The 288358-nt window shown below is 44.2% G+C and overlaps 1 long non-coding RNA gene across 2 annotated transcripts; it reads right to left on the bottom strand.

Moving 5' to 3' along the window:
- Positions 1-97884: 97884 nt before the first annotated feature.
- Positions 97885-281293, bottom strand: LOC135051010 (uncharacterized). Of its 2 annotated transcripts, XR_010241989.1 has the most exons (5): positions 280832-281293; positions 137181-137249; positions 125513-125587; positions 125227-125439; positions 123095-124626 (listed from the first exon to the last, which is right to left on the bottom strand). It is a non-coding gene; the product is annotated as an uncharacterized LOC135051010 (long non-coding RNA). The 2 variants fall into 2 exon arrangements; XR_010241988.1 differs by lacking the exons at positions 123095-124626; positions 125227-125439; positions 125513-125587 and adding exons at positions 97885-99299; positions 117533-117653.
- Between the last annotated feature and the right edge of the window lie 7065 nt (positions 281294-288358).

Below are 288358 nucleotides of genomic sequence, written 5' to 3'. Positions count from 1 at the left end.
CTGGAAAGAGGGGACCCTCAGCTATCAGCATCCGACCCTTACACTCCTGGGGCCCTTGGGCAAGAGCCCATTGAGCCCATACGAAAAGACGGCCCTGCTCTCGCTAGAAAAATGAAAAGACTCAAGCTGGCAAAAGCACAGCAAAGAACTGTGCGTTCTTCTAAATCACAAATCCCCAAGGAGAGTCCAATTGTGTCGGCTGCGATGCCTGACCTTCCCAACACTGGACGGGAAGAGGTGGCGCCTTCCAGCATTTGCACGCCCCCTGTAATTGCTGGTAGGAGCACCCGCAGTCCAGTTCCTGATAGTCAAATTGAAGATGTCACTGTTGAAGTACACCAGGATGAGGATATGGGTGTTGCTGGCACTGAGGAGGCAATTGACAAGGAGGATTCTGATGGTGAGGTGGTTTGTTTAAGTCAGGCACCCGGGGAGACACCTGTTGTCCGTCAGACGAATATGGCAATTGACATGCCTGGTCAAATTACAAAAAAAATCACCTCTTCGGTGTGGAATTATTTTAACACAAATGCGGACAACAGGTGTCAAGCCATGTGTTGCCTTTGTCAAGCTGTAATAAGTAGGGGTAAGGACGTTAACCACCTCGGAACATCCTCCCTTATACGTCACCTGCAGCACATTCATCATAAGTCAGTGACAAGTTCAAAAACTTTGGATGACAGCGGAAGCAGTCCACTGACCTCTAAATCCCTTCCTCTTGTAACCAAGCTCCTGCAAACCACACCACCAACTCCCTCAGTGTCAATTTCCTCCTTACACAGGAAAGCCAATAGTCCTACAGGCCATGTCACTGTCAAGTCTGACGAGTCCTCTCCTGCCTGGGATTCCTCCGATGCATCCTTGAGTGTAACGCCTACTGCTGCTGGCGCTGCTGTTGTTGCTGCTGGGAGTCGATCGTCATCCCAGAGGGGAAGTCGGAAGACCACTTGTACTACTTCCAGTAAGCAATTGACTGTCCAACAGTCCTTTGTGAGGAAGATGAATATCACAGCAGTCATCCTGCTGCAAAGCGGATAACTCAGGCCTTGGCAGCCTGGGCGGTGAGAAAAGTGTTTCCGTTATCCACCGTTAATTCACAGGCAACTACAGACTTGATTGAGGTACTGTGTCCCCGGTACCAAATACCATCTAGGTTCCATTTCTCTAGGCAGGCGATACCGAAAATGTACACAGACCTCAGAAAAAGAGTCACCAGTGTCCTAAAAAATGCAGTTGTACCCAATGTCCACTTAACCACGGACATGTGGACAAGTGGAGCAGGGCAGACTCAGGACTATATGACTGTGACAGCCCACTGGGTAGATGTATTGCCTCCCGCAGCAAGAACAGCAGCGGCGGCACCAGTAGCAGCATCTCGCAAATGCCAACTCGTTCCTAGGCAGGCTACGCTTTGTATCACTGCTTTCCAAAAGAGGCACACAGCTGACAACCTCTTACGGAAACTGAGGAACATCATCGCAGAATGGCTTACCCCAAATGGACTATATAGACAGTAGTAGTATATATAGACAGTAGTAGTAGTGCGGCACTCAAAGACATTTTGCATTTTGTTTTTATAACTAGGTAATCTACACTCATTTGCAGTTTGGAAATGCTCAGAATATATATGCAGCAATGAAATTGTTTTTATAACTAGGTAATCTACACTGTCAATTTGTATATTATAAGGTATATTGTATTCTAGGAAGAAACTCTATTGCAGCTTTGAAATAGTTGGTAACTGCTATCTCAGTGTTTGTTTTAGTTGAGTTTTATGGCATGCTCTGTAAACGGGGGTGGGATGTTAGGCCCTGATTGCAATTATTAGACACACATGGATTCTTAACATTCATAAGGAAAGATGTTAGGCTGAACAACAGCCAGCTGAACAGGGTTTTATTAGAAGGGTTGTTTAAAAGGGTTAAGAAAATATTACAACATAGACTTACCCAGGACTTACCAGGACGAAAAAAAGACGGAAACAACCCACCGACGTTACTGAAAGCCATCCTCCCTTCCTTTCATTTCCAATCATCTGTGCATTTCAGCGTATGTAAAAATTTTACCAACTACAATCCTCATGACCAGAGCCGGCCCTAGGTATAGGCAATTGGCAATTGCCTAGGGCATCTGGTATGCCTAGGGGCACAAGCAGCTTCTGCTGATTAAAATGATATGCGGCATGCCTATATTCTGTGTGTAGCATTTCTTATGCAGATACAGCCACAGTCGCACACAGTATATAGTAGAGATGTGCACTTGAAATTTTTCGGGTTTTGTGTTTTGGTTTTGGGTTCGGTTCCGCGGCCGTGTTTTGGGTTCGACCGCGTTTTGGCAAAACCTCACCAAATTTTTTTTGTCGGATTCGGGTGTGTTTTGGATTCGGGTGTTTTTTTCAAAAAACCCTAAAAAACAGCTTAAATCATAGAATTTGGGGGTCATTTTGATCCCAAAGTATTATTAACCTCAAAAACCATAATTTCCACTCATTTTCAGTCTATTCTGAACACCTCACAATATTATTTTTAGTCCTAAAATTTGCACCGAGGTCGCTGGATGACTAAGCTAAGCGACCCTAGTGGCCGACACAAACACCTGGCCCATCTAGGAGTGGCACTGCAGTGTCACGCAGGATGGCCCTTCCAAAAAACACTCCCCAAAAAGCACATGACGCAAAGAAAAAAAGAGGCGCAATGAGGTAGCTGTGTGAGTAAGCTAAGCGACCCTAGTGGCCGACACAAACACCTGGCCCATCTAGGAGTGGCACTGCAGTGTCACGCAGGATGGCCCTTCCAAAAAACACTCCCCAAACAGCACATGACGCAAAGAAAAATGAAAGAAAAAAGAGGTGCAAGATGGAATTGTCCTTGGGCCCTCCCACCCACCCTTATGTTGTATAAACAGGACATGCACACTTTAACCAACCCATCATTTCAGTGACAGGGTCTGCCACACGACTGTGACTGAAATGACGGGTTGGTTTGGACCCCCACCGAAAAAGAAGCAATTAATCTCTCCTTGCACAAACTGGCTCTACAGAGGCAAGATGTCCACCTCATCATCATCCTCCGATATATCACCGTGTACATCCCGCTCCTCACAGATTATCAATTTGTCCCCACTGGAATCCACCATCTCAGCTCCCTGTGTACTTTGTGGAGGCAATTGCTGCTGGTCAATGTCTCCACGGAGGAATTGATTATAATTCATTTTAATGAACATCATCTTCTCCACATTTTCTGGAAGTAACCTCGTACGCCGATTGCTGACAAGGTGAGCGGCGGCACTAAACACTCTTTCGAAGTACACACTTGTGGGAGGGCAACTTAGGTAGAATAAAGCCAGTTTGTGCAAGGGCCTCCAAATTGCCTCTTTTTCCTGCCAGTATAAGTACGGACTGTGTGACGTGCCTACTTGGATGCGGTCACTCATATAATCCTCCACCATTCTTTCAATGGGGAGAGAATCATATGCAGTGCCAGTATACGACATGTCCGTAATCGTTGGCAGGTCCTTCAGTCCGGACCAGATGTCAGCATCAGCAGTCGCTCCAGACTACCCTGCATCACCGCCAGCGGGAGGGCTCGGAATTCTGAGCCTTTTCCTCGCACCCCCAGTTGCGGGAGAATGTGAAGGAGGAGATGTTGACAGGTCGCGTTCCGCTTGACTTGACAATTTTCTCACCAGCAGGTCTTTGAACCCCAGCAGACTTGTGTCTGCCGGAAAGAGAGATCCAAGGTAGGTTTTAAATCTAGGATCGAGCACGGTGGCCAAAATGTAGTGCTCTGATTTCAACAGATTGACCACCCGTGAATCCTTGTTAAGCGAATTAAGGGCTCCATCCACAAGTCCCACATGCCTAGCGGAATCGCTCTGTGTTAGCTCCTCCTTCAATGTCTCCAGCTTCTTCTGCAAAAGCCTGATGAGGGGAATGACCTGACTCAGGCTGGCAGTGTCTGAACTGACTTCACATGTGGCAAGTTCAAAAGGTTGCAGAACCTTGCACAACGTTGAAATCATTTTCCACTGCGCTTGAGACAGGTGCATTCCACCTCCTATATCGTGCTCAGTTGTATAGGCTTGAATGGCCTTTTGCTGCTCCTCCAACCTCTGAAGCATATAGAGGGTTGAATTCCACCTCGTTACCACTTCTTGCTTCAGATGATGGCAGGGCAGGTTCAGGCGTTTTTGGTGTTGCTCCAGTCTTCTGTACGTGGTGCCTGTACGCCGAAAGTGTCCCGCAATTCTTCTGGCCACCGACAGCATCTCTTGCACGCCCCTCTCGTTTTTTAAATAATTCTGCACCACCAAATTCAAGGTATGTGCAAAACATGGGACGTGCTGGAATTTGCCCAGATTTAATGCACACACAATATTGCTGGCGTTGTCCGATGCCACAAATCCACAGGAGAGTCCAATTGGGGTAAGCCATTCCGCGATGATCTTCCTCAGTTGCCGTAAGAGGTTTTCAGCTGTGTGCGTATTCTGGAAACCGGTGATACAAAGCGTAGCCTGCCTAGGAAAGAGTTGGCGTTTGCGAGATGCTGCTACTGGTGCCGCCGCTGCTGTTCTTGCGGCGGGAGTCCATACATCTACCCAGTGGGCTGTCACAGTCATATAGTCCTGACCCTGCCCTGCTCCACTTGTCCACATGTCCATGGTTAAGTGGACATTGGGTACAGCTGCATTTTTTAGGACACTGGTGACTCTTTTTCTGAGGTCTGTGTACATTTTCGGTATCGCCTGCCTAGAGAAATGGAACCTAGATGGTATTTGGTACCGGGGACACAGTACCTCCAACAAGTCTCTAGTTGCCTCTGCAGTAATGATGGATACCGGAACCACGTTTCTCACCAGCCAGGATGCCAAGGCCTCAGTTATCCGCTTTGCAGCAGGATGACTGCTGTGATATTTCATCTTCCTCGCGAAGGACTGTTGGACAGTCAATTGCTTGGTGGAAGTAGTAAAAGTGGTCTTACGACTTCCCCTCTGGGATGACCATCGACTCCCAGCAGCAACAACAGCAGCGCCAGCAGCAGTAGGCGTTACACGCAAGGATGCATCGGAGGAATCCCAGGCAGGAGAGGACTCATCAGAATTGCCAGTGACATGGCCTGCAGGACTATTGGCATTCCTGGGGAAGGAGGAAATTGACACTGAGGGAGTTGGTGGGGTGGTTTGCGTGAGCTTGGTTACAAGAGGAAGGGGTTTACTGGTCAGTGGACTGCTTCCGCTGTCGCCCAAAGTTTTTGAACTTGTCACTAACTTATTATGAATGCGCTGCAGGTGACGTATAAGGGAGGATGTTCCGAGGTGGTTAACTTCCTTACCCCTACTTATTACAGCTTGACAAAGGCAACACACAGCTTGACAAATGTTGTCCGCATTTCTGTTGAAATACTTCCACACCGAAGAGCTGATTTTTTTGGTATTTTCACCAGGCATGTCAATGGCCCTATTCCTCCCACGGACAACAGGTGTCTCCCCGGGTGCCTGACTTAAACAAACCACCTCACCATCAGAATCCTCCTGGTCAATTTCCTCCCCAGCGCCAGCAACACCCATATCCTCCTCATCCTGGTGTACTTCAACACTGACATCTTCAATCTGACTATCAGGAACTGGACTGCGGGTGCTCCTTCCAGCACTTGCAGGGGGCGTGCAAATGGTGGAAGGCACATGCTCTTCACGTCCAGTGTTGGGAAGGTCAGGCATCGCAACCGACACAATTGGACTCTCCTTGTGGATTTGGGATTTCGAAGAACGCACAGTTCTTTGCTGTGCTTTTGCCAGCTTGAGTCTTTTCATTTTTCTAGCGAGAGGCTGAGTGCTTCCATCCTCATGTGAAGCTGAACCACTAGCCATGAACATAGGCCAGGGCCTCAGCCGTTCCTTGCCACTCCGTGTGGTAAATGGCATATTGGCAAGTTTACGCTTCTCCTCCGACAATTTTATTTTAGATTTTTGAGTCCTTTTTTTACTGATATTTGGTGTTTTGGATTTTACATGCTCTGTACTATGACATTGGGCATCGGCCTTGGCAGACGACGTTGCTGGCATTTCATCGTCTCGGCCATGACTAGTGGCAGCAGCTTCAGCACGAGGTGGAAGTCGATCTTGATCTTTCCCTATTTTTGGAACCTCAACATTTTTGTTCTCCATATTTTAATAGGCACAACTAAAAGGCACCTCAGGTAAACAATTGAGATGGATGGATACTAGTATACTTATGGATGGACGAGCGACTGCCGACACAGAGGTAGCTACAGCCGTGGACTACCGTACTGTGTCTGCTGCTAATATAGACTGGATGATAATGAGATAAAATTAAAATATATATATATCACACTAGTACTGCAGCCGGACAGGTATATATTATGTAATGACGGACCTGCTGGACACTGTCTGTCAGACTCAGCACTGCAGACTCCTAAAGTAAGCTACTAGTATCAAGAAGATAGAAAAAAAAAACACGGGTAGGTGGTATACAATTATGGATGGACCAGCGACTGCCGACACAGAGGTAGCTACAGCCGTGGACTACCGTACTGTGTCTGCTGCTAATATAGACTGGATGATAATGAGATAAAATTAAAATATATATATATATCACACTAGTACTGCAGCCGGACAGGTATATATTATGTAATGACGGACCTGCTGGACACTGTCTGTCAGACTCAGCACTGCAGACTCCTAAAGTAAGCTACTAGTATCAAGAAGATAGAAAAAAAAAACACGGGTAGGTGGTATACAATTATGGATGGACGAGCGACTGCCGACACAGAGGTAGCTACAGCCGTGGACTACCGTACTGTGTCTGCTGCTATATAGACTGGATGATAATGAGATAAAATTAAAATATATATATATCTCACACTAGTACTGCAGCCGGACAGGTATATATTATGTAATGACGGACCTGCTGGACACTGTCGGTCAGACTCAGCACTGCAGACTCCTAAAGTAAGCTACTAGTATCAAGAAGATAGAAAAAAAAAAAAAACACGGGTAGGTGGTATACAATTATGGATGGACGAGCGACTGCCAACACAGAGGTAGCTACAGCCGTGGACTACCGTACTGTGTCTGCTGCTAATATAGACTGGATGATAATGAGATAAAATTAAAATATATATATATATATATATATATATATCACACTAGTACTGCAGCCGGACAGGTATATATTATGTAATGACGGACCTGCTGGACACTGTCTGTCAGCACTGCAGACTCCTAAAGTAAGCTACTAGTATCAAGAAGATAGAAAAGAAAAAAAAAACACGGGTAGGTGGTATACAATTATGGATGGACGAGCGACTGCCGACACAGAGGTAGCTACAGCCGTGGACTACCGTACTGTGTCTGCTGCTAATATAGACTGGATGATAATGAGATAAAATTAAAATATATATATATCACACTAGTACTGCAGCCGGACAGGTATATATTATGTAATGACGGACCTGCTGGACACTGTCTGCAGAATGCGTTTATAAAAACACCACACGACGAGTGTTTAACTTTTTCAGGCAGACAATCACAATATACTGGTGGTCAGCAGACAATCACAATATACTGGTGGTCAGTGGTCACTGGTCAGTCACACTGGCAGTGGCACTCTGGCAGCAAAAGTGTGCACTGTACTTAAAATATGTACTCCTGCTATAACTGCTCCCCAGTCTCCCCCACAATTAAGCTGTGTGAGCAGTGAGCACTCAGCACAGTCAGATAATGATATACAGTATTACATATGATGCAGCACACTGGGCTGAGCACAGATATGGTATGTGACTGTGTCACACTGTGTATCGTTTTTTTTCAGGCAGAGAACGGATTAATTAAACTGGTGGTCACTGGTCACACTATCAGCAGCAAGTAGTACTCCTCCTAATAATATGCTCCCCAAAATTAGTGTCTCTCTCTAGTACTCTAGTCTAAACGGAGAGGACGCCAGCCACGTCCTCTCCCTATCAATCTCAATGCACTTGTGAAAATGGCGGCGACGCGCGGCTCCTTATATAGAATCCGAGTCTCGCGATAGAATCCGAGCCTCGCGAGAATCCGACAGCGGGATGATGACGTTCGGGCGCGCTCGGGTTAACCGAGCAAGGCGGGAAGATCCGAGTCGCTCGGCCCCGTGTAAAAAAACCTGAAGTTCGGGCGGGTTCGGATTCCGAGGAACCGAACCCGCTCATCACTAGTATATAGGCATGCCACATATCATTTTAATCAGCAGAAGCTGTTTGTGCATCCTAGCCACATAGCAATGCAAATAAGATTTCATAAAAAATAGGCTTCCGACATTAGCAGAGCTGCCAGTTGACTCACGCCAGGAACTATATGTGTCATTATGTGTATAAAGACATTAATAATGTGTAACATATGTGTAAGGGGCACTATATGTGTCATTATGTGTAGAAGGGCACTAATAATGTGCGGCATATGTGTAAGGGACATTATGTGTGTCATTATGTGTATAAGGGCATTAACAATGTGCAGCATATGTGTAAGGGAAATTATGTGTATAAGGACATTAATAGAGGTTGGCATAATGTGTAAGGCGCATTATGTTTATAAGGACATTAATAATGGGTGTCATATATGTAAGGGGCATTACTGTGTGGTATTGTGTTTAAATGCATTACCAATGTGTGGCATTATGTGTATAAGGTGCTCTACTGTGTGGCGTAACATATAGAAAGGGCACTACTGTGTGGTCTAATGTGAATAAAGAGCAATATGGTGTGGTGTAATGTGAATAAAGAGCAATATGGTGTGGTGTAATGAGAATAAAGAGCAATATGGTGTGGTGTAATGTGAATAAGGAGCAATTTAGTATGATGTTATGTGAATGAGGGGCACTACTGTGAGGAGTAACATATATAAGGTAAAGTGGTACTACTATGTGATGTAATGTGAATAAGGGACACTATCGCATGATAAATTGTGAATAAAGTTGCACTACTGTGATTCATAATTTGAATTGGGGGTACTGTTGTGTGGCCATGCCCCTTGCCAGCAAAAACACATACCTTTTTGGGCTGTGCGCCGATTGTGCACACTGTTCTTATTTAAATTACAGTTGGTAGGAAAACAAAAAAAGGACTGCTATGGTTGGGGGGTGATGGTGCTGGGAAAGGGGTGTAGGGCCAGAGGCGGAACTAGCGGTGGTGCTAGTGGGCACCAGCCAAAATCTTGCCTAGGGCATCATATTGGTTAGGGTCGGCTCTGACTGTGTAGCCTGTGTGCTGCTACTTCTCCACAGAAGCTCCATTCTTTGTACCAAGATGGCTGCTGAGGCTACTACTGAGAATGTGCAGAGCCATCTTGAGACGTGTAAAAGTGCCACAGTGGAAGACAGTAGTTTTTCACTTAGTTCCCGTGAGACCTGCAATTTCCTGCTTATATTACCAATATGCCAGCATCCCGTACCACTACCTAGTACCTACATACATACAACAGTTGGTGAACTTTATGACACCCCACTTCGCTGAAGCTCTGCTTCATCTTCCAGTGTGTATAACATTGAGCACAGCTGTACCTGCTTTATCTTCAATAAAATCACTCTACTGATTAAGTTAAAATGCTGCTTGTTGTTGTAATGTAAGGCATCTACTGGAGTGAACAGAAACTTTAATTCATCCTCAAGCCTGTGCACATATATTTCCAACATCTGATGTACAAGGATAAGTGCTACATATTGCATATTGGGCCTGCCAGACTGCAGAGGTGCTTCGTAGGCTGTATGATCCAGTCACACAGCAATGTTGGCCTGAGGTGAGTAGCTTGTGTGAGTCTAGAAAGAAAGAACATACGTAAAGTTATGTGTGGACAAAGTACAGGGGAGGGGTAATGGAGTAGAAAATATTGTGGAGGTGATGTGGGTGGTTCTGGAATGTAATACGCTTTTCTGAAGAGGTGAATTTTCAAGAAACACTTGAAGGATTTTATCATGAGTGTTCAGTATGGAACCATGGGTTCGTGGAGGGACGTGCCCCACACCCTGCACCAGGGACAGATTAAGGTTGGTGGGGGCCCCGAGCAACGAACGTGTGGGGGCCCCCACCACTAAAAATTGCGGCCAAAGACCCCCCCGTGCGTGGGCGGGTCGGCGGGAACTCGCACACTCACACACATACAGATTCACACACACACACACACACACACACACACACACACACACACACACACACACACAATGACTCACACACACATGCTCATCCACATACGGAGCAGCAGCTTCACAGCAGCGCACGCCGGCAGCTCAGTCAGTGTCTCGCCGGGTAGTGAAGTGAAATCCCGCGAGACACTGACTGAGCCGCTGGCGTGCGTTACGGAGTCACACATTAGGGGCCCCCACAGACAGCATTTTAAATAGGAGCAGTCTCTGTCAGCAGCCGCCGAGGAGCTCAGTGTACAGAGCTTCGTGTACACTCTGTACAAGGAGCTCCTCGGTGGCTGCTGAGGGAAACTGCTCCGATTTGTAACGCAGTGTGTGGGTGCCCCGGGACGGCCGCCCTTGTCGCCCCTAGGATAATCCGGCTCTGCCCTGCACCCAGGATTGACCACTGTGCCTCTCCATGCAACACACCAGCTTCTTATGTTCATCTTGCAGGACCATCTTTCTAGATGTGCGGCTGGTACTTTTCGTGTTTTGTGTTTTGGTTTTGGTTCTAATTCCACTTTCGTGTTTTGGTTTTGGTTTGGTTTTTGGATCTGGATGATTTTTAACAAAACAAACATAAAAACAGCTAAAATCACAGAATTTGGTGGTAATTTTGCTCCTACGGTATTATTAACCTCAATAATAATCATTTCCACTCATTTCCTGTCTATTCTGAACACCTCACACCTCACAATATTGTTTTTAGGCCAAAAGGTTGCACCGAGGTTGCTGGATGACTAAGCTAAGCGACACAAGTGTACGGCACAAACACCTGGCCCATCTAGGAGTGGCACTGCAGTGGCAGACAGGAGGGCAGATATAAAAAAAAGTCCCCAAACAGCACATGATGCAAAGAAAAAAAAGAATTGCAATGAGGTAGTTGTATGACTAAGCCAAGCGACACAAACAATTGGCCCATCTAGGCAGAGCCGGCCTTAGGCATAGGCAAACTAGGCAAATGCCTAGGGCATTTGGTATGCTTAGGGGCACCAGCAGCTTCTGCTGATTAAAATGATATGCGGCATGCCTATATTCTGTGTGTGACTCCAGCTGTATCTGCATACGAAATGCTATGTTGCAGTGTATTCCTGGAAATCGCTGTAATGTAGCATTTCATATGCAGATACAGCCGCAGTCGAACACAGAATATAGGCATGCTGCATATCATTTTAATCAGCAGAAGCTGCTTGTGTATCCTAGCCACATAGTAATGCAAATAAGTAGCATTTTCATAAACAAAGGCGCCCAACGTTAGCAGAGCTGCCAGCTGACTCATGCCAGGCATCTCCTGCAGAACTAGTGGCGGTGCAAGGGGGCACCAGCCAAAATCTTGCCTAGGGCATCATATTGGTTAGGGCCGGCTCTGCTCATGACCTCTAAGAACAAAATGCAACCAATTTTGTATATAACCATTTACATTGTGATTTACATGTGATTGTACATACCTGTTTGTCACTTTGCTCTATCATGCACAGCTAACATACAGCGGAACAACACCAGTAAATAGGCACCTGAACTTTTAACTTGAACAAGTGAAACCATACATTCTCAGCCCTGATAACACTGGTTTAATCTCAAACAAACGGTGTTCCACAAATTGATTTTCTGCATTGCTCTTCATGGAGTATTCATAAAGACCATTGCATCATTCAGTCTCCCAGCAACTCAGCCCTCTGTACATGTTGCCCCCTCAATTCTACACTCCCCTCTTATTAGCACTCATGAGCTTTTCACTTCCCTATACTCATTGACAATAACATCTACAATCTCTCACCATAAAAAACTTTCACAAACCTCTGACACTCACATTTATCTCTCTCTTCTTCTTCTTCTGATAGCTGGTGACATTTCACCAAATCCAGGACCCAGCCACTTGCATCGCTCACATTCACCTGATTCACAGCAACATAGAAATCCAGCTAACCTCATAAACATCACATGTCTTCCATCACCCTCCAGATCACTAAAATGTGCCTTATGGATGCACGCTCTGTTTGTAACAAATTAACATCCATCCATGACCTCTTCATATCCAACAACATCAATCTGCTGGCTATAACAGAAATCTGGCTCACACAATCTGACACAGCCTCCCCTGCAGCACTGGCACATGGTGGTCCCCACTTTACACACACCTCCAGACCCAGTAACTATAAAGGAGGAGGAGTTGGACTTTTACTTTCCCAATCTTTTGCATACACTCTTCTGCCACAGGTTCCATCACTCACATTTACATCATTTGAAGTACATTCCATTAGGGTTTACTCTCCTTTCTCTCTGCATGTTGCAGCTATCTACCGCCCACCTGGGCATCCAAAACAATTTTTGGAAGATTTTTCTGCCTGGCTCCCTCACTTCCTATCCTCTGACATCTCCACCATTATCATGGATGATTTCAATATTGCTATTGATTGTCCAAAATCTGCTGCTCACACCTCCAAACTACTCTCTCTAACCTCCTCTCTTGGCCTTTCCCAATGGACTGACTCCTCTACTCATCAGGAGGGCCACTGCCTTGATTTAGTATTCACCAGACTATGCTCCATCTCTGCACTCACTAACACTCCTTTCCCCCTCTCAGATCACAACCTTATCACCTGCATGCTCTCCTCCGTTAATTCAAACCCTGTGTTGCTGAAGTCCTCCAATCTTCCTCAAACCCGCAGAAATATTAACACAATTAATCTTCAAGAACTTTCCACTTCACTCCAACCACTGCTTTCACCTATTTCTGCATTCACCTCTCCTGAGATGGCTGTATCACACCTTAATGAGACTCTAGAACTAGCCCTTGATGAAGTGGCTCCAGCTACCCATCACACTCCACGTAGGCCTAGATGTCAACCATGGCACTCCAAATTAACAAGACAACTACAAAAACTCACACGAAAATTTGAACGTCAGTGGCGTAAATCTCGTATTTCAAGTGACTTCCTCACTTATAAGACTGTCTACCATTCTTATAAAAATGCCCTGGACACTGCCAAACAAACATATTTCCAAACTCTTATCTCTGCTCAAGCCTCTAACCCCAAACGACTCTTTAATACATTTAAATCACTACTGAATCCTCCCTCACCTACCCCACCAGCCACTATCAAGGCGCAGGATCTTGCTTCCTACTTCAAGGAGAAGATTGATAAGATCCGAAATGAAATGGTATGCTCTTCGGTAGCCAGTGACCTGCTCCGTTCTTAACCTGAACCCTCTGGCACTCTTTCTTCATTTGATCCCACAAATGAAGATGAAGTATCATTACTCTTCTCATCCTGCTTTTCCACTACCTCTCCTCTTGATCCTTTACCCTCACAAATAAGTAAAGCTCTGTCTCTGGTGCTAATCCCTACCTTAACTAACATCTGTAATCTCTCTCTCTCTACTGGTATTTTTCCTTCACTCTTCAAGCATGCAGTGATTACTCCCATTTAAAAAAAACAAAATTCGGACCCTAATGCTCTCTCAAACTACCGCCTTATCTCTCAGCTCCCTTGTCTCTCTAAGCTACTTGAGAGACATGCCTACACTCGACTCACACACTTTCTTAACTCATACACTTTGTTGGACCCACTTCAGTCAGGCTTCCGTTCCCAACACTCCACAGAGACAGCACTGACTAAAGTGGTTAATGATTTGGTCACTACGAAGTCTAAAGGCCATTACTCACTACTTATTCTTCTAGATCTATCTGCTGCATTTGACACTGTAGACCACTCTCTTCTCATACAGACATTACAATCCCTAGGTCTTAAAGACACATCCCTTTCTTGGTTCCTATCCTACCTATCTAATCGCTCCTTCAGTGTTCGCTTCTCTGAATCTACCTCCTCTTCGCTACCTCTTTCAGTTGGAGTACCGCATGGCTCAGTCTTGGGTCCTCTGCTTTTCTCTATCTATACCTCATCTCTTGGTAAACTAATCAGCTCTTTTGGTCTTCAGTATCATCTGTATGCAGATGATACTCAGATCTACCTATCCTCACCTGACTAGTCCTGATCTGTACTGGACCGTGTCACTGAATGCCTTTCCGCCATTTCATCCTGGATGACATCTCGCCACCTCAAACTGAATATTTCAAAGACAGAGTTAATTATATTTCCACCGGCCAATAGTAGGTACCAACCTGATATCTCTATCACTGTTGAAAACTCGACTATCTACCCTACAAGCTCGCTGCCTAGGTGTCATCCTTGACTCTGATCTGTCCTTTGTTCCCCACATTCGATCTGTCTCAAAATCATGTTACATGCATCTAAAAAACATATCCAAAATACGACCATACCTTACACAAGACACTGCTAAAACTCTTATCCACGCTCTCATTATCTCCCGCTTTGTTGCAATAGTCTCCTAACTGGTCTTCCCAAAACTAAACTCTCACCACTACAATCCATTCTGAATGCAGCGGCGAGGCTTATCTTCCTCGCTAGACGTTCATCGTCTGCAGATCCACTCTGTCAGTCCCTCCATTGGTTACCTGTACTCTACCGCATTCAATATAAAATACTTTTACTCACACACAAGGCCATTTACCAAACTACACCAACGTACATCACTTCGCTTATCTCAAAATTTCTCCCAACCCGTCCTCTTCGCTCTTCACAAGACCTGCGTCTCTCATCCACACTCATTACTCGCTCCCACTCACGATTGCAGGACTTTCATCGGGCTGCACCCACTATCTGGAATGCCCTACCACGCACAATAAGACTCTCCTCTAGTCTCCAAACCTTCAAGCGTTCCCTGAAAACTCACCTCTTCAGGCAAGCATATCAAATTCCAGAACCGCCCACATAACTTTCATAAACCTTCCTATCAAATTGCATCCACTCTGTACAGTCCACACATATCCTCACATGTCTTCTCATTCTATGCAATAGATAGCACCTTTCCTTATGTACACATGCCTATTTCCCTATAGATTGTAAGCTTGCGAGCAGGGCCTTCCTACCTTTATGACTGTTTGTAATCACCCATTTTGTTATTATTTCAAATTGTAAAGCGCAACGGAATTTGCTGCGCTATATAAGAAACTGTTAATAAATAATAAATAATAAATCAGGAAATAAAACTCACGGACACCGCGGTCACTGAATTTCAACGTTTCAATCCCCACAGGATTTTTGTCAAGAATACACACAATACAGAAAACAGCTTACCTTATACCCCCCGAAATACATGTGGACATACACGGATTGGCCGCGATTTCCAGCGCGGGAACCCGTCCCGATCACTGGCGTGGAAACATGACGTCAGCGCGCACTCGCACGCCGCACGTCTCTCTTCGGTTGTCATGACAGCATCTAAACAAAAACACAAGTGTTTGAATTGCATAGCGCCGATGCAACCAAATGCATCATACAAGAGTGGAATTGTCATAGGAAATCGCGGCCAATCCGTGTATGTCCACATGTATTTCGGGGGGTATAAGGTAAGCTGTTCTCTGTATTGTGTGTATTCTTGACAAAAATCCTGTGGGGATTGAAACGTTGAAATTCAGTGACCGCGGTGTCCGTGAGTTTTATTTCCTGATGCAAAATGTCTTTGAGTGCCGCACTACTACTACTGTCTATGTATCCGCTGTGAGGGCACCAAGACTGGCTACAATATAGGTGGAGTGCCGGGTTTTATGTGTTCTATATATATATATATATATATATATACACACACACACAGACACACTAGTTTTATGGGCCCAGCATATACTAAGTCACCTCAGTCCTCACCCCCGTGCTTGGCTCCACCCAGTTCGGGAAACCCCCCATGCAAATCCTGGGTTTGCCACTGAGTTCCAGTGTTTTGGCATGCTGTCCTTTCTGAGCAAATCCCAGGGGATACTGCAGTAGACCAGCTGGAGAGTCAGCCAGGTCAAAAGCACTCGCCTGGAAAAGAAGGGAGTGGAACTCACAGCTTGGCACCCCTCCTGGGGTTACTATCGCATGCTGCACAGTGTTTAGCGCTGACTACACAGCTGTGTCCTGTATCCATGAACTTTACCTTCTAAAACAGGGTAATGGCTGGCAGCAAAGTCGTGGTCCTGGTCTGCCACCGGAAATTAAGTTTCGCCGGGATGTACTATTGTATACTGTACGTGCAGAGACAGTGCCCCCCACAACTTATTTTGCCCAGGAGCCCCCACAAACCTTATTCCGACCCTGAGTGTAGGGATATGTAAAATAGGAGGACACTTGTTGATTTGCAGTCTTAAATGTTTTGATCAAAAAATGCATCAATACTTCATATGTTAAATGACATCTGTGACAGTACTTGCGTCAGAAGATCAAAGCTGTAACTTCTTTAATTTCTTCAGGTACATTTGACATTTTCTTACGTTATACAGGTTTCTTTACATGTTACACCCTCGCCTGCCTCCAGGTGAATATGCATATGTAAGTACAAATATTTAAAGCAATTTACAGTAGGAATGTTAAATGTTTAGATGTGTAAGACAACTGTGTAGATTGAGTAAATTATTATTGATGTTAGTCAACACATATACATTGTAAGTTTTTTGGGAATACTCTCATAACTGTGGACAGATAGGGCACCTCTCTCTTAGCGTAGATAGGTGACTCCAAACACAGCAGCCAGGACAACAGCACACCAGTTTTCATACAATCTAGCCGTGGCTAGTTTTATTGTGCAGTACATAAAACACAACATACTGTATAACTAAAACCTAGCCTGTTTGGACACTAACTAAAAATAATAGAGCAGTAGGACCTAATGCCCCTACCATAAATACAGGCATATGCAGTGTACAGTACTTACAGTCAATAAATAACAGTGTCTTATAACAGCTGCTGCCTGTTTCCCCAAGTAGTCAGTTCCTGAGCCAAGCCCTGACACAGCTTTCATCAGCCTCTTACAGGTGTTAGCATTAATTAGCCTGCTCTCAGGTTGAAAGCCTAAAAACCCAAAATGGATTTTATGGGTGGAGCCCTCATTTCTCTCTCACACCCATACCACAGGACCTCTTATCCAGCTTTTAGTAAAAGCCCAAACTCTAGTCATGTCTGTTTAGCAGAACAGACATTTCCTAGAGGTTTAAAATACATAGACCAGAAACCTGGGACAAACATACTGCATACTTGCCTACCTGACCCTCTCCATGAGGGAGAAAATGCTCTGTTCCAGGACTTTCCTGGTAATGTATGATTGCAATCACCTGTGGAGAGCTAGTTAATTGATAAGAATGGTGTTTCACCACAGGTGATGGCAATCATACATTACCGGGAAAGTCCAGGAACAGAGCATTTTCTCCCTCATGGAGAGGGTCAGGTAGGCAAGTATGAATACTGTATCTCCTGTTTATCACTTTACTACATACTTGCCTACCTGACCCTCTCCATGAGGGAGAAAATGCTCTGTTCCTGGACTTTCACGGTAATGTATGATTGCCATCACTTGTGGTGAAACACCTTTCTTATCAATTAACTAGCTCTCCACATGTGATGGCAATCATACATTACCAGGAAAGTCCAGGAACAGAGCATTTTCTCCCTCATGGAGAGGGTCAGGAAGGCAAGTATGCTTTACTAGTGCTTCTATCACAAAACTTATATGTATTTTATATGTATCTTATTTCTTTGTGAATTACGGAAATGTGAATACATGTCCACATTTAAAATAAACTAGTCATAAATGGCATAAGCATCTACAAATTTGTGCAGTGTTTCACAAATCCTGTCCTCAGGGATTGCTAACAGTGCATGTTTTACAGATCTCCTAGGTGGTGCGTAGGTGCATGGTATCGTAGCTATAGTAGAGTGTTTCATTTATATGGGACCCAGAGCATTTTGGAGCCCCATACCCAGGTCACATATTGTGACATATTATGAACTGAGGATGCTCTATGGCATAATGTGAGTTAGGGCACTGTACAGGTATGTGTCACATTATGCATGGCAGGCATGGCCGGTCTGGCCATCTGGCACTTCTGGCACACGCCAGAAGGGCCAATGGGCAGGTGGGCCGAATTGATCGCTCAGAGAGCCGGGAAGGCCACGCGCTGCGCAGCCTCCGGCTCTCTGGTTCCATAGTCTCCATGGAAATGGGGGAATGCCGCGAGTCCATGCCCCTGGACTCGCGGCACGTCCCGCCCCCACAGCAACCGTCGCAATGGTAATGGGAGCGTGCCACGAGTCCACGCCCCCATGACTCGTGGCACATCCCCATACGTCGTACGGTGCGCCCCCTGTGATGTGTGTGCGTGCGCGTTCACAAATGCCAGGGCCAAATCAAGGCCCCAGTCCGTTGCTGATGGCAGGAGTACTATGTGGCATACTGTGAACTATACCACCACTATGGTTTATAAAACTGCTGTGGAGAGAGATGTCTTGCTAGAAGCATTATAGTGATGGCCCCTTCATAATGTTGCTATGGGGTATGAAAATGATATGTAAAGCATGCACTGTTAGAGGTCCCTGAGTACGGGTGAAACTCAGAAAATTAGAATATTGTGCAAAAGGAATTCAACTTAAAAGGTGAAACTAATATATTATATAGACTCATTATATACAAAGTGAGATATTCCAAGCCTTTATTTGTTATAATTTTGATAATTGTGGCTTACAGTTTAAGAAACCCCAAATCCAAAATCTCAGAAAATTAGAATATTACATAAAATCAATAAAAAAAAAAAATTAAATACAGAAATGTCAGCCCTCTGAAAAGTATAATCATGTGCACCGGAAATTTTTCGGGTTTTGTGTTTTGGTTTTGGATTCGGTTCCGCGGCCGTGTTTTTGATACGGACGCGTTTTGGCAAAACCTCCCTTAAAAATTTTTGTCGGATACGGGTGTGTTTTGGATTCGGGTGTTTTTTTTTTCAAAAACCCCTCAAAAACAGCTTAAATCATAGAATTTGGGGGTACTTTTTATCCTATAGTATTATTACCCTCAATAACCATAATTTCCACTCATTTCCAGTCTATTCTGAACACCTCACAATATTATTTTTAGTCCTAAAATTTGCACCGAGGTCGCTGGATGACTAAGCTAAGTGACCCAAGTAGGCGGCACAAACACCTGGGCCATCTAGGAGTGGCACTGCAGTGGCAGACAGGATGGCACTTAAAAAAATTGGCCCCAAACATCACATGATGCAAAGATAAAAAAAAAAAAGAGGTGCAAGATGGAATTGTCCCACCCATACTTATGTTGTATAAACAGGACATGCACACTTTAACAAACCCATAATTTCAGCGGCAGGGTCTGCCACACGACTGTGGCTGAAATGACTGGTTGGTTTGGGCCCCCACCAAAAAAAGAAGCAATCAATCTCTCCTTGCTCAAACTGGCTCTACAGAGGCAAGATGTCCATCTCATCATCATCCTCCGATTCCTCACCCCTTTCACTGTGTACACCCCCCACCTCACAGAGTATTAATTCGTCCCCACCGGAATCCACCATCACAGGTCCCTGTGTACTTTCTGAAGGCAATTGCTGGCAAATGTCTCCACAGAGGAATTGATTATAATTCATTTTGATGAACATCATCTTCTCCACAATTTGTGGAAGTAACCTCGTACGCCGATCACTGACAAGGTGACCGGCTGCACTAAACACTCTTTCGGAGTACACACTGGAGGGGGGGGCAACTTAGGTAAAATAAAGCCAGTTTGTGCAAGGGCCTCCAAATTGCCTTTTTCCTGCCAGTATATGTGCGGACTGTCTGACGTGCCTACTTGGATGCTGTCACTCATATAATCATATAATCCTCCACCATTCTTTCAATGGTGACAGAATCATATGCAGTGACAGTAGACGACATGTCACTAATCGTTGGCAGGTCCTTCAGTCTGGACCAGATGTCAGTTTTCGCTCCTGACTGCCCTGCATCACCGCCAGCGGGTGTTTTGGAAATTTGATCCTTTTTCTGGCAGCTCCAGTGGCGGTAGAAAATGAAGGAGGAGCTGTTGGCGGGTCACGTTCCGCTTGAGTTGACAAGTGTCTCACCAGCAGGTATTTGAACATCTGCAGACTTGTGTCTGCCGGAAAGAGAGATACAACATAGGCTTTAAACCTAGGACCGAGCACGGTGGCCAAAATGTAGTGCTCTGATTTCAACAGATTGACCACCCGTGAATCCTGGTTAAGTGAATGACGGACTCCATCCACATGTCCCACATGCCTAGCGGAATCGCTCCGTTTTAGGTCCTCCTTCAATCTCTCCAGCTGCTTCTGCAAAAGCCTGATGAGGAGAATAACCTGACTCAGGCTTGCAGTGTCTGAACTGACTTCACGTGTGGCAAGTTCAAAGGGTTGCAGAACCTTGCACAACGTTGAAATCATTCTCCACTGAGTCAGGTGCATTCCCTCTCCTTTGTCTATATCGTAGGCAGATGTATAGGCTTGAATGGCCTTTTGCTGCTCCTCCATCCTCTGAAGCATATAGAGGGTTGAATTCCACCTCGTTACCACCTCTTGCTTCAGCTGATGGTGGGGCAGGTTCAGTAGTGTTTGCTGGTGCTCCAGTCTTCGGCACGCGGTGGCTGAATGCCGAAGGTTTCCCGCAATTCTTCGAGCCACCGACAGCATATCTTGCACGCCCCTGTCGTTTTTTTTAAAACTCTGCACCCCCAAATTCATTGTATGTGCAAAACATGGGACGTGCTGGAATTTGCCCACATGTAATGCACGCACAATATTGGTGGTGTTGTCCGATGTCACAAATCCCCAGGAGAGTCCAATTGGGGTAAGCCAATCTGCGATGATGTTCCTCAGTTTCTGTAAGAGGTTGTCAGCTGTGTGCCTCTTATGGAAAGCGGTGATACAAAGCGTAGCCTGCCTAGGAATGAGTTGGCGTTTGCGAGATGCTGTTACTCGTGCCGCCGCTGCTGTTGTTGCTGTGGGAGGCAGTACTTCTACCCAGTGGGCTGTCACAGTCATATAGTCCTTAGCCTGCCCTGCTCCACTTGTCCACATGTCCATGGTTAAGTGGACATTGGGTACAACTGCATTTTTTAGGACACTGGTGACTCTTTTTCTGACGTCTGTGTACATTCTCCGTATCGCCTGCCTAGAGAAGTGGAACCTAGATGTCATTTGGTACCGGGGACACACTACCTCAAGAAATTCTCTAAGTCACTGTGAACTAATGGCGGATACCATATGCACGACTAACACCAACACAGCTGCCAAGGCCTGAGTTATCTGCTTTGCAACAGGATGACGGCTGTGATATTTCATCTTCCTCGCAAAGGACTGTTGGACAGTCAATTGCTTACTGGAAGTAGTACAAGTGGTCTTCCGACTTCCCCTTTGGGATGATGATCAACTCCCAGCAGCAACAACAGCAGAGCCAGGAGTAGTAGGCGTTACACTCAAGGATCCATCGGAGGAATTCCAGTCAGGAAAGGACTCGTCAGACTTGCCAGTGACATGGCCTGCAGGACTATTGGCTTTCCTGTCTAAGGAGGAAATTGACACAGAGGGAGTTGGAGGTGTGGTTTGCAGGAGCTTGGGTACAAGAGGAAGAAGGGATTTAGTTATCCTCCTTCTATAACTCTTCCCTAACCACTGCTCTCGACTCTGTGGCCCCCCTCTCCTCTGTCCCCCTCCGCCGCTCCAAACCCCAACCTTGGCACACCAAACTAACACGTTTCTTACAAAAATGCTAACGCTCCGCTGAACGCTCCTGGAGGAAATCTCACTCTCTGCCGGACTTCCTCCATTTCAAGTTTATTCTCTCCTCCTACAGCTCTGCTCTTTCACTTGCCAAGCAATCCTTTTTCCAAGCACTCATCTCTTCTCAGTACTCCTGTCCGCGCCATCTCTTTGAAACTTTCAACACTCTCCTTCGCCCCCCTCCTCCTCCCCTCCCATCCTCCCTCACTGCCACTGACTTTGCCTCCATCTTCATCTCCAAAATTGAGGACATCCAACATGACATCTTCCGCCGTCACCCCTCTGCTATCCCCCTGCCCCCTCTATCCCTCCCCTCCATCTATCCCACCCTGTCCTCCTTCCGTCCCACTTCAGAAAAGGAAGTCCACTCCCTCATCTTATCCTCCCCCCTCCACCTGCCCCCTGGACCCCCTTCCCTCCCGTATTCTCTGCTTCCCCTCCCCCACTGCCTGCTCCCACCTTGCTCATCTCTTTTTAACCTGTCCCTCTCTACCGGCATCTTCCCCTCGCCATTGAAACATGCTCTCGTCTCACCTATTCTCAAAAAACCCAACCTCGACCCCTCATCACCCACTAACTACCACCCCATCTCTCTTCTCCCTTTTGCTTCAAAATTACTTGAACGACTGGTCTACAGCCGTCTCACAAGCCACCTCTATGACGACTCCATCCTCGATCCACTACAATCTGGCTTTCGCCCACTCCATTCAACTGAGACTGCCCTGGTGAAAGTCACCAATGACCTGCTTTCGGCCAAATCCAGGGGCCATATCTCTCTGCTCATCCTTCTGGACCTCTCTGCTGCCTTTGACACCGTAGATCATCCTCTCCTCCTGCACACACTCCAAAACGCTGGCCTCTCTAGTACTGTACTTGACTGGTTTTCTTCTTACCTCACTAACCACTCCTTCTCTGTGTCTGCCTCCAGCACCACCTCACACCCTTCCATCCTTCCTGTTGGTGTCCCTCAGGGTTCTGTCCTTGGACCACTTCTGTTCTCCCTGTACACCTCTTCCCTGGGTGCGCTCATTAACTCCTTTGGCCTTCAATACCACCTCTATGCTGATGACACACAACTCTACCTCTCCTCTCCTGATCTGTCCCCCTCTGTCCTCTCATAGGTTTCCAGCTGCCTCTCCGCAATCTCCTCCTGGATGTTTGAGCGCTCTCTGAAGCTCAACATGGACAAAACTGAACTCATCATCTCCCCCCCCATCCAGAGCAACACCCCCGACCAATATCTCATTTATTGTTGACAACACCACCTTCTCCCCCGTTCCCCAACTCCGCTGCTTGGGTGTCACTCTTGACTCTTCCCTCTCCTTTGCACCCCACATCCAAGCTCTGACACAATCCTGTCACTTCCAGCTACGCAACATTGCTCGTATCAGGCCATATCTCTCCCAGAGTGCAACTAAACTCATCATCCACTCACTGGTAATCTCAAGACTTGACTACTGCAATGTTCTCCTCACTGGCCTCGCTTGCTCCCATCTTGCTCCCCTCCAATCTGTCCTAAACTCTGCAGCTAGGCTTATCTTCCTCTCCCGCCGTACCACATCTGCCACTCCCCTTCGCCAAAATCTACGCTAGCTCCCATTCCCCTACAGAATCCTCTTCAAACTCCTCACCGTCACATACAAGGCCATCTCTAATTCCACTGCTCCCTACATCTCCAACCTCCTCTCCCTTCATACTCCCTTCCCCTATGGTCAACCAATGACCGTCGCCTCTCCACCGCCCTGGTCACTGCTTCCCATGCTCGTGTTGAAGACTATGCCCGTGCTGCACCCCTTCAGTGGAACGCACGCTCCCGCTCCATTAGACTCTCCCCATCCTTGCAAAGCTTCAAGGGGGCACTAAAAACCCACCTATTCATCAAAGCATACCCTCCCGATGCATAACCCATCCTGAAGCTGCGCCTCCTCCCCCTGCCTCATGCCGTGAACATCTAAGCTTCGATTGCATACTGCCATCAGTCTAGCTCCCGCTTAGCTGCACCTCTTGTCATCTGTCTGTCGCCCCTCCCCACTAGATTGTTAGCTCTTCAGAGCAGGGCCCTCTTTCCTCTTGTTATCTAAGCCCTCGTCTCGACACACTTCACTCGCAGCTCTCCCCTACTCAAAGACCATCTTTACCCTGCTAGTAAAGGCTCATCTCCATCTATGGCCACCAGCCTCTAGTAGTACGATGATCACTCCCTCAATACTTACATCTTAGCTGTTTTATGTCTTGAGAATGTGTGGCGCTCTGTTACCTTTATTCTATTTCTGTTATTTATTTACTGTAATGCTATGTTTGTCTCCCTGTACTGTCCTTTGTACGGCGCTGCGAAACACATGTGGCGCCTTATAAATAAAATGTAATAATAATAGTAATAATTTCGTTGTCAGTGGACTGCTTCCGCTGTCACCAAAAGATTTTGAACTTGTCAATGACTTCTGTTAAATGCGCTCCAGGTGACGTATAAGGGAGGATGTTCTGAGGTGGTTAATGTCCTTACCCCTACTTATTACAGCTTGACAAAGGCAACACATGGCTTGACACCAGTTGTCCGCATTTCTGTTGAAATAATTCAACACCGAAGAGGTGATTTTTTTGGTATTTTGACCAAGCATGTCAATGGCCTTATTCATCCCACAGACAACAGGTGTCTCCCCGGGTGCCTGACTTAAACAAACCACCTCTCCATCAGATTCCTCCTTGTCAATTTCCTCCTCAGCACCAGCAACATCCATATCCTCATCCTGGTGTACTTCAACAGTAACATCTTCAATTTGAATATCAGGAACTGGACTGTGGGTGCTCCTTCCAGCATTTGCAGGGGGCGTGCAAATGGTGGAAGGAGCCACTTCTTCCCGTCCAGTGTTGGGAAGGTCAGGCATCGCAACCGACACAATTGGACTCTCCTTGGGGATTTGTGATTTAGAAGAACGCACAGTTCTTTGCTGTGCTTTTGCCATCTTAACTTTTTTCAATTTTCTAGCGGGAGGATGAGTGCTTCCATCCTCATGTGAAGCTGAACCACTAGCCATGAACATAGGCCAGGGCCTCAGCCGTTCCTTGCCACTCCGTGTTGTAAATTGCATATTGGCAAGTTTACGCTTCTCCTCAGACGCTTTTAATTTAGATTTTTGGGTAATTTTACTGAACTTTCGTTTTTTGGATTTTACATGCTCTCTACTATGACATTGGGCATCGGCCTTGGCAGACGACGTTGATGGCATTGAATCGTATCTGCCATGACTAGTGACAGCAGCTTCAGCACCAGGTGGAAGTGGATCTTGATCTTTCCCTATTTTACCCTCTACATATTTGGTCTCCATTTTTTAATGTTTGGAATTATATGCCAGTAATATTATAATATCAATAGCAATGGCCTACTGTACTGTACTACTATATACTGGTGGTCACCAAAATGCTGCACTGTACTACTATATATACTGCTCACAACAATGCAGCACAAATATGGATGCTAGAAGGGACACAGAGCTGCAAGATACAGCAATGGCCTACTGTACTATACTACTATATACTGGTGGTCACCAAAATGCTGCACTGTACTACTATATACTGCTCACAACAATGCAGCACAGATATGGATATTAGAAGTGACACAGAGCTGCAAGATACAGCAATGGCCTACTGTACTGTACCACTATATACTGGTGGTCACAAAAATTCTGCACTGTACTACTATATACTGCTCACAACAATGCAGCACAGATATGGATACTAGAAGTGACACAGAGCTGCAAGATACAGCAATGGCCTACTATACTGTACTACTATATTCTGGTAGTCACCAAAATGCTGCACTGTACTACTATATACTGCTCACAACAATGCAGCACAAATATGGATACTAGAAGAGACACAGAGCTGCAAGATACAGCACTGGCCTACTATACTGTACTACTATATACTGGTGGTCACCAAAATGCTGCACTGTACTACTATATACTGCTCACAACAATGCAGCATAGATATAAATACTAGAAGAGACACAGAGCTGCAAGATACAGCAACGACCTACTGTACTGTACCACTTTATACTGGTGGTCACCAAAATGCTGCACTGTACTATTATATACTGCTCACAACAATGCAGCACAGATATGGATACTCGAAGTGACACAGAGCTGCACGATACAGCAATGGCCTACTGTACTGTACTACTATATACTGGTGGTCACCAAAATGCTGCACTCTACTACTATATACTGCTCACAACAATGCAGCACAGATATGAATACTAGAAGTGACACAGAGCTGCAAGATACAGCAATGGCCTACTGTACTGTACTACTATATACTGGTGGTCACGAAAATGCTGCACTGTACTACTATATACTGCTACAACAATGCAGCACAGATATAGATACTAGAAGTGACACAGAGCTGCAAGATACAGCAATGGCCTACTGTACTGTACTACTATATACTGGTGGTCACGAAAATGCTGCACTGTACTACTATATACTGCTACAACAATGCAGCACAGATATGGATACTAGAAGTGACACAGAGCTGCAAGATACAGCCATTGCCTACTGTACTGTACTACTATATACTGGTGGTCACCACAATGCAGCACTGTACTACTATATACCGGTCACACAACAATGCAGCAGATATTGAGCACTGATCAGAATACTAGAACTGAGTCTGACACGGAGCTGCAAGATACAGCAATGGCCTACTGTACTATACTACTATAATATACTGGTGGTCACCACAATGCAGCACACTGAGCACAGATATTAAGCTTTTCAGGCAGAGAACGTAGCCACGTCTTCTCCACTCAATCTACAATGCATGAGTGAAAATAGCGGCGACGCGTGGTTCTTTATATGGAATACTAATCTCGCGAGAATCCGACAGCGGGATGATGATGTTCGGCCTCGCTTGGGTTAACCGAGAAAAGCGGGAAGATCTGAGGCTGCCTCGGACCCGTGTAAAACACGTGAAGTTCAGGGGGGTTCGGATCTTGACGAACCGAATCCGCTCATCTCTAATAATCATGCATATGTATGTACTCAGTACTTGGTTTGGGCCCCTTTTGCATGAATTACTGCCTCAATGCGGCGTGGTATGGATTCTATCAGCCTGTGGCACTGCTGAGGTGTTATGGAAGACCAGGATGCTTCAGTAGCGGCCTTCAGCTCTTCTGCATTGCTCGGTCTCATGTCTCTCATCTTTCTCTTGCAAATGCCACATAGATTCTCTTGGCAATGCCGCATAGATTGTCTATAGTGGTGCAGGTGACCCAGCTGGCCAGGATCTGATCCTGGGTCCCGGAGTCTCAATCCGCCCCTGGTAGGAAGCATGTTTAGTATGAGAATTTATATCTATTGTACTGTTGGTAAGAAGCAGGTTTAATGTGAGAAATTGTGTATATTATTGTTATGATGGAGGTTAGTATGAGAAGTTGTGTATATTTTTGGTAGGATGCAGGGACAGATAAAGACAGGAGGGAGCTAGTGTGCCAGAATCTACTGAGCATGCCCAAGTCTCTGGAAACATACGTGCGGTGTGGGCCCCGCTGATCTCAGAGGCCCATGTATACCACACACCCTGCACCCATTATAGTTATGTCAATGGTAGGTAGGAAGCAGGTTTAATATTAGTAAATTTATGAATATTAGCAATGACAAGGTTGCTAAATTATCACTTTCATAATAGGCCCTACACACTGGCCGATTTTCTGAAAGATATGAACGATCTCGTTCATAAATGAACGAGAACTCGTTCATATCTTTCAGTGTGCAGACTCCAGCGATGAACGATGCGTGGCCCCGCGCTCGTTCATCACTGGTCTCCCGTCGGCTGTGCATGCAGGCCAATATGGACGATCTCGTCCATATTTGCCTGCACTTCAATGCAGCCGCGTGACGGGGGGAGTGAAGAAACTTCACTCCCCCCGTCACTGCCCCCCCGCCGCCGGGTCGCTCGTCGGCCGTTTCGGCCGTCGGGCACCTTGGCGGCGCATCGTCAAATGTGTAGGGCCCCTAAGAGTCACAAATGAATTGCACAGTTGAATGGCTAAATGATTAGGACCAGTTCAGCATCTGACAATGTCACCTAATCTCTAAAACTGGGCATACACTATACAATTATCTGTCAGATAATCTGCTATATCTGGATGGTTGGAATGAAAATTTGGTAATAGACGAGAGCAAATGACAATTGACCAATTGCTCCCAAACACTGGAAAATAGAAAATAAACCTGTACAGTAGTTCAGACAAATTGGTTAAATTTGTGATTTAACCAATTTGTAGGAGCAACACTTTTTGTTTGTTTCCAGTGTTTGGGAGCAAATGGTCAATTGTCATTTACTCTCATCCGTTACCAGGTTTTCATTCCAACCAGTCAGATCTGGCAGATTATCTGCCAGATAATTGTTTAGTGTATGCCCAGTTTAACACTCAGACACAAAAATTTTGCAGAAATAATACGTTGTCATGAACCTGATTGAAGTCTCCTATGTTGTAGTAATAATCCCTGGGGAGATGCGTTAAGCCTGGAGAAGTGATAAACCAGTGATAAATGCAAGGTGATAACTCACCAGTCAATAAGCTCCAACATGTAAATTTACAGTTAGGAACTGATTGGCTGGTGCATTATCACCTTGCACTTATCACTGCTTTATCACTTCTTCATGTCTTCTGCAAGCTTAATACATCTACCCCAGGTATCTTATCTCAGCATTCTGTCCTACAGACCAGGATTTCCTGCATTATCCTAGAGTTCACTCAATCTTGCTTCAGAATTTCATATTGACTTTTGTTTCATTCTCAGACTCCAGTACCTGCTGTGCAAGCTGCCATACAATCAGTATGCTGTGCTGCTGCAGCAATTTCTCCAGGCTGATTTAACACCTGTGCTGACTGCAGATTGTAGCATTGATCTCAGATCAGCTGGTAACTATTTATGGCCCTCATTCCGAGTTGTTCGCTCGCAAGCTGCTTTTAGCGGCATTGCACACGCTAAGCCGCCGCCCTCTGGGAGTGTATCTTAGCTTAGCAAAATTGCGAACGAAAGATTCTCAAAATTGCGAATAGAAATTTCTTTGCAGTTTCTGAGTAGCTCGGGACTTACTCTGCCACTGCGATCAGTTCAGTCAGTTTCGTTCCTGGTTTGATGTCACAAACACACCCAGTGTTCGCCCAGGCACTCCCCCGTTTTTCCAGCCACTCCCGCATTTTTCCCAGAAACGGCAGCGTTTTTTTCAAACACTCCCATAAAACGGCAAGTTTCCGCCCAGAAACACCCACTTCCTGTCAATCACATTACGATCACCAGAACGAAGAAAAAACCTCGTAATGCCGTGAGTAAAATACCAAACTTCTTAGCAAATTTACTTGGCGCAGTCGCAGTGCGAACATTGCGCATGCGCAATTAGCGGAAAATCGCTGCGATGCGAAGAAAATTACAGAGCGAACAACTCGGAATGACCACCCATGTGCCTAAGGATTATGCAAGCTCCTGTGTGCAGTTTTGAGATATTGTGTCATTGCTGCACCCCATGATTTCCAACTGATCTCTACTTCTCCATCTGCAGGCCTCAGTTGGGTCAGCTGACTCCACTGCCATAACGCTGCACAGCAAGGAGTATAAGAGGATCTTCACTAGTACTGGCAATTGGCCTGAACAATGTCACTCTCCAGCTACATTTAGGCTCAGTTCTGCTTGCCATAGCACTAGCTTATACAGTGTTTAAGATTTAGCCTATTATCCTACAGCAGTGGTTCTCAAACTCGGTCCTCAGGACCCCACACAGTGCATGTTTTGCAGGTAACCCAGCAGGTGCACAGGTGTATTAATTAATCACTGACACATTTTAAAAGGTCCACAGGTGGAGTTAATTATGTCACTTCTGATTCTGTGAGGAGACCTGCAAAACATGCACCGTGTGGGGTCCTGAGGACCGAGTTTGAGAACCTGTGTCCTACAGCATAACTCCCAACATGACCCTCTCCAGGAGGGATAGATTGCTCTGCTTATGGACTTCCCTCTTAATAAATGATTGCCCTCACCTGTAGTCAAACACCAGTTTTATCCATTAACCTGTTCAAAACAGGTGCTGGCAATCATAAATTAAGAGGAAAGTCCAGAAGCAAAACATTGTGTCCCTCTTGGAGAGGGTCATGTTGGGAGGTATGTCCTACATAGTTTGCTACTCCAGGATCAGCCTGGTCAGTCCGTCCCATTTCCAGCTGGTTCAGCAATACTCCAGGTCCAGCCTGGTCAGTCCGTCCCAGTTCCAGCTGGTCCAGCAATACTCCAGGTCCAGCCTGGTCAGTCTACCCGGTCCCAGCATGTCCAGTCTCCTGGTCCCAGTCAGTCTAGTCTCCCAGTTCCAGTAGGTCCAGTCTTGTAGTCCTAACTGATCTGTCTCCCGGTCCCAGCCAGTTCAGCAATACACTGGTGCCATCTGGTTCAGCGATACTCTGGTTCCAGCCAGTCCAGCGATACTCTTGTTCCAGCCGGTCCAGCGATACTCTGGTACAAGTCTGTCCAGCAATACTCTGGTGCCAGTTGGTCCAGCGATATTCCGGTGCCAGCCAGCTCAGCGATACTCCAGATCCAGTCTTCAGTGTTCTTCAGTCACAGTTACCAAGTATCCAGTCTTCAGTGTTCTTTAGTCACAGTTACCAAGTATCCAGTCTTCAGTGTCTTTTAGCCACAGTTATCAAGTATCCAGTCTTCAGTGTCTTTCAGCCACAGTTATCAAGTATTCAGTCTTCAGTGTCTTTCAGCCACAGTTATCAAGTATCCAGTCTTCAGTGTTCTTCAGTCACAGTTACCAAGTATCCAGACTTCAGTAACTTTCAGCCACAGTTATCAAGAATCGATTCTACAGTGTTCTGCAGTCACAGTTACCAAGTATCCAGTCTTCAGTGACTTTTAGTCACAGTTTTCAAGTATCCAGTCTTCAGTGTCTTTCAGTCACAGTTATCAAGTATCCAGTCTTCAGTGTTCTTCAGTCACAGTTACCAAGCATCCAGTCTTCAGTGTCTTTCAGCCACAGTTATCAAGTATCCAGTCTTCAGTGTTCTTCAGTCACAGTTACCAAGTGTCCAGACTTCAGTAACTTTCAGCCACAGTTATCAAGAATCGATTCTACAGTGTTCTGCAGTCACAGTTACCAAGTATCCAGTCTTCAGTTCTTTTAGTCACAGTTTTCAAGTATCCAGTCTTCAGTGTCTTTCAGTCACAGTTATCAAGTATCCAGTCTTCAGTGTTCTTCAGTCACAGTTATCAAGAATCCAGTCTTCAGTGTCTTTCAGCCATAGTTATCAAGTATCCTGTCTTCAGTGTCTTTCAGCCTCAGTTATCAAGTATACAAACTTCAGTGTTTTTCAGCTTTCAGATATCCAGTTTCATCCTAAGAGTCAGCCACCTCAGGCTTCAGACAAGTATTTCAATCTTACGCTCCATTTTACATTTCATCTCTTCATCTGAAGAACCTCCGGTAACATCAAACCCATTCTCGTGACATATGTCCAATAGTTATGTAGTTATTTCATAACTCAAGGTAGCACTTCCTAAAATAACTGTTCTTTGGGCCACTCTTGTTCTTAAAAGATGTTCACCAGCACCTTCAGACATGGTGCTGAGTCATATGTATCTTTAGCATCCTACTTATTTTGTCATGTTAAAGTGAGAATTCTAATGTGTATACTGAGAATCCATGTGACTGAATGTGGAAGCCTATCCTGCCCACTGATTTTACATCCGCAGTTGACATCATAAATGTCCAGACATGTACACATCCCATACTGAGTGCAATAAAGCCATCTGAATTAGGGTTTCTCATGTCCAACTGCATTCTACAAGTGGGCAAAAAAGACAACCTACATTCCCATGACACTACCATAAGACTGGGATGACACTATCAGTCTGGGATGAAAGTTATCAAAGGATGAATGTTTCTAAGGATGTCATCTGTGACTTATCCTGGATAATTTTATGATCAATATGCAAGGACTATGATGTAACTTCAAAATCTCATTGTTCTCTTACCTACAGGTAATGAATAGTGGAACTACACTTACCAGCAAGCTGTATTGCATCTGCTGATTATCACAAGTTAATACCATGATTGCATAGCTATAGGTAATGATAGTGGAACCACACTTGCCAGCAAGCTGTATTGCATCTGCTGATTATCACAAGATTTACTGTAAGCAGGTTTTATTATAAGTTATTTGGGGTATCTGTGATGGTCTCATCCCCAAGCACCATTTGTTTGTTTAAGTTTTATTGCTTCAAATGGGTGATAGGCTAGGGTGGGTCCAATCAAGCAATGTGCTTACAAACACATGTATGTTGGTCTTGATATTAATGTGTAGTCTGGCTGAATAAGCCTTGGCTGAATCAGTCTGGGATGAAAGTTGTCAAAGTCGAAAAATATTGTAGTACACACACTACGTACTAACCACACACACATGCCCGCTGCGCGTGCACTTGTTCCGCCGTGCGTGCACATATCCGCAATTTGCGTATGATCGCTCCCGGGGTCCTGCGCGTGGTATGGGTATTTACGGCAGAGTTTGTGAGCGCATAGAGGGTTATCAAAACACTACATATTTAATCCAAATAGTGCACATTGTACACATAGCCCCCCTGCACCCCATCAGCAAGTATCAACAGTTTAAATGATTCCAGGACTAAGGGGTTCACCTTTGCATGATAGTAAGGGACAGACTAAGGTTATAAGGTGATGTCTAGTATCCAGCTGTAGGGTATTTTAAGGGTAACATTCCGGTGTTGGTTAGAGGAAGATCGCATGTTCCTGCGTATAGTTATGTGCAGAAGTAGAATATAGATATAAACGGTATTTACTGTATATTATGTATGCGGCGGAAATCCAGAGGAGACCACCCACAAGAGCAGTTGAGAAAGACATCGCCCACCTTTTCAAATCAACCTATGACCTCTCCTGTAATGTAAAGATGCATCTCTGTGTCCAATGGACAAAGGGATTACAGTATCCATTGTATTGCTTTTGGAAGTAGTGTATAAAAAGCCTGTTGCTGCCTGGCCGGTCAGAAGACTCTTAACGCTATCTACCTGATTAGCGGAGGACTGGACCAGGTTGCGCAAGCGAATATTCTCACGTATGTACATTGACTGTAGCCATTTACTTTGTTGTATATTGTAGTGTATAAATTGTATTGTTATCCCCTTCCAGATATATATGCTGAGGTGTCGGAGCCCAGTGTTTAACTACACATCGGTGTTGTGTCCTCTTTTCCCTGCTAGGGTTTAAAGCATATCACATTACCTAACTGCATAAGGTTTATAAGTGTATTGATAAGGTGTGTACGCTCTGCGGGTACTTTGTACCGTCAGCGCTGTATAAGGATTTAGGTGTAACATCATTGCATTACTTAGCTGCATAAGGTTTAGAGTGTAATAATATTAGTGATGTGCACCGGAAATTTTTCGGGTTTTGTGTTTTGGTTTTGGGTTCGGTTCCGCGGCCGTGTTTTGGGTTCGAACGCGTTTTGGCAAAACCTCACCGAATTTTTTTTGTCGGATTAGGGTGTGTTTTGGATTCGGGTGTTTTTTTCAAAAAACCCTAAAAAACAGCTTAAATCATAGAATTTGGTGGTCATTTTGAGCCCATAGTATTATTAACCTCAATAACCATAATTTCCACTCATTTCCAGTCTATTCTGAACACCTCACACCTCACAATATTATTTTTAGTCCTAAAATTTGCGCCGAGGTCGCTGGATGGCTAAGCTAAGCGACACAAGTGGCCGACACAAACACCTGGCCCATCTAGGAGTGGCACTGCAGTGTCAGGCAGGATGGCCCTTCAAAAAAATACTCCCCAAACAGCACATGACGCAAAGAAAAAAAGAGGTGCAATGAGGTAGCTGTGTGACTAAGCTCAGCGACCCAAGTGGCCGACACAAACACCTGGCCCATCTAGGAGTGGCACTGCAGTGTCAGACAGGATGGCCCTTCAAAAAAATACTCCCCAAACAGCACATGACGCAAAGAAAAAAAGAGGCGCAATGAGGTAGCTGTGTGACTAAGCTCAGCGACCCAAGTGGCCGACACAAACACCTGGCCCATCTAGGAGTGGCACTGCAGTGTCAGACAGGATGGCCCTTCAAAAAAATACTCCCCAAACAGCACATGACGCAAAGAAAAAAAGAGTCGCAATGAGGTAGCTGTGTGACTAAGATAAGCGACCCTAGTGGCCGACACAAACACCTGGCCCATCTAGGAGTGGCACTGCAGTGTCACGCAGGATGGCCCTTCAAAAAAATACTCCCCAAACAGCACATGATGCAAAGAAAAAAAGAGGCGCAATGAGGTAGCTGTGTGACTAAGCTAAGCGACCCTAGTGGCCGACACAAACACCTGGCCCATCTAGGAGTGGCACTGCAGTGTCACGCAGGATGGCCCTTCAAAAAAATACTCCCCAAACAGCACATGACGCAAAGAAAAAAAGAGGCGCAATGAGGTAGCTGTGTGACTAAGCTAAGTGACCCTAGTGGCCGACACAAACACCTGGCCCATCTAGGAGTGGCACTGCAGTGTCACGCAGGATGGCCCTTCAAAAAAATACTCCCCAAACAGCACATGACGCAAAGAAAAAAAGAGGTGCAATGAGGTAGCTGTGTGACTAAGCTCAGCGACCCAAGTGGCCGACACAAACACCTGGCCCATCTAGGAGTGGCACTGTAGTGTCAGACAGGATGGCCCTTCAAAAAAATACTCCCCAAACAGCACATGACGCAAAGAAAAAAAGAGGCGCAATGAGGTAGCTGTGTGACTAAGATAAGCGACCCTAGTGGCCGACACAAACACCTGGCCCATCTAGGAGTGGAACTGCAGTGTCACGCAGGATGGCCCTTCAAAAAAATACTCCCCAAACAGCACATGACGCAAAGAAAAAAAGAGGCGCAATGAGGTAGCTGTGTGACTAAGCTAAGCGACCCTAGTGGCCGACACAAACACCTGGCCCATCTAGGAGTGGCACTGCAGTGTCACGCAGGATGGCCCTTCAAAAAAATACTCCCCAAACAGCACATGACGCAAAGAAAAAAAGAGGCGCAATGAGGTAGCTGTGTGACTAAGCTAAGCGACCCTAGTGGCCGACACAAACACCTGGCCCATCTAGGAGTGGCACTGCAGTGTCACGCAGGATGGCCCTTCAAAAAAATACTCCCCAAACAGCACATGACGCAAAGAAAAATGAAAGAAAAAAGAGGTGCAAGATGGAATTGTCCTTGGGCCCTCCCACCCACCCTTATGTTGTATAAACAGGACATGCACACTTTAACGAACCCATCATTTCAGCGACAGGGTCTGCCACACGACTGTGACTGAAATGACTGGTTGGTTTGGGCCCCCACCAAAAAAGAAGCAATCAATCTCTCCTTGCACAAACTGGCTCTACGGAGGCAAGATGTCCACCTCATCATCATCGTCCGATTCATCACCCCTTTCACTGTGTACATCCCCCTCCTCACAGATTATTAATTCGTCCCCACTGGAATCCACCATCTCAGGTCCCCGTGTACTTTCTGGAGGCAATTGCTGCTGGTGAATGTCTCCACGGAGGAATTGATTATAATTCATTTTAATGAACATCATCTTCTCCACATTTTCTGGAAGTAACCTCGTACGCCGATTGCTGACAAGGTGAGCGGCGGCACTAAACACTCTTTCGGAGTACACACTGGAGGGAGGGCAACTTAGGTAGAATAAAGCCAGTTTCTGCAAGGGCCTCCAAATTGCCTCTTTTTCCTGCCAGTATACGTACGGACTGTCTGACGTGCCTACTTGGATGCGGTCACTCATATAATCCTCCACCATTCTTTCAATGGTGACAGAATCATATGCAGTGACAGTAGACGACATGTCAGTAATCGTTGGCAGGTCCTTCAGTCCGGACCAGATGTCAGCACTCGCTCCAGACTGCCCTGCATCACCGCCAGCGGGTGGGCTCGGAATTCTTAGCCTTTTCCTCGCACCCCCAGTTGCGGGAGAATGTGAAGGAGGAGATGGTGACGGGTCACGTTCCGCTTGACTTGACAATTTTTTCACCAGCAGGTCTTTGAACCTCTGCAGACTTGTGTCTGCCAGAAAGAGAGATACAACGTAGGTTTTAAATCTAGGATCGAGCACGGTGGCCAAAATGTAGTGCTCTGATTTCAACAGATTGACCACCCGTGAATCCTGGTTAAGCGAATGAAGGGCTCCATCCACAAGTCCCATATGCCTAGCGGAATCGCTCTGTTTTAGCTCCTCCTTCAATGCCTCCTGCTTCTTCTGCAAAAGCCTGATGAGGGGAATGACCTGACTCAGGCTGGCAGTGTCTGAACTGACATCACGTGTGGCAAGTTCAAAAGGTTGCAGAACCTTGCACAACGTTGAAATCATTCTCCACTGCGCTTGAGACAGGTGCATTCCACCTCCTTTGCCTATATCGTGGGCAGATGTATAGGCTTGAATGGCCTTTTGCTGCTCCTCCATCCTCTGAAGCATATAGAGGGATGAATTCCACCTCGTTACCACCTCTTGCTTCAGATGATGGCAGGGCAGGTTCAGGTGTTTTTGGTGGTGCTCCAGTCTTCTGTACGCGGTGCCTGTACGCCGAAAGTGGCCCGCAATTCTTCTGGCCACCGACAGCATCTCTTGCACGCCCCTGTCGTTTTTTAAATAATTCTGCACCACCAAATTCAAGGTATGTGCAAAACATGGGACGTGCTGGAATTTGCCCAGATGTAATGCACGCACAATATTGCTGGCGTTGTCCGATGCCACAAATCCCCAGGAGAGTCCAATTGGGGTAAGCCATTCTGCGATGATCTTCCTCAGTTGCCGTAAGAGGTTTTCAGCTGTTTGCGTATTCTGGAAAGCGGTGATACAAAGCGTAGCCTGCCTAGGAACGAGTTGGCGTTTGCGAGATGCTGCTACTGGTGACGCCGCTGCTGTTCTTGCTGCGGGAGGCAATACATCTACCCAGTGGGCTGTCACAGTCATGTAGTCCTGAGTCTGCCCTGCTCCACTTGTCCACATGTCCGTGGTTAAGTGGACATTGGGTACAACTGCATTTTTTAGGATACTGGTGACTCTTTTTCTGACATCTGTGTACATTCTCGGTATCGCCTGCCTAGAGGAATGGAACCTAGATGGTATTTGGTACCGGGGACACAGTACCTCAATCAAGTCTATGGTTGGCTCTGAAGTAACGATGGATACCGGAACCACGTTTCTCACCGCCCAGGCTGCCAAGGCCTCAGTTATCCGCTTTGCAGCAGGATGACTGCTGTGATATTTCATCTTCCTCGCAAAGGACTGTTGGACAGTCAATTGCTTACTGGAAGTAGTACAAGTGGTCTTCCGACTTCCCCTCTGGGATGACCATCGACTCCCAGCAGCAACAACAGCAGCGCCAGCAGCAGTAGGCGTTACACTCAAGGATGCATCGGAGGAATCCCAGGCAGGAGAGGACTCGTCAGACTTGCCAGTGACATGGCCTGCAGGACTATTGGCTTTCCTGGGTAAGGAGGAAATTGACACTGAGGGAGTTGGTGGTGTGGTTTGCGTGAGCTTGGTTACAAGAGGAAGGGATTTACTGGTCAGTGGACTGCTTCCGCTGTCGCCCAAAGTTTTTGAGATGCTGCTACTGGTGCCGCCGCTGCTGTTCTTGCGGCGGGAGTCCATACATCTACCCAGTGGGCTGTCACAGTCATATAGTCCTGACCCTGCCCTGCTCCACTTGTCCACATGTCCGTGGTTAAGTGGACATTGGGTACAACTGCATTTTTTAGGACACTGGTGAGTCTTTTTCTGACGTCCGTGTACATTCTCGGTATCGCCTGCCTAGAGAAGTGGAACCTAGATGGTATTTGGTAACGGGGGCACACTGCCTCAATAAATTGTCTAGTTCCCTGTGAACTAACGGCGGATACCGGACGCACGTCTAACACCAACATAGTTGTCAAGGACTCAGTTATCCGCTTTGCAGTAGGATGACTGCTGTGATATTTCATCTTCCTCGCAAAGGACTGTTGGACAGTCAATTGCTTACTGGAAGTAGTACAAGTGGTCTTCCGACTTCCCCTCTGGGATGACCATCGACTCCCAGCAGCAACAACAGCAGCGCCAGCAGCAGTAGGCGTTACACTCAAGGATGCATCGGAGGAATCCCAGGCAGGAGAGGACTCGTCAGACTTGCCAGTGACATGGCCTGCAGGACTATTGGCTTTCCTGGGTAAGGAGGAAATTGACACTGAGGGAGTTGGTGGTGTGGTTTGCGTGAGCTTGGTTACAAGAGGAAGGGATTTACTGGTCAGTGGACTGCTTCCGCTGTCGCCCAAAGTTTTTGAACTTGTCACTGACTTATGATGAATGCACTGCAGGTGACGTATAAGGGAGGATGTTCCGAGGTGGTTAACGTCCTTACCCCTACTTATTACAGCTTGACAAAGGCAACACACGGCTTGACACCTGTTGTCCGCATTTGTGTTGAAATAATTCCACACCGAAGAGCTGATTTTTTTTGTATTTTGACAAGGCATGTCAATGGCCATATTCCTCCCACGGACAACAGGTGTCTCCCCGGGTGCCTGACTTAAACAAACCACCTCACCATCAGAATCCTCCTTGTCAATTTCCTCCCCAGCGCCAGCAACACCCATATCCTCATCCTGGTGTACTTCAACACTGACATCTTCAATTTGACTATCAGGAACTGGACTGTGGGTGCTCCTTCCAGCACTTGCAGGGGGCGTGCAAATGGTGGAAGGCGCAAGCTCTTCCCGTCCAGTGTTGGGAAGGTCAGGCATCGCAACCGACACAATTGGACTCTCCTTGGGGATATGTGATTTCGAAGAACGCACAGTTCTTTGCTGTGCTTTTGCCAGCTTAAGTCTTTTCATTTTTCTAGCGAGAGGCTGAGTGCTTCCATCCTCATGTGAAGTTGAACCACTAGCCATGAACATAGGCCAGGGCCTCAGCCGTTCCTTGCCACTCCGTGTCGTAAATGGCATATTGGCAAGTTTACGCTTCTCCTCAGACGCTTTTAATTTTGATTTTTGGGTCATTTTTTTACTGATCTTTTGTGTTTTGGATTTTACATGCTCTGTACTATGACATTGGGCATCGGCCTTGGCAGACGACGTTGATGGCATTTCATCGTCTCGGCCATGACTAATGGCAGCAGCTTCAGCACGAGGTGGAAGTGGATCTTGATCTTTCCCTATTTTTTTAACCTCCACATTTTTGTTCTCCATATTTTAATGCGCACAACTAAAAGACACCACAGGTATACAATGTAGATGGATGGATATACTACTAGTATACTTTATGTATGACGACGAGTGACGACACAGAGGTAGGTACAGCAGTGGCCTACCGTACTGCTATATACAGTATAATGGACCTGGTGGACACTGTCAGCAGACTGCGTTTATAGTATAAAGAAAAAAAGACACCACAGGTATACATTGTATATGGATGGATATACTACTAGTATACTTTATGTATGACGACGAGTGACGACACAGAGGTAGGTACAGCAGTGGCCTACCGTACTGCTATATACAGTATAATGGACCTGGTGGACACTGTCAGCAGACTGCGTTTATAGTATATAAAAAAAAGACACCACAGGTATACAATGTAGATGGATGGATATACTACTAGTATACTTTATGTATGACGACGAGTGACGACACAGAGGTAGGTACAGCAGTGGCCTACCGTACTGCTATATACAGTATAATGGACCTGGTGGACACTGTCAGCAGACTGCGTTTATAGTATAAAGAAAAAAAGACACCACAGGTATACAATGTAGATGGATGGATATACTACTAGTATACTTTATGTATGACGACGAGTGACGACACAGAGGTAGGTACAGCAGTGGCCTTCCGTACTGCTATATACAGTATAATGGACCTGGTGGACACTGTCAGCAGACTGTGTTTATAGTATAAAAAAAAAGACACCACAGGTATACAATGTAGATGGATGGATATACTACTAGTATACTTTAGGTATGACGACGAGTGACGACACAGAGGTAGGTACAGCAGTGGCCTACCGTACTGCTATATACAGTATAATGGACCTGGTGGACACTGTCAGCAGACTGCATTTATAGTATAAAGAAAAAAAGACACCACAGGTATACATTGTATATGGATGGATATACTACTAGTATACTTTATGTATGACGACGAGTGACGACACAGAGGTAGGTACAGCAGTGGCCTACCGTACTGCTATATACAGTATAATGGACCTGGTGGACACTGTCAGCAGACTGCGTTTATAGTATAAAGAAAAAAAGACACCACAGGTATACAATGTAGATGGATGGATATACTACTAGTATACTTTATGTATGACGACGAGTGACGACACAGAGGTAGGTACAGCAGTGGCCTACCGTACTGCTATATACAGTATAATGGACCTGGTGGACACTGTCAGCAGACTGCGTTTATAGTATAAAGAAAAAAAGACACCACAGGTATACAATGTAGATGGATGGATATACTACTAGTATACTTTATGTATGACGACGAGTGACGACACAGAGGTAGGTACAGCAGTGGCCTACCGTACTGCTATATACAGTATAATGGACCTGGTGGACACTGTCAGCAGACTGTGTTTATAGTATAAAAAAAAAGACACCACAGGTATACAATGTAGATGGATGGATATACTACTAGTATACTTTAGGTTAGAGATGAGCGCCTGAAATTTTTCGGGTTTTGTGTTTTGGTTTTGGGTTCGGTTCCGCGGCCGTGTTTTGGGTTCGAACGCGTTTTGGCAAAACCTCACCGAATTTTTTTTGTCGGATTCGGGTGTGTTTTGGATTCGGGTGTTTTTTTCAAAAAACACTAAAAAACAGCTTAAATCATAGAATTTGGGGGTCATTTTGATCCCAAAGTATTATTAACCTCAAAAACCATAATTTACACTCATTTTCAGTCTATTCTGAATACGTCACACCTCACAATATTATTTTTAGTCCTAAAATTTGCACCGAGGTCGCTGTGTGAGTAAGATAAGCGACCCTAGTGGCCGACACAAACACCGGGCCCATCTAGGAGTGGCACTGCAGTGTCACGCGGGATGTCCCTTCCAAAAAACCCTCCCCAAACTGCACATGACGCAAAGAAAAAAAGAGGCGCAATGAGGTAGCTGTGTGAGTAAGATTAGCGACCCTAGTGGCCGACACAAACACCGGGCCCATCTAGGAGTGGCACTGCAGTGTCACGCAGGATGGCCCTTCCAAAAAACCCTCCCCAAACAGCACATGACGCAAAGAAAAAAAGAGGCGCAATGAGGTAGCTGTGTGAGTAAGATTAGCGACCCTAGTGGCAGACACAAACACCGGGCCCATCTAGGAGTGGCACTGCAGTGTCACGCAGGATGTCCCTTCCAAAAAACCCTCCCCAAACAGCACATGACGCAAAGAAAAAAAGAGGCGCAATGAGGTAGCTGTGTGAGTAAGATTAGCGACCCTAGTGGCCGACACAAACACCGGGCCCATCTAGGAGTGGCACTGCAGTGTCACGCAGGATGTCCCTTCCAAAAAACCCTCCCCAAACAGCACATGACGCAAAGAAAAAAAGAGGCGCAATGAGGTAGCTGACTGTGTGAGTAAGATTAGCGACCCTAGTGGCCGACACAAACACCGGGCCCATTTAGGTGTGGCACTGCAGTGTCACGCAGGATGTCCCTTCCAAAAAACCCTCCCCAATCAGCACATGATGCAAAGAAAAAGAAAAGAAAAAAGAGGTGCAAGATGGAATTGTCCTTGGGCCCTCCCACCCACCCTTATGTTGTATAAACAAAACAGGACATGCACACTTTAACCAACCCATCATTTCAGTGACAGGGTCTGCCACACGACTGTGACTGATATGACGGGTTGGTTTGGACCCCCCCCAAAAAAGAAGCAATTAATCTCTCCTTGCACAAACTGGCTCTACAGAGGCAAGATGTCCACCTCATCATCACCCTCCGATATATCACCGTGTACATCCCCCTCCTCACAGATTATCAATTCGTCCCCACTGGAATCCACCATCTCAGCTCCCTGTGTACTTTGTGGAGGCAATTGCTGCTGGTCAATGTCTCCGCGGAGGAATTGATTATAATTCATTTTAATGAACATCATCTTCTCCACATTTTCTGGATGTAACCTCGTACGCCGATTGCTGACAAGGTGAGCGGCGGCACTAAACACTCTTTCGGAGTACACACTTGTGGGAGGGCAACTTAGGTAGAATAAAGCCAGTTTGTGCAAGGGCCTCCAAATTGCCTCTTTTTCCTGCCAGTATAAGTACGGACTGTGTGACGTGCCTACTTGGATGCGGTCACTCATATAATCCTCCACCATTCTATCAATGTTGAGAGAATCATATGCAGTGACAGTAGACGACATGTCCGTAATCGTTGTCAGGTCCTTCAGTCCGGACCAGATGTCAGCATCAGCAGTCGCTCCAGACTGCCCTGCATCACCGCCAGCGGGTGGGCTCGGAATTCTGAGCCTTTTCCTCGCACCCCCAGTTGCGGGAGAATGTGAAGGAGGAGATGTTGACAGGTCGCGTTCCGCTTGACTTGACTTTTTTGTCACCAGCAGGTCTTTCAACCCCAAGCAGACTTGTGTCTGCCGGAAAGAGAGATCCAAGGTAGGCTTTAAATCTAGGATCGAGCACGGTGGCCAAAATGTAGTGCTCTGATTTCAACAGATTGACCACCCGTGAATCCTTGTTAAGCGAATTAAGGGCTCCATCCACAAGTCCCACATGCCTAGCGGAATCGCTCCGTGTTAGCTCCTCCTTCAATGTCTCCAGCTTCTTCTGCAAAAGCCTGATGAGGGGAATGACCTGACTCAGGCTGGCAGTGTCTGAACTGACTTCACGTGTGGCAAGTTCAAAGGGCATCAGAACCTTGCACAACGTTGAAATCATTCTCCACTGCGCTTGAGACAGGTGCATTCCACCTACTATATCGTGCTCAATTGTATAGGCTTGAATGGCCTTTTGCTGCTCCTCCAACCTCTGAAGCATATAGAGGGTTGAATTCCACCTCGTTACCACTTCTTGCTTCAGATGATGGCAGGGCAGGTTCAGTAGTTTTTGGTGGTGCTCCAGTCTTCTGTACGTGGTGCCTGTACGCCGAAAGTGTCCCGCAATTCTTCTGGCCACCGACAGCATCTCTTGCACGCCCCTGTCGTTTTTTAAAAAATTCTGCACCACCAAATTCAAGGTATGTGCAAAACATGGGACGTGCTGGAATTTGCCCATATTTAATGCACACACAATATTGCTGGCGTTGTCCGATGCCACAAATCCACAGGAGAGTCCAATTGGGGTAAGCCATTCCGCGATGATCTTCCTCAGTTGCCGTAAGAGGTTTTCAGCTGTGTGCGTATTCTGGAAAGCGGTGATACAAAGCGTAGCCTGCCTAGGAAAGAGTTGGTGTTTGCGAGATGCTGCTACTGGTGCCGCCGCTGCTGTTCTTGCGGCGGGAGTCCATACATCTACCCAGTGGGCTGTCACAGTCATATAGTCCTGACCCTGCCCTGCTCCACTTGTCCACATGTCCGTGGTTAAGTGGACATTGGGTACAACTGCATTTTTTAGGACACTGGTGAGTCTTTTTCTGACGTCCGTGTACATTCTCGGTATCGCCTGCCTAGAGAAGTGGAACCTAGATGGTATTTGGTAACGGGGGCACACTGCCTCAATAAATTGTCTAGTTCCCTGTGAACTAACGGCGGATACCGGACGCACGTCTAACACCAACATAGTTGTCAAGGCCTCAGTTATCCGCTTTGCAGCAGGATGACTGCTGTGATATTTCATCTTCCTCGCAAAGGACTGTTGAACAGTCAATTGCTTACTGGAAGTAGTACAAGTGGGCTTACGACTTCCCCTCTGGGATGACCATCGACTCCCTGCAGCAACAACAGCAGCGCCAGCAGCAGTAGGCGTTACACGCAAGGATGCATCGGAGGAATCCCAGGCAGGAGAGGAATCGTCAGAATTGCCAGTGACATGGCCTGCAGGACTATTGGCATTCCTGGGGAAGGAGGAAATTGACACTGAGGGAGTTGGTGGGGTGGTTTGCGTGAGCTTGGTTACAAGAGGAAGGGATTTACTGGTCAGTGGACTGCTTCCGCTGTCACCCAAAGTTTTTGAACTTGTCACTGACTTATTATGAATGCGCTGCAGGTGACGTATAAGGGAGGATGTTCCGAGGTGGTTAACGTCCTTACCCCTACTTATTACAGCTTGACAAAGGGAACACACGGCTTGACACCTGTTGTCCGCATTTCTGGTGAAATACCTCCACACCGAAGAGCTGATTTTTTTGGTATTTTCACCTGGCATGTCAACGGCCATATTCCTCCCACGGACAACAGGTGTCTCCCCGGGTGCCTGACTTAAACAAACCACCTCACCATCAGAATCCTCCTGGTCAATTTCCTCCCCAGCGCCAGCAACACCCATATCCTCCTCATCCTGGTGTACTTCAACACTGACATCTTCAATCTGACTATCAGGAACTGGACTGCGGGTGCTCCTTCCAGCACTTGCAGGGGGCGTGCAAATGGTGGAAGGCGCATGCTCTTCACGTCCAGTGTTGGGAAGGTCAGGCATCGCAACCGACACAATTGGACTCTCCTTGTGGATTTGGGATTTCGAAGAATGCACAGTTCTTTGCTGTGCTGCTTTTGCCAGCTTGAGTCTTTTCATTTTTCTAGCGAGAGGCTGAGTGCTTCCATCCTCATGTGAAGCTGAACCACTAGCCATGAACATAGGCCAGGGCCTCAGCCGTTCCTTGCCACTCCGTGTCGTAAATGGCATATTGGCAAATTTACGCTTCTCCTCCGACAATTTTATTTTAGGTTTTGGAGTCCTTTTTTTTCTGATATTTGGTGTTTTGGATTTGACATGCTCTGTACTATGACATTGGGCATCGGCCTTGGCAGACGACGTTGCTGGCATTTCATCGTCTCGGCCATGACTAGTGGCAGCAGCTTCAGCACGAGGTGGAAGTGGATCTTGATCTTTCCCTAATTTTGGAACCTCAACATTTTTGTTCTCCATATTTTAATAGGCACAACTAAAAGGCACCTCAGGTAAACAATGGAGATGGATACTAGTATACAATTATGGACTGCCTGCCGAGTGCAGACACAGAGGTAGCCACAGCCGTGAACTACCGTACTGTACTGTGTCTGCTGCTAATATAGACTGGTTGATAAAGAGATGTCTATGTAACTATGTATGTATAAAGAAGAAAGAAAAAAAAACCACGGTTAGGTGGTATACAATTATGGACGGACTGCCTGCCGAGTGCAGACACAGAGGTAGCCACAGCCGTGAACTACCGTACTGTACTGTGTCTGCTGCTAATAATATAGACTGGTTGATAAAGAGATGTCGTAGTAGTATGTATGTATAAAGAAGAAAGAAAAAAAAAACCACGGTTAGGTGGTATACAATTATGGACGGACTGCCTGCCGAGTGCAGACACAGAGGTAGCCACAGCCGTGAACTACCGTACTGTACTGTGTCTGCTGCTAATATAGACTGGTTGATAAAGAGATGTCTATGTAACTATGTATGTATAAAGAAGAAAGAAAAAAAAACCACGGTTAGGTGGTATACAATTATGGACGGACTGCCTGCCGAGTGCAGACACAGAGGTAGCCACAGCCGTGAACTACCGTACTGTACTGTGTCTGCTGCTAATATAGACTGGTTGATAAAGAGATGTCTATGTAACTATGTATGTATAAAGAAGAAAGAAAAAAAAACCACGGTTAGGTGGTATACAATTATGGACGGACTGCCTGCCGAGTGCAGACACAGAGGTAGCCACAGCCGTGAACTACCGTACTGTACTGTGTCTGCTGCTAATATAGACTGGTTGATAAAGAGATGTCTATGTAACTATGTATGTATAAAGAAGAAAGAAAAAAAAAACCACGGTTAGGTGGTATACAATTATGGACGGACTGCCTGCCGAGTGCAGACACAGAGGTAGCCACAGCCGTGAACTACCGTACTGTACTGTGTCTGCTGCTTATATAGACTGGTTGATAAAGAGATGTCTATGTAACTATGTATGTATAAAGAAGAAAGAAAAAAAAACCACGGTTAGGTGGTATACAATTATGGACGGACTGCCTGCCGAGTGCAGACACAGAGGTAGCCACAGCCGTGAACTACCGTACTGTACTGTGTCTGCTGCTAATATAGACTGGTTGATAAAGAGATGTCTATGTAACTATGTATGTATAAAGAAGAAAGAAAAAAAAACCACGGTTAGGTGGTATACAATTATGGACGGACTGCCTGCCGAGTGCAGACACAGAGGTAGCCACAGCCGTGAACTACCGTACTGTACTGTGTCTGCTGCTAATATAGACTGGTTGATAAAGAGATGTCTATGTAACTATGTATGTATAAAGAAGAAAGAAAAAAAAACCACGGTTAGGTGGTATACAATTATGGACGGACTGCCTGCCGAGTGCAGACACAGAGGTAGCCACAGCCGTGAACTACCGTACTGTACTGTGTCTGCTGCTTATATAGACTGGTTGATAAAGAGATGTCTATGTAACTATGTATGTATAAAGAAGAAAGAAAAAAAAACCACGGTTAGGTGGTATACAATTATGGACGGACTGCCTGCCGAGTGCAGACACAGAGGTAGCCACAGCCGTGAACTACCGTACTGTACTGTGTCTGCTGCTAATATAGACTGGTTGATAAAGAGATGTCTATGTAACTATGTATGTATAAAGAAGAAAGAAAAAAAAACCACGGTTAGGTGGTATACAATTATGGACGGACTGCCTGCCGAGTGCAGACACAGAGGTAGCCACAGCCGTGAACTACCGTACTGTACTGTGTCTGCTGCTAATATAGACTGGTTGATAAAGAGATGTCGTAGTAGTATGTATGTATAAAGAAGAAAAAAAAACCACGGTTAGGTGGTATACAATTATGGACGGACTGCCTGCCGAGTGCAGACACAGAGGTAGCCACAGCCGTGAACTACCGTACTGTGTCTGCTGCGACTGGATGATAAATGATATAAAAAATATATATATATCACTACTGCAGCCGGACAGGTATATATTATATATTATATAATGACGGACCTGCTGGACACTGTCTGTCAGCAGAATGAGTTTTATTTTTATAGAATAAAAAAAACAACAACACACAAGTGAAGTCACACGACGAGTGTTTAACTTTTTCAGGCAATCACAATATAAGTATACTACTAACTATACTGGTGGTCAGTGTGGTCAGGTCACTGGTCAGTCACACTGGCAGTGGCACTCCTGCAGCAAAAGTGTGCACTGTTTAATTTTAATATAATATTATGTACTCCTGGCTCCTGCTATAACCTATAACTGGCACTGCAGTGCTCCCCAGTCTCCCCCACAATTATAAGCTGTGTGAGCTGAGCAGTCAGACAGATATATAATATATATAGATGATGCAGCACACTGGGCTGAGCCTGAGCAGTGCACACAGATATGGTATGTGACTGAGTCACTGTGTGTATCGCTTTTTTCAGGCAGAGAACGGATATATTAAATAAACTGCACTGTCTGGTGGTCACTCACTATATAATATTATGTACTCCTGGCTCCTGCTATAACCTATAACTGGCACTGCAGTGCTCCCCAGTCTCCCCCACAATTATAAGCTGTGTGAGCTGAGCAGTCAGACAGATATATAATATATATAGATGATGCAGCACACTGGGCTGAGCCTGAGCAGTGCACACAGATATGGTATGTGACTGAGTCACTGTGTGTATCGCTTTTTTCAGGCAGAGAACGGATATATTAAATAAACTGCACTGTCTGGTGGTCACTCACTAGTAAACTCTCTGCACTCTCTACACTTCTACAGTACTCCTCCTAGTCCTAAGCTCCAGTAAATCTCTCTCTCTTATAATCTAAATGGAGAGGACGCCAGCCACGTCCTCTCACTATCAATCTCAATGCACGTGTGAAAATGGCGGCGACGCGCGGCTCCTTATATAGAATCCGAGTCTCGCGAGAATCCGACAGCATCATGATGACGTTCGGGCGCGCTCGGGTTAACCGAGCAAGGCGGGAGGATCCGAGTCTGCTCGGACCCGTGAAAAAAACCATGAAGTTCGGGCGGGTTCGGATTCAGAGAAACCGAACCCGCTCATCTCTACTTTAGGTATGATGACGAGTGACGACACAGAGGTAGGTACAGCAGTGGCCTACCGTACTGCTATATACAGTATAATGGACCTGGTGGACACTGTCAGCAGACTGCGTTTATAGTATAAAGAAAAAAAGACACCACAGGAGTGTTTTTCAGGCAGACAAACGTATACTGGTGGTCACTGTCAGCAAAACTCTGCACTGTACTCCTGCTATAGCTGCTCCACAATCTCCCCCACAATTAAGCAGTGTGAGCACTCAGCACAGTCAGATATATCATGCAGCACACTAAGGCTGAGCACAGATATGGTATGGAGCGTTTTTTTTCAGGCAGAGAACGGATAAAAAAAAAAACTAGCAAAACTCTGCACTGTACTCCTCCTGTCCTAACAGCTGCTCCCCAATCCTTCCCACAATAAGCTAAGCAGTAGCAATCAATCAGATCAACTAACTCTAAAGCTCTATAACTAAATGGAGAGGACGCCAGCCACGTCCTCTCCCTATCAATCTCAATGCACGTGTGAAAATGGCGGCGACGCGCGGCTGCTTATATAGAATCCGAATCTCGCGAGAATCCGACAGCGGGATGATGACGTTCGGGCGCGCTCGGGTTAGCCGAGCAAGGCGGGAGGATCCGAGTCTGCTCGGACCCGTGTAAAAAGAGTGAAGTTCGGGGGGGTTCGGTTTCCGAGAAACCGAACCCGCTCATCACTAATGAACAATAGATCTTCTTAATCATTCATATCATCTAGTGTTATCGCCCAGTGTTTACGGGGCTTTAGTGTGAAGTGTTATGAACCATTAATCTGAATCTTGGAGATAGACAGGAGATCCTTCAGCTAATGTGACCTCCCTCTCTCTGCTTGTCTTTCACAGGTAAATTGGATTCATACTCCTACCATCCCTACATCTGCTTGTGCTTTCTCTCTTAAGCACTGCTAGGTAAATTGGATTCATACTCCTACCATCTCTGCATCTGCTTGTGCTTTCTCTGTTAAACACTGCTAGGCAGGGCTATATTTGTGCCGAAATGCTCCAGAACATCATTTCTGAAGCTTTTTTGAAGAAATTCTGGAAACTCACGCATTTCTTTTGCTGTTGGCCGAGTGGCCGTGCACGGGGTGAGGGACACAGAGAAGGAAGACAACGCTTCCCCTGCTGTGCCTTGGGAGCACCGGGGGCTCCAGGGGAGGGCATTTTACACAGGGGGTGTAAAAGGCCATCCCAAAATGGCCACTGCGATGCAGGCGACAGATGCTAGAGATCACCAGCTGGTGGATCCATGCTGCCAGCTCACACTCCCTGGTGCCTTGTTCAGGGACTGATAGGGAGTGCTAATCCCTTGCACTGCAGTGGCTGCCTAGAAGAACTGGAAAAGGAAAGTTCTCCCTATAGTGGGCACAGTGACTTAGTGACAGTTATCTAAAAGTCACATATCATATATGATATATGACCAAAAATCTTAAAATATAACCTTTATTTATTTAACTAAAACATATGCGAAAATATGTGCATGTGAAAAAATGTGAGAAAATAATAAACAAATGTGAAATAAAAGTTAAGCCACTGTGATTTAATTATCACTATCTCAAGTGTAAAGTTTGTATCTATGTGTATTTCAATATGGCATTACTGGATGTCTTCAATCGATACAATAGTGTCTATCATCAAATCCACTTATGTAATGACTGCTCTTTTATCATGGAGTCGAATAGTCACTGAATGATCACTATATCTTTAAATATTAACAGTGTGCGCCTCACTGTCTTGACAATATGGCTTATTTTATAGTGACCCAAACATGCTCCCATTAAAGCATATTAAATACACAATTTAATCAATTAGGGTGTGCTAACTACCCCTAATGCTTCTAATAATCACCACCAAATGACAATAGCTGATTAAAATGATCTTATAAATGAATAATCATGCATTCATATAGATGGATACATCTGTGAGTCATCATCTATTTGAATTACAATAAGTACCCACGTATTGTGAATTTATCTCATCAACTCTTGTGTTTACTATCACACAGATAGCATCCGGATGATTCCATCTAATATTATCAATTATTGTCAATATTTATAATGTTGGTAAGTAGGTATATGTAGTTATATTAGAGCCGCTCGTGTCAGCGTGTCTCCACTGGCCGCGGCTATCCGTGCTCCGGAGCCCACTTGTAACAGGCAGCGTCTGGCAGAATCTAACCATTAGCAGCCTAACTGTGTGGAGCTGCAGCTATCAAATATAAGTACAATATAAGTGCCGTGCATCCCAGCCTTTCACCGCTGGCCGCAGCTCCCGTTCACCAGATCACACACGTGGAGGGCAGTGTGAATTAATACACAGCTGTCCCCAGCCTGGCTTGCTAATGCTGCAGCTATGATTGTCAATGTTTCGGATGTTAATGCACAGGTATATATGATTATCAGTAGCGGATCTTGCCACGGGCAAGCAGGACTTTTGCCCGGGGCGCCACCTTCTGGAGGGCGCCGGCGCCATCCGGAGGGCACCGCACCATGGCATGATCTGCTACTGCTGTGCCCTCCGCTGCCCGCTGTGTCCCACGGCTGTGTCCCCCTGTGAAGGGAACTAGATGCTACGCGTCTAGTTTCCCTTCGTGGAGAGGACCTTTGCTGTGCAGTGCACGATGACATCATCGCGCAGTGCACAGCAAAGGTCCTCTCCACGAAGGGAACTAGACCTTTGCTGTGCGGTGCGCGATTACATCATCGCGCACCGCTCAGCATTTCAGCGGCGCTACTACTGTACAGGGGGCGTAACTGACCACGCCCCCTGTATGAAGCCACGCCCCTATGTCCTGCCCGGGGCGCAAAAAGGTCTCGAACCGGCTCTGATGATTATATTAAACCGCTCGTGTCAGCGTGTCCCTGCTGGCTGCGGCTATCAGTACCCCGGAGCACACTCATAACAGGTAGCGTCTGGCTGAATCTGACCATAAGCAGCCTGACTATGGAGCTGCAGCTGACAGATAATAGCACAATATAAGTGCCGCTCGTCCCAGCCTTTCTCCGCTGGCGCGGCTACCCTTCACCAGACCACACACGTGGAGGGCAGTGTGAATCAATACACAGCTGTCCCCAGCCTGGCTTGCTAATGCTGAAGCTATGCAATAGGGATAGAATGCACACCAATGTGAACATTTAATACATGATACAAATTCTTAACAGAGTGGCTTAACACTTAAAATGACAGACACTGAAGGTGTGTACTGTCAGCCAAACGACCGTTTCGCAACAGCTTAATCATAGGAAACCCGATTGCCGGGTCCAGGAGAGCAATATACCCAGTACTATTCTCTCATTGGTTATCACATTTTGATTGACAGTTAACATCTCAAATCATAGTCTGTGGTACAATATTCATTATGTATAGAGATATATTATATGTATTAGCAGCTGAGGTGTGGTATTAAAGGGGATGAATAAGCTATCTATAATAAATGTTCTATCCTATGACAAAACCAATCCAGATCCAAAACACAAGCGAGGATCCAGATCCAAAACCAAAACACAAAACACGAAAAGTGCCCGCCGCACATCTCTAATCAGCACTCGCATTCCCGGAACAAGCAGCTCAACAACATAGTCAAAGTTGACCTGTATGTGTGGTGGATAATGCCTGAACGAGAACGACACGTGTGTGCACGTATCGTTCATTGTTTAGGCATGCACACTAGACGATATGAACAATAGTGATGTGCACCGGCAATTTTTCGGGTTTTGGGCCTAATTCTGAGTTGATCGCTGCAGCAATTTTGTTAGCAGTTGGGCAAAACCATGTGCACTGCAGGAGGGGCAGATATAACATGTGCAGAGAGAGTTAGATTTGGGTGGGTTGTATTCAAACTGAAATCTAAATTGCAGTGTAAAAATAAAGCAGCCAGTATTTACCCCGCACAAAAACAAAATAACCCTCCCAAATCTAACTCTCTCTGCAAATGTTATATCTGCTCCCCCTGCAGTGCACATGGTTTTGCCCAATTGCTAACAAACTTGCTGCTGCGATCAACTCAGAATTACCCCCTTTGTGTTTTGGTTTTTTGTTCGGTTCCGCTGCCGTGTTTTGGGTTCGAACGCGTTTTGGCAAAACCTCACCGAAATTTTTTTGTCGGATTCGGGTGTGTTTTGGATTCGGGTTTTTTTTTCAAAAAACCCTAAAAAACAGCTTAAATCATAGAATTTGGGGGTCATTTTGATCCCATAGTATTATTAACCTCAATAACCATAATTTCCACTCATTTTCAGTCTATTCTGAACACCTTACACCTCACAATATTATTTTTAGTCCTAAAATTTGCACCGAGGTCACTGGATGACTAAGCTAAGCGACCCAAGTGGCCGACACAAACACCTGGCCCATCTAGGAGTGGCACTGCAGTGTCACGCAGGATGGTCCTTCAAAAAAATACTCCCCAAACAGCACATGACGCAAAGAAAAAAAGAGGCGCAATGAAGTAGCTGTGTGACTAAGCTAAGCGACCCTAGTGGCCGACACAAACACCTGGCCCATCTAGGAGTGGCACTGCAGTGTCACGCAGGATGGCCCTTCAAAAAAATACTCCCCAAACAGCACATGACGCAAAGAAAAAAAGAGGTGCAATGAGGTATCTGTGTGACTAAGCTAAGCGACCCTAGTGGCCGACACAAACACCTGGCCCATCTAGGAGTGTCACTGCAGTGTCACGCAGGATGGCCCTTCAAAAAAATACTCCCCAAACATCACATGACGCAAAGAAAAAAAGAGGCGCAATGAGGTAGCTGTGTGACTAAGATAAGCGACCCTAGTGGCCGACACAAACACCTGGCCCATCTAGGAGTGGAACTGCAGTGTCACGCAGGATGGCCCTTCAAAAAAATACTCCCCAAACAGCACATGACGCAAAGAAAAAAAGAGGTGCAATGAGGTAGCTGTGTGACTAAGATAAGCAACCCAAGTGGCCGACACAAACACCTGGCCCATCTAGGAGTGGCACTGCAGTGTCACGCAGGATGGCCCTTCAAAAAAATACTCCCCAAACAGCACATGATGCAAAGAAAAAAAGAGGCGCAATGAGGTAGCTGTGTGACTAAGCTAAGCGACCCTAGTGGCCGACACAAACACCTGGCCCATCTAGGAGTGGCACTGCAGTGTCACGCAGGATGGCCCTTCAAAAAAATACTCCCCAAACAGCACATGACGCAAAGAAAAAAAGAGGCGCAATGAGGTAGCTGTGTGACTAAGCTAAGCGACCCTAGTGGCCGACACAAACACCTGGCCCATCTAGGAGTGGCACTGCAGTGTCACGCAGGATGGCCCTTCAAAAAAATACGCCCCAAACAGCACATGACGCAAAGAAAAAAAGAGGCGCAATGAGGTAGCTGTGTGACTAAGCTAAGCGACCCTAGTGGCCGACACAAACACCTGGCCCATCTAGGAGTGGCACTGCAGTGTCACGCAGGATGGCCCTTCAAAAAAATACTCCCCAAACAGCACATGACGCAAAGAAAAAAAGAGGTGCAATGAGGTATCTGTGTAACTAAGCTAAGCGACCCTAGTGGCCGACACAAACACCTGGCCCATCTAGGAGTGGCACTGCAGTGTCACGCAGGATGGCCCTTCAAAAAAATACTCCCCAAACATCACATGACGCAAAGAAAAAAAGAGGCGCAATGAGGTAGCTGTGTGACTAAGCTAAGCGAACCTAGTGGCCGACACAAACACCTGGCCCATCTAGGAGTGGCACTGCAGTGTCACGCAGGATGGCCCTTCAAAAAAATACTCCCCAAACAGCACATGACGCAAAGAAAAAAAGAGGCGCAATGAGGTAGCTGTGTGACTAAGATAAGCAACCCAAGTGGCCGACACAAACACCTGGCCCATCTAGGAGTGGCACTGCAGTGTCACGCAGGATGGCCCTTCAAAAAAATACTCCCCAAACAGCACATGACGCAAAGAAAAAAAGAGGCGCAATGAAGTAGCTGTGTGACTAAGATAAGCGACCCTAGTGGCCGACACAAACACCTGGCCCATCTAGGAGTGGAACTGCAGTGTCACGCAGGATGGCCCTTCAAAAAAATACTCCCCAAACAGCACATGACGCAAAGAAAAAAAGAGGCGCAATGAGGTAGCTGTGTGACTAAGCTATGCGACCCTAGTGGCCGACACAAACACCTGGCCCATCTAGGAGTGGCACTGCAGTGTCACGCAGGATGGCCCTTCAAAAAAATACTCCCCAAACAGCACATGACGCAAAGAAAAAAAGAGGCGCAATGAGGTAGCTGTGTGACTAAGCTAAGCGACCCTAGTGGCCGACACAAACACCTGGCCCATTTAGGAGTGGCACTGCAGTGTCACGCAGGATGGCCCTTCAAAAAAATACTCCCCAAACAGCACATGACGCAAAGAAAAATGAAAGAAAAAAGAGGTGCAAGATGGAATTGTCCTTGGGCCCTCCCACCCACCCTTATGTTGTATAAACAGGACATGCACACTTTAACGGACCCATCATTTCAGCGACAGGGTCTGCCACATGACTGTGACTGAAATGACTGGTTGGTTTGGGCCCCCACCAAAAAAGAAGCAATCAATCTCTCCTTGCACAAACTGGCTCTACGGAGGCAAGATGTCCACCTCATCATCATCGTCCGATTCATCACCCCTTTCACTGTGTACATCCCCCTCCTCACAGATTATTAATTCGTCCCCACTGGAATCCACCATCTCAGGTCCCCGTGTACTTTCTGGAGGCAATTGCTGCTGGTGAATGTCTCCACGGAGGAATTGATTATAATTCATTTTAATGAACATCATCTTCTCCACATTTTCTGGAAGTAACCTCGTACGCCGATTGCTGACAAGGTGAGCGGCGGCACTAAACACTCTTTCGGAGTACACACTGGAGGGAGGGCAACTTAGGTAGAATAAAGCCAGTTTCTGCAAGGGCCTCCAAATTGCCTCTTTTTCCTGCCAGTATACGTACGGACTGTCTGACGTGCCTACTTGGATGCGGTCACTCATATAATCCTCCACCATTCTTTCAATGGTGACAGAATCATATGCAGTGACAGTAGACGACATGTCAGTAATCGTTGGCAGGTCCTTCAGTCCGGACCAGATGTCAGCACTCGCTACAGACTGCCCTGCATCACCGCCAGCGGGTGGGCTCGGAATTCTTAGCCTTTTCCTCGCACCCCCAGTTGCGGGAGAATGTAAAGGAGGAGATGGTGACGGGTCACGTTCCGCTTGACTTGACAATTTTCTCACCAGCAGGTCTTTGAACCTCTGCCGACTTGTGTCTGCCGGAAAGAGAGATACAACGTAGGTTTTAAATCTAGGATCGAGCACGGTGGCCAAAATGTAGTGCTCTGATTTCAACAGATTGACCACCCGTGAATCCTGGTTAAGCGAATGAAGGGCTCCATCCACAAGTCCCACATGCCTAGCGGAATCGCTCTGTTTTAGCTCCTCCTTCAATGCCTCCAGCTTCTTCTGCAAAAGCCTGATGAGGGGAATGACCTGACTCAGGCTGGCAGTGTCTGAACTGACATCACGTGTGGCAAGTTCAAAAGGTTGCAGAACCTTGCACAACGTTGAAATCATTCTCCACTGCGCTTGAGACAGGTGCATTCCACCTCCTTTGCCTATATTGTGGGCAGATGTATAGGCCTGAATGGCCTTTTGCAGCTCCTCCATCCTCTGAAGCATATAGAGGGTTGAATTCCACCTCGTTACCACCTCTTGCTTCAGATGATGGCAGGGCAGGTTCAGGTGTTTTTGGTGGTGCTCCAGTATTCTGTACGCGGTGCCTGTACGCCGAAAGTGGCCCGCAATTCTTCTGGCCACCGACAGCATCTCTTGCACGCCCCTGTCGTTTTTTAAATAATTCTGCACCACCAAATTCAAGGTATGTGCAAAACATGGGACGTGCTGGAATTTGCCCAGATGTAATGCACGCACAATATTGCTGGCATTGTCCGATGCCACAAATCCCCAGGAGTGTCCAATTGGGGTAAGCCATCCTGCGATGATCTTCCTCAGTTGCCGTAAGAGGTTTTCAGCTGTTTGCGTATTCTGGAAAGAGGTGATACAAAGCGTAGCCTGCCTAGGAACGAGTTGGCGTTTGCGAGATGCTGCTACTGGTGCCGCCGCTGCTGTTCTTGCGGCGGGAGGCAATACATCTACCCAGTGGGCTGTCACAGTCATGTAGTCCTGAGTCTGCCCTGCTCCACTTGTCCACATGTCCGTGGTTAAGTGGACATTGGGTACAACTGCATTTTTTAGGACACTGGTGACTCTTTTTCTGACATCTGTCTACATTCTCGGTATCGCCTGCCTAGAGAAATGGAACCTAGAAGGTATTTGGTACCGGGGACACAGTACCTCAATCAAGTCTATAGTTGGCTCTGAAGTAAAGATGGATACCGGAACAACGTTTCTCACCGCCCAGGCTGCCAAGGCCTCAGTTATCCGCTTTGCAGCAGGATGACTGCTGTGATATTTCATCTTCCTCGCAAAGGACTGTTGGACAGTCAATTGCTTACTGGAAGTAGTACAAGTGGTCTTCCGACTTCCCCTCTGGGATGACCATCGACTCCCAGCAGCATCAACAGCAGCGCCAGCAGCAGTAGGCGTTACACTCAAGGATGCATCGGAGGAATCCCAGGCAGGAGAGGACTCGTCAGACTTGCCAGTGACATGGCCTGCAGGACTATTGGCTTTCCTGGGTAAGGAGGAAATTGACACTGAGGGAGTTGGTGGTGTGGTTTGCGTGAGCTTGGTTACAAGAGGAAGGGATTTACTGGTCAGTGGACTGCTTCCGCTGTCGCCCAAAGTTGTTGAACTTGTCACTGACTTATGATGAATGCGCTGCAGGTGACGTATAAGGGAGGATGTTCCGAGGTGGTTAACGTCCTTACCCCTACTTATTACAGCTTGACAAAGGCAACACACGGCTTGACACCTGTTGTCCGCATTTGTGTTGAAATAATTCCACACCGAAGAGCTGATTTTTTTTTGTATTTTCACCAGGCATGTCAATGGCCATATTCCTCCCACGGACAACAGGTGTCTCCCCGGGTGCCTGACTTAAACAAACCACCTCACCATCAGAATCCTCCTTGTCAATTTCCTCCCCAGCGCCAGCAACACCCATATCCTCATCCTGGTGTACTTCAACACTGACATCTTCAATTTGACTATCAGGAACTGGACTGTGGGTGCTCCTTCCAGCACTTGCAGGGGGCGTGCAAATGGTGGAAGGCGCAAGCTCTTCCCGTCCAGTGTTGGGAAGGTCAGGCATCGCAACCGACACAATTGGACTCTCCTTGGGGATTTGTGATTTCGAAGAACGCACAGTTCTTTGCTGTGCTTTTGCCAGCTTAAGTCTTTTCATTTTTCTAGCGAGAGGCTGAGTGCTTCCATCCTCATGTGAAGCTGAACCACTAGCCATGAACATAGGCCAGGGCCTCAGCCGTTCCTTGCCACTCCGTGTCGTAAATGGCATATTGGCAAGTTTACGCTTCTCCTCAGACGCTTTTAATTTTGATTTTTGGGTCATTTTTTTACTGATCTTTTGTGTTTTGGATTTTACATGCTCTGTACTATGACATTGGGCATCGGCCTTGGCAGACGACGTTGATGGCATTTCATCGTCTCGGCCATGACTAGTGGCAGCAGCTTCAGCACGAGGTGGAAGTGGATCTTGATCTTTCCCTATTTTTTTAACCTCCACATTTTTGTTCTCCATATTTTAATGCGCACAACTAAAAGACACCACAGGTATACAATGTAGATGGATGGATATACTACTAGTATACTTTATGTATGACGACGAGTGACGACACAGAGGTAGGTACAGCAGTGGCCTACCGTACTGCTATATACAGTATTATGGACCTGGTGGACACTGTCAGCAGACTGCATTTATAGTATAAAGAAAAAAAAGACACACAGGTATACAATGTAGATGGATGGATATACTACTAGTATACTTTATGTATGACGACGAGTGACAACACAGAGGTAGGTACAGCAGTGGCCTACCGTACTGCTATATACAGTATAATGGACCTGGTGGACACTGTCAGCAGACTGCGTTTATAGTATAAAGAAAAAAAGACACCACAGGTATACAATATAGATGGATGGATATACTACTAGTATACTTTATGTATGACGACGAGTGACGACACAGAGGTAGGTACAGCAGTGGCCTACCGTACTGCTATATACAGTATAATGGACCTGGTGGACACTGTCAGCAGACTGCGTTTATAGTATAAAGAAAAAAAAGACACCACAGGTATACAATGTAGATGGATGGATATACTACTAGTATACTTTATGTATGACGACACAGAGGTAGGTACAGCAGTGGCCTACCGTACTGCTATATACAGTATACTGGACCTGGTGGACACTGTCAGCAGACTGCGTTTATAGTATAAAAAAAAAAAGACACCACAGGTATACAATGTAGATGGATGGATATACTACTAGTATACTTTATGTATGACGACGAGTGACGACACAGAGGTAGGTACAGCAGTGGCCTACCGTACTGCTATATACAGTATAATGGACCTGGTAGACACTGTCAGCAGACTGCGTTTATAGTATAAAAAAAAAAAGACACCACAGGTATACAATGTAGATGGATGGATATACTACTAGTATACTTTATGTATGACGACGAGTGACGACACAGAGGTAGGTACAGCAGTGGCCTACCGTACTGCTATATACAGTATAATGGACCTGGTGGACACTGTCAGCAGACTGCGTTTATAGTATAAAGAAAAAAAGACACCACAGGTATACAATGTAGATGGATGGATATACTACTAGTATACTTTATGTATGACGACGAGTGACGACACAGAGGTAGGTACAGCAGTGGCCTACCGTACTGCTATATACAGTATAATGGACCTGGTGGACACTGTCAGCAGACTGAGTTTATAGTATAAAAAAAAAAGACACCACAGGTATACAATGTAGATGGATGGATATACTACTAGTATACTTTATGTATGACGACGAGTGACGACACAGAGGTAGGTACAGCACTGGCCTACCGTACTGCTATATACAGTATAATGGACCTGGTGGACACTGTCAGCAGACTGCGTTTATAGTATAAAGAAAAAAAGACACCACAGGTATACATTGTATATGGATGGATATACTACTAGTATACTTTATGTATGACGACGAGTGACGACACAGAGGTAGGTACAGCAGTGGCCTACCGTACTGCTATATACAGTATAATGGACCTGGTGGACACTGTCAGCAGACTGCATTTATAGTATAAAAAAAAAGACACCACAGGTATACAATGTAGATGGATGGATATACTACTAGTATACTTTATGTATGACGACGAGTGACGACACAGAGGTAGGTACAGCAGTGGCCTACCGTACTGCTATATACAGTATAATGGACCTGGTGGACACTGTCAGCAGACTGCGTTTTTAGTGTAAAAAAAAAAGACACCACAGGAGTTTTTTTCAGGCAGACAAACGTATACTGGTGGTCACTGTCAGCAAAACTCTGCACTGTACTCCTGCTATAGCTGCTCCACAATCTCCCCCACAATTAAGCAGTGTGAGCACTCAGCACAGTCAGATATATCATGCAGCACACTAAGGCTGAGCACAGATATGGTATGGAGCATTTTTTTCAGGCAGAGAACGGATAAAAAAAAACTAGCAAAACTCTGCACTGTACTCCTCCTGTCCTAACAGCTGCTCCCCAATCCTCCCCACAATAAGCTAAGCAGTAGCAATCAATCAGATCAACTAACTCTAAGGCTCTATAACTAAACGGAGAGGACGCCAGCCACGTCCTCTCCCTATCAATCTCAATGCACGTGTGAAAATGGCGGCGACGCGCGGCTGCTTATATAGATTCCGAATCTCGCGAGAATCCGACAGCGGGATGATGACGTTCGGGCGCGCTCGGGTTAGCCGAGCAAGGCGGGAGGATCCGAGTCTGCTCGGACCCGTGTAAAAAGAGTGAAGTTCAGGGGGTTCGGTTTCCGAGAAACCGAACCCGCTCATCACTAATGAACAATAGATCTTCTTTATCATTCATATCATCTAGTGTTATCGCCCAGTGTTTACGGGGCTTTAGTGTGAAGTGTTATGAACCATTAATCTGAATCTTGGAGATAGACAGGAGATCCTTCAGCTAATGTGACCTCCCTCTCTCTGCTTGTCTTTCACAGGTAAATTGGATTCATACTCCTACCATCCCTACATCTGCTTGTGCTTTCTCTCTTAAGCACTGCTAGGTAAATTGGATTCATACTCCTACCATCTCTGCATCTGCTTGTGCTTTTTCTGTTAAACACTGCTAGGCAGGGCTATATTTGTGCCGAAATGCTCCAGAACATCATTTCTGAAGCTTTTTTGAAGAAATTCTGGAAACTCACGCATTTCTTTTGCTGTTGGCCGAGTGGCCGTGCACGGGGTGAGGGACACAGAGAAGGAAGACAACGCTTCCCCTGCTGTGCCTTGGGAGCACCGGGGGCTCCAGGGGAGGGCATTTTACACAGGGGGTGTAAAAGGCCATCCCAAAATGGCCACTGCGATGCAGGCGACAGATGCTAGAGATCACCAGCTGGTGGATCCATGCTGCCAGCTCACACTCCCTGGTGCCTTGTTCAGGGACTGATAGGGAGTGCTAATCCCTTGCACTGCAGTGGCTGCCTAGAAGAACTGGAAAAGGAAAGTTCTCCCTATAGTGGGCACAGTGACTTAGTGACAGTTATCTAAAAGTCACATATCATATATGATATATGACCAAAAATCTTAAAATATAACCTTTATTTATTTAACTAAAACATATGCGAAAATATGTGCATGTGAAAAAATGTGAGAAAATAATAAACAAATGTGAAATAAAAGTTAAGCCACTGTGATTTAATTATCACTATCTCAAGTGTAAAGTTTGTATCTATGTGTATTTCAATATGGCATTACTGGATGTCTTCAATCGATACAATAGTGTCTATCATCAAATCCACTTATGTAATGACTGCTCTTTTATCATGGAGTTGAATAGTCACTGAATGATCACTATATCTTTAAATATTAACAGTGTGCGCCTCACTGTCTTGACAATATGGCTTATTTTATAGTGACCCAAACATGCTCCCATTAAAGCATATTAAATACACAATTTAATCAATTAGGGTGTGCTAACTACCCCTAATGCTTCTAATAATCACCTAGTTGTGCTCGTGTGCGCACTCCTAAAGGGGGGCGACCAGAGACATTATCAAATGAGTCCGCATCACTTACAGATGCTGATCCTTCAGTGGATGTATCAGTGTTGAGTTGTGCCGTGTTGTACCGATTGAATGGACTTTTCCTAGGAAAGTGTCTAGGGTTCGGGGTACCCGTAAGCCATGGATATACTGATCGTTTGGTATAGTCGTTATTGACCTTGTTCAATTTCTTCCGTTTATATTGGTCTAATTCTTTGCGGTATTTCTCAATTTGAACAGAGATTTTCTCATACCAATTTGCAGAGACGCTGGCTTCTAATGTTGGTTTATGTACTGTTTCAAACGTCTGAATTTGTGAACGAATACTTGTCAATTCTCTTGTCACCTCTTCTGTTACGAGGAGTATAAGGTCATATGAGCACTTGTTTAGGGTGGCTATCCATTTCTTACAAAATTGCACATTAAAACGTCCAATGGTGGGGAGATTTTTGACACGGCATCCTCGCGGGATTTCTCCTTCCCGATGTTAATCAGAAAGGGTGACTCCATGGTAGTAGTAATCTTGTTCCTTTCTTTTTAATTTTAGTAATTCACAGAACAATTGATATTTTCCAAGGTGCCCACAGTGCTGGTTAGATTCTCCTTAAACAAGATATTCACCGCTTTAGAGTCTGAGTAACTTAATGTCTCACCTTGTGAGAATTCAATGGCTGCTAGTAAGGAATCGACATCTTGATCTGTCTGTGTCATCATCCTCACAAGAAAGTACAGCTCATATATAGGTGGCACAATTTCCTAAACAAAAAAAAGTCCCCAGGTGCTCAATAAAAAGTCCAACATGAATATTTCAAAAGAACACACAGATGGGTGCTTGCAATATGACATAAATTCCAGCAAGGACTATATGTCAAAAATATTCCATAGCAGTGGAAGCATCACTCCAAAACTGATAAACAACAGAAGCATGAAATAACTGGTGCCCTCCGCGGGTAACCAAATGGTGACCAGACATGTACTGTAACAGTTGGCGGCACTCACGGCTCCAATAAAAGGATGACACAGACGCAGTCTAAGTCAACGTTTCAATGTTAAAAGAGTAACATTTTCATCAGCACAACAGCACGTTAAAATACCACATACCTTTATATCCAGGTCTGACTGACCGTGGCGCCGCCCGCCCGCCACACCCCGCTCAGTCCAGAATGATGTCATTCTGAAGCGCTGGCCGCAGCGTCATTGAAAAATACAGACACCTGAGTTAAACAAACAAAACAGTGAACCAACACCATACAAAAATAAATAAATATATATATATATATATATATATATATATATATATATATATATTGAAAATGTAGCCACTTAGGAGAGCATTTGATTGAGGAACAATTACATTGTATAATCATAAAGTTACAGGCACAGCCAAATAACAATTACAGAGTTCTCAACCCTATACAAAAATAGTGTGCAGTTTTAGAAATCATTTACACAGTGATAATATAATCTAAATATTGAATCTTACCAGAACATATACAATGTAGATATCAGAGGAAGCATGTTAACCCTATGTGCTCATTTAACCCTTTTGGTGAGAGGGTATCAAGCAGGTATATCCAACTCCCCTTTTCTCTAACGTCCTTGAGGATGCTGGGACTCCGTAAGGACCATGGGGAATAGACGGGCTCCGCAGGAGACAGGGCACTTTAAGAAAGCTTTGGACTCTGGGTGTGCACTGGCTCCTCCCTCTATGCCCCTCCTCCAGACCTCAGTTTTACACTGTGCCCAGAGCAGGATGGGTGCACTGCAGAGAGCTCTCCTGAGTTCTCTGCCTAGAAGCATTTTTGTTTGGATTTTTTTCTACTTTTTTACAGGGAGCACTGCTGGCAACAGGCTCCCTGCATCGAGGGACTGAGGAGAGAGGGGCAGACCTTCTTGTCTAAGATAGGCTCTGCTTCATCGGCTACTGGACACCATTAGCTCCAGAGGGGGTGAACACAGGTTCTTACTGGGCGTCCACCCCCAGAGCCGCGCTGCCGTTCTCCTCACAGAGCCAGAAGAACCGAAGTCAGAAGACGTCAGGCGGCAGAAGCCTTCAGCTTCACTGAGGTAACGCACAGCACTGCAGCTGTGCGTCATTGCTCCCATACACCTCACATACTCCGGTCACTGTAAGGGTGCAGGGCGCTGGGGGGGGGGGGGGCGCCCTGGGCAGCAATATAACACCTCTATTATGGCAAAAGACAATATACATGTCCAGGTGGGCACTGTACATGTATATAAAAGAGCCCCCGCCATATTTTAGTAAGTTTGAGCGGGACAGAAGCCCGCCGCCGAGGGGGCGGGGCTTCTCCCTCAGCACTCACCAGCGCCATTTTGTCTCTACAGCACCGCTGAGAGGAAGCTCCCCGGACTCTCCCCTGCTTACACACGGTGAAGGGGTGTTTAAAAGAGAGGGGGGGGGCACATAATTGGCGGATAACATATTATACAGCGCGGCTGGGGGAAAAACATTTTGTGTTGGTCTCCAGGGTCATTGCGCTGGGATGTGTGCTGGCATACTCTCTCTCTGCCTCTCCAAAGGGCCTTGAAGGGGATACTGTATTCAGAAAAGAGGTTCCCTGTGTGTGTGAAGTGTGTCGGTACGCGTGTGTTGACATGTTTGACGAGGAAGGCTCGCTTAATGTGGAGGGGGAGTGCTTGAATGTCAGGTCGCTGTCGGCAACACCGACACCGGAATGGGTGGATATGCTGAATGTCTTGAATGCAAATGTCAATCTATTGCATAAAAGGTTAGACAAGACTGAAGCTAGGGATCAGTCAGGTAGCCAGTCCATGCCTGTCCCTGTGGCGCCAGGCCCTTCAGGGTCTCAGAAGCGCACCATATCCCAGATCGATGACACAGATACCGACACGGATACTGACTCTAGTGTCGACTATGAAGATGCGAAATTACAGCAGAGGGTGGCAAAAGGTATTCGGTACATGATTATTGCCATTAAAGAGGTTTTGCATATCACTGAGGAACCCCCTGTCCCTGACACGAGGGTACACATGTACAAAGGGAAAAAGCCTGAAGTCACCTTTCCGTCCTCATTTGAACTGAGTGAATTGTGGGAAAAGGCTTGGGAATCTCCGGATAGGAGACCACAAGTTCCCAAAAGGATTCTTAAGGCGTATCCTTTTCCACAAACGGATAGGATACGATGGGAATCTTCGCTAAAGTAGACAAGGCGCTGACACGCTTGTCCAAAAAGGTGGCACTGCCTTCTCAGGATACGGCTTCCCTCAAGGATCCTGCTGATCGCAGGCAGGAAATTACCATGAAGCACATTTACCCTCATTCAGGTACTATTGTTAGACCGGCTATGGCGTCGGCCTGGGTTTGTAGTGTGGTTGTGGCATGGGCAGATTCCTTATCTACGGAGATTGACACCTTAGATAGGGATGCCATTCAAATAACCATAGAGCATATCAGAGATGCTGCCTTGTATATGAGAGATGCTCAGAGAGACATTTGTTTATTAAGCTCCAGAATAAATGCTATGTCTATTTCTGCTAGGCGGCTCTTGTGGACCCAACAGTGGACGGGAGACGCCGATTCAAAGCGGCATATGGAGTCCTTGCCTTACAAAGGGGAGGAGTTGTTTGGAGACGGCCTCTCGGACCTTGTCTCTACTGCTACGGCGGGTAAGTCGAATTTCTTACCTTATGTCCCCCCGCAGCATACAAAAAAGGCACCTCATTATCAAATGCAGTCCTTTCGTTCCAATAAAAACAAAAAGGTACGGGGATCGTCCTTTGTTGCCAGACGGAAAGGCAGGCGAAAGAAGCTGCACACAGCTAGTTCACAACAACAGAAGTCCTCCCCTGCGTCTGCAAAGTCCACCGCATGACGCTGGGGCTTCCCGGGGGGAGGCAGATCTAGTGGGGGCTCATCTTCGGTTTTGGTAGTTCCTTGTTTATCCTGCTTTTCTTTAATATTTAAATCTGTGGAAAATGTTTCAATCTGCTCTGCATTTAGTATGTTATACCTACTGTAAATCTCTGCAAGCTTTTTGAACTTTATAAATGAGTTCTTGTATGTTTTCTAGAGATGAGCGCCTGAAATTTTTCGGGTTTTGTGTTTTGGTTTTGGGTTCGGTTCCGCGGCCGTGTTTTGGGTTCGACCGTGTTTTGGCAAAACCTCACCGAATTTTTTTTGTCGGATTCGGGTGTGTTTTGGATTCGGGTGTTTTTTTCAAAAAACACTAAAAAACTGCTTAAATCATTGAATTTGCGGTCATTTTGATCCCATAGTATTATTAACCTCAATAACCATAATTTATACTCATTTTCAGTCTATTCTGAACACCTCACACCTCACAATATTATTTTTAGTCCTAAAATTTGCACCGAGGTCGCTGTGTGACTAAGATAAGCGACCCAAGTGGCCGACACAAACACCTGGCCCATCTAGGAGTGGCACTGCAGTGTCACGCAGGATGTCCCTTCCAAAAAACCCTCCCCAAACAGCACATGACGCAAAGAAAAAAAGAGGCGCAATGAGGTAGCTGACTGTGTGAGTAAGACTAGCGACCCTAGTGGCCGACACAAACACCGGGCCCATCTAGGAGTGGCACTGCAGTGTCACGCAGGATGGCCCTTCCAAAAAACCCTCCCCAAACAGCACATGACGCAAAGAAAAAGAAAAGAAAAAAGAGGTGCAAGATGGAATTGTCCTTGGGCCCTCCCACCCTTATGTTGTATAAACAAAACAGGACATGCACACTTTAACCAACCCATCATTTCAGTGACAGGGTCTGCCACACGACTGTGACTGATATGACGGGTTGGTTTGGACCTCCCCCCAAAAAAGAATCAATTAATCTCTCCTTGCACAAACTGGCTCTACAGAGGCAAGATGTCCACCTCATCATCACCCTCCGATATATCACCGTGTACATCCCCCTCCTCACAGATTATCAATTCGTCCCCACTGGAATCCACCATCTCAGCTCCCTGTGTACTTTGTGGAGGCAATTGCTGCTGGTCAATGTCTCCGCGGAGGAATTGATTATAATTCATTTTAATGAACATCATCTTCTCCACATTTTCTGGATGTAACCTCGTACACCGATTGCTGACAAGGTGAGCGGCGGCACTAAACACTCTTTCGGAGTACACACTTGTGGGAGGGCAACTTAGGTAGAATAAAGCCAGTTTGTGCAAGGGCCTCCAAATTGCCTCTTTTTCCTGCCAGTATAAGTACGGACTGTGTGACGTGCCTACTTGGATGCGGTCACTCATATAATCCTCCACCATTCTATCAATGTTGAGAGAATCATATGCAGTGACAGTAGACGACATGTCCGTAATCGTTGTCAGGTCCTTCAGTCCGGACCAGATGTCAGCATCAGCAGTCGCTCCAGACAGCCCTGCATCACCGCCAGCGGGTGGGCTCGGAATTCTGAGCCTTTTCCTCGCACCCCCAGTTGCGGGAGAATGTGAAGGAGGAGATGTTGACAGGTCGCGTTCCGCTTGACTTGACAATTTTGTCACCAGCAGGTCTTTCAACCCCAGCAGACTTGTGTCTGCCGGAAAGAGAGATCCAAGGTAGGCTTTAAATCTAGGATCGAGCACGGTGGCCAAAATGTAGTGCTCTGATTTCAACAGATTGACCACCCGTGAATCCTTGTTAAGCGAATTAAGGGCTCCATCCACAAGTCCCACATGCCTAGCGGAATCGCTCCGTGTTAGCTCCTCCTTCAATGTCTCCAGCTTCTTCTGCAAAAGCCTGATGAGGGGAATGACCTGACTCAGGCTGGCAGTGTCTGAACTGACTTCACGTGTGGCAAGTTCAAAGGGCATCAGAACCTTGCACAACGTTGAAATCATTCTCCACTGCGCTTGAGACAGGTGCATTCCACCTACTATATCGTGCTCAATTGTATAGGCTTGAATGGCCTTTTGCTGCTCCTCCAACCTCTGAAGCATATAGAGGGTTGAATTCCACCTCGTTACCACTTCTTGCTTCAGATGATGGCAGGGCAGGTTCAGTAGTTTTTGGTGGTGCTCCAGTCTTCTGTACGTGGTGCCTGTACGCCGAAAGTGTCCCGCAATTCTTCTGGCCACCGACAGCATCTCTTGCACGCCCCTGTCGTTTTTTAAAAAATTCTGCACCACCAAATTCAAGGTATGTGCAAAACATGGGACGTGCTGGAATTTGCCCATATTTAATGCACACACAATATTGCTGGCGTTGTCCGATGCCACAAATCCACAGGAGAGTCCAATTGGGGTAAGCCATTCCGCGATGATCTTCCTCAGTTGCCGTAAGAGGTTTTCAGCTGTGTGCGTATTCTGGAAAGCGGTGATACAAAGCGTAGCCTGCCTAGGAAAGAGTTGGCGTTTGCGAGATGCTGCTACTGGTGCCGCCGCTGCTGTTCTTGCGGCGGGAGTCCATACATCTACCCAGTGGGCTGTCACAGTCATATAGTCCTGACCCTGCCCTGCTCCACTTGTCCACATGTCCGTGGTTAAGTGGACATTGGGTACAACTGCATTTTTTAGGACACTGGTGAGTCTTTTTCTGACGTCCGTGTACATTCTCGGTATCGCCTGCCTAGAGAAGTGGAACCTAGATGGTATTTGGTAACGGGGGCACACTGCCTCAATAAATTGTCTAGTTCCCTGTGAACTAACGGCGGATACCGGACGCACGTCTAACACCAACATAGTTGTCAAGGCCTCAGTTATCCGCTTTGCAGCAGGATGACTGCTGTGATATTTCATCTTCCTCGCAAAGGACTGTTGAACAGTCAATTGCTTACTGGAAGTAGTACAAGTGGGCTTACGACTTCCCCTCTGGGATCCCAGCAGCAACAACAGCAGCGCCAGCAGCAGTAGGCGTTACACGCAAGGATGCATCGGAGGAATCCCAGGCAGGAGAGGACTCGTCAGAATTGCCAGTGACATTGCCTGCAGGACTATTGGCATTCCTGGGGAAGGAGGAAATTGACACTGAGGGAGTTGGTGGGGTGGTTTGCGTGAGCTTGGTTACAAGAGGAAGGGATTTACTGGTCAGTGGACTGCTTCCGCTGTCACCCAAAGTTTTTGAACTTGTCACTGACTTATTATGAATGCGCTGCAGGTGACGTATAAGGGAGGATGTTCCGAGGTGGTTAACGTCCTTACCCCTACTTATTACAGCTTGACAAAGGGAACACACGGCTTGACACCTGTTGTCCGCATTTCTGGTGAAATACTTCCACACCGAAGAGCTGATTTTTTTGGTATTTTCACCAGGCATGTCAACGGCCATATTCCTCCCACGGACAACAGGTGTCTCCCCGGGTGCCTGACTTAAACAAACCACCTCACCATCAGAATCCTCCTGGTCAATTTCCTCCCCAGCGCCAGCAACACCCATATCCTCCTCATCCTGGTGTACTTCAACACTGACATCTTCAATCTGACTATCAGGAACTGGACAGCGGGTGCTCCTTCCATCACTTGCAGGGGGCGTGCAAATGGTGGAAGGCGCATGCTCTTCACGTCCAGTGTTGGGAAGGTCAGGCATCGCAACCGACACAATTGGAGTCGGACTCTCCTTGTGGATTTGGGATTTCGAAGAACGCACAGTTCTTTGCGGTGCTACTGCTTTTGCCAGCTTTAGTCTTTTCATTTTTCTAGCGAGAGGCTGAGTGCTTCCATCCTCATGTGAAGCTGAACCACTAGCCATGAACATAGGCCAGGGCCTCAGCCGTTCCTTGCCACTCCGTGTGGTAAATGGCATATTGGCAAGTTTACGCTTCTCCTCCGACAATTTTATTTTAGGTTTTGGAGTCCTTTTTTTACTGATATTTGGTGTTTTGGATTTGACATGCTCTGTACTATGACATTGGGCATCGGCCTTGGCAGACGACGTTGCTGGCATTTCATCGTCTCGGCCATGACTAGTGGCAGCAGCTTCAGCACGAGGTGGAAGTGGATCTTGATCTTTCCCTAATTTTGGAACCTCAACATTTTTGTTCTCCATATTTTAATAGGCACAACTAAAAGGCACCTCAGGTAAACAATGGAGATGGATGGATTGGATACTAGTATACAATTATGGACGGGCTGCCGAGTGCCGACACAGAGGTAGCCACAGCCGTGAACTACCGCACTGTACTGTGTCTGCTGCTAATATATAGACTGGTTGATAAAGAGATAGTATACTCGTAACTAGTATGTATGTATAAAGAAAGAAAAAAAAACCACGGTTAGGTGGTATATACAATTATGGACGGGCTGCCGAGTGCCGACACAGAGGTAGCCACAGCCGTGAACTACCGCACTGTACTGTGTCTGCTGCTAATATATAGACTGGTTGATAAAGAGATAGTATACTCGTAACTAGTATGTATGTATAAAGAAAGAAAAAAAAACCACGGTTAGGTGGTATATACAATTATGGACGGGCTGCCGAGTGCCGACACAGAGGTAGCCACAGCCGTGAACTACCGCACTGTACTGTGTCTGCTGCTAATATAGACTGGTTGATAAAGAGATAGTATACTCGTAACTAGTATGTATGTATAAAGAAAGAAAAAAAAACCACGGTTAGGTGGTATATACAATTATGGACGGGCTGCCGAGTGCCGACACAGAGGTAGCCACAGCCGTGAACTACCGCACTGTACTGTGTCTGCTGCTAATATATAGACTGGTTGATAAAGAGATAGTATACTCGTAACTAGTATGTATGTATAAAGAAAGAAAAAAAAACCACGGTTAGGTGGTATATACAATTATGGACGGGCTGCCGAGTGCCGACACAGAGGTAGCCACAGCCGTGAACTACCGCACTGTACTGTGTCTGCTGCTAATATAGACTGGTTGATAAAGAGATAGTATACTCGTAACTAGTATGTATGTATAAAGAAAGAAATAAAAACCACGGTTAGGTGGTATATACAATTATGGACGGGCTGCCGAGTGCCGACACAGAGGTAGCCACAGCCGTGAACTACCGCACTGTACTGTGTCTGCTGCTAATATAGACTGGTTGATAAAGAGATAGTATACTCGTAACTAGTATGACTATAAAGAAAGAAAAAAAAACCACGGTTAGGTGGTATATACAATTATGGACGGGCTGCCTAGTGCCGACACAGAGGTAGCCACAGCCGTGAACTACCGCACTGTACTGTGTCTGCTGCTAATATATAGACTGGTTGATAAAGAGATAGTATACTCGTAACTAGTATGTATGTATAAAGAAAGAAAAAAAAAACACGGTTAGGTGGTATATACAATTATGGACGGGCTGCCGAGTGCCGACACAGAGGTAGCCACAGCCGTGAACTACCGCACTGTACTGTGTCTGCTGCTAATATAGACTGGTTGATAAAGAGATAGTATACTCGTAACTAGTATGTATGTATAAAGAAAGAAAAAAAAACCACGGTTAGGTGGTATATACAATTATGGACGGGCTGCCGAGTGCCGACACAGAGGTAGCCACAGCCGTGAACTACCGCACTGTACTGTGTCTGCTGCTAATATATAGACTGGTTGATAAAGAGATAGTATACTCGTAACTAGTATGTATGTATAAAGAAAGAAAAAAAAACCACGGTTAGGTGGTATATACAATTATGGACGGGCTGCCGAGTGCCGACACAGAGGTAGCCACAGCCGTGAACTACCGCACTGTACTGTGTCTGCTGCTAATATATAGACTGGTTGATAAAGAGATAGTATACTCGTAACTAGTATGTATGTATAAAGAAAGAAAAAAAAACCACGGTTAGGTGGTATATACAATTATGGACGGGCTGCCGAGTGCCGACACAGAGGTAGCCACAGCCGTGAACTACCGCACTGTACTGTGTCTGCTGCTAATATAGACTGGTTGATAAAGAGATAGTATACTCGTAACTAGTATGTATGTATAAAGAAAGAAAAAAAAACCACGGTTAGGTGGTATATACAATTATGGACGGGCTGCCGAGTGCCGACACAGAGGTAGCCACAGCCGTGAACTACCGCACTGTACTGTGTCTGCTGCTAATATAGACTGGTTGATAAAGAGATAGTATACTCGTAACTAGTATGACTATAAAGAAAGAAAAAAAAACCACGGTTAGGTGGTATATACAATTATGGACGGGCTGCCGAGTGCCGACACAGAGGTAGCCACAGCCGTAAACTACCGCACTGTACTGTGTCTGCTGCTAATATATAGACTGGTTGATAAAGAGATAGTATACTCGTAACTAGTATGTATGTATAAAGAAAGAAAAAAAAACCACGGTTAGGTGGTATATACAATTATGGACGGGCTGCCGAGTGCCGACACAGAGGTAGCCACAGCCGTGAACTACCGCACTGTACTGTGTCTGCTGCTAATATAGACTGTTTGATAAAGAGATAGTATACTCGTAACTAGTATGTATGTATAAAGAAAGAAAAAAAAACCACGGTTAGGTGGTATATACAATTATGGACGGGCTGCCGAGTGCCGACACAGAGGTAGCCACAGCCGTGAACTACCGCACTGTACTGTGTCTGCTGCTAATATATAGACTGGTTGATAAAGAGATAGTATACTCGTAACTAGTATGTATGTATAAAGAAAGAAAAAAAACCACGGTTAGGTGGTATATACAATTATGGACGGGCTGCCGAGTGCCGACACAGAGGTAGCCACAGCCGTGAACTACCGCACTGTACTGTGTCTGCTGCTAATATATAGACTGGTTGATAAAGAGATAGTATACTCGTAACTAGTATGTATGTATAAAGAAAGAAAAAAAAACCACGGTTAGGTGGTATATACAATTATGGACGGGCTGCCGAGTGCCGACACAGAGGTAGCCACAGCCGTGAACTACCGCACTGTACTGTGTCTGCTGCTAATATAGACTGGTTGATAAAGAGATAGTATACTCGTAACTAGTATGTATGTATAAAGAAAGAAAAAAAACCACGGTTAGGTGGTATATACAATTATGGACGGGCTGCCGAGTGCCGACACAGAGGTAGCCACAGCCGTGAACTACCGCACTGTACTGTGTCTGCTGCTAATATAGACTGGTTGATAAAGAGATAGTATACTCGTAACTAGTATGACTATAAAGAAAGAAAAAAAAACCACGGTTAGGTGGTATATACAATTATGGACGGGCTGCCGAGTGCCGACACAGAGGTAGCCACAGCCGTGAACTACCGCACTGTACTGTGTCTGCTGCTAATATAGACTGGTTGATAAAGAGATAGTATACTACTAATATTATATATACTGGTGGTCAGGTCACTGGTCACTAGTCACACTGGCAGTGGCACTCCTGCAGCAAAAGTGTGCACTGTTTAATTTTAATATAATATTATGTACTCCTGGCTCCTGCTATAACCTATAACTGGCACTGCAGTGCTCCCCAGTCTCCCCCACAATTATAAGCTGTGTGAGCTGAGCACAGTCAGATATATATATACATTGATGCAGCACACTGGGCTGAGCAGTGCACACAGATATGGTATGTGACTGAGTCACTGTGTGTATCGTTTTTTTCAGGCAGAGAACGGATATATTAAATAAAACAAACAACTGCACTGTCTGGTGGTCACTGTGGTCGTCAGTCACTAAACTCTGCACTCTCTTCTACAGTATCACAGCCTCAGGTCAATCTCTCTCTCTCTCTCTCTCTCAACCCTAATCTAAATGGAGAGGACGCCAGCCACGTCCTCTCCCTATCAATCTCAATGCACGTGTGAAAATGGCGGCGACGCGCGGCTCCTTATATAGAATCCGAGTCTCGCGAGAATCCGACAGCGTCATGATGACGTTCGGGCGCGCTCGGGTTAACCGAGCAAGGCGGGAGGATCCGAGTCTGCTCGGATCCGTGAAAAAAACCATGAAGTTCTGGCGGGTTCGGATTCAGAGAAACCGAACCCGCTCATCTCTAATGTTTTCCCTTATGCATTTAAACCAGTTTAACTAATCATTAGTGAAAATTACTTCCAGACTTTCTTTTTTTTGCCAAGTGACATCATCCATCAGTTTCTACAAATCAGTGAATCTAAAAACATCCTCTCCAGTGTTCAGCCTGCACAGCACTTGTCTATTCAGTTTTGTAATGATGCTCATTAGCATGTTAGTATTTGTACTGCAGCAAATGACGAGTGCTGCGTTCCTATAAATAACTGTACGCACCATCATATATACAGTACCTCCAGATATTTAATCCTGGTTGTGACTAGTAGTCGGCATCGGAGGGCAAGCTCTCATCTTAGCGCCAACTGGGGAGGTAATGCATATAACATCAGGTGCTGTGTGCATAGGCATGCACAGCTAATTTTATTAGGTGGTGCATCGCTTCCATTTCGCCAACCTATCCCTGAACCAGTGGTGGAACTATAGAGTGGTGGGCCTAGGTGCCAAATTGACATTACGCCACATGGTATGAACCAAATTGACATTACGCCACATGATATGAGCCAACATTAACATTACGCCACACTGTATGAGCCGAAATTCACATTACGACACATGGTATGAGCCAAATTCACATTACACCACACGATATGAGCCAAATTCACATTACGCCACATGGTATGATCCGAAATTCTCAATACGCTAAACCGTATGAGCCAAAATTCACATTACACCACACAGTATGAGCCGAAATTCACAATACGCTTAACCGTATGAGCCAAAATTCACATTACAACACACTATATGAGCCGAAATTTATATTATGCAACACAGTATGAGCCAAATTGACATTACGCAACACGGTATGAGCCAAAATTCACATTATACCACACAGTATGAGCCGAAATTCAGAATACACCACACAGTATGAGCCGAAATTCACATTATGCCACACAGAATGAGCTGAAATTCACATTATACCACTGACTCACAGTGACAGACTATACTAGTGAACAACTGCTGGTTGATTCATTAAGTCAATTAATGTGATTGAATTTATCCTCCTCTTGCTCCGTCCTAAGAGGAATGCTGTATGCTGCTCCTCCACATTGGTGTTGGCGAGGCACATAAGGAGAAAGGGAGTGGGAGGATGCTCTTTGTGACATCATCATGGAGCCAAGAGGAGGTTTAAATGCTTCCATGATTTACCCGGGCGTCTGGCGACCAGTAAAACAATACTGACCGGCAGGTATGGCAACAGAAATCTTGGGACCCTGTACACATATCTTTTTGGGGACCCCATCCCTTGCTGGTAGACACATTTGAAAAGTACCGCAGAAAATAAACTCAAATTATTCACACAGCACCCCCAAAAACATTATGGGCAGGATTCAAAAGTGAGTCCCCCCTTTCCGCCACGATCGCGCCCGCCTGCGGTATTCTAATGTTACTGCCGGCAGGCACAACAACTTCATTTCAGCTTGCTACCACTGGAGGTAGCGAGCTGAAATGCGTGTAAGGAGACCCATTTGGGCACCCAAACAGGTCTCTTCACGCGCCCATTACTTTAGTTGAGTTTAGGCGATTGATGCGCCTAAACCAGACTGTAATGAGCGTGATCAGCGTGATAACGGGCACATTTGAATATCGCCCCTCTATCTCCCGTCACTTTAGATGGGAGATAGCTGGTGCGATAGGACTTGAATCTGTCCCTATATGCCACACAGCGCCCCAACACATTATATGCCACATAGCACCCCCAAACACATTCTATGCCACATAGTGCCCTAACACATTATATGCCACATAGCACCCCCAAACACATTATATGCCACATAGCACCCCCAAACACATTATATGCCGCACAGTGCCCCAACACATTATATGCCAAACAGCGCCCCAACATATTATGTGAGACATAGCACCCCAAGCACATTATATGCCACATAACACCCCCAAATACATTATATGCCACATAGCGCCATAACACATTATATGCCACATAGCACCCGCAAACACATTATATGCCAAACTGCGCTCCAACACATTATGTGAGACATAGCACCCCCAAACACATTATATGCCACATAACACCCCCAAACACATTATGTGCCATATAGCGCCCTAACACATTATAATCCACATAGCACCCCCAAACACATTATATGCCACACAGCACCCCAACACATGATATGCCACATATCACCCTCAAACACATGATATGCCCCATAGCACCCTAACACATTATATGCCACATAGCACCCCAACACACATTATATGCAAAACAGTGCCCCAACACATTATATGCCACATAGCACCCCCCTAACACATTATATTCCACACATCACCCCAACACATTATGTGAACGTGGTACACCTCACATTATATGCCACACAGCACCCCAACACATGATATGCCACATAGCACCTCCTCTAACACATTACATATCACAAAGCACCCCAACACATTATGTGAGACATGGTTCCCCTCAAATTATATGCAACACAGTGCCCCAACACATGATATGCCACATAGCACCCCCCAACACATTATATTCCACACAGTGCCCCCTAATAGTGTGTGCCACACAGTGCCTCAATATTTTATGTGAGACATAGTACTCCTTACATTATATGCCACACAGTGCCCTAACGCATGATATGCCACATAGCACCCCCCAAACACATTACATGCCATATAGAAACCCCCCAACATAGTATGTGAGACATAGTAGTCGCCAAACACATTATGCTCCACAAAGTGCCCACAAACACATTATATAATACATATATAATACAATTACTCATGGGTGCGCTGGCCGCTGAGCGCTCCTCGCACCCACCACTCCAGAGACTCCTCCCTCCTCTTTAAAGGTAAATGGAACCATCCACCTGCGGCTAATGGTCTCTTTAATAGTATAGATATGGATACTTTACCATATGAAGAGTTAATCTGGTCTCTACAATAAAATGTATCAGCTCACGCGGAAGGCTAGACAGAACACACTTACTTTCTAGTTCTGTCTCACAATCACGTAACAGTTTCTTTAAATGGAACACAATAACAACTTCAGGCTGATTGGAAACACACTTACATTTTGTTTCTGTCTCGAGTTCACATTAAAGGTTTCTTTACAGTTGATGAGAAGACCTGGCGAGGGACAAAAAGATCTGGATGCACCCTGCAGAAGTTACCCGGCTGTTGTCTTCATCCAGTGATTCATGAAGTATTTCTGATGTTGTGATTTCATATGCAAAAAAGCGGCAAACTACGCATTTCGTGCACAGGCTCTTTTTCAAGTCTTCTTTGAGTCCACCATCCTTCCTGGCAGACTGATTTATCGGTGGGTTCCGGTAGTGGGTGCTGCAACATGTCTGTCCCCTTGTCACCAGGCCTGCTGACTATATGTAGCAGGCGGGTGTAGCAGGTTGGGGTAGTGGGCTGGTGTAGCGGGCAGTTGTAGCAAGCGGCCTTGAGGACACGTGAACACTTTACCACGCTCACCGATCACTTGCAGCTGTAGGTGCGTGTCTGTGTGTGTGGGTGCCGGACATTAGGGGGTGCACCCCCCATGCGCATGCCTATTGCTGTGTGCATGATGTCAGATGTTCCCCCTGCGATGGCCAGCAGCAGTGAGGGGAGGTATTGGAGGAGAGACGGGAAAGGAGGGTCTTTCATCCGGTGAGTGCTGTCATCTCCTCCTGCCCATAGTAATTAAACAACCTTCCTATTTGAGAGCAGCGGGCACCAGGCAGCAGGTGAACTGGCTAGCGGCACTACAGAGGCAGATGACCAGCTGCAGATTTACTGCTAGGTTCTGGTGCTGACTGGGCCTCTTGGACCGGTCCCTAGGTGGCTACCTTTGTTGCCTAGTGGTAAATCCGCCACTGACTGGTTACTGGTGAGTGTAATACCTGTAATCAGCCACCAGATGTCACTTTTTAAATTCACAATTGCGCATGTGTGTGGTCTCCATTGAAATACAGATGGGTCCTCCGTTATCTTGGATGACTGAGGCATAAGTCGTGATCAGGCAAATGCAGCGTGCCTGGGCGCAAGGAGGCACGCCTAGTCGAAGGGAGGCACACAGAGCGTTTGGCGTTACCTTTGAGTGTAATACCTAAGATCATCCACCAGATGTGGCTTTTTAAAATCACCAATGCGCATGCGTGTGGTCTCCATTAAAATTCAATACTGAACTACAGCGTAAGAACTACTTTACTGGTGCGTCTCATTACGCTACATTATGCTACAGTATGTCATACTGTGTATAACAGTATATACAGTACAGATGCAAATAGTACAGCATATACAGAAATATGAACAAGTTACAGATACAGTATAGATAATTGATGTTAGGGATATGTGAGCGTCCAAATCCCATAGTATTAAGTATAATGGGGAGAGATAAAAGCTCCTCCCTAAGTTCCTGGATGCCAAATGACTGTGTGTATAGTTTATACAGATGCAAATGAACGTGTTAAAACACTTGTGCATGGAGATGCAACTAATGTGTGAAAGGAATAATGTAGCTCATTGACTTTACAGTATGTACAGTGCACTAAATGAGCATCCGAGTCCCCTAACGGCATAAACGAACACCAGTGGGAAGGAATCACTCTTTGCAGTACTTTTACACATGAACTTGTGATTCTTCAATGCAGTGTTGTGGGCTAGCGATAAAGGCTCCCGCCTGCCACGCTGAGAGTCACGGGTTCGATTCCTAAAGTACCAATCTTTTTTTTCTTTTGTGTTCCCATGACATTCACTTTATTATTATTATTTTTTCTGTGTAATCCGTTGTAAAACATTCACAGGAAGGGTGCACACAGGTTTCACACAAATCAGGGTAAATATGCAGGAGCGACTCATTCGCTATCTAAAATACACAGCGGTAATGAGCACCTATAGACATACCAGTAAATATAAATTAGTGTATTCTGATTCAACTAACTGTTCGAGCAACACAGTACTGTAGATTGACGGCGTTAGAGAATCTGTGTTGTACATTACAAGCTGTTCGTGCTAATTAGTACACTAATAGAACATAACTGTACAGAGATACTAAGGACGGTGATTTGGCATCCAGGAACTTAGGGAGGAACTTTTATCTCTCTCCATTGTAATCTTTCTAAGTATAGCAGAGAGAGATAAAAGCTCCCCCTAAATTCCTGTATGCCAAATCTCCATCCTTAGTATCTCTGTACAGTATTTTCTATTAGAGTACTAATTAGCACAAACAGCTAATTAGTATCCTAATAGAACATGTACACTATAGCGCAAGAACTACTTTATATAGTATATTGGCAATGCTGTACGAGCATCTCATTTTACTATTTAAACTACACAGCGGCAATGGGGATAAGTGAGCTCTGGTCAACATACAGTACATAGTCCTGTAGAGAAATCAATAAATAAAAATAGTATACAGTATACAGTACAGACGCAAACTAATGTTTTTATGCTATGGTCCATGGATGTTAGGGATACAATATGTGAGCGTAAGTCCTGTAAACAAACCAATAGATAAAAATAGTGTATACAGCCACAAACGAACGTGTTAAAGCTATGGTCCATTAACTATAGGGATAAAGTATGTGAGCGTCCAAGTCCCGTAGACACAGGGCCGCAGCTGCCCTCACTGTTAGTACTTGCCCTGCCCCTCTGTGTAACTCCGCTCACTGGGCGGAGTTGTGCAAAATGGCACAATTGCGTCATGACATCATGATGTCACAACGTCATAACATCACATCCGGGGTGAATGGAGCCACCGAGGAGGAGTGGGTGCCGTCTCACATGATGGACAAGGAGGAGGCGGAACTTGGAATGTGTGGCTCGAGCCTGAGGTGGTGTATTCAGCGGCAGCTGGAGGAGGAGGACAGCAGAGCAGGACCGACGGCAGTGACAGCAGTGACTGCAGTCCCACGGTTCCACTCTGCAATTTCAGTTTCCCTTTTTTTATTTAATGGGGGGGCACATGGGAGCCCACAATGAGCATGACATCCACTGCATGAAACCCCTGGCAATGAGCATGACACCCAGTGCATGACACCCCTGGCAACGAGCATGACACCCACTGCATGAAACACCTGGCAATGAGCATGACACCCACTGCATGAAACCCCTGGCAATGAGCATGACACCCAGCACATGAACCCCTGGCAACAAGCAGTTCATTTAAAAGTAATTAGAAGTCTTACCATAGGGCATAATGTATCACGGGCATTGCGATGTGTGGCATAATAGGGTGTAGGGGGCATAATATGGTGCAGGGGGAATTACTGTGTGGTTGGAATTTTTTATTCTCCCTGTTTCGGCAGAGGTCTGTTGGTGCAGGGTCAAAAACTGGAGCGTAAGGTAGTCTTTTCCTTTGAGGCCACGCCCATTTTAGCGAGGTCACACCCATTTTAGCAAGGTCATGCCCCCTCCCATACAAAATGGTGTTTTTTATGTCGGGGGGGGGGGGGGCATTTTTGAATGTTGATGGTGGCATTTTTAAATTTCGCACTGGGAGCCAAATTGTCTAGAAACAAACAGCACTGCGTAGACAAACCAATAGATAAAAATAGTGTATGCAGCCGCAAACTAACGTGTTACAGCTATGGTCCATTGACGTCAGGGATATGTAAGCTTCCAAGTCCCGTAGCCAATACAGCATAAGCAAAACCAATGGGAAGGGATCACTGATTACATTTACACATGAGCTTCCGTCTCTATCACCAGGCCTCATGGTGCAACGGTGAGGTAGCTATATAGGGCCCCAATTGGAAATATTCTAAATGTAATTGTTACTGTACCTTGTAATTTTAATGCAATAACATTGTTCAGAGCACATACATCTTCTTGTACTATATGAGTTCTGCTGGTATACTAAATAAAATTGTTTTTGAATGGGATTATCATTGAAAGTTCTTTGTAGTGGATGAAGTTTCAATGAAGTGCTCTGGTGAAACAAAACAAGTCTTTTGCGAACAGTTGTATCTTTAATGTCTGTGTGTACGATAAACTTATTTGCATTGTATTGTATTGTATTGTGTGCTACAGTGGAGGCTTAGCTTTATAGAATTCTGTGATACTTACCCCGGTGGGTGTCACATATGTCTTTCCTGGAGATCACATGAAAATACTATGCTGTTTACATACAGCATCGCATTTTTTGCCATCTCTGAATCAGACCCAGGGCCGGCGCTACCACTAGGCAGCTTTAGGCAGCTGCCTATGGGCTGCGACCACTGGAGGGCGGCACTGCTTAGCCTCAGCCAAGCCAAACTCCTCCTTTTCTTTAAAAGACAGAGGAGCAGCTTGTGGGCGCCCTATGTGTGATAGTCCCTGATTGATTCAGAAAACCTGCCCCCCCACACCTCTCTGCGACAGTGTCAGTGTGTGTGGGATGTGTTTGAATTGTGTTCAGGCTGCCGCCTGTCTGCCGCATGTTGTGATCCTGTCCTGAGTCCGGGGTCCGGGGTGGGGTCCATACCGTTATTTATCACATATGAGCTCTCACGTCTCTCACCGCAGCCTCAGGTCCGACCGCAGCTCCCCCACACGATGGTCTCCGGCCGTCCGCGTCATGCCCCGTGCCCGGCGTCCCCCGCCACCCCCACCACCCCTGCATTTGGCCACATCGTGAAAGAGTGACTCGCGGGGCCGCGGCCGCTGGCCTGGTCCGCTCCGCTCCCGCACTGTTACTGAGTGCTCCGGCGCCGCCTCCCCACTACGATCGCCTGCAGCCGCAGGCTGCAGCTTGTCATCTGCGCTCTCCCTCCCTCCCTCCCTCCCTCCATTCATTCCCGCGACTGGCCTCTTGTGATCCGCTCCCCGGCTCCCCCGGCCCCACAGTTATATTCAGCTCCCGCTGCCCCTTACCCCCCTCGCCTCCTGCACCTTCCCGCCTCATCACCCCCCCTCCCCCGCAATTGGACTCCCGGCCCCAGCTACCCGGCAACTGGTGAGCAGAGGGTAACTGATGGAGGAGAGTGTCAGGGTAGGGACAGTGTATGTGTGTAAATGTGGCTGTGTGTGTAAATATATTATATATGCGTGTGTGTATACTGTATGTGGCTGTGAGTATGTAGATATGTGGCTATGTATGTGGCATAATGTGAATTTCGGCTCATTCCATGTGCTATAATGTGAATTTCGGCTCATACAGTGTGCTATAATGTGAATTTCGCCTCATACAGTGTGCTATAATGTGATTTTCAGCTCATACCGTGTGCTATAATGTGATTTTCGGCTCATACCGTGTGCTATAATGTGATTTTCGTCTCATACAGTATGCTGTAATGTGAATTTCGGCTCATACAGTGTGCTATAATGTGATTTTCGGCTCATACCGTGTGCTATAATGTGAATTTCGGCTCATACCGTGTGCTATAATGTGAATTTCGGCTCATACAGTGTGCTATAATGTGATTTTCGGCTCATACCGTGTGCTATAATGTGATTTTCGGCTCATACCGTGTGCTATAATGTGAATTTCGGCTCATACAGTGTGCTACAATGTGATTTTCGGCTCATACAGTGTGCTATAATGTGATTTTCGTCTCATACAGTGTGCTATAATGTGAATTTCGGCTCATACAGTATGCTATAATGTGATTTTCGGCTCATACAGTGTGCTATAATGTGATTTTCGTCTCATACAGTGTGCTGTAATGTGAATTTCGGCTCATTCAGTGTGCTACAAGGTGAATTTCAGCTCATACAGTGTGCTATAATGTGAATTTCGGCTCATACAGTGTGCTACAATGTGACTTTCGGCTCATACTCTGTGGTATAATGTGATTTTCGGCTCATACTGTGTTCTATAATGTGATTTTTGGCTCAAACTGTGTGGTATAATGTGAAAGGGGCACCAGTATAGCACCTTAGTCAATTTGATTTAACCATCTGTGCTGTGCCATGGATATACCTAAAACCTGGACTGTTGGGGTGCCTTGAGCACCACGTTTGGGATCCTCTGCCTTAACACAAACTGCTAAAACAACCCTAATATCCTATCCCTAAATTTTACCAGAGGGCTCTGTATTTTGGCAGGGGGGGGGGCTGACTATTTGCCTAGGGTGCTGAGAAACCTTGCACCGGCCCTGATCAGACCCTCTATCAGTAGGACTTGTGCTTTGAATACATTGAAGCAGAGAAAGTCGTAAGCACTGGAGGGTTCTATGTCCATGATGGCTGATGACTACCCTATGTTATTCTATACAAATTGGGTGAAATTGGGTGATAATGTTATTATTAGAAGCTGAAAATTGCATAGTAGGAAATATATAAAAGGAATGAAGCTGGGACTTCGGGTCGGCATGGAATCTAGTATGGCTGCATTTTAGTTAGTCTTGTGAGAGGCACTGCAGAATTTAATACAGAGAAACAAATAATTTGATAGCAGATAAGAACCACTTGGCCCATGTAGTCTGCCCATTTTTTTAATTCTTTAGGCAATCTCAAACCCTTTTGAACATTAGTTCTTTGTAAGGATATTCATATGCCTATCCCATGCATGTTTAAATTGCTCTACTGACTTAGGGGTAAATTTACTAAGATGGGCGTTCTATTAAAGATGGGAAATTGCCCACAGCAACCAATCAGATTCCGGGTAATATCTTCTAGAATTTACCCCCTAAGCAGTAAATTTACTAAGATGGGAGTTTTACTATATTAACCGTCACTACATTTGCCGACTGCATATCATTGTGGAACATTCACCCCTATGTTGTTTTGACTGAGTGCTGATGCTGGCATAGCTACATTTCATCAATGAGTACTGGGGTTGAGCTGGCTAGGTTACCAGTGAAAATGCCAATGGTGACTGAAGAGCCAGGACTCCAGTATTGAAAGTCCTCATTCTCTCTAATGAGGTTTTTGTCTGAATACTCTACTACCCATCTTCTCCTTACCCTCCTCTTCTATCTTCCCACTCTTTCTCCTATCTGCTCCCTTTCTTCCCTTACCTCAGAGGTTCCCAAACTGTGTGCTGTAGCTCCCTGGGGTGCCTCGGGACACTTGCAGGGGTGCCCTGGGTTGGTGGTCCTAGTTTGTTACTTCTGTTTCTTCTCACAACACTTCCTCTTTCTGTATGGTCTCTTTTCACTCCTTTTCTTAAATGCAGGCTCTGTACTTGTGGGGTTGCTGGGGCCTCACTGTTTTCTAGGTTAATGACTCTGCCTAGCCTCACCACAGGCCAGCTTCAGGGGATAATTCAGAGTTGATCACAGCAGAAAATTTGTTAGCAGTTGGGCAAAACCATGGGGGTCATTCTGACCCGTTCGCATGCTGCTGTTTGTCACAGCGGTGCGAACGGGTCAGCAGTGCGCCTGCGCGGTGCCTGCAATGCGCACGCGCGTCGATTCCAAGCGACAGCCGTCACCGTGCAATGACCAGAAGAAAGAAGAAAGTGATCGCTAGCGCGATCGCAAGAAGATTGACAGCGGGGAGGCGTTCCGGGGCGGATACTCACCGTTTTCTGGGAGTGGTGAGTGCAATGCAGGCATGTCCAGGCATTTGGAGGGCGGATGTCTGACGTCAACTCCGGGACCTGCATTGCTGGATCGATCGCACAGGGTAAGTAACTCTTATCCTCGTCTTGTTTGACAGGAATCTTTTTTTGCATAGAAGGGCTGCACAAGTGTTCACAGCCCTGCTATGCAGAAATACACTGCCCCATAGGCGGTGTCTAGTTGATTGCACGGGCAGCAAAAAGTTGCTACGTGCGATCAACTTGGAATGACCCTCTATGTGCACTGCTGGTGTGGCAGATAGAACATGAGCAGAGAGAGTTAGATTTGGGTGGGTTATTTTGTTTCTGTGCAGGGTAAATACTGGCTGCTTTATCTTTACACTGCAATTTAGATTTCAGTTTGAACACACCCCACCCAAATCTAACGCTCTCTGCACATGTTATATCTTCCCCCCTGCAGTGCACATGGGGCCTAATTCAGACCTGATCGCTAGTCTGTATTTTCGTACAGCAGGAGATCTGGTCTAAACTGCGCATGCGTAGACTCGCAAATCAGAATGAGGCAAAACATCATCATCCCGCTGTCACATTCTTGCGGGCTTTAGATCCCATGTAAACAGCCGTGCGTTGCCGCCAATTTCACTCCAAACTTGGAGAGTGAGGGAGACAGAACTCTGTCTCTCTGTGGGTGGTGGCATGCGGTTAGTGTGTGCTCTGTTGGGGTACTTCTGCAGTCACTGTGGTGTACATGTGCTGTGTTAGGGGTGCTGTCCTGGCTGTCCCTGCTGTCCTGGTTTTCACTGGTGTTACTGCCGGGTGCTGCAGGTGTACATGTGTGTTGCTGTCCTGGCTGTTACTGTGTTGTACGGGGGGCAGGGGCACTGTGAATATAGGGGTGCTGATGTCTTAATAACATTACACTGGCCCTGTCTGCTATAAAAATTTGGGTGCAGTTAAAAATTAAAAGCACACTGTTCTTGTATGCTGTGAAATATAGTGGTGCTGGTGTCTTAATAACATTACACTGCTCTAAAAGTTTGAGTGCAGTTAAAAATTAAAAGCACACTGTTCTTGTATGCTGTGAAATATAGGAGTGCTGGTGTCTTAATAAAACTACACTGGCCCTGTCTGCTATAAAAGTTTGGGTGCAGTTAAAAATTTAAAACACACTGTTCCTGTATGCTGTGAAATATAGGGGTGCTGATGTCTTAATAACATCACACTGGCCCTGTCTGCTATAAAAGTTTGGGTGCAGTTAAAAATTAAAAGCAAACTGTACCTGTATGCTGTGAAATATAGGGGTGCTGATGTCTTAATAACATTACACTGGCCCTGTCTGCTATAAAAGTTTGGGTGCAGTTAAAAATTAAAAGCAAACTGTGCCTGTAAGCTGTGAAATATAGGAGTGCTGATGTCTTAATAACATTACACTGGCCCTGTCTGCTATAAAAGTTTGGGTACAGTTAAAAAATTAAAAGTTCACTTCCTGTATGCTGTGAAATATACTGTAGGTGTGCTGATGTCTTAATAACATTACACTGGCCCTGTATGTTGAATATATTCAGGGGTGCTGCTGCTGTTAAAATAACATTACACTGGTCCTGTATGCTGTTAGAATACAGGGGCGCTGTTAAAATAAAGCGGCACTCTTCTGTGTGCTGTAATAATAAAGGGTGCTGTCCTGCGAAATGGAGAACAACAATTTGGAGGAAAAAATAGTGGAAGATCAGGAACCACTTCCAGTTCCTAGTACTAGTGCTGAAGCTGCTGTTGCCACCAGTCATGACATTGACGATGCAATTCCATCAACGTTGTCTGCTTAGGCCGATGCCCAATGTCATAGAGGGTGTGTAAAATCCAAGAAGCAAAAATTAATAATCAGAAAAAATTTTTTTGTATCTGATGAGAAACGTAAAATTGGCAATATGCCATTCACTACACGAAGTGGCAAGGACAGGCTAAGGCCTATGTTCATGACTGGTGGCTCAGCTTCTCATGCTTAGCTTAGCCATCCAGCAACCTCATTGCATCTCTTCTTTTCTTTGCATGATGTGCTGTTTGGGGCCTACTTTTTAAATCTGCCATCCTGTCTGACACTGCAGTGCCACTCCTAGATGGGCCAGGTGTTTGTACCGCACACTTGTGTCGCTTAGCAAAGTTATCCAACTACCTCATTGCACCTCTTTTTCTTCTTTGCATGATGTGCTGTTTGGGGCCTACTTTTTAAATCTGCCTTCCTGTTTGACACTGTAGTGTCACTCCTAGATGGGCCAGGTGTTTGTGCCGCACACCTGTGTTGCTTAGCAAAGTCATCCAGCTAGCTTATTGCACCTCTTTTTCTTCTTTGCATGATGTGCTGTTTGGGGCCTTTTTTTTTAAATCTGCCATCCTGTCTGACACTGCAGTGCCACTCCTAGATGGGCCAGGTGTTTGTGCCGCACACTTATGTCACTTAGCAAAGTCATCCAGCTACCTCATTGCGCCTTTTTTTCTTGTTTGCATGATGTGCTGTTTGGGGCCTAGTTTTTAAATCTGCCATCCTGTCTGCCACTGCAGTGCCACTCCTAGATGGGCCAGGTGTTTGTGCCGCACACTTGTGTCGCTTAGCAAAGTCATCCAGCTACCTCAGTGCACCTCTTTTTCTTCTTTCTTTGATGTGCTGTTTGGGGCCTAGTTTTTAAAAGTGCCATCCTGTCTGCCACTACAGTGCCACTCCTAGATGGGCCAGGTGTGTCACGGGCTGATCTGATTGTGTTCCCGGTAATGACTTGGGTGAGCCAGTGGAGGGCGCAGGGAGGCAGAATTTAGGTGGCTTGAGACATGGACAGGTGATATGCTGGAGCACTCTGGAAGATTACACAGTGAGCACAGAGAATTGGCGAGACCTGAAGCAGAGGCGCGGAGGCTAACTCGCCAGGGGTTTTCGCCAGTGACCCCTACCAGGGGATATGGTCTTTGCTGCGCCTGACGGACAGGTTGCGGCCCTCTGCTCAGGTTTCTCTGTGGAGGCTGTGAGACACTCGGGTATACAGGGATGCTTAATGCTGGATTATACTGAAGTGCTTAACCATCGATAGTGAGTCCGATGGTGACGTGATAAGGTAAGTATATCAGAGATGGTGAACTCAGGAGTACTTGGGTAGCTGAGGATAACTAAATCAGTATGGCAGCCGATAGCATGAGGACAGTCTGTTTCGATGGTGCAGCCAAATGGCCAATAACAAAGCTGGTCAGGAAACTGATGATGCGGCCTGTGAGCCGAGTGCAGGGTCGGTCCAAAACCGATGCTGTAGCCTTGGAGCCGAGAATATCCGGAGCCTGTGAGGGTAATCCTGGACTGAGCACCGCAGACTGGTAACACACTGAGATGGAGATAGTGGAAGTCTCTGCCGGCAGGTATGTAACCAGGAAAGGCAGGTACAACAGGACACAGGTAACTGGATCTCTGGAGCAAGCCTGGAGCCTTAAGAGTGATGCTGGAGAACTTGCAGGAGAACTGACAAGTTGTTCAAGGCAATGAGGACTCTGGGAAGCCTGCTTATATTCCTCCAGAAGGATGCTGATTGGTTGCTGCTGGCAACAGCAGCAGCATGCACAGAACCAGGAAGTAATTACCTGGATACCTGCATCATGTGACTCTGGATCATGTGACTCTGCCAGAGTCAGTGGACATCATGCCAGTAACCACAGAACGTGCCAGCGGACGATCTGCGGCACAGAATACACCAGTGTGCCGGTAAGTGGCGTGCACGAGCAGCGCGTGAACCGTGGTTCCTGACAGTACACCCCCTTTTGAGGGTGGGCACCGAACACCCATGAGGCTCAGAAGGATTGTCTCTGTGGAAGGCGGAGATCAGACGAGGAGAGTGAACATCAGAGGCATTAACCTAGCTGCTCCCTTCTGGGCCATAGCCCTTCCAATTGATAAGATACTGGACATGTCCATATGTCTGCTGAGAATCCACAATTTTTTCGACCTCAAACTCAACTCCTCGATGAGTATATACTCTGGGGGACTCAGGAGAAGATTTTTGGAAGCGGTTGAGAACAAGAGGCTGCAGCAAAGAGATGTGAAAATTATTAGGTATTCTCAGGTAGGTTGGTAGTTTTAGCTTGTATGTCACACGATTGATCATTTGTTCCATGGAGAATGGGCGTATGAATTGAGGGGCAAACTTCATGGAAGGAACCCTTAAACATTGATTCTGAGTTGAGAGCCAAACTTTGTCTCTTGGTTTCAGCAGTGGAACAGCTTTCCATTTGTGATCAGCAAAGACTTTATATCGCTTGGAAGCTTTCTTGAGCGAGACATGGACATTTTTCCACAATAGAGAGAAGTGTTTGAGTGTAGAAGATGCAGCTGGCACTTCTAAAGCTGGTAGCGCCTCGAAATTAGGCGGACGCGGATGTTGACCATACACAATATAGAATGGTGAATAACCCGTAGCCATATGGTACCTGAAATAATGGCAAACTCTGCCCAAGGAAGTAGACTAACCTAGTTGTCCTGTGAAGAGGAAATGTACAGCCAGAGGAATGCTTCAAGGTCCTGGTTGACCCTCTCTGTTTGCCCATTGGACTGGGGTGGTACACTGTGGAGAAATTTAACTTTACTTGTAAGGCGGAACAAAGGGCTTTCCAGAAGCGGGCTACGAATTGTACACTGCGGTTGGAGACAATAACTGTAGGGAGTCCATGAATCTTGAAAATATGTTGTATGAATATTTGGGTGAGTTTGGGAGCCGAAGGTAGACCGATGAGAGGTATAAAGTGTGTCATCTTTGAGAATCGATCCACCACTACCCAGTACACTCTTGGGAATTCGGGAGCTCTGAGATGAAGTCCATGGATAAGTGTGTCCATGACGTGTAGGAATGGGCAATAAGAGGAGAGTACCTGCAGGAGCTTGGCAATGTACTTTATGTTGGGCACATGCAGAACAAGAAGCCACGAGATCTTGGACATCTTTCCTCATTTTGGGCCACCAGTAAGAGCGACAAACAAGTTCAAGAGTCTTGAGAACCCCATGATGTCCGGAAAAGGGTGAGGCATGAGCCCAAGATAGTAACTTCGGCTGAAGTTCAGGTGTCACATACATCTTCCCTGGAAATGGCACAGGAGACATGTGACTGGTATCAAAGGCAGTGGGACTGATGAGGGGACGCTCGTCATAAGGCAGAACATCTTCTTCCATGGACAGTGATAACACATCTGCCTTTACATTCTGGGAGCCTGGGCGATGCAAGATCTTGAAATCAAAACACGAGAAGAATAGTGACCAGCGGGCTTGGCGAGGATTCAAGCACTGGGCAACTGGGAGGTAGAGCAAGTTCCTTTGGTCTGTAAAAATGGTTATGGGGAATTTGGCACCCCCTAACAAGTACCTTCACTCTTCCAATGCCAACTTGATCGCTACAACTCTTGATCACCAATGGAGCCAGTTTTTTCTGCAGAAAGTAATTTTCGTGAGAAAAAACCACATGGATGTTGCTTCCCATCTTCCGCGGTCTGGGAAAGCACTGCGCCGATACCCACATTATCAGGGTCTGGCTGCTGGAGAATAGGTGCCAAGATAAAGGCTTGTTTTAGCAGATGGAATGGGGACACGGCTTCTTCGGACCAGACTATGGGGTTTGCTCCTTTTTTGGTCAGGGCTGTAATTGGAGAGATGAGCGTAGAGGATCCCCTGATAAATTTTCTGTAATAATTGGCAAAGCCAATGATTCGCTGGACAGCCTTTAGTGTAATTGGTTGGGACCAGCCGTTGATGGCCTCAAGTTTTTCGGGGTCTGTAATTTTGAGCCGGAGATAATGTACCCCAAGAAAGGTATAGAGGGTACTTCAAAGGTACACTTGGAGAGTTCACTGTACAATTTGTTTGCACGTGAATGGGACAGGACTTCTTTCACCTGACTGTGGTGGATTTGGAGATCTTGGGAAAATATCAGGATGTCATCGATATATACTATGAGAAACTTGTATAAAACATATCTGAATATATCATTCACAAATTGTTGGAAAACTGCAGTGACATTACTTAGCCCGAAGGGTGTCAGGGCTAACTGTTTTTGTGAATCCATTAACCCTGGACCAACCGAAGGTGTAGATGCTGGAGTATGGTGAAAACAGGGAGGATGAAGAAAGTTCTGTTTCATATATTTATTAAAAGACAACAATTCCAATAATGAGTTAAATGACAATCAATAGTCACCATATGTAAACTGACGTACTGCAATGAATGGCATAATGATAAGCTGGAACAGTATTATAGATGCATTCAAGAAATGTTCATACAACTGAGTTTAAACAGGGTTGAGAATGAATGAAGAATTATCCAAATGAAGCAATGATTGGTGCCAAACTGTAGGAATGTTAACTGGATATTGTAGACATAAATGAATAACAGTAGAGACTTGTACTGAAGCTTAAAGGTTAAACTGGACGGCTGTGAAGAATTGTCCTTAAATGAAGCAACAATGAAGAGAATACTTGCAGACTGAAAAGAATACTTGCAGACTGTAATGTGGACACATCTGTAATACTTGAAGCACTGTGAAGCTGCAGTGGACGACAATGGTGAAGAATGAGTTAAACTGGATGATGAGAGAATGAGGATCAGGATTAGGTAGAACTTCCACAGACTGTGTGATTATGGCAGGCAGTCACTGAACATGGTAACCTCTCACAGAACTCCGGGAATCCACTTGTTGCCACTTGGAGAGCGAATGACTGAAAGCACAGCGGGGAGCTGGTGGATTTCTTGCGGTGAAGGCTGCAGGCAGACCCCTGGGAGCGGAGGCGATATCAGGACCACTGGAACTACACAGGATATCACGGAGAGAGCACAGAGCTACGGCATAGAGTATATACAACAAATCACTGGCTCAGAGTAACATAATCCCAGCCTACTTAAAGGCAGCACAAGCATGGGATTGGCTAACACTTACCCACAGGTGTTTCACAAGTGCTCACAGGTGCTCATTTGGTCTCCAACATGGCCACCTCCTATACTGCAGACACAAAGCGGTGCCTTCGGCCATTCGGTTCCCGCACTCACGGCTCCCAGTACTTGCATCACATCTGCAGCTGACCACACCGCATCCCCACACGGCCACACAGCACCGCGAGCAACCGCGCTGGCAATGGACGGACCCCAGAGCCCGCAGTGGTGAGTGATCGGTTCGTGACAAAGGGTATTACAAGGTACTTCTAATGCCCATCTCTGGTGTTGACAGCTGTTTTCCATTCATCACCCTCACGGGATCTAATTAAGTTATATTCTCCTCTGAGGTCCAGTTTGGTGAAGACCTTTGCTCCATTGACACGATCGAACAGCTCAGTTATGAGAGGAAGAGCATAACTGTTTTTGACTGTTATGTCGTTCAAGCCTCTATAATCTATGCAGGGACGTAGGCCTCCATCTTTCTTTTTTACAAAGAAGAAACCCGCACCAGAGGGACAGGAGGAAGGGCGGATGAAACCTTTTTGCAGATTTTCCTTAATGTAATCAGACATTGCTTTAGTCTCGGGTACCGAGAGTGGGTATGTGCACCCCTTAGGAGGGAACTTTCCAGGAAGAAGGTCAATGGGGCAATCCCATTTATGATGAAGAGGTAACACATCAGGTGCCTGTTCACTGAATACATCACAAAATTCTTCATATATTGGGGGTAGACCGAGCAAGGGCTTAATCACAGTGGACCAGATAGGAGTTACTTCACCTATGCAATGCTTCTTGCAATAATCACTCCATTCCTCAATCTGAAGTGAGACCCACTTGATGCGAGGAAGTAATTACCTGAATACCTGGATCATGTGACTCTGGATCATGTGACTCTGCCAGAGTCAGTGGACATCATGCCAGTAACCACAGAACATGCCAGAAGCCGATCTTCGGAACAGAATGCACCAGCATGCCGGTAAGTGCCGCACACTTGTGTCGCTTAGCTTAGCCATCCAGCTACCTCATTGTATCTCTTTTTCTTCTTTGCATGATGAGCTGTTTGGGGGCTAGTTTTTAAATCTGCCATCCTGTCTGCCACTGCAGTGCCACTCCTAGATGGGCCAGGTGTTTGTGCCGCTTAGCAAAGTCATCCAGCTACCTCAGTGCACCTCTTTTTCTTCTTTCTTTGATGTGCTGTTTGGGGCTTATTTTTTAAAACTGCCATCCTGTCTGCCACTGCAGTGCCACTCCTAGATGGGTGAGGTGTTTGTGCCGCCCACTTGTGTCGCTTAGCTTAGTCATCCAGCTACCTTGGTGCAACCTTTTGGCCTAAAAACAATATTGTGAGGTGTTCAGAATAGACTGGAAATGAGTGGAAATTAATGTTATTGAGGTTAATAATGCCGTAGAAGCAAAATTTTCCCCAAATTCTGTGATTTTAGCTGTTTTTGTGCTTTTTTTAAATCATCCAGATCCAAAACCAAAACCCGAAAGGGTGGTTTTGGCAAAACCATCCAGATCCAAAACACGAACGGGGATCCAGATCCAAAACACAAAACACGAAAAGTGCACGTCGTACATCTCTAGTACATACATAATGCTCAGAACTCACACATGGTTTATGTGATATGGGCATATCACAGTGTGTCCGAGGAGTGGCTGAAATGCTATCACAAACAGTAGGCGGAAACAGTGGCATGTGATGGGCAGGACTGGGCATGTACATGTTCTCAATTGCAAACCAGAAGCTGATCAGGACAGAAATCTCTCAACAGAGATACTTTGTCTGTGTAGCTGTGGGCCTACTTACACAATGATACAGATGTATGGTTCCAATATTTTAAGTTATATACTACATTGATGGTCCAAACAGACTGCACACCATTACACATAGGTGAGCTACCTTCCTAAAGCCCTGTACACATGGGGAGAGATGTGTGTTGAGCGATCTAGCACAGACCACTCAGCACACATCTCTCCCCTGCTCAGCACACAGCGCGATGTATGGTGAGCGATCTCATTAGATTTGGCATGCATTCATGCCAAATCTAGCGCCGGCGATAGCGATGCGCGGGACCTCGCTGTCGCCAGCACCCTACACCTGGAGAGATCCATGCTTAATTTCTAAGCAATCTAGTCATATTGCTTAGAATTATGCACGGATCTCACTGTGTGTACCCCCCTTAAGTAATGTTGCACAATCTCTAAGTTTGTGTGCATAAAAAGCACTTCTATTCATGTCTAACAAAAGGTAGTGTATGAAAGTTGTTCATTAAGATATTTTTAATTAACTGTTGAATTTTAAACCATTTACATTGTAAAGTCTTAGCTATCAGGCATAAACATACTGTACATTTATCAGCATAATTGGCTCTACTTAGCAAGCAATTTGCTCACACACATTTTTGTATACCCCTATTTAATTATTTTAGTTACTGCTATAAAAATAGATTGTAGCAAGCACAATTAATGTACTTCACACAAACTGCAAAGTACAGTATAGATAAATAAAGGTAATGATTGCAATATATACATTTTTAAAACCCTAGTAGATTTTTATTTTCATTGTGCAATTTTTAAAAAAAAGTTTTAAAAATACCTTCTTTATGTACTGTACAACACCTTGTTTTTTTTGTTTTTTTGCCAGCCAATGTCTCAACAATTAACAAACAAGTCATGGAGACCACCAGTATATAGTGTTTGTAAACATATAGAAGGCCCTTAAGTTAGTAGAAATTCACAGATCGCATAGGCAACTTGGTAAATAATAAAAAATATATATTTTAAGACATGGAACAGATGACCTCCCACAATTCCTGGATGACTTCATAGCACACCTGAGTGCTTAGGTTTTACATGTGGAGGATATTATAGATGCTGTTGCAGCTGATACGTACCACACATCTCTAAAGGGGGGTACACACAGAGAGATCCATGCTTAATTTCTAATCAATCTAGTGCATGGATCTCTCTGTGCGTATTCCCTATAGCGATAGTGATGCCCGGTACGCGCATCGCTATCTCCGGTTCTAGATTGGCCACAATCTAGTAGATCACTCCCTTTACCGCTGGGTGAGGTGAGCGCCCCCCCTTCACTCTGTGCTAGATCGCTCAGCAAACATCTCCCTGTGTTCCCCTCTTTAAAGTGAGAAAGAGAACAGAAGACATTTCATATGTCCATAGTGACATATAATTCTGAGTAGTATGATGCAGGAAACAGCGGCGACAGGTGTAAGTGTTACTATGGTAACAGGTTGACCTATGAGCATGCGGATGAATCAGGTGATGGGAGAGGCTTAGTACTTATGAGGCAAGGATTAATTAGATTCTCCCTCTTTTCCTCAGGAAAATTGAACAGTGAAGTGCTCTGTGTTTGTGCTGTACTGAATTGCTTACAATTGTGAATTTATTGTATTCTCTTTTCAATTTCCTTTCATACTTTACTTTTTTCTATTTTCCTTCTTCTCTAATCTTTCTTTTATATAATCTATTCTTTGCTTAACATGCCGAGGCTCAGCCGTGCTGCGGGTCCCCCTCCGGTTTATGGAAAAAGGAGGAATGGGTACCGCGGAGCCAGTGTCGCAGGGAAAAAGGCGGGGTGTATCTAATAATGGGTCGGGCTCGACCTCCACAGAGAGCTTTGGTGATGGGCAGAGCTTTATCACACAGGGGTCGGGTGACCAGTACGTCTGTGACACGCTCAGGTGGCAGACACAGCGGAGAGTGTGTTACTGTGGTTGAAGTACAACTTGGCAGCGTAATGTCTTGCAGTATTGGCGCTTTGGCTGATTCATGGAGTGGGGAGGTGCGTGGTGCATTAGCCACAAGAGGGTCACCTCAGGATTGCATATTCTGGAGGTTTGTCGCGGTCACCCCGTGGGCCCGTGGGAGTCCGTGGTGGTCAGAGGTGCTCGAGGCAGGTCCAGACTTTTTTAGAGGTGAGCAGTCTGGAAGGGAAGCTCGGGGGGCATGTAAACAAATAGTGGTGCAAGGATCAGGAGCATCGCATGGAGTTGGTAGTAGGGAAAGGACCAGTCTAAAAGGTCGCAATAAAGGTACAAGGGGCGTTGGCCAGTGCGCAGTTACATATGTCCGAGCTAATGCCGGCGCACCGCTAAGAGTTGAGCCTTTGAACTCGAGTGTGAGGGTCAGTAGTGTTGTTTCTGAGGGGACACCAGGCAGGCTCATGGTCCCTGGGCAGTCATACGCAGATGCTGTGCATTCAGGGTGCGGTCGCCAGGTTGGGGTGCACAAAGCTTCTGGCTGGAATTCGTCTGAGGTGATGTCTATATGCATCTCAGTGATATCAGCACTTGTCCCCATTCTTGCAGCTGGCTGTACAGGGGATAAAGATTTGAGGGGGCATATGACTGCAGGGGCTAATGTGAATAGTGTGAGGGAAACAGCGGCTGCTGGCTCATGTGCAGGAGCGTGCATGGAAAGGGATAGTGAAGAGGTTCTTGATGAGTGTCTAGTGGATGTGTCCCTTTGCATTTCTCCTGCAGAATCTGTGATCGTTCCCTATCTGCAGAAGGATTCAGGAGAGTCGGCAGCTGTGGTCGAGTCCGCTCAGGATGATGGCAGAAGGCGTGATGATGAGTCTGATTATGATCTTGAGGCGCGAGAGGAGGGTGCGGAAGCCAGCTCTTTTAATAAGTCAGTGGTTACAGAGAGATTATGCAAGCAGAAAGCTATGGATAAATGTATCCACATCTTCCTCTGAGTGCTCAGATTTGGTGGATAGTGATTGCAGTGGTTGTAAGAAGAAACATACAAGGAAGCACAAACACAGCAGTACTAGCATGTCTTCAGAGTAGGGTCCTGAGGATTAGCTGCAATGTGCTAACACGGCTGTTTTAAGGGGGGGGGGGGGTTCGGCCCAGAATTAAGGATTGCATACACGACGGCAGGTATGTTAACATGTTTGCAATAATGAGCAAAGCTAAGAAGGCATTAGCTGCAGCCAAAAATAAATTGGGTGTAGGTGAGGAGGCGTACAAGTCATCTTCAACTTGGCAAAAAGGTATGTTGGTTTTTGCAGCTTGTTACTTGGAGACTAGACCGCAGGAGCATTTGAACGTAATCAAGTATATGTATTTATTACATGAAGCGAGATCAGGTCGTGGTTTAGCTTGGAGGATTTATGACAAGGCGTTTTGCAGGAAGCAACTTGGTAGAGCTGTAATGGATTTTGGCAAAAAGATGTTTAGATTTTTGTAGATGTCACACAACCACAGATGTGTGGTTCTGAAGCGGTTAGTGAGAAACGTGGTGGTGCCAGTAGTAGGTGGACGTCAGGGAAGAGTAGTGAAAGTTGGTGCTATGCTTTTAATAATGGGCAATGCACCCTAGGGTCCAGGTGTCCTTTTCAGCATGTTTGTATCTGCTGTGGGGGTCACATCCCATTAGGGACTGCACGCGGTACACAGGTGGTAGAGCAGTTGCCGGTACTAAGTAGGGCTCCTACTCCAGTGAGGTTGAATAAATTGTCCTATTGGTTAGACTGTTACTCAAACAGGGAAGACGCTGATTTGTTGAGGTTAGGTTTTATCAAGGGCTTCCGTTTGCCTATTGCGGGTCAGGTTTTCTCAGGTGTGGTACGAAATGTGCACTTGGCTGAGCAGTTTCCAAAAATTTTAAAAGATAAAGTGGGTAAGGCGGTTTCTCTAAGTAGAACATAGAGTAGGGCCTTTTAGTTCGCCTCCAGTGTCGGACTTGATTTTGTCCTCAATGGGTGTTGTTCCTAAAAAGACTCCGGGAAAGTTTACATTAATTCAGCATTTGTCATGTCCAGTTGGGTCTTCAGCTAACGATGCCATTCTGGAGGCTTTGAGCATGGCAGTTTATCAGTCTTTTAGGTCATTTGGTAAAGGAACCTTGATGAGTAAGATCGACATAGAGTCGGCTTTCCATTTGTTGCCCATTGATCCAGAATTTTTCCGCTATTTCGGTTTTTGCCTTGCAGATGGTTTTTATGTGGACAAATGTCTTCCTATGGGTTGTTCCATATGTTGTTCATATTTTGAAAAGTTTAGTAGTTTTTTGCACTGGTGCATTGGTTCACGAGTCTGAAATAGTTCACTATTTGGATGATTTTTTGTTCATGGGCCCGGCTGAGTCTGATAGTTGTGGTAGTATTTTAGCAAATGCCTTGTCATTGTTTTTCGAGTTCGGGTTCCGGTGGCTGATGAAAAGACAGTTGACCCTGTGTCGGTTTTGACCTTCTTAGGTATTGATATTGATACGGTTATGCGTTGCTGTCATTTTCCCATGGATAAAGTAGGGCATTTGAGTGAGGATATAATGGTGGCATTGACTAATGGCAAAGTGACGTTGAAGCAGGCTCAATCATTATTGGGTTCGCTTAATTTTGCTTGCAGGGTCATCCCTATGGGCAAGGTTTTTTGCTGGAAGTTAGAAAGAACAACAGCTGGTGTTAAGAGGCCGGGCCATTTTATTTGTTTATCTAGAGAAATTCGTAGGGATTTGCATAGAAGAGTTTTTGTCAGATTTCAATGGTATTCGCATTTGGCAGATGGAACCCAGATCCAACGTTGAGTTGCAGTTGTTCACTGATGTGGCTGGTTCTTTGGGTTTTGGGGCTTACTTAGAGAGCTCCCCCTGGCCTAAAGCATGGTTTGCTGAAGGCCTATCAGGGAATCTATTGTTGTTAGAGTTATTCCCGATTATGGTTGCATTAGAGTTGTGACAAAAGGTTTTGGCCAATCTTTCAGTAATTTTTTGGTGTAATAATTTGGGGGTGGTTCAGGCGATTAACAGGCAAAAAGTGACTGGTCTACCTGTTTTGCATTTGCTGGCTCAAAAGGTACCAATTGTACATGGAACCCTTTGACCCAGCTGACTTGATATTTAGAATAACCAGGTAATTTTACTTAAAAAAGTGACCGTCATCAGTTAGATAGTAGCCCATGTACTGTGGGACAATAACATTTTGAATCATAGGTCACAGAGAGTTCAGTCCCTGTGGTAACACTCTCTTCAAGTGGATACAATAAATATAATGTGCTACTGTAAGAAAAGAGTGAATTGCCTAGAAAAACCATGAGGTATGAGGTATTAGTTGATCAAGCTTCTTTGTGAAACGTACAGAGATGTGTAAAGCATCACGTGGTGCGCACACGTGACACACAGGTCCGGAAGTGGACACCGATCGCCAGAGAAGTTAAGCGGCAGCTACTCAAGCTGGAGCACACACAGCAATCACATGTATATGAAGGAGGTAGGAAAAGAAAATAGTGCAATTATCCTTTAAAAAAAGACAGCTTTAGTGACAGGGTGCACTTACAACAAATAGACTTGGTAACAGCATTTAACAAGTTCCCACAATGGCAAGGTAACAGGAGCTGAAGTCGGACCCGGAGTTTCCAAATGTAACAATGGAACACTGACCCTCAAATCTGGATAAAGAGAGCAGTACCAGCACAGTCCATACAAAACAGCACAGCCAGAGGGAGTCCAAAATAACAGAGCCACGCTTCACGCGTTTCAGATGTGTTCATCCTTTGTCAGAAGACGCTTCTGACTGCTGAGTTCATGTGCACAGGAGAGGCATTTTGTACAGATGTGCTGCTAGCAATTTGAGAATACCATATCTCCATCTGTGTGAAGTGACCTATATATGGGGCATCATCACAACTAAAGTAAAAAGCTGCTATCTACTGTTTTAATTATATCATTTCATTTTTATGGGTGAGACCACCATTGTCTTAATATAAATTATTCACACTATTGATTACCTCATATGTGCTTTTTTATGTGTGTATACACAATTCTATTTTTCCGAAACAAAAGTGGTTTAATTTGTTAGTTTTTGGATTTTTAAATATTCATTTTTTAAACATAATTGATAAACAATATGTGGGTTTCAACGGTAGGCAATGCCATCTCAGGTGGTGACTTTACTGGTACCTCTACCACTAGCAATGGCACCATGCCTACAATGAACTGTTATTCTATTGACCTCATGATAGTATAGTCCTGAGGGGTCAATTCCAAGGACTGAAGGATGATACCTCCAACACTTTGTTTCTAGCTCTAGCCACCTCCTCAGCTTTGTCCTCAGCCTGCTGAGCAATTCACCCCATTTGAAATAATCAGTTCATACCATCCAAACAATATAATTTTATATTGGTCAACAGGCATTATGTCAACATGGTCAAAAGCTTGACATGGACAAAAGGTCGACATGTCAATGGTCGACACAGGAAAAGGTCAAATGACCTTTTTACAAAAAAAAATTGTGACTTTTTCATACTTTACGATTCACATGGACTATGATTGGGAATAGTATCCTGTGCTAGCACAGAGGTAGCGGAGCAAAGAATACAAGGTGACACGGTGCATCAATTGGGGTTCCTGGTCATGTTATGGAGTAAACTCAACCCAAACATTTTTAAACATCTTGTTTCAACCTTTTCCTGTGTCGTTCTTTTCCTGTTTTGACATTTTGTCATATTAACCTTATTCAGTTGTCGACATTTTGGTGTCGTCCTAGACACTGCTGACCTTTGTAAGGACGACTTAGACAGCCATACCCATTTTGAGTGGTTATGAACTGGGAAGGAAGTCTGTAATAACAAATGAAGTCTCAGAAGATCTGGTCAACTCAGACATATGAAACTCAGAAAACTGGAGTCACTTGGTTTCCTTAGCTGGTTGTGCCTGGTGTCTCTTCTGACCTTTTGGAGTACCTGCAAAGGAGATGGAACCAAATTCAGTATTAGTGTAGCCCAGTGACGTGCAGTGGGGTGAGGCAAGTGAGGCAGAGCCTTTCCTGTCACACTAACATTTGTGCCAGAGTTTTGACTGCGTAAAGTATATGAAAAATACAAAGAATATGTTTGAAATATCTTCTTTGCATTATTCTAATAATTTTTATAGCCAAAACTCTGGAGTAAAAAGTCTATGGCAGGTGAGACAGTGCCTCACCTGAATATCTGACCAGCACATTTCTGATCAACACTCACCAAATTTCCAGGAATTTATACTGCTGCACCTGTGTATAATGCCCAAATGTATGTTTTGGCTCATATATTGCGTGTAAATCTGGCTCTAGTGCTAGCCAGTGCCTCCTGAGCTATTTAGCTCACGGCACGTTCCTGGTGTAGCCCCTGGTTAGAGAAACCAAAAAACCTGGCCAGGTATAGGGTGGGCTGGGCAGGAGCTGTTACTAGGTGGTAAACCGGCCTAGAACAAAGAAAGCTTGCAGGTCACAGATTCCTTCAAACTGCTGTTTCATTTGGAGACTTGCCACCTAGCTACAGCTGGTGGGCAGACTACCATACCTGGTGGTTGTTTCTATAAATTCAATATTCTTATAATCGGTTGGTCTGAAGTAGTGCTTAACAAATATATGGCTGGAAGACCAATGGACAGCTTACATTATAGATTGTAGTGCAAGCCTTTGGCCACAACATAAGTGACAGCCCACCACAAACGGAATGACCAATAAAAAGGGAGGTATCTATCTCCAAGAGCTTCATATCAGTAACTATCCATACCGGATAGTGGAAGGTTTATCAGGGCAGAAGGGTATATGATGTCACAACTGAGGGTTTTGGCTGACAGGAGAAAGCCTCAGTTGTAGGGGCTGAGAGGAACTTAAACCGGGGAGGTTTAATCAGACCCCTGGACATGTAAGTGTTAAAAGGAAACCCGAAGGTGTGACCATGACAACCAGGTAAAAGTCAAAATAAAAGTTTATTAACAGACTCCGTGTAAACAAACAGCATTCAAGGTTAATAATGGCAATGATAAATAATATGATTCCTGGAGCATTCTGACCATGAAATGGTTACACAGGACACTGGTAGGTAGGAACAGCTGTTAAAGTCCTTAGATGGAATAACCTTACCAGGCCTGGCTGTAGTAGTGAAGATATCCAAGGAACATGCCAGTAGATGGAACAGATGAAGCTGGTAACTTGAATCAGCTGTTGTATTTGCTGGATAGAACCAGCCAGGTGGTAAGACACGGAGTGGATGCGGAATGGGATCAGTCAGATGATAAAGTCACTGAATGAATGCTGGGTGGAACCAGCCAGGTGATGAAACACAGAGTGAATATAATAAGATGCTAGGGAGCGTGGAAACAGAGGAGTTGAAGGATGATTACCGGTGGTAGTGGATACTGCTGGAAGCAGATGAAATAGCTGGAAGCTGGAAACTGGATCAGCCACGGAGGACTGCAGAGTCAGGCTGCACCGCAGGTTGGTAGGCAGGTGCGGGTCTCTTTGGAAGATGCTGGAGACAGGAGCAGGAACCTGGAAACACAACCACAGGAGAGAGACTGGAACAAGGTATGACAAACAAAGCACTGACCATTTGCTGGCCCAGGCACAGGATACTTATACCTGCAGCAATGCAGGTATTGGCTGGGCAATTATGCAGATTTCCAGGCAGTGGATTGGAGGAACTGAAGCATGTGATTGAATCCAACATGGCTGCGCCCATGTTAGAACTTGAAGGGAAAACTGGTTTAGGAAACCATGTGGAAACATAACTGCAATGGCGGCGCCGGCCGCAGAGGACAGGAGACGCCAGACTGAGAAATGTATGCTGATACTCGTGGATGACAACGGAGGCCGCGGCAGGCATGGAACACCACACTGACAACCTGCACCTATAACACAGGAGCGGCGGCGGAGGCCGCGGAGAACGGGAGACGCCATGCAGGATTCAAACATGGCGCCGCTGTGACAGCATCTCAGCGTGACAGGAGGAATGTGCAGTATGTGGACACAGATGAGATCCGGCCTTGGAACGCTGAGCGAGCCTCAGGAGACATCTGAAAGGCAGGTAATGGCGTCCAGATACCCGGATCGTGACAGCACCCCCCCCTTTAGGAGTGGCCCCAGGACGCTTCTTAGGCTTTAGAGGAAACTTCGAGTGGAAATTCCGGACCAAGGCAGGAGCATGGACATCAGACGCATTGGTCCAAGAGCGTTCTTCAGGACCATAGCCCTTCCAGTCAATAAGATACTGCAACTGACTGTAACGGAAACGTGAGTCCAGAATCTTGGCCACCTCATACTCGATTCCCCGTTGAGTCTGAACTTTAGGAGTTGGAGGAAGTGCAGAATGAAACCGATTCAGGATCAGCAGTTTCAACAGGGAAACATGGAATGTCCTGGGTATTTTCAAGAAGGGAGGTAACTGGAGTCTGTAAGCAACAAGATTGATGACTTGTTCAATTTTAAAAGGACCGATGTTACGAGGAGCAAATTTCATGCTGGGAACTCTCAACCTCAAATTCTTCGTGGACAACCATACTCGATCACCCACCTTGAGAGCAGGAACCGCTCTACGCTTCCTATCGGCAAACTTCTTGTACCTAAATGAGGCTTTAAGCAGGGCTGCGCGGACATTCTTCCAGTTGTTTGAAAACTGACGCAAGGTGACATCCACTGCTGGAACAGAAGTTGCTGGAAGCGGTTGGAATTCTGGAACCTTAGGGTGAAATCCATAGTTGATGAAGAATGGTGTTGAGGAGGATGAGGAATGGTATTGATTGTTGTGGCTAAACTCGGCCCAAGAAAGGAGTTGAACCCAGTCATCTTGGGAGGAAGACACATAAATGCGGAGGAAGGCCTCCAAGTCCTGATTCACCCTCTCGGTTTGACCATTGGTCTGAGGATGGTAAGCTGTAGAAAACTTTAACTTGACTTGGAGGGCTTGACACAAACTTCGCCAAAATTTGGCTACAAATTGTACTCCACGATCGGAGATGATCTCTTCAGGAAGACCGTGAAGTCGGAAGATCTCTTGGATAAACACTTGGGCCAACTTGGAAGCTGACGGGAGACCGGTGAGGGATATGAAATGTGCCATCTTGGTGAACCGGTCAACAACCACCCAGATGGTATTAAACTTGTTGCATATAGGCAGATCTGTAACAAAATCCAAATGGGTCCACGGTCGACTGGGAACAGATAATGGAACCAGTTGCCCCGCAGGAGACTGGTGGGGTACTTTGTGTTGGGCAAACTTTGGGCAAGAGGCAATAAACTCCTTGACGTCCTTCTTCAGAGTTGGCCACCAGTAGGACCTAGAGATAAACTCAAGGGTTTTCTGAATGCCTGTATGTCCGGCAAAACGGGAAGCATGGGCCCAATACATGAGCTTCTTCCTTAACACCGGCTTCACAAAACTTTTCCCTGGTGGGGGTGTAGAGTCCATCCCTACCGTGGAGAATGCCAACGGATTAATAATAGGATGCTTGTCTGAAGACTCTGACTCGTTTTCTTGCTCCCAAGAGCGGAAAAGGGCATCGGCCTTGCGATTCTGAGAGCCCGGACAGAACTGGAGTTTAAAGTCGAACCTGGAAAAGAAAAGTGCCCATCTGGCCTGACGGGGGTTAAGACATTGTGCGCCTTTCAGGTATAAAAGATTCTTGTGGTCGGTAAGTATCGTGATTGAATGAGAAGCTCCCTCCAACAGATATGTCCACTCCTCAAGAGCGAGCTTGATGGCTAGCAACTCCTGGTCGCCAATGGCATAGTTGCGCTCAGCTGGGGAGAACTTCCGGGAGAAGAAACTGCAGGGATGTAGATGGCCATCTTTAGCCCTCTGGGATAACACCGCTCCTACTCCAACGGAGTAGACATCCACCTCTAAGATGAAAGGATAGTCGGTGTCGGGCTGTTTCAGAACTGGTGCAGAGATGAAACGTTGTTTTAGAAGATGAAAAGCTTGCGTAGCTTCTTCAGACCACTTGGACGGGTTAGCACCCTTCTTGGTTAATGCAGTGATAGGCGCCACAATGGTGGAAAAGTCTCGTATGAACTTTCTGTAATAATTGGCGAACCCTAAGAACCTCTGGACCCCTTTGAGGGTTAAGGGTATCGGCCAATTCTGGATTGCTTGTAGTTTCTCAGGATCCATCTCTAGTCCGGAACCGGACACAATGTAACCTAGGAACGGAATGGATTTAACTTCAAAGACACATTTCTCCAATTTGCAATAGAGATGAATGACACGGAGAAGAGACAGAACCTCCTTTACCCACAAACGATGTTCCTCTAGATTATTGGCAAAGATGAGGATATCATCTAGATAAACCACGACATGGCGGTATAAGATGTCTCTGAAGATCTCATTCACGAAATGCTGGAAAACAGCTGGAGCGTTGCTCAATCCGAAGGGCATGACGAGGTACTCATAATGTCCATCACGGGTGTTAAAGGCGGTCTTCCACTCGTCACCCTCATGGATCCGGATGAGATTGTAGGCACCCCTCAAATCCAACTTTGTAAAGATGGTTGCTCCGCTGACTCTATCGAAGAGCTCTGTAATCAAAGGTAAAGGATACCGGTTCTTGACGGTAATGTCGTTCAGACCTCTGTAATCGATGCACGGTCGCAGACCACCGTCCTTCTTCTTAACAAAGAAGAAGCCTGCGCCAGCTGGAGAAGAAGAAGGTCGGATAAAACCTTTCGCCAGGTTCTCTTTGATGTACTCCTCCATGGAGTGCGTCTCAGGCAGAGACAACGGGTAAGTTCGGCCTCGAGGTGGAACCTTCCCTGGAATGAGATCAATTGGGCAGTCCCATTCTCTATGAGGAGGAAGGATATCAGCAGAAGCCTTACTGAACACGTCCGTGTAGTCTTGATATGGAGGAGGTGGAACATCAGACGACCTGGGGAAAGAAGAACAAACAGGAAGCACTTTGGACAAACAAGTCTTAGCACAGGAGGGACCCCATGCTAGTATTTGCGTAGTCGTCCAGTCAATCGATGGATTGTGGAGACGGAGCCATGGAAGGCCCAAAACCACTGGATGTGTGGCTCTTGGAATCACTAGGAAGGAAATAAATTCTGCATGAAGAACTCCCACTCTCAGACGAACTGGTAGAGTCCTTAAAGAAATAACTGCGTCAAAAATCTTGCTGCCATCCACTGCAGTTAAGGAGATGGACGAAGAAAGTCTCTCGGTGGGTAGGGACCACCGCTTAACATATGCTTCGGTTATAAAATTCCCAGCTGCTCCGGAATCAAGGAGGGCAATGACGTTCCTGTAACGTTGAGCAACTTGAAGCGAGACTGGGAGATTACAATTGTGAGGAGATGGAGAGGAGATCATTACTCCTAGCCGGCCCTCTCCTTGGTGAGCTAGGATTTAGAGTTTCCCGGACGTTTGGGACAGGCATTAATAGTGTGAGACGGAGCTGCACAGTAGAGACAGAGAGACTCAGAGAGACGTCTTCGGCGCTCAGCGTGAGATAGACGGGAACGGCCAATTTGCATGGGCTCATCCTTGGATGGAGACGGTTGACGAGGAGGAGGAGCAGAAGATTTTGGAGCAGACGATCTTCCTTGCTCGGTTGCTCTCTCTCTGAAACGTAGATCAACTTTCGTGCAAAGAGAAATTAGCTCATCCAACTTAGAGGGCAAGTCTCTGGTAGCTAACTCATCCTTGATGCATTCTGATAAGCCATGCCAGAATGCAGCATACAGGGCCTCGTCGTTCCATGCCAGTTCGGATGCCAGGATTTTGAACTGTATGAGATACTGTCCCACAGTACGTGTTCCCTCGCGTAAACGGAGAATCTCAGATGACGCAGAGGTTACCCGGCCTGGCTCATTGAAGATGCGCCTGAATGTTGCCACAAAGTCCGTATAGGAGGATAGCAGGGGATCAGACTTCTCCCATAAAGGTGATGCCCAGTCAAGGGCTGAGCCGCTGAGAAGGGAAATGATATAGGCAATTCTAGTACGGTCACTGGGGAAATTGCCAGGCTCAAACTCAAAGTGGATTTCGCATTGGTTAAGAAATCCCCTGCAGAACGTTGGAGATCCGTCAAATTTTGCTGGCGTTGGGAGATGAAGACGTGGAATAGAAATGGGTAAGGTGGGTGGGGTTACAGCTGGTGTCACTGTTGTGGACGCACCGGACGTGCCAGGTCCACGGAGGGTCGTTTGAATCCCGTCCAGCCGCGTAGAGAGATCCTGGAGACAGCTAATGATGTGGCCTTGTGCAGCCTCCTGATTTTCAAGTCGGGCTGCCAGTTCTTGCATCGGCCTGGCCGCTTGATCCTGGTCTCCGTCTGGATTCATATGGTCAGTGCTTACTGTCACAACTGAGGGTTTTGGCTGACAGGAGAAAGCCTCAGTTGTAGGGGCTGAGAGGAACTTAAACCGGGGAGGTTTAATCAGACCCCTGGACATGTAAGTGTTAAAAGGAAACCCGAAGGTGTGACCATGACAACCAGGTAAAAGTCAAAATAAAAGTTTATTAACAGACTCCGTGTAAACAAACAGCATTCAAGGTTAATAATGGCAATGATAAATAATATGATTCCTGGAGCATTCTGACCATGAAATGGTTACACAGGACACTGGTAGGTAAGAACAGCTGTTAAAGTCCTTAGATGGAATAACCTTACCAGGCCTGGCTGTAGTAGTGAAGATATCCAAGGAACATGCCAGTAGATGGAACAGATGAAGCTGGTAACTTGAATCAGCTGTTGTATTTGCAGGATAGAACCAGCCAGGTGGTAAGACACGGAGTGGATGCGGAATGGGATCAGCCAGATGATAAAGTCACTGAATGAATGCTGGGTGGAACCAGCCAGGTGATGAAACACAGAGTGAATATAATAAGATGCTAGGGAGCGTGGAAACAGAGGAGTTGAAGGATGATTACCGGTGGTAGTGGATACTGCTGGAAGCAGATGGGTTAATAGCTGGAAGCTGGAAGCTGGATCAGCCACGGAGTACTGCAGAATCAGGCTGCACCGCAGGATGGTAGGCAGGTGCGGGTCTCTTTGGTGGATGCTGGAGACAGGAGCTGGAACCTGGAAACACAACCACAGGAGAGAGACTGGAACAAGGTATGACAAACAGAGCACTGACCATTTGCTGGCCCAGGCACAGGATACTTATACCTGCAGCAATACAGGTATTGGCTGGGCAATTATGCAGATTTCCAGGCAGTGGATTGGAGGAACTGAAGCATGTGATTGAATCCAACATGGCTGCGCCCATGTTAGAACTTGGAGGGAAAACTGGTTTAGGAAACCATGTGGAAACATAACTGCAATGGCGGCGCCGGCCGCAGAGGACAGGAGACGCCAGACTGAGAAATGTATGCTGATACTCGTGGATGACAACGGAGGCCGCGGCAGGCATGGAACACCACACTGACAACCTGCACCTATAACACAGGAGCGGCGGCGGAGGCCGCGGAGAACGGGAGACGCCATGCAGGATTCAAACATGGCGCCGCTGTGACAGCATCTCAGCGTGACAGGAGGAATGTTCAGTATGTGGACACAGATGAGATCCGGCCTTGGAACGCTGAGCGAGCCTCAGGAGACATCTGAAAGGCAGGTAATGGCGTCCAGATACCCGGATCGTGACATATGATAAGCGATGAAGAGTTGGGAAATGTCACCATCAGGGAAACAGTGAGATCCAGGTAGGCAGACAAGCATGCAACAAAGCAAAGATCAGGGTCTGACTGATCAGTAACTACCTCAAATACTGCTCAATTGTTGAGAGAACTGGTTTTTGTGTTACCCTCGAGAATTATGTGAAACCCTATGGTGCAAATGCTTATGCTAAAAGGGATGCTGACTTTCTACATAAGAAGAAAGCATCAGAGGTGTAATTTACAGTAGCTACAAAACCCAGGTGCTGAAGAGACATGAACAACACAGTCTAGACAAGAAAGCACCTTGAAGAAGGCAGAGGTAGTTTATTCTCTGTCAGGCCTGGGAACAATAAAGCTATAAGAATGTATGATGGCCAAAGCCAACCCTGCTTAAAACTTGGTGACTAAGAAATCTAATGCCAGTTAGAGAGTAGTATAGATTGATTGGAGCAATTGTGTGCAATCCAGTTACTGTATTCATTAATAATGGCATGGCATCTGGCCAGGTGTAGTTTAACCATAGTGTTCACACGGAAGATTAATGGTGGACCGATGTGCACACAAGACATGTTTTGTTTGTTGACATGGAAGGGTTGGTGCTTCCGCCATCTTTAAATGTTATACCTCTGGTGTTGCCCATGTGAAGACACTTTTACATATTTTTACAGGGCCACTTTTAGTTCCCAATCTGCCCCTGCCAACGTTGAAAAAAAGCTCAATGGAATATGCTAGCACTTCCTAAATGTTAATAAATATCTGTGTATATATATATATATATAGAATTATAAAACCTCTTGGTGTCACTGGCCATTTCAAACAGCAGTGGAAATTTTAAACAAATTGTGATACCAAAAGCTATATTATATATTTATTCATTTTTTCCTGTGGAGGCCAATTTGTTTTATTGGTTTCTGTAGGGCCCAATGTGAGTGTTTTTTTTCCTGTGGGGGCCAATGTGTTTTATATTTTCCTTGTGCAATGTTTTTCATCTGCGCTTGCATCCGAGTTGCATGCACCACGATGGTGTTTGTACAGAGTTTCAGTAAATTCATACACACACACACACACACACACACACGCACACACAAACACACACACACACACACACACAAACACACACACACACACACACCAAGAAGTGTATTAGAAATGTGTTGTACATTACTGTGTGGTTACAGGGGATTTGGTAATCAGACACTGATGTAACGTAGTGTGGGGGTGCTGCTAAAGGTAGTTGCATATAGAGACTTTGAATTGCTCACATTGAAGCCGTACTCAGATGGATGATCTGAACCTAGCATAAGACTGGTGAAAGTTTCAATGGTGCGACCAATGGTGGTGTCTAGAGATGCACAAAGCATGATTGCAGCATCCCCGGACACTGAAAGTGGATATCTATACCCTTGCATATTAAGATGTCCTAGGAAAGGGCATTGTAGCATAATTATCACAGAGTCACAGATGCAACTGCACCAAAAGATGCAAGGAAGGCCGCAACTATATCCAACTGAGACCCTATGAGGAGGAATCCCATTCCCTTAAAACACTGTACCCCCACAACAGACATCGCCCCCATTAGGGCTGCTTCCATAAGCTTCCCGGGCTGGTTTTCAATCCCAAAGCTCCCCTGTATCTGGCTCTTTTTCTGGGCCTCAGAGAGGAATTCATTTGAACCACAGTATTGAAGCGACTAATAGGTTAGAGTCAGTTAACAACCGAGCGATAGCACCATCCACCATCCACTCTGGGAGCTCCTGAAAAAAAGTCTGGAGTCTGCTAGAAGCAGTTCATGATTAAAGGAAACCAAATTCTGGAGAGACAAACCGACTCAACTAGAATGAGGCAAGAAACATTGTCTTGCTTGACCTTGGGAAGAACTCTAAACGGTATGGCTGGAGGGTGAAAGGCATATGGAAGGGAAAGATCTGTCCATGAGAAGCACATGGCATCCACATGGAAAGCCCCCTAGGTCTAAACTCTGGAGATGAAAGTTAGAACTTGGGCATTGGATGGGGTTATAAACAGGCTTCCCGACAGAAAAACAGACACCTGGTGCCTCCCATTATGTTTAGATACAAAACAGCCATCTTGTTGTCCATGAAAAGCTGCATGAAGGCTCCTCAGAGATGGAGGGGAAAAAGAGATTGCAAGGCCAGTTTGGCCGCCTTCAACTCTAAAATAGTTAACATAGTAAAATAGTTTCTAGGTTGAAAAAAGACAACTTGTCCACAGAGTTCAACCTGTTAGTGCTCTCCTACACTGTAATATTTTTAAGACTAATTTAACTGTGGTAAATGTTTAGCCATTATGTCGTTTCCTTTTTTTATTTTTTTTATTTTATTTTCATACTATCCTGCATGATTTACCCACCATAACCCTGTTTATCCATATCCATTAGGAATTTATCTAGCCCATTCTTAAAAGCAATGACTGAGTCCGCTATTGCTACTCTCTCAGGCAGGGAATTCAAGATACATATTGTCCTTACTGTGAAGAAACCTTTCCGTCTCTGTGTGCGAAATCTTTGGGATGATCTAAATCCCCTGCTAGCTCTGTGTATTGACCCCTTATATATTTGTAAATGTTAATCATGTCCCCTTTAATCTCCTTTTTCCAGTGTAAACATGCCCAGCCTAGCAAGCCTTTCCTCGTTTTCTAGCATCTTCATCTCCTTAATCAATTTGGTTGCCCGTCTCTGAGCCTTTTCTCGTTCCAGAGTATCCTTTTTGTAGTATGGTGCCCATAATTGTGCACAGTATTCTAGATGTGGCCTCAATAGGGATTTATATAATGGGAGTATAACACTCTCATTACTTGAATCAATTTCCCACTTTATGCATGCTAATACCTTGTTTGCCTTTTTTTGCTGCATTCCTACTTTGTGTACTACTGCTCAGTTTGTTATCAATGTGAACACCTAAATCTTTCTCCAGTACAGAATCACCTAGTTTTTCCAAATTTAGAATGTAGGTAGTATTTTTGTTCTTGCTACCAACGTGCATTACCTTACATTTGTCTATATTGAACCTCATTCTCCATTTTGCTGCCCATGTTGCCAGTTTAACTAAGTCATTCTGAAGAGACTCAGCATACCCCTCCAAATTTATGAACTTACAGAGTTTGGTATCGTCTGCAAAAATTGACACTGTGCTCTCTAGACCTACTACCAGATAATTTATGAAAATGTTGAACAATCATGGTCCACGTACAGACCCTTGTGGCACACCACTTAGTACTTCAGTCCAATTTGAAAAAGTTCCATTTACCACCACTTGCTGCTCCCTTTTCTCCAACCAGTTTCTAACCCAAGTACATATTGTGCTCCCTAGCCCAAGTTCTCTTAATTTATAGATAAGTCTCATGTGAGGTACTGTATCAAAAGTTTTAGCAAAGTCTAAAAAAAATGACATCCACCTTTTTACCCTGATCTAGGTTCGTACTGTTTCATAAAAGCCTATTAAGTTAGTTTGACATGATCAATCCTTCACAAATCCATGTTGGTTCCTAATAATAACCTTATTGGTTTCAAGGAATTCCTGTATTCTATCCCTTAAAATACATTCCAGTACTTTCCTCACTGTGAATGTAAGACCTACTGGTCTATAATTACCCGGTTCAGATTTACTTCCCTTATTAAATATTGGCGCTACTTCTGCTATACACCAATCTTTGGGGACCATGCCTGATGTCAGTGAGTGAGTCATTGAAAATCAAATATAGGGGTCTTGCAAATTCGGAGTGGAGCTCCATAAGAACCCTTGGGTGAATTCCATCGGAACCAGGTGATTTATTAATCTTAATTTTTCTTAATCGGTCACAGACTACTTCATCACTTAAATAAGCATTCAGCAGTGGGACATTATCATTGCTGAGGTTATGCGTCAATCCCGCCATCTCTTGTGAATACAGATGAGAAAAACTTGTTTAATTTGTCCTTGTCATCTTTGATTAGGATGTCCAACTTGCCTTTTAACCACTAAACTGGCAATTTTTCCCTTCAAAAGCGTTAACCACATTGTTTTTTAATATTTATTTTATTTAATAAAGTTGAAAAAGTATTTTATTAAATAATTAAACATTATATTATGCACATCTGCAGAACGGATCTCCTCGTCAAAAACGAGGGGACAGGGTAGGATGGCGCAGTTGCATGAAATCTGACTATGCCAGTTAAGTGGGTAAAGGGCCTATACTCTTTAATCTTTTGCTGTTGATTTAAAAAAACGTTTGGGGATTTGATTTACAGTCCATTGCTATGTCAGCGTCCGGAGTCTTACCTACTCTTCTGGTCCCTACGGCTTTCATGTTAGCTGGCTGGTGTGGCTGCGGCAGATAGGAGCTGTGGCAGCGAGGTCCTCCAGTGTGGCTGCCGGGTGTCTGGAGGCCAGGACCTGGGTCCTGGGTAGCGGAGCATGGCAGCCGGTGGTGTCTGTTTCCAAATGTTCTGTTGCTGGAGTGCGGTGTCTGGGAGGCCTGAGGTAGTGGCTGTGAGCTGGTTCCACATGTGTCCTCTGTGCAGGGAGCCGCCATGTTGGAGACCAAGCCAAGCCAATAGGTATATCAGTTCATATCCAGACAATCCAGTGCAGTCTTCTCTTATAAAAAGGGGTTGATGCTTAGTTATGGTGCCAGTGCTTCAAGTTACTTGCTGCTGTGAGGTGCTCAAGCTCTGTGCTCCCAAGTTAACCCCTGGTATCCTAGTTCTGTTGTGGCCACCCGGTGGTTAGTTCTGTTATTGCAGTCCTTTGCTCTCAGTCCACCTGCTCTTGCGGCTTAACCGCTGGATCCTCTATCCGGTAGAGGGTCTCCGTTAGCTGATGGTGCTCACAGCGATATTCTCTTCAACATCGTTCTTCAAGTCGTCTCTTCATTCAGAGTTCTTTAGCATCATTTACAAATCACAAGTCAACTCTTCATTTAGTGTTCTTCAGCATAATTTACAAATCACAAGTCATCTCTTCATTCAGTGTTCTTCAGCATTATTTACAAATCACAAGTCACTTCTTCATTCAGTATTCTTCAGCATGTTTATAATTCACGAACATTTCGTCTTTCAGAATTCACTCAGACTAATCTCCTAGTCATTGTGTATGATTGCGGTCTCAGTAAAGCTGAATTAATCTTTCCTCAGTGTATCATTCTCAGATGCGCTGTCAAATGCTGCCAGTAAGGGATTGTCAGTCCCACTAAGAAAATACAAAAATACAGAAGAACTGGCGCTACGTTGTATCTCCAATAAATGTACATGAATGGATAAAATACAAATGATTTATTTGACATAAATATATTCACACTAAAAATCACAACTTAAAAACAAGAAGGTAGTGCTGAGAAGTATACAATAATTGTATGTAACTGCCCTCTTTATAATTCCACAATTGGATCCCGGACAAGTGGTGGCAAAAGCTCCCAGTAGGAACCTGATATAGACGGCTGGTATTACCCGTGATAGTGATGAAGTCCAATAGCACTAGGAATTTTCAGCAAGCAAGCTGTTTGGATGCAGTTCACCGGGTGTTCCAAATGATACTGTTTTGCAGTTGGTCCCAATAATGACAGATTAAAGTCCAGGGAGTAATTGATAGTCCATATCTGGATCCGTTTGCACAAGTGGAAAAAGGACAGCGGCAGTTTTTTCACTCTTAATGGTTTTCCCTAGGCACGGCCACCTAGCTTCGTCAGAAGCTTGCTGAAAATTCCAAGTGCTATTGGACTTCATCACTATCATGGGTAATACCAGCTGTCTATATCAGGTTCCTACTGGGAGCTTTATTCCATCACTTGTGCGGTATCCAATTGTGGAATTATAAAGAGGGCAGTTACATACAATTATCTTATACTTGTGAACACTACCTTCTTGTTTTTAAATTGTGATTTTTAGTGTGAATATATTTATGTCAAATAAATAATTTGTATTTTATCCATCCATTTACGTTTATTGGAGACGCAATTTAGCGTCAGTTCTTCTGTATTTTTCCTTAATCTTTTTGTTAAGCCACATTGGTTTGGAATTATTACTCCTTTGTTTGCTGCCCATGGGAATGTACTAACTAGTATAACTAGCGAACAGCATTTTTAATACATCCCATTGCTCTGTAGTATTCTTGCCTTGAAACAAAATTTCACAGTCAATGTCCCTTAAAGCTTCCCTCATCATGTCAAAGTTGCCTTTGCTAAAGTTTAGAGTCTTAGTCGAGCCTGTATAGGGCTGCTTGTTAAAACTGGTATTAAATGTGACCATATTGTGGTTGCTGTTTTTCATTGTCTCCCCTGCTATAATATTTTATTTAGATTCCCCATTGTTTGTGAAAACCAGGTCTAAGATTGCATTGTACCTAGCAGAAGCCTCGATTAATAACTCTAGAAGGTTTATGTGGCTGCTAGATTCCTGGATGGACCATGTACCTCTGATTGCTCTGTCTTGCTTGTCTGAAGGCTCCTCAACCCATTAGGAAAGCATCCAAGGAAATCATAATGTCTGTTGAATGATGCAGGAGAGGTCTGGGAAGAGGCAAAGGAAGAGTTTCCAAGTCTCTATCTCTTTGTGAACAAGAGAGATCAGACAGATTTAATTCCCGAGCTGCCATCTCTGTGGAAATGTTTTTTTCTAAATGTTTATTTTTGGATGTACTTTTACTCACCTTATTGTGAGGAAATGTTGGAGTAGTATGAGATTGACCACTTGGGAGCATTCCCTTAGTCTCTGAGCTGTCCCTGCTCTCTACAGAGCTCATAAAGACAAAACACTTTCTTATTTTATATATAACCTCCTCAGAGGAGGAATTATCATTAACTAGTTACCACCGGCATGCAAAACACTTAAATCCCCCCCCCCCATAGAGGCGAAGAACAGTGTTAGCCTTTTATTATATAGGATATCTTCTAACAGTCTCCTTTTAGACTGTTTAGACATATTGCTGAAGGATGGGGACAAATGGAGCTGTAGCAAAAACAGATACATAATCCCCTATCCCTGCAGTGTGGAGGTGAAAACTTTGCTAGGGTGCAAGATCTGGTGCACATGACCATGGGGGTGCATGTGACCTGAATGCACATGATCCGGGGCCACTACCTAGATTTGTGGGAAAGGTAAGTCAAAGTTTTTCACTTATACTTTCCTACACCATCAGGAGGCTTGACTACCTAACTCACCAGCTGTTGCTAGGTGGCAAGCCACTTGACAATCAAATGTACCCACAGTTACAGTATGTCCCAGACAAAAGCTACGTACCGGCTTGAACTTTTGGCTGGATATTATATATAAGACCTGGATATAAGACCTATTTTATACTGGTAAACAAATATTTAAACCATGCTTAGAGATGCTTTAGCTTCTAGCCCTAAGGCATTCAGTACAGTTTTGACAGGTTAATTACAAGGCAGGCACACCTACAGTATGTACTGTATGTCACTGATGTATTACAAGGTTTGTAAAGGTCTGTCTTTTTCAACATAGAAAAACATTTATCAAATATGACTGATGTTTCTACATACGTCTATTATATTATACATGGTTTACATAAATGCTAAAAGCTTAAAAATAGTCTTCACTGTAGTTGCCAGATTAACTCAGTATGCAGAATATGTTCCTGTGAATATACCTATGAATATACCTGTGAACAGCTACTGTATCCAGCGTCAGACTGGGGCACGAAGGGCCCACCAGGGAAAAACAATTATAGAGGCCCACTAAGGGGTGTGGTCATTTGATAAAAGTATGGCCATCCAATCAGAGAGGAGTGGCAGAACATAGTATTATCGTTATTGCTGTAAGGGAAGAGACAGCATACTAGGAGCAGGGGTGCTGGGATTGGGAGGGAAAGAGACAACAGACAGGTAGAATGTGTGCTGGGACTGGGAGTAGTTTTGCTGGGACTGGAAAGGTGAGGAACAGAAGACTGAGAGCAGGGGTGCGGGGACAAGGGGGTGGGATTGCAGACTGGGAGATTGGGTGCTAGTACTGGGAAGGGAAAGGGACAGCAACCTGAGAATAGAATGTTGCAACTGGGAGCAGGGGTGCTGGGGCTGGGAAGAGCAGTGACTGCAGACTGCAAACAGAGGTGCTGCGACTGGGAGGGGAATAGACAACAGACAGGGAGCAGGGGTGCTGGGTCTAGAAAGGAAAAGAACAACTGACTGGGAGATGGGGCGCTGGGACTGGAAAAAGGAGGAACAGCAGACTGGGAGCGGGAGTGATGCAGTGACATGCAGTGAAGTGAGGCAGGTGAGGCAGATCCTTTATTGTCATATTAGCGTATAAGCCAGAGTTTTGACTATATAACGTATATGAAAAATACAAAGAATATATTAGAAATATCTTATTTGTATTATTCTAATAATTGTATAGTCAAAACTCTGCTGTTAAAAGTCTAGGACAGGTGAGGCAGTGCCTCCCCTGCCTATCTTTTCTGCACATAGCTGATCAAATCTCACAAAATATCAAGCAGTATATACTGCTGCACCTTTGTATAATGCCCACATGAAACCTTGGGTTAATATATTGTGCGTTAATCTGGTCGCCTGGAAGCCACATGGTTACTAAGGATATGATGTTGCGCATGACGCGGAGGTCACGTGAATGGAGGCGGAGACCAGTTTACCATCTCAAAGGAGGGCATGGATATAGTCTGTTCCCAATTGGGACTGTACAATAGGCTCACTACAGTCACGTGACAATCCAAGTTAATGCAGAGTATTAGGGGAAGTCACGTGATCGTAATATGCATACTATCCCTATTGGAGAGACAATGGTCACATGGACAACAAGAGTGCTTACAGAAACTAGCTAATCAGGAAGAGTTTGATCCGGCATAATCAATGAATAATATGTATTAAATTGCTATTTAAGCTTAGTTTCTGCACAAAATTAAGTCTATAAGGATAGGTTTGCCTCATTATCATCAGATACTATGAATTATGGTATTTTAATAGGTTTTAAAGTTAATTGTGTAAACAATCACAGATAGTGTAAACGGTATGCAGTAATGATAACCAGGGGCGGAACTACTGGCGGGGCAGGCAGTGCATTGCACTGGGGCCCCGCCGCACTCAAGGGCCCACAGCCGCCGGCCGGCATTACATGAATGAGTCACAATGACTCATTGTATGTCATGCCGCAGCCGCACACCAGCGCTCCCGTGACCCGCCCGTCATAAGGAACGATTCTGGAATCTGGCCACCCGCACACGAAGGAGGGAGGAGGGTCCGTCCCTCCCTCCCTCATATACAAACAGGTCACAGTCTCTCAGTGAAGGAGAGAGCCGCAGCAGCGCTTTGTTACTGGTGGAGGCGCTGCTGCTGCTGCTCCTCTGCTTCACTATAGGCTGTCTCTGAGAACAGCCTATAGGGAAGCAGAGGGGCAGCAGCAGCAGCGCCTCCACCAGTAACACAGCGCTGCTGCGGCTCCCTCCTTCACCTCCCTCCTCCTTCTTCTCTACTGCCCGGGAAGCTGCACCGAGGAGCCTGAGCCAACAGAGAGGGTAAGTATAATTCTTCCTTCTTTCTTTCTTTCTTTCTTTCTTTCTTTCTTTCTTTCTTTCTTTCTTTCTTTCTTTCTTTCTTTCTTTCTTTCTTTCTTTCTTTCTTTCTCTTTCTTTTTTTATTTGTTGGGACTGCCTGCCGCAATGTGTAAAAAGGGGGGACTGCCTGCCGCTATGTATAAAAATGGGGAATCTGCCTGCCGCAATGTAAAAAATGGGGAATCTGCCTGCCGCAATGTAAAAATGGGGAATCTGCCTGCCGCAATGTGTAAAAATGGGGAATCTGCCTGCCGCAATGTAAAAATGGGGAATTTGCCTGCCGCAATGTGTAAAAATGGGGAATCTGCCTGCCGCTATGTATAAAAATGGGGAATCTGCCTGCCGCTATGTATAAAAATGGGGAATCTGCCTGCCGCTATGTGTAAAAAGGTAGAATCTGCCTGCCGTAATGTGTAAAAAGGGCACGCTATCTGCCGTTATGTGTAAAAGTGTATGGTGTCTGCCGTAATGTGTAAAATGGGGACGCTGTCTGCCGTAATGTGTAAAATGGGGACGCTGTCTGCCGTAATGTGTAAAAAGTGCACGCTGTCTGCCGCTATGTGTAACGAGGGCACGCTGTCTGCCGCTATGTGTAACGAGGGCACGCTGTCTGCCATTGTGTAAAAAGTGTATGCTGTCTGCCGCTATGTGTAACGAGGGCACGCTGTCTGCCGTTATGTGTAAAAAGTGCACACTGTCTGCCGTTATGTGTAAAAAGGGGAATCTGTTCGCTGTAAGGAGTAAAAGGGTCTCTACCTGGTGTAGTGGTGCTACTGTGCGGCGTAATTTGAAGAATGGAGACTACTGTGCACCGTTTTATGAATTGGTATTATTTTGTGGACACACCCCTTCCCCACGAAGCCACGCCACTATGTATTTTTGCGCGCGCCTACGGCGCGCACTGCCCATGGGGTGGACTTGGATGGGATGGGGGGGGGGCCCAAAGCATTTTGTTGCACCTGGGCCCACCGCTTGCTTATTCCGCCACTGATGATAACCCCCTATATAGAGGGTCCCTCGGCTGTGTAACTTTACCTTTCATAAAGCTGCCAAAAGACAGTGAATCACGTTAACCTCTGGAACTGGTGCATAGCCATGAATCATTGTGGGATCACACTTGAACACTTGCAGCCACTTGAAACTCCAGCAACAGTCCCTGAGAACAAAGGAAATATCCATCCATAAAAGTGTTGGACCCCATTGCCTTGATTTAGACCATTGCTAAAGTGGACAAACCCAGAGAAATCCACAGAACTGGTAAATTTAACAAAAAGACTGTATAATTTAACCCAAAAGGCTTTCTCTACATACAAACTGTCCATTCCCCATACTGGCTTAATACTGTGCCTTGTCAAATGATTTATTACATCTGACCAGTGACTGTCAAAAGGCCCCATTTTAAGTATTTATTTGTATTTTCTGAATATGTTTTAATAATTGTCTGTATAATAATAAATCGTATGGCAGTTACTACAGCACCTGTCTGTGTTTACAACAGCAATGTTATATTTTCATATATGTGTTGTTATTTCTTATTTAGACTCTCTGATTAACAGCTGCTTGAAAAACCAGCTCTGACAATAGCGCCTGAACATATGTTAAGTAATATAAGAATAAAAAAAAACAAGAAAAGCATCTTTCTGGATGCACTGGAACCACAATAAATTGTTAAAATTACTATTTTTTATTTGATATACATTAAAATAATTTCAAGGACTGGTGAAATATTAAAATATAATGTGATGTGTGATTATAAAACTACAAGACTCCGGTCAATGTTTCTCCCTGTGAATCTTTTGGTATCCGGTCTCTAGGTTGACCACTATTGGTCGACATGCATTAGGTCAACAAGGTTTCTAGGTCGACATGATCACTAGGTCGACATGACATAAGGTCGACATGAGTTTTTCACAATTTTTTCCTTTTTTCCCCCCTTTTTCATACTTTACGATCCACGTGGACTACAATTTGGAATGGTAACCTGCCCAAAGCATGGCGAGTGAAGCGAGGGGACATGGTGCACTAACTGGGATTCCAGGTCACTCTACGAAGAAAACCACCCAAAAAAATTTTTAAACTCATGTCGACCTTTTGTCACGTCGACCTTGCTCATGTCGACCTAATGCTTGTGTCAACATATTTTGAGTGTCGACCTAGTCACTGTTGACCAATAGTTGTCGACCTAGATACTGTCGACCTAAGTGTGGTCGACCCTATGAACCACACCCAAATTTTTTATGTATTTTAAAGGCTGTTTTTCCTATAAGATCTGTCTGTGTATATTGGTATTTCTATTATAATATCCTACACGTTTACCCTCTCAGGTTGCATCAAGATATCTCTTAATTAGACACTAGATTTTCAGTGTGGTATTAATTTCACCTCCATGCAGCAGGAACGTGTTATACAGGTATTTGTAGCATTCCCCATAGATACCTTCACATGCTGCAACAAAGTATCTTTTCTCCTGACACTGTGTTCCTAATGTAACGTTTATTTTGTTGCTAAACACCAAAGCTATACAGTTTTTCCTGCCTTCAGTATATCATTATAATTCCCAATACAGATATTTCTTATTAACTGAGGCACCTAATATGTGGGGTATATTCAGTATCAGACTGGGGCAATAAAGGCCCACCGGTGGAATGCAGTGGTAGGGGCCCATGCTTAAGGGTGTGGCCAGGCAATAGTGGAGGTGTGGCCAACCACCACAGAGTCCCGGCTAACCAGTAGAGAGTGCATGGGCTGGGTCCCTTGATAAATATATATATAGTAAACACTGCTTGTGCATGCATGGTAATGTAGAAGATTAATAACAGGAGGAGGTGGGCCCACAGGCAGTGGGGCCCACCGGGGGTTTCCCCTGTTCCCCTGTGGGCCAGTCCACCCTGAGTATATTGAGTATATTCTACACCTTATTCTGAAGCATCTGGAGACTTCCTATGTATCACTTCCTATGTATCACTAAATTGCAGGTTCTTTCAATTAGAAGGGGTTTCATATAATTGTTGTTACCATTCATATTAGTACCACACGGCCCACATTTTCACTACTGATTATGATTATGATAAATATTTATTTAATTCGTTCTTGAATCCTCATTTTATATATAGTACATGTGGTACAAGTCCCCACCATCAGTATTAAGTTTCTCCATGCAATCAATATACACACTGCCCCGCTGTTGTTGTTCACACCGCTAGCCTTGTGTGAAAACTGGTGCAGTGACTCATGGGCTCTCCCCTCCTCTCTCCGTCTAGCTGCTGTGACACAGAAAGCTGCCACCGGCAGCGGAGATGATTAAGGGCTGCGTCCACGCTAGTATGAACCGTGACTAATGGACAAGGCAGTATTACATAAACATTTTACACAGATTAATTCACATTGAGTTTTAACATTGACCAGGAAGCAGCCCATGGGTGTTCCACCATAGACTTCCTCAGAGCCCTGGGATAATATTAGAGCCCATTAAGTAATATATATTTTTGCAACTTCACAGAAAGGCTAGTAGACCAGTGCAATAGCCTCCCATCAGAGGTGGTAGAGGCTAATAGATTAGAGCAATTTAAACATGTTTGGTATAGACATAAGGATATCCTTACAAAGAACTAAGGATTTAATAAGGTTTGAGGTAACAATAAAGTTAAAAAAGGGGCAGACTAGATGGGCCAAGTTGTTATCTGTTGTCAAATTCTATGTCTCTGTGTTATAGATAAAGGCAAATGTAGCGTCCATCTGACCCCGTGCCATGGGTCTAAGTGAGTACTGTTTGAAACTGACAGCCATCCACAGGCCAGTGTACTGATCAGCCTCTACAACCTGTGTTACAAGTTAACCAGTGACTGAGAAGGGTGCAGTCAGCAGTGCCATTTTGCACCAACCAAAACCCCATAAATGAAGGGCTTTAACCAGGACTGAGTTTAAGTCAAGTTCAAGGGAAATGATTGTAGTTCTGATGCAAGGAAAAGAGACATACAGTGCCTTACTAAAGTATTCACCCCCCTTGCCTTTTTACCTATTTTGTTACATTACATTACCTGTAATTTTTTTATTTTTTTTTTCATTTGAATTTTATGTGATGGATCTGCACAAAACAGTCTAAGGCCAGTATTTACTAAAAATCCGAGTTTGGTCGATTTGTGTTTTTTTTTCTAAGTCCCAATCCGGGAATTCACTAAGCACCAATCTCGGCAGTGTCTGGTCTATTCGTAATGGTTTGAATGACAACGTCCCAAATACGAATGAATAGACCATCGGTCAAACGCGGCTGTTATTTCATAGAATACTGGAATTCACTATTCATTCGTATTTGGGTGTTAGTCTCTGTGGGCTCAAATGCGGTCGTATTTTTTTGCGATTCGTTAAAAATGCGGGGAAAAATAGACCTGCTTTTTTCAGTCGTGTTTACATGTGTTGCAAATAAAAAATCACTCACACCTGAATCAGGATGCCTATAAAAGGATGTTAGGCCCATTTCAATACACCTACATTCAGAAATGGCAGCAGGACTGTGGGCCAGTGATCTTTTGTGTGCTGTGGGATTCCTCAGACTCAGACATCAGCCTGTAAGTACCCAGGGCCAAGAAACTGAACATGGTCAGCAGGTTGTACAGGTTCCGCGGAGGCTGCGCAGGCCTCGTTTTTTTAGGGGGCGTTTAAACTTGAACGCATTGTCCCATGATAAGGTCATACAGATGTTCCGTCTAAATCGTAACAACATTTTCCGTCTGTATGACCTTGTCATACTGGGCCTAGACCCCGAGACAGCACGCTCTCGCCTTGTCTCAGGCCTGCACAAACTCATGGCTGTGTTGCACTTTATGGCTACTGGCAGCTTTCAGGCTGTGTCAGAGGATGTCATAGGTATCTCACAGCCCACATTTTCCAGAATCTTAACACAGGTGATGTATACCTAACAACCTCTTCTGTTTTGTGTTTGTTTTAATTTCTCGGTGGCCAGTTCTGTCCTAAAATCTCAAGTTTATTGTTCTTTAAAATGTTCACACAGGTTTTGGCTGTTTTGCAGCCACACATCGAGGCCTCAATCTGCTTCCCTACCCAGGAGTCTCAGTGGCATGCCATCAGGGTAGATTTCTATGAGCTGGCTGGCATGCCCAATGTGCTTGGAGCCATAGATTGCACACACATTCAGCTGAGACCACCTAGGGGCAGGCAGCACATATATACAAACTGCCATTTTGAACACTCCACAAATGTGCAGGTGGTTTGTGATGCAAATCTCAAAATAATGAGTGTTGTTGCTGGTTACCGTGGGGGCTGCCATGACTCCTTCATCCTCAGTCAGTCATCCCCCTTTGATAAGTTTGAGGACGGACAAATGCCAGATGGATGGCTGCTGGGTATGTAATTTGATATGTGTAGGCCTGCGTAGACTTTGCCCAAATACAGGTGCAGATGTATTAACCTGTAGAAGGCATAAGGAAGTGAGAAACCAGTGATCTGTGCAAGGTGTTAAAGGCACCAGCCAATCTGCTCCAATATGTAAATTAACATTTAGGATCAGATTGTCTGCTGCCTTTATTACCTTGCACATATCACTGGTTTTTCACTTCCTTATGCCTTCTACAGGTTAATACATCTGCCCCACAGTGTGTTACTTATGCGTTGCTGTATCTTCACATGAATCACGTTACTATATCTGTCTTTTAGGTGATGGAGGATATGGCTGTTTCTCTTGGCTACTAACTCCATTGTCCCGACCTGATACCCCTGCTGAACACAATTACAATCATGCACATAAGTCCACGCGGAATGTGATAGAAAGATGTTTTGGTGTGCTGAAATCTAGGTTTCGGTGTCTGGATAAGTCTGGTGGCCTTTTGTTGTATAGTCCCTCCAAGGTGACTCAAATTGTGTTCTGCTGCTGCTTTCTTCATAACATGTGTTTGCAACAACATCTGCCACATGTTGAGGAGGAGGAGGAAGAAAGCAGCCAGCAAGCAGCGGAATTAGAGACATCTGGTGATACTTGGAGTACTGATGTAGGGAGGCAGGTTAGGCAACACATCATCAATAGCTATTTCTAAGGTAAGCTTGGTTTGCTTATTTCATTTGTTGTGTCTTCATAAATAGATGTTTTGTTTTTTTGATCAAAAACCATTACTCAGAATGTGTCTGTCTCCTTGACACATACAAACATACCCTCGCTATATGATCAACAAATGTTGCATGTGTATTGTGTGTCTTTTTAATATCAAAACAACAGATTATGAGTGGCATGCATTAAGTCTGGATAAGTGTTCGAAATCTTACAGTGCTAATTTCTTACAAGCCCACATCATCCATTTATTATTTCACTTTATCATTGTGTGTAATGTCCTAATGCACAGGTTCACAAACTCGGCCCCCAGGACCACACACAGTGCATGTTTTTCTCGTAACCCAGTAGAAGCACAGGTGTATGAATTACTCACAGACATATGTAAAAAGGTTCACAGGTGGAGCTAATTATGTCACGTTATTCTGTGAGTAGACCTACAAAACATGCACTGTGTGGGTTCCTGATGGCCGAGTTTGAGAACCTGTGTTCCCAAAAAACACTCCTCAACATATAATTTGTTTGCCTTGAGGAATACATGTGTCCCTATGTGTGACGCACCATCATATTTAAGACTCACAAACTTACTGTAATCAGGAATAATTTATTTCCTAATGTTTGATGCTGTAAACTTGATGATGTGTAAGTAAATACACAGTTTGCCACACATATACATTATTATAACCAGTTTTTTTTAAATTTTGTTAAAGTACATATTTGTTTGTTTCAGCATCATGTGTAAAAACATGCTTAATCATTTTTAGCACACACAAACCTGGCCCAACAATACTGACATTCATTTGGACAATATTTTAAAAACAAAACAAAGGCAACATATTACAAGCTTTTTACGCAACTCAATTGTGTTCATCTTGTAATGTTGTATAGATAAGCTAGCTAAGATATGTATCACTAACATTGTAATTTGGATTGTCTGCAGGCAAAGAGAATGATTGGAATCTAGAAAGAGTAATGATTAGAAAAAAATCAAGTGGTCACTTTACTTCCTGCTAAAGACATTCTGCCTGGCTGGCAATTATTGTATCTGCAGGCAAAGAGAATGATTGGAATCTAGAAAGAGTAATAATTAGAAAAAAATCAAGTGGTCACTTTACTTCCTGCTAACATGTATGTGTGGCTCCATCAACATTTTCCTCCTCCAATACCCCAAAAAAATGACAAGGAATAAATGTGTGAACTATTTTTTACACTTAATTTGGTGCACTTATAATTAATGATGTTAAAAAAAGGGGCAAGGAGCTAAGTGTGCTATTTTGTAAAGCATCAAAAACACTTGCTAACTTTACTTATCACAAATGTCTAACTTCTTTTTGTTATGTTTTTTTTGGTGGCTGCTTGTCCTGCCCTTTGCCTTTAGCACTGTCATGTTGGCGTGCTCTGGTGGACCGTCTTGGTGGTGATGAGACTGGCGTGATATTTGGAGCTGGTTGTTTGCTGTTGGTGCATGCATCTGAGTGTTTCATTCAGGTTAGTGAGGGTGGCATTGAGTTCACGTGTCGCAGCATTTTGATTGTCTACTATTCTGAATAAACTTTCATTAATCTTTTGACTGTTTTGAAAAATGCTCATATAACTTTGCTGTTGTCTGTGCTGTTCTTCCATTAGTCTGTGCTGTTCTTCCATTAGTCTGTGCCGTTCTTCCATTATGCGCTGTAAGTTGCCCATGACCTGTGTAATGTCTGTACGCATGAGTTCCATGGTATTGCCTATTCTGGTTGTTTGCTCATTTTGTCGACTCAGATTTCTTGAGATTCTTCTGAGGTGAGATGGTAGGCTTGCAAACATTTGTGTGTGCTTATGCAGGCAATCTTCATTAGTGGCCTGCTGTCTAGCCCAAATAGTCCAAAACACCTGATCAGGGCCTTGTGTTCCGTTCCTGGTGTTGTTGGGCTGTGTTGTGGTGGGGGTGGTGTGCTTTGCTGTGGTGGTGTACTCACAGGTGCTGGGGGGCTCATTCCTTGCATTAATGGCTGTATTTCTAAGATGTTTGTCTCCTCCATGTCACTGTGTTGGTGTTGTTGCGGAGGGATGCTGTTCCCAGGACTCGAAGCTGAAATGTTAAACATATCTCCGTTAGCTATCCATATGGTTGGGAAATGATAAAAAAACACTACACATGGAACACATGTCATTCACTGTTGCTTTAAACTATTCTGCCTAGCAACATCATCACTCAGCTTAAATACATACATATGCCTGTTTGTGGCAAATGTGTCTGGTTACTTAATTGTGAAAGCAAACACTTTACTTTTATTTTAGCTCACACATACTCCAGCATAAAAGAAACATTGAAATACATAATGTGTTACCTTATAGCTTTGTTCAAACAAACATAGTAATGTTTTTGTAGGTATTTTGCAATGTTACCTTAAGCACACATGAGATTTTAGGAAAAACAAACTTACTTTTTACAAACAAACCAACATGCTTTTTTGTTGCAGCATCTTAGACCCAATGTCATACTGTATAACTCAAGTGGACATACATATCTTTACTGGATGTGGACAAGGCAATTTAGTTTGGATTCCATTTCAGCTTTTACTTACTGCGGTAAGTATTTTTGTTTTGGATGTGTTTGGACTTAATGCGGTTATGACTGATTATGATTATGTTCTGACATTTTACACTTTTTTTACAGTTTGATACTCACAATCAAGATGAGGGGAGTGTGGATGACGTCTTGGAGGTGTGTCCAAGATTTGGAGTGGGGGGACAGATCATACGGACGATAATCTACGTGGCGGGGTAGCCTGCTGTGTTTGTGGCGGGACAGACGACCTTGCTTTCTTTTCGGCCACAGGTTTCTTGTGGTGATGTCTAACAGAAGAGCCACTTCTGCTGCTCCATACTTCTTTTGATGGACCTTTTAATGAAAGTGCAATTTTGTTATGGCCATTCCATTACAAGCATACCCTATACTACAATGTACACTTTACCTGCTTCCGCAGCGTCATCATCATCAGATGTGTTAGGATTTACTGGCCGACGAGTAGTACTGCTTTTTTCAGACACTGTATAAAATGAGATATATTCATAAATCATGCTATTGTGTATACATCCACCCATTATGCTTATAAACATTTTTTCCTTTAGAAATGCTTGGTTTTTAATTCAAAAAAACATAAGTACCAGAAATACAAAAAAAAAAAAATACAAAAAAAAAAATATGCACTATGGCAACATCAAGACAGGCAAACATGTACAGGACACTGACATAGGCAACAAGTTAAAGGAATGGGTTTTCATTTTTATAAAAAAACACAAATTAATTTTGTATTGTTTATAAAAATAATACAGATGCAATATCTAATTGGCTCTGTGATGTGGCACTCCAAATACACATTACCACTATATGACCACACAAAAAAACAAGCAAAAGTAAAGTTTTCAAAAAATGCAGTATGGTGTCACGGTACAAATAGAAGCAAAAAAAATTTGTAAATAAAAAAAAAAAAAACATTCTGTTAAGATGACATTACACATGTAAGTGGTTTACAAACTACTTTCCAGTACTCCAGCCTCTAACATGACAATGACTTAGTTTAATTCCAAAAAACATGGTTCACTTATATATAAAACATAGTCATCATTTTTAACGTAAAAAACGGCCAAAAGGAAATCATTATTGCAGGACAAATCAGAGACACAACAAGTCCAAACTACACATGCTAAATATCTGTCTGAAAAACACATGACATACAATAAAGTAAGATGTTACATTGGCCCAAAACAATGTATTTGCAAACACACACTTGAAGATGGGAGTAATATGCAACGTCACATGACACAGATTACAAAATACAACTTATAATAAAAAAAAAAACACATGCTCACTATTCTTCCTTGGCCTATCTGAATCCCGGACATGGGTTGCAGAGACAACTTCAGGAGGTATGACACTCCGCATGGGCTCCTCATACTCCAGATATCTTGCAATATAGGGCTGCCCACCACCGGTTTGCCGAGCAGACTTGGCCTCCTTGGCCATTTTGGACTTGACACGTCGCTTTATGTCATAGTACCATTTGCGGCATGTGTCCTCCGTCTGCTTGACCACCCCCTCACTATTGACAGCAGCAACAACTTTCGGCCACAACACCGTCTTCGTCCGTGTTGGCACCTTGGCGGACTCAGGGCCAAATAGCTGCCTCTGATACTTCATCAGCTCACGCACCAATGCCACATTTTCAGCAAAACTAAACTTAACATTCCGCCCAGTCTTAGTAGTGGTGCGTGGCTGCGGAGCACTCTGACTGTCACTGTCACTTGAGGCTGCTGCAGCAACCTCACCCACCTCCTCCACCTCACTAACCTCACTAACACTCACCTCCTCCACCTGACCGACCTCCTCCCCCTCACTCACACCCTCCACCTCTGAGTCACACATAATTGTGTGTCTAAACAGTTAACACAGGGGAAAAAAAGACAAACAACACACTCCTCCACTACCACTACACAACTCACACACACACACACACACACACACACACACACACACACACACAAACACTGACAAGGGACTATAAAGAAAAATAACTTGGACTAAACATGAGACAAAACCACAAAATACAAGACAACAAGAATGACAAGACGACTTTCAAACACAATACCACACTCAGAAATCACTACCAACACTCCTCTTCAAACCACAAAATCACCTACCTCCACAGCACAACCTCCCTCCTCCTCACCACTAACTAAACCCACGAGGTGCGGACGGTTTGGGGCATATTTATATGGTTGCGCACAGACACTCCTACCATCTGAAACACAACCAATCACGAACGGGGATGAAAATCGAAACTGAAAGTGAAAATGCGGCCGCGGGGAAAAAAAAACCCTGCCGCGTTTAACTTAGTGAAAAAAACAGCAAATCCAACAAAAACACGTATGCAAACGACAATGACGGCCGTAAATGTGCCAAAAAAAAAACGACTGGCATCTACATCGGAAAACACGAAAACCATAAAGTCGACTGCTTCGTAACTTTGCGTATATGGATTCAAAAAGTTGCATGAAAATGCACCCGATACAACACGAGTTTAAACACTACACAAACCGACTCAAACACGAATATTAGTAAATATTGCCCTAAGTTGGTGACGTGAAATGAGAAGAATTTATATAAAATAGAACTTTTATAAATACATTTGAAAACTGGCTTGTACATATGTATTCACCCCCTTTGCTATGGAGCCCCTCAAAAGTTCTGGTGCAAACAATTACCTTCAGAAGTCACATAATTAGTGAAATGAAGTCCACCTGTGTGCAATCTAAGTGTTACATGATCTGTCAGTATAAACACACCTTTTCTGAAAGGCCCCAGAGGCTGCAACACCACTAAGCAAGAGGCATCACACCATGAAGACCAAGGAGCTCTCCAAACAAGTCAGGGACAAAGTTGTTGAGAAGTACAAGTCAGGATTGGGTTATAAAAAAATATCCAAATCTTTGATGATCCCCCGGAGCATCATCAAATCCATCATCTTCAAATGGAAAGAACATGGTACCACAACAAACCTGTCAAGAGAGGGCTGACCACCAAAACTCAAAGACTGGGCAAGGAGGGCATTAATCAGAGAGGCAGCACAGAGACCAAAGTTAACCCTGAAGGAGCTGCAGAGTTCCACAGCAGAGATCTGCACATGTGACCACAATAAGCCATACACTCCATAGAGCTGGGCTTTATGGAAGAGTGCCCATAAAAAAAGCCATTACTTAGAGTTAAAAATAAGAAGGCATGTTTTCAGTTTGCCAAAAGGCATGTGGACGACTCCCCAAATGTACGGAGGAAGGTGCTCTGGATAGATAAGACTAAAATTTAACTTTTCGGCCACCAAGGAAAACACTATGTCTGGTGCAAACCCAACACATCCCATCACCTCAAGAACACCATACCCACAGTTAAATATGGTGGTGGCAGCATCATGCTGTGGGGATGTTTTTCAACAGCAGGGACTGGTAAACTGTTTTGATTCAAGGGAAAGATGGAAGGTGCTAAATACAGGGATATTCTTGAGCAAAAACTGTTTCAGTCTGCCTGTGATTTGAGACTGGGACGGAGGTTCACCTTCCAGCAGGACAATGACCCAAAACATACTGCTAAAGCAACACTCAAGTGGTTTAAGGGAAAACATTTAAATGTGTTGGAATGGCCTAGTCAAAGCCCAATCTCAATCCAATTGAGAATCTGTGGTCAGACTTGAAGATTGCTGTTCACAAGCGGAAACCATCCAACACGAAGCAGCTGGAGCAGTTTTGCCTTGAGGAATGGGCAGAAATCCCAGTGGCAAGATGTGGCAAGCTCATAGAGACTTATCCAAAGCGACTTGCAGCTGTAATTGCCGCAAAAGGTGGCTCTACAAAGTACTGACTTTAAGGGAGTGAATAGTTATGCACGCTAAAGGTTTCTGTTATTTTGTCCTATTTGCTGTTTGCTTCACAATAAAAAAAAAATCTTCAAAGTTGTAGGCATGTTCTGTGAATGAAATGATGCAAACCTTCAAACAATCCATTTTAATTCCAGGTTGAGAGGCAACAAAACATGAAGAATGCAAAGGGGGTGAATACTTTAGCAAGGCACTGTATCTATGCTAAGGGACTGAGTTTGTGCAATGCAGACAGATAATCACTACTGGAGGACTGAGCTAAGTGTTGATTCAACCCTGCAATTACAAAAGACTGAGTTTGTTCCAAACCCAAAGCATCTTATTGTGATATTAATGTCAATTGTGCCCAATTGACATTTTGACCCCACGACTTTCCCCAGTAACTTTGTGTCCATTACCACCTCCTTAACACTCTGTGGCACACCAAGTTGTAACAAGAGCTAGGGAAAGTTAGAAGTCAGTAGCTAAAATTACTGAACTGTAGTATCTTTCTTTAAGCAATCACATTGTAGAATGTAATGTACAGCATCTAATTTGATTTTACTGATTCCAATGATTTTATGTTAATTTTTCTGATTTTAATTGCTTCTCGTTTTAATTCTAATAATTCTTCTCTGTGATTATAATAACTTTTCTTTTGCAAATTAGTTGACTTTTGTTGTGTAACTTCAGAGAAATTAGCATAATCCTGTTTTCTTATTCGAAGGTCTTCTTTTTGTAACTCCTCACCCAAGTAACTTTCCTAAATACATCATTCAGCCTAAATCCAGAGTAAATTGCAGATTAATAAAAAGACTTCCTGTTGGAATTGCCAACTCACTCCTGATTCATATCAATCTTTCCTACCTCTCTTAGCACGGTACTACCAGACAAGGTATGGGTAACAACACTTTACGGGGAAAGGTCAGTCACATACCCACCCAACACCTGGGATACCTTTCTCAACCACCTAGACATACCCTGCCAATCCCAGGGGTGTTACAGAACCACAACAGGAAACAGGCTGTGGTGAGAGGGGCTGGCATCCCCAGTTACTGGCTCTATTACCTACTGCCCTGTCCACAGCCCATGTGTAGGAGCTCTCCCCAACCACACACTCACACACTGACACACAGGCCCCTGTACACACAGCACCACACAAATAGACACATGGTGAATTAATTTGCCATCCCGACAGTTGGAATTCTGGTGGTCATGTGACTGACACCGGAATCCTGACACTGCTCAGGACACCGGCGCTGGGACACTGACCACGGGATCCTGAAAGTAAGTATCTGACTGGAACTTAGGTAGGTGTAGGGTTAGGCATTAAGGGGGGCTAGGGTTAAGCTCTAGGGGGGTTAGTTAGCTGTAGCCACCACCCAAAAATGTATCCATGACTGCCACCCCCTAGAATTAGTTCTATCTGCCACAAGAGAAGGGATTAGGGTAGGGGAGGTTAGTTTACTGAACCCCTAAAACTGTCAGGATTCTCAGATTCAGGATGCCTGAGTCAGTCATGTAACTGCTGGCATCCCAAATGCTGGGATAGTGTATCACACCCATACGAAGACATCTGTACTTAGCACCTGACACACTGACACACATACCCCTGTACACACAGCACCCCACACACTGACACATAGCCCCTGAACACAAAGCACCTCACACACTGATACCCCCTGTACCCAACACCTCACACACTGACACACAGCCCCCTGTACCCAATACCTCACACACAGATACACAGCCCCCTGTACACACAGCACCCTACAGTGACCACATGTATGTCTGACACCAGATATTCATCCTGTGGCACAGTATTAGCCCAGCAACTTTATCTTGCCCTATGCAGGGTATACAGAGACCTCCCCAGTCAGTATGTGACTGTGTGTCTCCAATAGTCACAGGTTGCTGTCAGTAATAATGTGTGTGCTGTACCCCATGCTCTGTGCCAGTGCTTGGTATGACGACTGTCTCTATGCCCAGCTAAAACTTTCCAGCAGCAGCTTCCATGTCTTTGTTACTCCTAATCCCTATCTGCAGCGTGTCCTCAGAATCGAGTTGAAATCCAATTGGGCTAAAGGACCTTGTCCAAATCTAACCACTTCCTTCCCTCTGAGCCTAACCCTAAGCTCCCCTCCCACAGCCTATCGCTAACTACCCTTCTGGGTGCCTAAACCTAACTGTCCCCTCCCCCACTGCCAAACCCCCTTTCCTGCAGTCTAACATTAACCTCACCCCTAAATCTAACCTCCCCTCCTACAGACTAACCCTAACCTCCAGTTTTGCAGCCTAACCTTAACATCCACCCCTAAAACTAACCTCCCCTACCACAGCCTAACCCTAACCACCGCCCTAGTGCCTAAACTTAACCTCTCCAGGTAGGCGGAATCCTCCCTGATAAGGAGGCGGGTCACATGGTTGTGATATCATCAGAGGTCCTTTAGCCCACTTTGATCTAGCATCTACTGAGTCCTCAGTGTGCAGCTTGCAGTGGAATCACTGCTAAATGGAGCTAACCCCAGAGTCTCTCTCCCAATACGTGCCCCCTGTCACATTCTCTCTCCTGTCTTCCACTGCTTGTCACCCTCTCTTTCCTTTTACCCTCTCCCTACCACCAACTTCCTGTCACCCTCTCCCCTTCACCCACTGCTTTTCCCTGTCACCCTCTACCTCCTGCCACCTTCTGCCTCTTCCTGCCACCTTCTGCCTCTCCCTGTAACCTTTTGTCTCTGCCTATCCCCTTCTGCCTTTGACTGCACTCTCTCCATCACCCTCTTCCTCTCCCTGTCACCCTCTGCATCTCCTTGTAACCATAGGTGTGCGCAGAACATTTTATTAGTGGGTGCACCATTGGAGGGGTGTGTCTAGCACCACCTATTGGGCGTATTTAGTACTACCTATTAAGCGTGTATAGCACCCCTATTGGCACTCAATGCAATATAACTCACATACCAGAAGGGCCGTGGCCATTGCCAGTGGGGGTGGGGTGTAAATATGACATGCCACCTGTTTCTAATCACTCTGGGAGCATTCTTTTCCATTTCATATGCACCTTACCTATATGGTGGTTTCTCACAACGGGTAACCTCTGAATAAATGTCCTCCCTGGGCAGATAGCATCTTTAGTTGGTAATCATTATTCAGAAGAAAAGTACATGGTCTAGACGATGCCTGTTTGTATAGGAATATAACCAAGATCATCATCACCCAACAGAGGTTCAACCAGACTTGTGTCACCTCCTGCCCCCTGCGTCTCTCAGCGACACCATCTCCTCCCCTCCCTGCATCATCTCTCACTCTCACCATCATTCCCTCCCTGCGCCAACTCTCATACACATGATCATCTCCCACCTACATCTCCGTCATGCATCTCCACCTCACTTTGTGTCTCTCAGTCTCCTCCTTTCACTGTGCCTCTCAGCCTCCCACCCTTCTCTGTCTCTGAGCTGGCCCCTTCAATCTGTGTATTTCAGCCTCCACCTTCCTTCATTCTGTGTCCAGTACCGCTTACAGACAGTACCCACAGTAGCAGTGCCCATTACACAATGCCCACAGTAGTTGTGCAACTTACACAATGCCCATAGTTGTGTCCCTTACACAATGCCCACAGTCACAGTGCCCTTTACAAAATGGCCACAGCAGTGTGCCCCTTACAAAATGTACATAGTACATGGGGGGAGCCAGTCAGCACTTATAAACATACATGTGATGTTGCATGTAATATATGTGCTGGCTTCCTTACCCAGGGATCAGCAGCTTTTGTGTGTATCCCTGACCTGCCAGCTGCCAAAGCACGGGAGATACCACTCTGCTTTTATATAGTCTTCTATAAGCCCATTTCAGACTCATGTGAGCCAATGTATGGTCGGAGATGCAACCCAGGAGCAGCATCAGCAGCCACTGGAGGTAACCAATGTGGACCATTCAGGGCACTGTAGGGAGTTCTGCGTATGTAAAAAAAATATTTCATTTAAATCCTTGATATACTGTATGGACCTTTGCATTGTGAAGTAAAACACAAGAATACTGTTTGTGCCTGTAGAGACACAACACAAGAAATTAGTGTATGGGATATATATGACACCTAGGTGGTTTATCATATGTTTAATTTATACTTTTGTATCTATTTGATGCACTAATTTACTGCAGAGCATTCACAATTAACAATATGCAATTCAGGCCTGCAAATATATATTAATGCAAATCCACAAACTGTAAGGAAATTTAGCAACGTAGCGTGTCCTCAGAATCGAGTTGAAATCCAATTGGGCTAAAGGACCTTGTCCAAATCTAACCACTTCCTTCCCTCTGAGCCTAACCCTAAGCTCCCCTCCCACAGCCTATCGCTAACCAGTTAGAAATTTACCCTATTAATCCTTCGTATATAAGCCATGTGTTCATGTTTAACTTTGATAATATCAGTTTAGGAAAGAGATAGGTAAACCTAGAAAGAGGTTATAAATTATATGAGGCTCATTTGTTATAGAACATTTAAAAAACAATAAGTAATTGTGCTGAGTGATTTCTGAGATGAGACATACTTTGTAAATTATGTTTTGATGTAATTAAACATTAGTGTATCCCGCAATTTTTCGTTCTTTACTTATGTTTGCTAAAAACACACACTTTGATTTTAACAATGAAAAAGTAATTGTGCTTGACTTTAAAGCGTAACAGCTAAAGTACATGTATATACTACATCTCACAAAAATGTAACCCATGAAACTTGTTTTCATGTCATTTAAGGCATTCCTTTGAGTATAATTTGCAATGTCAACTTTACATAATTACTATATTAAAGGCAGTGACGTGTGGTGGGGTGAGGCAGAGCCTTTCCTGTCATACTAACATTTGCGCCCGAGTTTTGACTGTATAAAGTATATGAAAAATACAAAGAATATGTTTGAAATATCTTCTTTGCATTATTCGAATAATTTTTATAGCAAAAACTCTAGAGTAAAAAGTCTATGGCAGGTGAGGCACCTATCTTTTCCACATACAGTATCTCTGATCAAAACTCAGCATATTTCCAGGAGTTTATACTGCGGCACCTGTGTATAATGCCCAAATGTACCCTTTGGCTCGTATAATGTGTGTAAATCTGGCTCTGGTACTAGCCAGTGCCTCCTGAGCCATTTAGCTCAACGCACGTCACATTCCTGGTTAAAGGGTAGAACTATACAGGCCAGCACCTAGGCTAGGAAGAGTACAATTTTATGTTACATTTTTTTTATATCATTTTTTTTCCCTTTCATTTAAAGCATAAAATGTGTTAGACTGGTTTCTTTAAATGTGTTTAAACAGTCCATATACGAAGACTTAAATTTCAGATTAAATCACTCAAGCTGCTCCTGATGCCCTTAACTATTTCTGAGTTATTTTTGTTTGTTTTTTTACTTCTCACTACAGTACCTATTTCAGTACATCAGGTGAGTTGGATATCTAACATTAGAAACATCAGGGTGATGTGCTATTTTGAAGCAAGATTGATAGTGGTGAGATTTTGGTGAGTTTGCCTATACTCTCATTCTATTGTATATGGGGACATAAAAGTCACAAAAAAAAATGCACCAGAATAATGGCAGTTTTGCAAACTCAGGTCCAGTTAAATGTCCCCCATTGTATTAAATTGTATTTTTGATTATATTATTCTACAAAGTCCACAACTCATTATATTGTTATCCACATTAGCCGAAATGTTTAAAGTTTTCAAAACACAATTTGTTAAATAAATAGCATAAAATACGTACAATACCACTAAAATTACAGATTTGTTATCTTTGAAAAATTTCTAAAGCATGCTTTATAGCTGAATTAAAATTTTACAATACAAGTTATCAAACTGTAATGAAATACAGTACCATTAGTAGAAATGTGCGGCTGGCACTTTTCATGTTTTGTATTTTGGTTTTGGTTCTAATTCCACTTTTGTGTTTTGGTTTGGTTTTGCCAAAACCACCCTTTCGTGTTTTGGTTTTGGATCTCGATGATTTTTGAAAAAAACATAAAAACGGCTAAAATCACAGAATTTGGGGGTAATTTTGATCCTATGGTATTATTAACCTCAATAATATTAATTTCCACTCATTTCCAATCTATTCTGAATACCTCTCACCTCACAATATTGTTTTTAGGCCAAAAGGTTGCACCGAAGTGGCTGTATGACTAAGCTAAACGACACAAGTGTGCAGCACAAACACCTGGCCCATCTAGGAGTGGCACTGCAGTGTCAGATAGGAGGGCAGATATAAAAAAAAATAGGCCCCAAACAGCACATGATGTAAAGAAGAAAAAGAGGTGCACCGAGGCTGCTGTATGACTAAGCCAAGCGACACAAGTGTGGGGCACAAACACCTGGCCCAACTAGGAGTGACACTGCAGTGTCAGACAGGATGGCACTTTTCAAAAACTAGGCCCCAAACAGCACCTCATGCAAATATGTAGAAGAGGTGCAATGAGGTAGCTGTATGACTAAGCCAAGCGACACAAACAATTGGCCCAACTAGGAGTGGTACTGCAAGGGCAGACAGGAGGGCAGATATCCCAAAAAAAGGCCCCAAACAGCACCTCATGCAAAGAAGTAGAAGAGGTACAATGAGGTAGCTGTATGACTAAGCCAAGCGACACAAACAATTGGCCCATCTATGCAATGAACATATGGCAGGAAAAGGACACAACCACTGTGACTGGACAAATACAGCACATGACAGGGACACTGAGAGAACGGAGACACGCCCTCTCTCTACACTCTCCAATGCCGTAGTGAAAATGGCGGGGAAGCGTGGCTCCTTATCCGGAATCCAAATCCCGCAAGAATCCGACAGCGGGATGATGACATTTTGCCTCGTTCTGGTTTCCGAGTCAGGTGGAAAAACCCGAGCAAGACACAGAACCGGGCTCGGAGCGAGAAGTCCGGTAGGGTTCAGTTCTCTGAGAACCGAACCCACTCATCTCTAATCATTAGATATTTTATTACTTTTCTTAGACTACTTGACCAGTTGATTTAACATTTAAACAATATCTATTTATAATACAGTTTACACATTTAGGCAAGCAAAATACCATGAAAAAAAACATACTTTATACAAAAATGGATTTTCATTCTACTGTATACATTAAAACTGGCTTAGTTTTCTGACTGATTTTTTATTATTATTATTATTATTATTATTACTACTATTATTATCCTTTGTTAATATGGCGCCACAAGGGATTCGCAGTACCCAATTACAGAGTACAGAATTCCAGAGGAGCACGTGACAAATCTTGGAGGTAGGGGTGAGAGGAAGTAATTAGTAGGCAGGACAGGTGGCTTGCATTAGCAGAGTGAAGAGGATGGGTGGGAGTGTAAAGGGAGATAAGGTCAGAGATGTAAATGGGAGAGCCAGTGAAGGGCTTGTAGGAGAGTGGAGTCAGACACAGTGTGTTTGGTTAGTAGGATGAGCTGGGCAGCAGCATTGAGGATAGATTGGAGTTAAGAGAGGTATTTGTCAGGGATGCCAGTCAGGAGTAGATTACAGTAGTCCAGTCTGGAGACGACCAGTGAGTGGAAAAGGATATTAGTAGCATCCTGGGTGAGAAAGAGTCTGATCCTGGAAATATTTTTGAAATAAAAATGGCAGGTTTACGAGAGGTGCCGAATGTGTTGTTTGAAGGAGAGGGTGGAGTCAAGGATTACTCAAGACAGCACACTTGGGGGCTAGAGGAGATAGTTGTGCCATCAATTGATAATGAAATTGTGGGAGGTGACCCAAACCCAGAACATCACCACCAGGGGAGAGATGTGAATGAGCTTATCAGGGGAGGCAATTAGTTTGCCACCTGTCGGGATCCCGGTGGTCAGGATACCAATGGCGACGCCCGGAATACCGGCTCACAGGGGTTATTCCCACTTGTGGGTTTCCATGACACCCATAGAGTGGGAATAAATCCTGTGGTGAGCGCAGCTTGTAGAGCTGATAGAATGCTGCAGTTATGTGTCAATTTTATCACACTTTGATAAATACGCACACTTCGATAATATATGCACAGCCTACTAACTTTACACAGCCTGTAGGATGGAACTTAAATAGAGAAATACTACATGTGATCACAATTATTGTAATCTACAACCACTTAAAAATAATTATCAATGCATACCACATAGCTAACAACTGGGTCTATACATTTCAAAACTAAAGAAAGTACATCAGAATGAGATACTATGCAGCAATGTTTCAATTTGCATTACCTAGGAGTTTCAGGCTGGCCTATAGACGTATAAGGTAGCAAAATATGTTAGGAGCTGTAGTCAAATTACCTGTGGATGACAAGAAGAGAAAAGGCGTCAATTCACAATCAATATCAGCTAAAGATAAATGAATGCTGGTAGAACGCTGTAGTTATGTGTCAATTTTATCACACTTTGATAAATATGCACACTTTGATAATATATGCACAGCCTTCTCTTCTCTTTGCTTTCACCTGTTAATCCTCAGATCTGGTAAGACTAAAGTTCAAGGGATATCTAACAGTGGACTTGAAACATTTAATCAGTCATACTTTTTACAGGAAAAAGTAGAGAATACTTTCTGCCCCTTTATTCAGAGGGATTTGTATAGAAAATGCAGACGGTATCTAACAAAGCCATGAGAATGACCTTTATTTTATGTTAGTTAAAATGTCAAATTTTTCATAGAACCCTGAAACCATTTTCTCCTTGGTGACCTAACAAATTTGTTCTGGATGTTATGTTGCTAAGGAAAATAAAACACAACCCATGAAAATAATGTAAAGAATACAGTACAGGTTGAGTATCCCATATCCAAATATTCCGAAATACGGAATATTCCGAAATACGGACTTTTTTGAGTGAGAGTGAGATAGTGAAACCTTTGTTTTTTGATGGCTCAATGTACACAAACTTTGTTTAATACACAAAGTTATTAAAAATATTGTATTAAATGACCTTTAGGCTGTTTGTATAAGGTGTACATGAAACATAAATGAATTGTGTGAATGTAGACACACTTTGTTTAATGCACAAAGTTATAAAAAATATTGGCTAAAATGACCTTCAGGCGGTGTGTATAAGGTGTATATGAAACATAAATGCATTATGTGCTTAGATTTAGGTCCCATCACCATGATATCTCATTATGGTATGCAATTATTCCAAAATACCTCTGGTCCCATGCATTTTGGATAAGGGATACTCAACCTGTATTACGACCTATAAGCCTGATTCAGGTATGTACACAAATGTCTTTGCAGCAGATTTGTACTCAGCAAAAATGTCACAGCCTCCCCAGTTTCTAGTGAGATAATAGAGCATCGCACTTACACACAAAGATAAAATAATTAGACACAACTCAGTCGATAAGTGACCTTCTGAGTATCCGTTTGGCTGTACAGATTGTTCGACAGTACTGAGACACCAGAGCCATTTTGACTGCATATGGGATTGCATTTGCACACAGTTACACACACCATACATTTTAGTAGGCACCCCCCATAATTACCTCCCACAAATGGTACCTGACTGAAGATCACTTTGCAAATAAATCCTCACTGGATCATTCATTGCAAGACCATCATGACACATGCGCATTGAAACAAAATTGACTGTGCGTCCATCTCTGAATCATGACCTAGTAACTTACAATTTAGGTTCAAATGTGCAGTAAAGAAATGAGCCATTTCTTTTTAAATGTTTATAAGAATTATTAGAATTGACTAAAATCATAAAATGTCAAAATGTGAAGGCAACCAGGGCCGTCTTAACAGCAGTGTAGCCCCCTAGGCACAGCAATGTACTGGGGCCCTTACCCATCCTCCGGCGGTAGGAGTATGGGGTGCTATCAGTGGCAGCTTTGAAGTCCTGCAGGTAGTAGGGGGTGTTCTATCTTCTGCTTAGTATGTAGGACTTGGAGCAGTAATTTCTGCTAATTACTCCAGAGATGGGGCGGGAGGGAGAACATTAAACTGTAGAAGGGGGCATTGGGCTGAATGAAGGGGCCCTGGTACATGACTTCCAGAGTGGTAGGGGGTGTTTAATACGTAGGGGAGGGGTGGATAGTGGAGTGTGCTTAATATTCATAATTTTCTGGTGGGAGGGCAGCTTGCTTGACTGCAGATATCGCAGGTTCCTAAAAATAGATTTCTTAGCTTTGAATGGGATAAAGAGTCACACCTTTCAGGAGGTACTGAGGACTTGGGGATCAGAGTTCAGGAGCCAGAGAAATCCACCAATGAAAATTTAAAACTGCATTTTAGGCGTGTGGAGCTGGAGCAGGGACCAGCTGTTGAAAGGCTGATATCTCTGGTTCTGAGCATAGTGGAGACAAGCTTTCAGTGTCCACCAAAAGGGGAGAGTCCCAGCTTTTAGAGTTTACCTTTTAGGAAAACTCTAAGTCAGAGAGAACATGAGATATCTGGCTAAGAGCAATTAACAGGCTTGGATGGGGACCATTGTGACCTTTCCCCATGCTTGTACTCCATCATTTTTTCTGTAGTGCAGGGGGTTTTGTCTAGTGATCCAGGGATCCAAGAGAGGGGATGGTTCGGGAACTAATTACACTAACCCAGTCGTGTTGGAGGGGCCTTGTTGGGGGTCCTGGCCAACTACTGAGAATAAAAACTATACCCATTTGAAGTGTGTGGCACTGCTTCATAGAGGTATATATATATATATATATATATATAGTATTTTGCATGGTTTTATTGGAGGTGGCTTGGCCATGCTTCCATAATTTGACCACATCCCCTCAGTATCAACTAGGCCACACAGATATCTCAAATACTCTGCTAGTGATCTCACTAACCAGTCGAAATGATGCGTGTTGACGTGAGAACTGCCGACCTAACATACCACACCCCTCAATGAGTGACAAATGAATATAAACAAAAAGACTCATCTCTTTACATAATCAACATGCCAAAATGACACAATGACACAAGGGTCTGTACTTTGACCACTACTGTTCAACATCTTCATAAATGATCTAGCGGTAGGCAGAGCCGGCCCTAGGCATAGACAAACTAGGCAAATACCTAGGGCATTTGGTATGCCTAGGGGCACAATCAGCTTCTGCTGATTAAAATGATATGCGGCATGCCTATATTCTGTGTGTGACTGTGGCTGTATTTGCATATGAAATGCTACGTTACAGTGTATTCCTGGAAATCACTGTAACATAGCATTTTGTATGCAGATACAGTCACAGTCGCACACAGAATATAGGCATGCGCATATCATGTTAATCAGCAGAAGCTGCTTGTGCATCCTAGCCACATAGTAATGCAAATAAGATGCATTTTGTTTGGAAAAAAAAACGCCAGCTGACTCATGCTGCATGGCATATTGAGGCAAGATGTATGAGGACACATCTGTATCCAAGTAGAGGCAGAGGTCACAGTGTTAGCAGCCATGTGAATGCTGTGTGCAGGTGGGTTGGTTGTGCAGTAGTGTTCTGCAAATGTGTAAGGTGCATTATATGTGTCATGTGTATAAATGCATTAATAATGTGCGGCAAATGTGTAAGGGGCACTATGTGTGTCATTATGTGTAGAAGGGCATTAATAATGTGCAAAGACAGTCAGAGATAAATCTCAGACTGTATAAACCAGGAGCTATATATGTAGTGATAATATTCCCAAGAATGGCAGTGTATCTTGGAGCTGCTGGGCAAAAACAGCTGGCTAAGCTGAAAATCAAATTTAATTCATAGACAAGAGGGGGGAATGCTCTGCGCTCCAAGAATCACTATATTAAGTTAATAAATTGATTAATTATATGCAGTCTAGCAGGGAGAATAATTTGACTCAGTGAATCTCAGTTTACAAACAGAATAATTTTATCAAAATGTTATAGTTTGTAAATGACACACATAACATACACGTAGCTACTACATATGTAACAATTAAAAAGACATAAGTTGCAACTTATTTGTTTCTCAGTAAATGCTGTTACTATATCTATTTATGGGGATATGAGTATTAGTACAGCATGCAGTAAGACTCGGTTAAAAGAATGATATTCAAAGAAAGCTCTCTCTTGAAAAAATGTATGTTTGATTGTAACACTGGCGTCCCAGTGTATCTAAATAAAATTATGTCCACAGATAACTCCACAGTTATTAGTATAATGAATGAGGCATGCAAACACTTTATAGTTACCCCAGTGCTGGTTCATGATTTAAATACAGGGTCCTGTAAGCAATTGCACGTGGTGTAGAAATGCAGTTAAGTTGCTGTCTTTGCAACACTTGTGGGATGAACCCGCTGTTGTTGTTAAATGTCCGCTGGAACAGCCGTCGGTTATGTAAAAGCTGATGCTGTATTAGGAACCTCACAGCGGAGGACACCGGCAGTTCAGCTGGCGGCAGCGGTGAAAGACGGTGAAGCCGCAAATAGCCGGTGCTGTATAAACCACACAGCGGAGATCTGTGGAAACCCAGCTGACGGCAGCGGTAACGTGGTGCGGCTGTGCCGTGAATGGCCGATGTACTTGTACCTCACAGCGGAGTTTGAATGATGAAAGCTGGCCAGCTGCAATATAAATTATCAGCTGGATGCGGGAGCTGTAGTGGCAGAGAGCTGATCTGTAACATAGTAACATAGTAACATAGTATCTGAGGTTGAAAAAAGACAATTGTCCATCGAGTTCAACCTATTTGTGGTCTCCTATGCATGATGATTTGACTAAAATTTCTGACTGATGCTGCTGTCAGCCGTTGCATTTTATCCCTATTTATAGTAACTATAATGCATGACTATGCACCATACCCCTGGATATCCTTATCCATTAGGAATTTATCTAACCCATTCTTAAAGGTGTTGAAAGATTCCGCCATTACAACTCCCTCGGCAGGGAATTCCAAACACGTATTGTCCTTACCGTGAAAAAGCCTTTACGACGTATTGTGCGGAATCTCCTCTCCTCTAACCTGAGCGAGTATCCACGAGTCCTCTGTGTTGATCTAACCAAAAACAGGTCCCGCGCAAGCTCTGTGTATTGTCCCCTTATATATTTGTAGATGTTGATCATATCCCCTCTTAGTCTCCGCTTTTCCAATGTAAACATGCCTAGTCTTTCAAGCCTTTCCTTGTATTCCATCGTCTCCATGCCCTTAATTAGTTTGGTCGCCCTCCTCTGTACCTTTTCTAGCTCCAGGATATCCTTTTTGTAGTACGGTGCCCAGAATTGTACACAGTATTCAAGGTGTGGCCTCACTAGTGATTTATATAACGGGAGTATAATACTCTCGTCCCTAGCATCAATACCCCATTTTATGCATGCTAATATCTTATTAGCCTTCTTTGCTGCAGTCCTACTTTGGGTACTACTGCTTAGCTTGCTATCTATGAGGACACCCAAGTCCTTTTCCAGTACAGAATCCCCTAATTTTACCCCATTTAGTAGGTAGGTGTAATTTTTGTTCTTGTTACCACAGTGCATTACCTTACACTTGTCTGTGTTGAAGCGCATTCTCCATTTGGCTGCCCATGCTTCTAATTTAACTAAGTCGTTCTTAAGAGACTCGGCATCCTCCTCTGTATTTATAGCCTTACACAATTTGGTATCATCTGCAAAAATTGACACCATGCTCTCTAGACCTTCTGTTACGTCGTTAATGAAAATATTGAACAATAGCGGTCCTGATACTGAGCCTTGCGGCACACCACTTAGCACTTCAGTCCAAGTTGCTACAGCAGTGTCCACTGGAAAGAGCTCAGCTAAAGGAATGGGCGTCAACGCATTTCGTCTCCTAGCAACCGGAGACTTCCTCAAGACGAATTCCTTCCTACTGAGAGCTGTGTAATTTATACCTAAATAATTATTCAAATCAAATCTGGTGTGACAATTATTACTCAAATAATCATTTAGCATTATTTATGGCAATTCAATCTAAAATAAACATGTTTAAGATTATCATTCCTTTTTTTGCACTGAATCCTTAATTGGAGAAACACTGAGTCAATAATGTAATATCTTCTAATAATAAAATAGGAAGAAAATATATGTTTTTAAACTAATCAAAGCTTAATTAAGCCAAGAAAAAGAGGATATTTGGGACCTTAACTCTCTATATACCAAATCAGTATATTTCAGGGATAATAAGAACAATCTAGACTTAGTATACCAAATGAAATCACTATTTTTAGAACCACATAGTGTTATTAGTTATTCCATTTTCTTATATCTATCATTGTCCAATGCCGTTAGTTTGATCACTCTATCTTTTACTTGTAGACTCTATTCTCCTATATTAGAAACATATATAAACACCTATTCACTCCTAAAAATATAGAATAATAAAAAAGGATATAAATATAAAATAATAATAATAATAATAATAATAATAAAAATATAATAATAAATATATTCCTATGAACATAAATGTACCTACGTACACACACACACATGTAAATAAATGCATGTATGTACGTACGATCAGTTTGTACAAGAATGGTCAGGAGATAAAATTATAAAGAACATTATATAAATAGATTATTATTACTACCTATAAGGCTAAAGAGTGTCTGTGCTCTGAATATTAGCGTCGTGTAATTTATGAAGATCCTACAATGTTGAACAATCATATCTATATTACCATTATTAGGAAAGATTTACAGTGAGATAAATATACTAATTATGTTGAATTATAAATGAGGCAATATATAGCCTACATAATAAATATATATATGTGTACTCCTAAGTGTAGACATACAAAAAAAAAAAAAATACAATAAGAAAAAATTCATAATATCATAAAATATTTTAACTGGGTTAAAAAATATGTATTACTTTTAATTAATTAATCTAGGCAGGTGTAATCTAAAGCTTCATTTAGGCCTTTAGGGTGTAGGGTATCTAGTTTAAAAATCCATGATGATTCTCCTATGCAGAGTTTACGACATCTATCCCCTCCTCTTTTAGTACTTGAAAATTGTTTTATACCCATAACTGTTAAGGAAGACGGATCACCATTGTGCATTCTAGAGAAATGGCGTGATATGCTGTGTGTTTGGAGTTTTTTAATGATGTTAAGTCTGTGTTCTCTGAATCTTGATTTTAAAGATCGAGTAGTTCTCCCTATATATTGGAGGGAACATGAACACTGTAGTAAGTATACACAATATTCAGAGTCACAGTTAATAAACTGTTTAATTTGAAAAGAATTACCGTTAGCAGTTGAAACGATGGTTGAGGCTTTGTTTCTCATATGTTTGCAAGTTAAACATATTTGTTTATTACAATGGTAATTACCTAAGGGTTTACTTGGTAACCAAGTAGAACTACTGACTAAATCTATTGGTTTAAGATAGCTAGGAGCTATCATTTCTTTCAGGTTAGTATTTCTTCTAAATATAACTAAGGGTTTATCAGCTAAACATTTACTTAAGACTGGATCTTGTTTAATTAGTTGATAATTAGTTTAAACTATCTTTTTAATGGCATTCAATTTCTTAAATTTAGAGATGAATTTGACCGAGCTCTCTGCAGGAGCACCATCATCCATGTGTTTCAATTGTTTGATCAATGGCTCTGAGCATTTGGTATTTTTTGATATGGACCTATAGTTGTCTATAAGGGTATTGGCATACTGCCATGATTCCTCTAGTAGGTAAGGTGGATATCCTCTTTCATGGAACTGTTTCAGTAGGTTTTTGACTTGTGAGAGGAAGGCTGAATCCACTGAACAGTTTCGCCTTAATCTGACAATTTGATTTTTTGGAATATTTTTAACCCATGGTCTATGATGACCGCTTGTATAATGTAAGAAATTTCCTGTTCCTACTGGTTTAATGTAGTTAGTTGAGATGATTTTTTCATTAACTATTGAGAACGTGACATCAAGGAAGTTAACTATTGACGAATCAAAATTATAAGTGAACTTTAAATTATGTGTTATTATTTAAAAAATTAACAAAATCAAGTGCTTTTTGGTGACCCCCATTCCAAATAATAAACAAATCGTCAATGTAACGGCCATAGAGGACCAGGTTCTCTCTATACGGGCTACTCCAGATGTATTCTTTCTCAAAGCAGCCCATATAGAGTTTGGCAAAACTAGGTGCAAACCTGGTCCCCATGGCCGTCCCTTGGCGCTGTAAATAGTAGTGTTCATCAAATAAAAAATAATTGTGAGTGAGTATAAACAAGATCACTTCTAAAACAATGTCACGTCATCCTTGATTAATAGTGAAATCCCTGTCTAGATAATATTTGACGGATTCAATTCCTTTACTATGAGGTATGTTGGTATATAGGGATTGGACATCCAGGGTAAGAAACCCCCAGTCATTGGTCCAATCCCTACCCACGGTCTGTTGTAATAAATATTGGGTATCTTTAACATATGATCTCAAGGTTACGACGTGACTTTGTAAGTGATAATCTACAAAATGTGATAAATTAGAAGTTAGTGATTCTACTCCCAAAATAGTAGGTCTACCAGGTGGATGTGATAAATCTTTATGTATTTTTGGGAGGTGATAAAAAATTGGAGTGACAGGGTGTGAGGGTAACAAAAAATAATACTCATCCTCTGATATCACGCTCTTATTTTTAGCCTTCAGAAGAATATTTTTAAAATCTAGTGAAAAGGGGGTACTAAGGTTAGTCTGCAAAATATGATAATAGTTAGTGTCTTTGAGCTGTCTATATGCTTCCTCAATGTAGTCGGCTCTGGTTTGCAGAACTATCCCCCCCCCCCCTTTATCTACTGGTTTTATAACTAATGACAGATCATTCTGGAAAGTTTTAATTGCGTTCCTTTCTGCTTTAGTTAAGTTTTGTAAATGATAAACAGTGGACTTTCTTTTATTTCTATCTGTCTTTCAACAGAGAGTTTTAAAGTCCTGTAAAGTTTTGTTGTAAAAAACAATTGTGGCTGCACTTTTTTGTTCCAATGGGAAAAGAGTGATTTCTGTTTAAACTTAGGAAGTGTAGACTCTGAATTAATAATAGTACTATCAAATAGTTTTAATTCTATGTAATTACTTTCCTTTAACAATTCCTCTAGGGTAAGTATACCTGCTTTATCTGAACATCCAAAATGATAGGGTAAGTTTCTTCATTCGGATGACATCTCTCTAAATGTTTAATGGCAAAATACATTAATAATGTGCGGCAGATATGTAAGGGACATTATGTGTATAAGGGCATTAATAAAAATTGGAATTATGTGTAAGGTGCATTACTGTGTGGTATTATGTGTATAAATGCAATACTACTGTGTGGCATTATGTGTATAAGTTGCTCTACTGTGTGGCGTAACATATAGAAAGGGCACTACTGTGTGATTTAATGTGAATAAAGAACAATATGGGGTGGTGTAATGTGAATAAGTAGCAATTCAGTGTGATGTAATGTGAATAAGGGGCACCTTATTCAGGCAGAGGGTGATGAGAAGAGGTAGTGGGTGACAGGGAAAGGCAGAGATTGACATGTATAAGGTGCTCTACTGTGTGACGTAACGTATAGAAAGGGCACTACTGTGTGGTCTAATGTGAATAAAGAGCAATTTGGTGTGGTGTAATGTGAATAAGGAGCAATTCAGTGTGATGTAATGTGAATAAGGGGCACTACTGTGAGGAGTAACATATATAAGGTAAAGTGGTACTACTGTGTGATGTAACATGAATTAGGGACACTATCACGCGATAAAATGTGAATAAAGTTGCACTACTGTGTGGTGTAATTTGAATTGGGGTACTATTGTGTGGCCATGCCCCTTCCTAGCAAGAACACACCCCTTTTTGGGCTGTGCATTGAATGTGCGCACTGCTCCTATTTCAAATATAGGGGGTAGGAACACCAAAATGAGGACTGCTATGGGTGAGGAGTGATGGTGCTGGGAAAGGGGTGCAGGGTCAGTGATGGAACTAGCGACGGTGCAAGGGGTCACCAGCCAAAATCTTGCCTAGGGCATTATGTTGGTTAGGGCCGGCTCTAGCGGTAGGTCTAGAGAGCATGGTGTCAATTTTTACAGACAATACTAAACTGTGTAAGGTTATAAACTCGCAGGGTGATGCTGAGTCTCTTCAGAATGATTTATTTAAATTGGAAGCATGGGCAGCAAAATGGAGAATGAGGTTCAATATACAGTAGACAAATGTAAGGTAATGCAATTTGGAAGCAAGAACAAACATACCACTTAGACACTAAGGGGTATATGCAATTGCGGTCGAATTACCGTTTTGGGATTCGACACTATTCGACAGGCGAAACCCTCCACCCGGGACCATGAATTAGACATATTCAATTCATATCGGATTCGACACTCCCCTTGTCGAAAAACGGACCAATCGTCGAATAGTGGGCATCCTGGATTCGACTTCCCACCGTTTGGAGTTCTATATAGGGCTTGTTTGCTGCGTGCTCAGCAGCCATTTTGTGAACCTGCAGAGAGGTGTGGAGGTGCTGCAGAGCTAGCAAATTGGTTGTTTTTTGCTGTGGTATCATTTGGACACCCAGCAGACTTTAATCCAGGAAGGACAGAAGACCTGTTATCCCAGAGGAGAGTCGTTTTTGGAGCGATTTCTACATTTGTAGGTAAGTACCACATGTGGTCTGGCGTTGCATGTAGGTGTTTGTGTAGTGTATGAGTGTTGTTCTGAGTGCTTGGCTACTGTTTTGGATGAGGTATGAGCAGGGCAGTTTCTTGGGGCAGGTGAGCAGTGCAACCGCACTGGGCGCCTGCCGCAGCACTAACTGTGGCTCCCTGCTTCCCACTCCTATTTCTCCCCGAGTAACCCGTCACGACGCAACCCCATCACTCCGCGAAACTCCCCCCCGAGCGGAGTACAGAGGGGGATCCAAGTTAGGAAGAGGGAAAGGCCGGCGCGAGGAGTGACTGGTGAGGCGGGCCGAAGAGTGGTAATCGCCTCTGTAAGTATTCTCTCTCTCTCTCTTTCTCTCTGTGTAAAATGGGGACACCTGCCGTAATGTGTGAAATAGGGACTCTTGCCTGCCGTAGTGTGGGGATTTAACGTATCAAGGGCATTGCGGTGTTTGGCATAATATGGTGCAGGGGGCATTACTGTGTGGGGCTTAATATGGTAGAATTTTTTTTTCCTGTGGTGGTCGTGATCTGTTGGAGCAGGCAGAGCCGGCCCTAGCCAATTTGATGCCCTAGGCAAAATTTTGGCTGGAGCCCCCTAGCGCCGCCGCTAGTTCTGCATCTGACTCAGTAATGCTCAGGCTGTGGGTCCCACTGGGGGGCTACCCTGTGCCCCTGTGGGCCAGTTCAACCCTGCATAATGCTCCACAGTAATGCCCATAATACACATAATTCCACACAGTAATGCACTTTACACATATGCCCCACATTAGTAATGCCAGAGCCAGCCCTAACCAACACGATGCCCTAGGCAAGATTTTGGCTGGTGCTCCCTAGCACCACCGCTGGTTCCGCCTCTGACCTTGCACCTCTGACCTTGAACAGTTCGCACATTTGGTGCTCAGCCCAGAAAGAGGTGTGTTTTTGCTGGCAAGGGGCATGGCCGCTCAATAGTAACCCCAATTCCAATTACGCCACACAGTACTGCAACTTTATTCACATTTGATGATGCGATAGTGTCCATAATTCATATTACATCCCACAGTAGTATCACTTTAACTTATAAACGTTACTTCTCACAGTAGAGACCCTTATTCACATTACATCACACTGAATTGCTCCTTATTCACATTACACCACACTCTATTGCTCTTTATTCAGATTAGACGACACAGTAGTGTCCTACGCAATGCCACATAGTAGAGCACCTTATACACATAATGCCACAGAGTAATGCCCCTTACACATATGAGACACATTATTAATGTCCTTATAAACATAATGCGCCTTACACATTATGATAACCTTTACTAATGCCCTTTTACACATAATGTCCCTTACACATATGCTGCACATTATTAATGCCCTTATACACATAATGACACACATAGTGCCCCCTACACATTTGCTGCACATTATTAGTGCCCCTATACACATAATGACACACATACAGTAGTACCCTGTTACACATATGCCACACATTATTAATGCCCTTATACACATAATGACACACATAGTGCCCCTTACACATATGTTGCACATTATTAATGCATTTTTACATGACACACATAATGCTCCTTACACATATTCCGAACACTACTGCACAACCAACTCACTCCCATGCACACAGCACTCACATGGCCGATAACACTGTGACCTCTGCCTCTGATTGGATACAGATGTGTCCTCATTAATCTTGCCTCAATGACAATATCTGGCACCATTTTTTATGAAAATGCAGCTTATTTGCATTGCTATGTAGCTAGTAGGCACAAGCAGCTTCTGCTGATTAAAATGGTATGTAGCATGCCTATATACTGTGTGAGACTGTGGCTGTATCTGCATATGAAATGCTACACACAGAATATAGGCATGCTGCATATCATTTTAATCAGCAGAAGTTGCTGATGCCCCTAGGCATATCAAATGCCCTAGGCAATTGCCTAGTTTGCCTATGCCTATGGCCGGCTCTGGGAGCAGGGTCAAAAACTGGATTGTGAGGTAGTCTTTTCAGACAAGGCCATGCCCATTTAAATGAGGCCACACCCATTTAGATGAGGCCACGCCCCCTTGCCGGGTGCACGCGCAAGTTGTTGTTTTTTATCTAGGTGTGTGGGGGGGCACATTTTTTTTATGTCATGGGGGGGCGCATTTTTAAATCTCGCACTGGGAGCCAAATTGGCTAGAAACAGCCCTGGGTATGAGTGCAGTATGTAATGTTTGGGTAGTGGGGGGGGTGCCATGAGGTGTACATGTGGCGTTGCTTTGGGGTGTTTGGGGTATGTATATGTGTGCAGTTGTGTGTATATAGGTCCTGTTTGGATTGCTGCAGGTCCTGCTTGTATCACTGCATGTATTTTTTGGAGTTTTGTGTTTGGGGGTAGTTTTTCCACGTTTTTTTTTGCATAAAATGTTTTTTTTTGGGTCATGCTTTAGCACTGGTGTACTACCAGCATGACATGTTGGGGTGCAGGGATGCATTTACTGGCTTTTTGGCTTGTTTGGGTGAGGTTTTGCATGTCGGTATGTGCCATGCGGTCGACATGTGCTCTCCTTTTATTTTCAAAACATGTTTTTTGGCTCCTTCTTTAGCACTGGTGTACCTCCAGCATGTGCAGGGATGCTTTTACTGGCTTTTTGGCTTGTTTGGGTGAGGTTTTGCATGTCGGTATGTGCCATGCGGTCGACATGTGCTCTCCTTTTATTTTCAAAACATGTTTTTTGGCTCCTTCTTTAGCACTGGTGTACCTCCAGCATGTGCAGGGATGCTTTTACTGGCTTTTTGGCTTGTTTAGGTGAGGTTTTGCATGTCGGTATGTGCCATGCGGTCGACATGTGCTCTCCTTTTATTTTCAAAACATGTTTTTTGGCTCCTTCTTTAGCACTGGTGTACCTCCAGCATGTGCAGGGATGCTTTTACTGGCTTTTTGGCTTGTTTGGGTGAGGTTTTGCATGTCGGTATGTGCCATGCGGTCGACATGTGCTCTCCTTTTATTTTCAAAACATGTTTTTTGGCTCCTTCTTTAGCACTGGTGTACCTCCAGCATGTGCAGGGATGCTTTTACTGGCTTTTTGGCTTGTTTGGGTGAGGTTTTGCATGTCGGTATGTGCCATGCGGTCGACATGTGCTCTCCTTTTATTTTCAAAACATGTTTTTTGGCTCCTTCTTTAGCACTGGTGTACCTCCAGCATGTGCAGGAATGCTTTTACTGGCTTTTTGGCTTGTTTGGGTGAGGTTTTGCATGTCGGTATGTGCCATGCGGTCGACATGTGCTCTCCTTTTATTTGCAAAACATGTTTTTTGGCTCCTTCTTTAGCACTGGTGTACCTGCAGCATGTGCAGGGATGCTTTTACTGGCTTTTTGGCTTGTTTGGCTGTGGTTTTTCAATTTTCATTTTTTTTTTTATGTGTGTTTGGTCCTGCTTGAGCACTGGGGTCCCAGCAGCATGTCATGTTGGGGTGTCTCTAATAGCTTTTTGGTATTTTTTCATGTTTTTTTTAAAGTTTGGTCATGCTTCAGCACTGCTGCACCCCAACATGTCATGCTGCCGGCACGTACTTGCTTTTTGCCAGTTTGGGCGTGGTTTTCTTTGTGCGAATGTGTGTTTGGTCCTGTTTGTGCACTGTGGTCCCAGCAGAATGACATGTGTGGTTGCATGTAATTATCTAATGTGGGTTAACAGAGATGTCCAGGGACAAGCGCCCCCAATCCCCCCTTCCCCCCACCCCTCAGAAGAATTTTCCCTGCAAAGCAAAGAGGAGTGGGAGCCGACACAGGAGGAGGATATGACCGAACAGGCATCCAGTGATCAGCCGCGGTCGTCAAGGGACCAAACGGAAAAGAGAAAGAAAAAGAAAAGTAGTGATGTGCACCGGAAATTTTTCGGGTTTTGTGTTTTGTTTTTGACATTTTTTTGTCGGATTCGGGTGTTTTTTTTACAAAAAACCTCAAAAACAGCTTAAATCATAGAATTTGGGGGACATTTTGATCCCATAGTATTATTAACCTCAATAACCATAATTTCCACACATTTTCAGTCTATTCTGAACACCTCACACCTCACAATATTATTTTTAGTCCTAAAATTTGCACCGAGGTCGCTGGATGACTAAGCTAAGCGACCCAAGTGGCCGACACAAACACCTGGCCCATCTAGGAGTGGCACTGCAGTGTCAGACAGGATGGCACTTCAAAAAAATAGTCCCCAAACAGCACATGATGCAAAGAAAAAAAGAGGCGCAATGAGGTAGCTGTGTGACTAAGCTAAGCGACACAAGTGGCCGACACAATCACCTGGCTCATCTAGGAGTGGCACTGCAGTGTCAGACAGGATGGCACTTCAAAAAAATAGTCCCCAAACAGCACATGATGCAAAGAAAAAAAGAGGCGCAATGAGGTAGCTGTGTGACTAAGCTAAGCGACACAAGTGGCCGACACAAACACCTGGCCCATCTAGGAGTGGCACTGCAGTGTCAGACAGGATGGCACTTCAAAAAAATAGTCCCCAAGCAGCACATGATGCAAAGAAAAAAAGAGGCGCAATGAGGTAGCTTTGTGACTAAGCTAAGCGACCCAAGTGGCCGACAAAAACACCTGGCCCATATAGGAGTGGCACTGCGGTGTCAGACAGGATGGCACTTCAAAAAAATAGTCCCCAAATAGCACATGATGCAAAGAAAAAAAGAGGTGCAATGAGGTAGCTGTGTGACTAAGCTAAGCGACCCAAGTGGCCGACACAAACACCTGGCCCATCTAGGAGTGGCACTGCAGTGTCAGACAGGATGGCAGATTTAAAAAATAGTCCCCAAACAGCACATGATGCAAAGAAAAAAAGAGGTGCACCAAGGTCGCTGGGTGGCTAAGCTAAGCGACACAAGTGGCCGACACAAACACCTGGCCCATCTAGGAGGGACACTGCAGTGTCAGACAGGATGGCACTTCCAAAAATAGTCCCCAAATAGCACATGATGCAAAGAAAAATGAAAGAAAAAAGAGGTGCAAGATGGAATTGTCCTTGGGCCCTCCCACCCTTATGTTGTATAAACAGGACATGCACACTTTAACAAACCCATCATTTCAGCGACAGGGTCTGCCACACGACTGTGACTGAAATGACTGGTTGGTTTGGGCCCCCACCAAAAAAATAAGCACTCAATCTCTCCTTGCGCAAACTGGCTCTACAGAGGCAAGATGTCTACCTCCTCCTCTTCCTCCGATTCCTCACCCCTTTCACTGTGTACATCCCCCTCCTCACAGATTATTAATTCGTCCCCACTGGAATCCACCATCTCAGGTCCCTGTGTACTTTCAGGAGGCAATTGCTGGTGAATGTCTCCACGGAGGAATTGATTATAATTCATTTTGATGGAAATCATCTTCTCCACATTTTCTGGAAGCAACCTCGTACGCCAATTGCTGACAAGGTGAGCGGCTGCACTAAACACTCTTTTGGAGTACACACTGGAGAGGGGGGGGGGGCAACTTAGGTAAAATAAAGCCAGTTTCTGCAAGGGCCTCCAAATTGCCTCTTTTTCCTGCCAGTATACGTACGGACTGTCTGGCGTGCCTACTTGGATGCGGTCACTCATATAATGCTCCACCATTCTTTCAATGGTGACAGAATCATATGCAGTGACAGTAGACGACATGTCAGTAATCGTTGGCAGGTCCTTCAGTCCGGACCAGATGTCAGCACTCGCTCCAGACTGCCCTGCATCACCGCCAGCGGGTGGGCTCGGAATTCTTAGCCTTTTCCTCGCACCCCCAGTTGCGGGAGAATGTGAAGGAGGAGCTGTTGACAGGTCACGTTCCGCTTGGCTTGACAATTTTCTCACCAGCAGATCTTTGAACCTCTGCAGACTTGTGTCTGCCGGAAAGAGAGATACAATGTAGGTTTTAAATCTAGGATCGAGCACGGTGGCCAAAATATAGTGCTCTGATTTCAACAGATTGACCACCCGTGAATCCTGGATAAGCCAATTAAGGGCTCCATCCACAAGTCCCACATGCCTAGCGGAATTGCTCTGTTTTAGCTCCTCCTTCATTGTCTCCAGCTTCTTCTGCAAAAGCCTGATGAGGGGAATGACCTGACTCAGGCTGGCAGTGTCTGAACTGACTTCACGTGTGGCAAGTTCAAAGGGTTGCAGAACCTTGCACAACATTGAAATCATTCTCCACTGCGCTTGAGTCAGGTGCATTCCCCCTCCTTTGCCTATATCGTAGGCAGATGTATAGTCTTGAATGGCCTTTTGCTGCTCCTCCATCTTGCTTCAGATGATGGCAGGGCAGGTTCAGGAGTGTTTGCTGGTGTTCCAGTCTTCGGCACGCAGTGACTGAATGCCGAAAGTGGCCCACAATTCTTCGGGCCACCGACAGCATCTCTTGCATGCCCGTCGTTTTTTAAATAATTCTGCACCACCAAATTCAATGTATGTGCAAAACATGGGACGTGCTGGAATTTGCCCAGATGAAATGCACGCACAAAATTGGTGGCGTTGTCCGATGTCACAAATCCCCAGGAGAGTCCAATTGGGGTAAACCGTTCTGCGATGATGTTCCTCAGTTTCCGTAAGAGGTTGTCAGCTGTGTGCCTCTTATGGAAAGCGGTGAAACAAAGCGTAGCCTGCCTAGGAACGAGTTGACATTTGCGAGATGCTGCTACTGGTGCTGCCGCTGCTGTTCTTGCTGTGGGAGGCAATACATCTACCCAGTGGGTTGTCACAGTCATATAGTCCTGAGTCTGCCCTGCTCCACTTGTCCACATGTCCGTGGTTAAGTGGACATTGGGTACAACTGCATTTTTTAGGACACTGGTGACTCTTTTTCTGACGTCTGTGTACATTTTCGGTATCGCCTGCCTAGAGAAATGGAACCTAGATGGTATTTGGTACCGGGGACACATAACCTCAATCAAGTCTCTAGTTCCCTGTGAATTAACGGTGGATACCGGAAACACGTTTCTCACCACCCAGGCTGCCAAGGCCTGAGTTATCCGCTTTGCAGCAGGATGACTGCTGTGATATTTCCTCTTCTTTGCAAAGGACTGTTGGACAGTCAATTGCTTACTGGAAGTAGTACAAGTGGTCTTCCGACTTCCCCTCTGGGATGACGATCGACTCCCAGCAGCAACAACAGCAGCGCCAGCAGCAGTAGGCGTTACACTCAAGGATGCATCGGAGGAATCCCAGGCAGGAGAGGACTCGTCAGACTTGACAGTGACATGGCCTGCAGGACTATTGGCTTTCCTGTCTAAGGAGGAAATTGACACTGAGGGAGTTGGTGGTGTGGTTTGCAGGAGCTTGGTTACAAGAGGAAGGGATTTAGTGGTCAGTGGACTGCTTCCGCTGTCATCCAAAGTTTTTGAACTTGTCACTGACTTCTGATGAATGCGGTCCAGGTGACGTATAAGGGAGGATGTTCCTAGGTGGTTAACGTCCTTACCCCTACTTATTACAGCTTGATAAAGGCAACACACGGCTTGACACCAGTTGTCCGCATTTCTGTTGAAATAATTCCACACCGAAGAGGTGATTTTTTTTTGTATTTTGACCAGGCATGTCAATGACCATATTCGTCCCACGGACAACAGGTGTCTCCCCGGGTGCCTGACTTAAGCAAACCACCTCATCATCAGAATCCTCCTTGTCAATTTCCTCCCCAGCGCCAGCAACACCCATATCCTCATCCTGGTGTACTTCAACAGTGACATCTTCAATTTGACTATCAGGAACTGGACTGCGGGTGCTCCTTCCAGCACTTGCAGGGGGTGTGCAAATGGTGGAAGGCGCAACCTCTACCCGTCCAGTGTTGGGAAGTTCAGGCATCGCAACCGACACAATTGGACTCTCCTTGGGGATTTGTGATTTAGAAGAACGCACAGTTCTTTCTGTGCTTTTGCCATCTTAACTCTTTTAAGTTTTCTAGCAGGAGGATGAGTGCTTCCATCCTCATGTGAAGCTGAACCACTAGCCATGAACATAGGCCAGGCCCTCAGCCGTTCCTTGCCACTCCGTGTCATAAATGGCACAATGGCAAGTTTACGGTTCTCTTCAGACGATTTTGATTTAGATTTTTGGGTCATTTTACTGAGCTATATTTTTTTGGATTTTACATGCTCTCTACTATGACATTGGGCATCGGCCTTGGCAGACGATGTTGATGGCATTTCATCATCTCGGCCATGACTAGTGGCAGCAGCTTCAGCACAAGGTGGAAGTGGATCTTGATCTTTCCCTATTTTACCTTCCACATTTTTGTTCTCCATTTTTTAATGTGTGGAATTATATGCCAGTAATATATCAATAGCAATGGCCTACTACTATATATACTGCGCACAACTGAAATGCACCACAGGTATGGATGGATAGTATACTTGACGACACAGAGGTAGGTAGAGCAGTGGCCTACTGTACCGTACTGCTATATATTATATTCTTGTGGTCAGAAAAATGTGCAAAACTGAAATGCACCACAGGTATGGATGGATACTATACTTGACGACACAGAGGTAGGTAGAGCAGTAGCCTACTGTACCGTACTGCTATATATTATATACTGGTGGTCAGCAAACAGTGCAAAACTGAAATGCACCACAGGTATGGATAGATAGTATACTTGACGACACAGAGGTAGGTAGAGCAGTGGCCTTCTGTACCGTACTGCCATATATTATATACTGGTGGTCAGCAAACTGTGCAAAACTGAAATGCACCACAGGTATGAATGGATAGTAGTATACATAAGGGAAATGGGGGATAAGGATGTCCTCTGCACTAGAAAATTTTTGACATTTTTAGTTTGAATGAAAGTTTCCCCAAATTTTATGATTACAAGGAGGTTGTATCACCATTCATCATAGGGGGTGCTACCATAGACAATAAATTACAGAGCAACACAGGACAGAGAAAGATTGTCTCTTTGTTGGCGCACTTAAGGAGAAAGAAAGAAATTTATTTACATTTACTGTGAGTAACTAGTTTTGTTAAAAAATTACTTTTATTAGAACCATTTTAAAATATTGCAATTGAGAAACATAAATGTGAAAATATGTGTACAAATTCGTGTAAATTCCGTGAATAAATTCACTGGTGCAAATAAATAAAAACTGATTCACAATGCCTGGTTTATCTGCTCAATTAATTGCATCTTAGTTTTGTGGATCGTGAATAATACACGGTAACTGTATGTAGGATTAAATATTATGAGCTCCCATCAATATGGTTATCTGGACCCCTTACTGCTGACAGCGGACCCTGTTGCACCCTCATATTATCATACATATATAATAGGAGCACAACTAATTGTCACAATCGGCATTAGTATTATTTCCTGAATATCTAGGACTTCGACTGTTATATATAAAGATAGGTCCCGTCAATTATGCAAGATGGTCCATTTTTCCCCCTTCCACATATCTAGTGGATAATTGTGAATGTAGATATTTAATTATAGGTAATTGCCACAATTCTGCCACATCCAGATTCCCCGTTAATATCGTAGGGTTTATTATATACAAGATGTGATCCACAATCACACAGGCTAGATATTGCCCGCCACTAGATATGGTGGGAGACTATATCCCAATAACAATTTTTGAAATATGGGATTTGGAAAGAATATCCCTAATTATGGTCCTATATACAGTGATTACTAAACCGTTGATAATGTCGATATTATCTTAGACCGTAAAGCTATACCTCTAAATATACTTTTACCGTGGAGCCGCTATGGCCGCTAGAATGAACACACGTGCTACGCACTTTGTACGCTCTTTGCGTACAGAGTCCCGCACGTGGTACGTACTTGGCGTACCCACGCCGTGCTGAGTGTACAGAGTACACACAGCGTGCGCACACACAATTGATAACCTTTAAACCTTGATAGTGATACAATGCAATGATATGATTACACTTTAAACCCTTAGCAGCAAAGTACTACAACGATGTTATACCTTAAACCTTAAGTAGCGCTGACGGTATAAAATACCCGCAGTGCGTACACCTTATCAATGCTTATAAACCTTATACAGATAAATATGCTTTTAAACCCTTGCAGGAAAGTGAAGACACAACACCGATTTGTAGTTGAAACCACAGGGTTCTAAGGCCACCGTGGATTATTCCAAAAGGTAAAACAGTACAAATCTAACACTACAGGCTAACAAGATAAATCTAAACAGAATAATGGCTACAGAGAATGTACATACGTGAGAATGTTCACAAGCGCAACCCGGCCGGTCCTCCGCTCGTCACATAGATAGCGTTCAGAGTCTTCTGACCAGCCAGGCAACAATGGGCTTTTTATACACAACTTACATACACAATACAATGGTCACTGTAATCGCATTGTCCATTGGACACAGATATGTGTCTTTTCATTACAGGAGAGGTCATAGGTTGATTTGAAAAGATGGGCGATGTCTTTCCCCAACTGCTCTGGTGGCTGGTATCCACTGGATTCCCGCCGCATACATAATATACAGTAAATACAATTAATTTCTATATTCTACTTTTGCACATAACTATACGCTGGAACATGCAATCTTTCTCTAACCAACATCGGAATGTTACTCTTAAAATACCCTACAGCTGGATACTAGACATCACCTTACAACCTTTATCTGACCCTTCCTATCATGCAAAGGCGAATCCCTTAGTCCTGGAACTGTTTAAACTATTAATACTCGCTGATGTGGTGCAAGGGAGTTATATCTAAAATGTACACTATTTGGGTTAAATATGTAATGTTCTAATAACCCTCTACGCGCTCACAAACTCCGCCGTAAATACCCATACCACGCACATGATCGCAGGAGTGATCCTACGCAAATTGCGGATATGTGCACGCACGGCGGACTGAGTGCACGCGCAGCGGGCATGTGCATGGGGTTAGTACAGGGCATATGCATTACAATATTTTTTTGACTTTGACACCGTGTATAAATGAAAGAAAATTCAAATCATAAGCAGTGGACCTGTCTTATCGTTTAATATGTATGCTTCAGATTTATTAGAGGGCACTTGTGCTTATATCAATTAATTGGTGGGACCCTGAATGTATAAATTCATACTGCGGGTTCTATATCTAACAATGCATACCACATATGCTTTGGATTTATTAGTGGCCACTTGTACTTGTACCAATTGTTTGGTGGCACCCTAATATATAGATTCAGACTGCAGGCTCTATAACTAGCGGTACTGCCAGCCTGAAACTTGGTAACTGGCACTACAACAGATATATGAGGATTTCACTAAGATCCCGTTCAATTTATACCAAAGGAGCGCCCTATATAGTTGTTTTTTTCTGGATAAACGTATCTTTATTATAGCGGGTTGCACACTCCCAGCCGATTCTTGTAATATTACTGCTGGTCTGTGTGTATCGTTATTTGGGAATCAACCGTGTCCCACACCGTGTGTGTGCTAGTGGATAGTATCGGTATAATACTATCCGTATCAAAGGAGCCGTGCCCCACTGGTATTAATGGGTAACGGCTATAATGAAAGGATCTAGCACATATTACGGAGATCATAAATTGAGGCAGAGAGACCGGCTGTGCAAGGTATTCTAGCCTGCAATATCAATAATTAAATCTTAACTGTACCTTTTGGTATTGTTCAATGGGCCAAATAAGATTAATTTATGCCTCACACCTGTGTTCTGCTCTAAAGATTCCTAATGGTCCGCTATTACCTAGTCAATTCTGGTCCCTGAAAATACTGATACTCATATAGGCTTAATTGCCTTCTGTTATAGTAATTAATCAGCTGGTCCCCGTATCGGACACTCAGTGCTCTCTATGCCATTAATATATTGGCTACGCTAATCTGACATTTACATGGTCCCTACTTAACATTGCCTACATAACATTGCTATCTCTTCCATTTCTCATCTATCCACACTATCTTATAAGTTTATTAGAGCATATTATTTGCAATTGTGGTCAGTACGAGCGGGCTTGTCAGCACCGCTCGGAAACGCCAATGTGCACGTTTCGCAATTGCTTTGTCATTGAGAGCACTGAGTTAGGCCGATGGACACCATATAGCAGGAACCTATACATGTCTGCACCAAAATTTTCTTAGCTTAGTATATGATAATTATCTTATTAAATACCTTGATGGGGATTCTAATTGATCAGAGAATAACAATAAAATATTTCTATGGCTGGCTGGATTGTTAATCGTCTGATAGAGAGGACAGAAACTACGTGATATGTAGAAGAAAAATAAAGATAAAGAGAGTTGATTAGCTGAATGGATTGAAAGTATTAGGCAATAATGCCTATAAGGAAAAAGAGATACTACTTATAGCAAATAGACGGGTATAGGGACATGATGGTTGGTCTTAAGATTAAATAATCATATTTAGTTCCACTGCCTCGTTGAGGCCATCTGGGTGAATGGAGCCCATTCTGAACATCCAGTAGACCTCCTGTTGGCACAGTTTTTTGAAACGGTCACCCCCCCCCCCCTATTTGTTATGGGAATTTGTTCTATCCCTATTATTTTGAGGCTTTTTGGATCTCCATTATGATGATCATTGAAATGTTGGGAGACGCTATGTGTGGATACTCGATTTAGAATGTTCCTACGGTGCTCTAGAAATCTGATACGGAGTTTTCTAGTGGTGCGGCCTACATAATGGAGGCCACAACCACATTGTAGAATATATACGACATATGTCGAGTTGCAATTAATTTGGCTCCTAATTTTATATTGTTTTTCCCCTTTATCGTTTTTGACATACTGTGTTTTCTCTATATATTGACACGTAGTACATCTCGTGCCACCACATTTGTAGAAGCCCATTACTGGCAGAAGCCATGGATCTTTATTGGAATTTATTCTCAGATCTCAAGTGGCTGGGAGCTAGGGAGTTCTTTAAAGATTGTCCCTTCCGGAATATAAATGTGGGTTTAGCTGGAAGAATATCCCCTAGCAAATTATCTTGTTTTAATATACTGTAATTTTTCCTAATTATAGATTTTATCTTAGGACAACAATCATTATAAGTTTTTCTTCGTTCTGGTGATTGTAATGTGATTGACAGGAAGTGGGTGTTTCTGGGCGGAAACTTGCCGTTTTATGGGTGTGTGTGAAAAAACGCTGCCGTTTCTGGGAAAAACGCGGGAGTGTCTGAAGAAACGGGGGAGTGTCTGGGCAAACGCTGAGAGTGTTTGTGACGTCAAACCAGGAACGAAACTGACTGAACTGATCGCAGTTGCCGAGTAAGTCTGTAACTACTCAGAAACTGCTAAGAAGTGTCTATTCGCAATTCTGCTAATCTTTCGTTCGCAATTTTACTATGCTAAGATTCACTCCCAGTAGGCGGCGGCTTAGCGTGTGTAAAGCTGCTAAAAGTAGCTTGCGAGCGAACAACTCGGAATGACCACCACTATCCACTAGCACACACTCGGTGTGGGACACGTTGATTCCCAAATAACGGTACACACAGACCAGCAGTAATATTACAAGAATCGGCTGGGAGTGTGCAACCCGCTATAATAAAGATACGTTTATCCAGAAAAAAACAACTATATAGGGCGCTCCTTTGGTATAAATTGAACGGGATCTTAGTGAAATCCTCATATATCTGTTGTAGTCCCAGTTACCAAGTTTCAGGCTGGCAGTACAGCTAGTTATAGAGCCTGCAGTCTGAATCTATATATTAGGGTGCCACCAAACAATTGGTACAAGTACAAGTGGCCACTAATAAATACAAAGCATATGTGGTATGCATTGTTAGATATAGAACCCGCAGTATGAATTTATACATTCAGGGTCCCACCAATTAATTGATATAAGTACAAGTGCCCTCTAATAAATCTGAAGCATACATATTAAACGATAAGACAGGTCCACTGCTTATGATTTGAATTTTCTTTCATTTATACACGGTTTAGTAATCACTGTATATAGGACCATAATTAGGGATATTCTTTCCAAATCCTATATTTCAAAAATTGTTATTGGGATATAGTCTCCCACCATATCTAGTGGCGGGCAATATCTAGCCTGTGTGATTGTGAATCACATCTTGTATGTAATAAACCCTACGACATTAACGGGGAATCTGGATGTGGCAGAATTGTGGCAATTACCTATAATTAAATATCTACATTCACAATTATCCACTAGATATGTGGAAGGGGGAAAAATGGACCATCTTGCATAATTGACGGGACCTATCTTTAAATATAACAGTCGAAGTCCTAGATATTCAGGGATTAATACTAATGCCGATTGTGACAATTAGTTGTGCTCCTACTATATATGTATGATAATATGAGGGTGCAACAGGGTCCGCTGTCAGCAGTAAGGGGTCCAGATAACCATATTGATGGGAGCTCATAATATTTAATCCTACATACCGTTACCGTGTATTATTCATGATCCACAAAACTAAGATGCAATTAATTGAGCAGATAAACCAGACATTGTGAATCAGTTTTTATTTATTTGCACCAGTGAATTTATTCACGGAATTTACACGAATTTGTACACATTTTTTCACATTTATGTTTCTCAATTGCAATATTTTAAAATGGTACTAATAAAAGTTATTTTTTAACAAAACTAGTTACTCACAGTAAATGTAAATAAATGTCTTTCTTTCTCCTTAAGTGCGCCAACAAAGAGACAATCTTTCTCTGTCCTATGGATGGATAGTATACTTGACGACACAGAGGTAGGTAGAGCAGTGGACTACTGTACCGTACTGCTATATATATAGTTATACTGGTGGTTAGCAAAATTCTGCACTGTCCTCCTACTATATACTACAATGCAGCACAGATATGGAGCGTTTTTCAGGCAGAGAACGTATAATACTGGTAGTCACTGGTCAGCAAAACTCTGCACTGTCTTCCTACTATATAATACTGCTGGTCCCCAGTCCCCACATTAAAGCAATTAGCACACTGAGCATAGATATTTGCAGCACACTGAGCACAGATATGGAGCGTTTTTCAGGCAGAGAACATACAATACTGGTGGTCACTGGCAGGGCCGTAACTAGGTGTGTGCAAGCTGTGCCTCGCACACAGCGCAGAACTGTGGGGGGCGGCACTGTCGCTACCCCATTACCTCTCCTACTGTCCATCCTGCTTTCAAGTTCGTACTTACAGAACTGTACCGCCCCACCAACTCCCTGTGCCGCCTCCTTCTCCTCCTCTCTATGACCCGACAGCTCATGGCATATAAATCCGGAATTTTTTCTGCACTGCCTGCGGTTACTGAACACAGTAGCTCAGCCATGATCCATCTAGTGCAAAGTAGAGATAAGGTTTGCCCTTACATCCCATCAGTACTTCAACTTTGGGCTGTGAGAGATCATCCACACAGCCTCCTCCACTGTCTAGCACCGACAGCTACATCAAGGTCCTCAGCAGCCTCCGAGCTGCAGATCCCTGGAGACGGCACAGTTGTTCACTAGCATTCAACAGCTAATTACGTTGCAGACCCGTACAAGTGTAGTTCCCCAGTACTAGTACTGGTCCCTGGAGAGCTCTATAGTAACAGGCACAGCACACACGGAGGAAGAGGGGTTAGGGAGCGTTATGCTCAGTTGCAATTCCTACCGACTTTACCTTTTCAGTGCACTTTATGCTGGCTGAAACATGCACTCCAACGTGTGATGGTTCTTCATTTTTTAAGGTATTTAAGGTTGAATTGAGCTGCTATAGACTGTAAACTATGTTTAATAACATTTTGCTTACTATGCTAACATCGACTGGAAGAATTACGATGGAGCTGTAGTAGGTGCAGCGCCCAGTGAATTGTTGGAGGCAGGCAGCACTTTATTCTTTTGGCGGCATACAGATCATAGGCATGCACACAGTCAGCCCCTTATCCAGAGCCGGCGCCAATCGATAAACGCAGGTTGGAGGCATCGTATCCTCTGCTGCGCCAGCTACTGCTATCTAATGCTATAGGGTAGCAGACCTCCGCGAGGCTGGAGCAAAGCAGAGCTGTCGCTCTATTGGATGGAGACGTGGAATAAACAGATGTGGCCGGGACAAGGAGGAAGAGGAACCTCCCCCTCCCTAGATCTGGCGGAAGTGGGCAGCCGTCAGAAGTAAGGATTAGAGGCAAGCACTCATTCAATCAGACTGGTGAGCAGGAGAAAACGCCACTTTGAGAAGCCTGGCTGATTAATCCAAAATGAGGACATCAACAGCACCACCACCACTCCCTCTCATCCTTACCCTCTTACTCTCATCAACCCTCCCCTCACCTGCATCAATGGGAGGATCAAGATAAAAGAGGTCAGCTTGCCAGAAACTACATTTTTTAAAGCTTTGTTAGGGGCACTCAACTCTCTCTCTCCCTCCCTTTGTAGAAGGGGACTCTGCTGCTGTATTGTGTAAAAAGTGGACTCTGCAGCCATAATGTGTAAAAGGGGACTCTGCTGCTGTAATTTGTAAAAAGGGGGACTCTGCCTGATGTGATGTGTAAAAAGGGGACTCTGCTGCCATAATGTGTAAAAGGGGGACTCTGCCTGCCTAATGTGTAATTTGAATAATGGAGACTACTGTACAGCGTAATATGAATTTTTATTATTTTGTGGCCACACCCCTTCCCTATGAAGCCACACTCCTATATTTTTGTCACACTGGCCCTATTTTAAATAAGGAGGGGGGGCGCCAATGTGGTTTCTTGCACACAGCGCTAAAATGTCTAGTTACGGCACTGGTCACTGGTCAGCAAGACTCTGCACTGTCCTCCTACTATATAATACTGCTGGTCCCCAGTCCCCACAATAAAGCAATTAGCACACTGAGCACAGATATTTGCAGCACACTGAGCACAGATATGGAGCGTTTTTCAGGCAGAGAACGTAGATATTTGCACTTGCAGCACACTGAGCACAGATATTTGTAGCACACTGAGCACAGATATTTGCAGGACACTGAGCACAGATATTTGCAGCCCACTGAACATAGAAACTGAGAGGACGCCAGCCACGTCCTCTCACGATCATCTCCAATGCACGAGTGAAAAATGGCGGCGATGCGCGGCTCCTTATATAGAATACGAATCTCGCAAGTATACGACCGCGGGATGATGACGTTCGGGCTAACCGAGCAAGGCGGGAGGATCCGAGTCTGCTCGGACCCGTGCAAAAAAGGGTGAAGTTCGGGCGGGTTCGGATCCCGAGGATCCGAATCCGCTCATCACTACCTAGAAAGGTATTAACTGACAACACCTGCAGACACAATAGCATCCAACTTGACACACCATAGTTTGCGCACTACCAGGCACACCTACAGGTATCTTTGCGCTCTGCCAGGGATACTGACACACTCACAGGTACATACCGGACATATTAATTGCATGTTTTCTATCCCTAAAGGCAAGAAGCCAGCCAGAGGATCAGTCGGAGGAGGAAGCCTCTGGTGCAGACACAGGACGGAAAAATCCGCGTGGACCCAGATACACCGAGGCGGAAAACTGTGCCCTATTGGATGGCGTCGACAGATCCTACGACGTTCTGTATGGACCAAGGGCACAGACCACAGCAGCTAAGACAAAGCGAAACATCTGGGATGCCATCGCGAGACAAGTCACTGCAGTATCTGGAAACCGCCGGAGCACCAGAAACTGCATGAAGCGGTACAGTGATTGTCGTAGACAGACCAAGAAAAAGATGGGGATTCAGTGCCGACATGAGACAGCTACGGGAGGTGGTCCGGCTCTCAATTTGAAGTGGCTTCCCTGGAGGGAAGTTATAAAAAGGCGCATGAACCCTGTCATGGTCCAAGGAGTTCGCGGAGGTGCGGACTCCAGCCGTCCTGCTGGCTTTCCCGAGGAGGAAGACCCACCCAGAAGACGGAATATGGCAGGAGACAAGCAGTCCAAAAGGAGGCGTGATGGTAAGAATACATTCAGATGAGCTGTACTAAACTTTTTTTTTATTTGCTCATGTGTTTGTTCTTTCCCCCAGACATGCCTGCCCAGAGGACATCACCTGCGCACAGGACATCGGCAGCGCATGGACCATCGCCTGCGCAGCAGGCATTGGCAGCAGCGTGCGGACCATCACCTGCGCAGCAAGCATCAGCAGCGTGCAGACCATCACCTGCGCGCCAGACATCGTCAGCGCGCAGAAAGTCACCTGCGCACCAGACTTCATCAGCGCGCAGAAAGTCACCTGCGTGCCAGACATAATCAGCGCGCAGACCATCACCTGCGCGCCAGACAGCCGCACGCAGAACGTCACTTGCGCGCCAGACACCGTCGGCGACCACACCACCAGCAGGGTGCCAAACTATATCTCCTGCATGCAGGGCATCACCAGCTCGTGATCTCTCCAGGAGCTCTGGGACTGTGACACAAGAGCCTCAACAAGACACTACCCTTGTGGACCCATCACCTGAACTGTTTGAGTCGACAGGGTTAGCGGACAAGACTTTTCTAGGGTTTGATGACAGCCGTGCAGACGTATCCAGCCATACCCTTGAAAAGTCTCCAGAATTGAGGACAAGTAAAGCTCCTGGAGCAGCTGCACCACAGGATGGATAAGGTTTTTTTTTTTTGGGTGTGTGGGGGGGGGGGGGGGTCACCATTTTTATATAGTTTATTAACTTTATTGTGTATTTACATTCTTTTGCAAACAGAGGTGCCACGGACCAGCAGCGGTTTTGCGTCAGGGAATTGTCACTACTTCAGGCCGGATCTCTTACAGGATGAGTCGGATGATGAGGTGGAAGTGCAGCAGCCCGCTGTTTCTACATCCCTGTGTGAGTAATTATCTATCAAATTGTGAACCTTCAAACATATGTATGAATGTGTATTATAATTTCTAATTTTCTTTTCAGCTGCACAAATGCAATTGGTGGCAGACATACAGCAAGGGCAGGATCCCTCAAATGTTCAGAGGGTAACACCCTGGCAGCAGAGATGACTGCCCGCCAGGAGAATTACACGTTTGTCGTTAAAACCAGACTGGACGCCATTGAGAAGACAATGGATAAGATGGCAAACGGTTTGGTTGAAATGCAAAAGGCTCTTGCCGACAGCACGGCAGAAACGCAAAAGACCAGGCAAGCAGATCACAGAGAGACTATGGACATCCTTCACGTTCTGACCACATCCATCAACCGGCTGGTGGATCACACAGCATGCCAGGCACACAGCGTTCAGAACATGTCGGAGAGCCAACGACATTCGGCAGCCAGTCAACAGATCATTGCAACAACGCTACAAATGATCTACGATAAGCTCCCAGAACCAGCTCATCAACACGCTGGTCAACCACCACATCCGCCACCACAAGCCACACTGACGCCTCCTGCCCTTGCTCCACCACAATCCTGGTATGGACAGTCACAGCTGTACCAAGGATATACAGGGATGTACCCCACCTACCAGATGCCTCCACCACCAACCCTGGCTGCATCATCTACACCGGCACGGCCACCAAGGCCAACTCAATGCACTCCACAGCCACCCAGGACATCGTCGCCACATCAGGAGGAAGAAGAGGAAGAAGACCATAAGCGCGGTCATATTGTTTTATTATTTACTATGTTTTTCATGTTTCCCTTTCTCCCCCTCCCATTAGTTTGTTTTTTTTCTTTTCTATTGTTTTAAATTTGTGTTGGCCTCCCCCACCCCCAACCGGGTACTACCAAGCAGCTATGTCTAGACATACATGCGCGGGCATGTATGCATGTGGTAACTGATGAAAGCTCCTTGTGGTTACATATATGATGGGCCAAAGAGCTATTCTGATACCACTTCTTTTTTTTTTCTTTTTTTTTAAACTCACCTTTGAATTGGTGTAAATTAGGCTTTCACTGTTGTGTGAATTTACTATTCACTAGTGTTTGTTTTTTGCTTCTTCATAGGATTGGTTGAAAAATTGAAGTGGATGGCGTAGATGTGTTGTGCGTACCAAGGTGAGTAAAGCCATGTTTCAATGTATATATTCCAGAAACTTTGTCCCACCTGCCCTTGGGGAACAACACAGTCCAGCAATGGGTCATGCTGGACTGTGTGGTTCCACAAGTGCAGGCGTGTCAAAGTGCTGAACACTGACACCACTCTGCCACTTTGGACCGCCTGCCCTTGGGGAACAACACAGTCCAGCAATGGGTCATGCTGGACTGTGTGGTTCTACAAGTGTTCTTGGGAAAGAAATGTGAACATGACATCATTACAATGTCTTTACTCAATATGGAATTTCTTTTTTTCTAACAGATATCTACACAAGAAAAAGGAATGTAAAGAAGAACAAACACTTCTTTTTTGTTTTATTACAGTTTATTTTTTAATACAAAATAAAATTCAAGTGTAATATTCTGCAATAAATTGTTAAATTGAGAAGTTTTGTGTGTTTTCTTTAAATTATTAGTAAATTAAATGTAAAATAGGGCATTTCAGAGATGCAGTGGTATTGAAGGTATTGTGGTAGGTCGCCCATGGTACAGCAGGGGAACTGTCATGTCCCTTCACATCCACGCTGGTTAATGCAACTTGGGAACGATACTCCACAAGACCTGTGGAAGAGAATAGCATGAGTTTCCAGGTATTTTCAATAGTGTCATCCTTCTTGGAAAAGACAAGGTACAAGCAACATTTGCAAACAAACAGGTTAAATCGGCCTTTGTCTAAAATGCAATCCTCCGGCACTAGAGAAACTACACATCCCAGCATGCCCTGACACAGCGTAAGCATTGCTGTGTCAGGGCATGATTTGATATGTAGTTTTGCAAGTGACGGAGGGCCGCAGTTTGGACATGCCTGGGTTACTTGGACAAGAGGCACTTTTGTGCAATACATCTCACCTAAGTGGTGTCTCTGTTACATGCCGGAGGTTCAGGTCCACATCACAAGTAGGCCGCCCCTGGTACAGCTGGGGTAATGTCGTGTCACTTCACATCCACGCTGGGTACAGCACTTTGGGAAGGCTACTCTGTAAGACCTGTGGAAGTGAAAAAGGATTAAGTACAAGGTAATTTTAGAGCGTTTCCTCCACCCTGGGAAAGAACAAGATGTCCCAGCAACACTGCGCATACACACAGGTTACTCAGACAAGATGGAGTTTTGGGCAATACATCTCACCTGAGTGGTGTCTCTGCAACATGGCAGTGGGTCAGGTCCACATCACAAGTAGGACGTCCATGGTAGAGGGGGGTAAACCGTCCCAATAACTGCGGCAACCCAACAACAGGAAAAAACTGGGGGTAACAGGGCATCAACAGGACGAAAATATTCCTGGGAAGGGCCGTCAACATGACATAAACTGTGCAACTTGAAATACATAAATAAACATTTTTTGTTAGAATATGACAATCTCAGTTTACAGGAAAATACAAATATTACAAGTATACTCACAGGCAGTGGAAAAAAAAGTGTTGATCAGTGTCCTTCGAGAATCATCTCCACCCACTGGTGGAGCAGAAGAACGGTTCCCGCGTCGGAAAGCCCTGCAACGAAGAGTCACCGGCAAACGGTTTGCGACACATATGTTGTGTAAAATACAACATGCATTTACCATGCTGCAAACCTTCGCCGGTGAGTACAAAAGAGCACCACCGGAAGTGTCTAAACATCTAAACTGGCTTTTAAGTATACCGAAGGCACGCTCAATTACTACCCTCGATGCAATGTGTGTCTCTTGGTAACGTTCTTCAGCTTCACCAACAGGATTAGACAATGGGGTCAAGAGCCAAGATTTGTTGGGATAACCCGCATCGCCTATGGGAAAAAGAAAAATGTTGGGTAATATAAAAAAAAAAATTACCTAACAGCCAGCATTTTTCCTGTCTTAAAATCGTCAAATACCGATGACTGGCTTAGGATGAAGGAGTCGTGAGATGACCCAGGAAATTCCACAAAAATATTGGTAAAAAGACCGCCTGTATATTCATGGAATGGAAGCGTTTTCGATTACAAAAACATTCTTCCGAATTCCGTGGCGGCCTGATGTGCACATGGGTGCAGTCAATCGCGCCCAGAACATTGGGAAATTTGTGCTTGGTGAAAAAGCCTAATTGGATCTCACGCCATCCGCTGACTGTATCTGGAAATCTGATGAACTGGGTCGTCAATTTGCGGAAAGCCCTAATGACCTGGGTTATACAGCATGACAGTGTTGACTGTGAAAAACCGCATGTTTGAGACAAAGTAGGCAGGAATGTGCCTGATGCCAAAAAATGTAACGTAGCCAGCAGTTTCTGGAAACCGCTGACTGTGCGATTGGTCCGTGCCCGAGGTTTCAGGTCGGCCTCCAACAGATTGTACAGCGAATGTATGTTGCGAGTCGATAAGTGATAATTTTGAATCACCTCGAACTCGCTGAGATCCTCCAGTTCACGTCTAGTGTGATACTGGCGTGGATGTGGAAATGAAACACGCACTACTGACTCACCCAATGCAGATATTTGCTGACCTTGATCCTGATGTTCAGCAGCCCTTTCTTCCTCCATACTTGCAGCCAGCATGAACATCACAATCTGGTCAGAAAAAGGCTCCATTATTGTAGTCAGTACAAAAATAGGATATAAATGTGGTAAAACGCAGGGATTGTCCTAAAAAAACGATTCCACAAGAGAGCTGACTGTAATGGCTCCTCTCCCTGAAGTCTCAAAAACGGGAGTGAGGAGAGAGGAGTGGCTTTGCAGAAATGTATCCTGGGTAAAACTGTGGAATCATGGGTACATTTCCCTCAGCAGACTGCAGGAAAAAATATTCTTTAAAAAAATCGATTAAATAATACTTGTGGGTCATAAATAGACAAACCAAGTAGATAATCCCTTCAAATATAAATAGATATGCTATGCTTTATGTTTTACATTTTTTTAATCAGCTCACGACAGAAAAAGGAGGCGCAATGAAATTGACGAAATGTCTGTCGAAAAGCACTGTTGTCGGATCGACATTCTTCAATTGAATATACTTTTGTCGAAAAGCCGCATTTTTTCCATTGCAGACATGTCGAATTGAAAAAATGTCGAATTGAAAAAAGTTGAAAATGAAACTGCAGGTTTTTTGTCGAAAAGCATTGTATTGCATTGTCGAATCCAATTCGACAGTTTTTTTTTTGTCGAAAATGCCCCATTTTTCGACAATTTCATGAATTCGACCGCAATTGCATATACCCATAATGAGGAAAAACTAGAGTATTCTGTATTAGAAAAAGAGTTTAAGTGTTCACATAGATAACAAACTTAGCAGTAGTACCCAAAGTAGGAATGCAGCAAAAAAAAAAAGCAAACAAGGTACTGTATTAGCATGCATAAAGCGGGGAATTGATGCAAGGGATGAGAATGTTATACTCCCATTAAATAAATCACTAGTGAGGCCACATCTCGAATCTTGTTCCAAATTATATAAGGGGACAATATACAGAGCTAGCGGTGGAGTTGTTTTTGGTAAGATCAACACAAAGGAAACGTGGACACCTGCTTAGGTTAGAGGAGAATAGATTTCACAGCCTGAGACGGAAAAGTTTCTACACAGTAAAGACAATACGTATTTTGAATTCCCTGCCTGAGAGTGTAGTAATGGCGGACTCGATCATTACTTTTAAGAATGGGCTAGATAAATTCCTAATGGATAAGGATATACAGGGTTATGGGGGGTAAATCATGCACTAAAGTAAAAAAACAAACAAAAAAACCCCAAACATTAAACAAAAGACAAAGAACGTATGGAACCGCTAAACTGTCACCACAGTTAATATTAGTATTAAAATATCACAGTATAGGAGATCACTAACAGGTTGAACTCGATGGACAAATTGTCTTTTTTCAACCTCAGAAACTATGTTACTATGGGGGTCATTCCGAGTTGTTCGCTCGTTGCCGATTTTCGCAACGGAGCAATTAAGGCAAAAATTTGCATGCGCATGGTACGCAGTGCGCACGCGCTAAGTATTTTAGCACAAAACTTAGTAGATTTACTCACGTCCGAATGAGGAATTTTAATCGTTGAAGTGATCGGAGTGTGATTGACAGGAAGTGGGTGTTTCTGGGCGGAAACTGACCGTTTTCTGGGAGTGTGCGGAAAAACGCAGGCGTGCCAGGATAAAACGTAAGAGTGGCTGGAGAAACGGGGGAGTGGCTGGCCGAACGCAGGGCGTGTTTGTGACGTCAAACCAGGAACGAAACGGCTGAGCTGATCGCAATGTAGGAGTAAGTCTCGAGCTACTCAGAAACTGCTAAGAAATTTCTATTCGCAATTCTGCTAATCTTTCGTTCGCAATTCTGCTAAGCTAAGATACACTCCCTGAGGGCGGCGGCCTAGCGTGTGCAATGCTGCTAAAATCTGCTAGCGAGCGAACAACTCGGAATGAGGGCCTATGTTACTATATTACATGTACAGCTCAATCAGTAATTGTCACAATCCTGACTAAGGGCCTAATTCAGACTGGATTGCTGCAGTGGCAGCGATCGCAGTCTGAAGCCCTTCAATCAATCAGGCAGAGGTGGTCGCGGGGCGGGAGGGGACATGCCAATGGCATTAGAACGCCGTTGATGGGTCAGGGTCCAGACAATGCAGATGGCCCACATGACATCAGGGAGCTACTCGTTGGGTGAAAAAGCATTGCCGCCATGTGATGCTTTCGCACCCGTGCGGGGGAAGGGGCAGGGCCTGACATGCAGGGCGGACTAGACCTGTCTGTGCTTGGCGTCCCCCCGCATGTTTGAGTAAATGATTGTAGATGTGCTAAATTTAGCACATCTATGATCAGATCTGAATCAGCCCCTAAATGCCTCTTCTCTTGTGTCTTACCTCTGCCATCACTCCTGCAGTTCTGCATACAAGCTGCAGTCAGTGTTACTTGCTGATTAGCCACCTGTGTGAGAATTCCCCTGTGTGAGTAATCAGCTAGATGCTGTTTTCAGCAGCTGGTCTCTCTGGGGCAGATTTATTAAGCTTGGTGAAGTGATAAATTGGAAGGTGATAAAGGACCAGCCAGTCAGCTCCTAACTGACATTTTTCAAACACAGCCTGTGACACAGTAGTTAGGATCTGATTGGTTGGTTCTTTATCACCTTCCACTTTATCACTTCACCGAGCTTCATAAATCTGCCCCTCTGTTCTTTGTGCCCAGCTGTCAGTGAAGTCCATACATGCTGTCTCTGCACAGCACTCTCAGCATTCAGAGTGTTACCTCCAAATTCAGACAGGTACACAGCCATGTTGGATTTAGTCAGATGATTCTCTGTAGCAAATTCGGACACTGCTCTAATACCAGCTGACCACAGCAGCCAATCACCTCTTGCTCAGTCCTATAAGTCCGACCTCCTGACTGGCACAAATCTCCAGTTCAACTGTCTCTTCTCCTGAAGTAACAGCTGTGTACTGAGCTCCCAGGTACTGTGCAGCTACCTAGTTCCTAAACGCTCTGTTTCAGTTCAAGTCTGGTCAATACCAAGTCCTTGGTAATATTTACAAAACTATCTGCATCTACAAGAGACTATTTAGTGTCATAATTTTTGTTCCAGCTGGTTTCTATGCATGTTACTATGTTACTATATTACATGTACAGCTCAATCAGTAATTGTCACAATCCTGCCAGTTCCAGTCCAGTCACCATCTGGTTTTAGTCCATTCACCATCCAGTTCCAGTCCAGCTCCAGTTACATACCACTGCTATTTCAGCTCCAGCTCCAGTTCAGTTCAAGCTTCATTCCAGTTCCAGTTGCCTCGCTAGCATCTGTTTCTGTACAATAAAGTTTTATAATTCAGTGCATACCTTTGGACAATCAACTTCCAAGTAACCAACATCATTTTCCAGTGTCAACCTACTGTACCACTATCTAGTATCATCCATACACCCATGTCTGCAGTAATGAGCTCTGGGTGTGTATGTAGTAATGGGTGCGGGTGTGAATGTAGTAATGGATGCTGGGTGTGTATGTAGTAATATGTGCGGGGAGTGAATGTAGTAACTAGTGCTGGGTGTGTATGTAGTAATGGGTGCAGGGTGTGAATGTAGTAATGGGTGCTTTGTGCAAATTCAGTAATGGGCACTGGGTGTGACTTCAGTAATGGGCACTGGGTGTGAATACAGGAATGGTTGCTGGGTGTGTATTTAGTAACTGCAGGTATGGGAGATGTCGTTATTGTTGGGGACTTCAATTACCCGGACATAAACTGGAACACCGAAACAGTAAATACAGCTAGGGGTAACAGGTTCTTAAACATGCTAAAAGATCATTACTTGTCCCAGGTAATTAAGGAGCCAACTAGGCAACGGGCTATACTGGACCTAGTACTAACTAATAATGAGGAAATAATAACATATACTAAAGTAGTGGAGATATCATATTGTGATCGCTATTTGAAATATGATCACATTTGATATCAGCTTTCAAAAACAACAATATAAGGGTTTAACCAAGATTTTTAACTTTAGGAAAACAAATTTCACATTGCTGAAACAAGCAATGAAGGAGATTAATTGGGAAATTGTATTTCATGGTATGAATACTGCTGAAATGTGGGACATTTTTACAACTGCGCTCAATAAGTACACTAATTTATATATTCCCAAAGTCAACAAAAACAGAAGTAGGAAATCCAAACCGATGTGGCTTAATAAAAAGGTCAAGGAACAAATGGATAAAAAGAGGCATGCTTTCAAAGCATTTAAGTCTGACGGAAAGGTGGATTCATTCCAGTTCTACAAGGAATGTAACAAAAAAATGCAAAAAAGCGATTAGAGCAGCTAAAATAGAAAACGAAAAACAAATCGCAAAGGAGAGTAAAACAAACCCGAAAAAGTTATTTAAGTATATAAACGGTAAAAGGTTGAAAAGGGAGAATATTGGGCCCTTAAAGGGTAAGCTGGATGTCTTGATTAATGATGATAGGGATAAAGCAGATTTATTTAATAAATTATTTTCATCAGTATTCAAGAAAGAGGACAGGTTGACAAGAATAGAACATAACATAAATAATAATAATGACCCATTGCTTGGTACTTGCTTAAACAAGGGAGTAATCCAGGACAGACTAAGTAAAATTAAGATAAATAAATCTCCTGTGCCCCAGGGTTCTTATGGAACTCAACATAGAGATATCGAAACGTCTATATTTGATCTTCAGTGAGTCAATTAGATCAGGAATGATACCAAAGGACTGGCGTATAGCATAGGTAGTCCCAATATTTAAAAAGGGCATTAAAACGCTCCCCAGGAACTATAGACCGGTTAGCTTGATATCTATAGTTGGGAAAATACTAGAAGGTATACTAAGGGATAGCATTCTAGAGTACTTGGATACCTCCAAGGTTATTACTAGGAATCAACATGGATTTGTGAAGGACAGGTCATGTTAAACTAACTTAATAAGCTTCTACGAGAAAGTGAGCGATAATATTGATAAGGGTCAAGCAGTGGATGTGATCTTTTTAGACTTCTCTAAGGCTTTTGACAAAGTTCCACACAGGAGACTAATTCTCAAACTAAGAGAGCTTGGGGTAGGAAACACTATCTGTACTTGGGTGAGTAATTGGCTGTTTAATAGGGAACAACGAGTGGGGGTTAATGGGATGTACTCTGAATGGGCTTCAGTACTCAGTGGAATACCGCAGGGCTCAGTACTCGGTCCATTGCTGTTTAATATATTAATTAATTACCTAGGTGAGGGAGTGGAAAGCACAGTGTCAATTTTCGCAGATGATACTAAATTATGTAGAATAATTAATTCAGAAAAGGATGTTGAGTCTCTACAGAATGACTTATCTAGACTGGAGGCCTGGGCAGACAAATGGAGAATGAGGTTCAATACAGACAAATGTAAAGTTATGCACCTTGCGACTAAGACCCTCATTCCGAGTTGTTCGCTCGTTAGCTGCTTTTAGCAGCATTGCACACGCTAGGCCGCCGCCCTCTGGGAGTGTATCTTAGTTTAGCAGAATAGCGAACGAAAGATTAGCAGAACTGCTAATAAATAATTCTTTGCAGTTTCGGAGTAGCTCCAGACGTACTCACAGATTGCGATCAGCTCAGTCCGTTTAGTTCCTGGTTTGACGTCACAAACACGCCCTGCATTCGGCCAGCTACTCCCCCGTTTCTCCAGACACTCCCGCGTTTTTCCCTGACACGCCTGCGTTTTTTAGCACACTCCCGGAAAACGCTCAGTTACCACCCAGAAACACCCCTTTCCTGTCAATCATTCACCGATCTGCAGTGCGACTGAAAAGCGCCGCAGGATCCACAGCAAAACTGCTACGTTTATAGTTAAATAACTAAGCGCATGCACCCTGCGTGCCTTGCGCATGCGCATTTTGCAACAAATTGCAGCATAGCGAAAATCGGCAACGAGCGAACAACTCGGAATGACCCCCTAAGAACAATCAGGCAGCCTATAAACTAAATGGGGAAAATGTAGGAATAATGGTAGTTGAAAAGGATCTGGGTGTGCTCATCGATAATAAACTTGGTAGCAGTACGCAATGTCAAAATCCAGCAGCAAAGGCTAATAAGGTGTTATCATGCATAAAACGGGGTATGGAGACAAGGGATGAGAGTGTAATCTTGCCTCTGTATACATCATTGGTGTGATCACACCTGGAATATTGTGTACAGTTTTGGGCACCATATTATAAAAAATATATCTTGGAACTCGAAAGGGTTCAGAGGTGAGCCACTAAACTGGTTAAGGGGTTAGAGGCACTGGACTATGAGGAAAGACTTAAAAGGCTTGATATGTTCACACTGGAAAAGAGGCGACTGAGAGGGGACATCATTAATATTTATAAACACATTAAGGGACAATGGAAGGATCTATCAAACGATTTGTTTATCAAAAAACAATTACGTAGGACACGAGGACACCCCCTGAGGTCAGAGGAGAAAAAATTCTATACCCAATGGAGAAAAGGATTCTTCAAAGTAAGAGCAGTAAGGATTTGGAATTCTCTGCCAGACAAGGTAGTAATGGTGGACACAATCAATAAGTTTAAAAATGGATTAGATAAATTCCTAGCTGGAAAAAATAAATCCAGGAATACAGCATTTAATTAATATAAAAAAAATAAAATAAAATAAAAATAATGTAATGTACAATAGGTTGAACTCGATGGACATTTGTCTTTTTTCAACCTCAACAACTATGTAACTATGTAACTATGTAACAGTTAACTGTTTTTATTGAAAAAGTACTGCAATAAAGAAATGATGTAGTAACATACTGTACGTCAACAATGGGCTGGTGCAAGTTTCAATGATGTGATCGATGGTAAGGTCTAAAGATGTACAAAACTTCGACAATGAAGGTAGACATCTCAGTCCTTTGCATAGTTGGGCATACAGATGTACACCAGCTGAGGGCTTTGTAGCAGCATTAGACTAAAGTTACAGATGTAACTTCAGCAAAACACATAATGAAGGCCGTAACTGCATCCAACTGAAAATCAGCCCCCTCAAGAAGCCCCACCCCCTCAATAGACCCCACCTCCATTAGGGCTGCTATCAAAAATTTCACGGGCTGGTTTTCCATCCCAATCCACAGCTGTCCAGACTCCCACTTCTTTTCACGTAAAGGCAGTCTTGGTTGCAAAAAGGTATCCTTTTAGATCCCTCTGTCCCTGTCTGGATCCTAACTCCAGACACCTGCTGTTCATGCGCATGTGCAATAGCACTTTCAAGCAGAGCCGGATTTACACCTCGTGGGGCCCTAAGCATGACACTGATTTGGAGCCCCCCTTCCTCAAATTATCCATAGCACTATATCATGTCATCACCACAGAGGAGACGCTTATACACATTACACCACAGAGGAGACGCTTTTACATGTTACACCACAGAGGAGACGCTTATACACGTTAAACCACAGAGGAGATGCTTATACATGTTACACCACAGAGGAGAAGTTTATACATGTTACACCACAGAGGAGACATTTATACACGTTACACCACAGAGGAGACACTTATACACGTTACACCACAGAGGAGACGCTTATACACGTTAAACCACAGAGGAAACGCTTATACACGTTACACCACAGAGGAGACGCTTATACATGTTACACCACAGAGGAGACGCTTATACATGTTAAACCACAGAGGAGCCGCTTATACATGTTACACCACAGAGGAGACGCTTATACATGTTACACCACAGAGGAGTAGTGATGTGCACCGGAAATTTTTCGGGTTTTGAGTTTTGGTTTTGGATTCGGTTCCGCGGCCGTGTTTTGGATTCGGACGCGTTTTGGCAAAACCTCCCTGAAAATTTTTTGTCGGATTCGGGTGTGTTTTGGATTTGGGTGTTTTTTTACAAGAAACCCTCAAAAACAGCTTAAATCAAAGAATTTGGGGGTCATTTTGATCCCATAGTATTATTAACCTCAATAACCATAATTTCCACTCATTTTCAGTCTATTCTGAACACCTCACACCTCACAATATTATTTTTAGTCCTAAAATTTGCACCGAGGTCGCTGGATGACTAAGCTAAGCGACACAAGTGGCTGACACAAACACCTGGCCCATCTAGGAGTGGCACTGCAGTGTCAGGCAGGATGACACTTAAAGAGGCGCAATGAGGTAGCTGTGTGACAAAGCTAAGCGACCCAAGTGGCCGACACAAACACCTGGCCCATCTAGGAGTGGCACTGCAGTGTCAGGAAGGATGGCACTTCAAAAAAATTGTCCCCAAACAGCACATGATGCAAAGAAAAAAAGAGGCGCACCAAGGTCGCTGTGTGACTAAGCTAAGCGACACAAGTGGCCGACACAAACACCTGGCCCATCTAGGAGTGGCACTGCAGTGTCAGACAGGATGGCACTCCAAAAAAATAGTCCCTAAACAGCACATGATGCAAAGAAAAAAAGAGGCGCAATGAGGTAGCTGTGTGACTAAGCTAAGCGACACAAGTGGCCGACACAAACACCTGGCCCATCTAGGAGTGGCACTGCAGTTTTCTAGCGAGAGGATGAGTGCTTCCATCCTCATGTGAATCTGAACCACTAGCCATGAACATAGGCCAGGGCCTCAGCCGTTCCTTGCCACTCCGTGTCGTAAATGGCATATTGGCAAGTTTACGCTTCTCATCAGACGCTTTCAATTTTGATTTTTGGGTCATTTTACTGAACTTTTGTGTTTTGGATTTTACATGCTCTCTACTATGACATTGGGCATCGGCCTTGGCAGACGACGTTGATGGCATTTCATCGTCTCGGCCATGACTAGTGGCAGCAGCTTCAGCACGAGGTGGAAGTGGATCTTGATCTTTCCCTATTTTAACCTCCACATTTTTGTTCTCCATTTTTTAATGTGTGGAATTATTTGCCAGTATCAATAGCAATGGCCTACTACTATATATACTGCGCACAACTGAAATGCACCACAGGTATGGATGGATAGTATACTTGAGGACACAGAGGTAGGTAGAGCAGTGGCCTTCCGTACCGTACTGCTATATATACTGGTGGTCACTGTCAGCAAACTGCAAAACTAAAATGCACCACAGGTATAGAATCTAGATGGATAGTATACTTGACGACACAGAGGTAGGTAGAGCAGTGGCCTTCCGTACCGTACTGCTATATATACTGGTGGTCACTGTCAGCAAAACTCTTCACTGTACTCCTATATGATATACTGGTGGTCCCCAGTCCCCACAATAAAGCAGCACACTGAGCACAGATATGGAGTGTTTTTCAGGCAGACAACGTATACTGGTGGTCACTGTCAGCAAAACTCTGCACTGTACTCCTCCTATATAATACAGATGCTCCCCAGTCCCCACAATTAAGCAGTGTGAGCACAGATATATGCAGAACACTGAGCACAGATATGGAGTGTTTTTCAGGCAGACAACGTATACTGGTGGTCACTGTCAGCAAAACTCTGCACTGTACTCCTCCTATATAATACTGCTGGTCCCCAGTCCCCACAATAAAGCAGTGTGAGCACAGATATATGCAGCACACTGAGCACAGATATGGAGTGTTTTTCAGACAGACAACGTATACTGGTGGTCACTGTCAGCAAAACTCTGCACTGTACTCCTCCTATATAATACAGCTGCTCCCCAGTCCCCACAATTAAGCAGTGTGAACACAGATATATGCAGCACACTGAGCACAGATATGGAGTGTTTTTCAGGCAGACAACTTATACTGGTGGTCACTGTCAGCAAAACTCTGCACTGTACTCCTCCTATATAATACTGCTGCTCCCCAGTCCCCACAATAAAGCAGTGTGAGCACAGATATATGCAGCACACTGAGCACAGATATGGAGTGTTTTTCAGGCAGACAACGTATACTGGTGGTCACTGTCAGCAAAACTCTGCACTGTACTCCTCCTATATCATATACTGGTGGTCCCCAGTCCCCACAATAAAGCAGTGTGAGTACAGATATATGCAGCACACTGAGCACAGATATGGAGTGTTTTTCAGGCAGACAACGTATACTGGTGGTCACTGGTCAGCAAAACTCTGCACTGTACTCCTATATAATATACTGGTGGTCCCCAGTCCCCACAATAAAGCAGTGTGAGCACAGATATATGCAGCACACTGAGCACAGATATGGAGTGTTTTTCAGGCAGACAACGTATACTGGTGGTCGCTTTCAGCAAAACTCTGCACTGTACTCCTCCTATATAATACAGCTGCTCCCCAGTCCCCACAATTAAGCAGTGTGAGCACAGATATATGCAGCACACTGAGCACAGACATGGAGTGTTTTTCAGGCAGACAACGTATACTGGTGGCACTGTCAGCAAAACTCTGCACTGTACTCCTCCTATATAATACTGCTGGTCCCCAGTCCCCACAATAAAGCAGTGTGAGCACAGATACTGTATATGCAGCACACTGAGCACAGATATGGAGTGTTTTTCAGGCAGACAACGTATACTGGTGGTCACTGTCAGCAAAACTCTGCACTGTACTCCTCCTATATAATATACTGGTGGTCCCCAGTCCCGACAATAAAGCAGTGTGAGCACAGATATATGCAGCACACTGAGCACAAATATGGAGTGTTTTTCAGGCAGACAACGTATACTGGTGGTCACTGTCAGCAAAACTCTGCACTGTACTCCTCCTATATAATACAGCTGCTCCCCAGTCCCCACAATTAAGCAGTGTAGCACAGATATATGCAGCACACTGAGCACAGATATGGAGTGTTTTTCAGGCAGACAACATATACTGGTGGTCACTGTCAGCAAAACTCTGCACTGTACTCCTCCTATATAATACAGCTGCTTCTCAGTCCCCACAATTAAGCAGTGTGAGCACAGATATATGCAGCACACTGAGCACAGATATGGAGTGTTTTTCAGGCAGACAACGTATACTGGTGGTCACTGTCCGCAAAACTTTGCACTGTACTCCTCCTATATAATACAGCTGCTCCCCAGTCCCCACAATTAAGCAATAAGCACAAATATTTGCATCAACATTAATAAACGGAGAGGACGACAGCCACGTCCTCTCCCTAACATTTCCAATACACGAGTGAAAATGGCGGTGACGCGCGGCTGCTTATATAGAATCCGAATCTCGCGAGAATCCGACAGCGGGATGATGACGTTCGGGCGCGCTCGGATTAACCGAGCCATACGGGAGAATCCGAGTATGCCTCTGACCCGTGTAAAATGGGTGAAGTTCGGGGGGGGTTCGGTTTCCGAGGAACCGAACCCGCTCATCACTACAGAGGAGACGCTTATACATATTAAACCACAGAGGAGATGCTTATATACATTAAACCACAGAGGAGCCGCTTATACACGTTACACCACAGAGGGGATGCTTATACACGTTAAACCACAGAGGAGACGCTTATACACTGCGCCAAAGCATCTACATTGTGACACGCTGGTGGGTGAGGGAGTACTGTAGGTGTGCTATAAAGGTATGCTGGTGTCTATTTTATTGTGAAGACTGATTTGGAGTGCCGTCCACTTTGTATGTGTATCTATATTACTATTGGGAAAGGCACCTGAGCATGCTACTACTGTTCAACATGAGTGCCGGATAACTACATATGAAGTGTGTGTGTGTATACAGTATGTAGGGGGGCACCAACATTTATCATGCCTCCGGGCGACTGGGGCGAACTAACGCCACTGTTTCAGATGCTGCATTGTTTCCATACCCCTGTTCCCTGGCATTGGTGGAGGGCTGTGGAGACAGTGCAGTCCCCACGGGAGATGGAGCAGGCAGTTCCAGGCCACCAGGAGTGTGTTACTGGTCAATGTGAGAACCGGGCAGCAATCAGGAGGGGGAAGCGGCGGGCGGGGGCTGCAGCGAGTGTCCATAGTCTTCAGTGGCACCCTCAGCCGGGCCTGCAGGCTGCTCCTCCGATCCTCCTGTTCCATCTTCTGGCTTGGCCAGGGGGAATGAAAGGGTGGGGTGATAGTACCGCCGCCCGTAGTGTTCCTCCTCCAGGATCCCAGGAGCATACTGGGCCAGCGCAGCGTGGTCACATTGCAGAAGGGGAACCAGGAAGTGCCAGCCGCACGCTGGTTCCTTAGCATCGCTGCAGTTGGGGACAATGGGGGTAATTCAGGGTTGATCACAGCAGCAAATTTGTAAGCAGTTGGCCAAAGCCATGTGCACTGCAGGGGGAGCAGATATAATATGTGCAGAGAAAGTTAGTTTTGGGTGGGGTGTGTTCAAACTGAAATCTAAATTGTCGTGGAAAAATAAAGCAGCCAGTATTTACCCTGCACAGAAACAAAATAACCCACCCAAATCTAACTCTCTCTGCAAATGTTATATCTGCCACACCTGCAGTGCACATGGGCCCTCATTCCGAGTTGTTCGCTCGCAAGCTGCTTTTAGCAGCTTTGCACACGCTAAGCCGCCGCCTACTGGGAGTGAATCTTAGCTTCTAAAATTGCGAACGAAAGATTAGCAGAATTGCGAATAGACACTTCTTAGCAGTTTCTGAGTAGCTCCACACTTACTCGGCAACTGCGATCAGTTCAGTCAGTTTCGTTCCTGGTTTGACGTCACATACACTCCCAGCGTTCGCCCAGACACTCCCCCGTTTCTTCAGACACTCCCGCGTTTTTCCCAGAAACAGCAGCGTTTTTCACACACACCCATAAAACGGCCAGTTTCCGCCCAGAAACACCCACTTCCTGTCAATCACATTACGATCACCAGAACGAAGAAAAAACCTCGTAATGCCGTGAGTAAAATTCCTAACTGCATAGCAATTTTACTTGGCGCAGTCGCAGTGCGAACATTGCGCATGTGCAATTAGCGGAAAATCGCTGCGATGCGAAGAAAATTACAGAGCGAACAACTCGGAATGACCACCATGGTTTTGCCCAATTGCTAACAAATTTGCTGCTGCGATCAACTCTGAATTACCCCCAATGTCCCCTGCCCAGGTTGCCTGACGGTAAATCCGCCACTGCTGTCAAATCAAACTCAGAGTCCCACTGCTACACTGCTTCGGATCAACTGTCTCCATACCAGAGCAATGTTGAATTACTCCTGTGGTTTAGTTTTCACAGCTGTCAATTGCAGTGATAGGAATATAAACTTTGAATCTAAAATAAAGTCATAACAATATTTGGGAACCCTGACTACCCTAACTACAACCCATATTAAAAAAAAATACAAAAGAACTGGATGAGTTTTAGTGCAGGAATTTCAACCTTTATTGAGATACAGTAAGTGGGACTCATCATCCACAGTTTTAAGCAAAGTACTGTATACAGTATGTGGATGATGAATCCCACAGCAAAGGGGTTAAATTGTACTGAACATTGCGTGTTCACAAACTAGGTAAAATATTTTGTGGTGTTTGATTTGATTCTACAGTGGTTTGATATAAGTTTTCTATAAGTTGCAAGAGTCACAGAATTGCACTGAAGATGTTGACACTGTAGTTGTAGATTCTTTGGAAAATGTTTACTCTTATCCAGCTATGGGAGATGGATGTTCACAGGTAGACTCATGTACACAGTGTCAGACTGGGGCATGTGGGGCCCACAGGGGGAATGCGGAGGTAGAGGCCCATGTTTAGGGGTGTGGTCAGTCTGCAGAGGGGGTGTGACCTGCCACCACATTGGTTTGACTAACCATTAGAGAGTGCAACGTCTGGGCCCCTTCATAATTATATACAGTAAATTCAGCTGCTGCGTGCATGATAATGTAGCAGATTAATAACAGATTAATAACAGCAATGCACTGTAGAAAATACACCATATTCCAGTATAAGGTGACATATGTATAACGTATAATTCAAGTGCACAGTCTGGAACCTGATCCTTAGAGCAGGAGGTGGGCCCCAGGCAGTGGGGCCCACCGGTGGTTTCCCCTGTACCCCTGTGCAGAGCCGGCCATAGGCATAGGCAAACCAGGCAATTGCCTAGGGTATTTGATATGCCTAGGGGCATCAGCAGCTTCTGCTGATTAAAATGATATGCAACATGCTTATATTCTGTATGTAGCATTTCATATGCAGATACAGCCATAGTCTCACACAGTACATTGGCACGCTGCATATCAGTTTAATCAGCAGAAGTTGCTTGTGCATCCTAGCCACATAGCAATGCAAATAAGATGCATTTTCATTTAAAAAAAAGTGCCCGACGTTAGCATTGATGCAAGATTTGTGAGGACACATCTGTATCCAAGCAGAGGCAGAGGTCACAGTGTTAGTGGAAGTGTGAGTGCTGTGTGCATGTGAGTGGGTTGGTTGTGCAGTAGTGTTCAGAATATGTGTAAGGAGTATTATGTGTGTCATGTAAAAATGCATTAATAATGTGCAACATATGTGTAAAGGGCCACTATGTGTGTCATTATGTGTATAAGGGCACTAATAATGTGCAGCAAATGTGTAGGGGGCACTATGTGTGTCATTATGTGTATAAGGGCATTAATAATGTGCGGCATATGTGTAAGGGACATTATGTGTAAAAGGGCATTAATAAAGGTTGTCATAATGTGTAAGGTGCATTATGTTTATAAGGACATTAATGTGTCTCATATGTGTAAGGGGCATTACTGTGTGGAATTGTGTATAAATGCATTACTAATGTGTGGCATTATGTGTATAAGGTGCTCTACTATGTGACGTTGCAAATAGAAAGGGCACTACTGTGTCGTCTAATGTGAATAAAGAGCAATAAGGTGTGGTGTAATGTGAATAAGGAGCAATTCAGTGTGATGTAATGTGAATAAGGGGCTCTACTGTGAGGAGTAACGTTTATAAGGTAAAGTGATACTACTGTGGGATGTAATATGAATTATGGACACTATCGCAAGATAAAATGTGAATAAAGTTGCAGTACTGTGTGGCGTAATTGGAATTGGGGTTACTATTGTGTGGCCATGTCCCTTCCCAGCAAGAAGATCCCCCTTTTTGGGCTGTGCATAAAATGTGCGAGCTGTTCCTATTTAAAATATAGGGGGTACAAGGACTGCTATGGGTGAGGGGTAATGGTGCTGGGAAAGAGGTGCAAGGTCAGAGGCAGAGGGTGCTAGGGGGAAAGAGGTGCAAGGTCAGAGGGTGCTGGGAAAGAGGTGCAAGGTCAGAGGTGCTAGGGGGCACCAGCCAAAATCTTGCCTAGGGCCCTTGTGGGCCAGTCCAAGCCTGCATGTACATGCCATCAGGCACAGCACAGTGGTATAGGCAGGGCCGTCTTAACAGCAGTGTGGGCCCCTGGGCACAGCAATGTACTGGGGCCCCTACCCATCCTCCGGGGGGGGGGGGGGGGGGGGCTAAAAGCAGCAGCTTTGATGTCCTGCGGGGGTAGGGGGGTTCTATCTTCCGCTCAGCATGTAGAACCTGGAGCAGTAATCTGCTAATTACTCCTTTACTGCACAGATGGGGCAGGATGGAGAACACTAAACTGTAGAAGGGGGCATTGTGCTGAATGAAGGGGCCCGGTTCATAACCTCCAGGGTTGCAGGGAGTCTTTAATACACAGGGGAGGTGTGGATAGCGGAGTGGGCTTAATATTCATCATTTTCTGGTGAGACAGCAGCTTGCTTGACTGTAGATATCTCAAGTTCCTGGAAAATGATTTCTTAGATTTGAATGGGATAAAAATGAGAAAGTCTCACCTGTCAGGAGGTTCTGGGGACTTGGGGATCAGAGTTCAGGAGCCAGAGCAATCCACCAATGAAAATATAAAACTGCATCCCAGGCGTGTGGAGCTGGAGCAGGGACCAGCTGCTTGAAGGCTGATATCTCTGGTTCTGGACATAGTAGAGACAAGCTGCCAGTGTCCACCAAAAGTGGAGAGTCCCAGCTTTTGAAATGTACCCTCAGAAAAACTTTACATCATACAGAGCCCGAGATATCTGGCTGGCAAGAGCAATTAACAGGCTTGGATGGGGACCACTGCTTTGAAGTCGGATATCTCTGGTTCCCTATGGCCGATTTTCAAAAATTTGGTACCTCTGGAAAGAGGGGACCCTCAGCTATCAGCCTAGGGCCCTTATACTCCTGGGGCCCTTGGGCAAGAGCCCATTGAGCCCATACGAAAAGACGGCCCTGGGTATAGGAATGCATTATTAAGTTTAAATGAAGATTATTTAGTCTACCTTCTTAAATGCTGCCTTTTAGATATGGCAGGTTTCAGACCAAAATAGCTGGAAACGTGTCATGACTTGCTATGAGTTTGAATGTCTGTTACATTTCCCCCAATGTTTGCTACATGTGACAAGAAACAAATATCTGTATTATTTTCAGTCATTAGCAGGGACGGATTGGCCATAGGCTTCATAGTGAAGATCCCTGGTAGAATGATGTGCATGCAGGGCCTGTTTAGTTAACATGTGAGGGGTGGTAATGCCACCATGGTTACACAATATATCTCTGGTGCTGAAACAAAAAGCGATCTAATATGCTAGTGCTACATAAATGTTAATAAATACATAAATGAATATATAGATGTTATAGCCAAGAATGATAAAACTGCAAGTATCAAACGGCAGTGAAAATTAAAAAAAAAAAAAAATTCTTGTGGGGGCCAATTTTTTTTATTGTTTTCTGTAGGGGACAATGTGTGTGTTTTTTGCTCTGGGGACTATTGTGTTTTGTTTGTATCTTGTGCAATTTTTTTCATCTGCTCTTGCACATGCATGTACCTTGATGGTGTTCATACAGAGTTGCAGTACAGAGTCAACCACATGCACCAAGAAGCGTATTAAAAATGTTTTGACGCAGATGTAACATAGTGTGGGCATGTTGGTGAAAGTGGTTGCATATAGAGATGTTGAATTGCTTGCATTGGAAGCCAAAGTCAGATGGATGGTCTGCACCTAGCATAGGGTGCAACCGATGGTTGCATCTAAAGACGCACAAAGCATGTTTGCAGCATCTGTAGACACTGAAAGTGGGCATCTCAGTCCTTGCATATTTGGATGCACGGATGTACACAAGGGAAGGGCACTATAGCGTCATTAGAGTCACAGATGTAACTGCAGCAAAAGATGCAAGGAAGGCCGCAACTGTATCCAACTAAGAATCAGAACCTATGAGGAGGAATCCCGCCCCCTAAACAAACTCCACCCCCTCAACAGACCCTGTCCACACAACAGAGCCTGCCTCCATTAGGTCTGCTTCCATAAATGTACCGGGCTGGTTTTCCTTCCCAATCTGTTAGGTTATTTTTGTAGTCTCAATTTTTTTATATTACTTCCTCCACTAAAATTGTACTTTGTTGTTGTTTGCTTGCAAAAATAAAACTTGGCAGATTTGTTTACTGTCATACATAGCCATAGTGATGTTCAGTAAGTTCACTATTCTGATATGCATATGTCTACACTAACATTGTCCCTCAGATGTATACTTGCCCACTCTCCCAGGACCTCTTGGATGCTTCTGAATCACAGGCAGTGTTCCCAGCCATCCAGAAGAGTTTTCACGTCTCCCGGTCCAGAGCTGATGCTGCCTGCATTCTCTGGCACCGCCCAGTTCTCTGAATGAAGTGGATGGTCTGGACAGCAGATTGAGCGATTCAAGGTGAATCACCTCATCATAGCCCTGTCTCCTGCTTTTCAATACTGGTAATATTGGCATTGTATAGCTGAGGATGGGGCCAGGATGACACAATTGCATTGTTATGCATCCTGCACTACCCACCTATGCTGCACCATGCCCACTGATGTGCAAACCTGGTTTCCCCTTCCGGAAGAGGGCAGCTAGAAAGCAATTAGGCTCAGATGTTGATTGGCTGAAGACTATTACTATTACTCTGCACAAAGCTTTCAGCTTAGGTCGAGACTAAATAAGTTGACCACTATTGGTCAATATGCATTAGGTCGACACCTGCAAAACACTGACATGAGCATTAGGTCGACACGGCAAAGGTTGACATATGAAAAGATCGACATGAGTTTAAATTTTTTTTTTAACTTTTTCATACTTTACCATCCACGTGGAGTACGATTGGGAGTATTAACCTGTGCCAAGTGCAACAGTAGCAGAGCGAGGCACCTTGCCTGAAGCATGGTGAGTAAAGCAAGCCATGCAAAGGGTCATGGTGTACTGTTTGGGGTTCCCAGTCATTTTACGAAGAAAATTACACAAAAAAAGCATGTCGACCTTTTTCCATGTCGACCTGCCGACCATGTCTACCTTTTCCATGTGTCAACCTACTCCCTTTTGACCAATAGTGGTCGACCTAATGAGTGTCGACCTAAATAGGGTTGACCCAACAAACTCATTCCCAGCTTCTGACAGCCACTTATGTGAAGATATTTCTGCGCTGGCTTTTTGCATTGTTTTACATACATAGCCCAGCAGCTTAATGTTCTGAATAAATGACAGCACATTTCCATAACTTTTCCCTCTGAATGACATAGAGTACACAAAAACGTTTGCCACTTGTCTGCCTATTTTAAATATGTAGAAACAGAAATAATTTAAAGCGCTGCTGTCCCAGAATAAAATAATTAAATCAAAAGCAATATTAATACAATAAAAACATTTAATTTTTCAGTGCTAAATAAACACGGCCGGTGCTTAAATTTATCACAATCACCTTAATAAGACAAAAAAATTTTTTTTTTACAATAAGCATACAAGTTTCAATGCTTAATATTAATCGTGCCTCTATCTCCTTCCATATAGCTCATAAGGCAACAATTGTTATTAATATTGTAGCAATGTCCAAAGAAACTTTTATAGCTTTATATAGCAAGAATGTATCTAATGATGGAAGTCTCTCCGTAGCTTGAAAGTGAGACACTTATGCGCCCTACACACTGGGCGGTAACACTGCAAGATATGAACGATCTCGTTCATTATTGAATGAGATAACGTTCATATCTGTCAATGTGGAGGCACCAGCGATGAACGATGTGCGGCCCTGCGCTCGTTCATCACTGATGTCCCGTTTGCTGTGCATGCAGGCCAATATTGACGAGATCGTCCATATTTGCCTGCACGTCTATGGAGCCGGGTGACGGGGGGAGTGAAGAAGCTTCACTTACCCCGTCACTGCCCCCCCCCCCGCCACCGGATCGTCTGTCTGCCGTATCGGCGGTCGGGCAGCTCGGCGGCACATCGCTGAGTCTGTAGGGCCCATTACTCTCTGTCTCTGTTATATCCTTGCATTAAATGGTCAGCTGATAGCCTGCTGATTGATAATAACCTTTATAATGATGTTTAAAAAAAGGCTTACGGATCGATCCTCTTGAAATTGAACCTTGAATCAAAAAAAGTCCCCAGGTGAGCGCTCCAAGATATGCATGGACAATTAGCGGCACACTCCCATATTTCTCACCCGCTCCAGCCGAGCGGTTTTTAATGAATAGTATCCTCCGTCCACTAGGCAGCAGCTACCTCCAGCAGACTTGAAAGTGTGAACCACAGCAGCACCAGATGTGCACTTCTTTACGCGTTTCTCTGCCTATAATCGTCAGCGGCTTCCTCCGAAGAATATTCCCCCTCTCTCAAACTGGGGTTTAAATAGACGGAAGCTAACCAATTTCCTCCCTCCACTTAATTCCACCTGTGCAACCTTGTGCGTTCCACATGCGTTTCAATATTCAAATACATCTCATCACCTCTAGCTTACTTACTACTCCATCTAAAAATGCTTACTTGCTTTGAAACATTAAAAATATTAACATACCTATTAATAAAGTTACAGAATCTCACCGAGATCATATATAAATAGCAATCTGATTGCAGAAAACATTAATAAAAATGTTTTTATAAAAAAATCCACATCTTAAATATAAATAATAATCCCTTTATATTTATAATTTTCCATATATAGACAAAGCAGATTGTCAGGATATTATCCAATAATATATCTACTCAATGCTCTAAACATTATTCAATTCAACCGTATCATTTAACCCTTGTGGGTGCAGTGTATGAAGGCGAAAAATCCAATATGCCTCCCTTTTGCATAATAGATTAAAGCGATCCCCACCCCTCTTGGTGGAATTTATTTGTTCAATCGCTTTCACTTTAATATTATTTATTCCACCTCTATCACAATTTACTACATGTGTAGATAAGCAGTGTGTCCTTAATTTATTACATATATTTCTTTTATGTTCCATCAATCGAATATGCAATGTTCGTGTGGTGCGACCTACATATTGCAAGCCGCACCCACACTCTAATAGGTAGATTACAAAAGTTGAACTACAATTAATGAATTCTTGTATAGAGAATTTTTCCTTGGTCACAAATGAAATAAAATCTATTTCTTTCTTTTTACTGAAAATACATGTACCACATTTTATATTCCCACATTTATGAAATCCCTTTGTTTTTTCTGGCAACCACTTTCTCCATTGTACCACTTGTAATACTTTTGTAGTGACTTGGTGCTAACTTGCACTTTAAATGATCAGACGTACGAAATGTAACTCTATCACTGACTACCTTATGTCCCTCCGATAAACCATCCATCCTTAATATAACACTGTTTTTCTTAATAATACCCTGGATCTCCTTGGCATAAGCATTATATTTTTTTACGTCTTATTTTAAATATCTGTCTGATTTAAGGGGAACTAAAAATTTTACAATGCACAGGGCAAAAACAGCTTTTGACTACATTTGGCAGAAAGTTGAATAAAGGAGTGGAATGAGGCTATTCCATGAATTACACATTAAACTGTAGTGACACTCTTTTGTTATGGTTTCATGTAATAGAACAAGATTATTTAAGTTATCTAAAGAGGTATAAATGTCATTTTTTAATGGTGCTCTTCTGTATACTGAGAGTAACATGGCTTATTTCATTCATTGACTTGACTTTGATATTACTATAACACATTTGTACACGGCAACTATGGATGTTATTCCACTTTTCTGAACATTGAGAGGCATTTCCAATTTGCTGACCCATTTAATGAAAGCAGAAAATAGCCATGGTTCTGTAAATGTATTAGGTACAGAATTAGAAATCCAAGGCATTTATTTACACAGCATTTTGAAGGAAAAGCAGATGATACTTACAGATGGAAATAAAATATTTTAGAAAGACAATTGAATCATGCATTTTTTTAAAAGAAATTCTGGTCAAACTACACTCTCATACATACTATTGCAACATACATACTGAATTGCTGTTGACCCCTCTAAGAGAATATAACTTGGTGGGAGATGCAGGGAAAATGGCTATGTGTTTGCATCATTGTGACCCCTGCTATATAAAGCCACAATTTCCATTGCAGACAGGGCCAAAGTAATACAATTCTGCAGAAATGGTATCATCAAGTTGCATGGACCATCCAATTCTCCCGGAAGGTTGACAGCGGCAGTCATTGGGGCACAGTTTGTGGGATACTTGCCTACTCTTCTCAGTTACCCAAGATTGCATCCTCATGCCTATGAGTTTTCCACAATCACTCTGCAGCATATCACTACTGTCCAAGTTCAGCTTTGTACCTCCAGTCTGTGTTTAGCTTGCCATACTCCACTGGTTCCAGTCTGATTTAAGTCTGCTGTACTCCTCCAGTTCCAGTCCAGTTCAGCCTACTGTACTCCTCCAGTTACAGTCCGGCTCAAGCCTGCTATACTCCTCCAGTTCCAGTGTGACCCAGCCTGCATATCTTCAGCCTGTGTCCTTCATTCTAGTTCCAGTCTGGCCGAGCCTGCTGTAGTCCTCTGGTTAAAGTCTGTTTCAAGCTTGCGTCCATAATTTCAGTACCAGTCCGGTTCAGCCTTCATATCTTCAGCCTGTGTACTTAATTCTGGATCCAGCCTGTTGTCTGCACTCTGGTTCCAGTCTGGTTCCAGACTGAGTTACTTCTGCAGTATCCTGAAGTATCATGATTATACCACTGACTGATACAGTGCTTCCAGGTGCCAAGTCTTCAGTCTACTATCATTTGTGACTTCAATTATGTTTCACAACTCATCTACTCATTGCGGGTTCAAGAGGACTGTTTCTACAGATGTGCTCTCATACATCATTGCTGCAGTTGCGCTAAATAGCTCTCTTCATGTGTAAGGTCACATGAGACTCTGCTAACATTGGGCATACTTTTTGCACCTTTTTTACCTGAAAATGCAGCTTAGTTTCAACAAGATGTGACTGTGGCACACCAACAGACTATGCTAATTAATTTGGTTTGTGACTTGTGTATAACTGTACAGCTGAGTCTATAAATCTGTATACAATACAGTATGCTACGATACAGCAGCCATGTTTTTGTTTTCCTATGCCAATTTCTGTTGTGTTTTGTATACAGACTCAGTCACACACAGACAGACATACAAGTGTTGCATATCAAATGAATCAGTATAGTATCCTAGTGTGTGTGACTAATGCTGGGCATACACAGTCAGATAAAATGCCTGTCACACCGACAGACATTTTATCTGACCATGCCAAGATCTCTCACAGTGCATGTCACATTATATTGGTGCTCCACCCCTGAGGAGGAGACATTTCCCCATTCCTTCTCAAGTGAAGAAACAGGGAAATGTCCATAAGTTGGCCGCTGTAGGACATAAACTGCCTAATGAGGCCAACTGGACACTTGAAAAAAATGCATCAGAGGGACATGCTGGGTGATCCATATACCCAGCATAAGGTGAATTATTGGCAAAAAAAGGGCATCTGACACTAGTAGAGTTGCATTGGACCTGGCAGCTCTCTTGTACCAGTCATCTCACGCCGCGTGATACATTGAGGTCAGATGTATGAGGACACATCTGTATATTTGATTCTTCAGTTTGTATTGCTGCTCAGTGAGTTCAACATCAAATGGTATCCAGTCTATAGGTCGACAGTAAAAAACGTTGATGGTCACTAGGTTGATCACTAATAGACAAAATGTATTAAGTCGACATGGTTATTAGGTTGATATGGTGTAAAAGGTCATCAGTACTTAAGGTCAGGTACAAAAGATTGAAAGGTTCAAATGGTCGATACGCACATTATTGATACACCTGTTTAAGGGTTTTTTGCACATTTTTATACTTTACCATCTATGTGGACTACAATTGGTAATAGTAACCTGTGCCGAGTGCAGCGATAGCAGAGCAAGGTGCCTTGCCCTCATGCAAGGGGACACAGTACACTAATTAGGGTTCCTTGCGCCTTGACAGCAAAAACAACACAAAAAACAAAAACCAACGTGCCAACCTTTATTGTGATGACCATTTTCCATGTCGGCCTTTTCATGGGTAGACCTTTTGTACCTGTCGACCTTTTGCATTGTCTACCTTTAACCTGATGACTTAATGACCCTGACTACCATTTGATCATGCCGACCATATGGGATAATATTGACTGTTGGCCTAATTAGAGTCGACGTAATGATCCATGGGGGTGATTCAGAACTGATAGTAGGCGTGCTAATCAGTTTCTGACATTGGAGGCATACCCAGCACAGGGCTAGTCCGCCTTGCATGTCAGGACCTACCCCGCCCCCTTCCCCCCTATAAAGGTGCATAAGCATCACACGGATTCGCTGGCAGGCAGCTACCCGCCACGTTCTGGGTCGCAGCGGCTGCGTGTGACGTCATGCAGCCACTGCGGCCCACTACAGCAATGGTCGGAAACAACTGCATTGTCTGGACCCCACACCCCCCAACGGCATTCTAACACCGTTGGTACGCCTCTTCCAGCCCCGCTACCACCTTTGCCTGTACGCATGCGCACTAGAAAAAGGACATCAGGCTACGATCGCTGCAGCTGCAGTGATCGGGTCTGAATTAGGCCCTATACTCACATCAATATAGGGTCATATTCCTTTTGATGCTCACAGTGTTTCCAGCATACCTCTTCAGTCCAGCCCACGAGTTCTGACTCGGATCTGAACCTCAACAATGTGTGAGTAGAGTTAATGTAGTGCTATTTGGCATAAATTAAATTTTCTAAGACAATCTATCCGTCTATCCGTAAAGAATTGACAGAAACGGGCACACCTTCAACAGATCTCAAAACATAGCCACTAATAATTAAAATGTAGTAGCTGCTCCTATTCGACCATCTGGATGTCAGTTTAGACACATAAAACAGAAATACTTGTTACTTTGTGATACACTAACAGCAAAGGTTAGAATGATTCAGTTTGTAACGATATATCCAATAAAACTGTGGACACACTTTGTTTAAATACCAAGGGGTATATTTACTAAGATTCATAATTGTCGGGATTTGGAGGGAGATTAAACACAAATGACATTGTAAGTGTGAATTTGCAACTTTTAGGTTTTTTTACGCCTCATTTACTATGCTGTCGTTTTCTGCATTTTCGTATTTTCCAATGTCGATGTCAAGTTAAGTGGGGCCAACCACAAGAGTGACCCCACTTAACCTCGCGGTCTACCGCTGTATCTAGGGGTCCGAACGCCCATGGCAAGTAAGGGCCTGACGTCCCCCCCTTCCCCACCAAAATGTAAAATATAGAAGGTGTGCATGCTGGAAAAGGGGCATGTTCTTGTGAGGAAGGGGCATGGTCACACAATAGTACCCCCAATTCACATTACACCACTTACTAGTTGTCTCTTATTCACATTACACCACACCACACAGTAGTCCCTTTATTCACACCATATTGTCACACAGTAGTACCCCTTATACATGTTACGCCACATACTAGAGCCCCTTATTACTATTACGCTACACAGTAGTACACCTTATACAGATTATGCCACAAAGTAGTGCCCCTTACACATTATGCCCACACAGTATAATTGCCTCTTACACATTATGCCCACACAGTATTAGTGCCCCTTACAGATTATGCCCACACAGTATTAGTGCACCTTACACATTATGCCAACACAGTATTAGTGCCCTTTACACATTATGTCCACTCAGTATTAGTGCCCCTTACACATTATTCCTGTACAGTATTAGTGCCCCTTACATATTTTACCCACACAGTGTAATTAAGCCGAAAGGTGAAAGGCGCATGACTTCCAGTTCCGGTAAGCTGAGTGCGAGTCAGAACTCGATACCATGCCAATCAGGAAAAGGGACTGGATTGGATATCGGATGCTGCATCAGAACACCTGAGCCATGGAACAGTATTGTCAAACAGCACACAAAAGAGTATTTACCCTTACTCCTGCACAGAATACTATTGCATAGCATACTACATATCTGTCTCTTTTAGTGGAGTGATCACCAAGCCAGGGCATATTTGATCCTTGCACTGCTATAGGCAACAGGAATCATCTAACTCCCAAGTAGGTGAAGGTGGCCACCCACTTCTACTATTTTATTTCTATGAGCTCAGTCCCACCGCTCTCTCATCATCCATCCGCTGTACACCAAGATGGACGAAAGCATAAATGGAGGGAAATAACTGGCTCTACATATACTTTCTGTTACTGAAAAAAACTATAATCTGCACATGTTATATATGTATTTTACACTCTCAAGCTCTCTCCTTTGCAACATATACTGTATGTTGTAATTTGAAATAGAGATCATCATCTCAGTGGGGAAACATATGTATGTGGATTATATTCTCATGTGATTACCTGTGTGCTTCAGTGTACTTTGATGGATCTGATTGATCAAATACCTATAATTAGATACAGGGTATGTACTGAGTCTGGAAGGAATGGGCTTCATTTATCCTCTCTTATAAACTCTCTAAATTAGTAGTGTGATAGATAGGTGCACTACATTGCGTTGACATGGTTATTACTATTCTAAATAATTCTGTCTGGTAGACATTTGTGGATTGCATTTACAACCAGCTCAGTAACCCACGTAGCTACCAAGCAATGGGGCTGGATAACCTGCTGCGATATGAGGACAGACCTTAGCCCAGCCAAGTACATCTATCACGGCCACCGGCGCTGACTGTCAGTTAAGGTCCTGTCTGCTGTCAGAAGAAGTGCTGTCCACACTGGAACTCCTGTCACAGCAACAGCCTCCTAAGCATGGGCACCTTCCTTGTCATCAGCTGCTGGGCACCAGTGAGAAGCTCTGCTACCGCTCACAAAATGCCCTTCTGGCTGGGAAATCACTGCCCTGTCTAGGCGTCACCATGAGTCTACAGCAGCCGCTATGTCCGCTACCTCACCGCATTACAGATCAAACTGAAAGTAGACTACAGCAAGGACTGCTGGGAGCTGTAGTTATTTTCAGTTTCTTCATTGTAGTGCTGTGAGGTGCAGGACGCCTACTCAGATAACAGTGGCTTCTGCCTGCATGTGTGAGTCTCCAGGGCAGCATACCTGGTACTGCAGCTACTATTTGATTCTGCCCCATGGTCGCGGGTGACACTGCCAGGTGGCACCCCTCTTTGGCTGGCGCCCCTGGTGAGTGCCATCCTCGCCAATGGGTAGATACGCCCCTGATTGTATCCACAGTGCGCTCCTCCTGATTGACAGGGCAGTAGCGCACAGCCAATCAGGAGAGTGCCATGACGTGGCACTCACTGATTGGTTGATGGGACCCTCTTTGACAGCAGTCACGGGGGTCCTGCCAGTTGGGGAAAGGGGTTCCATGTGTAAACATGGGACCCCTTTCAGTTCGTGGACTGGGTTTTTCGTTTTTTTTATTTTAACAAGTATGTGGAGTATAACTTTTATGAAGAGGACCGAACTACACTGGATTCATTGTAAGTATAAATTTATTTACAGGTACCCCTGGATTCTACTGGACAAGGGGACTGAGTGCTCCATGTCAACATAGGTAAGTATGTATGTATGTATGTAAGTGTGCATGTATGTTCATTAAACTTTTACTTTCACGGTGTCTGTGTATTGTTTTTATTTGGGTATTTTTTTGTAGTAGAACTACAGGTACCAGTGGGTCCGTTTCCCCCCCGCATGCTGGTTCTTGTGGTTCTCCAAGTACCAGCTTGTGGGGAGGCTTGCTGGGACTTGTAGTTCTTCTACAAAAAACAATATTCTTTTTTTACACAAAAGGCTATCAGCCTACCATGCACCGCCCACGGATGGGGGGGACAGCCTCGGGCTTCACCTCTGGTCCTTGGGTGGCTGGAGGGGGGGACCCCTTGATTGAAGGGGTCCCCACTCCTCCAGGGTACCCCGGCCAGGGGTGACTAGTTGGGGATTTAATGCCAGGGCCGCAGGGACCAATATAAAAGTGTCCCCCGGCTGTGGCATTATATCTGACTAGTGGAGCCAGGTGCTGGTGTTAAAAATACGGGGGACCCCCTACGTTTTTTGTCCCCTATATTTTTTGCACCAGGACCAGGCGCAGAGCCCGGTGCTGGTTGTTTAAATATGGGGGGACCCCAGTCATTATTTTACCCGTATTTTTACAACCAGGACCGGCTCAAAGAGCCCGAGGCTGGTTATACTTAGGAGGGGGGACCCCACGCAAAAAAAATTCAGATTTTTAACTCTTTCACACCGCTTTCTAATGATAAACATGCACGGATCTCACTGATCCGTGCATGCCTATCAGAATATGGTTAAAAAAAAAGCAGGTCTATTTGAAAACTGCTTTTTTTAAGATTTGTACTTTTCTACGGCAGTGTTTGGCTATTGCCGGCAGAGATTGTGAATACGAATTTATAGTAAATTACTGAGTTGTATAAAATAACAGGCATGTTTGACCGATGTTGTATTCATTCATATTTTTTTTCTTTGCCTTCAAAAAAACATACGAATGCCCTCATCACTGCCGAGATTTTAGTTTAGTAAATTCCCGAGATGACACTTTGAAGAAAAAACACAAAATCGGTCAAAATCGGGAGCTTAGTAAATATACCTCCAAGTGAGCTGCAAACTGAACACACTTTTCCTGATAAAACCGCTGGCTCTACAGTACATTAGCAAAGAAATGCATTGAGACTGAGCAAACCAAGCAGTAGCCATTGTCCGTCACTACAAACCAGTGCAAACATCGTTAAGCACAGGTGCGCCCTCCCCCTCTGGTGAAATTTGGCGGGATCGCAATAAGCTATCTCACCACTGTCATTACAAACTCCTCCATGCCAGGTGGCAAACCATCGTGGGAGCTCTAAACAGCCACCACTGTCAGCTTGCAAGTGCAATAGGAGACTGAGCCCGATTGTCGCCAACAGGACTGATTGAGCGCGTTTGCATTATACCATGTGGGTGAGAACAATATCAGTTTTGACAGGTGTAGAAGTATAGCGTACCTGGCCAGACAACAAACAATAGTCTGGGCAGTGGCGGAACTAGCAAGCGGCGGGCCCAGGTGCGACAAAATGCTTTGCCCCCCCCCCCCTCATCCCATCCATGTCCACCCCCTCACCCCAGGAGAGGATCTGCTCAGGGCTAGAGAAATGGATACCTAGCAACAGTGCCGTAACTAGACATTTTAGCATTGTGTGCAAGAAATGGCATCAGAGCCCCCCCCCTATGTAAAACAGGGGCAGTGCACGCAAGAAATATAGGGGTGTGGCTTCATGGGGAAGGGGTGTGACCACAAAATAATACCAATTCATATAACGGTGCACAGTAGTCTCCATTATTCAAATTACGCCGCACAGTAGCGCCACTACTCCAGGTAGAGCCCCTTTTACACCTTACGGCGGACAGATTCCCCTTTTTACACATTATGGCAGACAGTGTCCCCTTTTTACACATTACGGCAGACAGCGTCCCCTTTTTACACATAACGGCAGACAGCGTCCCCCTTTTTACACATTACGGCAGACAGCGTCCCCCTTTCTACACATTATGGTAGACAGCATCCCCTTTTTACACATAACAGCAGACTGCGTCCCCTTTTTACAAATAACGGCAGACAGCATGCCCTTTTTACACATAACGGCACATTAAGGCAGACAGCGTCCTCTTTTTTACACATTGAGGCAGACAGCATCCCCTTTTTACACATTAAGGCAGAAAGCGACCCTTTTTACACATAACGGCAGACAGCGTCCCCTTTTTACACATTACGGCAGACAGCGTCCCCCTTTTTACACAACGGCAGACAGCGCCCCCTTTTTACACATAACGGCAGACAGCGCCCCCTTTTTACACATTACGGCAGACAGCGTCCCCTTTTTACACATTACGGCAGACAGCGTCCCTTTTTTACAGATTAAGGCAGACAGCATCCCTTTTTTTAAACATTAAGGCAGACAGCGTCCCCTTTTTACACATTACAGCAGACAGCGTCCCCTTTTTACACATTACGGCAAACAGCGGCCCCCTTTTTACACATAATGGCAGACAGCGTCCCTTTTTTACAGATTAAGGCAGACAGCATCCCTTTTTTTAAACATTAAGGCAGACAGCGTCCCCTTTTTACACATTACGGCAGACAGCGGCCCCCTTTTTACACATTAAGGCAGACAGGAAAGAAAGAATTAATTATACTTACTGTCTCCACTGGCAGTCAGGCTCCTCTGTGCAACTTCTTCTGGCAGGGGAGAAGGGAGGGGAAGAAGGGAGGGGGAGAAGGGAGCCGCAGCAGCGCTGTGTAATTGGTGGAGGCACTGCTGCTGCTGTCCCTCCCCTTCACCATAGGCTGTCCTCCGCCGCTGTAAATGCTGGGAAGCGTTTCCCAGAATTTACAGCGGCGGAGGGCAGCCTATGGTGAAGGAGAGGGACAGCAGCAGCAGCAGTGCCTCCACCAATTACACAGCGCTGCTGCGGCTCCCTCCTCCACCTCCCTCCTTCTCCCCCATGGCCGCTGCGCTTCTCCTCGGCGAGCGGCTGCGTGCTGCAGGCGGCAGTGGCCCACAGCGGCATGTAATGAGTCAGTTTGACTCATTACATGCCACGCTGCTTTGGGCCCCGGGACAGTGGCGGGTCCCAGTGCAAGGCACTGCTTGCTCTGGCGGTAGTTCCGCCACTGAGTCTGGGATGCCAATACAGTTGCGGACACTGTCTGAGACCGTGTTTATGACTTATTAGATATATTGTTACAAACTGAATCATTCTAACCAAACGGACACAAAACCAGTTATATACTGACTGTGGTTATTTATATCTACAAACAGCAAAGGCTTGTTTTCAAATACTGCTACTGCCTATATGACAAGTTGTTTATATATGCTTTTTTAATGAATGTATTATTATCTTACAATCTTTATATCTAATTAATCCTCATTTTAAGCATCCTGAAAATTATTAGCGCTACTTTGCTGTTACTTTCTGTTTTATGTTTTATTTTATGCCCATTAGATTATAATGTTCCATTAAAGCAACTTTGCTCCAAGTTTAATAAAATGGAAAACTTGGTAGTAAACTTACAACTTGTAATGCTCTTGGGGCTGAAGCAGAGGAAGTCATGAAATGGGCGTAAGTTACATGAAACACAGTGCATCAAATAAAGCATATTTGATGCAGTCATGGTTATAATGAGAACTTCTTGCTGAAGTTCTTGCTGAGAAGCCTGGTCCAAGTTATATTGTTCAATGATTGTCTTTCACAAAGTATGTAAAGTACATCCTATATTATTTAAAAGATTCCCCTGGAAACATTTCTATTAAATTAATTATTACTCATTTTTACTAATGCAGTTTATGTTTTTGAACAGAAATCAGTTGTCCTATTGATGGGATTTATAAATCCTACTAGTCTGTTCAAGAATGTCATTTTGGAAAACCCTCACAAGTGTCTAATATAGGATCCACACCTTTTGGGAAACTAAAAAATGTACTATACCTATGTCACTAAAGCTGTTCTGCCATATATTAGTTATACTTTACTAGCCTTCTCCTTACCTTAGTTAAAGAGTCGGCGCGTAATGTGAGCAGGGGCGGGCTGGTAATTTTCAGTCTGGGGTGGGAAACACAAACAAGCAACCCCTCTATGCTATTCCGCCACCTCCCTCCCCCCTAGTACAGTATATAGCAAGGATTAAAAAGCTGCTGGTGCTGCATCTATTCTATCACAGATAGGGTGCTGTTACATATACTGTAGAAGACTAGATGGGCCAAATGGTTCTTATTTAATTTATAATCATGGAATGCAGTCATGATCCAAAGTCAAATCAAGATTAATAGAGGTTTTCAGTTGCTAGCAGATCAGTGCTTTACATGTATGACTCACATGTGAAAACCACAGAATTACAGTTTTTTTGAATACCTTATTTAACACTACAGTATAATCAAGGGACTGTGGTGTGTAGTACTTATGCTTACTCGACCCGGCCCATTTTAAAGATGCAAATACAATTGATTTGTTAGTTCTGAGTAACAGGATTGGAGATGATACGGGGTAAAATCTCCGCTTGAAGCAGACCCCAGGGCTCATTCTAACAAAGAAGAATGTAAAGTAAATTTCTTGTATAGTTGGTAGTGCATTTTTAAATAATACAATGCCACTAAACAAGTCTGGCTGTGCGTCTAACCAGTTTTTATGAAATCTTAGTCCTTTGATTTGTACATTTACTTTAACCCCATTATATATATATATATATATATATATAATATATATATAAAAATAGTATGTATGCTGTATACTTGTCAGTAAAAATATTTTTTTTTATCAATCTCAACATAACAATTTCTCTGACTAGTGTTGAACATTTGGAGCTGCACCTGTCTGGATCACATGTGGAAACCAAAAATGTCCAATATCACTTTTTTTCTTTACACTTTATTAAACCATAAACATGACAGTGACAACCGACCTAGTTAGTTAATGTAAGCTTCAAACTTTGTTATCTCAAAATAGATGTTTGACTTTTTAAACATTTCTTCTTTAGCAGAATTAAAATTAGAGATGAGCGGGTTCGGTTTCTTTGAATCCGAACCCGCACGAACTTCACTTTTTTTTTCACGGGTCCGAGCGACTCGGATCTTCCCGCCTTGCTCGGTTAACCCGAGCGCGCCCGAACGTCATCATGACGCTGTCGGATTCTCGCGAGACTCGGATTCTATATAAGGAGCCGCGCGTCGCCGCCATTTTCACACGTGCATTGAGATTGATAGGGAGAGGACGTGGCTGGCGTCCTCTCCATTAGAATAGATTAGAAGAGAGAGAGAGAGAGAGAGATTGTGCAGACAGAGTTTACCACAGTGACCAGTGCAGTTGTTGTTAAGTTAACTTTTATTTAATATATCCGTTCTCTGCTATATCCGTTCTCTGCCTGAAAAAAACGATACACAGCAGTCACACAGTGTGACTCAGTCTGTGTGCACTCAGCTCAGCCCAGTGTGCTGCACATCAATGTATAAAAGCTTATAATAATTGTGGGGGAGACTGGGGAGCACTGCAGGTTGTTATAGCAGGAGCCAGGAGTACATAATATTATATTAATTTAAAATTAAACAGTGCACACTTTTGCTGCAGGAGTGCCACTGCCAGTGTGACTAGTGGTGACCAGTGCCTGACCACCAGTATAGTAGTATATTGTTGTATACTATCTCTTTATCAACCAGTCTATATTAGCAGCAGACACAGTACAGTGCGGTAGTTCACGGCTGTGGCTACCTCTGTGTCGGCAGTCGGCACTCGGCAGGCAGTCCGTCCATCCATAATTGTATAATTATATACCACCTAACCGTGGTATTTTTTTTTCTTTCTTTATACCGTCGTCATAGTCATACTAGTTGTTACGAGTATACTACTATCTCTTTATCAACCAGTGTACAGTGCGGTAGTTCACGGCTGTGGCTACCTCTGTGTCGGCAGTCGGCAGGCAGTCCGTCCATCCATAATTGTATTATTATAATATATACCACCTAACCGTGGTTTTTTTTTCATTCTTTATACCGTCATAGTGTCATACTAGTTGTTACGAGTATACTACTATCTCTTTATCAACCAGTGTACAGTGCGGTAGTTCACGGCTGTGGCTACCTCTGTGTCGGCAGTCGGCAGGCAGTCCGTCCATCCATAATTGTATTATAATATATACCACCTAACCGTGGTTTTTTTTTCATTCTTTATACCGTCATAGTGTCATACTAGTTGTTACGAGTATACTACTATCTCTTTATCAACCAGTGTACAGTGCGGTAGTTCACGGCTGTGGCTACCTCTGTGTCGGCAGTCGGCAGGCAGTCCGTCCATCCATAATTGTATTATAATATATACCACCTAACCGTGGTTTTTTTTTCATTCTTTATACCGTCATAGTCAGTCATACTAGTTGTTACGAGTATACTACTATCTCTTTATCAACCAGTGTACAGTGCGGTAGTTCACGGCTGTGGCTACCTCTGTGTCGGCACTCGGCAGGCAGTCCGTCCATCCATAATTGTATTATAATATATACCACCTAACCGTGGTTTTTTTTTCATTCTTTATACCGTCATAGTCAGTCATACTAGTTGTTACGAGTATACTACTATCTCTTTATCAACCAGTGTACAGTGCGGTAGTTCACGGCTGTGGCTACCTCTGTGTCGGAACTCGGCAGGCAGTCCGTCCATCCATAATTGTATTATTATAATATATACCACCTAACCGTGGTTTTTTTTTCATTCTTTATACCGTCATAGTCAGTCATACTAGTTGTTACGAGTATACTACTATCTCTTTATCAACCAGTGTACAGTGCGGTAGTTCACGGCTGTGGCTACCTCTGTGTCGGCAGTCGGCAGGCAGTCCGTCCATCCATAATTGTATTATAATATATACCACCTAACCGTGGTTTTTTTTTCATTCTTTATACCGTCATAGTCAGTCATACTAGTTGTTACGAGTATACTACTATCTCTTTATCAACCAGTGTACAGTGCGGTAGTTCACGGCTGTGGCTACCTCTGTGTCGGAACTCGGCAGGCAGTCCGTCCATCCATAATTGTATTACAATATATACCACCTAACCGTGGTTTTTTTTTCATTCTTTATACCGTCATAGTCAGTCATACTAGTTGTTACGAGTATACTACTATCTCTTTATCAACCAGTGTACAGTGCGGTAGTTCACGGCTGTGGCTACCTCTGTGTCGGCACTCGGCAGGCAGTCCGTCCATCCATAATTGTATTACAATATATACCACCTAACCGTGGTTTTTTTATACCACCTAACCGTGGCAGTCCGTCCATAATTGTATACTAGTATCCAATCCATCCATCTCCATTGTTTACCTGAGGTGCCTTTTAGTTCTGCCTATAAAATATGGAGAACAAAAAAGTTGAGGTTCCAAAATTAGGGAAAGATCAAGATCCACTTCCACCTCGTGCTGAAGCTGCTGCCACTAGTCATGGCCGAGACGATGAAATGCCAGCAACGTCGTCTGCCAAGGCCGATGCCCAATGTCATAGTACAGAGCATGTCAAATCCAAAACACCAAATATCAGAAAAAAAAGGACTCCAAAACCTAAAATAAAATTGTCGGAGGAGAAGCGTAAACTTGCCAATATGCCATTTACCACACGGAGTGGCAAGGAACGGCTGAGGCCCTGGCCTATGTTCATGGCTAGTGGTTCAGCTTCACATGAGGATGGAAGCACTCAGCCTCTCGCTAGAAAACTGAAAAGACTCAAGCTGGCAAAAGCACCGCAAAGAACTGTGCGTTCTTTGAAATCCCAAATCCACAAGGAGAGTCCAATTGTGTCGGTTGCGATGCCTGACCTTCCCAGCACTGGACGTGAAGAGCATGCGCCTTCCACTATTTGCATGCCCCCTGCAAGTGCTGGAAGGAGCACCCGCAGTCCAGTTCCTGATAGTCAGATTGAAGATGTCAGTGTTGAAGTACACCAGAATGAGGAGGATATGGGTGTTGCTGGCGCTGGGGAGGAAATTGACCAGAAGGATTCTGATGGTGAGGTGGTTTGTTTAAGTCAGGCACCCGGGGAGACACCTGTTGTCCGTGGGAGGAATATGGCCGTTGACATGCCAGGTGAAAATACCAAAAAAATCAGCTCTTCGGTGTGGAGGTATTTCACCAGAAATGCGGACAACAGGTGTCAAGCCGTGTGTTCCCTTTGTCAAGCTGTAATAAGTAGGGGTAAGGACGTTAACCACCTCGGAACATCCTCCCTTATACGTCACCTGCAGCGCATTCATAATAAGTCAGTGACAAGTTCAAAAACTTTGGGTGACAGCGGAAGCAGTCCACTGACCAGTAAATCCCTTCCTCTTGTAACCAAGCTCACGCAAACCACCCCACCAACTCCCTCAGTGTCAATTTCCTCCTTCCCCAGGAATGCCAATAGTCCTGCAGGCCATGTCACTGGCAAGTCTGACGAGTCCTCTCCTGCCTGGGATTCCTCCGATGCATCCTTGCGTGTAACGCCTACTGCTGCTGGCGCTGCTGTTGTTGCCGCTGGGAGTCGATGGTCATCCCAGAGGGGAAGTCGTAAGCCCACTTGTACTACTTCCAGTAAGCAATTGACTGTTCAACAGTCCTTTGCGAGGAAGATGAAATATCACAGCAGTCATCCTACTGCAAAGCGGATAACTGAGTCCTTGACAACTATGTTGGTGTTAGACGTGCGTCCGGTATCCGCCGTTAGTTCACAGGGAACTAGACAATTTATTGAGGCAGTGTGCCCCCGTTACCAAATACCATCTAGGTTCCACTTCTCTAGGCAGGCGATACCGAGAATGTACACGGACGTCAGAAAAAGACTCACCAGTGTCCTAAAAAATGCAGTTGTACCCAATGTCCACTTAACCACGGACATGTGGACAAGTGGAGCAGGGCAGGGTCAGGACTATATGACTGTGACAGCCCACTGGGTAGATGTATGGACTCCCGCCGCAAGAACAGCAGCGGCGGCACCAGTAGCAGCATCTCGCAAACGCCAACTCTTTCCTAGGCAGGCTACGCTTTGTATCACCGCTTTCCAGAATACGCACACAGCTGAAAACCTCTTACGGCAACTGAGGAAGATCATCGCGGAATGGCTTACCCCAATTGGACTCTCCTGTGGATTTGTGGCATCGGACAACGCCAGCAATATTGTGTGTGCATTAAATATGGGCAAATTCCAGCACGTCCCATGTTTTGCACATACCTTGAATTTGGTGGTGCAGAATTTTTTAAAAAACGACAGGGGCGTGCAAGAGATGCTGTCGGTGGCCAGAAAAATTGCGGGACACTTTCGGCGTACAGGCACCACGTACAGAAGACTGGAGCACCACCAAAAACTACTGAACCTGCCCTGCCATCATCTGAAGCAAGAAGTGGTAACGAGGTGGAATTCAACCCTCTATATGCTTCAGAGGTTGGAGGAGCAGCAAAAGGCCATTCAAGCCTATACAATTGAGCACGATATAGGAGATGGAATGCACCTGTCTCAAGTGCAGTGGAGAATGATTTCAACGTTGTGCAAGGTTCTGATGCCCTTTGAACTTGCCACACGTGAAGTCAGTTCAGACACTGCCAGCCTGAGTCAGGTCATTCCCCTCATCAGGCTTTTGCAGAAGAAGCTGGAGGCATTGAAGAAGGAGCTAACACGGAGCGATTCCGCTAGGCATGTGGGACTTGTGGATGCAGCCCTTAATTCGCTTAACAAGGATTCACGGGTGGTCAATCTGTTGAAATCAGAGCACTACATTTTGGCCACCGTGCTCGATCCTAGATTTAAAGCCTACCTTGGATCTCTCTTTCCGGCAGACACAGGTCTGCTGGGGTTGAAAGACCTGCTGGTGACAAAATTGTCAAGTCAAGCGGAACGCGACCTGTCAACATCTCCTCCTTCACATTCTCCCGCAACTGGGGGTGCGAGGAAAAGGCTCAGAATTCCGAGCCCACCCGCTGGCGGTGATGCAGGGCAGTCTGGAGCGACTGCTGATGCTGACATCTGGTCCGGACTGAAGGACCTGACAACGATTACGGACATGTCGTCTACTGTCACTGCATATGATTCTCTCAACATTGATAGAATGGTGGAGGATTATATGAGTGACCGCATCCAAGTAGGCACGTCACACAGTCCGTACTTATACTGGCAGGAAAAAGAGGCAATTTGGAGGCCCTTGCACAAACTGGCTTTATTCTACCTAAGTTGCCCTCCCACAAGTGTGTACTCCGAAAGAGTGTTTAGTGCCGCCGCTCACCTTGTCAGCAATCGGCGTACGAGGTTACATCCAGAAAATGTGGAGAAGATGATGTTCATTAAAATGAATTATAATCAATTCCTCCGCGGAGACATTGACCAGCAGCAATTGCCTCCACAAAGTACACAGGGAGCTGAGATGGTGGATTCCAGTGGGGACGAATTGATAATCTGTGAGGAGGGGGATGTACACGGTGATATATCGGAGGGTGAAGATGAGGTGGACATCTTGCCTCTGTAGAGCCAGTTTGTGCAAGGAGAGATTAATTGCTTCTTTTTTGGGGGGGGTCCAAACCAACCCGTCATATCAGTCACAGTCGTGTGGCAGACCCTGTCACTGAAATGATGGGTTGGTTAAAGTGTGCATGTCCTGTTTTGTTTATACAACATAAGGGTGGGTGGGAGGGCCCAAGGATAATTCCATCTTGCACCTCTTTTTTCTTTTCTTTTTCTTTGCATCATGTGCTGATTGGGGAGGGTTTTTTGGAAGGGACATCCTGCGTGACACTGCAGTGCCACTCCTAGATGGGCCCGGTGTTTGTGTCGGCCACTAGGGTCGCTAATCTTACTCACACAGCTACCTCATTGCGCCTCTTTTTTTCTTTGCGTCATGTGCTGTTTGGGGAGGGTTTTTTGGAAGGGACATCCTGCGTGACACTGCAGTGCCACTCCTAGATGTGCCCGGTGTTTGTGTCGGCCACTAGGGTCGCTAATCTTACTCACACAGTCAGCTACCTCATTGCGCCTCTTTTTTTCTTTGCGTCATGTGCTGTTTGGGGAGGGTTTTTTGGAAGGGCCATCCTGCGTGACACTGCAGTGCCACTCCTAGATGGGCCCGGTGTTTGTGTCGGCCACTAGGGTCGCTAATCTTACTCACACAGCTACCTCATTGCGCCTCTTTTTTTCTTTGCGACATGTGCTGTTTGGGGAGGGTTTTTTGGAAGGGACATCCTGCGTGACACTGCAGTGCCACTCCTAGATGGGCCCGATGTTTGTGTCGGCCACTAGGGTCGCTTATCTTACTCACACAGCGACCTCGGTGCAAATTTTAGGACTAAAAATAATATTGTGAGGTGTGAGGTATTCAGAATAGACTGAAAATGAGTGTAAATTATGGTTTTTGAGGTTAATAATACTTTGGGATCAAAATGACCCCCAAATTCTATGATTTAAGCTGTTTTTTAGTGTTTTTGGAAAAAAACACCCGAATCCAAAACACACCCGAATCCGACAAAAATAATTCGGTGAGGTTTTGCCAAAACGCGTTCGAACCCAAAACACGGCCGCGGAACCGAACCCAAAACCAAAACACAAAACCCGAAAAATTTCAGGCGCTCATCTCTAATTAAAATGTGATTCAACTGCAGCTCACAAAACTGGTTTATACAGTACTTTACCTCCCATGTTCTTCTGCGGAATAGGAAACTCCGGTCCTCCCTGAACTTGCCTAAGGACACATACATTTTGGTTTGACAGGTTTATAGCCCAAGTCAATCTATGTGCCTAGCATTGGTTTACAAAGTCTCCTACGCATATTTAATCTGTTTATCTGTTGTTCACTAGAGATGAGCGGGTTCGGTTTCTCTGAATCCGAACCCGCCAGAACTTCATGGTTTTTTTCACGGGTCCGAGCGACTCGGATCTTCCCGCCTTGCTCGGTTAACCCGAGCGCGCCCGAACGTCATCATGACGCTGTCGGATTCTCGCGAGGCTCGGATTCTATCGCGAGACTCGGATTCTATATAAGGAGCCGCGCGTCGCCGCCATTTTCACACGTGCATTGAGATTGATAGGGAGAGGACGTGGCTGGCGTCCTCTCCGTTTAGAATTAGAATAGATTAGAGAGACACTTGATTTACTAATTTTGGGGAGCATTAGGAGTACTCAGTAGTGTACAGTGCAGAGTTTTGCTGATAGTGACCAGTGACCACCACTTTTATTTATAATCCGTTCTCTGCCTGAAAAAAGCGATACACAGCACACAGTGACTCAGTCACATACCATATCTGTGTGCACTGCTCAGGCTCAGGCCAGTGTGCTGCATCATCTATATATATTATATATCTGTCTGACTGCTCAGCTCACACAGCTTATAATTGTGGGGGAGACTGGGGAGCACTACTGCAGTGCCAGTTATAGGTTATAGCAGGAGCCAGGAGTACATAATATTATATTAAAATTAAACAGTGCACACTTTTGCTGCAGGAGTGCCACTGCCAGTGTGACTAGTGACCAGTGACCTGACCACCAGTATATAATATTAGTAGTATACTATCTCTTTATCAACCAGTCTATATTAGCAGCAGACACAGTACAGTGCGGTAGTTCACGGCTGTGGCTACCTCTGTGTCGGCACTCGGCAGCCCGTCCATAATTGTATATACCAGTGACCTAACCGTGGTTTTTTTTTCTTTCTTTATACATACATACTAGTTACGAGTATACTATCTCTTTATCAACCAGTCTATATATTAGCAGCAGACACAGTACAGTGCGGTAGTTCACGGCTGTGGCTACCTCTGTGTCGGCACTCGGCAGCCCGTCCATAATTGTATATACCACCTAACCGTGGTTTTTTTTTCTTTCTTTATACATACATACTAGTTACGAGTATACTATCTCTTTATCAACCAGTCTATATATTAGCAGCAGACACAGTACAGTGCGGTAGTTCACGGCTGTGGCTACCTCTGTGTCGGCTCTCGGCAGCCCGTCCATAATTGTATATACCACCTAACCGTGGTTTTTTTTTCTTTCTTTATACATACATACTAGTTACGAGTATACTATCTCTTTATCAACCAGTCTATATATTAGCAGCAGACACAGTACAGTGCGGTAGTTCACGGCTGTGGCTACCTCTGTGTCGGCACTCGGCAGCCCGTCCATAATTGTATATACCACCTAACCGTGGTTTTTTTTTCTTTCTTTATACATACATACTAGTTACGAGTATACTATCTCTTTATCAACCAGTCTATATATTAGCAGCAGACACAGTACAGTGCGGTAGTTCACGGCTGTGGCTACCTCTGTGTCGGCACTCGGCAGCCCGTCCATAATTGTATATACCACCTAACCGTGGTTTTTTTTCTTTCTTTATACATACATACTAGTTACGAGTATACTATCTCTTTATCAACCAGTCTATATATTAGCAGCAGACACAGTACAGTGCGGTAGTTCACGGCTGTGGCTACCTCTGTGTCGGCACTCGGCAGCCCGTCCATAATTGTATACTAGTATCCAATCCATCCATCTCCATTGTTTACCTGAGGTGCCTTTTAGTTGTGCCTATTAAAATATGGAGAACAAAAATGTTGAGGTTCCAAAATTAGGGAAAGATCAAGATCCACTTCCACCTCGTGCTGAAGCTGCTGCCACTAGTCATGGCCGAGACGATGAAATGCCAGCAACGTCGTCTGCCAAGGCCGATGCCCAATGTCATAGTACAGAGCATGTCAAATCCAAAACACCAAAAATCAGTAAAAAGCCTCTTTTTTTCTTTGCGTCATGTGCTGTTTGGGGAGGGTTTTTTGGAAGGGACATCCTGCGTGACACTGCAGTGCCACTCCTAGATGGGCCCGGTGTTTGTGTCGGCCACTAGGGTCGCTAATCTTACTCACACAGCTACCTCATTGCGCCTCTTTTTTTCTTTGCGTCATGTGCTGTTTGGGGAGGGTTTTTTGGAAGGGCCATCCTGCGTGACACTGCAGTGCCACTCCTAGATGGGCCCGGTGTTTGTGTCGGCCACTAGGGTCGCTAATCTTACTCACACAGCTACCTCATTGCGCCTCTTTTTTTCTTTGCGTCATGTGCTGTTTGGGGAGGGTTTTTTGGAAGGGCCATCCTGCGTGACACTGCAGTGCCACTCCTAGATGGGCCCGGTGTTTGTGTCGGCCACTAGGGTCGCTAATCTTACTCACACAGCTACCTCATTGCGCCTCTTTTTTTCTTTGCGTCATGTGCTGTTTGGGGAGGGTTTTTTGGAAGGGACATCCTGCGTGACACTGCAGTGCCACTCCTAGATGGGCCCGGTGTTTGTGTCGGCCACTAGGGTCGCTTATCTTACTCACACAGCGACCTCGGTGCAAATTTTAGGACTAAAAATAATATTGTGAGGTGTGAGGTATTCAGAATAGACTGAAAATGAGTGTAAATTATGGTTTTTGAGGTTAATAATACTTTGGGATCAAAATGACCCCAAAATTCTATGATTTAAGCTGTTTTTTAGTGTTTTTGGAAAAAAACACCCGAATCCAAAACACACCCGAATCCGACAAAAAAAATTCGGTGAGGTTTTGCCAAAACGCGTTCGAACCCAAAACACGGCCGCGGAACCGAACCCAAAACCAAAACACAAAACCCGAAAAATTTCAGGCGCTCATCTCTATTGTTCACACCTTTTTGGCTTAAAAGTAATACAATGGAAAACAATGCATTACATTCTAAGACACTACTTGCGCCTTGGCATAGGAGGTAAACTGCTTTTTTATTTTATCAATGTCCCTTACTGCATTTCACCCTGTCAATAAAAACAGTTGCATTCAACTAAAACCAATGCAGTTTTGGTGCAGTTAGAATCAGGGACAAGTACAGATATACACACAATATATGTGGGCATTATACACAGGTGAAGCAGTATAATGATGGAAATTTGATGAGCTTTGATCGGGGACGTGTGGAAAAGGTAGGCAGGTGACACAGACTATTTACTCTAGAGTTTTGACTATAAAAATGATTAGAATAATACAAAGAATGGGGTCTAACATGGCTCCATCTTATGCAAATTTGTTTATGCATTTATATGAAAATCAACATATTATGGCAAATATTGTTTATTCCAAATTTATATATTTTTACATTCAGTATATTGCCGACCTCTTCATGGTGTGGATTGGCGGTGAACAGATCCTCACGCAGTTTGTGGATTCTCTCAATAGCTTAAACACCAAGATTAGGTTTACAGTGTCATATAGTTCAGTTACAGTAAATTACTTGGATGTTTGTGTCCTGAATAAGGATAATAAGCTAACCACCCAGATATACAGGAAAGCTACTGATAAAAATACGCTTTTGATGGTGGACAGCTTCCACCCCACCCCTCTCAAAAAAGGACTTCCTTTTTCGCAATTTTTGCATGTGGTGCGCATTACTTTGGATCAAACAGCTTTTCCTGTGACTTTGCAGGAGATGGGAGAACGCTTCCTGAAAAGGGGCTATGCACGTGGTGAAATTGAGGATGGAATCTCGAAATGTATGTGTATTAATCGTGCAGACGTACTACATAAGAAGGATAAAAGTGATGAACTGGAGCGCATGATATTCTCTTCGACATATTCCATTGCCTCACGCCACATACGCAATACCATACTGAAGCATTGGCATATCCTCATTTCGGATGAGATTATGGGGGTATTTTGTAAAGATACGCCCCTTTTCTGTTATAAAAGAAGTAAAAACTTCAAAGACATTGTGGCTGCTTCCGACATTGGACCAATACGGGCAAGAATATGGTTGCAACCTAAACCAGGAGTATTTAGATGCCATGGGTGTGCAAATTGTAATTTTTTGATTCTTGGGGAAACTTTCTTTAACCCCAGTAGTGACACTGTCTACAATATATGACATAATTTGGATTGTAACAGCCACTACGTTTTGTACATAATAACTTGCCCTTATAATGCGCTATATGTCGGAAAGACAATACGGACTCTTAAAGAAAGAATATCAATGCACCACTCCTCCATTAAAAAAGCTACCACTCTTGTGGACATTAATACACCACCAGTTGCGAGACATTTTGCTTCCTTGGGTCATACGATTAGATTTTTCCAATGTATGCCAATTGATTGCATTCCACCGTTGAGACTGGGAGGGGATCGCAACAGACTGCTGTTGCAAAGAGAAGCACGTTGGATTGCCCGCCTTAATACAATTGCCCCAGGTGGACTCAATGAAAGCCAGGGCTTTGGTTGTCTTTTGTAATTTTTTCTTAAGTGTGTCCTGTTTACCACTTACCTTTGCTCTATTAATACTTTATGTAAACTAGTCTCTCAACATGTTTGTACCTTAATGTCTGTTAGGTATTTATAATATATATTTTGACTTTGTCATTGTTATGTATTAACTGGTGCCGTTATGTGCCCTCTGGTGCCGTTCTATAATATGGGGCACTACCGCTGGGTACATGTTTGCACCAGGATGTGTGTTCATTATTGTTTTTTCTATTTTGTGTCTTAACTGCATGTGGTTGCCATAGCAACATTTGTGTTCAACTGGGGCTGGTGTGTGTGGCTGCCCGGATGTGGGAGGTGATGCCGACCGCGTGGTGTATGACCGCAGCGTGGATACCTGGCAAGTGAGTGAGAACAACTGTTCAGTGGTTCCCAGTGGTGGGAATAGCTTTACTGCCTACCCGGGTTGTCATGGGGACAGTTGGACTTGGCCTTGCTCTGGGATCCATGCCGGGCATGTCACATGACGTTTGACGTGCCACGTCACTTCCGGTCGTGACTCGTGCTTCCGGCCACTGTGTATGCACACCTGCGCTGGGGACACATGCAGGTGAATTTGTTCATGAACATTATAATGGTATAAAATGTGTTTGGTGACGATAAGTTGATTGTCCATGATGAAGGTGCTTGCTCAGCACTGAAACGGCTGTTGACCGTTCAACTACTTACTGGAGGCATGCACCATGGTTTGGTATGAATTGGCCACCCTATTTGGCATCTCTTTCAGTTTTAGATTGTCCATAATCATGCCTCTGGTCATGTATCTGTTTTGTGCACTTTACCTTTTTATATAAAGAAGTTTTTTGGCATTACTTGGAGGTGCTGGTTCTTTACATTGAATTATATATATATATATATATATATATACAGATGCACAGACACAATTCTTAAAGCTATGTGTGCAAATGCTAGGAGCTTAGGAGACAAGATTCCAGAGCTAATTGTGATAATGACAAGGGATAACCTGGATATTGTCACAATTACTGAGTCATGGTGCAATGAGAATCATGACTGGGACATAGCTATACCAGGATACAATTTATTTAGGAAGGATAGAATGGGAAGAATAGGAGGAGGGGTAGCAATGTATGTGAAAAAAAGCATAAATGCTACTTTAATACAAAATGTTGAGGACAAAACTGAGGCCCTTTGGGTCACCACAGAAACCGGGGAGAAGGACATTATTCACATTGGGGTGATCTATAGACCAACAGGCCAGGGGAAGGATTTGGACAGGAACCTATTGTTGGACATCTCTAAAATGGCTTTAAAGGGAGAAGTTATAATCATGGGAGACTTTAAATTACCTGATGTAAATTGGGAGGGGTCTTTTGCAAGTTCAGCTACAAGTGGCAAATTTCTAAATTCATTACAGGGAGCATCTCTCAAGCAATTGGTGAGGGAGCCCACTCGCAAAGACTCAATATTAAATTTAATTCTTACAAATGGTGACAGGATATCAGACATATATGTGGGTGAACACCTGGGATCCAGTGATCATCAAGCAGTATGGTTTAGTATAAAGACAGGTACAACTCCTGTCACACAAAAACAAAGGTGTTGGGTTTTAGAAATGCTGACTTTGCAAAAATGGGGAGATGTTTAAGTGATTCATTGGCGGACTGGAGGAACTTGGAAGGGGTGCAGGAGAGGTGGGAAAAACTGAAAAGTGCTATACTAAGGGCAACAGACCTTTGTATCAAAAGGGTTAGGAAAAGCATGAGGAAAAGGAAGCCAGTGTGGTTCACAAAAGAAGTATCAACTAGTGTGAAAGCAAAAAGATGGCTTTTAGGAAATACAAACAGACTCAAAATAATTATGACAAAGAGGTGTATCTTGACAGACGGAAGGATGCTAAGAAAGTGATCAGACGTGCAAAGGCAGAAGCTGAGGAGAAAATGGCCCAGTCAGTAGATAAAGAGTGCAAAACTTTTTTTAAGTATATAAATGAAAGGAGAAAATCAAATGGAGGAATAATAAGACTTAAGAAAGAGAGTGAGAATTTGGTGGAGGGAGACAAGGCAATAGCAGATCACCTAAATCATTATTTTTGCTCAGTATTTACTACAGAAGGAGAAGGGACGGGGCCAGAGTTAAGTTGCAAGGACATTCATAAAAATAAGGTAGATGAAAGTACATTTACAGAGGAGAAGGTCCTAACTGAACTTTCAAAACTAAAAGTGGATAAATCAATGGGGCCAGATGGGATACACCCAAGGATACTAAAAGAGCTAAAAGATGTGCTGGTGGCACCATTAACAGAATTATTTAACCAGTCACTAAATACAGGTGCCATTCCAGAGGACTGGAAAAGAGCAAATGTAGTTCCACTGTACAAAAGTGGAAGCAAGGAAGAAGGAAGTAACTACAGACCAGTAAGCCTTACATCAGTAGTAGGGAAAGTAATGGAAAAACTATTAAAAGAAAGAGTAGTGGAATATCTTAAATCAAACAACTTACAGGATCCAAAACAGCATGGATTTGCTAGTGGGAGATCATGCCAAACAAATCTTATTGACTTTTTTGACTCTGTGATGAAAATAATAGATCAAGGGGGAGCTGTAGATGTAGCATATTTAGACTTTAGTAAGGCATTTGACACTGTCCCACATCGCAGACTGCTTAATAAAATTGAAAGTGTGGGGGTGGATTATAAAATAGTTAAATGGATAAGAAACTGGTTGCAGGATAGGAAACAGACAGTTGTAGTAAATGGAGTGCAACCTATGGAGGGAAATGTTACCAGTGGGGTACCCCAGGGATCTGTACTCGGACCAGTTCTCTTTAATATCTTTGTTGGTGACATTGCAAATGGTATTGAAGGGAAAGTATGCCTTTTTGCAGATGATACAAAGATATGCCAAGAGGGGTAAAACAAATGATTGATGACCTAGCTAGACTTGAAAAATGGTCAAGAACATGGCAACTACAGTTTAATGCTAAAAAATGCAAAATCATGCACTGGGGTCTCAAAAACCCAAAGGCTAAATATAGTATCAAGGGTACTATAATGGAAACTACTGAGGAGGAAAGGGATTTAGGAATCACTATTTCAAGTGACTTAAAGGCAGGAAAGCAATGCAACAAAGCAATGAGAAAGGCAAGTCAGATGCTTGGTTGCATAGGAAGAGAAATCAGTAGCAGGAAAAGAGAAGGAATAATGCCACTGTATAGGTCATTGGTGCGGCCTCATCTGGAATACTGTGTCCAGTTCTGGAGACCATATCTCCAGAAGGATATAAATACATTTGAAAATGTACAAAGAAGGGCAACTAAAATGGTGCATGGCCTACATCACAAAACTTACCTGGAAAGGCTAAAAGATCTAAACATGTATAGTATGGAGGAGAGAAGGGAAAGGGGAGACATGATAGAAACTTTCAAATATACCAAAGGTTTTCACAAAGTTCAGGAGGGAAACATTCTTCAAAGGAAGAAAAGTATTAGAACTCGAGGACATACACTGAAACTGGAGGGAGGCAGGTTCAGTGGAAATTTAAGGAAAAATTACTTCACAGAAAGGGTAGTGGATAAGTGGAATAGCCTCCCATCAGAGGTGGTAGAGGCTAAGACTGTAGAGCAATTTAAACTTGGGATAGGCATATGAATATCCTTACAAAGAATTAAGGTTCAAAAAGGGTTGAGATTATCTAAAGGATAAAAAGTAAAAGGGGCAGACTAGATGGGCCAAGTGGTTCTTATCTGCCGTCAAATTCTATGTTTCTATCAATAGTATGTACAGTATGCTGTATACTTGTCAGTAAAAAGAAAAAAGTTTATCACTCTCAACATAATCATTTCTCTGACTAGTGTTGAACATTTGGAGCTGCACCTGTCTGGATCACATGTGGAAACCAAAAATGTCCAATATCACTTTTTTTCTTTACACTTTATTAAACCATAAACATGACAGTGACAACCTACCTAGTTAGTTAATGTAAGCTTCAAACTTTGTTATCTCAAAATAGATGTTTGACTTTTTAAACATTTCTTCTTTAGCAGAATTAAAATGTGATTCAACTGCAGCTCACAAAACTGGTTTATACAGTACTTTACCTCCCATACAATGGAAAACAATGCATTACATTCTAAGACACTACTTGCGCCTTGGGCTGGCATAGGAGGTAAACTGCTTTTTTATTTTATCAGTGTCACTTACTGCATTTCACCCTGTCAATAAAAACAGTTGCATTCAACTAAAACCAATGCAGTTTTGGTGCAGTTAGAATCAGGGACATGCGATGAGGTAAATGGCTCAGGAGACACTGGCAAGTACAGATATACACACAATATATGTGGGCATTATACACAGGGGCAGCAGTATATAATGATGGAAATTTGATGAGTTTTGATCGGGATGTGTGGAAAAGGTAGGCAGGTGACATAGACTTTTTACTCTAGAGTTTTGACTATAAAAATTATTAGAATAATACAAAGAAGATATTTATAACATGTTCTTTGGATTTTTCATGTCATTTATATAGTTATACAGAATTATGGTGTATACTAGAATGTAACAGGAAAGGCTCTGCCTCACCTCACTGCATGTAACTGGTTAGAATACAGCAAAACCAAAAGTTTCAATAAACCATTACATTTAAATGCACATGTCACCAACAGGAATATATTTCTAATTTGTAGATTGCAGCATTAGATGTAAATGAGTCAATCTATGCCTACAGAGGAAACAAGAAGAAAATAATCCACACAAGAATAGATAAATCAATTAGTCGAAGATTCACTCTGTCCAAAAGTTAATATATAAATTTTGATAATATCTGTTAATCTGATATGGATGTACTACCACTATACCTCATTTTTCAGTCCAAAAATTAAAAAGAGATAAAGAAGAGGATTTTTTTAGGGGGGTAGGGGATACAAAAAATATATTACATAGCATTTAAACAAACTTTATTGGTTTATAGATTTTTTAAATAAAAAGTTTAATTACTGGAGATCCATATTAAAGAGCAAAATATTTAAAATAAAGTAAAAACTGGTAGATACTGTAGTAGACAGAAATGAAAAAAAAAAGATTAATATGAGGCTATACTGTCAATATAATGTTTATGATGTATGCAGTATGATACTAAATGAGGGGATCGGTATGAAATACCTCCAATCAAAATCCCGACGTTCAAAATCCCGACACCAATTGACCGATGGTCAAAATCCCGACAAGGTCAAAATCCCGACATGGACAAAATACCGACATTTAAAATACCGACAAGGTCAAAATACCGACATGTAAAATGCCGACAGGTCAAAATACCGACATGCTTTTTTTGTTTATGTCGACATAAGTAAACATGGACACCATATAAAGTGTACCGCGTCCCCTCGCATGGCTCGCTGCGCTCGCCATGCTGCGCTCGGCACACTATTATATTCTCCCTCCAGGTCCACTGGGATGGTAAAGTATGAACAAGTCGGTTTCAATGAAAAAAATCATGAAAAACTCATGTTGGTATTTTGACCTGTCGGCATTTTACATGTCGGTAGTTTGACCTTGTCGGTATTTTAAATGTTGGTATTTTGTCCATGTCGGGATTTTGACCTTGTCGGGATTTTGACCATCGGCCAATTGGTGTCTGGATTTTGAACGTCGGGATTTTGATTGGAGGTAAACTGACTGCATCCCCTAAATGAGACATCAATGTAACCATCAGAAAAGCTTTCCTTTAGTATTTATAAATTCTTTATTAGAAGAAACCTTAAAAGTAATTAGTGTACTGTTTATGATCTAGTGCATTGTGTAAGTGGACCAGCTAGTAGTTTCTTTGTTGTAGCAGCTCTACGTGAAACTGTCACAGTGTACAGTATTCTTCTGTTTAAATTAAATATCTTGCAGTGTTACAAGTGAGGTCTCATCCCAAATTGAGGTTCTCTTATATTCTTATATGGCTGATAGTTTCATCTGATATGTAGATTTCAGTTTAATCCCAAATTACAAGTTAATCCAATTAGCCAAGAACGAGGTGAGTGGGCAACAAATTGTAGTGTCATTGCTGCCATTTCTATGCCATTGCAAGGGCATTGCAATGGCATAGAAATGGCAGCAATGGCACCACAATTTGTTCCCCTCACAGCCGATCTCACCCTCGACTGTCAGATTTTTGTGTGCAGCAATATGGGACTGTGAACAAAAGTCTGTGAGTCTGACAGTACCAGAAGTGTGGCATACAGCTGCACTTACTCGCACCACAAATGAAGTCTCAGTTATTTGGATTTACCCCTTAGAATCATAACAATTATAACTGATATCCATAGATGTAGCCAAAACAGTTATCAGCTGCCCAGGTATAAGTGCGTCATAGATCACTGGTTGTGTGTTATGCTATGTTCGATTATATACTGTGTTTACATGTAATCAGATTTTTTTTTTTGAGTTTTCAATACTTTTTATAACTTGTTATTAGAGACATAATACTCCCCAGATAGACGTTTCATTTCCTGTTTAATATTATGGAGGATTTTGCTTTATATTTTTGTGTTGGTGCCTTCCCATCTGTACAAACATACTTATGTTAGTATCATTTATGGAGAGATCCATGTATCATCAAGGGTGTACTTGTGTATACTGTATACAGTATTTGTATGCATAGCAGTTGAACAAATCACTCTAGGATAAAGTAATGGGTTTGACAATATAATTCAGAGAGTCTGTCTCAAAAACACAATTTTATCACTCTTACTTGGATTTGTTATGTTAATAGCTGTTTTTTTGAGCAGACATTAAACACAGACATTCGCAGCACTGCTGCAGAGCGTTCCTGAATAATATTTATATGCAAACGCAATGGTTTGCATACAAATATGATGTTTGGGGTTCTGTGCAGGTGCAAGACATGTTCTGCGCACAATCCGAAAAGGTCTTGTGATGTCGCTCACAGCCCCCTGTCATCTGCAGCATGATTGACATGCTGTGGTGTTTAGGGGATGGCACCCAAAACCGTTCTTCAAAACGGGTGCATGTCACCCCCATTTTTGAGGCATGATGGGTCCAGGGTCTGCGTCATCGGACACAGACTTCCTGGACCCCAGTGTCCAGATCCGGCGGCCAGCCTGTGTAAGTTTCAGCTTACGCAGCCTGGCCGGTGCCTGTAACTATCATGAATCATGGCCGATGGTTGCAATGGTGATACGAGGCTGCACCCAGATCCTCGCTAATGCTAACAGGAAGAGTCAATCTCCTACAGATACCACCTATTAAATTAGAATTTTAAATAGACAGAATTACACAGCTGCTTCCTTATGGCTGTGTAATTACGTATAAACATGAATCGGGCCCAGTGTGTATAACGGACAATCAACAAATATAATTAAAAGGAAGAAAGCTTTTCTTTGTTATTCATAGATATTAATAACCATTTTTATCCATAGATATCAAATATATAAAAATTAGCATATTCAGTATTTTAAGTGTCATTAAATAATATATTGTTTATTTTTATATTTGTATTTTGGTATATGTCAAGTTGTGTTCCAGTAGCAAGGTCAGTCCCAGAACCCTACCACCTTCCAAAAACAAAGATCCGAATAACCAAAACATTGAGTATCCTACAAAGAATATTAAGAGTACTAATTCCTGTATTGTTAAAGTGGTCTGTGAAAAAAACAAATATGATGATGTAAGCTCGATATTCTATATAGGACTATGTAAAATTGATATAGTATATGTGATTGTAATTAACAAAGTGTGCAACAGAAAATAAAACTATAAAGAAAATAACAAGTGAAGATACTATTACATTTTTGGTAGGGTTGTTAAGTAAGTGCTTGTCTTACATAGTGCTTGAATATATATTAATAATTTCATACAGTCTATACTATTTTGATTATATACATTATTAATAAAATAAGTGTACAATGCAAATATAAAGAAAATTATAAATTAGGTTACTATTGGTATAAATTATCAAATATATTAACATTTTCAGTAATACAAGATAAATATGTGAGATAATAACTGCTTTAATAACAAACATGGGTAAACATTGACAATTGTATACAGTATATACTTGAATGATTCCATACATAGAATATTGGTATTTTATAATTTCAGAATAAATGTTGCAGACAAGTTTTTTAAGAATTGTTAAGCGTTGAATCATATGATACAGGTTGCGTAGTTTTAATAGGCATTATTCTCCAGCCGCTATATTGTTCAACAGCAAATGTTAAATACTATTATTTAATAATAATTTGTTTGAATAGGGCTGGGTATGTTATCCTGGCAGTCGGGATGCAGGCAATTACATGACCGACAACAACATCCCGACACTGGCTATCCCAACATCGAACAGGGTAAATAATCAATCCCTCCCTTGACCCCTCCCCTAACCCTAATGCCTCCAGGGGTGGTGGCTATAGCTAACGACCGCCCTAGTGCCTAACCCTTACCCTGGGACCTAACCCTGACCCCATCACCTTGGGATGTTGGCTGTCTGATTTCCAGTGTCAGTCTTCTGAGTGGTGCTGGATTACAGCATCGGTCACATGACCGCCGCCATCCCGACTGAGTGCATAACATTCAGTCGGGATAATAATAATGGTAGGAATGACTACTATTATGCATACTTATCCTTATTTCAGGTATAAAAAAAAAAGATATAAACTCTTTCTCTTACGTCCTAGAGGATGCTGGGGACTCCGTAAGGACCATGGGGATATACGGGCTCCGCAGGAGACATGGGTACTTTAAGAAAGACTTTAGGTCTGGGTGTGCACTGGCTCCTCCCTCTATGCCCCTCCTCCAGACCTCAGTTTGATACTGTGCCCAGTGGAGACTGGGTGCTTTTCAGAGAGCTCTCCTGAGCTTTCTGACAGGAAGTATATTTGTTAGGTTTTTTATTTTCAGGGAGCCTGCTGGCAACAGACTCCCTGCATCGAGGGACTGAGGGGAGAGAAGCAGACCTACTTCTGTGAGTTTCAAGGCTCTGCTTCTTAGGCTACTGGACACCATTAGCTCCAGAGGGAGTCAGAACACAGGTCTCACCCTGGAGTTCGTCCCGGAGCCGCGCCGCCGTCCTTCTCACAGAGCCGGAAGATAGAAGCCGGGTGAGTATGAGAAGAAAAGAAGACTTCAGAGGCGGCAGAAGACTTCATGATCTTCACTGAGGTAACGCACAGCGGTGAAGCTGTGCGCCATTGCTCCCATACACCTCACACACGGCAGTCACTGTAAGGGTGCAGGGGGCAGGGAGGGGCGCCCTGGGCAGCATATAAACCTCTTTTCTGGCAAAAATAGTATATATACAGCTGGCCACTGTATATATATATATATATATATATATATATATAAGAGCCCCTGCCAGTTTTCAGTATATTTGAGCGGGACAGAAGCCCGCCGCCAAGGGGGCGGGGCTTCTCCCTCAGCACTCACCAGCGCCATTTTCTCCACAGCACAGCTGAGAGGAAGCTCCCCGGACTCTCCCTTGCTTATACCACGGTTAAAGAGGGTTTTAAAGAAGAGGGGGGGCACATAATTAGGCGCATATATACATTTATACACAGCGCTACTGGGTAAACGGTATCCGTTCACATGGTCGACCATGTTATGGTCGACAGTCATTAGGTCGACCACTATTGGTCGACATTGACATGGTCGACATGGACACATGGTCGACACATGAAAATGGTCGACACATGAAATGTCGGCACATGAAAAGGTCGACATGAGTTTCTTAACTTTTTTTTCTTTTGGGGAACTTTTCCATACTTTACGATCCACGTGGACTACGATTGGAACGGTAATCTGTGCCGAGCGAAGCGAAGGCACCATGCCCGAAGCATGGCGAGCGAAGCGAGCCATGCGAGGGGACGCGGTGCACTACTTGGGGTTCCCAGTCACTTTACGCAAAAAACGACACAAAAAAAGTAAAAAAACTCATGTCGACCTTTTCATGTGTCGACCATTTTCATGTGTCGACCATGTGTCAATGTCGACCATGTCAATGTCGACCAATAGTGGTCGACCTAATGACTGTCGACCATAACATGGTCGACCATTCATACCGGAACCTGGGTAAACATATGTTTATTGTGTTTTTTCCTGGGTCATATAGCGCTGGGGTGTGTGCTGGCATACTCTCTCTCTCTGTCTCTCCAAAGGGCCTTGTGGGGGAACTGTCTTCAGATAAGAGGATTCCCTGAGTGTGTGGTATGTCGGTACGCGTGTGTCGACATGTCTGAGGTAAAAGTCTCTCCTAGGGAGGAGGAAGAACAAATGAATGCGGTGTCTCCGTCGACAACGCCGACACCTGACTGGATGGATATGTGGAATGTTTTAAGTGCTAATGTAAATTTATTGCACAAAAGATGAGAAGGAACAGCCAGGGAGTCTACCCATGTCTGTCCCTATGTCGCAGGGGCCTTCAGGGTCGCAAAAGCGCCCACTATCCCAAATAATAGTCACAGATACTGACACGGATTCTGACTCCAGTGTCGACTACGATGATGCAAAGTTACAGCCAAAATTGGCTAAAAGTATTCAATATATGATTATTGTAATAAAAGATGATTTGCATATCAAACCCCCTGTCCCTGACACGAGGGTACACATGTATAGGGTAAAGAAACCTGAGGTAAACTTTCCCCCATCTCATGAACAAGTTATTGAAAAGGCTTGGAAATCTCCAGACAAGAAACTGCAGATTCCCAAAAACGGGTTCTTAGGGCGTATCCTTTCCCGACTACGGACAGGATACGGTAAGAATCTTCCCCAAGAGGGAAAAAAGCTTGGACACGCTTATCCAAAAAAGGTAGCGCTGCCATTATGGCTACCCTCAGGGATCCTGCTGATCGCAGACAGCAGGCTACCTGGAAGTCCATTTACACAATCTAGTACCTTACTCAACCCGGCGTTAGTGTCGGCTTGGGTTTGTAGCGATGTGGCAGCAAGGATAGGTACCTTATCGACGGAAATTAATACCCTGGATAAGGACACCGGGTTATAGACCCTGGGTCTTATTAAAGATGCAGTCTTATATATTGGAAATGCTCAAAGAGACATTGGCCTACTGAGTTCTAGAAATCACAGCTATGTCGATTTCTGCTAGACGAGTCCTAAGGACCCGGCAATGGACAGAAGGCATATGGAGGTTTTACCTTACAAGGGTGAGGAATTGGTTGGGGAAGGTCTCTCGGACCTGGTCTCCACAACTACGGCAACTGAATAAAATTTTTGCCATGTATTTCCTCACAGCCTAAGAAAGCACCACATTAACACATGCTGTCCTTTCGGTTATATAAAAACAAGAGAGTACGAAGATAGTCTTTTCTTGCCAGAGGTAAGGTCAGGGAAAACAAGCTGCCAACCACAGCTAGTTCCCAGGAGCAGAAGTCCTCCCCGGCCTCTATAAAATCCACAGCGTGATGCGGGAACTCCGCTGAGGGAGTCCGCCACAGGGGGGGACGTCTTCGACTGGTCAGCCACATCTGGGTTCACTCACAGGTGGATCCCCGGGTGATAGAAATTATTTCCCAGGGTTACAAGCTGGAGTTCGAACAAGTGTCTTCTCGCCTGTTTCTCAAATCGGCCTTAACAGCTTCTCCCCCAGAAAGGGAGCGACTGTTAAATGCAATTCACAAAGTGTATCATCAACAGGTGGTGGTCAATGTTCCCCTACTTCTACATGAGAAGGGGTAGTAAATCAACCCTGTTAGTAGTCCCAAAACCGGACGGTTCGGTCAGACCCATTTTACATTTAAAATCCTTGAACCTATACTTGAAAAGGTTCAAGTTCAAGGTGCAATCACTCAGAGCGGTCATCGCCAGCCTAGAAAGGGGGAGATTTGATGGTATCCCTGGACATAAAGGATGCATACCTTCATGTTCCCATATATCCACCTCATCAGGCGTACCTAAGATTTGCGGTACAGGTTGTCATTACCAAGGTTTTTCCACCAAGGATTTTTACCAAGGTAATGGCGGAAATGATGGTGCTCCTGCGCAAGCAGGATGTCGCAATTAGTATCACTTTCACTGAAGGTGTTACAGCAACACAGCTGTTTTCTCAATATCCCGAAGTCACAGTTGATTCCTACAACTGGTCTGAATTTCTTGGGCATGATTCTGGATACGGTCCAGAAAAAGGTTTATCTGCAGATAGAAAAGACTCAGGAACTCATGTCTCTGGTCAGGAACCTATTGAAGCCAAAACAGATGTCAGTACATTACTGCACTCGAGTCCTGGAAAAGATGGTGGCGTCATACAAAGCCTTCCTATGGGACCTACTGGCAAGTGGTCCGAATCACATCTACAGATTCATCAGTTGATCGCCCTGTCCCCCAGAGCCAGGGTATCTCTCCTGTGGGGGTGCTCACCTTCTAGGGGGCCGCAGGTTCGGCATTCAGGACTGGATTCTGGTGACCATGGATGCGAGCCTCCGAGGTTGGGGAGCAGTCACACAGGAGAAAAACTTCCAGGGTCTTAGGTCAAGTCAAGAGACTTGTCTTCACATCAACGTCCTGGAGCTGAGGGCAATATACAACACCCTTCGTCAAGCGGAGACCTTGCTTCGCGACTTACCAGTACTGATCCAATCAGACAACATCACCGCAGTGGCTCATGTAAACCACCAGGGCGGCACAAGGAGCAGAGTTGCAAGAAGCCACCAGGATTCTTCGCTGGGCGAAAAATCATGTAAGCGCACTGTCAGCAGTGTTCATTCCAGGAGTGGACAACTAAGAAGCAGACTTCCTCAGCAGACACGACCGGCATCCAGGAGTGGGGACTTCATCAGGAAGTCTTCACACAGATTGCAAGTCAGTAGGGACTGCCCCAAATAGACATGAGGACGTCCCGCCTCAACAAAAAGCTGAAAAGATATTGCGCCAGGTCAATAGACCCTCAGACGGTAGCTGTGTACGCCCTAGTGACACCGTGGATGTTCCAGTTGGTCTATGTGTTTCCTCCTCTTCATCTCATCCCAAAGGTATTGAGAATAATAGGAAAAAGAGGAGTGCAGACAATTCTCATTGTTCCAGATTGGCCACGAAGGGCCTGATATCCGGATCTGCAGGAGAATGCTCACAGAAGATCAGTGGCATCTTCCTCTAAGACAGGACCTGTTGCAGCAGGGGCCCGGTCTGTTCCAAGACTTACCGCGGCTGCGTTTGACGGCATGGCGGTTGAACGCCGGATCCTAGCGGAAAAGGGCATTCTGGATGAGGTCATTCCTATGCTGATAAAGGCTAGGAAAGACGTGACAACTAAACATTATCACCGTATATGGCGAAAATATGTTTCTTGGTGTGAGGCCAGAAATACTCCTACGGAAGAATTCCATCTGGGCCGTTTTCCTTCACTTCCTATAAACTGGAGTGAATTTGGGCCTAGAATTAGGCTCCATTAAGGTTCAGATTTCGGCCTTATCCAATTTGTTTCAAAAAGAATTGGCTTCTCTCCCAGAAGTAAAGACTTTTGTGAAGGGAGTGCTACATATTCATCCTCCTTTTGTACCTCTGGTGGCGCCTTGGGACCTTAACGTGGTGTTGAGTTTCATTAAGGCGCACTGTTTTGAACCACTTAAAATGGTGGAGTGAAAACATCTCACTTGAAAGGTGGTCATGTTGTTAGCCTTGGCTTCGGCTAGGCGAGTGTCGGAATTGGCGGCTTTGTCTCATAAAAGCCCCTATCTGTTTTTTTTTCCATATGGATAGAGCGGAATTGCGGAACCGTCCTCAATTCTTGCCTAAGGTGGTGTCATCTTTTCATATGAACCAACCTATTGCGGTGCCTGTGGCTACGCGTGACTTAGAGGATTCCGAGTCCCTTGATGTAGTCAGGGTTTTGAAAACTTACATAGCCAGAACGGCTAGAGTCAGAAAAAACTGAAGCACTGTTTGTCCTGTATGCAGCCAACAAGGTTGGCGCTCCTGCTTCAAAGCAGGCTTTAGCTGACTGGATCTGTAACACGATTCAGCGAGCGTGAAACGGCTGGATTGCCGTTACCTAAATTGGTCAAGGCCCATTCCACTAGGAAGGTGGGCTCTTCTTGGGCGGCTGCCCAAGGGGTCTCGGCTCTACAGCTGGGCCGAGTGGTTTCTTGGTCGGGTTCAAACACCTTGCAAGGTTTTATAAGTTTGATACCCTGGCTGAGGAGGACCTCCTGTTTGCTCAATCGGTGCTGCAGAGTCATCCGCACTCTTCCGCCCATTTTTGGAGCTTTGGTATAATCCCCATGGTCCTTACGGTGTCCCCAGCATCCTCTAGGACGTAAGAGAAAATAAGATTTTAAACCTACCGGTAAATCTTTTTCTCGTAGTCCGTAGAGGATGCTGGGCGCCCGTCCCAAGTGCGGACTACTCCTGCAAGACTTGTATATAGTTTTGCTTACATAAGGGTTATGTTATAATTTTCATCGGTCTTGGAATGATGCTATGTTGTTTTCATACTATTAACTGGGTAGTATATCACAAGTTATATGGTGTGATTGGTGTGGCTGGTATGAATCTTGCCCTTGGATTAACAAAAATCCTTTCCTCGTACTGTCCGTCTCCTCTGGGCACAGTTTCTCTAACTGAGATCTGGAGGAGGGGCATAGAGGGAGGAGCCAGTGCACACCCAGACCTAAAGTCTTTCTTAAAGTGCCCATGTCTCCTGCGGAGCCCGTCTATCCCCATGGTCCTTACGGAGTCCCCAACATCCTGTACGGACTACAAGAAAAAGATTTACCGGTAGGTTTAAAATCTTATTTTTACTACACTAGAAAGTAGATGTACATAAACAACTTGTGTAATGTGGCCGCAATGCCGACGCTGCAACAATCTTTTTTAGTTATGGACTACAAGGCATCGAAAGCATAGCAGCCACCCACAAGTGAACAGATACTCCCACTGAAGCCATCGAAACATGCTCTGCAAATACGTACTCAGACGCAACAGCAATGCAGATGTGAGGAACATCAACTTCCTGAGTGCCTCCAAGGCCACGTAGAATACAGAAGCTGCGGGAGCTGTGACGTTGGCACCATGTTTTATGCATATGAGATTGCAGTCGCATTTTCACAAACCGATCACTCACCTCTGCGGGTTTTGGGGTCCGTCCGTTGCCGGCGCGGTTGCTTGCGATGCTGTTCGGTCATGTGGGGACGCAGCATGGTCAGCGGCAGAGGTGATGCAGGTTCTGGTAGCCAGGAGTGCAGGGACCAAATGGCTAAAGGCACTGCTGTGTGTCTGCAGTATAGGAGGCAGCCATGTTGGAGACCAAATGAGCACCTGAGAGCACTTGTGAAACACCTGTGGGTAAGTGTTAGCCAATCCCGAGCTTGTGCTGCTTTTAAGTAGGCTGGGATTACTGTAGTTTAACCTTTAAGCTTCAGTACAAGTCTCTACAGTTATTCATTTATGTCTACAAAATCCAGTTAACACTCCTTACAGTTTGGCACCAGTCATTGCTTCATTTGGACAATTCTTCACAAGCTTGTTTAAACTCATTTGTATGAACATTTCTTCAATGCATCTTTAAGACTGTTCCTGCTTATCATTATACCATTCATTGCAATACATCAGTATATTTATGGTGACTTACAATTGTCATTTAACTCCTTACTGGAATTGTTGCCTTTAATAAAATATAAAGCAGAACTTTATTTGTCCTCCCTGTTTTCACTATCCTCTGGCGCCTATACCTTTGGTCCAGTGTTAACGGATTCACAAAAACACTCGGCCCTGACAGTAAGCACTGGCCCCATGGATCCGTTGGGTGACCAACTCGCAGGAGACGGTGCTACGGCAAACATCCTTTCCCGACTGGAAAATGAGGAGTCCATACAGACACAAATAGTTCAGTTTATGTAAACTATGGCAGATTGTTTAGAGGCTCTTCATATGGCTATAAAGACACCACAAGTCCAAGTTCCAGCTCCGGTGGTCTCGGCTTCCACAATGGTTTCTCCAGTGATGGTGCCTATGTCCCGTTTGCAGTTACCCTCGCCAAGTAAGTTTGACAGGGCCCCAAAGCTTTGCAGAGGATTTCTGAACCAATGCGAGATCCAGTCCGAACTGTTGTCTGCTAGTTTTTCATCAGCCTGTTCTAGGATCGCATATATTATTGCCCTCCTGTCTGGTCAGGCCTTGGAGTGGGCGTCGCCACTGTGGGAGAGGGGAGATCTTATTCTTTCTATTTATAAAGAGTTCGTATCATCCTTCCGGAAAATCTTTGATGAACCAGGTAGAACCACCTCTGCATCTTTGGAGATTCTCCGTCTACGTCAAGGTTTACGTGCTGTTAGTCAATATATTATTCAGTTTTGCACATTGTCTTCAGAGTTACACTGGAATGAGGAGGCCCTGGTCGCAGTATTTTGGAATGGACTTTCAGAAAGAATCAAGGATGATTTAACCATTCGTGATGTGCCAACTAAGCTGGATGAATTGATTTCTATCTGCAATAAACTTGATCTACGCAACAGAGAGCGATGTTTAGAGAAATCCAGGACAGAGCGATCTAGTCCACGCTATCGTTCCAGACCTCAACAAGATTCTTCTTCAACTCAGTCTCCTGTAATGACAGAAGAGCCTATGCAGATCGGGCGATCTCGCCTCACAGAGGAGGAACGAATTCGTCGTCGACAGGGTAACCTCTGCATGTACTGCGGGTCCTCCAAACATTTCATTAAGTCTTGCAAACTCCGGCCGGGGAAACTCTCGCTTCTAGCTTATTCAAGAGAGGTTAAGCTAGGAGTTACTTTGGAATCACGTTCCGGGAAGGAGCCAACTTTGCCTATTCATTTAGAAGTTCCGAGTTCTACAGTTAAAGTTTCAACTCTCTTAGATTCCGGTGCAGCCGAGAACTTCATCAACTCAACCTTTGTCATACGATATAAAGTTCAAAATGTGCCTCTGGAAGTAGCAGTTGCTGTTACAGCAGTGGATGGAAGTTGAATTCCAGACGGCATAATTACTCAGCAAACCATATGTCTCAAGATGAAAGTCAGTGTGCTCCATTCCGAATATATTTCCTTCCTCGTGATTCCTAAAGCCTCTCATGATGTGATACTTGGATTACCTTGGCTGCAGAAACATAATCCACAATTTAACTGGCAAACCATGGAAATTCTTTCATGGGGTGAATCTTGTACCAAGCACTGTTTAGCTTCAATTATACCCCTCCGGTCAGTCAGTCTGCCCGAGTTACCTTTGGCCTATCAATTTTTTGTTGATGTCTTCAGTAAACAAGCGGCAGACTCCTTACCCCCTCATCGCAAATGGGACTGCCCAATCATTTTGGTGGCGGGCAAAACACCTCCTAGGGGGCAAATTTATCCGCTGTCCATCCCAGAGACTCAAGCTAAGTCTGATTATATACAAGAGAATTTATCCAAAGGTTTTATTAGACCATCTTCTTCCCCTGCAGGAGCTGGATTCTTCTTCATTAAGAAGAGAGACGGTGGGTTACGACCATGAATAGATTATCGCGGACTTAATGAGATCTCTGTGAAGAACAAGTACCCATTGCCGTTAATTCAAGAATTATTTTACCTAGTAAAGGGAGCTACTGTGTTTACAAAATTAGATCTTCATGGAGCCTACAATTTAATCCACCCCCGTACAGGGGACTAAAGGAAGACTGCCTTTAATACCCGGGATGGGCATTACGAATACCTTGTGATGCCTTTTGGTCTTTGTAATGCTCCTGCAGTTTTCCAAAGCAATGTGAACTAACTTTTTCGAAATCTTCTCTATAAGTGTTTAGTAGTGTACCTGGATGATATCTTGATGTTCTCCAAGGATCGGAAGTCTCAATGTTACCAAGTTAAAGAAGTACTGACCCGCCTGAGGAAAAATCGACTATAGTGTAAGTAGGAGAAGTGTACATTTGAAGTATCCTCTATACCATTCCTTAGTTACATTATTTCTGGATCAGAGCTATGTATGGATCCTGTAAAGGTACAAGCTATCCGAGCCTGGTCCACTCCTACGACTCTCAAGGGGATTCAGCGACTCCTTGGCTTCGCTAATTTTTATAGCAAATTCATTAAGAATTACTCTACGTTGGCCGCTCCCATCACAGCCCTGACTCGCAAGGGAGCAAATCCTACGAACTGGTCTTCTGAAGCAATCAAAGACTTTTCCGATTTAAAGCAAGCCTTTGTGTCAGCCCCCATTCTTCGACAGCCAGATTTGTACCTCCACTAGAAAGGGATGGTTGACACATCTACAGAAGCAGTGGGAGCAGTGTTATCACAAGTCTTTTAAGATAAAAAAGTTCATCCCTGCGGATATTTCTCCCGTAAGTTCCTACTGGCCGACGTAATTATGCAATTGGGGAGCAAGAATTACTTGCCAATAAATTGGCGTTTGAGGAGTGGAGATACCTTCTAGAGGGAGCACAACACCCCATTACAGTATATACTGATCATAAGAATCTTCTTTATCTGCAGTTGGCTCAGTGTTTGAATCCACGACAAGCTCGATGGGCTCTTTTCTTCACCCAATTTAATTTTAAGCTTACCTATTGTCCAGGGTCTCAAAACAAAAAAGCAGATGCCCTTTCTCGGTTTTTCAATTCTTCTGAATCAAATAATGCTACCACAAATCAAGCCATTGTGAGTCCTACGTCCTTTTTAACAACTCAAATTTCACCGGTCCCAGTTCCTCCACCTGGCAAAACTTTTGTCACCACAAATCTTCGAAAATGACTACTTACTTGGGCTCACTCTTCATTCTTCATGGGTCTTCATGGGTCATCCTGATGTCCTCAAGACTCTCAAATTTATACAATAGTCTTACTGGTGGCCATGTCTTAAAGCCGATGTTCAAGAGTTTATAGCTGCATGTCCTAAATGTGCCCAACATGAGAGTCCAAGGGGTTCTCCTCCAGGTTTGTTACATCCATTATATATACCCAAACAACCATGGACTCATGTTTCAATGGATTTCGTGACCAGTTTACCTCCATCAAAAGGGCAGAATACCATTTGGGTGATAGTGGATCGATTTTTATAAATGGCGCATTTCATTCCATTAACTGGATTACCATCAGCCCCTTCACTAGCCAGATTGTTCATTTCTGAGCTCTTTAAATTGAATGGCCTTCCTCGAGAGTTCATCTCTGATCGGGGAACACAGTTTGTAGCCAAGTTTTGGAGGTCGCTTTGTTCATCTTTAAACATGTAGTAGAATTTTTCTTTGGCATATCATCCCCAGACAGATGGACAAACTGAGCAGAGAGTAAATCAAGATCTTGAAACCTTTCTCCGGTTATACATATCTTCCTCACAGGATGATTGGATTGACTACCTTCCATTGGCAGACTTCGCTCATAATAATCTCTTTCATTCGTCTTCAGAATCTACGCCGTTTTATACTAACTTTGGTTTTCATCCTTGTGTGCCAGAGTTCCATCCATTGCCAGCTCAAGAGGTTCCAGCAGCAGATCAAGTGCTTCAGTGTTTGTCTAGAATCTGGAGTTGTGTGTGCAAATCGTTGATTAAATCCTCTACTTGTTATAAATCTTTCGCAGATAGAAAACGTAAGGCTGTACCAAACTATATGGTAGGAGACCAAGTTTGGATTTCTACTTACAATCTTAAGTTCAAAGTTCCTTCTAAGAAGTTTGTTCCCGAGTTTATTGGTCCATTTCCCATTGAAAAGGTACTCAATCCTGTATCATACAAAGTCAAGTTGCCACCTTCTTTGAAAATTCCTAACTCCTTTCATACATCATTCTTGAAACCTTTGATTCTCAATAAATTTCATACTGCTCCTAAAGTTCACTCTTTGCAGAATGAGGAATTCGAGGTTAAGGAGATTGTGGACTCACGTCATAGGTATGGACATCTGCAGTTTCTGGTTGATTGTAAGGGCTATGATCCGGAGGAGAGGTCCTGGGTTTTTGCTGAAGATGTTCATGCTCCAAGACTGGTACAAAAATTATATTCCAAGAATCCTGGCAAAGCTCAAAGGTTTCCGGAGTCCATCCTTAAAGGGGATGGGGGGGGGGGGGGTACTGTCACGAACCGATCACTCACCTCTGCGGATTCAGGGGTCCTGTCATGTCCTGGAGCCTTACCGTACGATCAGAGCCGCGGTGGTTACCGTTCAGGTGTCTGGTGGGCAGCGGAGGTGCTGGGCTGCTGCGGTGGGTCCGTGTGCGGCGGTGAGGGGATGCTGTGGCGGGTCCGCTCGTAGTAGCCGGAGGCTGCTGCAGCAGGCTTGCTGGCATGGGAGCAGCTTCCGGAGAGGCCAGGGGGAGTTCTGGTGGTAACACTAAAATGTGTCTGCTGCACAGGAGCGGCCATGTTGGAGACCAAAGCTTGAACCTATTGCACATGCTCATTCTGTCCAGCAAATCCAGGGAGATCTCTCCTCTTAAAAGGGAGCTGGTTCAGGTTATGAGTACCAGTGCTTCAAGTTACTACTTAGGTGTATGATCTCCAGCCCTGTGCTCCCAGGTTACTTCGGTGCCTTGGTTACTCTCCAGCTTTGCTCTGCCTTGGTCTTTCTGATTGCAGCAGTCCCGCCGTCCCTAACCTGATACCATCTGAGAGGGGCATACTCGGTAATCGTGAGTCTTCAAGGATCTTGGTCGTCGACAGTTACCGTGCTCTTCAGCCTCGTTATCCAAGCCACAGCTCACCGTTCACAGTCCTTTATCTTCAAGTGTTCTTCAGCCTCGTTATCAAAGCCACAGCTCACCGTTCACAGTCCTTCATCTTCAGTGCCCCTCAGCCTAGTTATTCAAGCTACAGATTACCACCCGCAGTTCATTATTTACAGTGACTATTCCATCTCGGTAGTCTCCACTTCCATTGCTCCTGACCCATGAGTAGGAATTACATCCAGCCACCTCGTCTTCTTCCCTCGCAAGTGTCCGCTTCCTCAGGCAAACCTCAGTCGCCGGATCCTCATTTCCAGCTGAGCGTGACAGTAAGCACTGGCCTTATGGATCCGACGGGTGATCAGGCTTCGGGAGGCGGCACTACTGCAGATATTCTGTAACGTCTGAGTAAACAGCGGGTCGTACAATCTCAAATTGTGCAGTTCATGCAAAGTATGTCAGATCGCCTTGATTCTCTCCATGCATCTATGGCAGCACCCCAATTGTCCGTGCCTGCTCCCATAGTCGCACCCCCAGCTGCAACTCCATCTGTGCTGATCCCACTGCCTCGATTGCATCTGCCATCGCCTAGTAAATTTGATGGGAATCCAAAACAATGCCGTGGGTTTCTTAACCAGTGTGAAATCCATTTCAAATTGCAGTCTGCCAACTTTCCATCTGCCAGGACCAAGATAGCGTATATAATTTCCCTTCTAACCGGTCAGACTTTGGAATGGGCTTCACCGTTGTGGGAAAGAGCAGATCCCGTCCTCTCAAACTATTCTGAATTTGTGTCAACGTTTCGTAAGATTTTCGACGAGCCGGGCAGAACCACTTCCACCTCATTGGTGATCCTGCATTTACGTCAGGGGACTCGGTCCATCAGCGAGTACGTGATTCAATTCCGTACCCTCTCCTCAGAACTAGGCTGGTACGAAGAATCACTTTTCGCAGTTTTCTGGAACGGTCTTTCCGATAAGATCAAGGATGACCTAGTAATTCAGGATGTTCCTGATAAACTGGATAGGTTAATTTCTTTGTGCAACAAACTGGATCTAAGGTACAGAGAACGCTGCTTGGAGAAAGCAAAGTCAGTCCAACCCAAGCCACGGGTCTATCCTCCACCCCGACCATCATCTTCAATAACAGAGGAACTCATGCAGATCAATCGTTCACGCCTTTCCAATGAGGAATGCCAGAGACGGAGACAAGAAAATCTATGTATGTATTGTGGCGCATCGGATCACTTTGTTAAGTTCTGCAGTCCACATCCAGGAAACGCTCGCTCTTACCTTGTGCCGGAGATATTAAGATAGGAAATCCCATAGAATTACTCACCAGGAAAGAATCTGTTCTTTTCACTTGTTTGGAGCTTCCTGCATCATCTTCCCATCCCTGCGCTAGTCGACTCATGAGCCGCCAAAAGTTTCATTACAGCAGCCCTAGTCAAATGAGCCGGAATACAAATGGTTCGATTGGAACAGGCTATTTCTGTCACTGCGGTGGATGGTAGTTATATCCCCGAAGGGATAATCTCCTGTCATTCAGTACCCCTTAAGATGAAGATTGGAGCTCTTCACTCGGAGAACATTTCTTTCCTCGTAATTCCTAAAGCCTCTCACGAACTAATCCTGGGATTACCGTGGTTACAGAAGCATAATCCACATATAGACTGGCAAACGATGGATGTACTCAACTACTCACCTGGGGAGGATTCCGCTTCCGACACTGCCTATCTACAGTGAGTCCTCTTCGCACGCTAAATTCTTCCAGTCTTCCCACAGAATACCAGTCCTTCTCGGATGTCTTCAGTAAACAAGGAGCCGACACTTTACCTCCGCATCGAAGTTGGGACTGTCCTATCGACCTAATATCTGGCAAGACCCCTCCCTGAGGTCGGATTTATCCCCTATCTCTCCCAGAGACGCGAGCAATGTCCGAATATATTCAGGAGAATCTGGATAAGGGGTTTATTCGGCCTTCTACCTCTCTGGCTGGGGCAGGGTTCTTTTTTGTTAAAAAGAAAGACGGAGGTTTGCGACCTTGTATCGACTACAGGGGTCTTAATGAGATTACAGTTAAGAACAGATACCCCTTGCCAATGATCCCAGAGTTATTTGACAGTGTAAAGGGAGCCACAGTGTTCACCAAGTTGGATCTGCGGGGAGCTTATAATTTGATACGCATCCGCTCAGGAGATGAATGGAAGACCGCATTTAATACCCGGGATGGGCATTACGAATACCTGGTAATGCCCTTCGGCTTGTGTAATGCCCCAGCGGTCTTCCAAAACTCCGTAAATGAGATTTTCAGGGATCTTCTTTACAACTGCTTGGTGGTATACTTAGATGACATTTTGATTTTTTCCAGAGATCTCAAGACCCATCGCGTTTGAGTCAAGGAAGTTCTTGAGCGTCTGAGGAGGAATAAATTGTTTTGCAAATTGGAGAAATGTACCTTTGAAGAGTCCTCAATCCCGTTTTTCGGCTATATTATCTCAGGAGAGGAGTTACGGATGTATCCGGCCAAGGTCCAAGCAATTCGGGATTGGTCGTTACCAACCACTCCAAAGGGGGTTCAACGTTTTCTTGGTTTTGCCAACTTTTACAGAAAATTTATCAAGAATTACTCTTCCATCATTGCTCCCATTACCGCTTTAACTAGAAAGGAAGCAGATCCAGCCAAGTGGTCCTTAGGGGCCTTGGAGGCCTTTTCTTCTTTAAAAAGAGCTTTTACAACTGCCCCAATTCTTCGTCAGCCTGATCTCAGTCGTCCTTTCCTTGTAGAAGTGGATGCCTCCACTGTGGGTGTGGGAGCAGTTTTATCTCAGCTCTTCGGAGATAAAAAAGTCCATCCATGCGCATATTTCTCACAAAGATTTTCTCTGGCTGAACAGAATTACGCCACTGGGGAACAAGAACTACTGGCAATTAAGTTGGCTTTTGAAGAGTGGAGATTTCTATTGGAAAGAGCACAACATCCAATCTCAGTAACCACCGGTCATAAGAACCTCCTATACTTGCAAACAGCTCGATGTCTAAATCCACGTCAAGCAAGATGGGCTCTATTCTTCTCCCGTTTCAACTTTACACTCAGCTACCGTCCAGGTTCACTTAACAGAAAAGCGGATGCCCTTTCACGCTCCCTAAGTTCTGATGCCTCTGCCGATTGCTCAGGAAAACAATTCATTTTGGATTCCGTTTCTTTCTCCACCACTCATACAACCCGAATTCCCCCACCAGGAAGAACTTTTGTTGCTCCGAATCTTCGTAAGAAGTTATTGACTTGGGCTCATACATCACCTTTTATGGGCCATGCAGGGGGTCTCAAAACTCTTACATTTTTACAGCATTCTTACTGGTGGTCTCATCTCCAGACTGACGTGCAGGAATTTATAGCCGCTTGTCCAAAATGCACACAGTATAAAAGTCCTAAGGGTTCTCCTCCTGGTTTACTTCACCCATTGCCGATACCACAAAAACCATGGTCACACATCTCTATGGACTTTATAACTGATTTACCCGCTTCTGGAGGACTAAACACTATCTGGGTCATTGTGGACCGCTTCTCTAAAATGGCACACTTTGTTCCTCTCCCTGGTGGCCTTCCAACAGCGTCTCGTCTGCCAAAATTATTTATAACAGAGATCTTCCGACTACATGGATTACCACAGGAGATCATATCAGATCGAGGACCACAGTTCGCAGCCAGGTTCTGGAAATCACTCTGTTCAGCGCTTGGAGTTAAACTAAATTTTTCCTCTGCATATCATCCTCAGACAGATGGGCAGACTGAAAGAGTGAATCAAGATCTTGAAACCTTCCTACGTCTGTTTATGTCCTCTTCCCAAGATGACTGGTTGGATTAATTTCCGTTTGCTGAGTTTGCCCATAATAACCTTTTCCATTCCGCTACCAAATCTACTCCATTCTACATAAATTACGGGTATCACCGGAGGATTCCTGATTTTCAAAATCTTCCAACACTTGAGGCTCCTGCAGCAGAGCTGGCATTATGACAGTTCACCAACACTTGGAAACAAGTACACCAGGCTTTGCTTAAGACATCTAAGAGATACAAGACTTTTGCTGATCGAAGACGGAGGGCTGTTCAGGATCTCAAACCGGGAGATCGTGTTTGGGTCTCTACCCGTAACTTGAAATTGGGAGTGCCTACTAAGAAATTTGCACCCAGGTTTATTGGACCATACCCAATCGAAAGGGTCTTAAACCCAGTAGCTTACAAGGTAAAACTACCTCCCCATTTGAAAATTCCGAACGCCTTCCATATTTCTCTCTTGAAACCTCTAGTTCCCAACCGATTTCGGGTTGCTTTGCCTAAGACTCCTAAAATCTAGTCTGCTCAAGAAGATGAATTTGAAATTCACCAGATCATTGACTCTTGGGAGAGGTATGGTCGTCTCCAATATCTTATTGACTGGAAAGGATATGGACCCGAGGAAAGGTCTTAGGTATCTGCAGAGGATGTCCTTGCTCCAAGACTAATTCAAGCCTTTCATGCCAAGTATCCAACCAAACCACGAAGGTGTCCGGAGTCCACCCTCAAAGGTGGGGGTACTGTCACGTCCCGGAGCCTTACCATATGATCGGAGCCGCAGTGGTTACCGCTCAGGTGTCTGGCGGGCAGCGGTGGTGCTGGGCTGCTGTGATGGGTCCATGTGCGGCGTTGATGGGATGCTGTGGTGAGTCCGCTCGTAGTAGCCGGAGGCTGCTGTAGCGGGCTTGCTGGCAGGGGAGCAGCTTCCGGAGAGGCCAGGGGGAGTTCTGGTGGTAACACTAAAATGTGTCTGCTGCACAGAGGCGGCCATGTTGGAGACCAAAGCTTGAACCTGTTGCACATGCTCATTCTGTCCAGCCAATCCAGGGAGATCTCTCCTCTTAAAAGGGAGCTGGTTCAGGTTATGAGTACCAGTGCTTCAAGTTACTACTTAGGTGTAGGATCTCCAGCCCTGTGCTCCCAGGTTACTTCGGTGCCTTGGTTACTCTCAAGCTTTGCTCTGCCTCGGTCTTTCTGATTGCAGCAGTCCCGCCGTCCCTAACCTGATACCATCTGAGAGGGGCGTACTCGGTAATCTTGATTCTTCAAGGATCTTGGTCGTCGACAGTTACCGTGTTCTTCAGCCTCGTTATCCAAGCCACAGCTCACCGTTCACAGTCCTTTATCTTCAAGTGTTCTTCAGCCTCGTTATCAAAGCCACAGCTCACCGTTCACAGTCCTTCATCTTCAGTGCCCCTCAGCCTAGTTATTCAAGCCACAGATTACCACCCGCAGTTCATTATCTTCAGGTGTTCTTCAGCCTCGTTATCCAAGCCACAGATCACCGTTCAGTCCTTCATCTTCAGTGCCCCTCAGCCTAGTTATTCAAGCCACAGCTCACAGTCTTCAGTTTTCCAAGTCACAGATTACCACCCGCAGTTCATTATTTACAGTGGCTATTCCATCTCGGTAGTCTCCACTTCCATTGCTCCTGACCCATGAGTAGGAATTACATCCAGACAATATAAGAAAAGAACACTCTGCGCTATTTAAGAACCTTCCAGACTCCAAATAAAGTGAATTCACATGTATACATAAAAACACCTTTTTATTCCGGATTAGATTAATCACATAAATTTCTAATTAGTAGATGGAACCACATAAAATTCTTAATCTAATAAAAAAGATATCATATGCATATATAAATTTAACAACTCTAATTAATTCTTATTTTCAAAAGCCGGCTTTCTATATGCACCTAAAATAAAATATGGATCAGCTCTCATGCGTATATAATAACCGCATTATGTGCAATAGGGGATATACTTATTAATTGATGTGCAAATCAGTATTCTCAGATTGTCCACTAACTGCTTGTAGAGAGACGGAATAATCAGATGTAGTAATCACCGCTTGTTGTTACAAAGTCTCAAAACGGCTCCTTGTGTTATTACACTGAACACTTGTTGTTACAAAGTCTCAAGCAATTCCTTTTGCATAGATAATAGTAACAGTTCCTGATTGCCTAATCAGGCTGGCTAAATGGTAAAAACTCTCACCCTCCGTCTTACACATAGACGGATCCAGCTGGAGATACACTGCACTGCCGGTCAGGTGCGGCTATGGAGCTCCGGACGTCTCTGGCCCCCAACGTATGAAATGCCGCTGCAGTCCCATATGAAGCCGCTGATGTGATTTCGCTGACGTCGGGCATGGTACAGTGATTCTTAGGTGATAACCGCAGTTTCGCTCTTCACTGGAAGCTCCAGTGACGAGCGAAACTAGTCAGAGGAAAGAAGGGACATCTGATGACAATATCATTCATTGCGGTTATCACCTAAGAATCACTGCACCACGCTGGACGCCAGCGAAATTACATCAGCGGCTTCATTTGGGACTGCAGCGGCATTTCATACGTTGGGGGCCGGAGACGTCCGGAGCGCCCTAGCCGCACCTGACCGGCAGTGCAGTGTATCTCCAGCTGGATCCGTCTACGTGTAAGACGGAGGGTGAGAGTTTTTACCATTTAGCCAGCCTGATTAGGCAATCAGTAACTGTTACTATTATCTATGCAAAAAGAATTGCTTGAGACTTTGCAACAACGAGTGTTCAGTGTAATAACACAAGGAGCCGTTTTGAGACTTTGTAACAACAAGCGGTGATTACTACATCTGATTATTCCGTCTTTCTACAAGCAGTTAGTGGACAATCTGAGAATACTGATTTGCACATCAATTAATAAGTATATCCCCTTTTGCACATATTGTGGTTATTATATACGCATGAGAGCTGATCCATATTTTATTTTAGGTGCATATAGAAAGCCGGCTTTTGAAAATAAGAATTAATTAGAGTTGTTAAATTTATATATGCATATGATAGCTTTTTTATTAGATTAAGAATTTTATGTGGTTCCATCTACTAATTAGAGATTTATGTGATTATTCTAATCCGGAATAAAAAGGTGTTTTTATGTATACATGTGAATTCACTTTATTTGGAGTCTGGAACGTACTTAAATAGCGCAGAGTGTTCTTTTCTTATATTGTCTAGCTGGTAATCCCCCTTTCTTAAAGGGGAACCACTGATTTTGTGCTTACACTAGCACAATTAACATTCAGCAGCTGATTAATATCTGTATTCCTATTAACTATTAAGGTTTGTTTTAGAACAAATATAAAATTAAAAATTTAGTACTAGCGCCGTGAGACATTCTTGTATGTAGGAATTACATCCAGCCACCTCGTCTTCTTCCCTCGCAAGTGTCCGCTTCCTCAGGCAAACCTCAGTCGCCAGATCCTCATTTCCAGCCGAGCATGACAGGTCCGTCCATTGCCGGCGCGGTTGCTTGCGGTGCTGTGTGGCCATATGGGGATGCAGTGTGGTCAGCTGCAGAGGTTATGCAGGTTCTGAGAGCCGGGAGTGCGGGGACCAAATGGCCAAAGGAACCGCTGTGTGTCTGCAGTATAGGAGGCGGTCATGTTGGAGACCAAGTGAGCACCTGAGAGCACTTGTGAAACACCTGTGGGTAAGTGGTAGCCAATCCCGTGCTTGTGCTGCTTTTAAGTAGGCGGGGATTATGTTACTCTGGGCCAGTGCTTTGTTGTAGTTACTCGGTACCCTAGCTCGGTGCTCTCTCTGTGGTTTTCTGTGTGATTCCAGTGGTCCAGATATTGCCTCCACTCCTAGAGGTCTGCCTGCAGCCTTCACTGCGAAAGATCCACCAGCCCCCTCTGTGCTGTCAGTCAATCGCTCTCCCAGTAGCAACAAGTGAATTTCCAGAGTCTTGTGAGAGCTTACCCTGTCTGCCTGCTTCAATCACACAGCCTTTGGAAGATTCTACTAAACTCATGTGCTCGTTTAACCAGCTCTCAGTTTAACTCATTCATCACTGCTGCAGTTTCATAATTTGCAAGTATTCTATTCAGTACTGTATCTTCATTGGTGGTCATTCCGAGTTGATCGCTCGCAAGCTGATTTTAGCAGCTTTGCACACGCTAAGCCGCCGCCTACTGGGAGTGTATCTTAGCATAGCAAAATTGCGAACAAAAGATTAGCAGAATTGCGAATAGACACTTCTTAGCAGTTTCTGAGTAGCTCGAGACTTACTCGGCAACTGCGATCAGTTCAGTCAGTTTCGTTCCTGGTTTGACGTCACAAACACACCCAGCGTTTGCCCAGACACTCCCCCGTTTCTCCAGCCACTCCCGCGTTTTTCCCAGAAACGGCAGCGTTTTTTCACACACACCCATAAAACGGCCAGTTTCCGCCCAGAAACACCCACTTCCTGTCAATCACATTACGATCACCAGAACGAAGAAAAAACCTTGTAATGCCGTGAGTAAAATACCTTACTGCATAGCAAATTTACTTGGCGCAGTTGCACTGCGGACATTGCGCATGCGCATTAGCGACTAATCGCTCCGTTGCGAAAAAAAAAATAACGAGCGATCAACTCGGAATGACCACCATTGTTGCTGCAATCAAGGACAATTCTTCACAGCCTTCCAGTTTAACCTTTAAGCTTCAGTACAAGTCTCTACAGTTATTCATTTATGTCTACAAAATCCAGTTTATACTCCTTACAGTTTGGCACCAGTCATTGCTTCATTTGGACAATTCTTCACAAGCCTGTTTAAACTCAGTTGTATGAACATTTCTTCAATGCATCTTTAAGACTGTTCCTGCTTATCATTATACCATTCATTGCAATACATCAGTATATATATGGTGACTAATAATTGTCATTTAACTCCTTACTGAAATTGTTGCCTTTAATAAAATATGAAACGGAACTTTATTCGTCCTCCCTGTTTTCACTATCCTCCGGCACCTACACCTTTGGTTGATCCAGGGTTAACGGATTCACAAAAACACTCGACCCTGACATGCATGTAGAGACATGCCCCGAAAATGGTCACAACACACATGTTTTTGCAGACACTCCATGTTACCTTACAACCCAACACCATCTTTCTGTCAATCACTCTGCAACTGATTCCTCACTGCAATCACGATCGTAAAGGTACTTTGGTGCATTCACACTGCAGCCACGACACATACAGTCTGTCAATAATTGCTCAGTTGCAACAGCATCAAAGTTGCAACCTTCAGACCCCTTTTAAATTGATTGTTCTCATTTAGACGATATGGTTCTACACTGTTCATAAAAAAAAAAATCTTTTGAGTGTCTCAGCGTTATTTTATCTAGGCTGTAGGCTTTAATTTCAGTAGGTTTTCCACCACAATGTTTAAAAAATGTTTGACTGCTGTAGTCAGTACTTTGAATTTAGTTTGATCTTTTTCTATTTTCCACCCATTTAAATCACATTCAAGAATTCTTGTCTTTAGTTGTCTCATAGAAACACAGACTTTGAGGACAGATAAGAACCACTTGGTCCATCTAGTGTACCCCTTTTTTACCTTTTGGTAACCTCAGCCCTATTTGATTCTTCATTAAAAAAAAAAAAATATCAGCGTGCTATCCGTTCTTTAATAGAGGGGATTTATATTTTAGTATACTGTATATCATTTGTGTACTGATTTATACATTTTACTGGCTGATGTTTTATTGTATTTATGTGTTTTATTATGTTGAAATTTCAAGTAAAATACTCAATGACACCACTTTCTTTGTATAGTAAAAGTCTTATACAGTATATGTAATTCATAGCTTTAATTCATCTGCGGGGGAACCCTTCATCATACATGATGCTAAGAAAATCGATGGTCAGTCGTGTCAAAGTCGGAAAAATATCATGCTACACGTTGCCATATATTCACCTCATGCGCGTGCCTGCTGCACGTGCACATTCTCTCCCGTGCGTACGGATACTCGCAGCTGCGTGATGGCGCTTCCTCGGCCATGCGCTCGAGCGCGTAGTATGTGCATTTACGGTAGAGTTCGTGTGCGTCTAGCGGGCGACTCAATCGTTAAATAATAAAACCAAATAGTATGTTTTATAGATAATGTTCCCCTTAATAATGACTGTAAGTTTGTTTAATGTAAAGGGTCGCTGGACAGAGGAATTCCTCTTTGCATGGTACGAAGGGTCAGACAGGGTTTGAGCAGCTGTGTCTGGTACCTAACTAAAGAACATTTTATTAGAAACAATTCGGTGCTGGTTAGGTAAAGATTAATCGCTCCTGCGTATAGTTATGGCCATTAGTATTTTCTGGACATTTACTATATTTGCGATTCATTACCCATGCGGCGGGAATCTTCAGATTCCCTTCCACCTGAGCAGTTTGATATAGTCACAGCCCACCTGTTCAAACTAACTTATGACCTTTTGTTATGATGCGAGGAGACATTCCTGTGTCCAATGAGCAATGAGATTATAGGTCCCTTTGTAGTGTACTGTACGCAGTGTATATAAGATCAGCCAGCCTGGGCAGCTCTCTCACTCTCCACAAACGGTTTTCATCTTGACTAACTCGGAGCTGGTACCAGAGCTGCGCAGCGATCATTCCCCGGTGTGTGTAAGTAATTCTCTGTAACCAACTTGTTCTCTGTTTGTATTGGCCATACTCTCTCTCTCTCTCTCTGTTATAGTATAGGATTGTGACGCTATTGTATATTTCTGTCTAGATATTCTGTTAGAATGATATGTTAGCTTGTAGTGTATGACTTGTAAACTGTTTCCCCTTTTCGATATAACTAAAAGCTTGTTAGTAAAGGTGTCGGAACCTTAGCAAGGTATCGTGTGTTTATTATATTGCAGAGGGTAATAGGAGCGTCTCAAACGCTCAAGCAGCTTTAGCATTAACAAGGTTAAGCAGCGTTACATCGCTACAGTATTTCAGTACAAGGTTTACAGTATAAGAGTATCCTTTCTGTGTGTTACATTCAAGGTTTACTGATTGTCATCCCGTGAGCGTCTGCACCGCTCGTGTTCTCCTCGTGGACTCGAGCGTCCGCTACGGAGCATTACGGTAGTCGGCCGCCTATAGCGTGCTCGACACCACGCATTAAGCTGTGAGCGAGCGTGTTGCATGTGCGTCTCGATCACGGCCGAGCGTATGCTACGCTAAGTGCGTACCCTTACGGTACCCCACACGCCAATTGCGTACTGAGTCTCTTACCCATTTATAGTAAATGTTATAAGATAAATAGTTAGCTTTATCAATTGGCGGCTCGTCCGTCCTCCACATATCCGCACTAGCGAACACAGACTTTATCTGTCAGCAAGGGCGGGAAGGCAGTATCCCTTCGTATCGGGATACAGTAGTGCTGGCTAGATAAGCGTCTGTTTTGCTACGTTGAAGGAGTGCTGGTGGAATCCGGAACCGGAGGTAAGAACAATACGCTATTGTCTTTTAAAACTGTTTATTTCTGTTTTGCGTACACACGCACGCACGCACGCACACACCTGTATTTCTTTTCATTTGTGTATTTTCACATATCACTTTCCTGTTTGCCATTTCACAATTGATAACGTGCTGAGAAAGATGTGTTGCTATTGGTAGTTAAAAGTAATATTAATACGTTAAGGAGTAATTTGTAAAACACGCGCACGGCTTGCCTAAGATACAAGGAAGTTCGGTGTGGTGTTCGGTAGATGATTACAGTTAAAGATCATCTACATTGATATAAACGTGTTAATTGTATTTCTGTGGATATACCTGGCTTGCGTACACGTGTCTCTAACAAAGGGCGGGACTAGCGTACGCGACGCAAGGGCCGACGCATGGAGCGTATATTACGCAACGGAGCGTCTGGGTACGCCCACATAATACAAATCACACGATAGTATTGTTTTAGTTAGGCGATAAGGAGGCAATGCGATAATAGCGCAAATCGATCTCAGTGTCCAAAATTTTAAGCTAATAGATCCTTCTATAGCTGCAACTCCTCGGGATTAGCATGCGATACTGAAAGGGATTTCTGCGCAGAAACGAAAGTAAAGAGTATATGAGGTGAAAGAGTGTGTATATATATATATATATATATATAAGTTTCTAAAATTTTTGGGGTTGAACCTGTCAAAGTCAGAAAAAATATCACGCTACACACTGCCATATTTGCACCTCATGCGAGTGCCTGTTGCACGTTCATGAGCCCTGCCGTGCGTGTGCATACTCGCCGTTGCGGGCACCCGCAGGCGCACGGTGTGCGCATTTACGGTAAAGTTTATGTGCGTCTAGCGGGCGACTCGTTCATAACATATTTTAACCATATAATGTATTTTGTAGATCATGGTCTCTTTGATAGAATCTGAAAGTTTAGTTAATGTAGCATGTTCATGGACAAAGAGATCCCTCTTTGTTTGATACGAAGGGTCAGACAAGGGTTATACAGTGGTGTTTAGTATCCATCGGAAGAGTATTTAATTAGCAATATTCCGGTGTTGGTTTGAAGCGGATAACTCGCTCGTGCGAATAGTTATGGACATAAGAAGTTTATGGACTTTTACTATATTTGCACTTTATTATCCATGCGGCGGGAAACCTAGTTTCCCACCCACCTGAGCAGTTGGAAATAGTCACAGCCCACCTGTATGAATCAACCTATGACCTTTTGTTATAATGCGAAGAGGAATTCCTGTGTCCAATGAACAATAAGAATATAGGGACCATTGTACTGTATTATGTGTAGGGTATAAAAGGACAGGCCACTCTGGGCCAGCTCTCTATTCTCTTCAACGGTTCTCATTGCTGATAATCGGGAGCTGGATATCCAGAGGCGCATGCGATTGTTTCCCTTGAGCGTAAGTTTTCTCCGCAATCATATCGTCTTTCTTGTTATTGTGAGCCATATATCTCTCTCTCTCTCTTCTCCTCTTTCTCTCTCTTTCACTTAAGTGTTATTGTACTGCTATTGTATTTCATGTGTAGTTATCTGGTTAGGTAGTCTATGTTATATTGGTAGTGTATGACTTGTATTGTTTTATTCTTTTTGAACATTCATTCATTTCCTTAAAAGGCGTTAGACCCTTAGACCGGTATTGTGTGTGTGTTCATTATATTGCAGTGGGTAATAGGAGCGTCTCTATCGCTCAAACAGCTTTAGTGTAAACCATCTTACACTGTGTTGCATTTTCACCTTATCACTGCACAAGGGTTTACAGTATAAGTACATTGTTTATGGTATAGTTATAAAGGTTTAACATTGTGAGCGTCAGCGCCGCTTGTGATCTCCTCGTGGTCCCGAGCGTCCGCTACGCTAATAGCGTATCATTACGGTAGTCGGCAGCCTATAGCGTGCCTGCCTGTGATCTCTTGGCCGTAAGCGAACGTGACGCTCGAGCGTCTCGACTACGGCTAAGCGATTGTTACGCAACGTGCGTACCCTTACGGTATACCATACGCCAATAGCGTACTGTGTTCTTCCACCTTTTAGAGGGTTTTAAGTAAGATAAATATTCAGCTTTATCAATTGGCGGCTCGCCCGTCCTTCACATATCTGCACTAGGTAATTTCAGCAGACATTATCCATCAGCAAAGGGCGGGAGATCATATTCCTCGAAGTGCTGCCTGGATAAGCGTCTGCTTCGCTTAGTAAAGGGTGCTGAAGGAATCCGGAACCGGAGGTAAGAACAATACGCTAGTGTCTTTTAAAACTGTTTATTTCTGTCTTGCGTACGCACGCACGCATATATCTGCATTTCTTTCCATTTGTGTATTTTCATATCACTCTCCTGTTTGCCATTTCACAATTGTTAACGGGCTAAGAAAGATTTGTTGCTATCAGTAGTTAAAGAGTAAAGGTAATACATTTAAAGGGTAATTTGTAAAACACGCACACAGCTTTGCCTAAGATACAAGGAGAGACTTGTGTGGTGCTCGGTAGATGATCGAGGATCACCTACATTGATAAACGTGTTAATTGTGTTACGGTGGATATCTGCCTTGCGTACACGTGTCTCTAACAAAAGGCTGAGACTCGCGTACGTAACCCAAAGGCCGACGCACGCAGCGTATATTACGCAACGGAGCGTCTGGGTACGCCCACGTAACAAATCACACGATAAGTGTTATTCTAAACCAGGCGAAAAGGTGGCAACGCGATAAATAGCGCAAGTCAATTTTAGTGTCTGAAATTTAAATTAATAGATCCTTCTCTAAATTTACGACTCATCTGGTCTAAAGGAAAGAAATTTCTGCGCAGAAATAGAAATAGAAACAAAAGTAAAGTGTACATGTGGTGAGTGAGTGTTTATATATATAAGTTTCTACAATTTTTTGGGATTGAACCACAGAAATCATCGAGTTCTCGTGAATTACATACGTGTAAGTGACATGCACGGTGGCTAGGGAGGCATCCCTTGTTAAATATACAAAGAGCATTAGAGTATAGCAGACCAGGAGGTCATACTGTAGCACAGACCAGGAGGTCCAGAACAGACCAGGAGGTCCAGGTACAGCAGACAAGGAAGTCCGCTATAAAGAGAGACAAGTAGCCCAACACCAGAAAGGGTTGGTGCGGAACCCATATAGGCCATAAAGCTCAGGCTGAAGGAATTCGCAGCTGCTAAATTTCGATTCCACTGGTCGCTCCGCACATAAGATTAGTTGCTTATGTGCTGAACGATTGTACCGCACGTAATTGTGTGCATTAGTTAGTAATTTGACCCAGTACCATTTGCGTACGAAAGGGGTCATAAACGCTATTTGTACATTCTAACGTGATTTGTGTAATTTTTTATTTTTGTAAGGGAAGTTCGCTGGTCACTCAGGAATTATCCAACAACCAACAGTTACTGGAAAGGGTTAATGCTCTGCGGATCACACTCGCATGTTCCAGTAAACAAAGGTTCATAGGGGCCCTAGGTCAAGTACGCCAGCGCTAAAGCAGTGTGTGGGCGTATTGGTCGGCGTGGGCGAGTGAGTGGGGTACTCGGTAAACCACCACCGTCAGCCTATCTTGAACATCTTGGTTTTTGTAAGGGTTCGCTGAAGACCCTGATATAAAGGTCAGAGGTAGTGCAAGCAACACCTGCAAGCTATGGGGGCCAGTTGTTCGGGTAGGGGGCGATCAACCTCAGTTCGGGTTGATTCAGTAAACCGACCAATCGGGTCGGCAAGGTATGTAATGTGTGAAAAATATGGTTCACACACAGAAGTTTTATGTGATGAATGGGAAAGAATGACTGTACATGACGGGGAGAAGTTCCCAAGAGTAGGCAGCTTTAGCCCAGATGTGTTACTAAATCTAAGGAGAAGGATATGTCTCATTAAATCAACAAAGAGATGGATCAAACATTATGATTATTTACAGTTATGGCAACAGGAGGGTGAAATTCAGAGAGGATTGGCTCAGGCGGCGGGATCTAACCCTATCAGGAAACTGATAGCTACGGCACCACCGCCACCTTACATAACGGGAGAGAAATTGGTTGCGGAGAATGACGCACTAGGGTGCAATAAACAGGCACTTAGCAACTGTATAAATGTTAAGGATAATGTTAATAAGTTAACTAATGCAAATATTAACCCATGCAAGTTGTACCCTGTTTTAAACTTTCCCCAGGAGTGTGATCAAGAGGACGAATCGACAACAATATCAGCGCTCTCTCTAGCAGCCACCATATCAGAAACAGCAGTGGGCACAGCCCAACCCGTAAGATTAGTATCAAAGGCCCCTAGCGGAGGGACAGGTGAGGTCGTATCAACGGGTAAGTACGGCACCATACACTATGCTGAAACCATTTCACCACAAGCTGTAGAATCTATTCAGAAGGATGTTAGTAGACTTAATCCCGTTAGGGTAATAGCAGTGCCAAATGGGAAAACTGACACTACAGGAATCACTCCTGTCAGGAACATTGCCATGGACTGTCCGTTTTCCCGAATGGAATTAAGAACCATAGTGTCTGAATTCCCTGATCCTAGAAAAGATCTAGTTGCAAGTCAGAAATACATCAGAGACCTAGGGAACACTGTAGAGCCCAATAACAAAGACTGGCAGATATTGCTGAGGGCATGTTTACCCTCCAATGTCGACTCAGCTCAATTTTTAGCTGACTGTGGATTGGATCAGGATGTACCCCTTACGGATGTGTACAACCAAGACAATGTAAAAAGAATAAATTTACAATTAAAAGAGTATTTTCCAGCTGTAGTTAAATGGAACAAAATTTTCTCCATTAAACAAAAAGAGTCAGAGACAGCTTCAGAATATTTCCACAGGGCATTACTAGAAATGGCTAAATACACAGGCATAGAAGACATTAAAACAAACATAAATCATAGAGAAGTAGCAGTATCTGTGCTAATGGATGGTTTAAAAGAAGCATTAAAGACAAGGGTACAGACCACGCAACCATGTTGGCGAGGTCTGTCGGTGGCTACTTTGAGAGAGGCAGCTGTTGATCATGATTGGAATATCACCAGACACAGGGAATTACAAAGTGATAAGTTAATGTCCGTAAGTATACAGGCCCTGACCACAAGGCAACCTTTGTATACATCACCAAACCCTGTGGGTAAGTCAAATGTGGTAACTTGTTATTTTTGTCATAGACAGGGACACATGGCACGAGACTGTAGAGCGAAAAATTCACAAAAATCATATCAACCCCCTAGACAACGACATGACACACGAAATTGGGATCAGGGTCCGCAGAGACGGAGTTATGAGCCACATACAGGGGAAACAAAAAGATATCCCCCAAAAGGAGACTGGCAAGCTTCTGGCAGTTCCCAGTTAACCCCTTCTCAAGTAGTTGCTGCCAGCGGGATTCAGGGAGGTCACCATACCCAATAGGGGTGTGGCCACACCTGTAATCTGCAGCCAGTAAAATTGATTGCAAGTCTTGGAAGTGAACCCGAGATTGCAATTGATGTAGCTGGTAAAACATTAAATTTCCTTGTAGATACGGGGGCGGCCAAATCAGTGATAAATTCGACAGTGGGCATGAGAACCACTGGTAAGACAATTCCAGCCATGGGAGTAACGGGAGTAGTCCAGCACTACCCTGTTAGCAAACCAGCAGAGATTACAATAGGGCCTTTGCATACCAAGCATTCCTTTTTGCTGGCGGCATCAGCACCGACTAATCTCCTGGGAAGAGATTTATTGTGTAAAATGGGGTGTGTCATTTATTGTACTCCTGAAGGTGTATTCTTAGACATACCTGAGAATCACGCTCAGGAAGTGCGAGACATGTTAGACTCCCCATCAAAAATTAATGACACATACCGTTATGACAAATAGGACTCCATCCCAAGTAGAAGAAATGACATCCCAAATACCAGAGTCACTGTGGACTAAAGATGGACAAGACACTGGATTAATGGCAAACGTAGCTCCAGTAGTTGTTCAAGTAAAAGATGGTAGGATAGCTCCAAAAATCCCACAATACCCTCTGAAGCCAGAGGTGGAGTTAGGAGTTTACCCAGTAATAGAGCGCTTGCTACAACAGGGCATTCTGGTAAGAACATCCAGCACTGCCAATAGTCCCATCTTCCCTGTGAAAAAGAGTGGGGGGAGGGGTTACTGGCTAGTGCAGGATCTAAGGGGGATTAACAAAATAGTTGAGAGTCAGTTCCCCGTAGTGCCAAATCCAGCTGTCATCCTTATGCAGATCCCTCCCACTGCGAAATTTTTCACTGTTATTGACCTCTGCTTCGCTTTCTTTTCGGTACCCCTGCATTCTGACAGCCAATATTTGTTTGCATTCACATACAGAGGAGTCCAATACACATGGACTCGATTACCACAAGGTTTCATAGACAGTCCAAGTATATTTTCCCAGGCTTTGCATGATTGTCTACAGTCTTTCCAACCAGAGAGTGGATCAATATTGATACAGAACGTGGATGATTTACTACTGTGTTCAGATTCATTGGAAGCGTCCCTGAAAGATACGAAACAGCTCCTGTTTCATCTTTCAGACACAGGACACAAGGTTTCCAAAGACAAGTTGCAATTATGCCAAACGAAAGTAAAATATTTAGGACACTGTCTAACACAAGGACTGAGACACCTGACCGCTGATAGAATTCAAGCAATTAGAGACATGACTCTGCCACAAACCCAGCAACAGATCAGAACGTTTTTAGGAATGTGTGGGTATTGCCGTAACTGGATCCCAGGATTTTCCATTCTAGCATTACCTTTGCAGGAGATGGACTCATCAAACAAACCTGATCGGATTTCGCATACAGACGAATCCGAGATGGCATTTGAGAGACTTAAACAGTGCCTAACGCAGGCGCCAGCATTAGGTATGCCAGACTATGGGAAACCCTTTGAGCTGTACGGAACAGAAAGTGCTGGTTGCGCGGCAGGCGTCCTAACCCAGAAGCACGGTGATGCCAGCAGGCGGGTAGCATACTACAGCGCTCAGCTAGATACGGTAGCGCGATCCCTCCCCACATGCTTGCGAAGTGTCGCTGCGATAGCATTGCTAGTTACAAAAAGCGAAGATGTAGTGCTAGGACACAAACTCACAATTCATACGCCACATGCAGTGTCAGCCTTGTTGAATTCTGCCCAAACCAGGCACGTCTCATCAGCGCGGTTTACAAGATGGGAATTGGCACTAATGGCCCCCGTAAACATCACCATAAGGAGATGCAGTGCATTAAATCCTGCAACATATCTCCCAGGTGTGCCTGGACAGGCACAAAGGGTGGAGGATGAGAGTGGTGGGGAAGGAGGATTTAATACAAAGGATGACATGCATGATTGTATGGAATATTTGACCCAAAATTTCATGGCAAGGCCTGACATCAGTGACAACCCACTGGAAGATGTAGATCTTACTTTCTACACTGACGGTAGTTGTCACAGACAGTCAGACTCGGGAGACTTGTGTACTGGATACGCAGTCGTAGATGACCAAGGCACCATAGAAGCAGAACCGCTAGGCCCACCTCACTCAGCCCAGGTTGCTGAACTGGTTGCCCTAACCAGAGCATGTGAATTGGCTAAGGGAAAGTCAGCCAATATCTACACCGATTCTAGATACGCCTTCGGGGTAGTCCATGATTTCGGAGCCCTATGGCGCCTCAGAAATTTCATGACGGCAGCTGGTACACCGGTAGCGCATGCAGCTCACATCAAAAGGCTTCTAACAGCGATACAGGAACCTGACAGAGTGGCTGTTATCAAGTGTAAAGCACATACATATAGCCAGGACCCAGTATCACTTGGTAACAGCCGAGCAGACGAAGCTGCTAAGTTAGCAGCCGGTACCCCCAGACAGACAGACACCACACAATTGATGGTATTTAATACCATCAACACACAGAAGTTGTGTGAAATGCAAAATTTGTGTTCCACACAGGAAAAGGCAGTCTGGAAGGCAAAAGGATATGGCCAGGAGTCCTCAGGACTCTGGACGGATGGACAAGGTAAACCAGTGGCCCCCAGAGCATATCTTCCATGTCTGGCTGAAGCAGCACATGGGCTGACTCATCTGGGCAAGGAGGGAATGTGCAAGTTGGTAAGAGCATATTGGTGCGCCCCAGGATTTTCATCTCATGCAGGTAAGAGAGCAATGTCATGCCTTACCTGTTTGAGGAAGAATATCGGAAAGGCAATACCAACAGAACCATCTCATATCCCACCTACAGGCGGCCCTTTTCAGGTAATACAGATTGACTTTATACAATTACCCCCTTGTCGAAATTTGAAATATGTACTTGTTTGTATAGATGTATTCTCAAATTGGGTCAAAGCATTTCCTGCGGCCACAAATACCGCTATGTTTACTGCTAAGAAAATTGCGCAGGAATTTGTGTGTAGATATGGTATCCCTAGAATAATTGAAAGTGATAGACTTACCCATTTTACAGGTGATGTCTTTCAAGGAATGTGTAAGTTGATGGGAATTGATAGTAAGCTGCACACTCCATACCGCCCCCAGGCGAGTGCGAAGGTGGAAAGAGTGAACAGCACTATTAAAAATAAACTGAGTAAAGTTATGGCAGAAACAGGATTGACATGGCCAGAAGCTTTACCCATTGTACTATACAGCATCAGAACCACTCCCAGGTCCCCTCTTAATCTGTCCCCCTTTGAAATCTTGTTTGGTCGACAACCGCATGTTATGATTAACCCTCAGGATGATTTGAAGTGTAACAATGAAGTGACTGTAAAATACCTGGTTAACATGAGTAAACAGCTAAGGAATCAAAATGACAATCTGAAGTTAGTGATTCCTGATTTGCCAGATAGTAATTGTCATGACATTGAACCTGGGGATTATGTAATGATACGGAATTTTCTACGCTCAGGTTGCCTTATTGACAGATGGGAAGGACCATACCAAGTCTTATTGATTAGCACGACAGCGTTGAAGGTTGCCGAGAGAGAGACTTGGGTTCATTCGTCTCATTGTAAGAAGGTTGCTGATCCAGAGAGGTCCCGTGATAAAGAACAGACGGTAGAGGAAGTTGTATCACTGGAGTGTCTGTTTCAGGAGGACTGAGACGGCACCTGAGCATTGAAAATAATAAGATCGGAGGCAGTTGTCGATCCCCTGTTCCCTTTTATTGTTTTTCTCCACTTCCCATCCCATCTCCCTCAATTATTTCTTTCCCCCTTCTCATTCTTCTCCATTTCCTCCTATAAGATGGACTTGCCCCAAGAGACTGTGATCCGGATTTTCCTGTTGACCATGATGTTGACCAGAGCAGTCTGTTCCGGCGAGAGTACCATGGAGGTCGAGAGAGGTTCTGGAATGGGTTCTGATGACAGAGATGGAGGCGTAGTTTTCCAAGAACAACATAATCAACAAGCAAAGGCGAGTACCAGAAAACGATCCGATAGCATTGACAATAGAAGGAATTGTGAAGGATTGTTAGCTGAAGAAAACTGTATCTGTAGGCTCTGTGACAATGTAGTTGAGGATGGGTGCATCAAGAAATGTCAGTCCAGTTTTAATATCCACATGGACCGGCATCCATTGAGTGACTATCACTCCTTAGTGGGTAATGTGTTAAATCAGACAGATTGTTGGGTATGCTCTCAAGTACCTCAAGGCCATAGTAAATCAGGCTTAGTACCATTCCCTTTAACGGTAGGGGAGGTACTTGAGCTAAGTGGTGGGAGGCCGGTGGACAGGAGGTTCAATATCTCCAGTCCTCCTAGTTTGAAGCTCCACCAATATCATGTGGATAGATCCCTAGTATGTTTTAACATTTCCAATCCCCGAAAGCCGGGAAATTGGGAAGTGTCATGGAATAACCAAACCATGACCTTTTCATACAGAGCCAATAGAATGCCAACAGATACAGAACTTATACGCCACATAGCTGGTAGTGGAAAATATTTCCGATATAGGTATACCCTAGGAAGTAGGTCCATGAGAGTTGGAGAGGTATCACCAGGATACTGTGCACATATCATACAAACTGATACGTGTATTAGACAGATGGGAGAATTAGGGTTAGGAAATTTCACATGGAAGATGTGTAATATGGTTATGTCCTACTCCGTCCCATATGTTCTCCCCGATGATGCATATTTCATATGCGGGAGGAAGGCGTATAAGTGGCTTGCCCCAAACTCTGAAGGATTGTGTTATATTGGAAAAGTACTGCCTGAGGTAATGACTGTATCACATACTAAAATGAAAGATATTCACCGCAGTGCCCAAGCTCCTTATACTCACACTCATTACGAGCACATCGTTAAACGGCACCTGATAGAGAGAACAGAGCATCCGGCCTCTGACCTGATCAGTGAATCCACCGGGATTCAATTCCTAATCGCGTTAGATATCACTCGCACCGCCAGAGGAGTGATAAATTATAAATATATATCAGCGCTTGCAAATTTATTAGACAATATCACAGAAATGTATGACGACACTTTTAGATATACCGGAAGAGAGCTCCAAGCTTATAAAACAGAACTGGTTCAGCATAGGATGATTCTTAATTATCTCACGGCAGTGACAGGTGGATATTGTGTCACACTGGCAACGCAGTACGGCGTGAAATGCTGCACTTATATTACGAACAGTACCGAGGACCCGGTCGAGGTCATAGACCAAAAGATGGACGACATTCTCCAATTAAAGTGGGAATTTCGCAGGAGACACAATCTCACCCTTGCTGCTGTGGGTAATGAGCTGACCAGTTGGGTGTCATGGTTGAACCCGCGAAATTGGTTCTCTGGTTTAGGAGAATGGGCTCAAGGAGTCAAAATGGATGTAGGGAAGTTTCTTCTATGTATCTTGGGTGTTGTCATATCGATTGGCTTGATATTTAGATGCGGTCAGGCTTTAACGAAGTGCAAACGGAGTACCAGGGTAATGAGTATAAGGAGTGAGGAAATTGAAATTCCAATGGATTTGATTTATGACCCAACGATAGAGACAATGATGTGATGAAAATGTGATTCTACGGTCCGTTTCTTTCACCTGTTTCACCTTTTCTCCAAGATAAAAAGACCCGCTTGGAAGAGGAATTTGACGATCCTGTATACAGACAACAGATGGATTAAAGAAGAAGTTTTGACAACCTTGTACACAGATAATTGATGAACTATGCCATAGACCCCCAGTTTCCCTAGAAATTTAAAATTTACGCTAGCCCAACACTTTTGTAAGTCTATGGACATTGACAAAGCTTTTTGCCCGCACTTTGTTATGATTCCAGCACTCTGGTCTGAGGTGGTCCTATTGCAAGGACCGGAGCACTGGAACGGAATGCTGGGGAAGGGAGCGGGAATAGAAAGTAGCCCCTGGCGCCCTAACTCCGTTGTCTCGCCCGTGTGGTCAGAAATCCCCTGCGAGACTATGGTTGCTTGAGCCCATGGCAGCCGCATTTGAAGGGCGGATTATGTCTGCCCAACTCCGATGCCCCCTCAGGTCTTAATGGGAGACAAAGGGAAATCCGAGACAGGGTGATAACAAGGGGCCCTCTGACTAAACAACCAGGCCAGGGGCTACAAGCTAACTGACTAAACCTGAGGTATGTGCGGTAACCCGCCAGGGAAAAGGACAACCAAAATCCACTAGTCCGTACTCCTACCCAGCACCGCTGGATACCAGAGTGGATCTGTGGGAGCGGAATCCTCCGCAAAAGCTCCGGAACACAAATAATAAATGATAAATAATTAAGCGGCCCAAGCCGCAACACACGGCTACGCCGTGACTCACGAACACCACTGGATGTTCAAAGGTGCTCAGTCAGGACTCCAGGAACAGATGACGACTTCCGAGTACAGGACAACTGAGAACAGGAACGACCGGATACAGCAGGACTGGAAACACTTTCAGCAAACAGATTCAGCATTCAGGAAGCTATTACCGGCATCTGTGAGAAGCCCAGGAAGTGTATTTAACAGGGAGTCCTCCAATCAGCTGTTTGGAGGCTGATTGGATTAAATGCCATACAGCTGCCAAGCTGCATGGCCAGGAAAACAGACATCTCATTATTTAAATTGAACCCAGCAACGGGGGACGCAGTCCGTAAGTGGCGTCCCCGTTGCTAGGGTCCGTGCGGCTCCGTGCGCCCGGCGTCTAGCGTTGCCAGGGAGCCGGCGGCTGTACGCGCACGGCGTCCCTGGTTGCTAGGCGCCGGGCCGCAGCGACGAGCGGACCCCGGCGCCTAACACACTTTTTGGCAAAAGCCCAAAGAAGACTGCATTCAACAGACACCAGACAAGACTTCAACCGACAAATGTTCATTAACCTGACATAGAATACCACTGCATTTACCATAATTGTTTCTTATCTTCATCTCTACAACCTTCAGGTAAAGACACACATAGTCGATAGGGAATACCGGCACAGATATCAGCATTCACATATTCCCCCATTCATGTATCATCAACTAAAATGTGCTCCCCCATTTTGTTGCAACCAAAAGCCGAAAAGAGCTCGGTAAAGTTTGACAGCCCATCCACAGACCCTTAATACGGGATAAGAAGGAATTCAAATGTATACTTCGCAATACCTCGAAGCTTGATTTAAAACATGTACGGCACGATGATACATGACCCCCCAAACATGGATTCATACACACATGCTTCTGCTATCTCACTAGGTCATACCCTTTTCTCACCTTCTCCTCTCCTCCCCTACCCAACCATAGAAATATTTACACATGACATATATTTTTCTCTTTTTGAAATGTTTTAGGAAGTGGCAGTTATTGGTGACTGCCAAAGGGTGGACTGTCAAAGTCAGAAAAAATATCACGCTACACACTGCCATATTTGCACCTCATGCTGTTGCACGTTCATGAGCCCTGCCGTGCGTGCGCATACTCGCCGTTGCGGGCACCCGCAGGCGCACGGTGTGCGCATTTACGGTAAAGTTTATGTGCATCTAGCGGGCGACTCGTTCATAACATATTTTAACCATATAATGTATTTTGTAGATCATGGTTTCTTTGATAGAATCTGAAAGTTTAGTTAATGTAGCATGTTCATGGACAAAGAGATCCCTCTTTGTTTGATACGAAGGGTCAGACAAGGGTTATACAGTGGTGTTTAGTATCCATCGGAAGAGTATTTAATTAGCAATATTCCGGTGTTGGTTTGAAGCGGATAACTCGCTCGTGCGAATAGTTATGGACATAAGAAGTTTATGGACTTTTACTATATTTGCACTTTATTATCCATGCGGAGGGAAACCTAGTTTCCCACCCACCTGAGCAGTTGGAAATAGTCACAGCCCACCTGTATGAATCAACCTATGACCTTTTGTTATAATGCGAAGAGGAATTCCTGTGTCCAATGAACAATAAGAATATAGGGACCATTGTACTGTATTATGTGTAGGGTATAAAAGGACAGGCCACTCTGGGCCAGCTCTCTATTCTCTTCAACGGTTCTCATTGCTGATAATCGGGAGCTGGATATCCAGAGGCGCATGCGATTGTTTCCCTTGAGCATAAGTTTTCTCCGCAATCATATCGTCTTTCTTGTTATTGTGAGCCATATATCTCTCTCTCTCTCTTCTCCTCTTTCTCTCTCTTTCACTTAAGTGTTATTGTACTGCTATTGTATTTCATGTGTAGTTATCTGGTTAGGTAGTCTATGTTATATTGGTAGTGTATGACTTGTATTGTTTTATTCTTTTTGAACATTCATTCATTTCCTTAAAAGGCGTTAGACCCTTAGACCGGTATTGTGTGTGTGTTCATTATATTGCAGTGGGTAATAGGAGCGTCTCTATCGCTCAAACAGCTTTAGTGTAAACCATCTTACACTGTGTTGCATTTTCACCTTATCACTGCACAAGGGTTTACAGTATAAGTACATTGTTTATGGTATAGTTATAAAGGTTTAACATTGTGAGCGTCAGCGCCGCTTGTGATCTCCTCGTGGTCCCGAGCGTCCGCTACGCTAATAGCGTATCATTACGGTAGTCGGCAGCCTATAGCGTGCCTGCCTGTGATCTCTTGGCCGTAAGCGAACGTGACGCTCGAGCGTCTCGACTACGGCTAAGCGATTGTTACGCAACGTGCGTACCCTTACGGTATACCATACGCCAATAGCGTACTGTGTTCTTCCACCTTTTAGAGGGTTTTAAGTAAGATAAATATTCAGATTTATCAAACCACAGGAAATCATCGAGTTATCGTGAGGAACACCCGTGAAAGTGACGGCGCGTGGTGGCTTGGGAGGCATCCCTTGTTAAACATTGAAATAAGAGCATTATAGTATAGCAGATTAGGAGGTCCACTGTAGCACAGACCAGGAGGTCACGGACCAGGAGGTCCAGAAACAGACCAGGAGGTCTAGGTACAGCAGACTAGGAAGTCCGCTATAGATAAAGAAAGGAGCACAACACCAGGAAGGGTTGGTGCGGTACCCATATAGGCCATTAAGCTCAGGCTGAAGGAATTCGCAGCCACAATTTTCGATTCCACTGGTCGCTCCGCACATAAGATTAGTTGCTTATGTGCAGAACGATTGTACCGCACGTAATTGTGTGCATTAGTTAGTAACTTGACCCAGTACCATTTGCGTACGTAGAGGGGTCATAAACGCTATTTGTACATTCTAACGTGATTTGTGTAATTTTTTTTATTTTAAGTGAGGTTCGCTGGTCACTCGGGAATTCTCTAACAACCGATACTTGCTGGGGACTGGTAGGTCCAACACGCCCCAGTAAATAAAGGTTCATAGGGGCCCTAGGTTGGGTACAGCAGCTCTGAGTCAGTGATTGCAGTACTGGCCAACGTGGGCGAGGAGTGAGTGGAGGTACTCGGTAAACTTCCGCCGCCGGCCTACCCCGGACATCTTGGTTTTTGTAAGGGTTCGCTGAAGACCCTGATTTGAAGGTCAGGGGTAGTGAAAGCAACACCTGCAAAGATAGGGGCCAGTTGTTCAGGTAGGGGGCGATCAACCTCGGTTCGGGTTGACTTAATAAACCAACCAATCGGGTCGGCAAGGTATGTAATGTGTGAGAAATACGGTTCACACACAGAAGTTTTGTGCAATGAATGGGAAAGAATGACTGTGCACGATGGGGAAAAGTTCCCATGGGTAGGCAGTTTTAGTCCCGAGGTGTTACAGAATCTAAGGAGAAGGATATGTCTCATTAAATCTGCAAAGAGACGGATCAAACATTATGATTATTTACAGTTATGGCAACGGGAAGGTGAAATACAAGGAGGATTAGCTTACACAGCTGACTCTCACTGTGGTAAGACAAATATGGCAACGGGAGAGAAGGTGGCTACAGAGAATGGCACACTGGTGTATGATAAAAATGCACTTAGCAACTGTATTATAGATGATAAGGATAAGTGTAACAAATGTAACAATTATAAAACTGTTAAATGTACAACTGTTAACCCGTGCAAGTTGCACTCCATGTTAAACTTCCCTCAGGATTACCAGCAAGAAAGTGAGCCCAGCACGATGTCGGCACCTTTTCCAGCAGCCATCACACAAGACATCCAGGTGGACGCGACCAATTCGGTAAAGGCAATAATCAAACCCCCTAACGGAGGGTCAGGTGAGGTCGTGTCCACAGGTACGTACGGTGTTATATATCACGCACAAACAAATGTACCTCATATTGTAGAACCAACACAAGATGATGTAATTGAGTTTAATCCTGTCAGGGTGATCGCAGTCCTAGATGGGAAGATTGATGCTCAGGGAATCATTCCCGCCAGGAGCTGTGTAATGCCCTGCCCCTGGTCCCGGACAGAATTAAGGACAATTATGTCTGAATTTCCTGATCCTAGGAAAAATCTAGTTGCATGTCAAAGGTTTATTAAAGAACTAGGAAACTCCACAGAACCCACCAACAAAGATTGGCGGACAGTGCTGAGGGCAGGTTTGCCCTCCAGTGTTGACCCTGCGAAATTTATTGCTGATTGTAAATTAGACACAGAGGTACCTCGTACGGAGGAACACAATCAGGAATGTATTAAGCAGATCAACCGGCAGTTAGGAGTATATTTCCCAGCCATTGTCAAGTGGGACAAAATCCTCTCCATAAGACAAGGAGAAGGGGAAAGTACTTCTGATTACTTCAATCGAGCACTGCAAGTAATGGCTAGAGACACTGGGATCACGGACATCAAAACAAGTGCACCGCACAGAGAAGTAGCAGTATTTGTGTTAATGAATGGTTTGAGGGAGGTATTGAGGACAAGGGTACAGACCACCAACCCAAACTGGAGAAATATCTCGGTGGCTGCATTAAGAAAGTCCGCTGTTGGGCATGAGCAAAACATCAGCAAGCACAGGGAAGCACAGAGAGGTAAGAGGCCTCAGATCCCTGTGGGTAAGTCAAAGGTGATAAGGTGTTATAATTGCCAGAAGGAAGGTCATTATGCACGAGATTGTAGGTTTAAAGAACCACAGAAGGTATATAAACCCCCTAGACAAAGACATGAGCAGAGTCATGACACACGAAATTGTAATCAGGAATCACCTAGGAAGAAGTTTGGGCCGCACCTGTAATATGCAATCAGGAAAGGTGATCATTAGGACTGATAGTAAGCCTAAGGTTACAGTTAATGATATTGGGAGGTCAGTTTCATGTAAACACAGGAACGGCCGGGTAAACGTTGTAATTTATTTGTAAATGTTTCTTTTTTTCCCCATCTCTGACGTTCATTGGCAGAACTCAAACATCACATAGCTATTTGGTCCTTGCAGAAGTCTACCTAACCCCAGTGTGACCTACCGACATCGGTGTGTCCTGGCCAGGCACAAAAGGGTGGGGTGTGGAAATACTGGTGGGGAGGGGACTTCGCAAGGACACCAGTGGATGTGTTGGTGTGACAGCCTGATGGTGAACGGAAGATCTGACAATGCTTTTTTTTTTGTTGGTTAATGCAAAATGTGATGAATTGTTCTCTCTCTCGTTTGTTTGTTTTTTCCCTCTTCTTTCTCATGTTCTCATGCTTTAAAGATGGTATGTCACACATCAGTTGGACAAATGGTAATGCAAGATTTTTGCTCCTTACAGAAAGATCGCAGATTTGGAAGGAATATTGTATCACCAGAATGTTCGTTTGGAAGACTGAGAGACAGCACCTTTGAGATGACAGCAGAGCAAGAAGAACAACAAGACTAGAGGACAAAAGCATCATAACATTTTTTCTTTCCCCTCAAAGTATTTTTTTGTGCCCCCATTACAAATTTCTCTTTCTCCTCCTGTAAGATGGACTCGCCCCAAGAGACTGCAGTCCGTGTTTTCCTGTTGACCATGATGTTGACCAGAGCAGTCTGTTTCGGTGAGAGTACCAGTGAGGTCGAGAAAGGTTCCGGAATGGGTTTCTGATGACTGAGACGGAGGCGTAAATTTCCAATAGCAACACAATCACCAAGCAAAGGCGAGTACCAGAAAACGATCTAGCAGCCATGTTATTTGTAGACATTGTGAAGGATTGTTAGCTAAAGAGAACTGCATCTGTAGGCATTGTGACAATATAGTTGAGGATGGGTGCATCAAGAAATGTCAGTCCAGTTTTAATGTCCACATGGACCAGGCATCCATTGAGTGACTATCACTCCTTAGTGGGTAAAGTGTTAAATCAGACAGACTGTTGGGTATGCTCTCAAGTACCTCAAGGCCATAGCAAATCAGGACTAGTACCATTCCCTTTAACTGTAGGAGAGGTACTTGAGCTAAGTGGTGGGAGGCAGGTGGACAAGAGGTTTAATATCTCTAGTCCTCCTAGTTTGAAGCTCCACCAATATCATGTGGATTGGTCCTTAGTATGCTTTAACATTTCCAATCCCCGAAAGCCGGGAAATTGGGAAGTGTCATGGAGTAATCAGACCATGACCTTTTCATACAGACCCGACAGAATGTCCATAGACACAGAACTTATACGCCAGATAGCCGACCATAGGAAATTTTTCCGGTATAGGTACACTCTAGGAAGTAGGATCATGCGAGTTGGAGAAGTATCACCAGGATACTGTGCACAAATCGTACAAACTGATACGTGTACTAAACAGATGGGAGAATTAGGGTTAGGAGATTTCACATGGAAAATTTGTAACATGATAATGTCATACTCCGTCCCATATGTTCTCCCCGATGATGCATATTTCATATGCGGGAGGAAGGCGTATAAGTGGCTTGCCCCAAACTCAGAGGGATTGTGCTATATTGGAAAAGTACTGCCTGAAGTAATGACTGTAACCCATAACAAAATGAAAGATATTCACCGCAGCGCCCAAGCTCCTTATACTCACACTCATTACGAGCACGTCGTTAAACGGCACCCGATAGAGAGGACAGAGCATTCAGCCTCTGATCTGATCCATGAATCCACCGGGATTCAATTCCTACTCGCGTTAGATATCACTCGTACCGCCAGAGGAGTGATAAATTACAAATATATATCTGCGCTTGCAAATTTATTAGACAATATCACCTAAATGTATGACGACACATTCAGGTACACTGGGAAAGAGTTAAAAGCAAACAAAACAGAACTGGTTCAGCATAGGATGATTCTCAATTACCTCGCAGCTGTGACAGGCGGGTATTGTGTTACCCTAGCAACTCAATATGGAATAAAGTGCTGCACGTACATTACAAACAGCACGGAGGACCCAGCCGAGGTCATAGACCAAAAGATGGATGACATTTTACAATTAAAGTGGGAGTTTCGAAGGAAACACAATCTCACACTCGCTGCTGTGGGAAATGAGCTGACCAGTTGGGTGTCATGGTTGAACCCAGGAAATTGGTTCTCGGGCTTAGGAGAATGGGCCCAAGGTATTATTATGGATGTAGGGAAATTTCTTTTGTGTATTCTGGGGGTCGTCATATTGGTTGGCCTGATATTTAGATGCGTTCGGGTTTTAACGAGGTGTAAAGGTAGTACCCGGGTGATGAGTCTGAGGAGCGAGGACACTGTACTAACAACAACTAATTTGATGTATGACCCAACGATAGAGACAATGTTGTGATGACAATGTGATTCCACGGTCCGTTTCTTTCACCCGTTTTCTCCTTTGTTTTCCTCCAAGGTACAAAGACATCAGCTTGGAAGAAGAATTTGACAACCTCTTTTACACAGACCATTGATGAACTATGCTACAAGCCCCATTTTCCCTAGTGACTTTAAATTTTACGATAGCCCAAATATTTTAGTGACTAACTTTCTGGACAATGGAAAAACTTTTGCCGTCATTTATAGCAAAAGCATCAGGAGACTACAGTCAACATGTACATCGAGACAAGACACAAGACAAGACCTCAATCGGCAAATGTATATTAAACTCACATAGTTTATGACTGCATTTACCATAATTGCTTCTTATCTTCATTTCTACAACCTTCAGGTAATGACACATATAGTCGATAGGCAATATAGATACAGATATCAGCACTCACATATCCCCCCCATTCATGTATCATCAACTAAATGTGCTCCCCCATTTGTTGCAACCAAAAGCCGAAAAGAGCTCGGTAAAGTTTGACAGCCCATCCACAGACCCGTAATACGGGATAAGAAGGAATTCAAATGTATACTTCGCAATACCTCGAAGCTTGATTTAAAACACGTACGGCACGATGATACATGACCCCTCAAACATGGATTCATACACACATGCTTCTACTATCTCACTAGGTCATACCTTTTTCCCACCTGCTCCTCTCCTCCCTTTACCCAATCATAAAATGGTATTTACATTATGACATATATTTTTCTTTTTTGAACTGTTTTAGGAAGTGGCAGTTATTGATGACTGCCAAAGGGTGGACTGTCAAAGTCGGAAAAATATCATGCTACACGTTGCCATATATTCACCTCATGCGCGTGCCTGCTGCACGTGCACATTCTCTCCCGTGCGTACGGATACTCGCAGCTGCGTGATGGCGCCTCCTCGGCCATGCGCTCGAGCGCGTGGTATGTGCATTTACGGTAGAGTTCGTGTGCGTCTAGCGGGCGACTCAATCGTTAAATAATAAAACCAAATAGTATGTTTTATAGATAATGTTCCCCTTAATAATGACTGTAAGTTTGTTTAATGTAAAGGGTCGCTGGACAGAGGAATTCCTCTTTGCATGGTACGAAGGGTCAGACAGGGTTTGAGCAGCTGTGTCTGGTACCTAACTAAAGAACATTTTATTAGAAACATCTTCTAATACTGGTACCAGAGCTGCGCAGCGATCATTCCCCGGTGTGTGTAAGTAATTCTCTGTAACCAACTTGTTCTCTGTTTGTATTGGCCATACTCTCTCTCTCTCTCTGTTATAGTATAGGATTGTGACGCTATTGTATATTTCTGTCTAGATATTCTGTTAGAATGATATGTTAGCTTGTAGTGTATGACTTGTAAACTGTTTCCCCTTTTCGATATAACTAAAAGCTTGTTAGTAAAGGTGTCGGAACCTTAGCAAGGTATCGTGTGTTTATTATATTGCAGAGGGTAATAGGAGCATCTCAAACACTCAAGCAGCTTTAGCATTAACAAGGTTAAGCAGCGTTACATCGCTACAGTATTTCAGTACAAGGTTTACAGTATAAGAGTATCCTTTCTGTGTGTTACATTCAAGGTTTACTGATTGTCATCCCGTGAGCGTCTGCGCCGCTCGTGTTCTCCTCGTGGACTCGAGCGTCCCAAACGCTGGTAGCGTAGCATTACGGTAGTCGGCCGCCTATAGCGTGCTCGACACCACGCATTAAGCTGTGAGCGAGCGTGTCGCATGTGCGTCTCGATCACGGCCTAGCGTATGCTACGCTAAATACGTACCCTTACGGTACCCCACACGCCAATTGCGTACTGAGTCTCTTACCCATTTATAGTAAATGTTATAAGATAAATAGTTAGCTTTATCAGTCGCTAACCTAGACTATTAAGGTGCTGATTCAGAGGAAGGTGCTATTTTGAAATTTACACTAAACATAAATGCTTTAAGATCTATACATGTGTAGAAGCCACACTACACTGTGTAGATCTGGGTCTGCAAGTCGCTTACAGTGCCCCAAAATCTGCTGCATGATTGACATGCTGCTGTCGTTTGGGGGTGGGGATAGCAGCATTCCAGAAAATGGGGGTATTTTAGCACTGTTTTCTGGGTGTGCTGAAGCCAGTGGCTGCTTATTCAGACACAGCATCGCTGTCTCATCTGACTCATCTTCAGTGTTTTACCTTCAAGGTCTCATTTTAAAGGGATGGTTACAGAGATCTGATAATTGCTATATCAGGCCTCATTCAAGATATCTGCTAGTTATGCAGAAATCACAATTTACCATTTTAACTCTATGGTGACAGTTTGGCATAAACTCCCAAATAAAGAGAATGTGCCTCACAGGCAGAGCCGGCGTAACCCGCTCATCGAAGGGATGCAGTGTAGGGAGGCACCAGGCAGGAGAGGCACTCTTCCTGCTCTGCATCCCTTCACTGTGCGCTGTTGTTGCCTGCTGCCACTGTGCCTATCACTGTACAAGCAGCGGCAGCTGGCAGCCTGGGTCGCGGATCTTCTAGTCCCCCCTCTCCCGCCCCGCCGCTGATGTCACCTCCTCCCATCCTGTGTCAGCGCAGTGACGCTAGCAGGAGGAGGTGTGGGGACGGGACCAACAAAGGATGGCTTCGGGAGCAGAGAGCTGCAGTTACTGCTGACTGCAGTACTGCCAGGAGCCACTAGATGCCCCCCATTTCCATGGATGGAGCCATCTCATCACCTGACAGGACTCAGAAACAAAAGTGAGACTGCTCGGGACCAGTACAGAGGAACTAAAGTGAGTTTTCTTTTTATGTGTGATTGTCTGTCTATCTATCTATCTATCGATCTATCTTTCTGTGTGTATATCTATGTGTCTGTCTATTATCTATCTATTTACCTATGTGTCTGTCGATCTATCTATCTCATATCTATGGGAGAGTGTATTTTAGCATAGCAGGGCTGCGATCGCTAGTGCAGCCCTGCTATGCTAAAAAAGTTTAAAGCAAAACAAGAGCAGCCCTGCAGCTACTCACCAGTGCGACGGATCCAGCAATGATGTTCCCGGCTGTGACGTCAGACATCCGCCCTCCAAACGCCTGGATCCGCCTGCATTGGACTTACCACGCCTGGAAAACGGTGAGTATATGCCCCAAAACGCCTCCTGATGCGATCACATTTCTCGCTGGCGGCGCCGCTTCCCGGCGATGGCCGTCGCCATGCAATGATGCGCGTGTGCAATGTGTCCGGCGTGCATGCGCAGTTCCGACCCGTTTGCACCGCAGCGAAGAACCGCTGTGTGCGAATGGGTCAGAATGACCCCCAATGTGCGGTGTAATGTGAACAAGATTGTGCTACTTTGTGGAGTAATTTGAATTGGTAGTATTGTATGGCCACACCACACCCGCTTCTTGTGGCGTGCGACTTCGGTGCGCACTGTCCCTTTATTAAGTATGGGATGTTCGGCGCAAATTTATAGTTTGCAGGGAGGCGCCGAACATCCTTGCACCGGCCCTGCTCACAGGCATAGTTAACTGCAACATGCAATGCAAATATGCAGTTTTCTTCAGATTTCACATAAACAACATTCAGAAAAAGGGATCACAATTGCACTTTTTAAAATGAAAATACATACAAAAGATGGCCAAAATGTAAAATACTGTAATGAAAGATGAAAATATCCATGGGCTCTCCCGGGCACTGTCAAAGTCGAAAAATATAGCGACCTATGATGCCTTGTACTAACCCCATGCGCTTGCCCGCTGCACGTGCACATTCTCTCCCGTGCGTGCGCATATTCGCAGTTGCGTGACGGTGCCTCCACGGTCGTGCGCTCAGGCGCGTGGTATGTGCATTTACGGTAGAGTTTGTGTGCGTCTGGCGGGCGACTCGATCGTTACATAGTTAATCCAAATAGTATATTTTATAGGTTATGGTCCCTTTAAATAATATCTGTAAGTATGTTTAGTGTAACTGGTTCATGAACAAAGGAATTCCTCTTTGCATGATACGAAGGGTCAGACAGGGTCTGAACAGTGGTGTTTAGTACCTAACCGAAGAGTATTTTATTAGAAACATTCCTGTGTTGGTTAGGAAGAGATCGGTCGCTCCAGCGTATAGTTATATATAAAAGTAGTTTATGGACTTTAAAAGTATTTGCTGTTTTATTACACATGTGGGGGGAAACCTGAGATTCCCTCCCACCTGAGCAGTCTGGAATAGCCCACCTGTTAAAACAAACCTATGACCTTTTGTTATAATGTGAAGACAGATTCCTGTGTCCAATGAACAATGAGATTGTAGGGCCCTTTGTAGTGTACTGTATGTTGTGTATATAAGAAACAGCCAGGCTGGACCAGCTCAGTCTACTCTCCACAAAAGGTTTTCATCATTGACTAACTAGAGAGCTGGTTCCAGGACTGCGCAGCGATCATTCCCCAGTGTGTAAGTTTTTCTCTGTGACCAACTTAATCTCTGTCTGTATTTGCCATACTCTCTCTCTCTCTCTCTGTTATTGTTTAGGATTAAGACGCTATTGTATATTTATGTCCAGTTATCCTGCTTAGGTGTTTCATGTTAGTGCTGTAGTGTATAAGCTGTAAACTGTATTTTTCCCTTTTTACATGGCTAAATCTCGTTAGTAAAGGTGTTGGAACCTCAGCAAGGTGTCTGTGTTTCTCTAGCTAGTACAAAGGGTTTCTGAGTATCTCAATCACTCAAACAGCTTGCTTAAATATCCAGGTTAACCAGTGGTATATCATTGCAGTATCTCAATACTAAGACTTACAGTATAATCAGGCTCTGTGTTTAAAGTTTATAAAAGTACTGTCTGTGTGTACGCTCGCTGTGTGTATTCCATACACCCAGCGCAGTGTGTGTACGTTACTTGCGTAGCACGTGCACGAGGTTTAGCGGCCATTACGGCTACACGGTATTAGTATATAGCTAATGTTGAAAGGTAGATAACGGACTCTATCCGCACTCTTTTATACAAAGAAGGATATGCACAGTTTAACAAAGCAAGTAGTTCAGCAACAAGAAATTCCACATTTGTGACTGAAGTGGTTGCTTTGTTTGCTGCCCCCCCCCCCCACATAAGAAAACATTTTATTTGTTGCTTGTCGGAGTGTATAATAGATTTTTTTTGTTACAAGGTTGAAATGTGGGGGTTTAAACATTCTTTCTGAGACTTAATCAAGAATCAGGGGGCCTATTTATTAACATTATTTTTACAAAAATAATGTCGAAAAGGGTGATAAAAGGTAGATAACGGACTCTATCAATTGGGGCCTCGTCCTTCCTCCACATATCCGCACTAGCGAACACAAGCAGACTTTATCTGTTAGCAAAGGGGGAAGGTAGTATCCCTTGGTATCCGTGTTGGTGGTTGGGGATACGGTAGTGCTGACTAGATAAGCGTCTGCATCGCTACGTTGTAGGAGTGCTGGTGGAATCCGGAACCAAAGAAGGTAAGAACATTAAGCTATTGTCTTTTTAAATCTGGTTTTAATTTCTAATTGGTGCCAACTGCACACGCAGATTGGATTGCTTGTCTGTTTAAATAGGTTTAAAAGTATTTTTAATCGCTCTGCATAGCTTGATAGTTTTATTTTTAACTCAGGCCTAAAATAACTTTAGGGGCTGGCATGGTGATTTTCTTTGTGACAAAAGGAGCCGCATGGTCTGTCCTCCATTTTGTGTAGCCCTCATGGATGTGGAAGGGGGAGGAGCAGCGGCCATTTTGGGAAGGTCATTTTTTCTTTCTTTCTGAATGGCTGATTTTCAGTTGACTCGGGAAATAATCAGCCATCCATTGTCAAAAAGAAATCATCATTTAATGAGTTTTTAATGCATTTATCTAATCCATATCATAAATCAATTATAAATAGTTCAGATGGGGATTAATGAAAGTTAATAATAAAATAAATATTTGAACGACACACAGAAATAAAACAAAGTTGTTTTTTTTTTTTTTTTTTCTCCCTTCAAGAGCCTGTTTAACTCTGCTACTTGTGAGATGGGCCATTGAAATGCAAATGAACCTGTGTAACTGGGTTTTTTTTTTTCTCCCAGCAGTGAAAGAAAACGCCTTCACAGATAGTTAAAAAGCACATTCATATGCAAATTAGAAGCACTGAATAGGGTCTCATAGATGTAATAGTGATTAGTACATAGATGTAATATCTATATATGCGTGCTTACATCAATGTATGTTATTAGATTAATTTAGAATTGCATTTTCACCTGTGTATTTTCACATATCTCACTTTCCTGTTTGCCATTTCTCATTGATAACGTGCTGAGAAAGATTTGTTGCTATTGGTAGTTAAAATTAAAAATAATATGTAAAGGAGTAATTTGTAAAACACGCACACGGCTTTGCCTAAAGATACAAGGAAAGATCTGTGTGGTGCTCGGTAGATGATTACAGTTAAAGATCATTTACATTGATATAAACGTGTTAGTTGTATTTCTGTGGACATATCTGGCCTGCGTACACGTGTCTCTAACAAGGGGCAGAACGAGCGTACGCGACGCAAGGGCCGACGCACGGAGCGTATATTAAGCAACGAAGCGTACGGATACGCCAACGTAATACAAATCACACGATAGTATTGTTTTAGTAGGTGATACGGAGGCAACGCGATAATAGCGCAAGTCAATCTCAGTGTCCTAAATTTTAATCTAAAAGGAACCTTCTCTAGTTGCAACTCCTCTGGTACTAGACTGCGATACTGAATGAAAGGGATTTCTGTACAGAAAAGAAAGTAAAGAGTATATGAGGTGAAAGAGTGTGTATATACATATAAGTTTCTCATTTTTGGTTGGAACCTAGAAGTCGAGTTCTCGTGAGGTACATCCGTGAAAGTGACGGCGCATGGTGGCTTGGGAGGCATCCCTTGTTAAATATTGAAATAAGAACATTAGAGTATAGCAGATTAGGAGGTCTACTGTAGACACAGACCAGGAGGTCACGGACCAGGAGGTCCAGAGACAGACCAGGAGGTCTAGGTACAGCAGACTAGGAAGTCCGCTATAGATAGAGTCAAGAAGCACAACCACAGGAGGGTTGGTGCGGTACCCATATAGGCCATTACGCTCTGGCTGAAGGAATTCGCAGCCATGATTTTCGATTCCACTGGTCGTTCCGCACATAAGATTAGTTGCTTATGTGCAGTACGATTGTACCGCATGTAATTGTGTGCATTAGTTAGTAACTTGACCCAGTACCGTTTGCGTACGCTAGAGGGGTCATAAACGCTATTTGTACATTCTAACGTGATTTGTGTAAAAAAATTTTATTTTAAGGGAGGTTCGCTGGTCACTCAGGAATTCTCTAACAACCGATACTTGCTGGGGACGGGTAACCTACTCCCACAACGCCCCAGTAAATAAAGGTTCATAGGGGCCCTAGGTTGGGTACAGCAGCTCTGAGTCAGTGATTGAAGTACTGGCCAACGTGGGCGAGAAGTGTGTGAAAGCACTCGGTTGAACTTTCACCGTCGGCCTACCCCGGACATCTTGGTTTTTGTAAGGGTTCGCTGAAGACCCTGATTTGAAGGTCAGAGGTAGTGAAAGCAACACCTGCAAAGATGGGGGCCAGTTGTTCAGGTAGGGGGCGAGCAACCTTGGTTCAGGTTGATTTCGTAAGCCGGCCAATAGGGTCGGCAAGGTATATCATGTGTGAGAAATACGGTTCACACACAGAGGTTTTGTGCGATGAATGGGAAAGAATGGCTGTGCATGACAGGGAGAAGTTCCCACGGGTAGGCAGTTTTAGCCCCAAGGTGTTACAAAATCTAAGGAGAAGGATATGTCTCATTAAATCTGCAAAGAGATGGATCCGACATTATGATTGTTTACAGTTATGGCAACAGGAAGGTGAGAGACAAGGAGGATTAGCTTACACAGCTGACTCTCACTTTGGTAAGAAAAATATGGCAACAAGAGAGAAAGTGGTTACAGAGAATGGCACACTGGGGTATGATAAACATGCACTTAGTAACTGTATAGATGATAAGAATAATTGTAACGAATGTAACAATGATAAAAGTAAAACTGTTAAATGTACAACTGTTAACCCGTGCAAGTTGCACCCCATGTTAAACTTCCCTCAGGATTACCAGCAAGAAAGTGAGCCCAGCACGATGTCGGCACCTTTTCCAGCAGCCATCATACAAGACATCCAGGTGGACGCGACCAAATCGGTAAAGGCAGTAATCAAACCCCCTAACGGAGGGTCAGGTGAGGTCGTGTCCACAGGTACGTACGGTGTTATATATCACGCACAAACAAATGTACCTCATATTGTAGAGCCAAAACAAGATGATGTAGTTGAATTTAATCCTGTCAGGGTGATCACAGTCCCCAATGGGAAGACTGATGCTCAGGGAATCATTCCCGCCAGGGACAGTGCAATGCGCCGTCCCTGGTCCCGGATGGAATTGAGAGCAATTATGTCTGAATTCCCTGATCCTAGGAAAGATCTAGTTGCATGTCAGAGGTTTATAAAAGAACTAGGAAACTCCACAGAACCCACCAACAAAGATTGGCGGACAGTGCTGAGGGCATGTTTGCCCTCCAGTGTTGACCCTGCGAAATTTATTACTGATTGTAAATTAGACACAGAAGTACCTCGTACGGAGGAACACAATCAGGAATGTATTAAGCAGATCAACCGACAGTTAGGAGTATATTTCCCAGCCGTTTTCGAGTGGAACAAAATCTTCTCCATAAGACAAAAAGAAGGGGAAAGTACTTCTAATTATTTCAATCGAGCACTGCAAGTAATGGCTAGAGACATTGGGATCACGGACATTGAGAGAAATGCACAGCATAGAGAGATAGCGGTTAAGGTATTAATGAATGGTTTAAAGGAAGTGTTGAGAACAAGGGTACAGACCACCAACCCAAACTGGAGAAATATCTCGGTGGCTGCATTAAGAAAGTCCGCTGTTGGGCATGAGCAAAACATCAGCAAGCACAGGGAAGCACAGGGAGGTAAGAAGCCTCAGATCCCTGTGGGTAAGTCAAAGGTGATAAGGTGTTATAATTGCCAGAAGGAAGGTCATTTTGCACGTAGTTGTAGGTTTAAAGATCCAAAGAAGGTATATCAACCCCCTAGACAAAAACACGAGCAGAGTTATGACACACAAAATTGTAATCAGGGATCATATAGGAAGAAGTTTGGGCCGCACCTGTAATATGCAGTCAGGAAAGGTGATCATTAGGACTGATAGTAAGCCTGAGGTTACAGTTAATGATATTGGGAGGTCAGTTCCTTGTAGACACAGGAACGGCCGGGTAAACTTTGTAATTTATCTGTAAATGTTTCTTTTTCCCCATCTCTGACGTTCATCGGCAGAACTCAAACATCACATAGCTACTTGGTCTTTGCAGAAGTCTACCTAACCCCAGTGTGACCTACCGACATCGGTGTGTCCTGGCCAGGCACAAAAGGGTGAAGTGTTGAAATACTGGTGGGGGAGACTGCGCAAAGATACCAATGGATGTGTTGGTGTGACAGCCTGATGGTGAACGGAAGATCTGACAATGTTTTTTTTTGTTTGTTGTTTTATGTAACATATATATGAATTGTTCTCTCTCTCGTTTTTTTTTTTTTTCCTCTTCTCTCTTATGTTCTCATGCTTTACAGATGGTATGTCACACATCAGTTAGACAAATGGTAATGCAAGATTTTTGCTCCTTACAGAAAGATCGCAGATTTGGAAGGAATATTGTATCACCAGAATGTTCGTTTGGAAGACTGAGAGACAGCACCTTTGAGATGACAACAGAGCAAGAAGAACAACAAGACTAGAGGACAAAAGCATCGTAACATTTTTCTTTCCCCTCAAATTTTTTTTTTGTGTACCCCCATTACAAATTTCTCTTTCTACTCCTCTAAGATGGACTTGCCCCAAGAGACTGTGATCCGGATTTTCCTGTTGACCCTGTTGTTGACCAGAGCAGTCTGTTTCGGTGAGAGTACCATGGAGGTCGAGAAAGGATCTGGAATGGGTTCTGATGACCAGGATGGAGGCGTAGTTTTCCAAGAGCAACATAATCACCAAGTAAAGGCGAGTATCAGAAAACGATCTGGTAGCATTGACAATAGAAGGAATTGTGAAGGATTGTTAGCTGAAGAGAACTGCATCTGTAGGCATTGTGACAATATAGTTGAGGATGGGTGCATCAAGAAATGTCAGTCCAGTTTTAATGTCCACATGGACCGGCATCCATTGGGTGACTATCACTCCTTAGTGGGTAAAGTGTTAAACCAGACAGACTGTTGGGTATGCTCTCAAGTACCTCAAGGTCATAGCAAATCAGGACCAGTACCATTCCCTTTAACTGTAGGAGAGGTACTTGAGTTAAGTGGTGGGAGGCCGGTGGACAAGAGGTTTAATATCTCTAGTCCTCCTAGTTTGAAGCTCCACCAGTATCATGTGGATAAGTCCTTAGTATGCTTTAACATTTCCAATCCCCGAAAGCCGGGAAATTGGGAAGTGTCATGGAGTAATCAAACCATGACATTTTCATATAGAGCCGATGGAATGCCCATAGACACAGAGCTTATACGCCAGATAGCCGACAGTGGAAAATATTTCCGGTATAGGTACACTCTAGGAAGTAGGACCATGCGAGTTGGAGAAGTATCACCAGGATACTGTGCACATATCGTACAACCGGATATGTGTACTAGACAGATGGGAGAGTTAGGGTTAGGAGATTTCACATAGAAAATTTGTAACATGGTAATGTCATACTTTGTCCCATATGTTCTCCCCGATTATGCATATTTCATATGCGGGAGAAAAGCGTATAAGTGGCTTGCCCCAAACTCAGAGGGAGTGTGTTACATTGGAAAAGTACTGCCTGAAGTAATGACTGTATCCCATATCAAAATGAAAGACATTCATCGTGGTGCCCAAGCTCCTTATACTCACACTCATTACGAGCACGTCGTTAAACGACACCTGATAGAGAGGACAGAGCATCCGGCCTCTGATCTGATCCATGAATCCACCGGGATTCAATTCCTACTCGCGGTAGATATCACTCGTACCGCCAGAGGAGTGATAAATTATAGATATATATCTGCGCTAGCAAACTTGTTAGACAATATCACCGAAATGTATGACGACACGTTCAGGTACACTGGGAGAGAGTTATAATGGATGTACGGAAATTTCTCTTGTGTATTCTGGGAGTCGTCATATTGGTTGGTCTGATATTTAGATGCATTCGGACTTTAACGAAGTGTAAAGGTAGTACCAGAGTGATGAGTCTGAGGAGCAAGGTCACTGTAATAACAACAACTAATTTGATTTATGACCCAACGATAGAGACAATGTTGTGATGAAAATGTGATTCCACGGTCCGTTTCTTTCACCCGTTTCTCCTTTGTTTTCCTCCAAGGTACAAAGACATCCGCTTGGAAGAAGAATTTGACAACCTCTTTTATACAGACCATTGATGAACTATGTCACAGACCCCCAATATCCCTAGTGACTTTAACTTTTTACGAAAGCCCAATACTTTAGAGACTGTAATTTTATGGACAATGGAACAGCTTTTGCTCGCTATTTACAACAAAAGCACCGAGAGACATCAGACAACATGTACATCAGACAAGACATCAGACAAGACCTCAATCGGCGACTGTTTATTTAAACTCACATAGTTTACGACTGCATTTATAACGATTGTTTCTCAGCTTCATCTCTACAACCTCCAGATAGTATCTCGCATAGTCGACAGGTGATTCTCACATATTAGCATCCACATATTCTCCCCCTTCATGTATCATCAACTAATGTGCACCCCATTTGTTACAACCAAAAGCCGATAAGAGCTCGGTAGAGTTTGACAGCCCATCCACAGACCCGTAATACGGGATAAGAAGGATTCAAATGTATACTTCGCAATACCTCGAAGCTTGATTTAAAACACGTACGGCACGATGATACATGACCCCTCAAACATGGATTTCATACACACATGCTTTACTGTCTCACTAGGTCATACTTTTCCCACCTTCTCCTCTCCTCCCTTTACCCAATCATAAAAAGGTATTTACATGATGACATATATTCTTCTGTTTGAACTGTTTAGGAAGTGGCAGTTATTGGTGACTGCCAAAGGGTGGACTGTCAAAGTCGAAAAATATAGCGACCTATGATGCCTTGTACTAACCCCATGCGCTTGCCCGCTGCACGTTCACATTCTCTCCCGTGCGTGCGCATATTCGCAATTGCGTGACGGCGCCTCCACGGTCGTGCGCTCAGGCGCGTGGTATGTGCATTTACGGTAGAGTTTGTGTGCATCTGGCGGGCGACTCGATCGTTACATAGTTAATCCAAATAGTATATTTTATAGGTTATGGTCCCTTTAAATAATATCTGTAAGTATGTTTAGTGTAACTGGTTCATGAACAAAGGAATTCCTCTTTGCATGATACGAAGGGTCAGACAGGGTCTGAACAGTGGTGTTTAGTACCTAACCGAAGAGTATTTTATTAGAAACATTCCGGTGTTGGTTAGGAAGAGATCGGTCGCTCCAGCGTATAGTTATATATAAAAGTAGTTTATGGACTTTAAAAGTATTTGCTGTTTTATTACACATGTGGGGGGAAACCTGAGATTCCCTCCCACCTGAGCAGTCTGGAATAGTCACAGCCCACCTTTTAAAACAAACCTATGACCTTTTGTTATAATGTGAAGACAGATTCCTGTGTCCAATGAACAATGAGATTGTAGGGCCCTTTGTAGTGTACTGTATGTTGTGTATATAAGAAACAGCCAGGCTGGACCAGCTCAGTCTACTCTCCACAAAAGGTTTTCATCATTGACTAACTAGAGAGCTGGTTCCAGGACTGCGCAGCGATCATTCCCCAGTGTGTAAGTTTTTCTCTGTGACCAACTTAATCTCTGTCTGTATTTGCCATACTCTCTCTCTCTCTGTTATTGTTTAGGATTAAGACGCTATTGTATATTTATGTCCAGTTATCCTGCTTAGGTGTTTCATGTTAGTGCTGTAGTGTATAAGCTGTAAACTGTATTTTTCCCTTTTTACATGGCTAAATCTCGTTAGTAAAGGTGTTGGAACCTCAGCAAGGTGTCTGTGTTTCTCTAGCTAGTACAAAGGGTTTCTGAGTATCTCAATCACTCAAACAGCTTGCTTAAATATCCAGGTTAACCAGTAGTATATCATTGCAGTATCTCAATACTAAGACTTACAGTATAATCAGGCTCTGTGTTTAAAGTTTATAAAAGTACTGTCTGTGTGTACGCTCGCTGTGTGTATTCCATACACCCAGCGCAGTGTGTGTACGTTACTTGCGTAGCACGTGCACGAGGTTTAGCGGCCATTACGGCTACACGGTATTAGTACATAGCTAATGTTAAAAGGTAGATAACGGACTCTATCCGCACTCTTTTATACAAAGAAGGATATGCACAGTTTAACAAAGCAAGTAGTTCAGCAACAAGAAATTCCACATTTGTGACTGAAGTGGTTGCTTTGTTTGCTGCCCCCCCCCCCCCCTCCCCACATAAGAAAACATTTTATTTGTTGCTTGTCGGAGTGTATAATAGATTTTTTTTGTTACAAGGTTGAAATGTGGGGGTTTAAACATTCTTTCTGAGACTCAATCAAGAATCAGGGGGCCTATTTATTAACATTATTTTTACAAAAATAATGTCGAAAAGGGTGTTTTCACACCTTTTTCATGTTGTTTTAGTATCACTGAATGTATTAAAAGACATTTGTAGCAGCTTTCATGGAAAACTGCTCCAAACCCATTAAATGTCATTTTTTAAAGAACCCACATCGCATTTCCCATACTTATAATGAAAAATGCGGTGGATGAATTTACAAAAATTTTTTTTTTTAAAACACAGCAGTGTGCGCTGTGATAGTTTTGCCAGCTCAGGCTATGTACAGCCTTTTGCCCATCTTTCTCTGCCCCTGGCAGAGAAAGCTGTGCGGGACCCGGCAGTGTGATCAGCTATATGTGTCCTGTGGACACCCAAGATGATCACAGTGTAAAAAACAAAACAAAAAAAACAACATACTTACCTGTCCTAGGAGCCGGTGACCGGTGCTCCGGTGAGCACTGCCAGGTACCGGGACCTCCATTTGCTGCCCTCTGACCCTGGTGCAGTAAATTGACACTGCAAACGGCATGATGCTGCGGAGAGGCATTGCAGGGACAGAGCTTGCTCACAAGCTCTATCCCTGCATGCGATAATTGATACATCCCTGCAATGTACTCAATTATCGCAGTGCGAGCTTGGTCTAGTTTATCACCTGTCATCCACATCATCAGATGCAGATGATGAAAAATAGACCCCCAAGTCTTTTATTAAATCCCTAGACATCAGAAAACCAGAGTAAAGCTGGGAACACACCTGAACGATCCAGCGTTCCTGCGACAGCCCAATACAATGTAATGGTATATCATACCTGGGTACACCATGTATGATCCACTGTACAACGGAACAGTATATTGTTACAGTATCAATGTTAGTGAACAGCATTGTATATCACATCGTACCATCTCATGTGCATCACATCACGTGGGAATATGGAACCAAACAATTCTTTAAACAATTAATTAGGTGTACACACTATACTTTGGTAGTACCGCAAAATTGGCCAATGTATTGTATAGTGTGTAACCAATTTAAAACTGCCCTGAATCTCTACTTCTTGCTACCACAAAAGTGTTCCCCCTTATTCCAATATAACAGAATTAATTAAATATAATTATTGTATTAAGATTTGATTAATCATTTAAATGGTAGATTTATTTTTAACCAAGAATGACTATTAAAACCAGAGGAACAAGGAAAGCCAAAATAACTCAATGCTGAATCTCTACTGCTTGCCATCAAAGAATAGAATCAATTACATTTATTTATTTCACTTGTCAAAGAAATTATGATCACAAAATATTCATACCCACTGCAATCAAGCATCACAAATTTTGCAATTGATGACTATGGTATTCCGCAAACAATTTGCAGTCATACAGTATTTTGATGAACACCAGTTTTTTTTTTTACATTTTTTGGAAGTAGCCTTCTACGTCAGTCACTTACAATATTTGTGGTACAAAATCTTTCAGAGTATACACTGGAGAGTTGGCGCTGAGGTACCCTATTTTGTTCATACAATGGGATCCAAATATCTTTTTTTCCTCCCAGAATTCAAAGGGCCTGTCTGAAATGCTCCATAATTTTGCATCACATGGAGATGTAGCAGAGGTTTCAAAGCCAAATTGGGACATTTCCTTTGAGTTTGGCCAGATGTCAAAGACCTTGCATATTGGTACAGTGTTGCATCATTACCAGTTTAACTTTGTACTAAACTATGGGGGTAATTCAGACTGCATCGTTGCAGCGGCAGCGATCGCAGTCTGAATTACTCTGTGGAATGTGCATGCACAGCGGCCACACTGCGTGTGCACACCCCGGGAGCCCAGTGAGATACTCTCAATATCTCTGGGCTGCGATTGCCTCTGCCTGATTGACAGGCAGAGGTGTTCGTGGGAGGGGGCATGCCAACGGCTTTGGAACGCCGTTGGCGGGGCACGGTTTGGACAATGGAGGAATGTCCGGACCGTTGGGGGGCGGGCCGTGGAGCTGCTCGTCAGGTACAAAAGCATTTTGCAATGCTTTTGTACCTGTGCGGAAGAGTGTGGCAGGGCCTGACATGCGGGGTGGATAGGCGTCCCCCCACATGTCTGTGAAACTGATCTACACCCTAATTTTTATTTTATTTTATTTTTTACCAACAGCAGTATGAGAAGCTGAAGCAGTGGATGTGGCATTTGCAGCTTGATTAGACAACTTGCTCACAAGGATCTTTTTGTGGTTTAAAATCAGAGTAATTTTGGAAAGAAAGATATGACATAGGATTTAAAACTGGAATCAAGCATGGTTACCAAATTTTTATTATAATTTTTCAAGATCTTGAATACAAATTGTGTTTGTTAAGCGAATAAACAATTTGAATTAAAAGAGAAACTCATTTTTAATTTTTTTTTTGCAGATGTGCAATTTTATTTTACATGTGACTGCCAAATGACAAAAATGCACTGATATTTTACAGACCACAGAAAACATCTCCAGCAAAGACCTCTGTTTTTATATAATCTTGAACCTTCAATTTGATTAATTGTGTGAAAAGCATGGTACATATTTAATTTCCCCCATCTTAATGCATGCACAATGCTTTCTCCGTTTAAACAAATCATGAATCATGAGGAGAGTTTTAGCAGGACTGGACATTTTACTTTTATAGTCCTACGTTTTTGCAAGAAGTGGACATGAGTATATGTCTTAGACCTCTTTTAGACCACCAGCTTAGAACACGGGTTATTGCACATGAGCGTGCATAACCCATGGTGCTGTGAGGTCTGAAAGGGCCCAGTTGGAAAAATCCGGGTCAAGCTACCCGGTACTCCAACTCAGGTAGCGAGCAGGGTTGAACATGTGTTCAATCCAGCTCGCTGTGCCGTGTAAACGGGAAGCCAGGTTGCTTTTACCCATTAACACAAACGAATCTGCTTGAAGCGCCTAGAAATATTAATAAGTGGTTTAGACAACAGTGGGGCGCAGCCAAAGAAGCACTGTGTATGTGCCTCTGATAGTTTATGCACAAAGAAAAGGGAAAGAATTAGCTGCGCCTACAGTGTTGTTAGTATACCAAATTTATGGAGAGCTGACAAACAAGAAAATTTATAAATATATTTATTAAAATAATAACACACCAATAAAAAACTATTACACAGATATGTAAAACTTCTAAATTTACATGTACTCTGAAAACCGTAGATATATCTAATGAGCAGTATCCACAGAAAAAATGTTGGAGCAATGTGTTGAATATTAACTCAGTGCAAATATAAGTTGGTAACACTGTTTTAAAATTGTAACATTATACATCCATGCTTAGTGAATTGTATCACTTGAAGGAAGTAACTCAATAGCAAAGATTAGCTACAGGTGCAGAGGCAACATGCACACTCCAGCATGTAAAGACATATAAGTCCCGACAAAAATGATAGCAATTAGTGCTGTATAATGATCTGTCCTGGGGCTATGGACACCGAGCGTCCTCGGTGAAGTCCGCTACAGCTCACTAATTGTTTAGACGGTGAAAGAAAGAAATGAGCTGAGTTGCTCTAACAGAGGCTGCTGTATATTTACCGGCGTCTTTGAAGTGGTTTAGCCAGGAACTTCAGGTAGTCTCCCAAGGGCTGAGGAGAATCCTTTAACGTCCACTTATAGAAGGTAACCAGTCTTGGTAATCAGAAGTGCTGCTGACTGGGTAAATGAGCCGAGCAGTGGCTGTGGCCAGGAATGCCGTGTGCTGGCTGTTTACACGGAAAGACCCTTGGTAGCTGTGGGTACCGTGATACAGCGCTGACCGCAGTCGTCCTTAATTGCCGGGAGAACCCTCTGCTGGCTGTAGGAGCCGTGCAATGGCGCTGGCCGGAGCCGCCGTTGTGTGCAGAGATTTTCAGCAATGAGATAGCAACCACTGGAAGTGTGAGTTGAAGTGCCAGATGGTAACGTGAGCCGGAGCAGCCTCTTGCGAATCAGGGGAATCTTCTATAGAATGACAGGACGTGTCCCCGTGAATCAACGGTAATAGTGGATAGAGTTCAGTAGTCGGTGATCAGAGTTGGGGGAGGAACTCTGATCACCGACTACTGAACTCTATCCACTGTTACCGTTGATTCACGGGGACACGTCCTGTCATTCTATAGAAGATTCCCCTGATTCGCAAGAGGCTGCTCCGGCTCACGTTACCATCTGGCACTTCAACTCACACTTCCAGTGGTTGCTATCTCATTGCTGAAAATCTCTGCACACAACGGCGGCTCCGGCCAGCGCCATTGCACGGCGCCTACAGCCAGCAGAGGGTTCTCCCGGCAATTAAGGACGACTGCGGTCAGCGCTGTATCACGATACCCACAGCTACCAAGGGTCTTTCCGTGTAAACAGCCAGCACACGGCTTTCCTGGCCACAGCCACTGCACGGCTCATTTACCCAGTCAGTAGCACTTCTGATTACCAACACTGGTTACCTTCTATAAGTGGACGTTAAAGGATTCTCCTCAGCCCTTGGGAGACTACCTGAAGTTCCTGGCTAAACCACTTCAAAGACGCCGGTAAATATACAGCAGCCTCTGTTAGAGCAACTCAGCTCATTTCTTTCTTTCACCGTCTAAACAATTAGTGAGCTGTAGCGGACTTCACCGAGGACGCTCGGTGTCCATAGCCCCAGGACAGATCATTATACAGCACTAATTGCTATCATTTTTGTCGGGACTTATATGTCTTTACATGCTGGAGTGTGCATGTTGCCTCTGCACCTGTAGCTAATCTTTGCTATTGAGTTACTTCCTTCAAGTGATACAATTCACTAAGCATGGATGTATAATGTTACAATTTTAAAACAGTGTTACCAACTTATATTTGCACTGAGTTAATATTCAACACATTGCTCCAACATTTTTTCTGTGGATACTGCTCATTAGATATATCTACGGTTTTCAGAGTACATGTAAATTTAGAAGTTTTACATATCTGTGTAATAGTTTTTTATTGGTGTGTTATTATTTTAATAAATATATTTATAAATTTTCTTGTTTGTCAGCTCTCCATAAATTTGGTATACTAACAACACTGTAGGCACAGCTAATTCTTTCCCTTTGCTTTTACCCATTTCCTGTCACTCTGTGTGGATGGGCGGCGTGGTGATCTCTAAGCGCCGCCCCCGTCACGTCACCACTGATGTCACCAACCTGGCAATATCCTGGGTTAGGAACAGTGGCAGCGAGGGGCCTGAGGAGGGTCGCACCCGGGAAGCACCCATGTCAGGCTCCCGGGTGCAACCCACCTCAGGCAGTCTAAAAGGGGTATTAGTGAAGCCAACAATACATAGAATAGTTTGCCTGTGAATGAGCTGGTGTTGTGTGCTAGCACTAATATGCTGACAGGATGATGATGATGATGATGATGATGATACTGGTGTTACTGCTTATGCTTACAGTGATACACAATACCCAGTTAGCTGTTATGAGCTGTTACAGTCAAGATGTATATTGTTTGACCTGTGCCACTTCTCCACAGTTAAATAGTCTGTACAATATTGTTTTCTAGAGAAAAAAAAATCATTTGATTTGAACCTATCCATAGATCTGAGGGATTGCTGCTCAGAAGAAATGGAACCAAGATGGACTTTGGTAAACATTAGCAAATAGCCTCAACTAACTGCTAAAACCTCTTGCATTTGTGGACACAGATTTAATGCCAACATGGCTGTGGTTCTAGTGCTCTGTTATTCAACACGATGATGTCTGTCACACATGCTTCGGCTTCCTCTATCAAATGATTGTTTTACAGACAATTGACAAAAGGTAGGCTTAATCGTGTTCCCTTTCTGTTATGAAATTTGACACCGAGCTTTGGAAGCAAAGCTTAAAGGTGTTTCAGTTTGGTTCATAAATTGGATGAATCAGGACTAAATTGTGTCAACAATGAGGAGGACACTGATAATTAATTTGCTGTCAGGGAAGGATGAGGTAGCTACCCATGCTGCAGGCAGCCTTTCTGGATGGTACCCTTGCATGAATTCACTGCAAATGATGTAACAGGGAGGAGGTACACTGGATGGTTACAATCCCTAGCTTGATATATTATTAAAGAATCAGTATATACTCTTCAATCCACTTGAAAACTATACAAAAAATATGGTAACATTATTGGAACAGGTCATCAACAAGGTATAGTTACCAAAACTGAATACAATTTTTTAGAAGTGGAGGACCCCGTGGGCTCCATTTTTGATATATTAACACAAATTCATAAGAATTAAACATTACGACCACACCAGGAAGCCTGATTGTTATGGGAAATAATATTTTAATAGAGAAAGCTAGTAAAGGTCTACATATTTATCAAAGGAGATTTGTTATTCATTTTCCCTTATACATGCAAAATATTATGGACATGCTACACAAATAGGATGAATTTCATATTGAGGGAGGGGCTCTAGTCGGTGCATGCAATGTTGAAATGCTCTACACCAGTATCCAACATGAGAAGGGCATACAATCTGTTACTTTCCTTAAAGAAAAAGAAGGACTAACATTTATACTGACTTATTTTCTGTATTTAATGACAATTTCTACTTGCAAATCAGGGGCACAGCTATGGTGGTGGCTTGTGCTTCTACCTATCCTAGCATCTTTTTTAGGTAGTGTGAGGAGACCTTGGCTTTTAATTAGAATAATGAAAAAAAAAATAACCAATATATATTGTTCTGGATGAGGTATTTTGAGATCAGTGACTCTGAGGTTACCTTTCTTGCTTTGAAAATCTCAAAAATGGGTGATGGTTGGATTTCAACAAACCTACAGTATATAGAAAATACACTGCAATGAACAGTGTTTTGCACAGATCGAGTGTCCATTAGAGATGAGCGCCTGAAATTTTTCGGGTTTTGTGTTTTGGTTTTGGGTTCGGTTCCGCGGCCGTGTTTTGGGTTCGAACGCGTTTTGGCAAAACCTCACCGAATTATTTTTGTCGGATTCGGGTGTGTTTTGGATTCGGGTGTTTTTTTCCAAAAACACTAAAAAACAGCTTAAATCATAGAATTTGGGGGTCATTTTGATCCCAAAGTATTATTAACCTCAAAAACCATAATTTACACTCATTTTCAGTCTATTCTGAATACCTCACACCTCACAATATTATTTTTAGTCCTAAAATTTGCACCGAGGTCGCTGTGTGAGTAAGATAAGCGACCCTAGTGGCCGACACAAACACCGGGCCCATCTAGGAGTGGCACTGCAGTGTCACGCAGGATGTCCCTTCCAAAAAACCCTCCCCAAACAGCACATGACGCAAAGAAAAAAAGAGGCGCAATGAGGTAGCTGTGTGAGTAAGATTAGCGACCCTAGTGGCCGACACAAACACCGGGCCCATCTAGGAGTGGCACTGCAGTGTCACGCAGGATGGCCCTTCCAAAAAACCCTCCCCAAACAGCACATGACGCAAAGAAAAAAAGAGGCGCAATGAGGTAGCTGACTGTGTGAGTAAGATTAGCGACCCTAGTGGCCGACACAAACACCGGGCCCATCTAGGAGTGGCACTGCAGTATGTATGTATAAAGAAAGAAAAAAAAACCACGGTTAGGTGGTATATACAATTATGGACGGGCTGCCGAGTGCCGACACAGAGGTAGCCACAGCCGTGAACTACCGCACTGTACTGTGTCTGCTGCTAATATATAGACTGGTTGATAAAGAGATAGTATACTCGTAACTAGTATGTATGTATAAAGAAAGAAAAAAAAACCACGGTTAGGTCACTGGTATATACAATTATGGACGGGCTGCCGAGTGCCGACACAGAGGTAGCCACAGCCGTGAACTACCGCACTGTACACTGGTTGATAAAGAGATAGTAGTATACTCGTAACAACTAGTATGACGACGGTATAAAGAATGAAAAAAAAACCACGGTTAGGTGGTATATAATACAATTATGGTTGGACGGACTGCCTGCCGAGTGCCGACACAGAGGTAGCCACAGCCGTGAACTACCGCACTGTACACTGGTTGATAAAGAGATAGTAGTATACTCGTAACAACTAGTATGACGACGGTATAAAGAATGAAAAAAAAAACACGGTTAGGTGGTATATAATACAATTATGGTTGGACGGACTGCCTGCCGAGTGCCGACACAGAGGTAGCCACAGCCGTGAACTACCGCACTGTACACTGGTTGATAAAGAGATAGTAGTATACTCGTAACAACTAGTATGACGACGGTATAAAGAACGAAAAAAAAACCACGGTTAGGTGGTATATATTATAATACAATTATGGATGGACGGACTGCCTGCCGAGTTCCGACACAGAGGTAGCCACAGCCGTGAACTACCGCACTGTACACTGGTTGATAAAGAGATAGTAGTATACTCGTAACAACTAGTATGACGACGGTATAAAGAACGAAAAAAAAACCACGGTTAGGTGGTATATATTATAATACAATTATGGATGGACGGACTGCCTGCCGAGTTCCGACACAGAGGTAGCCACAGCCGTGAACTACCGCACTGTACACTGGTTGATAAAGAGATAGTAGTATACTCGTAACAACTAGTATGACTGACTATGACGGTATAAAGAATGAAAAAAAAACCACGGTTAGGTGGTATATATTATAATAATACAATTATGGATGGACGGACTGCCTGCCGAGTTCCGACACAGAGGTAGCCACAGCCGTGAACTACCGCACTGTACACTGGTTGATAAAGAGATAGTAGTATACTCGTAACAACTAGTATGACTGACTATGACGGTATAAAGAATGGAAAAAAAACCACGGTTAGGTGGTATATATTATAATACAATTATGGATGGACGGACTGCCTGCCGACTGCCGACACAGAGGTAGCCACAGCCGTGAACTACCGCACTGTACACTGGTTGATAAAGAGATAGTAGTATACTCGTAACAACTAGTATGACACTATGACGGTATAAAGAATGAAAAAAAAACCACGGTTAGGTGGTATATATTATAATACAATTATGGATGGACGGACTGCCTGCCGACTGCCGACACAGAGGTAGCCACAGCCGTGAACTACCGCACTGTACACTGGTTGATAAAGAGATAGTAGTATACTCGTAACAACTAGTATGACTGACTATGACGGTATAAAGAATGAAAAAAAAACCACGGTTAGGTGGTATATATTATAATAATACAATTATGGATGGACGGACTGCCTGCCGAGTTCCGACACAGAGGTAGCCACAGCCGTGAACTACCGCACTGTACACTGGTTGATAAAGAGATAGTAGTATACTCGTAACAACTAGTATGACTATGACGACGGTATAAAGAAAGAAAAAAAAATACCACGGTTAGGTGGTATATAATTATACAATTATGGATGGACGGACTGCCTGCCGAGTGCCGACTGCCGACACAGAGGTAGCCACAGCCGTGAACTACCGCACTGTACTGTGTCTGCTGCTAATATAGACTGGTTGATAAAGAGATAGTATACAACAATATACTACTATACTGGTGGTCAGGCACTGGTCACCACTAGTCACACTGGCAGTGGCACTCCTGCAGCAAAAGTGTGCACTGTTTAATTTTAAATTAATATAATATTATGTACTCCTGGCTCCTGCTATAACAACCTGCAGTGCTCCCCAGTCTCCCCCACAATTATTATAAGCTTTTATACATTGATGTGCAGCACACTGGGCTGAGCTGAGTGCACACAGACTGAGTCACACTGTGTGACTGCTGTGTATCGTTTTTTTCAGGCAGAGAACGGATATAGCAGAGAACGGATATATTAAATAAAAGTTAACTTAACAACAACTGCACTGGTCACTGTGGTAAACTCTGTCTGCACAATCTCTCTCTCTTCTAATCTATTCTAATGGAGAGGACGCCAGCCACGTCCTCTCCCTATCAATCTCAATGCACGTGTGAAAATGGCGGCGACGCGCGGCTCCTTATATAGAATCCGAGTCTCGCGAGAATCCGACAGCGTCATGATGACGTTCGGGCGCGCTCGGGTTAACCGAGCAAGGCGGGAAGATCCGAGTCGCTCGGACCCGTGAAAAAAAAAGTGAAGTTCGTGCGGGTTCGGATTCAAAGAAACCGAACCCGCTCATCTCTAGTGTCCATTTCCCTCCGTTTTCAGAGGTATAACTGAAAGCGGGATTCTTGCACCTCAAAACAAATTGTTTTAATTCCTCACAATTTGAGATTAGATCAGAGGAGCATAAGGATATATTAATTAAGAGAGGATATAGTAAGATGGCAATAAAAAGGCAGAATATGAAGCAAGTAGAAAGGACAGTAATTCTTTTTTTATATTTCAATACATTTGAAAACAACAAATATAATGTAAGGTTTATTGAGGATTTTTGTTCTGAGTGTCAGGACATTCAAAAGACACAGTAATACGGAAACACTGACCAATATGAACACTAGATCCATATCTCACTAAGGCTCATTGACCAAGGGTTTCAATTGGCAGGAAATGCTTAACTGTCTATAAAAGACAAACTGGTCAAGAGTCACTTCATGAATATTACAAAAGGGCAACCACTAGTAGAGGGATCATTTGTAATTGTAAACATCATACAACACAATTTAGACATATGTACTACAGAATACATACCATACATGTAATTCATTGCAAAACATCAGGGATGATACCTTCCAATCTACTTGGGACTTTCACCCTTGGGGAATGCAAGGCATGTGTGCATATCCTCAGAACAGACCAGGTACAGGACAAGTTCAGTAACGAGATATCTAGCCAAACTTTTATCAATTGTAAACCTATTGGAGTTATTTACTGCCTTCAATGCCCGTGCAATATGAGGTATGTCAGAATGACGACAAGAACAATGAAAGTAAGGATACTAGAACATGCTAGCAACATCCGGTATGCACCAACCGATCTTAGAAAATGTAGAAAAATTACATCAGTGGACAAACATTTTCTGCAGAAACACGACAGTGACCCCAAACATCTCAAAGCCTTTGGTCTGGAGAGGATTGGTCTGGGGATTAGAGTCAGTGATCTTAACAACGCTCTTCTCAAAAAAGAAGCCGAATGGATTTACAGACTAGGGACAGTCACTCCTAAAGGACTTTATGAATTCAACA

Source organism: Pseudophryne corroboree, chromosome 2 (genome assembly GCF_028390025.1).
Source record: "Pseudophryne corroboree isolate aPseCor3 chromosome 2, aPseCor3.hap2, whole genome shotgun sequence".
In the NCBI taxonomy this organism is placed as follows: Eukaryota; Metazoa; Chordata; class Amphibia; order Anura; family Myobatrachidae; genus Pseudophryne; species Pseudophryne corroboree.
This window is presented reverse-complemented; position numbering and strand designations above follow the sequence as displayed.